The 288,358-nt window shown below is 42.5% G+C and overlaps 2 protein-coding genes across 3 annotated transcripts; both read left to right on the top strand.

Moving 5' to 3' along the window:
• Positions 1-13,234: 13,234 nt before the first annotated feature.
• LOC126162939 (serpin B6-like) lies at positions 13,235-78,280 on the top strand. 2 transcript variants are annotated; one of them, XM_049919770.1, is made up of 8 exons: positions 13,235-13,376; positions 19,542-19,631; positions 29,363-29,542; positions 35,082-35,286; positions 44,137-44,351; positions 45,610-45,795; positions 56,296-56,434; positions 77,927-78,280. In XM_049919770.1, exons 2-8 carry the CDS (start codon positions 19,554-19,556, stop codon positions 78,073-78,075), a joined length of 1,152 nt encoding a protein of 383 aa, XP_049775727.1. In that variant the 5' UTR covers positions 13,235-13,376; positions 19,542-19,553; the 3' UTR covers positions 78,076-78,280. The 2 variants fall into 2 exon arrangements, with proteins under 2 accessions (XP_049775727.1, XP_049775725.1); XM_049919768.1 differs by lacking the exon at positions 77,927-78,280 and adding an exon at positions 59,668-60,024 and having other exon boundaries at positions 13,236-13,376.
• A 57,681-nt stretch (positions 78,281-135,961) lies between these two features.
• Positions 135,962-249,132, top strand: LOC126162938 (serpin B6-like). Its single transcript, XM_049919767.1, has 8 exons — positions 135,962-136,005; positions 148,708-148,797; positions 162,070-162,249; positions 165,122-165,326; positions 188,380-188,594; positions 193,489-193,674; positions 204,497-204,635; positions 248,923-249,132. Exons 2-8 carry the CDS (start codon positions 148,720-148,722, stop codon positions 249,072-249,074), a joined length of 1,155 nt encoding a protein of 384 aa, XP_049775724.1. The 5' UTR covers positions 135,962-136,005; positions 148,708-148,719; the 3' UTR covers positions 249,075-249,132.
• The last annotated feature ends 39,226 nt before the right edge of the window (positions 249,133-288,358 follow it).

The raw sequence follows: 288,358 nt of genomic DNA, 5'->3' as shown, positions 1-288,358 counted from the left end.
TTATCAGTTTGATTCAACCAATGGATCAGAGGATTCTGGAATGCCTGAAGAAGAAAGTGTCGTCGGCGATTGCTGCAGTCAGCTTTCCATTCGAAAGTCAATGAAAGCATTGTAGGAGCTTTAAAGAAAGTGACTGAAGGAAGTTGTGTATTGGATCTGAGAGTCTGGGAGCGAGATAAAGTCAGATACAATTTCTATGCTGGGGAGAAAAAATTTACGGGAAAGTAGACCTAACACAGAAACTGAAGATTCTGGCTACGAGGATGATCAGCCGCTGTGTAATCAGGGGGTTGCCAGGCTGTGTAGAAACAGAAGACGTGGAAACAACAGAGCAAACTCAGACAAAGTATTGGAAGTTACAGATTCCTCTATATCTGACATGGTTAATAGTGCTACACAGTATGTGGGTGATGAGGATGTCGAGGCCGAAACTACCAGTGACGAGTCATTAGAGATGGGGGATCCGCTCTTGAACTAATTCATAGAGTTGAATCTTTCAAAGGAGTGAACAATCAGTGATTCAGAAAAAAAGAACGGTAGCTCCAAACGTTTCCCACGTCAGAGAGAGAGAGAGAGAGAGAGAGAGAGAGAGAGACGGAGCATATCAGCAGCACCTCTGCTGCTCAGAGCACAGTGCACGCCACACAACACAGCCAGCGCCGGCCTCTGCCCTGCTTCTACCTTGGCTGCCTGCATTGTGCAGTGCCCCATTGGATTTTGTGTTTCACATATGCCGTGCCGTCTCTGTGCGTCGTCTGCCGTGTGCAGTGTCTGGCGCAGCTTAACTTCGCATCGCACTCTGTCGGCGATCGTTTCAGTCGCACGTCCTGCCCTCTGGGCAGTTGATGCGAGCAACAGGACAGAGAGCCACCTAGCGGATAACATAGGAACTACTTGCAAAAACCTGCTCGCAAGGCAACGGACGATTTGTCTCGGAGCGGGTGAGTTCACCGCTCCCCCCACCCTCGGAACTCGCCCGCTCAACGCTCACCCCACCGTCTCGACTCTAGCCAGAGCGTTGAGCAAAGCGACTCAGGTGTCACTCTGGTCTCTGCGGTCTCAGCTCATGCAGTAATACAGCTCGCGGCTCGACCTGCTCGACTCAGTGCCTCTGCATCGGAGTTCGTCCCGACTGGATATTGTTCTTCGTAGTAATACCGCTATGTATATTACATTATTATGTTATGTATACATCATTTGTTTTTATTTTATTTTTATTTGTTTAAACTGATCAGATTAGGTTCCTGACGACTCCTCTTACTATAGGATTTTTATTATGGACACTCGAATTTACGCTTTAATTACGAGCGAACCGATAAACGTATCGCAAAATGTGATACACCAATATTTTCCTTGTTTTATTCTGCGTAAGGCTATATGCAGCACTTTCGTTTTACAGTCAAATTTATATATTTTTTTCTTATTCTGGTACGGATTTTGCGATTTTAGGCGTCTTCGGAAGGAAACGTTCACTTTAAAAATATATGGCTTGCGATGTATTTGTATGAGGTTAATGAAATTTTAATACATTATAGCCAAATATATTGTTAATGTAAATCTCAAGTTACAACATTTTCCGATCACCCAAAAAACCACGATAGTGCAAAATAAATCAATAATCAAAAACTTTGTCATATCGTGGAAATTTCAATAAACAATACAAAATTCTTACTCATTATCTGTGTTACTTCAAAATAGGATCAAATAAGATCAAAATACAGGTATAGTACTGGAATAAACCAAGTTTAAAGGGCAATGTGCCTTCTATTTATTTTCTATTGTAAATGAGTGGTGAGTCACGAAAAAGAGCTAATTCATTTCAGGGAGTGAACAGTTCTGATCCAATCTCTGAAAAGAACAGTTTTGCCCATCTCTATGAGTCACACGATGGCTACGCCGCACCTTTGGCTGTCATGCGCGACGTGGCACAACAGCCTGAGGCGACGCCAACCAACATGTAGCTCTTCGTACGTAAATTGAACGTGAAGATTGTAATGGTTCTTTATTTACGTGACCATTAGGGCACTCCGACCCCAGTTCTCGATACCAGTAATATCGTACTACTTTTCTGCGAAGTAACTGACATATTTTTGTGGCAATATTCACATTTGGTTTTATTAATGTATAGGTACTCCGATGTATCGATATATTACAGTGATATGGTTCGTGTGTGTATTCATTTCTGTGAGACTGTCATAATCTTTGACTTACTTGTAACCGTTTTGGCGCGAATGCGCACAGAGCAGTCTTTGTTTCACTTTGCAGAAATTAAGTTGTTATTTCGCTTTGTAAAAGAACAGTCAAGTCTTGTGTTTGGTTAAAGTGGAAATTAAATATATGAAGATTGATACAAAACTGTTTTCTAAATGATGTGACAATTAAGAAGAAGTATATGTGAATTTACAAGAAGTTTAATAAAAATGTGGATCGTGAACACCAAGTCAAAAATTATTTCTACCATACCATTGTTCTGATCTGGGATTGTTTGATCATTAAGAATTTCCTGAAAAACGCATTTGTTACGTCTTCAAATATTGCTAAAATACAGATCTGGACCTTCTAGCAGTCAAAGTGGAATCACCCTAGAATCAACAAGATGAGCCACAACAACTTCGACGAAATCTACGTGGGAATCCATTTAAGATAAGTGCCAAAATTAATGACTTTTTTACAGTGACTTCATTATTTCCATTCTGACGATACCATACACAGTCAATAACTTTGTTGTTGCCCGATAAAGAGAACATATGCTGCGTGAGCAACATCATTAATCTGATTTCTAACCTACTTTGCAAGTGGTGGTATTGTTAGAAGGAGGAGGGGGAGAGGAAGGAAAGGAGAGGAAAGTGATTATTGACGTCAGGTGCATGGGGTCCTTACGCGGAATCAACAGCGACGAGTGAAAATGTCTGCGGGACAAGGATTCGAACCCGGGATCACGTGCTTAAGCAGGCGGTTGCGTTAACCACTGTGCCATCTGGGGCACTGTGTTATCGCAACTGCGCGTACTATCTCGGCACGCCTCACGGCCGACCCACATTCCCACCGAGAGCTACCTCTGTCCATTTCCTCCTTGCTCGCTATCCTCAGATCCGATCCGATCACGTAAGTGTAGAAAAGTTGTGGAATGTTTTCAAAGAGATAGTATCGACAGCAATTGAGAGATATATACCACATACATAAATAAGTGGTGGTACTGATCCCCCATGGTACACAAAACGGGTCAGATCGTTGTTGCAGAAGCAACGAAAAAAGAATGCCAAATTTAAAAGAACGCAAAATCCCCAAGATTGGCAAAGTTTTACAGAAGTTCGAAATATAATGCGTACTTCAATGCGAGATGCTTTCAGTAATTTCCACAACGAAATTCTGTCTCGAAATCTGGCAGAAAACCCAAAGAGATTCTGGTCATACATAAAGCACATCAGTGGCAAGACGAAACCAATACTTTCACAGCGTGATAACAACGGTGAAGTCACTGATGACAGTGCCACTAAAGCAGAGTTATTAAACACTGTTTTCCGAAACTCCTTCACCAAAGAAGACGAAATAAATATTCCTGAATTCCAATGAAGAACAACTGCCATGATGAGATACATAGAAGAAGATATCCCCGGTGTAACGAAGCAGCTTAAATCACTCAATAAAGGCAAGGCCTCCGGTCCAGATTGTATACCAGTCAGGTTCCTCTCAGAGTATGCTGATAAAACAGCTCCATATTTAGCAATTATATACAATCATTCGCTCACATAAAGATCCGTACCTAAAGACTGGAAAATTGCTCAAGTCACACCAATACCCAAAAAGCGAGGTAGGAGTAATCCGCTGAATTACAGGCCTATATTACTAACGTCGATTTGCAGTAGGGTTTTGGAACATATACTGAGTTCTAACACTATGAATTACCTCGAAGAAAACGATTTATTGAAACATAGTCAGCTCGGTTTCAGAAAATGTCGTTCTTGTGAAACACAACTAGCTCTTTATACTCATGAAGTAATAAGTGCTATCGACAGGGGATGTCAAATTGATTCCATATTTTTGGATTTCCGGAATGCTTTCGACACCGTTCCTCACAAGCGTCTTCTAACCAAACTGCGTGCCTACGGAGTATCGCCTGAGTTGTGCGACTGGATTCGTGATTTCCTGTCAGAAAGGTCACAGTTTGTAGTAATAGACGGAAAGTCATCGAGTAAAACAGAAGTAATATCCGGCGTTCCCCAAGGAAGTGTTACAGGCCCTCTAGTGTTCCTGATCTATATTAACGATATAGGAGACAATCTCCGTAGCCGTCTTAGATTCTTTTCAGATGATGCTGTCATTTACCGTCTTGTAAAGTCATCAATGATCAAAACGACTTGCAAAATGATTTAGATAAGATATCTGTATGGTGCGATAAGTGGCAGTTGAGCCTGAATAAGGAAAAGTGTGAAGTTATTCACATGAGTACTAAAAGAAATCAGCTAAATTTCGATTACGCGATAAGTCACATAAATCTGAAGGCTGTAAATCCAACTAAGTACTTAGGGATTACAATTACAAATAACCTAAATTTGAACGATCACATAGATAATATTGTGGGCAGAGCAAACCAAAGACTGCGATTCATTGGCTGAACACTTAGAAGGTGCAACAGCTCTATTAGAGAGACTGCTTACACCGCCCCTGTCCGCCCTATTCTGTGGTATTGCTGTGCGGTGTGGGATGCGCATCACATGGGACTGACGGATGACATCGAAAAAGTACAAAGTAGGGCAGCTCGTTTTGTATTATCGCGAAATAGGGGAGATAGTGTCACAGATATGATACGTGAATTGGAGTGGCAATCATTAAAACAAAAGAGTTTTTCGTTGGGACGGGATCTTCTCATGAAATTTCAATCACCAGTTTTCTCCTCCGATTGTGAAAACATTCTGTTGGCACCCACCTACATAGGGTGAAATGATCATCACGATAAAATAAATTAGGGCTCGCACAGAAAAATTTAAGTAGCTCGTTTTTCCCGCCTGCCGTTCGAGAGTGGAACGGTAGAGAGACAGCTTGAAGATGGTTCATTGAACTCACTGCCAGGCGCTTTATTGTGAATAGCAGAGTAATCACGTAGATGTAGATGTAGATAGAGGTCTGGCTTACTTGTGTATCCGCATTGAATAAGATAGATGTATTGCCCATCTAGGTCAATCAATTATAAGAACGCGTGCTGTCCGTTCTTTCGGACATGCCCGAAAGAACGCACGCCCTGTATTCGTATAAAGGCAGCTCCTCAACGAGGGCCACGAGAAAGGCAGGCCGCAGTGCGTACATCACAGCAGGTGACACTGCAGCTCGTATGCGTGCCAGCATCCGTCTCTGGAGGAGAGCGAGTAGCTATTTCTTGCGGGTTTATTAATTCTTGACTGTGCGTTTAATTGTACGCAAGTTCTCGATAGCACACGACAAACTTAGGACCTTGTATGGGTACGTTTTCAATTAAATATTAATTTCCCGTGGGCGAGTGTTCGCAAAGTGCGGCGAACAAGCTGACTAGTCAGTCGTCACAAGTTCGTTGTTGGGCCCGTATATCTCGTTGGCCCCGCTCTTCAGACGGTGGTGTCATACCGCTGCGCCGAATCGTCGCAGATTCACCAAACAAAGCGCACTCCACCATTATTCCATGAAGTAAACTGTTACCAAGCTTCTGTTCTGCCAGTGTGAATGCCTATGTAAACAGTTTGTTTTAATACAGTTCATATTTTGACTCCTGTATGCTTTTCAGTATCGGTTTGTCCGGGTTTTCTGTAGCTTCTAGTGATCCCGGTCGCGTTCACCTTGAAATATCGAGACTGTACTGTATGTGCTGACACACGTTTGATGTAAACAAACAAAAATCGATGTTTTCGCGCTTGTTCCCTTCTTGATCTATTCACGGTTGTGGTAACCGGTAGCTTTCCTGACGTTTCACCGTTTTAATAGAAATAAATTTAATTCTCTTAGCTAGTGGATGGTTTATCGTCAAAAGAAAGGAACTTATGAATATTTGTCATGTATTGGTGAATTGTATTGTGGTAATGAATTTTGTTTAGATATTATTTAAAAGAAACAATGTTCAACTTGTTACCCAGTCCTTCACTATCACATGTTGATTGTGCCATCTTATTGCTTAACGTCGTTGTTAGACTATTTCAGAAACATGCCTACCAACTTTCGTTTATATCGCACAACTCCTTCGTAGTGTTGCGATTTTTCCCGTAATTTTTCACACTCATAATGCCTTTCCGTCAATTGTGTCATACTAAAGCTTGTGTTCAGTGTTGACCTACCATGTCGAAAGCCGTACTACTTCTGTCTCATATTAACGCCATACTATTCCTCTTCTAACTGACCTTCAACTTTTTCCCTTTCTTCTTTCCAGTATCCTGTCCATTATTTTTGTTCCTTTCGATATGAGTGTGACTCCTCAATAGTTACTACATAGTTTTCTCTCTCCCTTCAGGCACACATTTCTGCATCGATATGCATCTTAGCAATCTGTGTAAGCCTTGTAACCTAATAGGTGGAGCTAGCTCTATCGTCTTCACAATTATTTTTAACTCAGTTGCTTTTTCTATTTTGATTCTTTTGACTGCTTGTTCCCCATGTAACACTGTACACTGAAGAGCCAAAGAAACTGGTACACCTGCCTAATATCGTGTAGGAGCCCGGCGAGCACGTAGAAGTGCCGCAACACGACGTGGCATGGACTCGACTAATGTCTGAAGTAGTGCTGGAGGGAACTGACACCATGAATCCTGCAGGGCTGTCCATAAATCCATAAGTGTACGAGGGGGTGGAGATCTCTTCTGGATAGCACCTTGCAAGGCATCCTAGATATGCTCAATAACTTTTATGTCTGGGGAATTTGGTGGACAGCGGAAGTGTTTAAACTCAGAAGAGTGTTCCTGGAGCCATTCTGTAGCAGTTCTGGACGTGTGGCGTGTCATTTTGTCCTGCTGGAATTGCCCAAGTCTATCAGAATGCACAATAGACATGAATGGATGAGGAGATCATACCAGATGCTTACATACGTGACATCTGTCAGGGTCGTATCTAGACGTATCAGGGGTCCCATATCATTCCAACTGCACAAGCTCCACATCATTATAGAACCTTAGCCAGCTTTAACAGTCGTCTTCTGACAGGCAGGGTCCACGGATTCATAAGGCTGTCTCCATACCCGTACACACTCATCCGCTCGATACAATTCGAAACGTGACTCGCCGACCAGGTAGCATGTTTCCGGTCATTAACAGTCCAATGTCGCTGCTGACAGGCCCAGGCGAGGCGTAAAGCTTTGTGTCGTGCAGTCATAAAGGGTAAACGATTGGGTTTTCGGCTTCGAAAGCCGAAATCGATTATGTTCCGTTGAATGGTTCGCATGCTTACACTTGTTGATGGCCCAGCAATTAAATCTGAGGAAGGGTTCCATTTCTGCCACGTTGAACGATTCTATTGAGTCGTCGTTGGTCCTGTTCTTGCAGGATCTTTTCCGGCCGCAGCGATGTTGGAGATTTGATGCTTTACCGTATTCCTGATATTCACGGTACACTCGTGAAATGGTCGTACCCAAAAATTCCCAGTTCATCGCTACCTCGAAGATGCTGTGTCCCATCGATCGTGAACCGAGTATAACACCAAGTTCAAACTCACTTAAATCTTTATAGCCTGTCATTATAGCGGGAGTCACTGATCTAACAACTGCACCTGACACTTGTTATCTTATACAGGCGTTGCTGACGACAGCGCCATATTTGGTTCAAATGGCTCTGAGCACTATGGGACTTAACATCTGAGGTCATCAGTCCCCTAGAACTTAGAACTACTTAAACCTAACTAAGCTAATGACATCACACACACCCATGCCCGGGGCAGGATTCGAACCTGCGACCGTAGCAGTCACGCGGTTCCGGACTGAAACGCCTAGAACCGCACGGCCACCGCGGCCGGCTGCAGCGCCGTATTCTGCCTCTTTACATATCTCTGTATTTAAATATGCATGCCTATACGATTTTCTTTGGCGCTTCAATGTAATATCCTTCTCTTCTTCCAGGTGTATGTCCTACCTGCCGTACCTTTATTCCCTTTTCATTTTTCATGTTTAGTAGTGTGACGCAGTGCTCTATCCATATTTTCCTTATCTCCTATGGTTGCGTTTTAGCTCTTCACTTTCCCCTTTCACCAGCTTTGTGTAAGTGCTTTACTTTGTCGTATTTCTTCACTCCTACGTAAAGCCTCATTTTATCCCAAATATTATATTATTTCTGGTCTTGTGTGAATTCCTCCCAACTTTTCCTCTCTACTTCTGCTAACACTTACTTAATTTTTCTTTGTTTTCTTGCTATTCCATTTTCCGTCCTGTCTCTGTTCCATTCTTGCCATGATTTCTTCTTGCCTGATAATGCTTCCTTTACTTGTTCATTCCATCATGGAGTCTCTTTACCCTTACAGCCGGCAGGTGTGGCCGTGCGGTTCTAGGCGCTTCAGTCTGGAACCGCGTGACCGCTACGGTCGCAGGTTCGAATCCTGCCTCGGGCATGGATGTGTGTGATGTCCTTAGGTTAGTAAGGTTTAAGTAGTTCTAAGTTCTAGGGGACTGATGACCACAGATGGTAAGTATCATAGTGCTCAGAGCCATTTGAACCATTTGCCCTTCCAGACATTCTGCCACAGGTTTCCCTGCAGGGCATACCGCAGTCCTGTTCCACATTTCCACATTCAGTGCGTGAGATTGTAAGCTTTTCTTGTAACTTTCTGTCTTTTAATTTCCACTCTTTTATTTTCTTCTAGTTTTCAACCTATTTTTCTTCTGTTTTACCCCTTCCAATCTGTCCCAACACTACCTGATGGTCCCCATCGAAAGCTTTTTCTGGGGGCGCTGTTACATCCATTAACCGTGTACGATTTTGGTCTCCCACAAGAATGTGACTATCTTCGTGCTTCTCTCTCCAAAACCATATCTCGTTATCTTTTGGCTATTTTTCTTCTTGATCCTTTGTTGCCCATAGTCAAACCATTTCTTTTACAAAAGCCAGTTTTCCTCGTTCCTCGTTTTCCCCATACACACTCAGACCAATTATCACTTCGTTCTCTAGTCTTTCATTTTCCACTTGGGCATTTATATCACCCAGCACTATCGCTTCCACAACTCTAATTTCATTCTTTAATTTCTCTAGGAATTCCTTAATGTTCTCCTCTTTATTTCCAGTCCGTGGTGCATATACTTGGGTGAAGTCGACTCTATTACTTGTCCTCAGCTGAATCTTCGTCATCCTGTCACTTGTGTGTTCTACTGCTTCCTCATATTCGTCTGGGAGTAATTTTACTATTATGCCCACTTCAGTTTTTTCTTCTCTAGTCCATCACTCCAAAAAAGCGTGTACCCTTTCCTCATTTACTTCCTTGCTCTTCCATTCCTCTATTAGCTCTTCTAGCCTCCCAGTCAGGATCATCATATTAATGCTACCCACCTTCGGTTCCCTAACACCCGAAGCAATGTGCGTCTGCGTCGCCTGGAGGGTACACCATGACGTATTCCAAGGCTGGTTTTGTAACACAGTTCCATGTGTAGCCTATTATTACAATGAAGTGGCGCTCCTGAAGTCCCTTTAGAGCTAGTGCCAGCATAGGTTTAGGCCAATCTAACACAGAGAACAGACGCCTTTTCTAGCCGCTCCTCTGGAATGCAGACGCTACAGGTAATGAGATACGAGGACAGTTCTTCCACTTTGACGCTTTGTATCCTCTGCCACTTTCAAAACCGTCGACCTTCTTCACGTGTAACCCTGGCAAGGGCACTAATGCTATAACATCTTTAACCGCTATAGGTGCGGTATTTCATATCTGAGGCATCGGTTTTTGTTATTTCAGTCTGTCTAAACCAGTTTTGTTGTGAAACGTGTCATAATGCTGCCGAGGTACGGTTCAGTCCACTCATTATCAACAGGGGTCACGTTGATTCATGCATCTCGAAGATGACATCTGCATGATGGCGCACATCACAAGATATTCCAACATTGGTAGTTTAATGTTTCTTCTGACGTCTCTTCAGTACAACAGGCTAGCATTGTCCAAGATTCATCCTTCGTTACTGGTGGCTAACTGGAGTCGAGTCCATGGTCGGAGACTACATGTTCCTGTCGCGCCGACATCTGAAGAACTCTCTGTGGTCATTGGGCCGAGGATCTCGAAACGAGCGCCAACTAGCAACAAAATCAAGAAGTGACCGCCGAAGCTTCAACAGTTGTGCACATCCCGAAGACCTCTTATCTTCCTTGTGTTAGATAGGCAGTAATGAGTGCCACTCGTTATTTTATGCGTCAGTATTGGTTAGCGTTGGTGACTCTTGAAGGCAAATGTGCATTTGACGTGGTAGAATTGTTCTCACAAATAAATGTTCTAGTGCATCCGAGATGACTGAAGCAATGCTGCTTTGCCGTCTCAAGCAAATGCACGCTTAAAACAGAACCGTCGTCCTCTTGAACGCGAATGCAGTTGTGTTAACGACGGTACCATCTTTTTCGGTGAAGTGCAGGAAGATTTGAAGAGATCAGAGGTTGGTGGAAAGACGTCTAACATTTATACTAACTAATATAGGAATTGTTGATGCACTTGTAGAAGTGACCATTGTACGCACTGTGATTTGCAGTAGTGAATCTATCAGTACATACCAGAAGATGAGACCATACAAAGATCCCTTACGGCATCATTTTATCATCTTCTTTTATTTGTGGTATGAGGAAATTTGTATCTCACTAATGTATCGTGATAAAGTGAAGAAGTTATACAAAGTTTTAGATACCTTCAGGTGTATAAATACTGCGAAAAATGTGGGGTATTAGAGATTATCAATCGCTCCTCCAGAGTCTATCATAACAGATAAATTTTTTATCATTATTACCAATAATTGCAATCGCACATGGAAGAGGCAAAGATAATGGGCGTGTTTAATCAGTGCAAGGGCACCAGGAAAGTAGCTAAGTTCAGTGGAAGTCTTTACAAAAATGGTGACTGTGCATAGCGGTGAACGTATTCTGAAAGACGGCATTCCGTTACGAGCTAGGAAACATTTTACTCCCTTCAGTTTGTATCTCACGTACTGAGCACGAGGGTGGAATTAAAGAAATGACACTGTAGACATATTAGAATCGCCAGTCCTTCTTTTCTCAGATCAAAAATGGTTCAAATGGCTCTGAGCACTATGGGACTTAACATCTGAGGTCATCAGACCCCTAGAACTTAGAACTACTTAAACCTAACTAACCTAAGGACATCACACACATCCATGCCCGAGGCAGGATTCGAACCTGCGACCGTAGCACTCGCGCGGTTCCAGACTGCAGCGGCTAGAACCGCTCGGCCACACCGGCCGGCATTTCTCAGATCAGCTGCGGTTAGAACAGAAAGGGGGGAAGTTATTTTAGTACGGCATTGTCCCTCGCAACACACCGTGCGGTAAATTATGGAATATGATGTAAATGTACTCGTGTGTGTCATCATGCGGTGTACGTATCACACATATGCATCAGAGGCGTTCAGGTGCATTTGAATATTAGGATAACAACAGATGAACTGAAAAACAGACGCAAGGAAATACGAGGTGCATTCAAGTTCTAAGGCCTCCGATTTTTTTTCTCCGGACTGGAAAGAGATAGAAATATGCGCATTGTTTTAAAATGAGGCCATGTTCATTGTCAATACGTCCCAGAGATGGCAGCACCGTACGGCAGATGGAATTTTACCGCCAGCGGCGAGAATGAGAACTGTTTTAAATACTTAAAATGGCGACGTTTTCCTTCCTTGAACAGCGTGCAATCATTCGTTTTCTGAATTTGCGAGGTGTGAAATCAATTGAAATTCATCGACAGTTGAAGGAGACATGTGGTGATGGAGTTATGGACGTGTCGAAAGTGCGTTCGTGGGTGCGACAGTTTAATGAAGGCAGAACATCGTGTGACAACAAACTGAAACAACCTCGGGCTCGCACAAGCCGGTCTGACGACATGATCGAGAAAGTGGAGAGAATTGTTTTGGGGGATCGCCGAATGACTGTTGAACAGATCGCCTCCAGAGTTGGCATTTCTGTGCACACAATCCTGCTTGACGACCTGAAAATGCGAAAAGTGTCATCCAGGTGGGTGCCACGAATGCTGACGGACGACCACACGGCTGCCCGTGTGGCATGTTGCCAAGCAATGTTGACGCGCAATGACAGCATGAATGGGACTTTCTTTTCGTCGGTTGTGACAATGGATGAGATGTGGATGCCATTTTTCAATCCAGAAACAAAGCGCCAGTCAGCTCAATGGAAGCACACAGATTCACCGCCTCAAAAAAAATTTCGGGTAACTGCCAGTGCTGAAAAAATGATGGTGTCCATGTTCTGGGACAGCGAGGGCATAATCCTTACCCATTGCGTTCCAAAGGGCACTACGGTAACAGGTGCATCCTACGAAAATGGTTTGAAGAGCAAATTCCTTCCTGCAGTGCAACAAAAACGTCCGGGAAGGGCTGCGCGTGTGCTGTTTCACCAAGACAACGCACCCGCACATCGAGCTAACGTTACGCAACAGTTTCTTCGTGATAACAACTTTGAAGTGATTCCTCATGCTCCCTACCCACCTGACCTGGCTCCTGGTGACTTTTAGCTTTTTCCAACAATGAAAGACACTCTCCGTGGCCGCACATTCACCAGCCGTGCTGCTATTGCCTCAGCGATTTTCCAGTGGTCAAAACAGACTCCTAAAGAAGCCTTCGCCGCTGCCATGGAATCATGGCGTCAGCGTTGCGAAAAATGTGTACGTCTGCAGGGCGATTACGTCGAGAAGTAACGCCAGTTTCATCGATTTCGGGTGAGTAGTTAATTAGAAAAAAAATCGGAGGCCTTAGAACTTGAATGCACCTCGTATAATTATTATTCCTCTTCGCTTAATGTCCGATAGCTTAGGGTCATTAACTTTTTTCACAGTAACGGTCAGTGCTACTTAAGCAACTTTAACTGAGTGCCTTTTTTTCCCTCTTGTTTAGTTTCGTTTGTGTGTGTGAGGGGGAGGGGTCGTCAAAGAGAGGGAGAGGGAGAGGAGAAGGAGAGGGAGAGAGAGGGGGGGGGGGACTTGGCTGGCCGGAGGGAGTAATACTGCGGAATACCTGTCGTGACCGGGATTGATATGCGATATAAAAACCAGTCAGGTTCCTTCCTCTCCACGCGCAGGAACCTGCACGGGCAATTTGTTGCGGATTACGTCTTCCGTGAAAGACGAAAAAGAAAGATCCTCCAGGGCCTTGAAATAGCATCTCGGTCTCAACAGGCTCTTCAGTTCGCTGGCGTCACACCACAGACTGTGTGGTTTCCCGACTCCTACTGAGTAAGTACGTGGATTATTGATACTAGAGGCCTACTAATTATAAAAAAACCTCGGATTATTTAAAGCTGTGCTCGTGTTTGATATCAATACAAAACTGTCTCACGGGTAACTGCAATTCAAGCAGTCTGCTAGAGTTCAAAGCAGCTTTTTATTCAGTGCAGTAAAGTTAGGTGTCCCGAAATTTGACGTGGGAATTTTTCAAAGAACTCGTACAAAGACTTCCTGGAGACGTTCTTCCCCTGTGCAGTTTAAGAACTTAAAGGTAAAGGAGGGGTGGGGGAGGAGGGAATGTGGAGGATTGCGAAGTATGGTTATATAGATTTTCTTTCCCGACCTGTCGTATTCATGATGCATTTAAAAATGTCTATTGAGTGGTAGTGTTCTTATAATTGTCACTGGGATATTATGAAACAGATAAGGGCGAGAAATGAGCCATTCCATTCTCGTCTCTCTCTCTCTCTCTATTGGCAACTAGATAAATCAACTGTGTTGAAGACAGTGGCTTATAGGACCAGAAATTGGAAACAGTCATTTATGACAGAGGGATGTTATTTCATGATTGTCTTCGTTTTGACAGTTTTCGAATCGTAGTGTTCCATACGCTTCCAGTCGCTTTTGGGATCATGGCCTGTGACGAAAAAACCGTATTTTCAAGCAAATCACACAAATAAGAAGCTTTTGTTACAGGGGATTTAAGGAAAGGAGAAAACAATCGGTTGACAAATGCTTCACTTGACTACGATGTAAAAACCTTCATGCTTGCTGTTCCTAATATATCAAAACCAACTGAAAAATGAATGCTCTGAGCACTATGGGACTTAACTGCTAAGGTCATCAGTCCCCTAGAACGTAGAACTACTTAAACCTAACTAACCTAAGGACATCACACACATCCATGCCCGAGGCAGGATTCGAACCTGCGACCGTAGCGGTCACGCGGTTGCAGATTGTAGCGCCTAGAAGCGCTCGGCCACTCCGGCCGGCAACTGAAAAATGATATAGAGAAAATATCTATATCTGTATGGCGCGGAAAGTGGCAATCGACTCTATACAATGAAAAGTGTGAACTGTCAATTCATCTAAATACTTACGAATTACAATTACGAGTAGGTTAAATTGGAACAATCACGTAGGCATTGTTGTGGGAAGCAGTACCGAAGACTGCGTTTCATTGGGAGAAAACTTAGGAGATGCAACAGGTCTACTAAAGAGACTGCCTGCACAACGTTTGTACGTTCTTTTCTAGAATACTACCACGCACTACGCGGCAAGGCGTTTTTAACAGATAAGACCGAGGACATCAAGAAAGATCAAAAGTCAGCTCCTTTTGTACTATCGCAAATGAGAGGAGAGACTGTCACGGCTACGACGTGCAAGCGGGAGTGGCAATCATTAAACAAGAGCGTTTTTCGCTGCGTCGAGATATTTTCACGAAATTTCAATCACGAACTTTCACTCCAGATTGTGAAAGTATTTTGTTGTCACCTACCTGCATAGGGAGATATGGTCATCGGAGTTCGCACACAAAGATTTAAGTGTCCTTTCCGCGCTCTGATCGAGAGTACAACGATAGAGAAATAGTCTGAATGTGGTTCGATGAACTCTCTGGCAGGCTGCTCTGAAGTGTGAATTGCAGAGTAATCATGTTTATAGCCGTTCTGTCCAGCTACGTAGGAGCCTACCTCCTCTGATGCAGGTGGCGACGGCAGTGCAGCGTTGTGTCACAGCATCTGGAAATTCGGCATCACTGCAGTAGATAGCTGTATCGCAGAATGCTACGTCAGTAGTATTCTTGAGCTCAGCAGCAGAATGTCGCAGGCGACTGGCTCCTTGCTGCTTGACTGGGTTCGAAGTCTTCACTGTGAATCACACCAACACAACTACTCTTATTAAATTACGGTATCTTCCCGGAAGCAATTCCAGATTGTAGCAGGAAATGGTGAAAATTTTTGTGGTACCTGTGGTGCCATCTGTCATACATTGTTATGTAGCTTAACAGTGTATAGATGTTGCAACGTGGAGTTTACGTGAAAACCGGTGACAAATGAAATAATAACAAGTACAGAGGACTTGCAAGATACAACTAATTTATTACTGATCAACAGTTTAACCAAACGGGCACAGTATTTACCAAAAATGTTCTAAAAGTGTCGCTTATTCACAAGTCAGAAAAATACACTCCTGGAAATTGAAATAAGAACACCGTGAATTCATTGTCCCAGGAAGGGGAAACTTTATTGACACATTCCTGGGGTCAGATACATCACATGATCACACTGACAGAACCACAGGCACATAGACACAGGCAACAGAGCATGCACAATGTCGGCGCTAGTACAGTGTATATCCACCTTCCGCAGCAATGCAGGCTGCTATTCTCCCATGGAGACGATCGTAGAGATGCTGGATGTAGTCCTGTGGAACGGCTTGCCATGCCATTTCCACCTGGCGCCTCAGTTGGACCAGCGTTCGTGCTGGACGTGCAGACCGCGTGAGACGACGCTTCATCCAGTCCCAAACATGCTCAATAGGGGACAGATTCGGAGATCTTGCTGGCCAGGGTAGTTGACTTACACCTTCTAGAGCACGTTGGGTGGCACGGGATACATGCGGACGTGCATTGTCCTGTTGGAACAGCAAGTTCCCTTGCCGGTCTAGGAATGGTAGAACGATGGGTTCGATGACGGTTTGGATGTACCGTGCACTATTCAGTGTCCCCTCGACGATCACCAGTGGTGTACGGCCAGTGTAGGAGATCGCTCCCCACACCATGATGCCGGGTGTTGGCCCTGAGTGCCTCGGTCGTATGCAGTCCTGATTGTGGCGCTCACCTGCACGGCGCCAAACACGCATACGACCATCATTGGCACCAAGGCAGAAGCGACTCTCATCGCTGAAGACGACACGTCTCCATTCGTCCCTCCATTCACGCCTGTCGCGACACCACTGGAGGCGGGCTGCACGATGTTGGGGCGTGAGCGGAAGACGGCCTAACGGTGTACGGGACCGTAGCCCAGCTTCATGGAGACGGTTGCGAATGGTCCTTGCCGATACCCCAGGAGCAACAGTGTCCCTAATTTGCTGGGAAGTGGCGGTGCGGTCCCCTACGGCACTGCGTAGGATCCTACGGTCTTGGCGTGCATCCGTGCGTCGCTGCGGTCCGATCCCAGGTCGACGGACACGTGCACCTTCCGCCGACCACTGGCGACAACATCGATGTACTGTGGAGACCTCACGCCCCACGTGTTGAGCGATTCGGCGGTACGTCCACCCGGCCTCCCGCATGCCCACTATACGCCCTCGCTCAAAGTCCGTCAACTGCACATACGGTTCACGTCCACGCTGTCGCGGCATGCTACCAGTGTTAAAGACTGCGATGGAGCTCCGTATACCACGGCAAACTGGCTGACACTGACGGCGGCGGTGCACAAATGCTGCGCAGCTAGCGCCATTCGACGGCCAACACCGCGGTTCCTGGTGTGTCCGCTGTGCCGTGCGTGTGATCATTGCTTGTACAGCCCTCTCGCAGTGTCCGGAGCAAGTATGGTGGGTCTGACACACCGGTGTCAATGTGTTCTTTTTTCCATTTCCAGGAGTGTACATTCCACAATACCTTTCTAATTGAATTAGGCGCAAACAAGAACTTCTTATAACTTCTATACTAACTGTAAGCACTGCAACAATAAAAGGTAAAATCAGTTTCATTTAACAAAGGGCACTTGAATAATAAAGGTGAAATAAGTTTCTTTTAAATAGGTCACCTGGGCAAGCGCAATAAGACAATTCACATATTTTTCAATTTTCCGCTACCCATCAAGTATTCTCTTTAACATGTACATAAGTTCAACTTCCGGTGCACGTAAGATATAATTAAGAACACTAGTCTCTTTCCTTTATGGTTTTGAAGGTAAATACAGGGTGTTACAAAAAGGTACGGCCAGACTTTCAGGACACATTCCTCACACACAAATAAAGAAAAGATGTTATGTGGACATGTGTCCGGAAACGCTTAATTTCCATGTTAGAGCTCATTGTAGTTTCGTCAGTATGAACTGTACTTTCCTCGATTCACCGGCATGATTTCATACGGGATACTCTACCTGTGCTGCTAGAACATGTGCCTTTACAAGTACGACACAACATGTGGTTCATGCATGATGGAGCTCCTGCACATTTCAGTCGAAGTGTTCGTACGCTTCTCAACAACAGATTCGGTGACCGATGGATTGGTGGAGGCGGACCAATTCCATGGCCTCCACGCTCTCCTGACCTCAACCCTCTTGACTTTCATTTATGGGGGCATTTGAAAGCTCTTGTCTACGCAACCCCGGTACCAAATGTAGAGACTCTTCGTGCTCGTACTGTGGACGGCTGTGAACAACACGCCATTCTCCAGGGCTGCATCAGCGCATCAGGGATTCCATGCGACGGAGGGTGGATGCATGTATCCTCGCTAACGGAGGACATTTTGAACATTTCCTGTAACAAAGTGTTTGATGTCACGCTGGTACGTTCTGTTGCTGTGTTTTTCCATTCCATGATTAATGTGATTTGAAGAGAAGTAATAAAATGAGCTCTAACGTGGAAAGTAAGCGTTTCCGGACACATGTCCACATAACATATTTTCTTTCTTTGTATGTGAGGAATGTTTCTTGAAAGTTTGGCCTTACCTTTTTGTAACACCCTGTATATCAGCTGTATAGCAAACGGAACAGATGCCTTGGCGTCCCAATGCAGAAGAAACTTAATGCAAGATCCCCACTCACTGCAACCCGAAGAACTCAGTGGCCGCCGTATCGGTTGCCATTTTCCCCGCGGCCAAAAGAACCTCCCGTTCCCCCTGGTACTGGCCGGCCAAGGCGTCGCCAAAAGAAACAATGTTAACAGCCCCAGAATATAGGAAGATAAAATTCTGCAAAGATAGATCACATCAAGACAAAAGAAAATTAAAAATGGTTAAAAGAATTAACTGTAGACCTCAAATTTCAGAATATGTAAAATTGCCCCAGCACAAACAGACTAGTTTTACAGAAGGGCAACGATAAGACAAAGCATAATATTATAACACCAGTACGTCGCAGTTCCAATACAATAATGGCACTCATAAGAAAAGGTAGAAGCTAGTGATAACAAGGGGAGGCCCGAGTGCAAAATTAGAAAGCTTGAATGTCTACTTCTTCAATAGACAGCTGCGTGGTACATAGTTCAACACCACTAGCCAAAATGAATAACACATTGCTCAGCGTCCTGTGTAGAAGACCATGGCCCAGTCACGCCTCAAGAACTTGCAATACAGGCCCGCTTCCGCGCTCCGGGCCACATACACCGGTCAAATCCAGCTAACTCCACGCAAACACAAGTTCAATCTCTGAGCAGTGACGTGTACCAGACATTCCGAAGCCAAAACCCAGTGTGCCCGGCAGCCCACCAGCACCACCACCGGCCAACGAGGCAAAGATAAGCAACGCCAGAGGGAAACAATCGATCCGGGTGAATCGAACGGAGAAGGCGACTGGCGCCAGCGCATCCCCACGTATCAGATGTGCATGTACATGCGTGACACAAATAATGGGGATTGTTTCGCGCTCTGCGCTCGCTTTTTGTGATGCGGATATTAAGCGCCTTGACTTGCATTTGAGAAGGAACATGGTTCAAATCTCCAAGTTTTCATCTCACAAATCTGAAGCGTCTTTCGTCTTCTGATCACAAACAATGGGAAAATTTTTGCAGATGTTATGTTTCTCTAACTGCCAATATTTTGTTTGTCTTCTCATTAGAAACAGTTATTAAGAATTTGCAGAAAAAAAATTTTCTGGACTAGCGCAAACTCTCACTGCTTAGTTCAGGTTAGACAGGAACATAATTTTAACGTCACTGTCTGAACTCAGTAACAATAACCATATGGTTTGTGCATGATGCGACTCACGTACCTGTTTTATAGGGGGGGGGGGGAGTTCAACACATTATGCACAGCTGCAGTCTGTTGCCTCCATGTCAACAACTGATTTTTGATTTTTGTAAGTGATACTGTCCTGAAAATACTTAGCGTGTTGGATTGCCATTCTCTGGATATTTACTTGTCTCTCGTTTTATAATATGATATAAGTACATTAATTTTGAACCTACTATGCATCTTCTTAAAATTGCGGTCCTTTGTCCTTCCAGGTTCTCGACAAAATGGCTGATGGAGATTTCAGTGATGCTCTGCAGACAGTGTCTCGAGCGAATGACCTCTTCACATCTGACATGTACAGGGTAAGACTCCACGCAGTGTCTCACGTTCTTCACTACACCGAACGGCTGCCTCATCCGCTGTGTTGTTATTGTTAGTATGCTAGGAGACATACAGACTGTGCCTGTAGCTAAGATCGAAAAATGACGTATTCTGGTTGTGCGAGGAAGCGTAAAAGAGGAAGTGGGAACTGAAATGAGATTGTAGAGAAGAGTCTTGACAAGCACGTAACTCCACCACCAATATAACAAATGTTTAGGGAATTTGACACGGTGACGTGTGTGCAACAGCAATAACGGATATCACAACAGATCTCTGAGAGAACTCAACTCACTCAGCAAATATCAGAAGAAACAGGGTGGTGAAATGAATCTTTGCGTGGGGCGGGGTTTGAGGTGGGAGGGGGTGAGGGGGAAAGTACTTGCGTCTTCACGTGAATGTGCGAGCTAACATCCCAAAGATGTTCGGGCTCACATGCGATTCCTCTTCGTCGAAATGTCTTGGCTCAGACTTGTCTAGGGATTGAACCACACGTGCCGCATTACACGCCTTAAATTAGACACTTGTGACACTTTGGTTAAATTGTCTGGCTGATGGCAAGTTTGCCAAATTCAAAGTTAATATAACGTGTAATAACAGTAATAATAATATCGGGAAATTAACGACCCATAAAAATGTAGGCCACACAGTTGCGATTCTGTTAGAATAATGTCTAATTAGAAAGAAAACTTAGAGGAAAAGTGGTCGTAAACTTTACAACAAATATTCTATTACCTAATGATTCAATAAGGTGTCATGCTGTCATCGTTCAATGTCAATAGACGGCTGTGAGTTTCCCCATCTCGTGGTGAATCTGCGCCCTTTGTGGCATGTGATCCTGGACGACAGAGTTCGTTTCACAATTCCTGTAGGCTGACTCTTTTGGCCATACAGTTAAATGTCAGTGCAACGCTCGTTAACTCACAAAGGGACAGAAATAGCTTGGTATTTAGCTACTGGGTCGTGCATTCAGTTAAGTGTAGACGTATATTAGACCTGTGATAGAATACGCAGAGGGCTTGCACAAACCGGTAGCAGAACGACTTTACTCGACCGAAAGACGACTTTTACACAGCATCTGCAGATTGCCAAGGCTCACGCCCAGCGACGACGAATATGACATCACAGGCGTGGAGCCGCTACAGAACAGACTGACTAAACTCAGAGCAAACTACGGGAGACACATATTAACAAAACGCCCAGACATGGAAGACATTCTGACAACAAGACCACGAGTGAACAGGCGACCAAAATTCAAATACACCCAACCAGCGCGTACAGTAGGACACAACACCAGCCAAGAATACCAAGACCTCGCCCCCATCATGGAACCACTAACCCAAGACATCCCACTTCCCCCACACCTGACCCAAGGACAAAGAAACTAACCCCATAAAATAAAAACAAACACACACACATGAACCATAGAACTAAGTTAGACATTAAAAGCAGCATAGACATAAAGTTATGTAATTGTTCAGAACTGCCACGAAAGTCATCCCCATAAGGTGATTGAAGGACTTGATGTAAACATGAGAGCACCCAATCAAATCAAATCAATTGTATCAAACTATCCTCGCCTCCCACTTACAGCAGGCAGTATAAAGAAAAGTGGCACTGTTAATGTTAATGTTAACGCTAATGTTTAAGCATATCTGTCCATATCTATCTATACACATATACGCACATGTAGTTAATAAATAAATAAATCACTTAAGTAGTAACATAAAATAACACCACCACAACTCACACACATAAAATGAAGCAACACCACATTAAGCACAAACGTCAGTCGCCTCAAAGCATTTTACGCAGTGTATATTACTGAACTGTATTTTTATCGTTTTCTACAATTTTATTGTATTCTAATGCGTTCAAGCAGGATTTATGGAGTAATCATGATGAAAAACATTGTATAATCTACAAAACTTATACCGTATTTCAATATGACTTAGAATCTTTAAATTTTCAATTTCTAATTTATTTTATTTTACTTTTCGTATACTTTATTTTATTTTATATTTTTGTATACTGTCTCATACTCTACACTGTAAGTATGATCAAATGCACTTTTGCAAGAAATACTGAAATAATAAATAAATAAATGCACTTGTACAGCAAAAGGCTGAAAAGGGTAATGCAAGCCCTCAAGCAGCCCGCCCATCCCCTTCAGGGATAGGAATGAAAAGTGCATATATACAGGGTGAGTCACCTAACGTTACCGCTGGATATATTTCGTAAACCACATCAAATACTGACGAATCGATTCCACACACCGAACGTGAGGAGAGGGGCTAGTGTAATTGGTTAATACAAACCATAAAAAAATGCATGGAAGTATGTTTTTTAACACAAACCTACGTTTTTTTAAATGGAACCCCGTTAGTTTTGTTAGCACATCTGAACATATAAACAAATACGTAATCAGTGGCGTTTGTTGCATTGTAAAATGTTAATTACATCCGGAGATATTGTAACCTAAAGTTGACGCTTGAGTACCACTCCTCCGCTGTTCGATCGTGTGTATCGGAGAGCACCGAATTACGTAGAGATCTAAAGGGAACGGTGATGGACCTTAGGTACAGAAGAGACTGGAAAAGCACATTACGTCCACATGCTAACACCTTTTTATTGGTCTTTTTCACTGACGCACATGTACATTACCATGAGGGTGAGGTAAACGTACACACGTGGTTTCCGTTTTCAATTACGAAGTGGAATAGAGTGTGTCCCACTGGAAACGCGTGGACGTATGTGGTATCAGCATGATGGTGCACCTGCACATTCCGCAATTAACACTAGGCTGACCCTTGACAGGATGTTCGACGGGCGTTTCATAGGACGTGGAGGACGCATAAATTGGCCAGCCCGTTCTCCTGATCTTACACCTCTGGACTTCTTTCTGTGGGGTACGTTAAAGGAGAATGTGTACCGAGATATGCCTACAACCCCAGAGGATATGAAACAACGTATTGTGGCAGCCTGCGGCGACATTACGCCAGATGTACTGCGGCGTGTACGACATTCATTACGCCAGAGATTGCAATTGTGTGCAGCAAATGATGGCCACTACATTGAACATCTATTGGCCTGACATGTCGGGACACACTCTATTCCACTCCGTAATTGAAAACGGAAACCACGTGTGTACGTGTACCTCACCCCTCATGGTAATGTACATGTGCGTCAGTGAAAAAGACCAATAAAAAGGTGTTAGCATGTGGACGTAATGTGCAGTTCCAGTCTCTTCTGTACCTAAGGTCCATCACCGTTCCCTTTAGATCCCTACGTAATTCGGTGCTCTCCGATACACACGATCGAACAGCGGAGGAGTAGTACTCAAGCGTCAACTTTAGGTTACAATATCTCCGGATGTAATTAACATTTTACAATGCAACAAACGGCACTGATTACGTATTTGTTTATATGTTCAGATGTGCTAAAAAAACTAACGGGGTTCCATTTAAATAAACGTAGGTTTGTGTTAAAAAACATACTTCCGTGCATTTTTTTATGGTTTGTATTAACCAATTACACTAGCCCCTCTCCTCACGGTCGGTCTGTGGAATCGATTCGTTAGTATTTGATGTGGTTTACGAAATATATCCAGCGATAATGTTAGGTGACTCACTCTGTATAATAGTACGGAAAGCTGTATATGGAAATTCCTTTTTAAAATCGATAGAAGTAATTTCACATATGTTTATCAAGCCCTGCAGGCGCGCGGCCGATCCACGTGGTCTTGGGCGGCTGTGGTGCTCGAGATAAACAAGAATAAAGTTCACATAATTTGGGGGGAAGTTGCTAAATGGGTCAAATGGCTGTAAGCACTATGGGACTTAACATCTGAGGTCATCAGTCCCGTAGACTTAGAGCTACTTAAACCTAACTAACCTAATGACATCCATGCCCGAGGCAGGATTCGAACCTGCGAACGTAGCAGCCACGTGGTTCCGGACTGAAGCGCTTAGAACCGCTCGGCCACAGCGGCCGGCAAAATTTGCTAAATATCACCTCATACTACCTGGCCTGATGACGCAGCCACTTAAGTGGCGGTTATGACCATACGGATCTCAGTGGGGCGTGTATTCTTGCACATAGGCTGTGGAGATGCAGAGTGCGCAGGCACGTTGCTGTTCCTTCACTGAACAGTACAACGCGCCTTGCATTGTGATGTAGCTAGCCGCTGTGTTTTCTTGGGCGCATGTTACCCCGCACTAACCAGTATTAGACCGGCGTGTACAGCGAGCCGCGGCGAACGAGGGCGACTCACGCGGCTTCGTCAGTCGGATGCTGTGCTCTGCGCCCCGCCAGTCTCCATGTCATTGTAGTAACAACCACTTTCGGGTTTCCACTTCAGTCTGTTCCTTGATCTGTTATTTCGCTGTCTTTCCAGGGGATTCCCTACTTACACTGAGGTGACAGAAGCCGTGGTATAGCGATATGCGTATACAGGGTGGTCCATTGATAGTGGCCGGGCCAAACATCTCACGAAGTAAGCATCAAACGAAAAAAACTACAAAGAATGAAACTCGTCTAGCTTGAAGGGGGAAACCAGATGGCGCTATGGTTGGCTCGCTAGATGGCGCTGCCATTGGTCAAACGGATATCAACTGCGTTTTTTTAAAAATAGGAACCCCCATTTCTTATTACGTATTCGTGTAGTACGTAAAGAAATATGAATATTTTAGTTGGACCACTTTTTTTGCTTTGTGACAGATGGCGCTGTAATAGCCACAAACGTATAAGTACGTGGTATCACGTAACATTCCGCCAGTGCGGCCGGTATTTGCTTCGTGATACATTACCCGTGTTAAAATGGACCGTTGATATCGTTTTGATATATGGCTATGGTGATCAAAATGCCCAACGGGCGTGTGCTATCTATGCTGCTCGGTATCCTGGACGACATCATCCAAGTGTCCCGACGGTTCGCCGGATGGTTACGTTATTTAAGGAAACGGGAAGTGTTCAGCCACGTGTGAAACGTCAACCACGACCTGCAACAAATGATGATGCCCAAGTATGTGTTTTAGCTGCTGTCGCGGCTAATCCGCACGTCAGTAGCAGACAAACTGCGCGAGAATCGGGAATCTCCAAAACGTCGCTGTTGAGAATGCTACATCAACATCGATTGCACACGTACCGTTTTTCTATGCACCAGGAATTGCATGGCGACGACTTTGAACGTCGTGTACAGTTCTGCCACTGGGCACAAGAGAAATTACGGGACGATGGCAGATTTTTTGCACGCGTTCTATTTAGCGACGAAGCGCCATTCACCAACAGCGGTAACATAAACCGGCATAATATGCACTAATGAGCAACGGAAAATCCACGATGGCTGCGAAAAGTGGAACATCAGCGAACTTGGCGTGTTAATGTATGGTGCGGCATTATGGGAGCAAGGATAACTGGCCCCATTTTATCGATGGCAATCGAAATGGTGCAATGTATGCTGATTTCCTATGTAATGTTCTACCGATGTTACTACAAGATGTTTCACTGCATGACAGAATGGCAATGTACTTCCAACATGATCGATGTCCGGCACGTAGCTCGCGTGCGGTTGAAGCAGTATTGAATAGCATATTTCATGACAGATGGATTGGTCGTCGAAGCACCATACCATGGCCCGCACATTCACCGGATCTGACGTCCCCGGATTTCTTTCTGTGGGGAAAGTTGAAGGATATTTGCTATCGTGATCCACCGACAACGCCTGACAACATGCGTCAGCGCATTGTGAATGCATGTGCGAACATTACGGAAGGCGAACTACTGGCTGTTGAGGGGAATGTCGTTACACGTATTGCCAAATGCATTGAGGTTGACGGACATCATTTTGAGCATTTCTTGCATTAATGTGGTATTTACAGGTAATCACGCTGCAACAGCATGCGTTCTCAGAAATGATAAGTTCACAAAGGTACTTGTATCACACTGGAACAACCGAAATAAAGTGTTAAAACGTACCTATGTTCTGTATTTTAATTTAAAAAACCTACCTGTTACCACATGTTCGTCTAAAATTGTGAACCATATGTTTGTAACTATTACAGCGCCATCTATCACAAAGCCAAAAAAGTGGTCCAAGTAAAAGATTCATACACTCCTGGAAATTGAAATAAGAACACCGTGAATTCATTGTCCCAGGAAGGGGAAACTTTATTGACACGTTCCTGGGGTCAGATACATCACATTATCACACTGACAGAACCACACGCACATAGACACAGGCAACAGAGCATGCACAATGTCGGCGCTAGTACAGTGTATATCCACCTTTCGCAGCAATGCAGGCTGCTATTCTCCCATGGAGACGATCGTAGAGATGCTGGATGTAGTCCTGTGGAACGGCTTGCCATGCCATTTCCACCTGGCGCCTCAGTTGGACCAGCGTTCGTGCTGGACGTGCAGACCGCGTGAGACGACGCTTCATCCAGTCCCAAACATGCTCAATGGGGGACAGATCCGGAGATCTTGCTGGCCAGGGTAGTTGACTTACACCTTCTAGAGCACGTTGGGTGGCACGGGATACATGCGGACGTGCATTGTCCTGTTGGAACAGCAAGTTCCCTTGCCGGTCTAGGAATGGTAGAACGATGGATTCGATGACGGTTTGGATGTACCGTGCACTATTCAGTGGCCCCTCGACGATCACGATTGGTGTACGGCCAGTGTAGGAGATCGCTCCCCACACCATGATGCCGGGTGTTGGCCCTGAGTGCCTCGGTCGTATGCAGTCCTGATTGTGGCGCTCACCTGCACGGCGCCAAACACGCATACGACCATCATTGGCACCAAGGCAGAAGCGACTCTCATCGCTGAAGACGACACGTCTCCATTCGTCCCTCCATTCACGCCTGTCGCGACACCACTGGAGGCGGGCTGCACGATGTTGGGGCGTGAGCGGAAGACGGTCTAACGGTGTGCGGGACCGTAGCCCAGCTTCATGGAGACGGTTGCGAATGGTCCTCGCCGATACCCCAGGAGCAACAGTGCCCCTAATTTGCTGGGAAGTGGCGGTGCGGTCCCCTACGGCACTGCGTAGGATCCTACGGTCTTGGCGTGCATCCGTGCGTCGCTGCGGTCCGGTCCCAGGTCGACGGGCACGTGCACCTTCCGCCGACCACTGGTGACAACATCGATGTACTGTGGAGACCTCACGCCCCACGTGTTGAGCAATTCGGCGGTACGTCCACCCGGCCTCCCGCATGCCCACTATACGCCCTCGCTCAAAGTCCGTCAACTGCACATACGGTTCACGTCCACGCTGTCGCGGCATGCTACCAGTGTTAAAGACTGCGATGGAGCTCCGTATGCTACGGCAAACTGGCTGACACTGACGGCGGCGGTGCACAAATGCTGCGCAGCTAGCGCCATTCGACGGCCAACACCGCGGTTGCTGGTGTGTCCGCTGTGCCGTGCGTGTGATCATTGCTTGTACAGCCCTCTCGCAGTGTCCGGAGCAAGTATGGTGGGTCTGACACACCGGTGTCAATGTGTTCTTTTTTCCATTTCCAGGAGTGTATTTCTTTACGTGCTTCACGAATATGTAATAAAAAATCGGGGTTCCTATTTAAAAAAAAAAGCGCAGTTGATATTCGTTTGACCTATGGCAGCGCCATCTAGCGGGCCAACCATAGCGCCATCTGGTTTCCCCATTCAAGCTAGACAAGTTTCGTTCTTTGTAGCTTTTTCGTTTGACGCTTATTTCGTGAGATTTTTGGCCCGGTCACGATCAATGGACCACCCTGTATACAAGAACAGCCGTTGTATAGGCTACACAAGGTATGAAAGGGCACTGCATTGCCGGAGCTGTCATTGTACTCAAGTGATCCATGTGAAAACGTGTCCTACCTGATGATGGTCACACGTTGACAATTAACAGACTTCTAACGCCGAATGGTAAGAGGAGCTAGACGCATGGGACATTCAATTCCGGAAATCGTTAGGAAATTCAATATTACGAGATATACAGTTTCAAGAGTGTGCCTAGAATAGCAGATTTCAGGCATTACCTCTCACTACTACTTAAAAGATGGAAGATATCTTCCAAACTGAAACTAAATAATGCTAATGCAATATTTGAAGTACGTTTACTTCAAGATGGGAACATCCGGTTACTATATCAGAAAAGACTTTAAGAATACATACGTTTAAATATAAAGGCGGATAATATCAACCTGGAACGGAATAATATAAAGCAAGCATTAATTAAACCAGCAACCGAAGTAATTGGCACAAGAAAGAAAAACCTTTTAAAACGGGGGCTGCGATACTGGGATGATGAAACACATAGTCTAGCTGATAATAAGAAACATGCCTACTTAAGAGGTGTAAGCTCGCATTTTGAAGTGTAAATTCAGGCAATTTGTAGTGCAGTTTTCATTTCTTCTGATCAGCCAGCTACATAGCTCTCTGAGGCGTCAGAGGCCCTTTATAACACGTTAGGAGGGTAGCAAGTTGCTTATCTGGGAGTCTGCATGCTTTTATAGTTTACTTTATCCATCGGTCTTGCTAGCATGGGTAGGATGTGTGTATGTTGTGTTTGGACACAGGAGGAGCTGGCCGCAGTTTGTTGGTTGGTTGGTTGAGCTGGGGGAGGGACCAAACAGCAAGGTCGCCAGTTCCATCGGATTAGGGAAGGTTGGGGATGGAAATCGGCTGTGCGTTTTCAAAGGAACCATCCTGGCATTTGCCTGATGGAATTTTGGGGAAATCATGAAAATCGGGGTGGCTAGACACGTGTTTGAACCTGTGCCCTTCAGTGTGCTAACCACTGCGCCACCTCGCTCGGTCCGCACTTCGGGAGCAACTGAATGCCCTTTTAGCGCCAATCGGTCAGTTTCATTCTACTGCCTTGGGGTTGTAGCGGTGGTGGAGAGTCTAGCGCGTCGCAACGGAGACATCTCAGGTATCGCTTGTTTTGCTCAAAGGCTCTGCTGCCGAGGCACCTCCTAGTCACTAGTGGATCCGCCCTCAAAGTGACGGGTGGCAATACGCTTGCGTAGCTCGAGGCGTAGGGTCATTGTGGACACTGGTCTCCTAGCCACGCCCAGTCACCCTGTACGAGGGGCAAGTGGCCGCTCCTTCAGCAGGCACACGGGGGGAGGGGGGAGGGGGGGAGGGAGGAGGGAGGGATTTACTAGTTATCGCGAGCTCCAACGTTAGGTGCACAATGGAGCCCCTTAAGCAGATAGCTGTTAAAGAGACGAGCATATAGAACAGGCTCACAGATATGTGAGTGGCTTGAGGAGTGTTTTAAGTAACGGAACCCAATATGTTGGGCTCGACGGCCAATGTTCATCAGAAACAAGGGTACCGTCAGCACTGCTCCACGGAACGTGATAGGAACGCTTTTATTCTCTATGTACATGCATGATTTCGCTGACCAGGTGGACATCAACTTTCTGTTGTTTACTGATGGTGCTGGGATGTGCGGTGAGGCGTCGAAGTTGAATGACTGTAGAATGGCATCGGAAAACAAGGAAAAGACTGAGCACGAGAAGCAGGTGACGCGCTGTATAGAGATTTAGTAGGCAGAAGAAGACGATACTAATACGTACGCCCACAGGGTAGTTGTTTCAAATTCTGGGTCACACTTAAGCTGCTTTTCTGGTGCGTTCTTTTAAATCAACATCTTTGCTGTATAAGAAATATTTCTGTCTGCTGAAGATAGCTGGTCAACAATTTATGTTTTTGTTTCTAGGAGTTGGCCGGTGGGCAAGGTAACTTGTTCTTCTCACCTTGGAGCATACAAGTAATTCTGGCGCTTGCGTTTCTCGGATCTGGCGGAAGGACAGCCCAGCAGATGGCGAGAGGTCTGCGTCTACCTGAAGACAAAAATGCCACTGAAGAAGGTTTCAGTGAAATACTGAAGCAGCTGAAGGTGAAAATGATTATATTATAAACTTCGTACCTTTGTAAGGTTTCTTTTGATACCAGTGGGATCCTGAATTTATTTGACATTTTAAACATTAGAAAGCATTTCTTCCTATATCCAGTCGCAGTGACAACTGTCAACAAAATTTCAGAGGCCTTATTTTGATGTTGTGAGTGTTGGTCCTATAAGTGCTCTCTTGCACTTATTCGTCAACTTTCATTAAATTTTGAAACTTTTATAGAAATCTGATACTATTTTCACTGTTTACACGATTCCAGACACTACACTAAACACCATTCCAGTTGATAGATATCCCTCTGCAACTAACAAGTTTTGCTTCTTCACACTAATTCTTCCATATCGTGTTTCTTTTCATTCTCCTCTTTCAGCAAGCAACTTAACAGTTTTTCAACTCTTTTAACGCATCATATCCACAGAATCAATTCTTTCTGAAACTTTTCTCTGTTTTCATTATTTTTATATTTCTTTCTTGTGGTTTTGTATATCTTCTTTTGATTTAATTTATAAGCAATCTTGGTTCAAATGACTCTGAGCACTATGGGACTCAACTGCTGTGGTCATAAGTCCCCTAGAACTTAGAACTACTTAAACCTAACTAACCTAAGGACATCACACACATCCATGTCCGAGGCAGGATTCGAACCTGCGACCGTAGCGGTCGTGCAGTTCCAGACTGTAGCGCCTTTAACCGCTCGGCCACTCCGGCCGGCTTATAAGCAATCTGTACTCATGTTTAGTGTCTGAAGTCCTTACACTCTTCTGTAAAATAGAACTAAGACATTTGTGGCACCTTTTTTTTTGCTTGTGTTGAAATTATGCCGGACGTCTTCCTCCTCACTTAAATTATAATCGTAAGGAACTACCTTCAGTGCTTTTGTGTAAGCACTTGCCGCTGAAAATTTCAAATTCGCTATATTATTTCAAGAATAGTATCGATTTTACTTTATTCTTATGAATTTAATATTTTTGATTGTCACTACTGGGCTGTGATACTTCAGGGTCGAGCATCCAAGTTGTAAACACCATCTACGCATGCTGCAGCTGAGTTTTTATTTTCTTGATTGTTCAAGTAATTTTAAAGTTTCCTTCATTCTTATTTGTATCCTCAATCGCATGTTCATCAACAATTCTGCTTTCCAGTTGTGCACTCTACTGTAACTATAAGTTTATCTCTTGGATAACGTACTTTATTAATTTTATGAACGTTTACGTACAGTATATTCCGTGTCTTATAAGAGTTGGATGTAACCTGTGAGGAGGCTCAAACTAGAGACAAGAAATCCAACATCAATCTAATATCATACCCTTTGTGTAGAGAATGTTACCGGACAGCGTTGCACATATATACATTTGTTTATATCCAAATGCAGTTTCGCCAGGGGCAAAAAACGAAATGGCTTTAATTACCAGAACGAGCCCTACCACCAAAACTATGCGTCATTTTTTACAGCTGGATTGGCACAAGTGCTGAGGAAACAAACACTGGTTGTATACTTGGTATGTGGCCCATTGCACTGTACCACTAAGTAACCATAGCCACCCCGGATGTACTGGACTTACAATCTTATCCACAGCAGCTACAGTGGTAGTCTATAAGCGACAAAGGTGTGGCAGAAAGTACAGCGAAAAGTTTCAAAAGTTTGTAGTCATCATATCCCGGTTTACCTTAAGGAGAAATGCAAGCTGTAAATCAACGAGGACCTACTACGCTCTTGGAGAGTTCATTGTCTTTGTTTTCGTTGTTGTTGTGGTATTAAGTCCGAAAACTGGTTTAATGCAGCTCTACACGCCACTTTATCCTGCGAAGATCTCTGCATCTCCGAATAATTAGTGCAATCCACTTCTGTTTGAACCTGTTTATTGTACTCGTCTTTTGGCCTCCTTCTGCAATTTTTACTCCCTACATTTGCCTCCAGAACCAAACTGACAATACTTTGAATGTCTCATCCCGCATCCTATCAACCAGTCTCTCAGTTTACTCAAGTTATTCCACAAATTTCTTTTCTCCCCAGTTTTATCCAGTACCTCCTCATTAATTACGCGATCTACCCATCTAACCTCCAGCATTCTTCTGTAGCGCAGTATTTTTGTCTGATCTGTTTATCATCCACGTCGCACTTCCGTACAAGGCTGCACTCCAGACAAATGTCTACAGAACACACTTTCCACCACATGAATTTGTTGTGGGTTGGCAGGAGAGCCAACACCGGGTACTAGAGGAAGCCGAAAGGCACGCGTTTTAGCTCAAGCAGGCTGGCGTGAGGTCTGGAACAGGACAAGGAAATTAGAATTTAGAAAAGCGGACGTAGCTGGTGGAATACTTAACTTTAATCCATAAATGGTGAACGTCGCTCTTGACGGTACATTATTCGTAATCTCAATAGTAACTGGTAATGGCGCCTTGCTAGGTCGTAGCAAATGACGTAGCTGAAGGCCATGCTAACTATCGTCTCGGCAAATGAGAGCGTATTTTGTCAGTGAACCATCGCTAGCAAAGTCGGTCGTACAACTGGGGCGAGTGCTAGGAAGTCTCTCTAGACCTGCCGTGTGGCGGCGCTCGGTCTGCAATCACTGATAGTGGCGACACGCGGGTCCGACGTATACTAACGGACCGCGGCCGATTTAAAGGCTACCACCTAGCAAGTGTGGTGTCTGGCGGTGACACCACAAAATTTACATCGGATGTTTATGAATTTGTCTTCTTCAGAAACGCTTTTCGTTTCTGGAGCAGGAAGCATATCCTAATCCCGAAGAAGGGATTAAGCACAAAGAATTTTAATTTCCAGAATTAATACTAAAAAAAAAGAGGGAAGGAAAAAGAAAACAAGTGAAAAAGTAAAGAAAAAAGCAAAATAAAATAATTCAGGCGCTCATGTCGGTCCGACATGCAATTTCAATCTGTTAGGAAGTTTCAGTGTTCAAGAAAATGTCGAACGAAATTATAAATTACCTCTTTTGTGTATGGCTTACACTTTCTTATGTTCCTCCATTAAATCTGAGCCTTTTATCTGCTTTCTTCGCTGCTAGATGTGTGTGGTCGTTCCGCCTGAATTACCCGGACAGAAAATGCTAGGCCGGCCGCGGTGGTCTAGCGGTTCTAGGCGCGCAGTCCGGAACCGCGCGACTGCTACGGTCGCAGGTTCGAATCCTGCCTCGGGCATGGGTGTGTGTGATGTCCTTAGGTTAGTTAGGTTTAAGTAGTTCTAAGTTCTAGGGGACTGATGACCACAGATGTAAGTCCCAAAGTGCTCAGAGCCATTTGAACCATTTAGAAAATGCTAGATACTCAACGGCTGTGACTGAGTCCAGCGGCTGATCATCGACAGCGTAATAAACCGACGTCGGATCTTTTCGTCTCTTTACTCACATTGCTTCACGTTTATTTATGTGAATACTCGCCCGGATAGCGGAGAATGCTGGAGCGCACGCTTCAGGGGCGTGCGGAGACGACCCGGCGCCTCATCGAAGGCGCCACGCGCTTTATGTGACTTTTAGGCGGATTATCACTTCCAGACAGTTAAATACCGGGGTGGTACACATGTCTCACCTTAGATACACACTTTGCAAACACTCCAATCCTGCCTCGGGCATGGATGTGTGCGATGTCCTTGGGTTAGTTAGGTTTAAGTAGTTCTAAGTTCTAGGCGACTGATGACCTCAGAAGTTAAGCCGCATAGTGCTCAGAGCCATTTGAACCATTTTGCACTAATTGGGATGGCGCAATAGTAGACAGCCCACTTGAATTACGCAAGAGCGGGGTTCAAATCCTCTCCGCTCGCTCAGATTTGGGTTTTCACAAGTCTCAAATCGATTTATGAGAGTGCCAGGATGGTTCCTCTAACACTCCCTATTTCTTCCTCTCCTTGTCTAATCCGATCTCGTCGTCCAGTGGACATTCAACAATATCCATTCTTACTCCCAGTTTTCGCGTCAGTCGGTAGTAATCTGGAAATATCTCTGAATTAAAGAACACCTTTCTAATAATGTAATCTTCATGCACTCTACTGCCATATACATGGTGATCCAGCTGCCCCTGACGATGGGTTTTATGCAACCGTCAACGCCTTCAAATACTATGCGCAAAATTTTATTTTCAGATTCTCACGCATGCTGCAAGCAACCCATTAGTCTCTCTCTCTCACTCTCTCCCTTTTTTTTTTTTAAAAAAAAAGAGGGCCTCTTTGTTGGAAATTTATTGTAGTTAAATTTTGAGGTGGGACACGTTTTCACTACAGACCGTAGTCTTCGTATTGGTTCAAATGGCTCTGAACAGTATGGGACTTAATATCTGAGGTCATCAGTCCCCTAGACTTAGAACTACGTAAACCTAACTAACGTAAGGACATGACACACATCCATGCCCGAGGCAGGATTCGAACCTGCGACCGTAGAAGCCGCGTGGTTCCGGACTGAAGCGCCTAGAACCGCCCGGCCACCGCAGCCGGCTAGTCTTCGTATTATTCAAGAAAAACGCACAAAAGTGGCCTCCAGCGATAACGTATCACAGAAAAAAAATTCAACTCCATTAATTTTTCTACAAAAAGTACTTCTCATTTTTTTCTGTAGGACTAATAGTTTGCACATAGCGAGCGAGAGAATATAAAATATGATGTTTTTTTAAAAAATTTTTTAAGGCATTGTGGGTTGCTTGCAAGAAACCCATCGCTAGGGGCAGCTGACTCGTCCTATATTGAAACAGCCTAAGAGAGCTCGTCGTATTATGTGCTGCATCATCCTCATAAAGTCTGAGAAGAGGCAGTCCTCTCACACTGCCTTAGGTTTCGCTGCTGAATCGAGTTCTGTTTACTAGAAAATCTTAAATCCAATCGCATATGTGGTCAGATACTTCGTGTGTGCTTTTGTTTTAGTAGGTGCCGGTGTGGAACGGTAGTGAAGGATTTACGAAATCGAGGAACAGGATCACAACCTTAGACGCGCTACTAGCTCTCTTCTGGATCTCACGAACGGAGCAAGCTGGTGTCACAAAGTTGACTCCTACAAAGAAATTGTTTGAACTTCCCACCAGGTCCAGTGACCTAACTTCTGCCGAGCAATATTTTTTTAAATTTTTAAATACTTTCCAAATAACTTTACGGTGCTGGTCGGAACATAGTTCAGGTGCCACTACCTTTTCAGCTGTCCTCTGCGAGCAGAAGATCCGTTCCGCAACCACCAACGAAAATTTTGTTTCGTGTTCTCCGAATGCCGCTTTCCTCTAGTCATCTAAAACTCCAGGAAACAGCATTTCCTCGTTTGTTGTTTTTAAGGAGATGGTTCAAATGGCTCTGAGGACTATGGGACTCAACATCTTAGGTCATAAGTGCCCTAGAACTTAGAACTACTTAAACCTAACTAACCTAAGGACATCACACACACCCATGCCCGAGGCAGGATTCGAACCTGCGACCGTAGCAGTCCCGCGGTTCCGGACTGCAGCGCCAGAACCGCACGGCCACCGCGGCCGGCCTTTAAGGAGATGTGGTTCGCTGAGAGCAGTAATTAATGTTTACGTACTTTGCTTCAGGAATCCGACGATGTTATCCTTAGAGTAGCGAACAGGATATTTGTGAAGCAGAATTTTACCATTAAAGAGCGGTTCAAGCAGTCCGCGAAAAAATTCATGGCTGGAGCAGAAGAAATGGATTTTAAGGATCTAGGAGCGGCCGGAGCAATAAATTCTTGGGTAGCAGGCATAACAAATGGAAGAATAAAAGAAGTAATTGGAAAAGGTAAGTGACTTCAGGTTTTATCTTATCATTTACAAATTTTGTCGTGACTTTGCAATAATGTCAGTATGTCTTTAAATCGTTTTTAACATCCAATAGTTTGCGCTACCTATATGATTTCTGCTTTATTCATGCTCCACGTCACCCGTTTCGTAAGGGAATCATTATTTATGCTTGCCGTATGTAAGATGTGGCAGCCTACACAAAATAAGCGCTGCCATAAAGAAATGAAAACGCACTTGATAATAACAATTGCTCTCGGAAAGACACTATGTGTAAGACGAAGCCAATTAGGCTTTCCAAACGGGTGCAGCTGAGAGGTTTTACGCATTAGATACCTCATCATCATCATCATCATCATCATTTAAGACTGATTATGCCTTTCAGCGTTCAGTCTGGAGCATAGCCCCCCTTATACAGTTCCTCCATGATCCCCTATTCAGTGCTAACATTGGTGCCTCTTCTGATGTTAAACCTATTACTTCAAAATCATTCTCAACCGAATCCAGGTACCTTTTCCTCGGTCTGCCCCGACTCCTCCTACCCTCTACTGCTGAATCCATGAGTCTCTTGGGTAACCTTGCTTCTCCCATGCGTGTAACATGACCCCACCATCTAAGCCTGTTCGCCCTGACTGCTACATCTATAGAGTTCATTCCCAGTTTTTCTTTGATTTCCTCATTGTGCACACCCTCCTGCCATTGTTCCCATCTACTAGTACCTGCAATCATCCTAGCTACTTTCATATCCGTAACCTCAACCTTGTTGATGAGGTAACCTGAATCCACCTAGCTTTCGCTCCCATACAACAAAGTTGGTCGAAAGATTGAACGGTGCACAGATAACTTAGTCTTGGTACTGACTTCCTTCTTGCAGAAGAGAGTAGATCGTAGCTGAGCGCTCACTGCATTAGCTTTGCTACACCTCGCTTCCAGTTCTTTCACTATGTTGCCATCCTGTGAGAATATGCATCCTAAGTACTTGAAACCATCCACCTGTTCTAACTTTGTTCCTCCTATTTGGCACTCAATCCGTTTATATTTCTTTCCCACTGACATTACTTTCGTTTTGGAGATGCTAATCTTCATACCATAGTCCTTACATTTCTGACCTAGCTCTGAAATATTACTTTGCAAACTTTCAATCGAATCTGCCATCACAACTAAGTCATCCGCAAAAGCAAGACTGCTTATTTTGTGTTCAAATATCTTAATCTCACCCAGCCAGTCTATTGTTTTCAACATATGATCCATAAATAATATGAACAACAGTGGAGACAGGTTGCAGCCTTGTCTTACCCCTGAAACTACTCTGAACCATGAACTCAATTTACCTTCAACTCTAACTGCTGCCTGACTATCCATGTAAAGACCTTTAATTGCTTGCAAAAGTTTGCCTCCTATTCCATAATCTTGTAGAACAGACAATAACTTCCTCCTAGGAACCCGGTCATATGCCTTTTCTAGATCTATAAAGCATAGATACAATTCCCTGTTCCACTCATAACACTTCTCCATTATTTGCTGTAAGCTAAATATCTGGTCCTGACAACCTCTAAGAGGCCTAAACCCACACTGATTTTCATCCAATTGGTCCTCAACTAATACTCGCACTTTCCTTTCAACAATACCTGAGAAGATTTTACCCACAACGCTGATTAAAGAGATACCTCTGTAGTTGTTACAATCTTTTCTGTTTCCATGTTTAAAGATTGGTGTGATTACTGCTTTTGTCCAGTCTGATGGAACCTGTCCCGACTCCCAGGCCATTTCAATTATCCTGTGTAGTCATTTAAGACCTGACATTCCACTGTATTTGATGAGTTCCGACTTAATTTCATCCATCCCAGCCGCTTTATTGCACTGCAATCTATTGATCATTTTTTCCATTTCCTCAAATGTGATACCTGATTCTTCAAAATATCCCATGCATCCACAGACGCAGAAACAACTTATAACTCACTACAAAGCCGAATACAATAGTACCTCTAAATGTCAGTATGATATGTGTAACAGGTACCTGTTAATTCCAAGTATGAAAGATAAACTAGTATTTCATGAAAGACCACCAGGTGGCTGTAAAAAAATCTGCACAATGTCCTACCTGAAATGACTTGGCGACTGACTTATAATCGAAGGTGAAACAGTACCAAATATGCCAAAGAAACAGCTTCCCTATGCTAGAGTCACCAACGTTCTATATCCATTCAATGATACCATTAACAACATTACGTAAAAGACATAACATTTATTAATGGTGCACTAAATCAGTTCTTCTTAAACTGGTAAGAGTGGACAGTTATTTGTAACACACAGCGTGCGGAAGCAATATTGTACTTCTTTTTAGGTTAGGCCTGGCAAAAATTTGTGTCCACTTAGATGGGAACTTCTTCTAAGAGGTTACAATTAAAATACATTTATACTAACTAGGACAGTACTCGATACTGAAGTCAGTGGTGTCTCACGTTCGCAAACTGCTCTTTCAGCCACCCGTGTTTACTGGAATGTTTTTGCTTCTGTTACCCTACACTTTCACCCGTGTCAGTTTCCGCTATTAATTATATTACACCCTGTGTGCAAATTTTACACTTGGTGCCCCAAGCAGCCACTTGTGCCTTAAAGTGGCCCTGCTTGTGGCCCAGCCTTTCACCAGAATGTAATAACACAAGACGCAAAAGATGTATAATATTATCTCCTCAAAAATCTTGGAAACGTATAGAAACAAATCAAACAAATTTTGCCAAACACTTTTCACAAGAATGTAATTTAAGTGAGCAACGACGATTTCCTCACAACGGAGCAACAGAAATATAGCAGTAAAACGAAAAGAACAAAAACGCTTTCACTTCTGTGAGGGGGTTTCAATAAGTAATGCAACACATTTTTTTCTTTGAAAGCAGGTTGATTTTATTCAGGATTTCAATTTGTTTTTTTGGTCATCAGTCTACTGACTGGTTTGATGCGGCCCGCCACGAATTCCTTTCCTGTGCTAACCTCTTCATCTCAGAGTAACACTTGCAACCTACGTCCTCAATTATTTGCTTGACGTATTCCAATCTCTGTCTTCCTCTACAGTTTTTGCCCTCTACAGCTCCCTCTAGTACCATGGAAGTAATTCCCTCATACCTTAAAAGTAAAGTAAATGATCTGAAAAGTTAATATCATGTCAGGAGTGATGCTAAAATAATAATGTGTTAAGTTTCAGTTTAATAACTTTAACAGTTTTCGAAATTTGGACGTTTTATGTAAAAATCATCGGCGCAACAGGAAGGAGCTAGAAACTTCAAAATTTATATTCGGATTCCTTTTTCATTATAATTTAATAGAAACAGCATGATGGATCTCACAAAGTAGTATTTTGATTGAAATTATGATTTTCTGTTTTTGTGTCCTAAGAATATGGGAGTAAGATAGATTAAGTAAGTGATTAGATAAAGCTAGGATGTCTAGATATAGGTAGAAGGGAGATACTCTATAATAACAAGGATGCGAGAAGTTTCCAAAAGGTAGCTATAAAACTATAGCTGTAGCGTCTCTCCAAAGGGCAAGTTCAGAGCTGATCTATTGTGTGTAGTGCAACTAAAATAATTCTCTCGCCAAAAGTATTTAACCTAGTCACATCAGAATTTTATTACAAATACTTACCTGTGTGCTGATTGTACAATTAAATTGAGAGCTTCATTGGCCTTCAGCAAATGAAGCAATTAACTATTTAGTAACTTGAAGTGGTGCTTTACTAGCCGAGTGGCTATGTAGGAAGGCAAATGTCGGTTGCGCCTTCGGCGGTCCGCACCGCGGCTATATAAATAAGAGCGCTGCGAGCTAGAGTCAGGCCCCAGTTCTCTTCTAGATTCGTATACGCGCGCACTCCGTGTCGGAAGCCGCGTCGCGTCTGTGCAGTTACAAGGAACAACCTTGCATGCCGTATTATGTAACTCGGTATGCACGTAACAATGACTTGGCATTGGGGTAAAGTGTTAATTGCGGAACGACTACAGTGATTTATTCGCAGTTTGCGTATGTCGTATTTTCACGTGTCGCCGCAGGACATTACTAGCGTGGCGTTTGATGAGTATTAACATCAAAATTTGGCGAGCATTCACTTTGAACATTTACATCGATAGCTATTATTGAACAGTTTCGTTATCTAGAGATAATAGGATCCGCGCATTAGACTCTGAACAGCTCTGATAGTACAAGAACTGGTAGTAGCATTGCTTGGGTAGACATTTGTCTGAAACTTTACGCTTTATCGTTTTCAGAATATAGTGAAAATTGTTATAGTAAACTGCATTTTCTATGAATCCCAAGACATCATACTAAATCCTCAGCGTAATGAACTTCAATGATCAATTACTTTATTTCTCCATCAGAGTGGGCACAATCAACTTTAATTACAGGCATCACGTTTTTGCTAATCACTTTCTGGTTGCCAACATTGTAGTTAGAGAGCCTGTGTTGAGAACGGCAACAATAGAACAAATTTTCCACCCGCCACCCCACAGTCTTGTCACGGACCATGCGGCTTTCCCCGTCGGAGGTTCGAGTCGTCCCTTGGACATGGGTGTGTGTGTTGTCCATAGCGTAAGTTAGTTTAAGTTAGATTAAGTGGCGTGTAAGCTTAGGGACCAATGACCTTAGCAGACTGGTCCCGTAAGATCTCACCACGAATTTACAAATTTACTACCAAGACAGACGTCCAATTGTGCAGCGAGGTGTTTGACTGTGATCCGTCTATAACCTTGAATGAGAGTGTCCGCACGTTCGAACATTTGAAGTCACAGCTGCGTGCGGCTGGCTGGCACGAGGGTGACCAGACGGGTTTGCGCAGACTTGTTCCGATAATGACAGACGCCTCACCCAACGACTCATTGTGCTTTTGTTCACTGCTTGGTCTTCGTAGACATTCTGCTAGCGCCTATGAACATCTGCGATGCTCTGATTTCCGCTAAAAGAAACTCAGTGGCAGCACTCTGCTTGGAACGCAAGTCCGTTACCGACACCATTTTGAAGGCTACGTGTTTCCCCGCCACCTATTAGAACTTCGTGAAACTATAGTGGCTGCAGCGGCAATATTCCGCGATGTCCCACAACAAATTCCGAATTTTTTCAACCGAAATTGGCACGATTACACTTAATTCATGTGCTGGTGGGCGTACCACATTGATCGTGAATAATTCGAAACAATGCCGTCTACATAACTGCAGTACAGTGGCAGAAAAAAAAATTGTAATCTCACTGTGAAAGTCTCCAGGTACAACGTAACGTAACTGTTTATAAAATTTTGGACTGGTAATTATATCAATGGATTTTAACTTATTTTTTCTTTGTAGAAATATTGAAATAATAATGACTGATGATTACCATTTTAACTCAGGAAAGATGAGAACATTTTAGTTCGATACAGAATAGTTCACACAGGCAAAAATGCAACTAAAGGTCATTCAAATCATTGTATTTTCAATTATATTGTGTATGACATCACTGGGTGATGAATTTACAAACCAAAGTATTGTCTAAATGAGGAATAATAACAGGTCCTCGGCATGTTATCACAGCTGTCCAGATGTAGGAAGATGCTGACAGCGCCTCTAGCTACCTCAATGAGCAATTTCACACTTGCTTGATCGTAATTCATCTCCACGTCTACTGGTATCGACGTCTTCTCCAAACACGTATAATCCTCTTGTTATCGCCCATTTACATATGATCAGCTGACAGCATGACATCGCCAGCAACTCCAAAACTGGCTCTGAGCACTATGACATTTAACATCTGAGGTCATCAGTACCCTAGACTTAAAACTAATTAAACCTAACTAACCTAAGGACATCACACACATCCACGCCCGAGGCAGGATTCGAACCTGCGACCGTAGCAGCCGCGTGGTTTCAGACTGAAGCGCCTAGAACAGCTCGGCCACAGCGGCCGTTGCAGCTCCTCTCCTGCACTCGTGATGATATCGCTAGGACCCTAGACGACTGAAAAACCGTGGCCAGTCAGATGAGACCCGTTTTCAGTTGGTAAGAACTGATGGTAGGGTTGGACTGCGGCTCATACCGTGCGATGCCATGAACTCAAGTTGTCAATATGGCACTGTTCAAGCTGGTGGTGGCTCTACAATGGTGTCAGCTGTTTTTACATGGAATTTCCTGGGTCCTCTCTTTCAACTGAACCAATCATCGACTGGAAATAGCTATGTTAGACAACTTGGAGACCATTTGCAGCCATTCTTGAAATTCAGAAACCCAAACAACGATGAGATTTTTGTGGACGACAATGCGTCATGCCACCGGGCCAAAATTGTCCACGACAACGTTCTGAACAGCTCGAGCGACATGAATCCCATCGAACATTTATGGAGCGTAATCGAGAGGTAAAATCTTCCACCGGCAAAACTTCCACAATTATGGACTGCTATAGAGACAGATGGTTCGATATTTCTGCAGGGCTCTTCCAACGACTTTGTTGATCCCAAGCCGGCCGAAGTGGCCGTGCGGTTAAAGGCGCTGCAGTCTGGAACCGCAAGACCGCTACGGTCGCAGGTTCGAATCCTGCCTCGGGCATGGATGTTTGTGATGTCCTTAGGTTAGTTAGGTTTAACTAGTTCTAAGTTCTAGGGGACTAATGACCTCAGCAGTTGAGTCCCATAGTGCTCAGAGCCATTTTTTTGTTGATCCCATGCCACGCCGAGTTTCTTCACTACACCGGAAAAAGAAGTACGATCTTAGCAGGTTTCCCAAGACGTTTGCCACCTCAGTGCATTTTCGTTAAAAATGTATAACAGATCATCTGTGTTTATGCAAAGCTGCATAAATGCTTTCTTTGAAGTATTAGATAGAAACAAAGGCTGGGTGAAGAGCGACGTTTTTTCAAATAATGTTTCTACCTTCTAATACCCTTAATGGCAAGAAAATAATCGGCAAATGCCAGAGTGTCCCCCCAGTCAGAGAATTAGTGTAGGGGGAGCAGATGCAGGTATCCAGTATCGCCCTACACTGCTAGGTCCTAGTGTAAGTGGCTTGCTGTTGCCTTCCTCCGACCTGCTCTGAAGTGTGAAGTGTGTGTGTGTATGTGTGTGTGTGTGTGTGTGTGTGTGTGTGTGTGTGTGTGTATGTATGTATCTGTGTCGTGTGGATCACTGTGATGAATGGTTGTGCAGTTGAATCTGTGTTGTTATGGATGACTAGAAGAGACAGAATGACGTTAGATGCCGGCTTGTAGCCTACTACTCTTAAATAGCCCCCAAAGGGTCCACCAACCATATGCAACGCACGGATCAGCATCGACAGTGTCACATTCCCTCACCTCATAAGACACCGCAGAGAGCTTTGGAATTTAATCTAGGACATCGACATAAAGAGCTCCTTCCCTTACCAGCCTAATCATGGCAGTGAATATTTTCGACCGCAAGGATTCGAACCGCCTTACCTTCTAGTCGAGCGCCTCTGCACCAGTTTGCGTTAGTGATCTCTTCTAAGGAGGAGGGTAATCTAGCAGAGCTAACATAATTATCAGTATATTAGTTGTTGTTCTTATGGTCTTCAGTCCAGAGACTGTTTTGATGCAGCTCCCCATGCTACTGTATCCTGTGCAAGACTCTTCCTTTCCGAGTAAAACCAACATCCTTCTGAATCTGCTAACTGTCTTCATCTCTTGGCCTTCCTCTACGATTTTTACGCTCCACGCTTCCCTCCAACACTAAATTGGTGATCGCGTGATGCCTCAGAACATGTCCTACCAACCGATCCCTTCTTCTAGTCAGGTTGTGCCACAAATTCCTCCACTCCCCAATTATATTCAGCACCTCCTCATTAGTTACGTGATCTACCAATCCAATCTTCAGCATTCTTCTGTAGCACCACATTTCGAAAGCTTCTATCCTATTCTTGTCTAAAATATTTACCGCCCATGTTTCTCTTCCACACATGGGTACACTCCAAACAAATACTTTCAGAAAAGATTTCCTTACAAATCTATACTCTATGTTAACAAATTCCTCTTCTTCAGAAACGCTTTTCTTGGCATTGCCAGTCTACATTTTGTATCCTCTCTACATCGACCATTATCAGTTATTTTGCTCCCCCAAATAGCAAAACTCATTTACTGCTTGAAGTGTCTCATTTCCTAATCTGATTACCTCACCTGATTTAATTCGAATACATTCCATTATCCTCGTTTGCCTTTTGCTGATGTTCGTCTTCTATCTTCCTTTCAAGGCACTGTCCATTCCGTTCTACTGCTCTTCCACGTCCTATGCTGTCTCTGACAGAATTACAAAGTCGTCAGCAAACGTCAAACTTTTTATTTCTTCTCCATGGATTCTAATTCCTACGCCAAATTTTTCTTTTGTTTCCCTCATTGCTTGCTCAATATACAGATTGAATAACGTCACAGATAGGCTTCAACCTTGTCTCACTCCCTTCTCAACTACGGCTTCCCTTTCATGCCCCTCGACTCTTATAACTGCCATCTGTCTTCTTTAAAACTTGTAAATAGCCTCTCGCTCCTTGTATTTTACTCCTGCCATCTTCAGAATTTGAAAGAGGGTATTCCTGTCAACGTTGTCAAAACCTTTCTCTAATTCTACAAACGGTAGAAACCTAGATTGGCCGTTACTTAATCTATCTTCTAAGATAAGTCCTCGGTTCAGTATATTAGTACTAGTCATAACGTTTTATCAGTGTCCTTAACAAGAGTAGCTTACAATGCCTACTTCTGCCTATTGATGTATAATGCGACGACTTTCACTTCCATGAAGGTCGTCCTTCACGATGGGATTTGTGGAACACTATGTGTGAATGAATGACGGAGTGGATTATGTTCAAATGTCAGTAACGAACAATTATTTCAGGTGCTCTTGGTGAACGCACTCGTATGGTACTGGTCAATGCGGTTTACTTCAAGGGCAACTGGAGCGTACAGTTCAACAAATATTTCACGGAGCCTCGGCCTTTCCATTCACCATCACAGCCAACTAAAGATGTCGACACCATGTTCGTCAAGAATCGATATATGTATGCAGAGATAAATGAGCTTAATTCTCAGGTCATCCAGCTTCCGTACAAGGTATTTCGTCTGAAGAGACATGAATTACATTATTTTAATAGGCAAACGGAGGAAACATACAGTAATGAGATTCTTAAATCTTGATTGGCTTGTATTGCGTTTTTTGCAAGAAATCACAACGTTGTACGTATGTTATTGAACAACTAAAAGACAAATTTTTGGTAGTAAACCAATTTCGTGTCGGTTTAACCATTAAAACGAATAGTAAAAGAAGTTGCGTTGTATCCATACCGTAACTAATTAGATGGGAATAAGATGTAAACTTGTTTTAATAATCAGTATGCAAATAATGTATGATATTATTATCACGTAATGGAGTCTAAAGTAACGGTATTTTGCATAGCTATTGAGCCAGCCACCAACGTTTTAATACTTTTCATGTTATACAGACAATAATGTTGAAAAAAGTACTACTGCTTCTGTTCATAATAATGCTCATACAGAGCAAACATTCATGTTTTTATGGTGAGAATAATTAATGTACTAATCTCTGAAGCTACTTGTACTGACTTTTAAATAATTCCCTGTCTATATACTTGTTACAGCATAAAATATAGTAAAATAAGAATTTAGTTACACAGCTCCATACAATGTTTGTCAAGGTACGAGGGCATTCATTTATTAAGGTCCGATCAGTTGCGAAATGGAGACCACAATGAAAATCAAATAGTTTTTATTTGCAACAGTTAGCTACACCTTTCAGCTACTACTTTACATGGTTACCTTTCCGACTTAGACGTTCTGTCGTAGCGTAGTCAAGTTGCCAGTATCCTTGCCATAGAAGGCTTTCCGCTAATTCTCGAAGCTGGCCTGCAACTCGATGTCTGTTCAAAATATTGTCTTCATAGCCAGCAGTTCACGTGAGTTCTTTATTGCCTTTGCGGTATGCTGCCGAGCGTTATCATGAAGAAGGAGATGAATGACAGTTATATTTTGTGGGGTGCATGAAATCAGGCGAAATCTGTCAGCAGGTACTCATACGTGGCAAGAGACACTATTTTCTAGGCATTTTCACATGCTCACTGTTGGCTTAAAACTGAAAAGAGGAACGTGACGCAATCGACATGAACTCTACAGACACTGCCCAACCTATCTGTGCGAAGCTTCTGCGGATTTTCGCTGTGGTTTCTATTTCGCGACCGATCGGACCCGAATAAACGGATAGCCCTCATATTATTGTAGTCTCTAGTTGATTACTTTGCTGCGCATTTTATGTAATATCAGTTTAATTATGTTTTTTGATCTCATTTCTCATCAGGGTAACAGAATAAGTATGTTGATAATTTTACCCAGAGAATTAAATGGTCTACCTGAGGTCGAGAAGAATCTTACGAATGTATCTCTTCAAGAAATAACGTCCAGAATGTACAACGCCGAGGTACATGTATATTTACCTAAATTCAAAATGGAGTACGAAGCAGGACTTACAGGAGCGCTCGAGAAAGTAAGTGTAATTCTGATACCTAGAAGTAATACTGAAGGAGTGCATTTTTGACATGTTACAGTTTTTACTTCCATGAAAATGCTGTATTTCTCAATTGCTGTATTAGTTGGCAACGTTAAGTCACGTAAATGTAAATTTGCTCATAGGGAGCAGGGTTCTATGATGCAGTAAGAACCGACAACTTAACATTCTTTAGGAAAATATTATATATGGTGAAGGGCATATCCATATGAACAGATATCAATAATTATTTCTGTAACAATTGACGTCAGTATTTCAATTATTGTGAACTCGATAAATTTTGTCACTGATATGAGAATTACATTTTCTTCTCCTTTGTTGTCCGCCCCCGGTAGCTGAGTGGTCAGCTCCGCTCAGAGACTGGGTGTTGTGTTGTTCTAATCATCATCATTTCATCACCATCGAAGCGCAAGTCGCCGAAGTGGCGTGAAATCGAAAGACTTGCACCAGGCGACCGGTCTACCCAACGGGAGGCCCTCGTCACATGCCATTATTATTATTCTCCTTTGTTGATCTTAATTTAATTTGTGGACCGTTAATATGCTATTTGATCGCCTTTGCTCGAGCACATTTTTCGTGCAACACTACGCTCTTTAAAGTGTAGCGTCCGTATACTGCTTGTAACCTTAGTAAAATCTTTCAGCAATGCTATTCGACGTACGACGTATGGACATCCCTTGTTTTCAGCGTGCGATTAGTATAATCTCTTTTTATTTTACGGACTTCCACAACTATTTTCTAGCTATAAAAGGAAGCCTCTATGAACTGTTAGGACTAAAACTTAAACAGAAGTACCAAAAGGGTGATTATTTCTCTTTTTTGTGGAAATAAGTGCTATACTGTAGCCACAACCTAGCATTATGATCCAATCAATGGCACCAACGATCTGTAACAGAGAGAAAACCAGGCTGAAACCTGCTGTCATTAGAATTTCAAACACATATGACAATTACATCCCTCGCTAGTATAAAAAGCTAAAACGGTAAGACAGCTATCCAGACAGCAAGTAACCAACGCCGCCAAAACAAGCTATACCCTCTGTTTAGGGAGGCCCAAGAGATTGCATTATAGAGGACTCGAAGTATGGTGCAGCAGCAACAAAGGCCAAATAAAATTAAAAAGAAACGTATTCAGAATATCGTCACCGTCGTTGACATTTGCCGATCACTGGCAGTATCGCCATTGTCCTGGAATAGCTCCTCCCATCAACTGCGATGACGCCACAAAATTCCCCAACATTGTGACACTTTTTAGGTATGTTGTACGTGATGATGATGAAGTCCCATACTCCGTGACGGAGTGTAGGGGAACGATGCGGGAGATCCGCACCGCCGTACTAGGCAAGGTCCTAGTGGAGGTGGTTTGCCATTGCCTTCCTCCGACCCTAATGGGGATGAAGACGACACTACAACACCCAGTCATCTCGAGGCAGGAAAAAATCCCTGACACCGCCGGGAATCGAACCCGGGACCCCGTGCTCGGGAAGCGAGAACGCTAACGCGAGACCACGAGCAGCGGACATTAACCCCCTTAATATTTCATGTTTTACTCAACATAGCTACACACCTCTTCTTTTGAATTCCGTCTTTTCAAAAGATCTATCTCTTATAGGAGGGGATGGGTGAATTTCTTGTGTGTGTCACTTGATTGAGAGCGCACGTCACCCAGCTATGTGACACTCCACAGGGGAAAAATCATTCACAGTGGATGTGTCACATTGTTGTAGTGCATTTATCGGAATTAACACATTACAGTTCCTAAAAGCAGTTAAATTGTAGCCCACAACACATCCAAAAGTAAACTTCCGGATAGGAATCTTAAAAAGCAAATCTTGATTCTTGTAGGTACAAACACACACATTCACATAAAAAAAAACGGGAACTGAACCAGGAAAATCACTTCATTTCCAAACTGTTTCCTTAAAATAATCAACAAACTCGACTTAGACCAATCTTCTAGTGTCCGCATGTGAAATCATCCGCTCTTTGACCGACTGTCGCATGTTCGTAGTGCCTCTCCCCTCCCTTCCCCCTCCCCCGTACTTTAACTCAGGATTAAGATTTTCAGCCGTATAAGTCAGATAAAATAGGGCCAGTTCTCTCGTCGCACTGCCACACATCATCATACAGATTGACACTTTAGTAGCATTTTTAATAATTTCTGGGTACTTGCAACCTCTTTTTGCTGTGACTTTCGTAGAAGCTAGTTCGTCTGTTAAGTCTCATTCGTCATAACTTCAAATACTCTCTGCAGAGACGCCCTGCTATTCAGTTTCCAGATCATCGAAAAACACATTCAGCATTGATCCTTGTTCTGCATCGCGAAATGCTCTCTGACGCTCTCACCCTCAACTTCCCATGTCTTCACAAAAACATGTCATCCCACTTTCTTCTGTCAGATTATCCTTGATCTCAGGAACAGTGCGACCAGCTCGTGTTAAATAATGCTTCACAATCAGCTTCAGTTCGAATTTATCATTTGGAAAACCACAGATCGTAAGAGCGATTACATGGCCACAGATTATATTCTCTTCAAGCTCCTCGTTGTCTGCCTAGGTTGTGAGAGGTCAAAGATCGATTTTCCTTTTTCAGTTTCATCCTCTTATAAATCACATTTCGGTGTATTCTATACCCTTTATTAGCTTGGGGAGCTATGGTCTTTTCACTCTTCACTTCATCCGAGATCTTTTCCAGCAATTCCGGTGAAAAAATTTTATATTGCAGACTATCCACCTTTGTTCTACACACTAAAAGCGACTACTGTGGTAATGAGCGCAAAGATACGTCACCTAAATGTCACAGAATTGAAAAAAAACTAGTGTCATAATGTTGGGTACCCAAAACCTGAACGAACGATCAATTCAAATTGCCACACTTCTCATTTTGTAGCTGATATTGTTGAGGTGACCATACAAACATACCAGGTTTCTCAGGAACTAGATATGGTGAAGTCAGAGGAGTCTGTATTAATCATGTTAACACAAGAACAACTCACACTAAGTTTTGTAAACGTGCAGAAACATGGAGTTGAGGCAGATAGCACGTGGATGGTTCAAATGGTTCAAATGGCTCTGAGCACTATGGGACTCAACTGCTGTGGTCGTAAGTCCCCTAGAACTTAGAACTACTTAAACCTAACTAACCTAAGGACATCACAAACATCCATGCCCGAGGCAGGATTCGAACCTGCGACCGTAGCGGTCGTGCGGTTCCAGACTGTAGCGCCTTTAACCGCTCGGCCACTCCGGCCGGCCGATAGCACGTGGAATCTGTTCCAACTCTTCCAGACAGTTGCCCGTACTTCTTCCGAAACTTTAGGTTGATCACAACTACCGCTAGGGAGCTCTGTACGTCAAAACCCGTGTCACAAAGTTGGGAGTGGGACGCTGTTACATGGTTGGGAGGTTTTAGGGTAGGTCTGCGGTAAAGGATACGAATACATGGAATATCAGGTTGTTACCGTCCTAGCCATCCTTGTCTGCTTTTGCTAAAATGAATCTGATAGAGAGAATGAGCACTGCAGTGAGCCAATTATTTTGTCAGTATGTTTCGGGACCACACGGCTGAGTACCTAAGATAAATTTAAGTTCCGCTCTGGACTTGTATGGTATAAAATACGAAAGAATGAGATATATTGTATATGTATTCAATATAAATGACATATGTGTCCGCAGGCGAAGCCCCGGGTAAAAAGTTGGTATATTACGCATACCTTAAGTGCTATGAGCACATGTTCATCATCGATACTGTGAAACACATCTCTTTTAGTGCAAGCTCCTTGCTTTCCGTATTTTTGGGTGACGTAGTATACACCAAAACAAAAAGAAAATGTACAATAAATATGGGCTCTAAAACGCATATCTTAAAAGCTTTGGGCACTTGCTAACTGGAAGAGACGCATTTCACGCTAGCGAAGATGATGTTGAGGTATGCACTTTAGTGCCAATATTTACTTCACATTATTTTTTTTATTTTGGTCCATACTTCCACTTCTGAAACTTGCCTATCCTACAGCAACGACAGTACCTGTACATGATTCCACTATCAGAGATATCAGAACGATTTTCGCTTATGACTTTCGACTCATCCCTGGAGGTCTATAACAAGTATTTTCAGAAGGTGGTGCACCATAGCTCTTATATATTTGAAAAACGTCACATTACCGCCTTGATATACTCGTAAAATAGTTTATTTATATAAGCAATTTCAGTCGTCTGACTGTCAGCAGGTTCATAAAAATATCCACAGCATAACGTTAGCCGAAACATCGAAACATAAATTAAATCGTCAATTTATAAAAACTGTGCTAGGTAGTATACCCATTCGTGTTACAACTGGAGTCAGCGTTAACGCCGTGAACTGATTCAGTGTTTTATCATCTGATGATGATTATTTTATGCTTTGCTTAACGTGATGCTGTGAATATTTTTATGAACGTGATTATGGCCATACGACTGAAACTGGTTGTATAAATAAAAAATTTTACCACCAGCTCAAGGCGGTCATACAACATTTTCCAAATTTGTAACATGTGTTTACGTGGGCATAGCCGCAGGGAAGAACCTCAGTTAATGAATGTGGTAGCACTGAAATAAGTGAAAAAGCTTGCTTAAACTATTAACTGAACACATTATTACACCAGAATGCGATTTTCACTCTGCAGCGGAGTGCGCGCTGATATGAAACTTCCTGACAGATTGTAACTGTGTGCCGGACCGAGACTCGGACTCGAGACCTTTGCATTTCGCGGGCAAGTGCTCTACCATCTGAGCTACCCAAGCACGACCCACGATCCCTCCCCACAGCTTCAATTCTGCCAGTACCTCGTCTCCTACCTTCCAAATCTCAGAGAAGCTCTTCTGCGAACCTTGCAGAACTAGCGCTCCTGGAAGAAAGGATATTGCGGAGACACGGCTTAGCCACAGCCTGGAGGAAGGTAGGAGACGAGGTACTGGCAGAGAAGCTGTGGGGACGGGTCGTGAGTCGTGCTTGTTTACTTCAGATGGTAAAGCACTTGCCCGCGAAACACAAACGTCCCTAGTTCGAGTCTCGGTCCAGCACACTGTTTTAATCTGCAGGGAAGTTTCATATCAGCGCACATTCCTCTGCAGAGTGAAAAATCTCAGCTGGAAACATCATTAAAACAAAGGCGTTTCTTGATGCGACGGAATCTTCTCACAAAATTCCAGCCATCAACTTTCTCCTCCGAATGCGAAAATATTTTCTTGACACCGACCTACATAGGGAGAAACGATCACCACGATAAAATAAGGGAAATCAGATCTCGTACGGAAAGATAGAGGTGTTCGTTCTTTTCGCGCGCTATACGAGATTGAAACAATAGAGAATTGTGAACGTGGTTCGAAGAACCCTCTACCAGGCACTTAGATGTGATTTGCAGAGTATGCATGTAGATGTAGATGTAGATGGTGCATATCTCGGAAATCGTTGCATCTGTTTCGCTGGGGATTACTTACCTGGAAAAAATACCTCACATACACTCCTGGAAATGGAAAAAAGAACACATTGACACCGGTGTGTCAGACCCACCATACTTGCTCCGGACACTGCGAGAGGGCTGTACAAGCAATGATCACACGCACGGCACAGCGGACACACCAGGAACCGCGGTGTTGGCCGTCGAATGGCGCTAGCTGCGCAGCATTTGTGCACCGCCGCCGTCAGTGTCAGCCAGTTTGCCGTGGCATACGGAGCTCCATCGCAGTCTTTAACACTGGTAGCATGCCGCGACTGCGTGGACGTGAACCGTATGTGCAGTTGACGGACTTTGAGCGAGGGCGTATAGTGGGCATGCGGGAGGCCGGGTGGACGTACCGCCGAATTGCTCAACACGTGGGGCGTGAGGTCTCCACAGTACATCGATGTTGTCGCCAGTGGTCGGCGGAAGGTGCACGTGCCCGTCGACCTGGGACCGGACCGCAGCGATGCACGGATGCACGCCAAGACCGTAGGATCCTACGCAGTGCCGTAGGGGACCGCACCGCCACTTCCCAGCAAATTAGGGACACTGTTGCTCCTGGGGTATCGGCGAGGACCATTCGCAACCGTCTCCATGAAGCTGGGCTACGGTCCCGCACACCGTTAGGCCGTCTTCCGCTCACGCCCCAACATCGTGCAGCCCGCCTCCAGTGGTGTCGCGACAGGCGTGAATGGAGGGACGAATGGAGACGTGTCGTCTTCAGCGATGAGAGTCGCTTCTGCCTTGGTGCCAATGATGGTCGTATGCGTGTTTGGCGCCGTGCAGGTGAGCGCCACAATCAGGACTGCATACGACCGAGGCACACAGGGCCAACACCCGGCATCATGGTGTGGGGAGCGATCTCCTACAGTGGCCGTACACCACTGGTGATCGTCGAGGGGACACTGAATAGTGCACGGTACATCCAAACCGTCATCGAACCCATCGTTCTAACATTCCTAGACCGGCAAGGGAACTTGCTGTTCCAACAGGACAATGCACGTCCGCATGTATCCCGTGCCACCCAACGTGCTCTAGAAGGTGTAAGTCAACTACCCTGGCCAGCAAGATCTCCGGATCTGTCCCCCATTGAGCATGTTTGGGACTGGATGAAGCGTCGTCTCACGCGGTCTGCACGTCCAGCACGAACGCTGGTCCAACTGAGGCGCCAGGTGGAAATGGCATGGCAAGCCGTTCCACAGGACTACATCCATCATCTCTACGATCGTCTCCATGGGAGAATAGCAGCCTGCATTGCTGCGAAAGGTGGATATACACTGTACTTGTGCCGACATTGTGCATGCTCTGTTGCCTGTGTCTATGTGCCTGTGGTTCTGTCAGTGTGATCATGTGATGTATCTGACCCCAGGAATGTGTCAATAAAGTTTCCCCTTCCTGGGACAATGAATTCACGGTGTTCTTATTTCAATTTCCAGGAGTGTAGATTTGATGTGACCTCCACTGACAGCGCAGCCACGTCTAAGTGGTAATCGACATTCTGCCACACATTCACAAGTGATAATGTGACCAGTCGTACCTTTGCCGTAATCCGGAAACGCAAATTTTTAACACCAGCCAGGCGAATGCCATACAATTCTCTTTTCACAAACCGTCACAGAAAGAAATCCATCGGGTCAGTGATTACAGAAGTACCAAGTCACGAATGTTGGTGTCACAGGAATTCTTAGTTATCATGATTCGTGTATTTTGCCAAATATATAAGTCAGTTAAATAAAGTCGCGATGTGCTTGATGCAACTCTCTATTCGTAGAGGAGAAAGGTGAACTCGAATCTGCAAAGAGAACACGCCGTGATGTCTGCATTTTTTTCTAGTAGCTATTATCAGACGTGTATCTGAGTAATCTATTGCGGGTTTTCTGCACCGGGGCAGTTAACTGTTTCTCCTACAGATAATGCCCACTCACGTTTCGCTGAAATCTTCCGATGCAGTTCAGTCCACACACCTTCCTGTTAGAAAAAAAAATCAATGTTGCTCGACTGGACAAGCTGTAGTAAAACCAGCCACAACAATTACATCTATAGGTCGCATTAAATATTTTAGTGTAAGGGTAAATTCAGCTATTAACGGATAGATAGTCTATGGGTGAAAACTTCGATATATTGTTACTCGTTTGATACAAGAATCCGCCAAGTCTATGCTGGTGTGCAGTTATAATTTCGACACACTAACCCACACGCACACACATCACACACACACACACACACACACACACACACACGCACACACACACACACACACACACACTAACTACAGTTAATCATCATAGCAAGATTATGGTATTTAACCAAACGTTTTACGGGAAATAAACAGATTGTCTGTGACAGAATACTCGTTCGAATATTACATAAATTGACCACCGTGAACGTCCAGTTTGGAGTCACAACTTGTATAACGTACTACGCGGTTTTCGGATTATTCAAAAGTCGCAATTTACACAGAAAAATCGGAATTTAGCGTGTTCGTCTTTCTCACTCGCTCGCGGTTACTTTGCGGCTCTCTATGGTTAAGATTAACTCATAATTCCCTAAATTACCACATTTAGAGGTTCTTATGGGTGCATGAAGGTGAGCTCCAAACTGAACTTAGACTATGTAAATCATGGAATACTTCTAGATAAGCTCAGGTACTGTGGTATGAATGGGACAGTGCTCAAATGTTTTCAATCATACCTAACTGTAAGAGTGCAGAAAGGTGAAATAAGCAGTTCACATAATATGCAAAAAAATGGTGATTTCTCAAGCTGGGGAACAATCAAGAATGGGGTCCCGCAAGGTTTGGTCTTGGGTCCTCTGCTGTTCTTAATTTCCATTAAGGACTTGCCTTTCTATATTCACGAAGGTGCAAAGCTGGTACGTTTTGCGGATGATACAAGTATAGCTATCACACCCAACAGACAAGAATTAACTGGTGAAATTGTAAACGATGTTTTTCAGAAAATCATTAAGTGGTTGTCTGCAAATGGGCTCTCATTAAACTTCGACAAAACACAGTATATACAGTTCCACACAGTAAATGGAATGACACCATTAATAAATATAGACTTCGATCAGAATTCGTTAGCTAAGGTACAATATTCAAAATTTCTAGGTGTATGCATTGATGAGGGGTTGAACTGGAAAAAACACACTGAGGATCTGCTGAAAAGTTTGAGTTCAGCTACTTACGCTATTAGGGTCATTGCAAATTTTAGCGATATACACCTCAGTAAATTAGCTTACCATGCCTATTTTCATTCTCTGCTTTCGCATGGCATCATATTCTGGGGTAACTCATCATTGAATAAAAGAGTGTTCGTTGCACAAAAGCATGTAATCAGAATAATTGCTGGAGCTCATCCAAGATCATCCTGCAGACACTTATTTAAAGAGCTAGAGATCTTCACTGTAGCCTCACAATATATATATATCCACCTATGAAATTTGTTATTAATAATCCGAACAAATTCAAAAGTAATAGCAGTGTACATGGCTACAACACTAGGAGAAAGGATGATCTTCACTACTCAAGGTTAAATCTAACTTTGGCTCAGAAGGGGGTAAATTATCATCAAAAGTCTGACAGATAGCCATATAGCATTTTAAAGGAAATTAAAAGAATTTCCTTCTACTCATTAGATGAATTTTTGGATATAGTAAGTGGGTAACTACCCCAACCCCCCTCCCAAAAAAAGAATAAAAAGTAAAAATATTAAGTGTCATGTAATACTTTGTGTAATGTAATATGTTGTATAGACACCTTTTATTAACCTGACACGTTCCACATCATTACGAAGCGTCGTATTCATGATCTATGGAACAAGTACTAATCTAATCTAATCTTAACAAAACAATTCTCTGGCCCACAATATACGTACGAAAGTATTGTCCTCTGGCTGAGATACATCATAGCCAATCTGATAACAGTATTAGACCGCGCAACCCCGTGACTTTTACATTTAACCAATCACAAATTAAGCATTTTGATAAGCAGTTTATTAAAAGAACAAATTTATAAATTCACAGATACCAAAATAGATCACTCAATAAATAACTGAATTATCCTAAAATGTTTCATGTGCCCCCCCCCCCCGTTCCATAAACTGGCTAGTTGCACTTTACAAACCTTCCCCTGAGCATACTACTCCCACTCTGTACATACATAGTTTTCATGCTAACGTATATTCCGTCAATGGACATAACAGTATTTATTTATTATATTACTTTGCATTCACAACTTCATTCACACTAGTAACTGAACATATTGAATCAACGATAATTAACAGAAGTCGTAACATTCACGGCAGAGAAAGTTTCATTTCCAGAATACTGGTTTTGACTTCATTATTTCATGGTCGGTAAGATGCTGACACCTTTCGACCGCAGTCGTAACTACCTACTGGGATCTGCTGCATCGTAAGAACACATCTGTCGTGGTAGAACAATGTGTCATGTATGGAGCTATCTGCTAGCTACCACCCGAATTACATAGGCGCGGGGAAGCCGCCCCATACCCAGACAGAAGATCTTCCTTAATTACAATAAATTTGAAGCACTGTTCTGTATGTAATATTGCTGCTACCCAAATTAGGCAACAATAGGGTTCAAACTGAACACCAGTATTTCTGCTGCTCTTGTTGAGAAAAAACCAAATTATTCATGTTCTTAACGTGCCATTATTAGGAGCAATTTATGCCCTCTTTGGTCGTATAAAAATTAGGAACAGGCGTGGTTCAGAGGGATTGTAGATGCGCTGCTAAGAAGCTACAACATATTTGGTGGTGAATATCGTATTAATTTCATTCGTTATCTCTTCCAAAAGTTCGCGTTATTATCTAATGAGCAGTTTGTCACTGTCAGAAATTTCTTAGTACTTTTTTCAACACATCTGGTGATTGCAATTTGAACTGTTATTGTAATTTCCGATAACGTATATTATCTAAGGAATCTAGAAACAATGTACAAGGAAATCTTGTTTTAAGCTAAACGTCGTTTCAATTTCAGCTGGGAATGACTGATATGTTCGATGATGACGACGCAGATTTTTCTGGAATTAGCAAGAAACGACTTAAAGTGGACGACGTGTTCCACAAAGCTTTCATAGAGGTTAACGAAGAGGGCACAGAGGCTGCTGCAGCAACTGGTAAGTAACTTGTTGCCCAAGAAGAAACAAAAAACTCACCCTTATTACTCATTACGTCATTTTTCTCTGACCCAGAGACGAGAAAAATTAGAAAATTGTGACCTCAAGTTACTTAAAAATTATGGTGATTGTAACCCTGTTTTTCCAAAATACGTGGACAATAACACACAATGCACACTCACGCCAGAAAAGAGAGCTCTCAACAAAAAATGGCATACCATGACATACAACTATCAGCTCACACATAAAATTAGTAAAATTAGTAACGTCTTCAAAAAACATAAAATTAATATATCCTTCAAGATAAATAGCACAATACAACAGAAGTTGTGACAGCAAAGAGAGATAAATACAACAGTTCAGGTATATACGAATTAACGTAAAACAGCTGCAACTCTAAATATATTGAGATGATTGCAAGAAATTTTAACATCAGCTACAAAGAACACATAAGAGCACCGAAGAATGGACGTATGTACTTCACATATGCTGAATATCTAATAAAATAAAATCACCATCACACTGAGATAAAATAGACATTTCAATCTTGTACAGTTTTGGTAAACATTTTTGGAAACAGTGATCAATAGAGTATTATATTTTAACTAAAGTTCAGTCTTGATCACAACACTTATGTCTCAATAAGACACTTAGTGAGACATAAGTGTTGTGATCAAGAATGAACTTCAGTTAAAATATAATTCCAATCTTGGGCCACGACAACAAAAAGAAGGGAATTCTCACTATACTGGAAGAATATTTAATACAGAAGGCCATGAATAAAAATGAAAATTTTCTCAATGACAAAAAGAAAGACAACAGAATATCAATATTCAAACTAATCCACAGTCTAACATGAAAACATGTTAAACACTTAAATAAATAATAAATAAAAATTTACGCACTCACTCACACACACGTACTCACACACACAAACACACACACAGACAGTGCTCCACCACACACCCTTCCCCCATACCCATCCCAGCACCACATTTCACTCTGGATGACTCTTAGCATATGACCAAGAGCAGTGCAAACATGTGCAGTTTCCAGCAGTATAGGTTATGTGGAGAGAAGTATTTACTTGAAGAAACCTATGCCATGTGCTTTTAGCACGTATAAAACTACAGACGACTGGATGAACAGATCCCAAAAATGAATGTGAGTGGAAAACACAAACAGATAACTGTAAATAGAAATAGCTAGAGATACACAAATCCAAAAATCATCACATATGTCACATCAAAATATATATAATTAGATAATTTTATATGTATTGTAGACCACTGAAGATGCCTAACATGAATAGTCGGAACATGTCTGCACTCAAGAATAAATTTCAGCTGTAAAAGTCGAAAGTTTTGATCTTGCAATTCAGCTGGCAAGTTGTGGCTTATGTATCACTAAAATGTACCAACTACTCAACGTGATTATTTGTCTTCCAGGTTCTAGACAGCCAGATGGTCGTGTGAGGAATGTGTTGCATTTAACTCTATTGGTATATAGCAAAGAGATCAAAGAGATGGTAGACGAATGTTGCAAGAGTAATTGGAAGTTACTGATAGTAAACCAGTAAGATCCATAGTATATTTTCTGACCATGTTCACTGCAAGCGTAATGACTGTATTGATGCTCATTTGTGGCTCAATCGTTTTATCGTTCGAAAACATATTTGTTACCCGTCTGCCATACATTTTTGTGACTTTGTACTTATCTACACGCTGGGACATTCAGCTCAATAGATCTTGACGATGACTTCACTTAACAAAGTCTAATTATACCCAACATTATTGTATTTGATAACGACTTAAAGCAAAAATCATGATGAAATAAAGAAGTCTGTACGTTCAAATGGCGGAGATCTCGTTAAAAATACTATCATACGACAGTGGTCCAAAAATATGAGGAAATTATCCCCAGCATGTGGTTATGCCATATCTCCGCAATACCCTTTCTTCCAGCAGTGCTAGTCTTGCAAGTTTTCCAGAACTGTTAAGTTTGGAAGGTAAGAAGCTGTGAGGCAGGTCGTAAGTCGTGCTTGGGTAACTCAGCTTATAGACCACCTGCCCTAGTTCGAGTCTCGGTCTACACACAGTTTTAATCTGCCACGAAGTTTCATGTCAGTATAAACTCCATTACAGACTGAGAACATCACTGTAGAGACTTAACAGTCTTGGTGCATTATAAACGTTTATTAGTTCCGATTATCTTAGCAGCTACTGGACACTGCACTAAATACCAACTGTAGTGAAAAATATCAATAAGCATACGTATTTTGTATCTATCATGTGCGCAGAGACGTTGCTCAAATACCAAGATAATGAAGATGGAGTCCTTTCCCCATTACATAATTAACGCATTGCAGCCACCTGAGGTACGCTTATGGCACATGAAAAGCTTTCTCCAAAGATGGTAGGTGCTGCAAGCAAACGATGCACATGAGAACCACCGCATTAATATCTGCCAGGCTATCCTTCTGAAAGGAGTGCCTACCATTGTCTGCAACGCTCCTTACGGTATATGTTGGATGCTAAACAGCCATGGAATGATTTCTGCTCTGCACGACCAACATGCTGAAATCAGTCGGGTCACTTTACTTGCTAACGGACGGTGTCAGGGATCGTGGTGCAGTGAAGTGGGTGCGCCAGGTGTTGAAATACCACCGACTTGCTGCAGCTTGCTCCCAATAACACCTATTTCCAATTAATATCAAGGCAAAGTGTTGAAAAAGAAAGTTGTTTGAGTGAACACGGAAAATAACTAAATTAGTTTTAGTTGCGATCAAACTCTTCGGTGCCCTTATTATAAGCGATCACCTTGTGACAGCTGAAAGTAATTAGCAGTGACGACTATTTGTAAGGTTCATAAAGTGCAACGATTCTCTTACAGTTTAATTTCAATTATGTTATAATCTGTACCCGGTTGCCGGCCGGAGAGGCCGAGCGGTTCAAGGCGCTACAGTCTGGAACCGCGCGACCGCTACGGTCGCAGGTTCGAATCCTGCCTCGGGGATGGATGTGTGTGATGTCCTTAGGTGAGTTAGGTTTAATTAGTTCTAAGTTCTAGGGGATTGATGACCTCAGAAGTTAAGTCCCATAGTGCTCAGAGCCATTTGAACCATTTGTACCCGGTTACAAAATGAAAAGACAAGTTTTCAACCATCAATGCAAATTAGGTATGGTAAATTATTGAGCTACACGCAATCTGAAATGTTGATTTATCTGTTGCAGGTGTTCATTTTGTCCCAGCGCCAAGTGTAATTACAACGCCTCCACCACCGATCTTTTTCAAGGCAGACCATCCTTTTCTTTTCTACATACTGGATCAAAAGACGAGGGCGGTGCTCTTTGCTGGACGCATCTCCGATCCCTCACATTAAGAAGCCTACTGTGGTTCAGTATGAACACATTGTTTACTGATATCACGTCAGTTCTCTGCACCTCACCAATATTTCATGGTGACTGTAGTCGGTGCGGTCTATCAGTTTATCGTCCATTTATGTAACCTTGCACTGTACTCAAGAAAACTTATACTTCAGTTTAGCGTTGTTTCGAACCTCTAAATAAAGGAAAATGATTAATACACACATAGAGTAATTTTGTTACAACTTTTCATTACAGTTGTAAGAAAACAAAATTTAATAAAAAAATTGTGTATTCTAATATTTCTCACACTGCATCAATTTGTGTGTACAGATGAGAGTACTTCAGCAGACAAGTGCGTCTTCTGAAGTTCCACTTCCGACATTCTTCTGGTTGTTGACAATGCATAAGTTCTCGTTTGTGCAGATGGTGGACGAAAAATATAGCAACACCATAAACATAACACTTTACGATGCCCAATACAGTGCAGCAAACCCGTTGACATCCGAAACAGCTTCCAGTCGTCTAGAAATGGATGACTGCAGGTCCTGTAACATTTTGGAACAAATCTCATACCATTGGGATATGGTGAAAGACGGTTGCATAGCTGTGACCCAATGCGGACCACCACAGATGAGCTATGTAACCAGGTGAACGCAGCGTGGATGGCTATGCAACGGGACGCCATTCGCGCCTTATACGCGTCGATCCCATCCCGCATGGTACATGTTATCGGGGCCCGCAAAACAATGGTAACTTCAGGTAACGGAGATGGAGTGGATAGCGATGGTACACCTTTCTCTCCAGAGTAGTGCACGAAGATGTGATGACTGTCGTGGGCAGGAGAGATGCGGCAGTTTACCCTCATGCTCACAAAATTAGTGCTGAACGACGGGAGCTGTGTGATTAGGTACCCTGACGGGAAACAGCATCACTATTGGGGAACAAATATTTTGTCATAGGATTTATCTGCACCGAATACGGATCGCAGTACCACAATTGCAGCACTTACATTTCCGCCAAAAGCAAGTTAGGGTGCGCCAGTCAGCACCACATGGCAGCCATGAGACGAATAGCCTAGAAACTTCTTCTACGTCCTCAGCTTCCAATTTAAAAAAGTAATTAAAAAATCTCCAAGTGTAGGGGATGACTCAATGCTATTGCCAAAGTGACGGAACAGAATATTTCTTTTTTCACGAGAAAAAGAGAGGAACACAACATAAACGTCCCACTCCTGGTGAAACAAACAAGAGGTTGATAGTGGTCTGATGTACAACCTACTGATCGTCATCTTCGATTCAAGAATGGTGCCAGAGGTGACTTATGTGACTCGATACACCATAAATTTGGAGGATAAGCAACTGACTTTCTCATGCTGCTCAGGTGGTGCCATGGCGTCCCATCTTTTGACGTCCACTTGAAACATCCCCTTTGAACATTTATACAGGACTGTGCTTAAACTGACACACAATATTTTTAGCGCAACGCAATCTATCAAAGATCCCTGCAAAAGAATGGCCCTGAGTAACATTAAACTATATCTTTCACAAATAACTTACCTCACAAAAATCTTCATTACTCGAACTACTGCAAAACAGCGAGCGCCACTACAGCCAGCTAAATAAAAGATTCAAACTACGGAAGTCACTAACTACTGATAGGGATAGTTAGCAAATGAAAGATTTTAATAGAGAACAAACACTGTATTTACCTTAATAATCATAATATATATAGCAGTTCAATTTCAAAACTTCCGCCATCTCTCTCCTCACATCCACCACTGCTGGCGGCTCACCTCTAACTGTGCAACGCTACGCGCTGTTCACATCCAGCTGCCGCTGCCTAACACTACAATGGCAGACAACAATGCAAACTAGCCACAGACTGCACACAGCACAGCCAGTGATTTTCGTACAGAGCGCTACGTAACGTTGCCAATAAGAAAACATAAACAGCCTACTTACATAAAGAAAACATAAACAGCCTACTTACATAAAGAAAACATAAACAGCCTACTTACATAAAGAAAACATAAACAGCCTACTTACATAGCCCCCATGCTCCCCACAAAAAATTTTAAAAAATATTTTTGGGCAGTGGCCAATAATGATTTGAAAAAATTTTTCATAATTACAATAACAAAGATATCAAATGCACACACTTATTTATACAATGTTGGTCAAAAGCTAAAATTTTCTCACAGTCCATAAAGACAGTCCAGATTGTTCATTACAGTAAAATTTCAGTGTTTTTTTTTCAAAGTCTGAGCAGTAAAAGACAATGCCAACGGAAGTAGTGGATTTCCATGCAGTCTTGAAGAAGTAGTGTTGTCCTTCCAACTGAAAGACAGTGCTGACTCTTGACATGCTGACAGGTAATGGGCCACAACAGAGCAAACCCACAACAGAGTCATTCGAACTTTTGAAGAATATTGGTAGCTAGGTCATCACAGAGCAGACCCACTGCAGTCCTGGTAGAGAGTATTGGTGTTGGTGAGTCATCACAGGTGCAGACCCACTGTAGTCCTTGTAGAGATAATGGTATTGGTGGGTCGTCAAAGGTGTAGACCCACTGTAGTCCTTGTAGAGACGGCCAGCAGCCATCTGTTGCAACTGTGCAGGTGCACAATCACCATTGAAGAGTCTTGCGGATAATAGAGCAAGTCCATAAACCACCACTTGTGCACTCACAAAGTTTTTGGAATTGTCCTTAGAACCAGCAATGCTGTTATCCAGTCCCTTGCTGAATTATTAACACACGTGCAAACACTAACAGTCCCTACTTCTCACATATTGTCCATATACTATGACCAACAGAAACGTGTGCAGTGAAATGTAACTTACAAGTTACTTAATTTGATGAATTGGTGTCAATATTATTATAAATTTACAACATAAGAATACAATTACAAAGGTACAAAATACATCATTAAAGAACATAACAATACAGATAACATTTGTAGTACAGGCTTTACAACAGAATAGAAATAAACATATACATCAATGTTACAGGAATTATGAGATAAGTAAATACATAAAAGATCAGAATAACTTTTGGAACATCAACTTTACACATGAGCATTAAAACAAAACACAATAAATAATGTCTAAGCATCTTTACAAGGTAAATAACATATTATTAATGCCAATTATATTTGAGGAGAACAGTATTCCTCATCATAGTGAATGTAGCTTAATATTAGAAGAAAAAATTCTATGAAACTACACAGAGACAGGAAGAAAACAAATACACAAGGGTACACAAACACATAGTGGGATAACACAAAAGGAAAGGACAGGGTTCGTTTTCAGTGTAACATTTGGTACTGCAGTATTTTACATGGAGATCTCCCTTCGTTCATCATTATTCCCAAAAGTCCTATCTAAGCCTGTTTTCTGTATTCTGTTCACATCCTCTGTCAAAAATGGTTTTTCTCCACTGTACAGTATCCTTTTTTTTCCCAAACCATTTTCTGATAGCTTCTCAATGCATTTCTTATAAATTCATCATAGTTAGTTTCTTATATGGTCTACCCCCTCTTAAGCTAACTTAAATCTACTGAGCTCAGATGCTAAACTAAGGGACGAGGCAATGCAGCAGTACAAAATAATTAACACAAACATCAATGACAAAAAATTCAAATTGGCAAAGCAATTGCAGTACTACAACTAATATAAGGCACTGTGCAGCAAACAAGAAAAAGAAAACAGTAGTAAAACTAGCTTAGAAGAGTAACACAAAGTCAAATTCAGTAACACTATGCCTGGCAAACAGCAGTAACTTATACCGAAACATGACATAGCTCAAGCAGAAAAAATATTACACTAAAATGGCCATGTCTAATACCTATGTCACATCTTAACACTAGAGTGATGCATCACGAGAACTTACACTAGCAGATAAGTTACCAAATCGTAAAGAAATTATTTATGCAATTCCTGTGAAGAGATATGTTTATCTATGTGCCCTCGTTTTCTTGCAAGTAGATCATAAATTTCTTATTGACTGGATCTGTAGGCATAAAATAACTATATTAGTACATACACTCCTGGAAATGGAAAAAAGAACACATTGACACCGGTGTGTCGGTCCCACCATACTTGCTCCGGACACTGCGAGAGGGCTGTACAAGCAATGATCACACGCGCGGCACAGCGGACACACCAGGAACCGCGGTGTTGGCCGTCGAATGGCGCTAGCTGCGCAGCATTTGTGTACCGCCGCCGTCAGTGTCAGCCAGTTTGCCGTGGCATACGGAGCTCCATCGCAGTCTTTAACACTGGTAGCATGCCGCGACAGTGTGGACGTGAACCGTATGTGCAGTTGACGGACTTGGAGCGAGGGCGTATAGTGGGCATGCGGGAGGCCGGGTGGACGTACCGCCGAATTGCTCAACACGTGGGGCGTGAGGTCTCCACAGTACATCGATGTTGTCGCCAGTGGTCGGCGGAAGGTGCACGTGCCCGTCGACCTGGGACCGGACCGCAGCGACGCACGGATGCACGCCAAGACCGTAGGGGACCGCACCGCCACTTCCCAGCAAATTAGGGACACTGTTGCTCCTGGGGTATCGGCGAGGACCATTCGCAACCGTCTCCATGAAGCTGGGCTACGGTCCCGCACACCGTTAGGCCGTCTTCCGCTCACGCCCCAACATCGTGCAGGCCGCCTCCAGTGGTGTCGCGACAGGCGTGAATGGAGGGACGAATGGAGACGTGTCGTCTTCAGCGATGAGAGTCGCTTCTGCCTTGGTGCCAATGATGGTCGTATGCGTGTTTGGCGCCGTGCAGGTCAGCGCCACAATCAGGACTGCATACGACCGAGGCACACAGGGCCAACGCCCGGTATCATGGTGTGGGGAGCGATCTCCTACACTGGCCGTACACCACTGGTGATCGTCGAGGGGACACTGAATAGTGCACGGTACATCCAAACCGTCATCGAACCCATCGTTCTACCATTCCTAGACCGGCAAGGGAACTTGCTGTTCCAACAGGACAATGCACGTCCGCATGTATCCCGTGCCACCCAACGTGCTCTAGAAGGTGTAAGTCAACTACCCTGGCCAGCAAGATCTCCGGATCTGTCCCCCATTGAGCATGTTTGGGACTGGATGAAGCGTCGTCTCACGCGGTCTGCACGTCCAGCACGAACGCTGGTCCAACTGAGGCGCCAGGTGGAAATGGCATGGCAAGCCGTTCCACAGGACTACATCCAGCATCTCTACGATCGTCTCCATGGGAGAATAGCAGCCTGCATTGCTGCGAAAGGTGGATATACACTGTACTAGTGCCGACATTGTGCATGCTCTGTTGCCTGTGTCTATGTGCCTGTGGTTCTGTCAGTGTGATCATGTGATGTATCTGACCCCAGGAATGTGTCAATAAAGTTTCCCCTTCCTGGGACAATGAATTCACGGTGTTCTTATTTCAATTTCCAGGAGTGTATATTAAATTTTATTTTAACCAATGCTGCAGTGCAGCTAGGAACTAGATATTAAAGAAAATGAGCAAATATATACAAAGGACGGCATGAAACATCATTCATTAGCCATATGGCATTTCATAATGCAGTAAAAATTCCCTCAATTCTAGAGAAAGACGCTTGTCATAATCAGGTGTGCAGATGTAAGTATCTTTCCAAGTAATGAAGGTGTCGCATTTGCAATGTTTTCTCTAAAGGAATGTCAACAGCGAGGTTAATGTCTCTTTTTTTTTCTCCACCTCTGCCTCTGCCTCTGAAAGGCACTAATGGCTTTTTTCGAGGCGTCTGTCGCGCAGCTGGGTGCACACGACGCATTACGTGCAGGTGGTCACTTAACTTCCTTACGGAAATATTTACGACAGCAGTTTCCGCTACAGTGACAGTCTCATATAAAAATATTTCACAGGTCAAGAATTTGCGTTGCAAATGTGTAGAAACAAAATCCTATGAATGTAACAGTGTCCAAAAAAATTTTCGCCGGCATTGTGATACATTCACGCATTTACACACATTTCATAAGTCTTAAAGTACGATTCTTGGTTTCCAACATCCTTTTTCACAAGTCAAGAGTCCCTAACTTCTATTCATTATTCCTTACCTTATTCGTCAACACTTCTTCAATATTTCATCATAACATACGTAGCATAATCAAATAGCTCATATAGCATTAGCTTATTGATCATAAACATACCTCAGCAGCATAATACACATTGTCGTTGTAATAATAACATCATAACACCTCAGTCAAATCTCAAAAAGGTCGTAGCTTTCTGCAATAACTTCAAATCATAAAAAATATTCTCTGCTCATTTCAATAGTGTCATCTGCCTCAAACGTACTTTAAAATCATGATCCCATACCAAATGTATCATTCAAAGATCTCATAATATCACAATGGGTCCGAAAAAATATGAACAGTTCACAAAGTACAGACAAAATACAGTTTCGTAAGTGTGAAGTAAACCAACTCTGTAATTGCGTAAACATGTGTCACTGACGTAATAAAAAAGTTTGTGTCTCTCAGTTAAATGATCAGATAGCTGTGTAATTATGTGTTAAAGAAATATGGTACCGATGTGTAAAGTTGTATAAGCAAATACCATATTAGCTAGGGCTCTTTGTGCTTGCCAGACACATGGTACACAAAGTAAGCGTGTACCCCCCTGAGGATTATTGTAATTATACCCTCAGGTGTTACAGATTACAGCAATGGAATGAAATGTATCACGGAAAACTTTCTTTGTAATTCAAAAATCTTTAAAAATAAATGTTTTAAGTACAAAATTAATCACTCAAATACGTGTCCTGTAGCGCTAAATGTGCGTCTTGCTGTAAGATCATCTCTGTGGAAGTCTCGTAGTTATTGTCCTCTGAAAGCTTAGTTCTGCAGAAGTCAATGTACTTACCTCATGATAAACAAAAGTGAAATGCTTTGCGTAGAGATATCTTAGTTATTACGCTTATTGCCGTGATGAGGAAATTACTGTGCTGTAACGTATTGTTGTCCTACGGAAAAGGCTGTCTCCTTGTAGCCATACCACAAAAGTCACCACTAAAACATGTCTCACTTTACAGAAGAATTCAGAAAAAACTGTGCAGATATAAAACAGATACACCGCAAAAGCAACATTTTAAATTGTCACGCATTAGCAGCGTCGTGATAAAATCGTGTAGCTGTCACATAAACTAACCACTGTGTCATCTGGCATTTCATAGAAAGCACCTCAAATCCAGAATCTACTCTCAAGCAAACCAAAATGTTGCATGAAAATCTCATTAGCAGTGCTGGTATATGTTCTAAGTATGTAAGCCGTATATTCGTTACGTAATCGTGCAACTAACAAGGAGGACTGTATAAATAACAACATTGTGTCGTCTGTTCGCAATAACAATGCATTCGCAATTACTTGTCTAAGTTACCTATGTTCTTGACTGGATAGTTAGTTAGCTTCAAACATTGTTGCATGGTAACAGTTTCTAAAGCATACTAGTAACGTGAAGTGAAAAATTTTATGGCAAAGACAAAGTTAAAAAGCAGATTGTCTTTCAATAAACGGGTTTACATGTGAAATGTGGTGTAAACCTTTGCTCTTCTCAGTATGCAGAGTTTCAACTTGAATGCAATTATCATGCAGTATTAGTCCGTAAAGAATACAGGAATTTTGCTCAAGGTTAGCGTCTATGTTATTTTTCTCTGAGCCAGCCGGCGCACGCGGCTGCCTGCGGTGTGAGTCATTGTCTGTTTCTTTGTTGATGCGCGTCATTACTGGGATTAGGAGGCCTAACTTCCACAAATTCGCCTAGCCGATAGGGCTCTGCTCTGTTTAAATCCCGCCAGTTCTGATGCAGTTCAGGTCTGTCGTTACGATCATATCGTCTGTCGTCATGTCGGTAGTTCCTGTGGCTTCTTTCTTGTCTGTTAAGTGGTGGAGAATTTCTCCCTGAGTCGTAAATGCGCGCTGGACCGTTGCGTCTAAAGTTATTCTGTCTCCCTTGATAATAATTGTTTTGGTTCCCATATTGTCTGTTTCTCTGATTGTCTCTGTCATATTCATTACTGCGAAAATGCGATCTATCTCTGTAACTATTACTCTGCCAGTGGTTGCCATACGGGTGGTGTCTCTTTTGGTCACGATTTACGTGGTAAGAATAGAATTGTCGTGTCCAGTTATTGTTTCTATCGTCACGGAATTGTGACGGATGTGACCTGTAGTGATTGTTTTCCTGTTTTTGCATCCCGCGACTATCTGTGTCAATTTCTAATTCTTGTAAGAGTCCCTGAAAAGCTTCAATGTCGTCTTTGCAACGTCCTGCCAAAATAATATGCCGTAAATGTTCAGGTAATTTGATTAAGCAAATGCGGATGAGTTCTGAGGGGCAGTATGGGTTTGACAGGTACTGATTCTTGTGCAACATGTCTTCAAAATATTTCACAAAACTGGAAAATTCAGATTGTTCGAAATGTTTCATCATTATGATGCCATGTTTTACTCGGTCTTGTGTAGCTTGAGACCAATATGCTGAGAGGAAGGCATGATAAAATTCTCCTTCACTGTGACAATCGTGAATGACCGATCACATTCTTACAGCTGGTTCATTCTCCAAGTAGCCACACATAAATTCTAATCTGTGTTCTAATGACCAGTTGGGAGGAAGAAAATGAGAGAATTGATGGAGCCACGCTTGTGGATGAATGTCGTTGGCAGAATTCTTAAACGTTTTGAATTTACGTGTAGTAATGAACAGCTTATAGTCAAAGTCATCGTGTCGGCGAGTAGCATATCGGTCATTGTTACGTCGTGTCGGCGGTTCCATCTCAATATTCGGTCCACCTTGCCAATTCCTTTCATAATTACCGAAATGCCCTGTGTTATTATTTTGTGGCTTTTCCGTATTTCTAAGTTCCTCTTCCCGTGTTGGAGCGCGAGTGTCCTCTGAAATATGTAATTCTTGTATCACCTGTGTCAGCTGATCTTGTACTTCCCGGATTTCTCTTTGGTGTTGCGTATTAATTTGATTCTGATTTTGTTTGAATTTCCTTATTTGTTCATACTCTTCTGTGTCAGTGAAGGCTACGGGTCTTGTGTCATTCAGATCATCATCTACCTTTGTAGATAAGTTAGTGACCTGATCCGAAAGTTCGGCTACTTTCTCCGATAGTGAACACATTTCCTCAGTGTGTTTTTCTGAACCAAGTTTCAGAGTGTCCATTTGTGTTGAAATCGAATCTACTGTGTCCTTTAAGTTTTCCTGAGTTTTTGCAAGTTGCGTAACCGAATCGGTAGATGCAACTGAGTCAGTTTTAGCCCACAAGTTCTCATGATTTTCATGAACAATGGTTTGCAGTTCTTTTATGGCTGCTTCGTGATTCTGTAATGCATTTTCATGCCGCGAAAAAATAGGTTGAAAATGCTCACAAATTTGTGTTTTTACGTCATTACAGACTTTTTGACATTTCGATTCAATGTTATGTAACTCAGTAGTTAAATCTTCACGTGTTTGTTCAAGCGTGGTGTGAAGATTTTGTTCCATTGTGTCTAACTTTTGAAGATTTTGTCCCATTTGTTGCATTAATTGTAATAACAATGCATTAGTGTCTGGAATCTGTTCCTCTACGCTTTTCGGCAGTGCATTTGCACCAGCAACATTCACATTTTGACAAGCAGAAAATGTGTCTTGACTCATTTGAGAAAACGGTGAGGACCCAAAACCTAAGTCTACAGTATTTGCAATATTGTGTTCTGTCATTTCGGATTCCTGAGGGGAGCTGTTGCCGACCGATCGATCGATAATGCTTCCCTGTTCACTAATTGTTTCACTGTCTACACCATTGTTTGCAGCCCGCTCCATTTCCCTATGTACAATTACCAAATTACTACTTTCAACATTAGTTAATTCATTACTCGGTGGCGCTAACACGCTGCTTTCGTCTTCACTGTCATTTCTCAGTTTACTTTGGAGCCTAGTATTACGTTTTTCACACGCCATTATTGTCACAATATTTCACACGACAACACAAAAAAAACACAATTTGAAGAGCAAAAATAAGAGAACGCATTAACATAGAACTGAAAATAATATCTAGTTAATTGTAGCTGCGAAATACTTGGTGCAAATCTACATGCATGCCACAACTGTTTTACTGTACAACAATGAAAGACTGCAACTACAAAGGAGATTCTCTCTACAATTACGCAATAGCAATAAACAAAATCTACACTAATTACACAAACTACAAGAAAAAATCAGAAGATTCCAGTGAGGTATCCTCGGCTAAGGGTCGACATATGAAACGTCCCCTTTGAACATTTATACAGGACTGTGCTTAAACTGACACACAATATTTTTAGCGCAACGCAATCTGACTATCAAAGATCCCTGCAAGAGAATGGCCCTGAGTAACATTAAACTATACCTTTCACAAATAACTTACCTCACAAAAATCTTCATTACTCGAACTACTGCAATACAGCGAGCGCCACTACAGCCAGCTAAATAAAAGATTCAAACTACGGAAGTCACTAACTACTGATAGGGATAGTTAGCAAATGAAAGATTTTAATAGAGAACAAACACTGTATTTACCTTAATAATCATAATATATATAGCAGTTCAATTTCAAAACTTCCGCCATCTCTCTCCTCACATCCAACACTGCTGGCGGCTCACCTCTAACTGTGCAACGCTACGCGCTGTTCACATCCAGCTGCCGCTGCCTAACACTACAATGGCAGACAACAATGCAAACTAGCCACAGACAGCACACAGCACAGCCAGTGATTTTCGTACAGAGCGCTACGTAACGTTGCCAATAAGAAAACATAAACAGCCTACTTACATAAAGAAAACATAAACAGCCTACTTACACAAAGAAAACATAAACAGCCTACTTACATAAAGAAAACATAAACAGCCTACTTACACACTTAGAAATTTCAAAAAATGCCATTCTCAGTTTCTCTCTGAGGAGAGCAGTTGAGGCATGGTGGTCTCTGCCCTCAGTAAGGACAGGCACCAGTTCTAGCCGACGTAAGCACTCATCTGACCGTGGGAACACTTTCATGAAACTCTTCAACTTCCTGGAGATGCTGATCCCATCAAGTAAGACTCACTGACTGCCTTCTGCCGACAAACAGCAACTAGGGGCAACACTGGGAGCGAACCTTCCCACTGAGGAAAACGCGCATCATTCCTTCCCTTATATCCACTACTCTCAATACAGTAACCATGAAATAGTGGCACAAAGATGAAATAATAGCATACTTCAAGCTTGTACATAGTTCAAATGTACGAGCTTGAGGTGTCATATTGACAGTTAAAATGTGTTAGTAATATAGAAACATTAACACCAGAAATCTCCATTCAACGTGATATACAGGGTGAGTCATTAATTATTGCCTCCTAGAATAACTCCGAAAGTATGATAGTAGCTGAAACAAAAGGTTTGGTGGGACAAAAGTTACATGGGACAACGGGGGCCATAATGTGACGTTGGTTTTTTGCTTCTAGGTGGGGTCGCGTCAGAGGTATGAAGGTCAACTTTGTTTTTTTTGTAAAAAATGGGATGCTATAGTTTGGTACTTATTTTCTGATAGCGGCTATTGAGACGAATCCAATGATGTGTAACAGTAAGGTCTTTGAAGGTCACCAAAGGTAAAAAAGGTGGCATGAACGTCCATTTACAGAAGGTGTTCGAAGTGATGGCCATTGGTATCAATGCAGTGCTGCGATCTTCTTATGATGGATTGAGTGGTATTCCTTATCACATCGGCACTTATTGATGCACATGCTCTGACAATTCTCTCTCGTCATATCTTCAGGTGTATTTGGAACGTCTTTATAAACAACTTCTTTTACGAATCCCCACAAAAAAAATCCAGAGGCGTCAAGTCTGGCGAACGAGCTGGCCACGACACATCTCCTCCGCGTCCAATCCAACAATTTGGGAATTGTCCCTGTTACTCATTTCTAGACATAAACGAAAAATGTGCCGGACACCCATCGTGTTGATACCACACTCTGTTCCTTGTTCCTAAAGGTATTTCTTCCAATAACAGACCTAATGTTTCTGGCAGGACCGTGGTGTACTTCCTACCATTAAAATTTCCTTCGATGAAATAGGAGCCTATAATTCTGGTCCTCCAGAATCCCACACCATACATTCACCGACCACCGTTTTTGGTGTGCAACTTGCCGCAGCCAACATGGATTTTCAGTTGCACAATAATACATGTTATGCAAATTAACATTTCCATGGTTCGTGAATGTAGCCTCGTCAGTAAATAAAATCAAATTAATAAATGTGTCATCCTTTGAATCTGAAGTTGAGCCCATCGGCAGAATTCAATGTGATGCATACAATCCGTACCAGTTAATTCTTGGTGGAGACTGATATGGTAAGGATGATGTTTATGGCGATAGAGAACACGAACAATACTACTCTGGCTCATGCCAGATTCCCTTGGAATTTGACGCGAACTAACACAAGGATCTAGAACCGCAGTGGCAAGAGTATCAATTTCCGTTTCCTCGTTAGTAACTTTCCTTTGCCAGCTATGTTTCCGATGCGTTAAAGATCCAGTTGTTCTCAATTTCTTATACACATATTTAAATGTACGACGCGTCGGGTGAATACGTTGAGGATATCTTTCAGTGTATAAGTCTCTAGCTCTCAATAAAATTCGTTGGCATTCTTCGTAAATGAGAAGCATATCGATCTGTTCTTCGAGGGAATACATCATTCACACACGCTTGATTCGGCGATGTTAGTATTGTCGTTCCTATTAGTGTTGAATTGTGAAACCGTAAAATGGCGTTTACATGTCAGTACATGTTAAATGGATACGCCATATTCGGCGAATATTTACTATTTGCAGGATATACGAGAGAGAATTGTCAGAGCATGTGCTTCGATAAGTGCCGACGTGATAGGGAATACCACTCAATCCATGATAAGAAGATTGCAGCACTGCGTTGATAGCAATGGTCATCACTTCGAACACCTTCTGTAAATGGACGTTCATCTTTTTGACCTCGGTTGACCTTCAAAGACCTTACTGTTACACATCATTGGATTCGTCTCAAGAGCTGCTATCAGAAATAAGTACCAGACTACAGCATCCCATTTAAAAAAACAAAGTTGACCTTCATATCTCTGTCGCGATCCCACATAGTAACAAAACACCAGCGTCATATTATGGCCCCCGTTGTCCCATGCAACATTTGTCCCACATCTTTTCAGCTATTATCATACTTTCGGAGTTGTTCTAGGTGGCAATAGTTAATGACTCAATCTGCATATCAAATATTCTAGGAATATAGTTTTGATCCACCCCATTATTCAGAGACTTATGTTACATTATACAAAATCTGGGTGTAATACGTATTTTGCGTGCGCACCAGTCTGAAATTAATGCTACATGAATATCACAATACTATCGTTTGAAAAAAAAAATGATAGTCAGATACTTTGCTCAAAATACATATGAAATTCAATTTCGCACTGCTTTTCTTTAAAGAAACTGTTGAGCTAAAATAGTGTTCTCGCACATCGGGATACCGTGATAGCTGTCATCATGTTGCAATGCAACACAAGGTGTACTTGTCTGTAATAAATTTCATAAGGACATGTTGTGAACTCATGGTTAATGGGAGCCTATCAAATAATATGCTCTAAAGTGGTGTTTAGTTTCCATTACACTACAAAAAGTGTGTTAATTTGTTCTTACAATTTAATAGCTATTTATGTGTATGCAGAATGACTTAAAAATTAATTAATCTCAAGAATGAAACCTAGTTGTGTCTCAATGCGCCAGATACAGTGCGTATTTAGTAAATACCACCTGATGGGTAGTATATGTGAGCGTATGTTGCATCACTCAAAGATGGCCTCTGACACTTGTTTACATTGCAAAATAAAAGAGAGTGACCAATTATTGGGATTCCTGTGGTTCCACAATTTTCCAAAACAAACTAATTATGTTTGTACATAAAATTGTTCTCCACAAAACTGGATTGTTTTATGTGGGTCTGATATGCAGAATAGGAATAAAACATTTTCCCCCTCTGAGAAACAGCTCCGTTACATCGTTCTGTTGAGCAAAACTACGTTCTGGGATCTTGCAGTTCAAGTCGTTTGCGTGTAAAAGATTTTTATTTGCTTTTTATGATGTACTCAGTTCACATAAAATTGATACAGAGCAATCTGAATAATTCCACAAATTGACACAATAAGTGTCCGGGTAAGCAAGATAGCTTTATCTGGGCAACTTGAAAAATCATACTTAAAGAGAGAAATGAGATTCCTGATGAAATAGGCAACACAATTTGCGTGGCGTAAGAAGTAAGTTGCGAGCTGCTCCGAATATGGACTGCACTACCGCAACTGTGACACTTACATTTTCCCTTGAAATCAGATAGGGTATGGCAATCAGCACCACATGGCTGCCGGGAGGAGAATACCCCAGAAATTCCTTCTCCGCCCTTTGCTTCCAATTTTCAAAAACACAGCTACACGTGGAAGAGCGACTCAGTGCTGTTTCCAATGTGCCAAACCAGGGTATCACTTACCCCTCAAAAAAATTTGGAAACGCAGTAGGAACATTTTATTCTTCGCATAAAAAACTGCATATTAACGAACGGGAGTTGGGACTGGCCTGTAGCAGTGTCCCGCCAGTTGGTCAACTTCTTCACACAAAGCACGTGGGGAGGATGGGAGGGGGGATGGGCCAACGACTCTTCCGACTGGATACACCAAATACTTGGGACGAAAGTGAACGAGTAGTATCACAGCATCTCGTCCTTTGATACCCGCACAGAAAAGGCAAAACGCCGCGCTCAAGGTTTCTCTGGGGTCGGCAGTGAGGGCTAGGCGGTCTCTGCCCTCATCGAGGGCAGGGGCTGGTTGTAGTAGACAACTCCTGCGAAACTGCTCAACTCCCTGTGGATACTCAGCCCTCGCCCCAAAATTATACTGACTGACCACCTTCTGCTGACAAACAGGAACTAGGGAGCACATAGGAAGCGACAAAAATGCGCTAATATGCCCTCCCAAGGAAACATGCCCAGTACTCTCAATAAAATAATCACGAAATAGTGGCAGAAAAATGTGTAGCCATATTTAACTGTCATGCCACGAAGTCTCAGACAAATCCGACGAGTATAGAGTTGAGGGATTTGCCAAAATTAAATGTTGAGGTTAGTCAAAAAAATGCGTGTGAAATCTTATGGGACTTAACTGCTAAGGTCATCAGTCCCTAAGCTTACACACTACTTAATCTAAATTATCCTAAGGACAAACACACACACCCATGCCCGAGGGAGGACTCGAACCTCCGCCGGAACTAGCCGCACAGTCCATGGCTGAGGTTAGTCATTGGAGTATTTTAAAAGAATTTGTACTGAACCCTTTAGATACTGTCTGTGGTACTGTCTTGTTTACAATTGAGTTTGCGACTGAGAAAACCATGTCACTTGGGATTTAGATCGAGCTACGCGACAGACACATAGCTTACGACATTTTCTGGGACTCTGGTTTCACCCTGACGTCTGGTCACTTTCTAGAGTCCTAGTGGTATGGAGACTGCCATTTGATGAATTTTTAAAATTGGTCAGTTTATGCTAAATGATTATTACCGGTGGGTCACTGTGATTCGGTCAAGGATTATCTCATTACGGGCAATACTGAAATGGGAAAACAAAATACTTCCTCAACAATGAATTGGCAAAACAAAATGCGTCCTATGACAAAAACATAACTTGGTTTTCGATCTACGGCACGGTTTTCGTTTATCACGTTTCACTGTCGTATGACAGCAAACTCCTCAATATTGACTCACACACACAAACACACACACAGACAGTGCTCCACCACACACCCTTCCCCCATACCCATCCCAGCACCACATTTCACTCTGGATGACTCTTAGCATATGACCATGAGCAGTGCAAACATGTGCAGTTTCCAGCAGTATAGGTTATGTGGAGAGAAGTATTTACTTGAAGAAACCTATGCCATGTGCTTTTAGCACGTATAAAACTACAGACGACTGGATGAACAGATCCCAAAAATGAATGTGAGTGGAAAACACAAACAGATAACTGTAAATAGAAATAGCTAGAGATACACAAATCCAAAAATCATCACATATGTCACATCAAAATATATATAATTAGATAATTTTATATGTATTGTAGACCACTGAAGATGCCTAACATGAACAGTCGGAACATGTCTGCACTCAAGAATAAATTTCAGCTGTAAAAGTCGAAAGTTTTGATCTTGCAATTCAGCTAGCAAGTTGTGGATTATGTATCACTAAAATGTACCAACTACTCAACGTGATTATTTGTCTTCCAGGTTCTAGACAGCCAGATGGTCGTGTGAGGAATGTGTTGCATTTAACTCTATTGGTATACAGCAAAGAGATCAAAGAGATGGTAGACGAATGATGCAAGAGTGATTGGAAGTTACTGATAGTAAACCAGTAAGATCCACAGTATATTTTCTGACCATGTTCACTGCAAGCGTAATGACTGTATTGATGCTCATTTGTGGCTCAATCGTTTTATCGATCGAAAACATATTTGTTACCCGTCTGCCATACATTTTTGTGACTTTGTACTTATCTACACGCTGGGACATTCAGCTCAATAGATCTTGACGATGACTTCACTTAACAAAGTCTAATTATACCCAACATTATTGTATTTGATAACGACTTAAAGCAAAAATCATGATGAAATAAAGAAGTCTGTACGTTCAAATGGCGGAGATCTCGTTAAAAATACTATCATACGACAGTGGTCCAAAAATATGAGGAAATTATCCCCAGCATGTGGTTATGCCATATCTCCGCAATACCCTTTCTTCCAGCAGTGCTAGTCTTGCAAGTTTTCCAGAACTGTTAAGTTTGGAAGGTAAGAAGCTGTGAGGCAGGTCGTAAGTCGTGCTTGGGTAACTCAGCTTATAGACCACCTGCCCTAGTTCGAGTCTCGGTCTACACACAGTTTTAATCTGCCACGAAGTTTCATGTCTGTACAAACTCCATTACAGACTGAGAACATCACTGTAGAGACTTAACAGTCTTGGTGCATTATAAACGTTTATTAGTTCCAATTATCTTAGCAGGTACTGGACACTGCACTAAATACCAACTGTAGTGAAAAATATCAATATGTATACGTATTTTGTATCTATCATGTGCGCAGAGACGTTGCTCAAATACCAAGATAATGAAGATGGAGTCCTTTCCCCATTACATAATTAACGCATTGCAGCCACCTGAGGTACGTTTATGGCACATGAAAAGCTTTCTCCAAAGATGGTAGGTGCTGCAAGCAAACGATGCACATGAGAACCACCGCATTAATATCTGCCAGGCTATCCTTCTGAAAGGAGTGCCTACCATTGTCTGCAACGCTCCTTACGGTATATGTTGGATGCTGAACAGCCATGGAACGATTTCTGCTCTGCACGACCAACATGCTGAAATCAGTCGGGTCACTTTACTTGCTAACGGACGGTGTCAGGGATCGTGGTGCAGTGAAGTAGGTGCGCCAGATGCTGAAATACCACCAACTTGGCGCAGCTTGCGCCCAATAACACATGTTTACAGTTAATATCAAGGCAAAGTTTTGAAAAAGAAACTCGTTTGAATGAACACAGAAAATAAGTAAATGAGTTTTAGTTGCTGTCAAGCTCTTCGGTGCCCTTATTATAAGCGATCACCTTGTGACAGCTGAAAGTAATTAGCAGTGACGACTATTTGTAAGGTTCATAAAGTGCAACGATTCTCTTACAGTTTAATTTCAATTATGTTATAATCTGTAGCTGGATGCCGGCCGGAGAGGCCAAGCGGTTCAAGGCGCTACAGTCTGGAACCGCGCGACCGCTACGGTTGCAGGTTCGAATCCTGCCTCGGGGATGGATGTGTGTGATGTCCTTAGGTGAGTTAGGTTTAATTAGTTCTAAGTTCTAGGGGATTGATGACCTCAGAAGTTAAGTCCCATAGTGCTCAGAGCCATTTGAACCATTTGTACCCGGTTACAAAATGAAAAGACAAGTTTTCAACCATCAATGCAAATTAGGTATGGTAAATTATTGAGCTATACGCAATCTGAAATGTTGATTTATCTGTTGCAGGTGTTCATTTTGTCCCAGCGCCAAGTGTAATTACAACGCCTCCACCACCGTTCTTTTTCAAGGCAGACCATCCTTTTCTGTTCTACATACTGGATCAAAAGACGAGGGCGGTGCTCTTTGCTGGACGCATCTCCGATCCCTCACATTAAGAAGCCTACTGTGGTTCAGTATGAACACATTGTTTGCTGATACCACGTCAGTTCTCTGCACCTCACCGATATTTCATGGTGACTGTAGTCGGTGCGGTCTATCAGTTTATCGTTCATTTATGTAACCTTGCAGTGTACTCAAGAAAACTTATACTTCAGTTTAGCGTTGTTTCGAACCTCTAAATAAAGGAAAATGATTAATACACACACAGGGTAATTTTGTTACAACTTTTCATTACTGTTGTAAGAAAACAAAATTCAATAAAAAAATTGTGTATTCTAATATTTCCCACACTGCATCAATTTGTGTGTACAGATGAGAGTACTTCAGTAGACAAGTGCGTCTTCTGAAGTTCCACTTCCGACATTCTTCTGATTGTTGACAATGCATGAGTTCTAGTTTGTGCAGATGGTGGACGAAAAATATAGCAACACCATAAACATAACACTTTACGATGCCCAATACAGTGCAGCAAACCCGTTGACATCCGAAACAGTTTCCAGTCGTCTAGAAATGGATGACTGCAGGTCCTGTAACATTTTGGAACAAATCTCATACCATTGGGATATGGTGAAAGATGGTTGCATAGCTGTGACCCAATGCGGACCACCACACATGAGCTATGTAACCAGGTGAACGCAGCGTGGATGGCTATGCAACGGGACGCCATTCGCGCCTTATACGCGTCGATCCCATGCCGCATGGAACATGTTATCGGGGCCCGCAAAACAATGGTAACTTCAGGTAACGGAGATGGAGTGGATAGCGATGGTACACCTTTCTCTCCAGAGTAGTGCACGAAGATGTGATGACTGTCGTGGGCAGGAGAGATGCGGCAGTTTACCCTCATGCTCACAAAATTAGTCCTGAACGACGGGAGCTGTGTGATTAGTTACCCTGACGGAAAACAGCATCACTATTGGGGAACAAATATTTTGTCATAGGATTTATCTGCACCGAATACGGATCGCAGTACCACAACTGCAGCACTTACATTTCCGCCAAAAGCAAGTTAGGGTGCGCCAGTCAGCACCACATGGCAGCCATGAGATGAATAGCCTAGAAACTTTTTCTACGTCCTCAGCTTCCAATTTAAAAAAGTAATTAAAAAATCTCCAAGTGTAGGGGATGACTCAATGCTATAGCCAAAGTGACGGAACAGAATATTTCTTTTTTCACGAGAAAAAGAGAGGAACACAACATAAACGTCCCACTCCTGGTGAAACAAACAAGAGGTTGATAGTGGTCTGATGTACAACCTACTGATCGTCATCTTCGATCCAAGAATGGTGCCAGAGGTTACTTATGTGACTCGATACACCATAAATTTGGAGGATAAGCAACTGACTTTCTCATGCTGCTCAGGTGGTGCCATGGCGTCCCATCTTTTGACGTCCACTTAGAAATTTCAAAAAATGCCATTCTCAGTTTCTCTCTGGGGAGAGCAGTTGAGGCATGGTGGTCTCTGCCCTCAGTAAGGACAGGCACCAATTCTAGCCGACGTAAGCACTCATCTGACCGTGGGAACACTTTCATGAAACTCTTCAACTTCCTGGAGATGCTGATCCCATCAAGTAAGACTCACTGACTGCCTTCTGCCGACAAACAGCAACTAGGGGCAACACTGGGAGCGAACCTTCCCACTGAGGAAAACGCGAATCTTTCCTTCCCTTGTATCCACTACTCTCAATACAGTAACCATGAAATAGTGGCACAAATATGAAATAATAGCATACTTCAAGCTTGTACATAGTTCAAATGTACGAGCTTGAAGTGTCATATTGACAGTTAAAATGTGTTAGTAATATACAAACATTAACACCAGAAATCTCCATTCAACGTGGTATACAGGGTGAGTCATTAATTATTGCCACCTAGAATAACTCCGAAAGTATGATAGTAGCTGAAACAAAAGGTTTGGTGGGACAAAAGTTACATGGGACAACGGGGGCCATAATGTGACGTTGGTTTTTTGCTTCTAGGTGGGGTCGCGTCAGAGGTATGAAGGTCAACTTTGTTTTTTTGTAAAATATGGGATGCTATAGTTTGGTACTTATTTTCTGATAGCGGCTATTGAGACGAATCCAATGATGTGTAACAGTAAGGTCTTTGAAGGTCACCAAAGGTAAAAAAGGTGGCATGAACGTCCACTTACAGAAGGTGTTCGAAGTGATGGCCATTGGTATCAATGCAGTGCTGTGATCTTCTTATGATGGACTGAGTGGTATTCCTTATCACATCGGCACTTATTGAAGCACATGCTCTGACAATTCTCTCTCGTCATATCTTCAGGTGTATTTGGAACGTCTTTAAAAACAATTTCTTTTACGAATCCCCACAAAAAAATCCAGAGGCGTCAAGTCTGGCGAACGAGCTGGCCACGACACATCTCCTCCGCGTCCAATCCAACAATTTGGGAATTGTCCCTGTTACTCATTTCTAGACATAAACGAAAACTGTGCCGGACACCCATCGTGTTGATACCACACTCTGTTCCTTGTTCCTAAAGGTATTTCTTCCAATAACATATCTAATGTTTCTGGAAGGACCGTGGTGTACTTCCTACCATTAAAATTTCCTTCGATGAAATAGGAGCCTATAATTCTGGTCCTCCAGAATCCCACACCATACATTCACCGACCACCGTTTTTGGTGTGCAACTTGCCGCAGCCAACATGGATTTTCAGTTGCACAATAATACATGTTATGCAAATTAACATTTCCATGGTTCGTGAATGTAGCCTCGTCAGTAAATAAAATCAAATTAATAAATGTGTCATCCTTTGAATCTGAAGTTGAGCCCATCGGCAGAATTCAATGCGATGCATACAATCCGTACCAGTTAATTCTTGGTGGAGACTGATATGGTAAGGATGATGTTTATGGCGATAGAGAACACGAACAATACTACTCTGGCTCATGCCAGATTCCTTTGGAATTTGACGCGAACTAACACAAGGATCTAGAACCGCAGTGGCAAGAGTATAAATTTCCGTTTCCTCGTTAGTAACTTTCCTTTGCCAGCTATGTTTCCGATGCGTTAAAGTTCCAGTTGTTCTCAATTTCTTATACACATATTTAAATGTACGACGTGTCGGGTGAATACGTTGAGGATATCTTTCAGTGTATAAGTCTCTAGCTCTCAATAAAATTCGTTGGCATTCTTCGTAAATGAGAAGCATATCGATCTGTTCTTCGAGGGAATACATCATTCACACACGCTTGATTCGGCGATGTTAGTATTGTCGTTCCTATTAGTGTTGACCCCCCCATGAACCATGGACCTTGCCGCTGGTGGGGAGGCTTGCGTGCCTCAGCGATACAGATGGCCGTACCGTAGGTGCAACCACAACGGAGGGGTATCTGTTGAGAGGCCAGACAAACATGTGGTTCCTGAAGAGGGGCAGCAGCCTTTTCAGTAGTTGCAGGGGCAACAGTCTGGATGATTGACTGATCTGGCCTTGTAACATTAACCAAAACGGCCTTGCTGTGCTGGTACTGCGAACGGCTGAAAGCAAGGGGAAACTACGGCCGTAATTTTTCCCGAGGACATGCAGCTCTACTGTATGATTAAATGATGATGGCGTCCTCTTGGGTAAAATATTCCGGAGGTAAAATAGTCCCCCATTCGGATCTCCGGGCGGGGACTACTCAGGAGGACGTCGTCATCAGGAGAAAGAAAACTGGCGTTCTACGGATCGGAGCGTGGAATGTCAGATCCCTTAATCGGGCAGGTAGGTTAGAAAATTTAAAAAGGGAAATGGATAGGTTAAAGTTAGATATAGTGGGAATTAGTGAAGTTCGGTGGCAGGAGGAACAAGACTTTTGGTCAGGTGATTACAGGGTTATAAATACAAAATCAAATAGGGGTAATGCAGGAGTAGGTTTAATAATGAATAAAAAAATAGGAGTGCGGGTTAGCTACTACAAACAGCATAGTGAACGCATTATTGTGGCCAAGATAGACACAAAGCCCATGCCTACTACAGTAGTACAAGTTTATATGCCAACTACCTCTGCAGATGATGAAGAAATAGATGAAATGTATGACGAGATAAAATAAATTATTCAGGTAGTGAAAGGAGACGAAAATTTAATAGTCATGGGTGACTGGAATTCGTCAGTAGGAAAAGGGAGAGAAGGAAACATAGTAGGTGAATATGGATTGGGGAGAAGGAATGAAAGAGGAAGCCGCCTGGTAGAATTTTGCACAGAGCATAATTTAATCATAGCCAACACTTGGTTCAAGAATCATAAAAGAAGGTTGTATACGTGGAAGAATCCTGGAGATACTAGTAGGCATCAGATAGATTATATAATGGTAAGACAGAGATTTAGGAACCAGGTATTAAATTGTAAGACATTTCCTGGGGCAGATGTGGATTCTGACCACAATCTATTGGTTATGAACTGCAGATTGAAACTGAAGAAACTGCAAAAAGGTGGGAATTTAAGGAGATGGGACCTGGATAAACTGAAAGAACCAGAGGTTGTAGAGAGTTTCACGGAGAGCATAAGGGAACAATTGACAGGAATGGGGGAAAGAAATACAGTAGAAGAAGAATGGGTAGCTCTGAGAGATGAAGTAGTGAAGGCAGCAGAGGATCAAGTAGGTAAAAAGACGAGGGCTAATAGAAATCCTTGGGTAACAGAAGAAATATTGAATTTAATTGATGAAAGGAGAAAATACAAAAATGCAGTAAATGAAGTAGGCAAAAAGGAATACAGACGTCTTAAAAATGATATCGACAGGAAGTGCAAAATGGCTAAGCAGGGATGGCTAGAGGACAAATGTAAGGATGTAGAGGCTTGTCTCACTAGGGGTAAGATAGATACTGCCTACAGGAAAATTAAAGAAACCTTTGGAGAGAAGAGAACCACTTGTATGAATATCAAGAGCTCAGATGACAACCCAGTTCTAAGCAAAGAAGGGAAGGCAGAAAGGTGGAAGGAGTATATAGAGGGTTTATACAAGGGCGATGTACTTGAGGACAATATTATGGAAATGGAAGAGGATGTAGATGAAGACGAAATGGGAGATAAGATACTGCGTGAAGAGTTTGACAGAGCACTGAAAGACCTGAGTCGAAACAAGGCCCCGGGAGTAGACAACATTCCATTTGAACTAGTGATGGCCTCGGGAGAGCCAGTCATGACAAAACTCTACCATCTGGTGAGCACGATGTATGAGACAGGCGAAATACCCTCAGACTTCAAGAAGAATATAATAATTCCAATCCCAAAGAAAGCAGGTGTTGACAGATGTGAAAATTACCGAACTATCAGTTTAATAAGTCACAGCTGCAAAATACTAACGCGAATTCTTTACAGACGAATGGAAAAACTGGTAGAAGCCGACCTCGGGGCAGATCAGTTTGGATTCCGTAGAAATGTTGGAACACGTGAGGCAATACTGACCTTACGACTTATCTTGGAAGAAAGATTATGAAAAGGCAAACCTACGTTTCTAGCATTTGTAGACTTAGAGGAAGCTTTTGACAATGTTAACTGGAATACTCTCTTTCAAATTCTGAAGGTGGCAGGGGTAAAATACAGGGAGCGAAAGGCTATTTACAGTTTGTACAGAAACCAGATGGCAGTTATAAGAGTCGAGGGGCATGAAAGGGAAGCAGTGGTTGGGAAAGGAGTAAGACAGGGTTGTAGCCTCTCCCCGATGTTATTCAATCTGTATATTGAGCAAGCAGTAAAGGAAACAAAAGAAAAATTCGGAGTAGGTATTAAAATTCATGGAGAAGAAGTAAAAACTTTGAGGTTCGCCGATGACATTGTAATTCTGTCAGAGACAGCAAAGGACTTGGAAGAGCAGTTGAACGGAATGGACAGTGTCCTGAAAGGAGGATATAAGATGAACATCAACAAAAGCAAAACGAGGATAATGGAATGTAGTCAAATTAAGTCGGGTGATGCTGAGGGAATTAGATTAGGAAATGAGACACTTAAAGTAGTAAAGGAGTTTTGCTATTTAGGGAGTAAAATAACCGATGATGGTCGAAGTAGAGAGGATATAAAATGTAGACTGGCAATGGCAAGGAAAGCGTTTCTCAAGAAGAGGAATTTGTTAACATCGAGTATAGATTTAAGTGTCAGGAAGTCGTTTCTGAAAGTATTTGTATGGAGTGTAGCCATGTATGGAAGTGAAACATGGACGATAACTAGTTTGGACAAGAAGAGAATAGAAGCTTTCGAAATGTGGTGCTACAGAGGAATGCTGAAGATAAGGTGGGTAGATCACGTAACTAATGAGGAGGTATTGAATAGGATTGGGGTGAAGAGAAGTTTGTGGCACAACTTGACTAGAAGAAGGGATCGGTTGGTAGGACATGTTTTGAGGCATCAAGGGATCACAAATTTAGCATTGGAGGGCAGTGTGGAGGGTAAAAATCGTAGAGGGAGACCAAGAGATGAATACACTAAGCAGATTCAGAAGGATGTAGGTTGCAATAGATACTGGGAGATGAAGAAGCTTGCACAGGATAGAGTAGCATGGAGAGCTGCATCAAACCAGTCTCAGGACTGAAGACCACAACAACAACATTAGTGTTGAATTGTGAAACCGTAAAATGGCGTTTACATGTCAGTACATGTTAAATGGATACGCCGTATTCGGCGAATATTTACTATTTGCAGGATATACGAGAGAGAATTGTCAGAGCATGTGCTTCGATAAGTGCCGAAGTGATAAGGAATACCACTCAATCCATGATAAGAAGATTGCAGCACTGCGTTGATAGCAATGGTCATCACTTCGAACACCTTCTGTAAATGGACGTTCACCTTTTTGACCTCGGTTGACCTTCAAAGACCTTACTGTTACACATCATTGGATTCGTCTCGATAGCCGCTATCAGAAATAAGTACTAGACTACAGCATCCCATTTAAAAAACCGAAGTTGACCTTCATATCTCTGTCGCGATCCCACATAGTAACAAAACACCAGCGTCATATTATGGCCCCCGTTGTCCCATGCAACATTTGTCCCACATCTTTTCAGCTATTATCATACTTTCGGAGTTGTTCTAGGTGGCAATAGTTAATGACTCAATCTGCATATCAAATATTCTAGGAATATAGTTTTGATCCACCCCATTATTCAGAGACTTATGTTACATTATACAAAATCTGGGTGTAATACGTATTTTGCGTGCGCACCAGTCTGAAATTAATGCTACATGAATATCACAATACTATCGTTTGAAAAAAAAAAAAAAATGATAGTCAGATACTTTGCTCAAAATACATATGAAATTCAATTTCGCACTGCTTTTCTTTAAAGAAACTGTTGAGCTAAAATAGTGTTCTCGCACATCGGGATACCGTGATAGCTGTCATCATGTTGCAAAGCAACACAAGGTATACCTGTCTGTAACAATTTTCATAAGGACATGTTGTGAACTCAGTGGTTAATGGGAGCCTATCAAATAATATGCTCTAAAGTGGTGTTTAGTTTCCATTACACTAGAAAAAGTGTGTTAATTTGTTCTTACAATTTAAAAGCTATTTATGTGTATGCAGAATGACTTAAAAATTAATTAATCTCAAGAATGAAACCTAGTTGTGTCTCAATGGGCCAGATACAGTGCGTATTTAGTAAATACGACCTGATGGGTAGTATATGTGAGCGTATGTTGCATCACTCAAAGATGGCCTCTGACACTTGTTTACATTGCAAAATAAAAGAGAGTGAACAATTATTTGGATTCCTGTGGTTCCACAATTTTCCAAAACAAACTAATCATGTTTGTACATAAAATTGTTCTCCACAAAACTGGATTGTTTTATGTGGGTCTGATATGCAGAATAGGAATAAAACATTTTCCCCCTCTGAGAAACAGCTCCGTTACATCGTTCTGTTGAGCAAAACTACGTTCTGGGATCTTGCAGTTCAAGTCATTTGCGTGTAAAAGATTTTTATTTGCTTTTTATGATGTACTCAGTTCACATAAAATTGATACAGAGCAATCTGAATAAGAATTCCACAAATTGACACAATCATTGTCCGGGTAAGCAAGATAGCTTTACCTGGGCAACTTGAAAATTCATACATAAAGAGAGAAATGAGATTTCTGATGAAATAGGCAACACAATTTGCGTGGCATAAGAAGTAAGTTGCGAGATGCTCCGAATATGGACTGCACTACCGCAACTGTGACACATTTTCCCTTAATATCAGGTCGGGTATGGCAATCAGCACCACATGGCTGCCGGGAGGAGAATAGCCCAGAAATTCCTTCTCCGCCCTTTGCTTCCAATTTTCAAAAACACAGCTACACGTGGAAGGGCGACTCAGTGCTGTTTCCAATGTGCCAAACCAGGATATCACTTATACCTCGAAAAAATTTGGAAACGCAGTAGGAACATTTTATTCTTCGCATAAAAAACTGCATATTAACGAACGGGAGTTGGGACTGGCCTGGAGCAGTGTCCCGCCAGTTGGTCAACTTCTTCACGCAAAGCACGTGGGGAGGATGGGAGGGGGGAGGGGCCAACGACTCTTCCGACTGGATACACCAAATACTTGGGACGAAAGTGAACGAGTAGTATCACAGCATCTCGTCCTTTGATACCCGCACAGAAAAGGCAAAACGCCGCGCTCAAGGTTTCTCTGGGGTCGGCAGTGAGGGCTAGGCGGTCTCTGCCCTCATCGAGGGCAGGGGCTGGATGTAGTAGACAACTCCTGCGAAACTGCTCAACTCCCTGTGGATACTCAGCCCTCGCCCCAAAATTATACTGACTGACCACCTTCTGCTGACAAACAGGAACTAGGGAGCACATAGGAAGCGACAAAAATGCGCTAATATGCCCTCCCAAGTAAACATGCCCAGTACTCTCAATAAAATAATCACGAAATAGTGGCAGAAAAATGTGTAGCCATATTTAACTGTCATGCTACGAAGTCTCAGACAAATCTGACGAGTACAGGGTTGAGGGATTTGCCAAAATTAAATGTTGAGGTAAGTCAAAAAAATGCGTGTGAAATCTTATGGGACTTAACTGCTAAGGTCATCAGTCCCTAAGTTTACACACTGCTTAATCTAAATTATCCTAAGGACAAACACACACACACCCATGCCCGAGGGAGGACTCGAACCTCCGCCGGAACTAGCCGCACAGTCCATGGCTGAGGTTAGTCATTGGAGTATTTTAAAAGAATTTGTACTGAACCCTTTTGATACTGTCTGTGGTACTATCTTGTTTACAACTGAGTTTGCGACTGAGAAAACCATGTCACTTGGGATTTAGATCGAGCTACGTGACAGACACATAGCTTACGACATTTTCTGGGACTCTGTTTTTCACCATGACGTCTGGTCATTTTCTAGAGTCCTAGCGGTATGGAGACTGCCATTTGATGAATTTTTAAAATTGGTCAGTTTATGCTAAATGATTATTACCGGTGGGTCACTGTGATTCGGTCAAGGATTATCTCATTACGGGCAATACTGAAATGCGGAAACAAAATATTTCCTCAACAATGAATTGGCAAAACAAAATGCGTCCTATGACAAAAACTTAACTTGGTTTTCGATCTACAGCACGGTTGTCGTTTATCACGTTTCACTGTCGTATGACAGCAAACTCCTCACTATTAACTATTCTTAGGCAGTTACGTTCCAACGTTACTAGTAGCACTCACTTCAGAAACACATGGACTTGAGCAGTCTTTTACACGCACACAATAACAAGCCAAGACAGGAAGCCCGAATAGGCAAGATTTCGAAGATTATTGCCTTAGTTGAACATACACTGAAGAGCCAAAGAAAGTGATACACCCCGTGAGCACGCAGAAGTGCCACAACACGACGTGGCAAGGACTCGACTAATGTCTGAAGTAGTGTTGGAGGGAACTCACACCATGAATCCTGCAGAGCTGTCCATAAATCCCTTAAGAGGGAGTGGAGATTTCTGAACAGCACGTTCAGCAGGCATCCCAGATATGCGCAATAATGTTCATGTCTCTGGAGTTTGGTGGCCAGCGGGAGTGTTTAAACGCAGAAGAGTGTTCCTGGAACCACTCTGTAGTAATTATGGACGTGTGGAGTGTTGCATTGTCCTACTGGAATTGCCCGAGTCCCTCAGAATGCACACTGGACATGAACAGATGCAGGTGATCAGACAGTGTGGTTACGTACATGTCACCTGTCAGAGTCATATCTAGACGTCTCGGGGTCCCATATCACTTCAACTGCACACGCCCCACACCATTACAGAGCTTCCACCAGCTTGAACAGTCCCCTGCTGACATGCAGGGTCCATGGATTCATGAAGTTCTCTCCATACCCATACGCGTCCATCCACTCGATACAATTTGAAACGAGACTCGTCCAACCAGGCAACATGTTTCCAGTCACCAACAGTCCAATGTCATTGTTGACGGGCCCAGGTGAGGCGTAAAGCTTTGTGTCGTGCAGTCAGCAAGTGTACACGAGTGGGCCTTCTGCTCCGAAAGCCCATGTCGATGATGTCTCGTTGAAAGGATCGCACGCCGACACTTGTTGATGGCCCAGCTTTGAAATCTGCAGCAGTTTGTGGAAGGGTTGCACTTCGTCACGTCGAACGATTCTCTTCCCGTGTCCCACCGCTCGTGCGCCAACTATAATACCACGGTGAAACGTTAAATCTTGATAACCTGCCATTGTAGCAGCAGCAAGCGATCTAACAACTGCGCCAGACACTTGGCTTAAGTAGGCGTCGCGGACCGCAGTGCCCTATTCTCCCTCTTAATGTATCTCCGTACTTGAATACGCACGCCTATACCAGGTTCTTTGGTGCTTCAGTGGAGCCTTATGAGAATGGAGGACACACACACTGACAAAAGATTTTTCTGCAAAAATTAGATTTATCTTAGCAATTAGTTTCTTGACGGACTTTCTTGACGGCTGAATGGAACAAGGGCCACAATCTTCGACCTTCTGTTCTGCATCGTGCAAGTCTAGATACTACTGGTGATCCTGTTCACTCCTCAATATGAACTATTTTTTGGCAGTTTCCTTCCAACCTTATCAGTAGCACTCACTTCGAAAACACACGGCCTTGAACAGACTTTTACACGCACACAATAACAAATGAAGATACGGAACACATTGCGTTTGTTATACATATTACTAATAAAAGAGCCTTATCAGAATTGAGAATACCCACGCTCACAAAAACCATTCTTGCTCTGATAGAACTCCGGTAGTAAGACTTCAAACAAAATAAGCGTCTTATCCAGAGTACTTCGAGGACCCGAATGCTGTTGAAGACAAAATTTTGTACTGCAAAGATGCCAATTCTTCCTATGAGTGTTTCAGCTGTGGGTTGCCGTTCTTGAGGTGTGACAGAACATCTTTCAATGACTGAATTTTGTGTTGACATTTATAAATTAAACATCTAATTTATACTTGAATGTAGCATACACATAGGAAATAAAGGAACTGTGAGCGCAATCCGCATGAATGTAGTTGTAGTCACACTCGAAAATATATCAGATCACTGCTATGAAAACTTTTACAAAATCGTCACCACTTACGATAAAATTTGCCCGTTATCAACAGAAAAAGCTGCTCTGGTCGTTACTAGGGTTTTTAATCCTGTTTGCAAATAAATGAACGAAAGTGACAGATAGACGTTGATAGGAGTGCCGTATGCAGGATTAACTTGGTAAAAAAAATCCAAGTATTGCAACAGGTTAATAACTAAGTCCCTGTAGCATATAACATAAGGACATATTTCAGAAATGATGTTAATATCACGAAAAGCTCTCCTGGAAAAAATACAAAGTGGATTATTGAGCTGAAAGAAGAAATGTATTCATATTATGCTGAAAAGTAGTAAACTTCGAATTAACAGGTAATGAAACGTGTACTTAATATGTATGTACTCTAGCTGTCTTTCCCAAAACATTCAGTCATTATACTATGCGACATACGACATACTGTCAAAACGAACTGAAACAAATACTTAAATAGCTACATAGCATCTCAACTAATAGAAAATATATAAACTTCTCATTATCATTATCTGCAAAGAAAAACTTCATTATCATATTACCATATTCTTCATATAACTATTCATCATCATTTATTATCATCTGCAAAAAATAGACACTTCATTATTGATATTACCATTTACTTCATACAACTATTCATTATCATTCATTACTTCATATATTGTAGAGTTTCTTACTTCTAGAATATTTCATCACTAAAATTAACATGTTTAGTTTTGTCTGACAGCCTGCCACAATCGCCTCATACTCTGAAAGAAAAATAATTAGTCAAGACTGCTATCATACTGTGTGTATAGTATATTCTTGTTAATGCTTGTTAATTCGGATCCATTTACTTTTCATAACAAGGTATTGCATCTTCTTTCTTTCATTCTGATGGTAAAATTTCTATTTCATAGTAAATCACTGTGGTTTTGAATTTATTACTTTTACACGGTATTCCTTTCTGAAAATGATGAATATGGATTAATATCTTCCATTTAATTCATATACCCATTAAATGAAAACTTGTTTCTCGTGATACGACTAAGCATACAGCATAGCATGACGAAAACGTATTACGTCAAAACCATAGACAATTTTCAAATGCAGAAATGTACACACAATATCATAATGTGGTAGCAAAAAAATGTAGAATAGTCAAGATATTGGGATATCATAAGGTAAAATCTCAAAGTCAACTGGTGTTTGTTATCTCCTAAAGATTTCATAGTGCATACAGAGAAAATTCTACTTTCGATAGGAAAACCATCATATATACATAAAGAAATGGTAAATGTGTACAGTCTGATACATAACGACAACAAAAGCGACCTTCTAACCTCACCTTGCCGGGCACTTGCCAAGAAAAAATATAATCATCATCAATAAGTGGTCATATAAATATTTGGAAATGGCATTACAGTGTGATAAGTCATAAAGTATGTTTATTCAATAAAGGGTTTAATATTGGAAATATGGTGATTGCCCTAGGTTTTTCTGGTTCTCAAAGTTTCGACGTGTACTACATTTTGGAGAGGAATACTGCGAATCCTATATGGACCAGCTTATAGAAGCTCAAATTTACTGCATCTACTCTTTCCTCTGTTGGATAAATAGTGTGTGCGTACTAATATCTTCTGTCCAATGTGAAAGTCACGGCGTGCGTGTACAAACCTGTTTTTGCTGTCTTCTGTGGCGCTCTGCAGCACGTTTGATGTTATTGAGCACAATGTCAATTATTTCATGGTGGCGTAGTCGACGAGATGTAGGAAAAGATATTAATTCTTTAATTTTGTGGAGTGGTTCAACATTTTTCAATATAACAGTCGTAGATATCATTGTAGATTCATTTGGTATGGAGTTAATTACATCCTGGAATGAGAGTATGTGTCTGTCCCAATCAATATGTCTTTTATGGCAGTATATTCTACATAGTTTACCAATTTCTTTCATCAATCGTTCATAAGGGTTCGAAGAAGCGTGATGCCTGGATATATAGATCAGAGAAATGTTTCTAGCTCGTAACATACGTGTCCATATCGCAGATCGAAATTGTGGTCCATTGTCGGAAATTACTTTCAATACACGTCCTACATGAAATAGAAAATGTTTTACAAATGCATTCGAAATAGATTTAGCAGTAGCTTTGCGTAACGGAGTGAAGGTAACGAATTTAGAAGTGAGTTCAACAGCAACAAAGATGTAGCAAAAACTTCTATTAGATCTGGGAATCGGTCCAAAAATGTCTACAGCGGCCATATGTCTCAATTTAATGGGCACAATGGGATGCAATGGAGGAATATGTGAAGTCGTGTCTGATTTAGCTTTCTGGCAGATTTTGCATCACGCTAAAACTCGTCGAATAGGATTCTCCATGTTGGCAAAACAACAGTTCTGTCTCAGTATAAGAAAACATTTTCTGGCTCTATGATGTGCGTACCTTAAATGAGTATAACAAATTAATTTGTTAACAAGCTCGTCAGGAATACGTAATAACCAGTTGCTGCTGTCAGGGTGAGAGCGGCGAAACAGAATGTTGTTGCGTACAGTATAATCGTTTTTAATGGTAACGTTATTCCTATCTTGTCAAAGGTGTTTAATTTCTTTCCATACGCTGTCTTTGCTCTGCTCTTGTGCTATGTCTCGTAATGACGACGAAATGAAATTTTAAAATGCAGCTTGTTGAATATACATGAGGCTAAAATTTGCTTGGCAGAACTCGGTTGCGATGTCTTGCTGATTGTTGCTGAGAGAACGGGATAGTGCATCTGCTATTTTGTGTACCGGGAATGTGAAAAATTGTAAAATTAAATTCCTGTAAATACAGCTTCCATCAGCTTAACCTATCATGTGTGAATTTAGCGGAAAGTAAAAACTGTATAGCTCTATGATCTGTATAAACGGTAGTATGTCTTCCATAAAGCAAATGCGTAAATCTGGTAAATGCCCATACAACACATAATGTTTCAAGTTCTGTAACAGAATAATTGCGTTCAGCAGGTGACAGAATGCGACTTGCAAACGCGATGTTTTTAATTACTGTAGTACCGTCTTCTTCAATTTCCTGAAAAATGTGTGCCCCTAGAGCGGTTTTAGACTGTCGGTGGCAATGGAAAAATTGCTGGTAGGATTGGGTGTGATAAAAGTGGTGCGTTTAACAAGGCATGTTTCAGATTAACAAACTCTGACTGTGCTTGGCTATCCCAGGACGAAATAGCGTTTTTACCCGTCAACTGACATAATCTAGGAGTGTCTAAAGCAGAGTAATGAATAAATTTACGGAAAAAGTTAATTAACCCCAGAAAGCTGCGTAGTTGTTTCTTAGTCGTTGGAACAATAATGTCACGTAGAGCTTGAAGTTTTTCCGGGTCAGGCGCAATGCCTTCTGCTGAAATTACATGTCCAAGAAAGTTTTTGGAAGTTTTGCTGAAGTGTGATTTGCTAAGATTAACTGTGAGTCCTTGTGCACGAAAAGTTTGCAACAGTCGTTCAAGAATCAAATTTTGTTCAGACCTTCTGCGATAAGAATGTCGTCTACATACGTTGTGATTCTGTCTTTAAGCTCTGTCGGAAGTATATTATTCAAACCGCGAATAAATGCTGCTGAAGAAATTGTTAGACCGAACGGTAATTTGCAAAATTGATAACAATCACTAAAACAGAGAAATTCCGTATACTTCCTGCAGTTCGAATGGAGTTGAATTTGCCAAAATCCCGATTTTAAATCTAATGTGGAATAAATAGCAGTACCATGAAATTTCTGTAGAAGTTCTTCTAGTGTCTGTGGGCGATCTGTTTCATTAATAATAACGTCGTTGACAAGACAGAAATCAAGTACGAGGCGAAGTAAGCCATCCTTTTTCGTAACAATATGGAGCGGGTTTATGTACGGACTAACTGCCGGTTCAGTAATACCTTGGTCAAGCATAGCTTGCAATTCTTTCTTGACTTGTTCTCTGTGGATATATGGAATAGGATAATGTTTGGCTTTAAACGTGTCGTGCTGTTTAACTTGAAATTCATACACAAAACCGGACATAGTACTAGGAATGTTGTGAAAAACTGGAGTTTGCTGTAAAAGGATATTGCGTAGTTGAGTATGTTCGTCATCTGTATTTGCACTGCTCTGTTTTACCTTCTTAGAAATCATTTGCATAACGTCATAGTCGGCTTCTTCTGGTGTATTGTAGTTGTGTATACACGTATCTGTGAACAATGTGGAACGACAGTCTATGTTACGCGATGTAGAAATGACCTCTGTCCGATTAAGTACCTCTTCTTCTGCTGATAAAGCGTGCTGAAATTCTAGTGCCAATTGTACCTATTCATCCTTTAACATTTAATATGAATTTTGAAAGTCAATAAGTGCGTCGTGTTGTACCAAAAAATTCGTACCTAAAATAAAGTCTGTTGTCAATAAGGTAACAATCCAAAAATTGGTGTAGAACGTATTACCTGCAACACAAAATGGTGTGTGTCTGTAATTTTACATCTACCAGATATTGCTCCTTTTACTTTACTTTTGCCTAGTGGTAACGTAGGATAGGTGTTCTCTTTGTTACATTCGTTGAAAGTTTCTTCATTTATAACTGAAATAGGTGATCCAGAATCGATTACTGCTGAAAATGTGGTCGATCCAATCCTTACTTCAATAACAGGGTGGGATATGGTTTTTTGTATAACTGGTTTTTCATGTGAAAGTGTGTCTCGGATGTCGTCAAAAGTAATAACATTTTCGTGAACAATATTCTGTGTATCAAAAGTACTGCTTACGTTGCTGGAAGGTGCAACCTGTACTGTATCTAGTCAAATTCTTTCTGAAATGCTGTTATTTGCAGGATTCTTTCTGAACATTATTTAGCGACTGCACTGATTTCATCTGTAAGTAATTTTGTTGTGGTTGCATGTGTATTATTACCTAATTCTTGTGCAACGGATCTAATTTCTTCACTACTATTCCTAGCACAAGCCTTAATTCTCTCACGTAATTGTTCTTTAGTATCATGACACTGCACGGCAACGGCTGTAATCTATTCATTAATCTGTTTAAATTTCTGATTAATTTGTTTGATCGACCTGTCGTGTTTTTCATGCGACTGTTTGAAACTTTCATTAAGGTTGTCGTGTTTTTTATTCAACTGTTTGAGATTTTCATTAAGTTGTTTGTTCGATTCATTAAGTTGTTTATAATTGTTGTCTTGTTTTTCACTCGACTGTTTGAGATTTTCATTAAGTTGTAGCAATACTGCCATAACTTGAGCCATGCCAAAATTAGCGACTCTATTCTCTGTTCTGTGTTATGGTGTATCTGCATTTGTCACGTTTTGTATAACCATTTGGTCATTGTCTGCCTCTTGAAAAGGTTTTATCAAACTGGGCAGCGTTCATTGTAGCGGAACGTGCCGTGTCATCAATTATCGTTAAATTTACTGTGGAAATAATCGTATTTGTTTGCTCATTATTTAGATTAGAATAATTACTGGTGATCGGCACGCCCTGATTATCTGTAATTGGAGGATTATCATTATGACACTGAGTGTCACTAGTATTATCAGTCAAATTATTCAAGTCGGCTTTTTCACTCATTACACATCGCGATGTACTGTTGGCAGTTTTTCGCGGCTTTTTCACAAGTCCAAGGTAAGCACAAAATCAAACAAAGTCAAAGCCAGAATGGAACAAATACAATAACAACAAAGAGCAATAAATTGCTGATGATCTGTGAAAGAAGCAGTGGCAAATTAGTAAATCCGTTGCACCAGATGCAAACTACATTTAACATTAGGTAAATAAGAAATTCACAAAAAAAAAAAAAAAAAAAAAAAGAATACGATCCTGGCCGGCTGTCGCCAAGTGTAACCTCCCAACAGTTTACTTCCGTAGTCTCGGAATAATAATGGGTGACTAACATCCCAATGAAAAAGTGACTCATATATAACCTTTCAGTAATTAACTGACTGAGAATATAAACTGGTAAATCAGGACGTCAGCAATGCAGCATCATGGCCCTGAAAAGTCATTCTACATCTACATCTACATCTACATTTATACTCCGCAAGCCACCCAACGGTGTGTGACGGAGGGCACTTTACGTGCCACTGTCATTATCTCCCTTTCCTGTTCCAGTCGCGTATGGTTCGCGGGAAGAACGACTGTCTGAAAGCCTCTGTGCGCGCTCTAATCTCTCTAATTTTACATTCGTGATCTCCTCGGGAGGTATAAGTAGGGGGAAGCAATATATTCGATACTTCATCCAGAAACGCACCCTCTCGAAACCTGGCGAGCAAGCTACACCGCGATGCAGAGCGCCTCTCTTGCAGAGTCTGCCACTTGAGTTTGTTAAACATCTCCGTAACGCTATCACGGTTACCAAATAACCCTGTGACGAAACGCGCCGCTCTTCTTTGGATCTTCTCTATCTCCTCAGTCAACCCGATCTGGTACGGATCCCACACTGATGAGCAATACTCAAGTATAGGTCGAACGAGTGTATTCTGAATAAACTGAAAATTCTTACCTCAATTATGTCGCCGTATAACGCTTATATATCTGCTCCTATAAGAATTTTTTCTGACACAGCCCAGCGCAATGCTGGCTGCTAGATTTGTCATGTATAAAAAGAAACAACTGATTTTTCTTTACGATAATCGGGATGACCATGGATAGGAGAAATTATTAAAATCTTTAAATTCAGATGAATGATTGTCAAAGGTTATTTTATAAGAAAGATTATTATTAAAAGATTTTTTAAAAACATTTACATGGGACTTGATATAGCAATAGTACAAAATCAGTTGTTACAAATTACATATGCGCGCGGCATTGAATAGTAACTCTTGGTTTTACCTTCGCTCAGGCACTTCCATCGCTCTCCACGACCGGCCCAACCGCCCGACTGCGAGCTACTACTCGTACTACTACTGCTGCCGATACTGCTCTCTGGTCAGTGATTCTATTGTAGCTTACATATCGCAGGCAGCGCGTGAGCAATCCATTGAAGTTACATCTGCTCGAGTGCGCTAGCAATAAATTCCTTAGTCATGGACCTCTTACAACCTCCTTTGCGTCTCTAAGCGAAGACCCATCACAGCAGAGAGAGAACGGGTAACACGTACAGTACATAAAGGCACATGAAAACCAAATAATCATGGGGGACTGGAACGTCGTGTTTTTGGAGATGGGATAGGGGGAATAAAAGAAAGGATTACAGAAGAATGTAGGCTCGTTAGCAGAGATGAGAGAGGAGAAAGACTAGTTGAGTTCTGCAATGACTTTCTACTAGTAACTGCGAATACATTGATCAAAAACAACAAGAGGACGAGGTAGACTTGGAACAGGCCTGGAGTCACGGTAACATTGCAGCTGGATTACGTCAGACAGAGATTCCAAAATCGGGTAGTGGACTGTAAGGCGTTCCCAGGAGCAAATGTAGATTGAGATCACAATTTATTAGTGTTCCTGAGTACTCTGAAGTTTAAAGGAATCGTCTAGTAGAACCACTGTATTAAGAAGTGCTGAGCTACTGAGGAATTAGCAGGAGGAGTTCTCCTAGACTGCAAATACTGCGGTAATGAATATCTTAATACACAGTTCAAATGGTTCAAATGGCTCTATGCACTATGGGACTTAACAGCTGAGGTCATCAGTCCCCTAGACGTAGAACTATTTAAACCTAACTAACCTAAGGACATCACACACATCCATGTCCGAGGCAGGATTGTAACCTGCGACCGTAGCAATCGCGTGGTTCCGGACTGAAGCGCCTAGAACCGCTTGGCCACCGCGGCCGGCAATAGGCAGTTACGAAGAAGATAAATGTTTCTCTCAAAAGGACAGTCACGGAAGTTGAAGAGACAACCATAGGGATACGGAAGATAACTGCGAAGAAACCTTGAGTAACAGAAGAAATACTTCAATTAACCGAAGAAAATATTCAGGAAATGACAGGAATACAGGACTATGGCATCTAGAAATGAAATTAATAAGAAGATCAGCGAAGAGAAAGTGAAATGGTTGCAGAAGAAACGTGAAAAATCTAACAAGAAACAGCGATCGGGAAGACAGATACAGCATACAAAGAAGTGAAAGAAATCTCTGGTGATACTGAAACGAAAGGCGTAAATATTATGAATCCAGAGGAAAGAAGGGATAAGTGGAAAGTGCACACTGAAGGCCTCTGTGTGAGAGGGATAGGAATCATCATTTAAAATCACCTCGGACGACGTAGGATCAAATAAGACAGAAGGAATAGAGAAAATTCCATCCACCCATAGCAGCTGAAGCCGTTCGTTTGTCTCACCTCTTGCCATTTTCTCGTATTCCACACCTACCATCTAATGTCTGCACATACGACAACAAGCACCCGCACGGAGTGTATGTTCCGCGACTTACTCTCTACTCAGTATTATTCTGTAAAATCATTGGGGGAAGTGGTAACAAAACGACTATTAGCTTTGGTGTTTAGAATGCATGAGACTGGCCACGTATCATCATAATTTCCGAAAAATGTCATCTCCATGATTCCAAAGATACACATAGTATTCAGTTTAAAGAAAGTGAATGGTACCTGTGTATTTTACTCTGCAAACTAGTGTTTATTAACTTACGCATATGCCTTAGCGAGCTAGGAGCTGGAAGTGGTTTGGTGCCAGGTGACCAAAAACGTAATACTTTAGCCAGAGAAAAAGACACATTTAGTAACTGTTTCTCTAGGCTGTCGTTAGAAATTTCTTTGAACATGTGAAATTAACAGTCTCAGATAGGTAGAAGGAATTGCCAATAAATATTTAATATTTTACAAATGCAAACTGTTCCGTTGTAACCTGCATATTAATTGTCCTTATTTAATTTGTGTGATTAGCTAGTTTCGACTTTGCGCCGTTCTTGCCAGGCATATATTGCTGCTAGAGGTGGTCACATCCCATATTGAGTACATTAACCATGTGTCTCAATGTGTGTGCAGATCCGACAAGTTGGAAAAAAACGAAGAACGTTTTTTGTCTACCATTACGCACTTTGCAATTGTTTACGTTCTGCAATCTTTACATTGTTTTTACCTTCTTACACGTGTTTATTCTGTTTTGTGGCAAAATACACGCAACCTTGCAACATTTCCGCTTGTTGCTTTAATTTTGGACTCCAGTGTATATTACTGATTACTGACAATGTTCATCAATGGACAAAGTTCAGGAACATATGCGATATTACATATATATATATATGTATATATATAAGTGTGTGTAGAGTAAAGTTGTGAGGGATAAGAAAGACGCACCGTGGCTCGACAGCCGTGAGAGATAGATAAGATACACCGGAGAACGTCACGTATCAGGATCGCTTAGCTGGTGCGAGAGCGCTACGGGGATGCAACTTGAGTTACGCGGCCTCTGTGTGGTAGTTATCAAGTAGTAGTTTCATCAACGCTGCTTTACACTGCCTAGTACGTATCTCCTACTACAGGTTGAAGAGACATCGGAAGGAAGAAATACAGAGGTAGGTGAATTGTTCGATGAAAATGACCGAGAGAGAGGGTAAGGAGACGAAAGGACAACCGACAGAACCCGCCCCGCCGCAAGTAGTTTAACGTAGGCATCCGGAGGAGCGAAGTGTTCCTGTTCATTCGAAAGAAACACAGTTCATACACATTTTTACAAAGGTCGTTAAACAGAGGCATGAAACAATTGAAACGTCCCCTTAGAACAATTATACATGACTGTGCTTAAACTGACACACAATATTTTTTTAGCGCAACGCAATCTGACTTTCAATAATCCCTACAAAAGAATGGCCCTGACTAACATTAACCTATACCTTTCACAAGTCACTTACCTCACAAAAATCTTCGTTACTCTAACTACTGCAATACAGCGAGCACCACTACTGCCAGCAAAATAAAAGATTCAAACTATATGCCTACTGATAGGCATAGTTAGCAAATGAAAGATTTTAATAGAGAACAAACAATGTATTTACCTTAATAGTCATAATATATATAGCAGTTCATGACATCCATTCTTACAAATGTACTGTTTCTGATGGACACACCTCCAGATTATCCATTCTCAAAAATCCGCCATCTCACTTCCCCACATCCACCACTGCTGGCGGCTCACCTCCAACTGCACAACGCTACGCGCTGTTAACATCCAGCTGCCCAACACTACAATAGCCAACAACAACGCAAACCAGCCACAGACTGCACACAGCACAGCCAGTGATTTTCATACAGAGCGCTATGTGGCGTTACCAATAAAAAAACCTATACAGTCTACTTACATAGCCCCCCATGCTCCCCACAAAAAATTTTACAAATTGTTTTGGGCAGTGACCAATACAGATTTGAAAAAAAATTTTCGTAATTACAATAACAAAGAAATCAAATGCACACACTTATTAATACAATGTTGGGCAAAAGCTAAAATTTTATCACAGTCCATAAAGACAGTCCTGATCGTTCATCACAGTAAAATTGCAGTGTTTTTCTCAAAGTCTGAGCAGTAAAAGAAAGTGCACACGGAAGTAGTGGATTTCCATGCAGTCTTGAAGAAGTAGTGTTGTCCTTCCAACGGAAAGACAGTGCTGACTCTTGCCATGCAGACAGGTAATGGTCCACCACAGAGCAAACCCACAGCAGAGTCATTCGAAGTTTTGAAGAATATTGGTAGGTAGGTCATCACAGAGCAGACCCACTGTAGTCCTGGTAGAGAGTATGTATTGGTGGGCCACCAGAGGTGCAGACCCACTGTAGTCCTGGTAGAGATTGTGGTATTGGTGGGCCACCAGAGGTGCAGACCCACTGTAGTCCTTGTAGAGATGGCCAGCAGCCATATGTTGTGACTGTGCAGGTGCACAATCACCACTGAAGAGTCTTGCGGATAATATAGGAAGTCCATAACCACCACTTGTGCACTCACAAAGTTTTTGGAATTGTCCTTAGAACTAGCAATTCTGTTATCCAGTCCCTTGCTGAATTATTAACACACGTGCAAAAACTAACAGTCCCTACTTCTCACATATTGTCCATATACTATGACCAACAGAAATGTGTGCAATGAAATGGAACTTACAAGTTAATAATATGATGAACTGGTGTCAATTACAATTTTATAACATGAGAATACAATAACAAAGGTACAAAATACGTCATTAAAGAACATAACAATACAGATAACATTTGTAGTAAAACAGGCTTTACAAAAGAATAGAAATAAACATGCACATCAGTGTTACAAGAATTATGACATAAGTACATACATAAAATAATGAAAATAGTTTTCGAAACATTAATTTCACACATGAGCATTAAAACTGAACAGAATAAATAATGTCTAAGCATATTTACAAGGTAAATAACATATTATCAGTAAAATTCTACAACATAACTCTTATTAGCTAAAAACATTAAGACAGGAAAAACACAAATTCACATAGTGTAATAACACAAAAATACAGGACAGGGTTTGTTTTCAGTGTGACATTTGGTACTGCAGTCCACCCCAAACTTCATTCCATATATCTTTCCTCTTATTTCAACATTTGTTTCCACCAAAAAAATTCTATCCAAGCATGCTTTCTGTATTTATATGTTCACACATTTATTACCTCATTATTTATTTACCATTATCTTACCTCATCATTTATTTCCAAGAAAATCCTACCTAAACCTGTTGGCCCTAAACCCTACTTTTTTGGTTCATATCCTCTTTCAAAATTTTTTTTTGGCCAAACCATTTTCTTATAGCTTCTCAATGCATTTCTTCCAATTCATCATAGTTAGTTTCTTATATAGTCTACCCCCTCTTAAGATAACTTAAATCTACTGAGCTCAGATATATATACCAAGGGACAAGGCAATGCAGGAGCACAAAACAATTCATACAAACAGCAATGGCAAAAAAATGGAAAGTGGCGAAGCAAGCAGCATTATAGAAATTAGCAAAGCAATTGCAATATTACAACTAATATAAGGCAATGTGCAGCAAACAATAAAAATAAATCAGTAGTAAAACTGGCTTAACAGAGTAATACAAAGTCAAATTGAGTAACATTATGCCTGGCAAAGAGCAGCAGCAAATGCAATAACTTATATCTAAACATGACAAAGCACAAGCAGAAAAAATATTACACTAAAGACAACAATGCAGATCAGGGAAATGTCTATTCACATCTTAATGTCTATGTAATTAAAGTGGTGCACCACAAGAAGTTATTCTACCAAAAAAATTACCAAGTAGTTGAAAAGAAAATTCCATATGCAATTCCTGTGAAGGGAAATGTCTTTTTGTGCTCCTTCGTTTTTTTGAATAGATCATAAAATTATTTACTGGATCTGTAGGCATAAAATATTTATATTAGTACATCTATTAAATTTTATTTTAACCAATGCTGCTGCAGCTAGAAACTTGATATTAAACAAAATGAGTAAATAAATACATAAAGCAAGCCATATGGCATTTCTCTCAACTAGCGAGACAATAGCCGTGAAATGTTTCTCATCGTTTTATTAGGCATTTTAGTAAATATCGTAAATTAAGAGCTCCACAGTGTAATCATATGTTTTCAAGTTTGAGAGTGTCATATTTACGATGCTTTCTACAAAGGAATGTCAATAGCGAGGATAATGGCCTTTTTTTTTCTCCACCTGTGCCTCTGAAAGGCACACACTAATGGTTTTTTTCCAGGCGTCTTTCGCACAGCTGGGTGCCCACGACGCATTACGTGAAGGTGGTCACTTAACTTTCTTACCGAAATATTTACGACAGCAGTTTCCACTACAGTGACAGTCTTATATACCAAATTTCACAGGTCGAGAATTTTAGTTGCAAATGTGTAGAAACAAAATCTTATGAATATAACGGTGTCCAAAAAATTTTCGCCGGCGTTGTGATACATTCACGCATTTACACACATTTCATAACTCTTAAAGTACCATTCTTGGTTTCCAACATCCTTTTTCACAAGTCAGAGTCCCTAACCACTATTCATTACTCCTTACCTTATTACACATATACCTATTCGTCGACACTTCTTCAATATTTCATCTTAATAAATACGGAGCATAATCAAATTCCTCATATAACATCAGCTTATTGATCATAAACATACCTCAACAGCATAATACACATCGTCGTCGTAAAAATAACATCATAACACCTCAGTCAAATCTCAAAATCGTCGTAGCTTTCTGCAATAATTTCAAAACCTAAAAAAATTCTCTGCTCATTTCAATAGTGTCATCTACCTCAAACGTACTTTAAAAATCATGATCTCATACCAAGTACATCATTCAAAGCTCTCATAGTATCACAGTGGCTCTGAAAAAATATGAACAGTTCACAAAGTACAGACAAAATACAGTTTCATAAGTATGAAGTTATCCAACTGTGTAATTACGTAAACATTTGTCACTGATGTAGTAAAAAAAATGTTTGTCTCTCAGTTAAATGATCAGATAGCTGTGTAATTTGTGTGTTAGAGAAATATGGTACCGATGTGTAAAGTTGTATAAGCAAATACCATATTAGCTAGGGCTCCTTGTGCTTGCCAAACACATGGTACACAAAGTAAGCATGTACCCCCCTGAGGTTTAATGTAATTATACCCTCAGGTGTTACAGATTACAGCAATGGAATGAAATGTATCACGGAAAACTTTCTTTGTAATTCAAAAATCTTGAAAAATAAATGGTTTAAGTACAAAATTAATCACTCAAATGCTTGTCCTGTAGCGCTAAATTGTGCGTCTTGTAACATAATCTCTGTCATTACTTAAGGGTAAAAAATGTGCCAAGTGTCGTAATTATCGTAGTCCGTAAGCAAAGTTCTGTGGAAGTCCATGTACTTACCTCATGATAAACGAAAGTGAAATGCTTTGTGTACAGATATCGTAGTTATTACGTACATTACCGTGATCAAGAAAGTACTGTACTGTAACGTATTGTTGTGCTACGAAAAAGGCTGTCACATTGTAGCTTACTACTAAAACATGTTTTACTTTCCAGAAGAATTCAGAAAAACAGATACACTGCAAAAGCAACAATATAAATTGTGTCACACATTAGTAGCGTTGTGATATAATCGTATAGCTGTCAAAGAAACCAAATGCTAAGTCATCTTTAGTTCCACAAAAAGTACTCCAAATAAAGAATGTATTTTCAAGTGAACCAAAATGTTGCATTAAAATATCATTAGCAGTACCTGTATATGTTCTAAGTATATAACCGTTACGTGGTCGTGCAACTAACAAGCAAGAGTGTACAAATAACAACACTGTGTCGTCTGTTCACTATAACAATGCTTTCGTAATTTCTGTTTAAATAAGTTCTCTTGGTTCTTGACTGGATATTTAACTTCAAACATTGTTGCATGGTTACAGTTTCTAAGTCTGACAATGCATACTAGAAATGTGAAGTGAAAAGTTTTATGGCAAAGACAAAGTTAAAAAGCAGATTATCTTTCAATAAACGGTTTTACATGTGAAATATGGTGTAACCCTTTGCTCTTCCTAGTACGCAGAGTTTCAACTTTAACGCAATTATCATGTGGTATACATTGGTAAAGAATACTGGAATTTTTATCAAGGTTAGCGTCGATGTTATTTTTCCCTGAGCCAGCGGGCGCACGTGGCTGCCTGCAGTGCGAGTCATTGTCTGTTTCTTTGTTGGCGTGCGTCGTTACTGGGATTAGGAGACCTAACTTCTACAAATTCGTCTTGTCGAGAGGGCCCTGCTCTGTTTGAATCCCGCCAGTTCTGATGCAATTCAGCTCTGTTGTTACGATCATATCGTCTGTCGTCATGTCGGTAGATTCCATAGTTTCTTCCTTGTCGGTCACATGGTGGAGAATTTCTCCCTGAATCGTAACTGCACGCTGGACCATTGCATCTAAAGTTATTCTGTCTCCCTTGATAATAATTATTTTGGTTCCCATATTGTCTGTTTCTCTGATTGTCTCTGTGATAGTCACTACCGCGGAGAGGTGATCTTTCCCTGTAATTATTACTGCTCTGCCAACGGATTTGTGGTTCCTGGTGTGGGTTCCTGTAGTCATGTCCTAGTTCATGAACCATGGGCAACGTATGAGTGGCCAAGTAAGTGGTCCCGACAGTCGGGATACCAGTTACTTTGGAATAAGGCTGGGCATCTCGGACATATTCTGAGTCGTGGTCACCTTTGTGCTCATACGGCGAAGACTACCAAATCCACCGGTTAGTCCCTCAGCCGTTAGGGGTAAAACCTAATGGGACTCGGGGCAAGTAAGGCTAGCAACCTGCTTCCCTGGTACTTTAAATATGACGCTGGCAACAATCAGAGCAAAATGCCTTGGACCTTTGGAGGTGACGGAGTCCCACCTCTAACTGACAAACCAGGGACTCCTAAGATACGACTTGGCAAACAAATGGTAATGAGATGGGGAGCTATTAATATCAATGGGGGCTACTCTGGGAAGAAGGTAGAGCTGGCAGAGGCTGCAAGTAAGATGGGGCTGGACGTTTTTGCTGTTAGTGACATTCGGGTAAGGGGTGAGAAAGAAGAGGAAGTGTGAGAATACAAGGTCTACCTGTCAGGAGTCAAAGCAGGAATAGCACAATGGGGTGTAGGGCTTTACATCAGGAAAGAAATGGAACCCAGCGTAGTCGCAATAAGGTATGTAAACGAACGACTGATGTCGATAGATTTGACAGTGTCTAGCAAGAAAATTAGGATTGTGTCAGTATATTCACATTGTGAAGGGACATATCAAGATAAGATGGACAGTTTTTTTGAAGCACTCAGTGATTTAGTTGTTAGAGTAAAGGACAAGGACAGTGTTCTGCTCATGGGTGATTTTAACACCAGGATTAGAAATCGAATAGAAAAGGTTATGGGTAAATTTGGAGAGGATATGGAGGCCAACAGGAACGGGAAACAACTCTTGGATTTCTGTGCCAGTATGGGCTTAGTAATCACAAACTCCTTTTTTAAACATAAGAACATTCACCGGTATACTTGGGAAGGCAGGGGAACCAGATCTGTCATTGACTATATAATAACAGATCAGGAATTCAGGAAGGCTGTGAGGGACACACGTGTATTCAGGGGATTCTTTGATTACACTGATCATTATTTAATCTGCAGTGAAATTGGGATTGTGAGGCCGAAAGTGCAGGAGGTCAGGTCCATATGTAGGAGGATAAGAGTGGAGAAACTTCAGGATAAGGAAATCAGGCACAAGTACATAACAGCGATCTCAGGAAGGTACCAGTTAGTTGAATGTAGTCAATTACAGTCATTGGAAAAGGAATGGACAAGGTACAGGGACACAGTACTAGAAGTAGCTAAAGAATGTCTTGGAACAGTAGTGTGTAAAAGTAGGATGAAGCAAACAGCTTTGTGGAATGATACAGTCAAGGCAGCCTGTAAAAGGAAAAAGAAGGCGATTCAAAAATGGCTACATACCAGAACCCAGGTAGACAGAGAAAGTTATGTTGAAGAAAGAAACAAAGCCTAACAGATAATTGCAGCATCCAAGAAGAAATCGTGGGAAGACTTTGGAAACAGGTTGGAGACTATGGGTCAAGCTGCTGGAAAACCATTCTGGAGTGTAATTAGCAGTCTTCGAAAGGGAGGTAAGAAGGAAATGAAAAGTATTTTGGACAGGCCAGGAAAACTGCTGGTGAATCCTGTGGATGCCTTGGGCAGATGGAGGGAATATTTTGAAGAGTTGCTCAATGTATGTGAAAATGCGATCAGTAATGTATCAGATTTCGAGGTAGAATGGGATAGGAATGATGATGGAAATAGGATCACATTTGAGGAAGTGGAAAAAATGGTCAATAGATTGCAGTGCAATAAAGCGGCTGGGGTGGATGAAATTAAGTCGGAACTCATCAAATACAGTGGAATGTCAGGTCTTAAATGGCTACACAGGATAATTGAAATGGCCTGGGAGTCGGGACAGGTTCCATCAGACTGGACAAAAGCAGTAATCACACCAATCTTTAAACATGGAAACAGGAAAGATTGTAACAACTACAGAGGTATCTCTTTAATCAGCGTTGTTGGTAAAATCTTCTCAGGTATTGTTGAAAGGAAAGTGCGAGTAACTGGATGAAAATCAGTGTGGGTTTAGGCCTCTTAGAGGTTGTCAGGACCAGATCTTTAGCTTACGGCAAATAATGGAGAAGTGTTATGAGTGGAACAGGGAATTGTATCTATGCTTTATAGATCTAGAAAAGGCATATGACCGGGTTCCTAGGAGGAAGTTATTGTCTGTTCTACAAGATTATGGAATAGGAGGCAAACTTTTGCAAGCAATTAAAGGTCTTTACATGGATAGTCAGGCAGCAGTTAGAGTTGACAGTAAATTGAGTTTATGGTTCAGAGTAGTTTCAGGGGTAAGACAAGGCTGCAACCTGTCTCCAGTGTTGTTCATAATATTTATGAATCATATGTTGAAAACAATACACTGGCTGGGTGAGATTAAGATATGTGAACACAAAATAAGCAGTCTTGCATATGCGGATGACTTAGTTGTGATGGCAGATTCGATGGAAAGTTTGCAAAGTAATATTTCAGAGCTAGATCAGAAATGTAAGGACTATGGTATGAAGATTAGCATCTCCAAAACGAAAGTAATGTCAGTGGGAAAGAAATATAAACGGATTGAGTGCCAAATAGGAGGAACAAAGTTAGAACAGGTGGACGGTTTCAAGTACTTAGGATGCATATTCTCACAGGATGGCAACATAGTGAAAGAACTGGAAGCGAGGTGTAGCAAAGCTAATGCAGTGAGCGCTCAGCTACGATCTACTCTCTTCTGCAAGAAGGAAGTCAGTACCAAGACTAAGTTATCTGTGCACCGTTCAATCTTTCGACCAACTTTGTTGTATGGGAGCGAAAGCTGGGTGGATTCAGATTACCTTATCAACAAAGTTGAGGTTACGGATATGAAAGTAGCTAGGATGATTGCAGGTACTAGTAGATGGGAACAATGGCAGGAGGGTGTCCGCAATGAGGAAATCAAAGAAAAACTGGGAATGAAGTCTATAGATGTAGCAGTCAGGGCGAACAGGCTTAGATGGTGGGGTCATGTTACACACATGGGAGAAGCAAGGTTACCCAACTCATGGATTCAGTAGTAGAGGGTAGGAGGAGTCGGGGCAGACCGAGGAGAAGGTACCTGGATTCGGTTAAGAATGATTTTGAAGTAATAGGTTTAACATCAGAAGAGGCACCAATGTTAGCACTGAATAGGGGATCATGGAGGAACTGTATAAGGGGGGCTATGCTCCAGACTGAACACTGAAAGGTATAATCTGTCTTAAATGATGATGATGATGATGATGATGATGCCAACGATTGTCATACGGGTGGTGTCTATTTTGGTCACGATTTGTGTTGTGAGAATAGTCTTGTCGTGTCCAGTTATTATTTCTTTCATCACGGAATTGCGACGGATGTGACCTGTAATTGTTGTGTTCCTGTTTTCGCGTTCCGCGATTGTCAGTGTCAATTTCTAATTCTTGTAAGAGTCCCTGAAAAGCTTCAATGACGTCTTTGCAACATCCTGCCAAAATAATATGTCGTAAATGTTCAGGTAATTTGATTAAGCAAATGCGGATGAGTTCTGAAGGGCTGTATGGGTTTGAAAGATATTTATTCTTATGCAACATGTCTTCAAAATATTTGACAAGACTGGAAAATTCAGATTGTTCAAAGTGTTTCATCATCATGATGCTATGTTTTACTCGGTCTTGTGTAGCTTGAGACCAATATGCTGAGAGGAACGCATGGTAAAATTCTCCTTCACTGTTACAATCGTGAATGACCGATCGCATTCTTTCAACTGGTTCATTCTCTAAGTAGCCACACATAAATTCTAATCTGTGCTCTAACGACCAGTTGGGGGGAAAACAATGAGAGAATTGATGGAGCCATGCTTGTGGATGAATGTCGTTGCCAGAATTCTTAAATGTTTTGAATTTACGTGCAGTAATGAACAGCTTATAGTCAAAATCATCATGTCGGCTAGTCACATATCGGTCATTGTTACGTCTTTTAGGCGGTTCCATCTCAAAATTCGGTGCGCCTTGCCAATTTCTTTCATAATTTCCGAAGTGTCCTGTGTTATTATTTTGTGGTTGTTCCGTATTTCTAAGTCCCTCTTCCCATGTTGGAGCGCGAGTGTCCTCTGAAATATGTAATTCTTGGATTACCTGTGTCAGCTGATCTTGTACTTCCCGGATTTCTCTTTGGTGTTGCGTATTTATTTGATTCTGATTTTGTTTGAATTTCCTAATTTGTTCGCACTCTTCTGTGTCATTAAAGACTACCGGTTTTATGTCATTCAGATTATCATCTACCTTCGTAGATAAATTATTTAGCTGATCCGAAAGTTCAACTACTTTCTCTGATAATGAACTAATTTCCTCCATGTGTCTTTCTGAACCAATTTTCAGAGTATCTACTGTGTCCTTTAAGTTTTCCTGAGTTTTTGCAAGTTGCGTAACCGAATCGGTAGATGCAACTGAGTCAATTTTAGCTTGCAAGGTCTCATGATTTTCATGAACAATAGTTTGCAGTTCTTTTATGGCTGCTTCGTGATTCTGTAATGCATTTTCATGCCGCAAAACAATAGGTTGAAAATGCTCACAAATTTGTGTTTTTACGTCATTACAGACTTTTTGACATTTCGATACAATGTTATGTAACTCAGTAGTTAAATCTTCACGTGTTTGTTCAAGCTTATATTCCACTGAGTAACTTTTGAAGCTTTTGTTCCATTGCGTCTAACCGTTGCTGTTTTTGTCTCTGGTGTTGTTCCATTGTGTCTAACTTATGAAGATTTTCTTCCATTGTGTCTAACTTTTGAAGCTTGTACTGTGTTTGTCTCAGATTTTCTTCCATTTGTTGCATTAATAATGTATTAGTGTCTGGAATCTGTTTCTCTATGCTTTTTGGCAGTGCATTTTCACCGGCAACATTCACATTTTGACAAGCAGAAAATGTGTTTTGACTCATTTGAGAAAACGGTGAGGACCCAAAACCTAAGTATACAGTATTTGCAATATTGTGTTCTGTCATTTCGGATTCCTGAGGCGAGCTGTTGCCGACCGACCGATCGATAATGCTTCCCTGTTCACTACCTGTTTCACTGTCTACACTATTATTTGCCGCCCGCTCCATTTCTCTATGCACAATTACCAAATTACTACTTCGAATGTCTGTTAATTCACTACACAGTGGTGCTGATAAGCTACGCTCGTCGTCACTATTATTTCTCAGTTTACTTTGGAGCCTAGTGTTACGTTTTTCACACGCCATTATTGTCACAATATTTCACACGATAACACAGAAAAGCACAATTTGAAGAGCAAAAATAAGAGAACACATTAACATAGCACTGAAAATAGTATCTAGTTAACTGCAAGCGCAGCTGCGAAATACTTGGTGGAAAATTACATGCATGCCACAACTGTTTTACTGTACAACAATGAAAGACTGCAACTACAAAGGAGATTCTCTCTACAATTACGCGCTAGCAATAAACAATAGCTACACTAATTACACAAACTACAAGAAAAAAATCAGAAGATTCCAGTGAGGTATCCTCGGCTAAGAGTCGACATATGAAACATCCCCTTAGAACAATTATACATGACTGTGCTTAAACTGACACACAATATTTTTTTAGCGCAAAGCAGTCTGACTATCAAAGATCCCTACAAAAGAATGGCCCTGACTAACATTAACCTATACCTTTCACAAATCACTTACCTCACAAAAATCTTCGTTACTCTAACTACTGCAATACAGCGAGCGCCACTACTGCCAGCAAAACAAAAGATTCAAACTATATGCCTACTGATAGGCATAGTTAGCAAATGAAAGATTTTAATAGAGAACAAACAATGTATTTACCTTAATAGTCATAATATATATAGCAGTTTATGACATCCATTCTTACAAATGTACTGTTTCTGATGGACACACCTCCAGATTATCCATTCTCAAAAATCCGCCATCTCACTTCCCCACATCCACCACTGCTGGCGGCTCACCTCCAACTGCGCAACGCTACGCGCTGTTAACATCCAGCCGCCCAACACTACAATAGCCAACAACAATGCAAACCAGCCACAGACTGCACACAGCACAGCCAGTGATTTTCATACGGAGCGCTATGTGGCGTTACCAATAAAAAAACCTATACAGTCTACTTACACAATTGATCATTATCTCTGACGTATGTGAACTGTAGAATTTTGCAAGATGTCTTACGCTCGCGTATTACATTTCTGGAAACCGAGAATTTCCTCAACATGAATTTCGAAAACAATGGTTGTGGGAAAATCAGTCCCACTCTGTTCGTCCACGGGAGTCTGAATGCAGAATATACGAGCGCGCAGGTAGACCGCCGTGTTCTTTGACTTCTGTAAGACATTTGATACCTTTCGCACTACCGCCTAATGGACAAAATACGAGCATACGGAATCTCAGACCATCTGTGTCATTGGAATGAAGAGTATCTATCAAACAGTATCATTCTCATCGGAAAGAAGTCTTCAAACGTAAAAATACCTCGAGCGTACCCCAAGGGCGTATTGTAGCTCCATTAATTTTTAAAATATATGTAAATGTCTTAGTAGACAACGTCGGAAATTCCATGAGGCTTTTGGCAGATGACCCTGTTTTACACGGAGAAGGAACGCTAGAACATCGTGACGAAATACAGGAAGACCTCCACATGATCTTCGCTTGGTGCCGGGAGTGGCGATTGACCTTCAACAGAAATAGGTGTAAAGTATTGCGTTATCATAGACGTTACTGTATGATTACACGATTGCAGAACAATCACTGGAAGCAGTTACTTCCATATAGTATCAAAGACTTTGCGTCCTGGCGATTTTACGTGGAACGACGACGTAAAACGAATCGCAGGAAAGGCAGATGCCAGACCGAGATATATTGGTTGAATCCTCCGGAAATACAGTGCGTCAACAAAGGAGGCAGCTTACAAAACCCTCGTTCGACCAGTATTTCAGTACTGCTCGTCAGCCTGGGATGCGTGCCAGGTAGAATTGATACAGGAAATAACTCCAAAGAAGAGCAGCGTGTTTTGTTACAGGTTCATTTAGTAAGCACGAAAGCGTTCTGGAGATGATCAACCAACTCCAGTAGCATACGCTAAAAGTCTGGTGTTCTCCATCACTGTACAGTTAGTGCTAAGTTCCGACACGGTACTTTCCTAGAAGAGACATTAACTATATTGCTTTGTCTTACGTACATCTCAAGAAAAGAACATGAAGATAAAATTACAGAGATCCGAGCCCACACGGACGTTTACCGGCAGTCATGGCGCGAACCATTCGTGACCAGAGAGGGGGAAAGTGACAGTAATAGACAAAGTACTCTCCGCCACACACGGCAAACTATCTTTTAGAGTTTAGATTTAGATGTAGAGCTGTACGTCGAAGAAGAATTGAAGGAAATAAAAGAAACCTTCAACAATTGGATTAAAATTCAGAGTGAAAGTAAGTCAATAATACACTACTGGCCATTAAAATTCCAACACCAAGAAGAAATGCAGATGATAAACGGGTATTCATTGGATAAATATGTTATACTAGAACTGACGTGTGATTACATTTTCCTGCAATTTGGGTTAATAGATCCAGAGAAATCAGTACCCAGAACAACCAACTCTGGCCGTAATAACGGCCTTGATACGCCTGGGCATTGAGTCTAACAGAGCTTGGATGGCGTGTACAGGCACAGCTGCCCATGCAGCTTCAACACGATACCACAGTTCATCAGGAGTAGTGACTGGCGTATTGTGACGAGTCAGTTGCTCGGTCGCCATTGACCAGACGTTTTCAATTGGTGAGAGATCTGGAGAATGAGTGGCCAGGGCAGCAGTCCATAATTTTCTGTATCCAGAAAGGCCCGTACAGGACCTGCAACATGCGGTCGTGCATTATCCTACTGAAATGTGGGGTTTCGCAGGGATCGAATGAAGGATAGAGCCACGGGTCGTAACACATCTGAAATGTAAGGTCCACTGTTCAAAGTGCCGTCAATGCGAACAAGAGGTGACCGAGAAGTGTAACCGATGGTAGACCATACCATCACGCCGGGTGATACGCCAGTATGGCGATGACGAATACACGCTTCCAATGTGCGTTGACCGTGATGTCGTCAAACACGGATGCGACCATCATGATGCTGTAAACAGATCCTGGATTCATCCGAAAAAATGACGTTTTTCCATTCGTGCACCCAGGTTCGTCTTTGAGTACACCATCGCAGGCGCTCCTGTCTGTGATGCAGCGTCAAGGGTAACCGCAGCCATGGTGTCCGAGCTGATAGTCCATGCTGCTGCAAACGTCGTCGAACTGTTGGTGTTGATGGTTGTTATCTTGCAAACGTCCCCATCTGTTGACTCAGGGTTCGAGACGTGGCTGCATGATCCGTTATAGCCATGCGGATAAGATGCCTGTCATCTCGACTGCTAGTGATACGAGGCCGTTGGGATCCAGCACGGCGTTCCGTATTACCCTCCTGAACCAACCGATTCCATATTCTGCTAACAGTCATTGGATCTCGACCAACGCGGGCAGCAATGGCACGATACGATAAACCGCAATCTCGATAGGCTACAATCCGACCTTTATCAAAGTCGGAAACGTGATGGTACTCATTTCTCCTCCATCCTTACACGAGGCATCACAACAACGTTTCAACAGGCAACGCCGGTCAACTGGTGTTTGTGTATGAGAAATCGGTTGGAAACTTTCGTCATGTCAGCACGTTGTAGGTGTCGCGACCGGCGCCAACCTTGTGTGAATGCTCTGAAAAGCTAATCATTTGCATATCACAGCATCTCCTTCCTGTCGGTTAAATTTCGCGTCTGTAGCACGTCATCTTCGTGGTGTAGCAATTTTAATGGCCATCAGTGTACAATTCACTAATGATATTGCTATCCTCAGTGAATGTAAAAAAGAATCACAGGACCTGTTGAATAGAATGAATAGTTTAACGAGATCATAATATTGATTGATGGTAAACCAAAGAAGACGAAACTAATCAGGAGTCGCAGAAGTGAGATAAGAGAAAAACTGGTGACCAGGAAACAGAAATAGGTGAAGGATCTGCTACCTAGGAAGCGTGGAGGATATAACAAGCAGGCTAGCACAAGGGAAGGGAAGAAGTTATTCCTGACCCGAAGGATTCTTCCAGTGGCACCGGCTTTCTTATGGGAAAGCAATTTCTGACAAAGTACCTCTGGAGCAAAACATTACATGATTGTGAATCATGGGCTCTGGGAGTACTTGAAGAAAATAGGGCGTATTAGATGTGGTGTCATAGATGTTGAAAATAAGGTGGGCTGATCTAATTACTAAACGGTTAAAGCTGATGTTCACATAGCTGTCTGTAGTCTACAGTACAGTTGATATTTTGCTGCAGTTTGTCGTCTGCAGTATTTGTTGTTCCCACGTTGTTATTTATTAGCAGGTTCATCAGGATATAACAAGCAGGCTAGCACAAGGGAAGGGAAGAAGTTATTCCTGACCAGAAGGATTTTTCCAGTGGCACCAGCTTTCTTATGGGAAAGCAATTTCTGACAAAGTACCTCTGGAGCAAAACATTACATGATTGTGAATCATGGGCTCTGGGAGTACTTGAAGAAAATAGGGCGTATTGGATGTGGTGTCATAGATGTTGAAAATAAGGTGGACTGATCTAATTACTAAACGGTTAAAGCTGATGTTCACATAGCTGTCTGTAGTCTACAGTACAGCTGATATTTTGCTGCAGTTTGTCGTCTGCAGTATTTGTTGTTCCCACGTTGTTATTTATTAGCAGGTTCATCAGAGAGATTAGAGCCCACACAGAAGCCTACCGACAATCCTTCTTTCCACGAACAATACGAGAGTGGAATAGAAGGGAGAACCGATAGAGGTACTCAGGGTACCCTCCGCCACACACCGTCAGGTGACTTGCGGAGTATGGATGTAGATGCAGAAACAACTCATGTTGCAGATGAGCAACTGCAGCGGCAGCAAAATATCAGCTGTACTGTAGCCATCAGACAGCTACACAAGATCAGTATGTGATGTTAATAAAATAAAATGGACCCGCTGACGGTGGTAAAACTTCTACATCTTAATCTGCATTTCGCAAGCCACTTGACGACCTGTGTCGAAGGGTACTTGTGGTACCACTAACTGATCGCTCCTTCCCTCTTGCAATTTCTCGAATTTTCTGGTTGCGATCATTTCGCGAGACGTATGTGGGAGTAAGTAATATGTTGCCTGACTCTTCCTGGAAAGCATTCTCCCGAAATTTCAACAGTAAAACTCTCCGTGATGCAGAGCGACTCTCCTGTAGCGTTTGCCACTAGAGTTTGTTGAGCATTTCCATAAGCCTCTCGCGCGGACTGAATGATGCCGGGACGGTACGTGCCGCTCTTCGTTGCATCTTAACCATCTCTTCTTTCAGTACTACCTGGCAAGGGTCCCAGATTTGTGAAAAATACCCAAGAATCAGTTGAATAAGAGCCTTGTAAACCACTTCTTTAGTGAATGAATTAGATTTTCTTAAGAATCTTCCAATCTGGCGTCACCTTTTCCTAGAATTTGTTTTACAAGTTTTGTTTTCTGTGATGTTTTATGTGTTCTTTTTTATCTGTTTCATAAATGTCTGTTGCACCGATACTTTAATGGCAATTTTAGGGGGGATAGGTGTTTTGAGGTATACCGAAAATGTATTCTCAGTTGCTAATATGGACCAACAGCGGCTTGTACCATTACCTCCTTTCTGCGTAATTGTTGTGGTATAAAATTAATTTTTTTATTTCGTATGAGGGCAGACGTAGGGCAAAATATTGAAAAAAATCGATTTTTTTATTACATAATTTATTAGGATGATGTTTTAAGAATGACATCTGAAAGTTTCGTAATCTAAATCTGCCTAGAACTATTTAAAAAAAAAATTTCTTCGACCGTCTGCGCTTGCCACGTCTCCTTTATCTGTGCTGTGCTCCACACCTTCTTGACACTAAATATATTTTTGTGTTATTTTTCAGTCACACAATCGAAACGAACAGCAGACTTATTTAGAAGGCTGTGACAAAGATTATACATGCCTGTTCCTTTGGCTATTAACATGATATGTTTTTGAATAGTGCGTGTTAGAGTTTGTTGTTTGGCAATTTATTAGCTTTTTTTGCTTAAAATGGTTCGTAACAGTGGCCGTGTATTCAAAAGAGTGAGAAAGTGTCGAATTTCACGTGTAAGGAGCACAGAATGTTTAAATAAGAATATTGTAAATGTTCCTGTCTGAAAAACAGTTTTCGATTAAATCGCCAAGTTCGTCAAAGAAGAAAATCAATGAAGGAATTAATGATGCAGTGTACTGTGCTAAAGACGAATTTTGTAGTGGATTTAGGTTAGTTGACTCAGAAATTCTTGCCCATATGATTAATGTTTTATGTCCATGTGGTAATTGTGGGTCCAAGGACCTCAGACTGTATGACGAATTGGCATTGTAAGTAACATACATCTTTTCTGTGACGTCTGCAATTATGATGCTCAATTCAAGACTTCTGCTCTCCATGGGAATACGTATGAAGCTAATACAAGATTGTGTTATGCCATGAGATGCTTGGGTGTAGGAAGAGAAGGCACGAACTTGTTTTGTGGCTTGATGAATATGCCTCCACCAGTGGTCAGATTCACTGAGTACAAGCACCTGCAACCCACAGTTAAACACTCTTCGAGTATTTGCTGCACTAAATAATTATAAAAAGCGTTGTTATTAAGCTATTTTTAAACGTCTACAGGTGTTATAAATATAATATAAGTGTTGTTAAATTAGTGGAAGTGTTAGTGAAGTATAAAATAAGATTAAACGCTGTAAGAAGCGTATTTTTCTTCTCGCGCCTGTAGCACGAATCCTAGGCCTAATTTCACGCGCGCGAATCGTAAGTAAGCAGTGAATTAAACTTATAGGTGCATGTTTCCAGTTGGAATAAATATATTATAAGTGTTGTTACATTAGTTGAAGTGTTAGTGAAGTGTTAAATAAGATTAAACGGGGTAAGAAGTTTATTTTCCTTCTCACACCTATAGCTCAGATTTTAGGCTTAATTTCACGCGTGCGTATGGTAAGTAAACAGTGACTTAAACTTATATGTAATCACCAGTTTTCTTTATTCATTACTCTTTCAATTTATTTATATCTGCCTGAATAGTTTCTAGGATCCTTTGTTTACGTATTAGTCAGTACTTAAATCAGTTTATACGATTTCGGTTTTTGCCATGAGTGAGAAGTGTGTGACATGCCGTAGGATCGTTAGTTCCGGGGTGTTCATTGGGGCGAATGTAGTGGCGTGGGAAATGGGGACATACATGAGACTCACCAATGGTATTGTAGGATCTGCAGTAGAGATAGGAAAATACTGGAGCAGGAAGGGAAAATTGCAGCTCTTCAAGCTGACCTAGACAAGGCAAGGGAGGATCTGGACAGGTTAAAGAGGGAGAAGGGTGAACAGAGGTGGGAAGTGGCAACAGGTAATAGGGGGAACAGAAAAAGGAGAGCATCAGACAGCTTTGTGATAAATCTTGAAAATAGATTTGACCTGTTGCCTCAGTCAGAATCGGATGAGCCTCATGTAGCTGAAGCTGTAGAAAGGGCACAACAAGCTTTCAAGGGCTTGAAAAAGGTAGGGAAATTTGTAAAGAGAAAGAAAGTTCTGTTGTTAGGTAGTTCCCATAGTAGAGGTGTTGGCCAACTACTGCAGGAAAATCTAGGTCCAGAGTACCAGGTCACTAACTTTCTCAAACCTAGTGCAGATCTGGGTCAGATAATAGAGGATATAGGTTCTTTATGCAAGGATTTCACGAAGGAGGGTGCCGTGGTTATAGTGGGTGGTCCAGGAAATAGCATTGGCAGAGACTGAATATTCCATAGAGAGTGATCTGGTGAAGATAGCATCAGAAACTAAGCATACGCCTGTCGGATTTGTGTCTGTGTTGAGACGCCATGATCGGCCACATTTGAACTCTTCTGTCGGGAGGGTGAACTTGGAGTTGGAGTGGCTGCTTAGGACGGATATAGGGTCACATATTGGTTTGATTCCTGTGGATGCTATTGATAGGTGGGACTACACTAGGCATGGCCTTCACCTCAGTAGGAAAGGGAAGGGAAAACTGTCTGGGTTGATTGCAGAAAACTTAAGGGGGGACACTGTCACAAGTGGTAAAATACCAGTGGTCACAGGTGTCAGAGGGATGCCTTTTTTGGGATAGGGAAGGGGGGTAGAAAACGAGTTTTAAGAGAGATTGGCAGACACACTCAGTTTGAGAAAACCGATGAACAGGAGTCAGATTTTAGTATACAGCCTCCATTTAAACAATGTTTAACAGAAAGTAATCAGAAACTGCCAGTTCATCTTCACCAAAGCAGTTATAATCCCATTAGTATGCAGTATCAGTTATCTTTATTACACCAGAACATTCCGGGACTCAGAAATAAAGTTGATGAACTACTCAATTGTATCGATGAAATGAATTCATCTAACCAAATTGACACAATCTGCCTCTCTGAACATCAAGTGACCACTGGTATAGATATGTTAGACATTTCAGGATTTAAGCTAGCTTCCTACTTCTGCAGAGTAGATATGGATGGAGGAGCAGTTGCCACATTTATTAAAAACTGCCATAAATTCAAGAACATTGACATTAATAAATTCTGTTTAGAGCAGCATCTAGAAGCATGTGCAACAGAAGTAGAGTTCCATAACAGATCCTATATAATAGTAACTATTTACCGAGCACCTGCAGGAAACTATAATCTATTTATAAATCATCTAGAAGCTCTTTTGGGTTATTTAACAGGAGGAAACAAAGAAATTTCGATTGTTGGTGACTTTAATACAGATTTTCTAATGCAATCTTCCAGTAAACATTTACTGCAGTTAGTGATGTTGTCTTTCAATCTAACTCACACTGTAAACTTTCCAACTAGGATCACTAAATCCTCAAGGACAGCCATTGATAACATTTTTATAGACAAATCAAAGGAACAAAATCATATCATAAAACCTGTAATAAATGGACTATCAGATCATGACACGCAGCTCCTTGTTTTAGACGTAAATTCTAAGCAGATTATCAAGACTGCTAAATCTGAGTACAGGAGAGTATTCAATCAATCAAAAATTGAGTGTTTTAGAAAACTGCTCAAAGATATGAACTGGAAAGATGTTTATAGTGCTCATGACATGAATGAAAAATATAACACATTCATGAACAATGTCAGTACCATGTTTGAAAACTGTTTTCCTCTAAAAGTTACTCAAATTAAACAGAAGTCTATAATAAAACCATGGATCACACAAGGAATAAAGATTTCCTGTAAGACAAAAAGGAAAATGTATCTGTCGACGAAGAATAGCTCCAATGCTGATGATTTAGCTAAGTACAAGGAATACTGTAAAATATTAAAAAAGTAATTCAGAAATATAAACAAATGCAGTATGAGAAGAAGATAGCAATGTCAAGGAACAAAATAAAAACAATATGGGATATAGTGAAAGGTAGAACCAGAAAGGAACAGGAGCAAATAGCACTAAGGGTAGATGACACATTAGTAATCGATGGGCATAGTGTGGCAAATCTGTTTAAGAAGTACTTTATACCCATTACTGATAGAATGGGATTGTCAGGATCAGTAAATAATGCCCTTGAATATCCTCACAGTACTGGCAGAAGTAAAGCTGTGAGGACGGGGCGTGAGTCATGCTCGGGTAGTTCAGTTGGTAGAGCACTTGCCCGCGAAAGGCAAAGGTCCCGAGTTCGAGTCTCGGTCCGGCACACAGTTTTAATCTGCCAGGAAGTTTCATTTACAGCTGTGGTAATTAACTTAGCAGTTTAAATTCTGGATATTGTTTTCGGAATGCCTCATGTATTTTGAGCGTGAGTTAATGCGTCTTAAATATACGTAACGTGACTTAATCTCAATATGCAGGCAAAAAGTTATTTATTATTAATGGAAATGTTACGCTCTCTTTCAGTGAATGACAACGTAACGTACCCTGAACTAACCTAGCGATCATATATAGCATGAAATGATCTCTTTTTCCCAGCAAACTAATCTAATGTTACACAGAAAGAATTGTACAAACACCTGCGTATTATTGAAATAATTTCAAAGAATTTCTTTCACCTTATCTCTTTAAGAATTGAGTTAACTTTTAGCCACATACTACTTATTACAATCTTCAGAAAAACTCACGAAATAGTTGCGACGAAAAGCTCATATTAACATTGAATCAATAACAACAGAACTATTATATATAATCAAAGAATAAACAATCTGTCCCTTGTGCGCGCCGCCACAGAATAATGCTATCCTTCGCTGTGCGTCTACAGATGTTCTGCTGGCGACTCCCACACAGCACCCCTCCGATAGAGTGGAGCTCCAGGAATGTAGGGGTATTTATATTTCATCCGACGCCCAGCTCTTGTGTGTACTGAAGGCATTGGTTGAACTTCTTCAGCTTCTGTTGCTGGTAGTGACGGTACCGCTTCCTCTTGAGGTGGTGAGGTGGTGTCAACCTGGTCCAGTGGTGTGGAAGGTGGCGCTTGGTGCCTGACCTCTGTGTCCTCTTCAGTCGACAACATATGTGCAAGTTTGAGCCATTCCAATGATACCACTTGACTCTTTCCATTTAGATCTATCTGCATGGTATGTTCATCCTGTGAGAGCACTCTGTAAGGTCCAGAGTATGGAGGCTGCAGCGGTGACTTGACAGCATCCGTCCGTAGCATCACATGTGTACATGAGCGTAGAGCTTAGTGCACAAACGTATTTACCGCTCCATGTCTCGAGACAGGAGATGGGCGAAGTCTGGCCATATGCTCGCGTACCATTTGCAATGTAAACGGCAATTCGGTCTGTCGTGCCCCTTCTTTATCGGTGAAGAATTCTGCAGGCAGTCGTAATGGTTCAGCATAAACCAATTCTGCGGTGGATGCCCCTAAATCCGTTTTCAATGCTGTGCGTAGGCCCAACAAAACTAGTGGTAACGCTGACGACCAAGATTGTGCATGGAACATTAATGCAGCTTTTAATGTTCTATTCCAGCGTTCCACCATCCCATTGCTAGCTGGGTGGTACGCTGTGGTGCTACGACGTTGGAACCCGCAGAGGTTGGCCAATTCTGAGAACAACGTCGATTCAAACTGACGCCCCTGGTTTGTGGTGACATGTAAAGGGCAGCCGAAACGTGCGATCCAAGATGAAAGAAATACGCGTGCCACCGTTTCTGCTGAACTATTCGATAACGGAATCGCCTCTGCCCATCTGGTGAAGCGGTCCACCGCAGTGAGGGGATAACGGCATCCTTCCGACGGCAAAAGCGGTCCCACGATGTCCAGGTGCATATGTGTGAAACGTTGTGTGGTAAGTGGTAGGTTTCCTACCGCTTTGTGCAGTGTCGTCCCACCTTGGCCCTCTGACAGTCCAGGCACGTTTTTGCCCAATTACGGCAGTCTCTATTTACACCGGGCCACACGAATCTGTCTGTCATTAGTTTGACGCTGGCGTTTATTCCCGGATGAGTCAGTCCATTGATGCTATCAAATAATTGTCGTCGCAATCTCTCAGATACGAACAGTCTCGGTTTTTATTGCGATACGTCACACCAAACTTGGAAGTGTGCACCCGTAGGTTGTATTTGTTGCAAGCGTAACCCGGACGTACTATCACGAGATAATTTAGCAAGTTGCTGGTCTGTTTCGTGTGCTGCAGTTATTTCCTTGTAGTCAATAGTCTGAGAGATTGTTTCCAACCTAGACAGGAAATCTGCCACGACGTTCTCAGCTCCTTTTATGTGCTGCAGGTCTGTCGCAGACTGGGCGATAAACTCGAGTTGTCTAAATTGTCGTGGTGAGCAACCATCCTTGTTCTTACTGAAGGCGAAGGTAATTGGCTTGTGGTCTGTGAAAACAGTGAATGGTTTGCCTTCTACTTGCGGTCGGAAATGTCTGATGGCTTCATAAATTGCCAGTAGCTCCCTATCATAGGCTCTCCATTTTACTTGTGATGATGGAAACTTGTGGGAGAATTAACCTAGGGCCTGCCAATTATTTCCCACCTTCTGGTGTAGAGCTGCACCTATTTCCTGCTGGCTCCCATCGGCAACAATTGCCAGTCGAACTTGAGGAACCGGATGTGCCAACATTATTGCCTGACGTAGACAGGTTTTGATCTTGTCGAATGCCATCTGCATCTCTGATGTCCACTGTAAAGGTCGTTTGCCTAATGCATCCTTGCCGACTAGTGCTGACGTCAAAGATGCTTGAAAGGCCACCCCATTAGGCAGATGTTGTCTGTAGAAGTTAACTGCTCCAAGAAACCGGCGTAGTTGGCGATAGTCGATGGGGCGAGTCATCTCTTCGATAAGGTCGAGTTTGTCTTGCAGTGGGCTGATACCGGCTGCTGTCACTGAGTAGCCCAAGAATGGCACCTGACGTCGTCGAAGTAAACTCTTTGATTCATTGAACCAAATGCCATATGCCTCAATACGTTGGTAAACAGTCCTTAGATGTATTTCGTGCAATTCTTCAGACAACGAAAAAACCAAGATGTCGTCGAGGTACGCGAAGCAATCTGGTGAACCTTTGAGGACTTCGTCAATGAAACGCTGCCAAGTTTGTGCCGCATTTTTTAAGCCGAACGGCATACGGAGGTATTCGAATAAACCGAATGGTGTCGTGACAGCCGTCTTCGGTATATCAGCAGGTGCGACCGGTATCTGGTGATACGCTTTTTTTGCAATCAATGACACTAAAGATGGTCTCGCCTGCAAGTGCGTGCGTAGAATCCCTGATATGTGGTATCGGATAACGATCGTGGATGGTACGAGTATATAATGCCCTGTACTCTCCGCATGGTCTCCAAGTCCCATCTTTGTTCTTTACGAGGTGAAGTGGCGATGACCACGGACTGTCGGATCAACGGACGATTCCCGAGCGTAATAATTCTTCGAACTCTGCTTTCGCTGCAGCAAAACGATCCGGAGCTAACCTGGGTGGGCGTTGAGACACTGGTTGACCGGGTGTAGTCCTGATGTGATGTACCATATTGTGCTTTATTGTCTGCCCACCAGACATGGATTCGCAGTTTGCTACTTGTCTGCAATCAGACGTGGACATAGGGCTTCGTCCTAGGGTGCCACTAATGCACTCTGTCCCCCGTCGAATGCTCACTGAGCTAATAGATACCTCAAGTGCGTAATTAAACAAGAAATCTGCACCAAATATTGCGTCTGACACGCCGGCAATTACGAAAGTCCATGGTAAACTTTCATGGAACCCGAGGTCTACCTCTATCTGACGTTTTCCATAAGTCGCTATCGACATCCGATTTGCTGCTGTGAGTTTCGACTGAGATGGAGGGAGCTTCACATCACAGTTTCTAACAGGCAATGCACTAACGTCCGAACCTGAGTCAACAAGATAAGCACCGCCGGACTTAATGTCTGTAACAAACAGCCGATGGGACAGTGAACGTAAAGAAGAAAAGTTACTTACCCGTAGCTGACGCTCGTCGATCTCACCTCGTAACAGTAGGCGCTGGTGCTCGAACTCGCGACCGGCGGCACCTAACGCCGGCCGCTGTCGCCATTTGGGTGATTGCAGGGTGATGCCCAGATAGCACAGTAAGCCGGTTTCAAACTTGTTTCCAGATGTAAAGTTCAAGTATATAAGCTTGATCAAAGCTGGAATATTCAGGCCTGTTAGTTGGATTCAAGCTTGAAACAAACATCAAAGTTGGCAGAGTTCAAGCTATATTTCAAGCTTGACTTATCAAGTTTGGCTCCAGCTGTATCTACACACATGGAATACAGTCTGGTATTTACAGCTTGTTTTAAGCTACAAAATTATTAATATGAATTTATTGAACCTAATTAATTAAATAAATATCAGAATGGAAATGGTGTGAAAAAAATTAACAAGGCTTGTATGTTTAAAATTTTTTATTTTCAAAGTGTTTAAAATTGTTTTATTTTAAAATTTAATTATTCTGAAGCCCCTCCGGCCCCAGCATACAGACCAGAGCAGGATCAAATATCGCTGACTTCTGCTGGTATAATGATCCTGTAACAGGTAAAAGAAAATGTTAGCCATACCTAAACATAAAAAATGTAAAAACTTGAAATCGATCAACCTAAATACACTCCTGGAAATTGAAATAAGAACACCGTGAATTCATTGTCCCAGGAAGGGGAAACTTTATTGACACATTCCTGGGGTCAGATACATCACATGATTACACTGACAGAACCACAGGCACATAGACACAGGCAACAGAGCATGCACAATGTCGGCACTAGTACAGTGTATGTCCACCTTTCGCAGCAATGCAGGCTGCTGTTCTCCCATGGAGACGATCGTAGAGATGTTGGATGTAGTCCTGTGGAACGGCTTGCCATGCCATTTCCACCTGGCGCCTCAGTTGGACCAGCGTTCGTGCTGGACGTGCAGACCGCGTGAGACGACGCTTCATCCAGTCCCAAACATGCTCAGAAGCGACTCTCATCGCTGAAGACGACACGTCTCCATTCGTCCCTCCATTCACGCCTGTCGCGACACCACTGGAGGCGGGCTGCACGATGTTGGGGCGTGAGCGGAAGACGGCCTAACGGTGTGCGGGACCGTAGCCCAGCTTCATGGAGACGGTTGCGAATGGTCCTCGCCGATACCCCAGGAGCACAGTGTCCCTAATTTGCTGGGAAGTGGCGGTGCGGTCCCCTACGGCACTGCGTAGGATCCTACGGTCTTGGCGTGCATCCGTGCGTCGCTGCGGTCCGGTCCCAGGTCGACGGGCACGTGCACCTTCCGCCGACCACTGGCGACAACATCGATGTACTGTGGAGACCTCACGCCCCACGTGTTGAGCAATTCGGCGGTACGTCCACCCGGCCTCCCGCATGCCCACTATACGCCCTCGCTCAAAGTCCGTCAACTGCACATACGGTTCACGGCCACGCTGTCGCGGCATGCTACCAGTGTTAAAGACTGCGATGGAGCTCCGTATGCCACGGCAAACTGGCTGACACTGACGGCGGCGGTGCACAAATGCTGCGCAGCTAGCGCCATTCGACGGCCAACACCGCGGTTCCTGGTGTGTCCGCTGTGCCGTGCGTGTGATCATTGCTTGTACAGCCCTCTCGCAGTGTCCGGAGCAAGTATGGTGGGTCTGACACACCGGTGTCAATGTGTTCTTTTTTCCATTTCCAGGAGTGTATTTGTATTCGCAAAGGACCTTTTCACACTTCACGATTATTCATTAATGGTGTGACACACACGAGTATTTACAAGTAAACAAATGTAATAGGGCAATATATATAAAAAGGCGAGATTTTAAAAAGGTAAAATAACATTAAGTTTTAATTTATTGATTCCACGTACTAGAGAGCTAGTTTAAAATGACCTCTTTTTGCTGAACAACTTGTAATATGGTTTCTTAGCTGGTAATCCATTTCACTTTCATCCAGGTTCAATTTTTCTATGTAAAAGAATATGATATTTCTTTACGTTACGTAATAATATTTAACATTTGTAATATTAACGTACCACTAGAGAAAAATGCACCAGCGTACCTGTAATACTGCTATACCGGGTCTGAAGAAGATATATAGTGTAAGGCAGGGGACGCCACACACTTTCCGAACTATTTTCCAGTATAAAACAAACTTCACAACAGTCAACAATCATTAACGCACGTCACAAAAATAAAATGGCCGTAAACCTAGCAGAGTCAGTGCAAGGCTTATAAACGCTTGTGGCGTTCCCCGTGGACATCTATGGAAGCTATGCTGTGCGCGCATTTGCTGTACAGCCTTCCAGGGAAATTACAGTTTATTTCAAGCTTGGGAAAATTATTTTAATTCAAGCTAAATTTTTACAGCTTGATGTAAACTGTGTAACAGGTTGATTTTTCAATCTTGAATTTTCAACTGAACCTAAACTCAATATCCACCTTGAAATAAGCTGTGTAACAGGTTGATTTTTCAATCTTGAATTTTCAACTGAACCTAAACTCAATATCCACCTTGAAATAAGCTTGAGTGCTAGCTGGGTGTGAAGCGCGTCGCCTCGCTTCCGAATCGTCGATGGTACCAGCAGATACGCTCCTTAGACACAATGTCATCTTTCTTGCTCTTCTTGTTTCTGCCTGTCTTGCCTCCGAACAACGTCGATACCTGCTGCTTCAATCCGTCAACTTGTTTTCGTAGGTCATCCAGTTGTTGAGAAACGTCCGGCTGTTGGCGTCGTTGTATCGCCGCCGTTTTCTGTGAGTCTGTACTGTTGTGTCCGAACATCACCGTCGACGTATGCGCTGCGTCTAACGAGGTGTAGACCTTGTCGTCTAATGAGATCAACGACGAGATATCTTGTGCGTCTGAGAGCGCCACAGCCGTTCTAACTGCCTCTGGCTGCTGCGTACGCCTTACATGTTGCAGTGTCGTATCTGGCAACTCGGTGTCGTTGACTAAACTTCGCAGGTGCCGCCAAAATTCGGAAGGTGACTTATCTCCTCTCTTTTCACCGTGCAATGTTTGCTGGGTACGTTGTTCCACCGGTCGACGTAGTCGCTCAATGAGTAACTGCTTAAAACGCGTATACTTTTGCGTGGCGGACGGCTGAAGTATTATATCTGCGCTGATCGTTGCTGTTTTATTGTCAAACGCACTAACGGGGATCATAAATTTTGTCTCTTCGTTTACAATGCCATGATGCTGGAAAGTCAGATCAAGCATTGCAAGCCACAGTTCAGGTTTATCAGGTATGAACTGCGGTGGGCGTAATTTCATCTTGCTACTGTTCTCTGTCGAAAGGGCATTACTTGATGGCGCAGAAAAATTTAACACAGCGTTTTCTTGTTCTTCAATGTCGCGTCGTAATTCCTCAATGTTCTTTAGCAAAACGTCGCGCCGATCCGTAACACTCTGTGTGCCGCGCGGACTCGCCGATCTCCTGGTAGACGAAATTGAACTGGGCTGCATTCGTTCGTCTACAACGAAATTCTTTATGCGGGGTCACCACTTTAGCCACGTACTACTTGTTACAATCTTCAGAAAGACTCACGAAGTAGTTAGGCTATAATATTTTTTTTATTGCAACGAAAAGCTCATATTAACATTGAATCAATAACAACAGAACTATTATATATTATCAAAGAATAAACAATCTGTCCCTTGTGCGCGCCGCCACAGAATAATGCTATCCTTCACTGTGCGTCTACGGATGTTCTGCTGGCGGCTCCCACAAACTTTTAATCCTTTGAATTAACTGAAAATATCTTAAACCAGAGGTGAAGCCTAACCTAGCCTTGCGGTATTAAATCTCTGAATAAGTTTCGTTATCAAAAATATTAACTAACTTAAGTATTGAAAACAGACTGTAAAAATTCATAAAAGCACCCAGAATTATTTTCCTTTATGAGTGAAGCTCGCAAAAACTGAAATATTCTGTACTACACAGAATGACGAACTCAGCGCCACCGAAACAGTCGAAACCGGATGGGCAATCGACAGCAATATTATCATTATCTTTAAATAAATTTCACAACGAGGGAAAGGTATTTTTCAAAGGAAAAATAATATACTTTCAGTTAACAATATATTGTAACCTTAAAGCTCATACAGACAGCTAGTTACACGTACATCGATCCACAGGAGAGAGAGAACAAACAGGCGAAAAAGAGTGAACAGACAGGGGCGAGCAACATAGCTCTTTATTTGTCACAAAATATTACCAGACTCGACAACATGACTCATAATATTACAGGCATTATTGTTCTTGTTTTGAATTACTTTCGTATCAGTTGAATAAATAGCGTCATACATTACATAGGTTTCCAGGTGACGCCACAGACTGTATATTGAAATGACGACAATGAAAATCTTTGCCAGACCTGGACTCGAACCCGATTTCCTTCTTTACACGAGAGGTTGGCTTAACCGCTTCGGCTATCTGTGCACGAATCATGGCCAGACCCAAACTTCCATAGGTCGTTGTCCATGTGTCACAGCTTGGACTCGTACTTTATGTATATTCCCATCCACGGGAGCATATACCGGGTGATCAAAAAGTCAGTATAAATTTGAAAACTTAATAAATCACGGAATAATGTAGATAGAGAGGTACAAAGTGACACACATGCTTGGAATGACATGGGGTTTTATTGGAACAAAAAAAAAAAAAAATTGCTAGACGCGTGAAAGATCTCTTGCGCGCGTCGTTTGGTGATGATCGTGTGCTCAGCCGCCACTTTCGTCATGCTTGGCCTCCCAGGTCCCCAGACCTCAATCCGTGCGATTATTGGCTTTGGGGTTACCCGAAGTCGCAAGTGTATCGTGATCGACCGACATCTCTAGGGATGCTTAAAGACAACATCCGACTCCAATGCCTCACCATAACTCCGGACATGCTTTACAGTGCTGTTCACAACATTATTCCTCAACTACAGCTATTGTTGAGGAGTGATGCTGGACATATTGAGCATTTCCTGTAAAGAACGTCATCTTTGCTTTGTCTTACTTTGTTATGCTAGTTATTGCTATTCTGATCAGATGAAGTGCCATCTGTCGGACATTTTTTGAACGTTTGTATTTTTTTGGTTCTAATAAAACCCCATGTCATTCCAAGCATGTGTGTCAATTTGTACCTCTCTATCTACATTATTCCGTGATTTATTCAGTTTTCAGATTTATACTGACTTTTTGATCACCCGGTATTTATCGAGAGTCGAGCGTCTAATATTGTCAGACAATTACGACACAGTAATACCTATGTTACTAAGAAGTACGAAGCAATCACGCATGCATGTCTGAAGGAACATTACATTGTGCTTCTTAATACTAAAGGCACTGCTATTTCGTGTTCGTTTTGAAGTATGGCTGCGCAAGATACTGGTACAGGTCGAGCCTGTATTACCTTACTTACGACGCCGACGACCTCAAGAAACAGTTCCACTACAACTTCTATCCACTTCATTGTGACATGTGTCATAATATGACCGAGGCAGGTTTTTGTCCATTCATTACCAGCGCGCCTCATGTTGATTCGAGCATCTCGAAGATGAAATTTGCCTGATGGCCAGCTCCAGGATTTTCCGCCGATGTTAGTACAGTGTTATAGCTGATGTCTGTTCAGCACAAGTGGCTATCACTGTCCAATGTTCACGCTCCACTGCTGGTGGCTGGCGTCTGGTTCGCGGTTGAAGATTACATGTACCTGTCGCGCCAGCGTCTGAAGATCTTCCTCTGGTCATTAGGAGGAGGATCTCGACACGAGCGCCAGCTAGCAACAAAATCAAGATGTGACCGCCAACGCCTCCAGAACTGTGTATATCCCGAAGTTTTCTCATCTTTCTTCTGTTAGACATTAATTAGTGTCATTCGTTATTTCGTGTCTTAGTACTAGTTAGTACTAGTGACTCATCAAGCCTAAAGTGTATTTGGTTCAGTAGCACCATCGTCTCCAACACCTGAATGCTTAAAGCAGAACTGTCGTATTGGATGTGTGTGGATTGTGTTAACTACGGAGCCGCCTCTTTCGCTGAGGGCGAGGAAAACTTGAAGAGATTAACGCTTGGTGCAAAGACGCTGATAAAATCTGTATAATGCACGTATCTCGGAAAAACCACGTAAGAACGATTGATTACGCATTTGGCTGTCACTCACAAAATCCAAGTGCTAGGATTATCTGTCCGGAGCTACTTAAGCTGGAAAAACCACACATGGAAAATGCCAATGACAGGTTAAGATTCATTGGAAGAATTTCAAGCAAGAGTAATTCACCCAGAAAGGAGGACATTTACAAACCTTTGTTCGACCAATTCTTGCGTCATGCCGAAACACTGACCAATGTGAAAGAGTACGTGCCGGGAAGGGGGGATATAATTGTGACATCCCACTTCTCGACACCAATTGTAAAAGAGCTTGTGGTTAGGGGATGGGGAGAGAAACTTCTGACACCAATGCAGTGTATAAAATGGCAGGGAAGGGGGAAGAAGGTTGTTAAATATGCCTCCTGACAGTGTAAGGTGTCAGGCAAATCCAACACCTTCCATGAAAACCCTGACATGATAGCAAATCGGGCAGTTGTCACATAGCTCCGAATAAATCCTGACATTAAATTAACCAAAGTAATACGATCAACGAGTAAGCAAATGGAGTACCACAGACTAACACAAGAACACCTAAATGCATGTCATACCTTCCCACCGTGAAACGGACGCAGTTCCGAGGGGAGAAACGAGAACAGAAGCCGAAAGCAAAGTCGTGTAAGCTAGAAGGTCCTACGATAAGGGACGGACACCCACGTCGCCGGCCGATCGCCAAGAGCAGCCCACAGCCCATGTTGAAAGATAGAGCCCTCCACAAGAACAGTATAGATCTTACGATAACACTAAAAGGGCCACACCAGCTGCAAGTTTTAGCGTGAGACTATACGCATCTCTGCTACGTAGCAAACGTTAAAAACATTGCCCCACCACGAAAAGTATGTTTCTCATTGGATAGACAAAATTTTTGTAGGTGGAACTTAAGGTTAACATTGAGACCCTGATTGCTCAGTTGAAAACACAGCCAGATACATTTTCTTAAACCCTCTTCAGTAAATTGTAGTAAAGAGAAGTTAGAGAGTTGCTACCGAGACGGCGAGGTGTGTGGTGCTGCGCCGCCCGCCGACCCGGATGCTGCCTAACCACCGACAAGGTAATGAACGCACGCGATGCCGCATAAGAGTGCATAAGGCTTCACTCAGAAAAGCAGAAGTCTCATCTGTTACACCCCATTTTTACGTAATTCTAGTGTCGATCGTCAATTAAACTTCGTGGTATTCACATTTGCTACTAGAAGTTAAAATCTGAAACGCGATAATTTTTCTGTTATATAATTATTGAGAAGCCACATCAGCCACTGTAATTTATGACAAGTTAAATAACTAATTAAAGGTAATAGGGTCACTGTAGACCATTTTTGATAGTTTTCTCCTTTATGAAACTTAACTTAAACCTAGATTATAGATGTGATCCTTGGATCCATTGTAGAACTTGGAAACACATTCAGGGACTATTCGTTCACATGTTTGTTGAACGTAGTTGGTTTTTATCATCCTGTATTAAAATATTTCCTTTCATCAATAGCGCAATTTATAAACAATGTTTTGTGAGTAGAATAAAAATTCCAATGGTAAACTTAACTGCTTTTTCAGCGTTATTTTATCAGCTAACTAAAAATAGGAAAGCCTTGAAGCCCTTCCACTAAATTTAGTTAGTATTAAGATTCTTTTACAGGGAGTGCAGTGGAGCTGACTGACATCATTAAGTATTTGATTATATCATCGCTAGTCTCACTGAACTCTTCTGAACTCTACATGTCATGTGTTGTCTGGCGTCTCCTTACCAGCAACGGGTCCCAGGTTCAAACTAGTCAATTCCCAAAAAAACACGCTCAGAGCGTCGTTGCGCAAAAGTGGTAGGGAGACACGACTCAGAACAAACAGACACCACGCAGAATGTTAAAACAGCAGTGTGCAGGACGTCGAGGGGTCAGGATTTAATAGCGGGTATCCAGGGCTGCCGTTAAATGACAAAACAGAAAATTAAGTACAATGAAGAGGATGTATTTCAATATATGGAGTACAAAGGGCACGCCTAGGTTCGGAAGTTAGCAGGTTTAGGCCAGTCTAGGAGGTCGAACAAGTAATTAAAATGGGCAACGGAAGGGGAAGCGGTTTATGTTAACTTACATTGGTGGCTGGTCGTGAAAAGTAGAGCCAGAGGCTCTGCCTTCCAAAACGACGTCTCTTCTGCTCGAGGTCAGGGTTATAAGAGAGAGAAGCAAGTGTGTTCTGCACCGCGGAACACTCCAGCGTCCACACACGTGATCGGTATCCCGCGCACGCTATTGGCTAAAAGCAATAGCGTGAATTCGCTAGCAGTTTCAGCAGAGATCTCAGAGCGTCTCCTATCAGCAGCTTTAACTGGACAGAACTGCCACGCTTTTAAAAGCCAAGTGACTTGTGTCTCGTAGACACGGCATGAATTACTCTGGGAGAAAACTTGTAAAGATTCCACTGGGTCTTTGAAATATATTTCTTAAACCAATTCGCTAAAATATTCCTTGACTGGCTGCCATCCTGTACGCCAAGTTGGAAGAGAAGAGATTTGTTTTTTTCAATTATCTCTACTACCTGTTATTTTTTCATATGAAAAGCGCTTTGAAAGCATATTAAGTGATTAAAACTAAAAGAAGTAACATAACGATGGTAAGTGAAATTACCGCTCACAATTCTATTGTAGTATTATCAGCACAGGACGATAGCTAACTTACCAAAGGGAATCCATTACTTCGTATTTAGAGCGCTACCCCACCCCGGCAAGTGGCTTTCTACAATCGGACAGATTTTCATTCTAGTAAGCGGGTTTTTAGGTATTACAGTATGATCCACCGCATATGACTGTGATCTTCTGCGTTCAGAAGCTCCTGATCTGCTGCTTTGACCCAACTGTTGGTGGCATACGTTGCACAAACTCTGACCGTGGAATACACAAGGCGCTCTGCAGGAAAACATGAGTACCTGGTACATCATTCCCTTTAAGAAAACTGTTGACAGTGAGCCGGAGCTAGAGAATATGTTGCATATCTTTTACCTTCTCTTTGTTGGGCTTGCACTGTCGCAGTGCTGCTTTGTCTATGAAAGATATAAAATCACTATAAGTGTCCGTGACCATTGTCACGCGTCAGTGTAATTGTCCGGGCAATTATATTGAGCAATGCTGTTTTGTCATAACCTAAATTCAAGTTCTGTACTAGAGATGGGCAAACTGAAACACGTAAATGTTTCGAAAGAAATAAAACAGTACAATGTAATGTTTCGATACGGTGTTTCGAAACAGTGAAACAGTTTGTTTTGTAATCTAATAAACCTACACATTTTATCATCTTGAATGTCTACTGTATAAATATGTCCATATAAACACAAATGAGATGCGAGAGCGCTAATCATATCGCAGAAAGTATGAAACTATCACTTAGGCGTCTTGGCAGTTTCGTATTTCCTGCAGCAAATGCGCTGCTTTTGTGTCATGTGACTTTCATACTTTTCAATTGGCTGAGGAAAGCCTTAGCTGAAGACAGAAGAACCACCACGAACGGAACTGGAGGTGGGAGCAAACTGCAGAAACAACAGATATGCTACTGGGATTCCCACATTCCATTAGTATGGCTAATATACCCATCCTGCTAATTTCCATGCACACAAAGGGAATCATTGTGGATAATAGACACAGTGACTATAGACTCACAAATAACGCCAAATAATTCGAAAAAATAACAAAATATAACAGAAAAAAATTGTGTTTCAAGGTGTTTCGAACCGTTACTATAAATTTACGATGCTTCCCGTTCACCATTACACTATCAGTGATATGTCAAACAGATTGCTTGCAATTATACCTACATCAAATTTATATACATGTCTAATAACTGTCACTCTACGCCTTTTTTATTTAAAATGTTGTAGTCTTACTTGCGTTTCTTAATATGATTACTGTACATGAACAGAGTAGCGTATGTTATAAAAAAAGTGTAATTTAACTGAATGATTTTCACATGTTTATTATTTTGAATGCGAATAGTATGCGTTGTTTTATTGTTTGGTTAGTGTTTATAAAGCAGATGTTACGCCATTTCGGAATAGGACAGTCAGCTAGAAACGAAGCTTTATTTTTGGATATCTTGAGCTTCATGCTATTGCTTGTCAAACGATTTCGACACTCTTGAAAGTGTTTCATGAAGTGGTATGTTGTGTTTCAGTACCTGTGCCGAGCCCGAATCTCGTCCGACACAGAGCGGAATGAAACATCACTGTTTCGATACAATTAGTCCGTTCCAGGCGCAGGTGGACTGAAACAGTCTTATTTTGAAACAACGATACAGTTTCTGTGTCTGGCTCGAGATCCGAAACAAGGGCGGAATGAAACACCACTGTTTCGAAACAGTGAACCATAGCCGTTCCGAAACACTGAAACAGTTCCAGGTATCGATACACTGTATCGAAACATAGAAACAGTGGCCAAGTCTATTCTGTACCTATTTGATGATTCAGATACATTGGTAGCGATTTCTTGGACTATCCATTTTCTGCTCTATCTAGAGCAATAGATGGTCCTTCGACACGTATTACGTCATTCAAATTAGTCTCTTTAGTAGTCTCCAAATCGACAGTTGCCATTTGAATACTGCGTGTTGAGGTGTTCCAGTTTCCTCACAAAACTATTTGTATTTGCTCCTGTTGTAGAAACGAAGTGGAATCGGTTCGTGGATCCGCCAGATATCCCCAAAATTCCTTATAAGGACGTTACGCTTAGAGGTCTACTCACAGACATTTGAAACACGTGCGTTGTACTTTGTTTCCTCGTCTAAATAAAGAACTAAAACTCGGTTTATCAATTTTTTACAAACAGAACACTATCTAATACAAGGATATCTGCTCTTCTTAGCAGTCGTACTTAATTTATTGCTTTTACTTTATTAATAAATCATCGGTAAAGCCGGCCGTGGTGGCCGAGCGGTTCTAGGCGCTACTGTCTGGAACCGCGCGATCGCTACGGTCGAAGATTCGAATCCTGCCTCGGGCATGGATGTGTGTGATGTCCTTAGGTTAGTTACCTTTAAGTAGTTCTAAGTTCTAAGAGACTGATGACCTCCGAAGTGAAGTCCCATAGTGCTCAGAGCCATTTAAACCATTTTTTTCATCGGTTAAGCCACGTTACACTTCTGCTCTGTCTGAAGTCAAGCTTTTCCTTAAACGAATATGGGCTTTGATCATGAAATTACACAAGTGACCATTGTACACACTATCATTTCCAGTACTGGTTCTACCACTTCAGACACCATAGGAAGACCCCTTATGGCATCCTTTACTTATCTCTCGTTTGTCTGTGGTATGGGGAGATGGTACGTCACTGATGTGCCATGATAGTATGAGAATTTATAGAAACCTGTAGATATCTTCAACTGTTTAAACCTCGCAAAAAAATGAGAGCCACCAGTGATTATCAAACGCTCCTGTGTTCAGAATGAGATTTTCACTCTGCAGCGGAGTGTGCGCTGATATGAAACTTCCTGGCAGATTAAAACTGTGTGCCCGACCGAGACTCGAACTCGGGACCTTTGCCTTTCGCGGGCAAGTGCTCACAGTGGTAGAGCACTTGCCCGCGAAAGGCAAAGGTCCCGAGTTCGAGTCTCGGTCGGGCACACAGTTTTAATCTGCCAGGAAGTTTCGCTCCTGTGTTGTCTATCATGATAGTTACAGAATATTTGTTTTCGCTATGATTAAGAAATACAATAGCATACAGGCATCAGTTAAAAATACAAACTGTGCTGTTCATAATGGCCTTATTTTGTCAGTGCAAGAGTGTCAAAAAAGTAACTGACAAGTTTCAATGGAATCGTTGAAAAAATGAAAGGGGTTGAGCATCGTGGAGAACGTCGGTCTCATTATTCTGAAAGACGGCAACTTGTGTCTCACGCAATGACCACGATATGAAACTAAAAACATAAACATGAGCTGTAAAAATATTAGTATCGTCAATGGTTCTTTTCGCAGATCATTCCCCAATTGGAACAGGAAGGCGGTAAATTATTACAGTACACGTGCCCTTCGCCACACACCGAACGGTGATTAGGGAGTGTGATGTAAGCGTATGTGTGCACGTACCAAATACACGCAGTAGAGGCGTTCACGTGAATTCTATGATGCTCCTCGTGGTGCAAGCTTAGGATAATAATAGGTACAACGAGAAAAAGGCGCAAAGAAGAATAATTATTGTTTGTCTTCGATCAGTGCTTTTGGAGAAGCGAGGACGGCTGTTCAGCACCATCAAAAGTTTTCGGGCTAAAGGTCAGTGCTCCTTACGCAACATTAACTGACTTTCTTTTTTTTTCTCTTGTGGATGTGTGTGTGTGTGTGTGTGTGCGTGCGTACGTGAAAGAGAGCGAGAGAGAGAGAGAATGAGTGAGAGAGAGAATGAGTGTGAGAGAGAGTGAGAGAGAGAGAGAGAGAGAGAGAGAGAGAGTAGGGGGGGGGGGGGGCAGAGATCGGCACTGCGAAATACCTGTTGTGAGCAGGATGACGCTACGGTATAATAAACAGCCACGGTCCTTCCGCTCCTATCGCTGTACCACTCAGCATCAGTGACTTCAAGGAAACTACACGTGTAATTTGTTGCGGATTACGTCAGTAGCATGTTCTGTGAAAGACGAAAAAAGGTTCCGCCAGGTCCTTGAAATATCATCTCGGTCTCCACACGCTCTTCAGTTGGCTGGCATCACGACAGAGACTGTGTTGTATCTTGACTCCAATTGAGTAAGTACAACGACTATCGACACTAGGAGTCTAATAGCAAATTCGGATTTCGTAACGTTGGTCGTATTTGAAAAGTCTGTTATCCGGAAACTCTGGAGCCAAATGAACTGTTAATACGTTGTAAATAACCATTATTCATCTCATACGATGTAAGCATGATGGTACTCTCATTTTTATTGTTCGATCTAGCAAAGTACGAGGGCTATCCACAAAGTACATTACGTTTTGGAATTAAAAATAAATAAAATATTGGATTTTTTTTAATTATATGCAGATGAAAGCCACACTTAAATACTACTTTTCTACATAGTTGCCATTTAAACTAAGGCACTTATCGTAGCGATGGACGAGCTTGGAAATTCCTTCGTCGTAAAATTCGGCCGCCTGCGCCTTCAACCACGTGGCTACCTCTTCTTGAAGCTGTGCGTCGTCATCAAAACGCTGCATAGCCAACCACTTCTTCATTGCTGGGAATAAGTCGCTCGGGGCCAGGTCGGGACTGTACTGCGGATGAGGAAACAACTCCCACTTAAAAGATTCGAGAACTTCACGAGTGGCATTTGCCGTGTGGGCCCGGGCGTTGTCGTGAATCAGCAAGATCTTTTAGCCCAACTTTCCCCTGCGCTTGTTTTGTATTGCTCTTCTGAGGTTGTGCAGAGTTTGGCAATACCTTTGAGAGTTTATTGTAGTGCCTCTTTCCAGGAAATCCACAAAAATCACACCTTATCTGTCCCAAAAGACAGTCATTACGTGGTTGAAGGAGCAGGCGGCCGAATTTTACGACGAAGGAATTTCCAAGCTCGTCCATCGCTACGATAAGTGCCTTAATTTAAATGGCAACTATGTAGAAAAGTAGTATTTAAGTGTGGCTTTCATCTGTATATAATAAAAAAATTTCCAATACTTTATTTATTTTTAATTTCAAAACGTAATGTACTTTGTGGATAGCCCTCGTATATGCTTGGATGGACAAAGCTGCTTTTACATCTGTTTGAGGTGCAGTACCTCCATCGTGTATTTTTGTCTATTTTTTTGTGTTACTTCTCTGGAGAGGATAAAGAAATTGGATTGTGGAAATTCCTGATTTTTATTTGATTCATAATTTGTCCCATGAATCAAAACAGGGCATTGTTCTATTCACATAACTGAGAATTCGTTTCGCCTTGGTCTAGTTATAAGTGCGCCAATAGGAAGACATATTTCAGGTTACAGATTCACTACATACAACCAATACAAAAAAGATGTTAAAGACGAGCCAGTGTAACAAGCCCATCTACTGTAGTGGTTGGTACAAACAATAGGTCAGACTGATTTCAGCTTGATGGCGACGGATTTTCTTCTGTAAGCGAAGTCTTCCATATTTAAGCACTGACCTCGCATTCTGAATTAACCGTTCGGCTATCTAGACTTAAGTATTCAGGATGTGTCTAAATTATTTGAAGAGATTATTGGGTTGGCTTCTTGAAGAAAATGGAAATCTCTTTCCAAATAGCTGTGGTGTCACTTGTGTGTAATTACGTGACGTTAAACTCTTTCTTCCTCGCACAAAGAAAAGTGTGATGGAGTCATCAATGATCAAAAACCTATCTACGCTTCATATCTTAAGTGCCTAGTCCAATTGCATTAGAATAATTTCAGTAAAATGGGTAGAAGAGAGCTTCTTTTGACTTACGAGTACATCGTTAGTAAATCGACTACGCATACAGACACAGTATTCAGCTGCTTGAAGTACAGAGAACTAAGCGAAGTCATGTGAAATGCAATGAATGTTTCAAATGACATGAGTAAAGCCTTTTCTATAATGTTATAGTGAATTTTCACTAGAGATAGCTAATTAGAATGTAGCATTATACAATCTGTATTCGTCTTTGGTATACGTACAAAACAGTCGTATGGTAAATTCGAATTCAATAACGGTAGGAAGATGTCCCTTAATTTTACTTGAGAATCATTGAAAGACATAATACAAGGGATTGTGGGAGACTTTCTTCCCTTGTAAAACTTGCGAATTGGGTAGAAAAGGCGGGAATTTTGGAATGTGGTGGATTGCGAAATACGGTTCACATATAGGCTTCCATTTAGGACTTGCCGTGTTCGTGCGGAATTACAGTTTTGTCTTAAATGCTAATATCCTTGAAAGTATCGCTTCGACAATATAAAAGGGATTGGGGTGAGATAGTAGGCATATCATTCCTGTTTCTCTTCTGCAGCGAATAGAGTAACTAGATAAATCCACCGTGTAGAAAATGGCTTGTGGGACGAGAATATGAGAACAGTCATTTATACCAAAGGGATATTATTTAATGATTGTCTTCGTTTTGACATTTTTCGAATGATTGAGTTACATACGTTTCCTGTCAGTTTTGATGTGTGAAGGAAAGGTTATTACCGAGAAAATACGCTGTTATCACAGGAGATTTAAACGAGAAAACAGTAGTTCGATGACAAAGTCTTGCTTAATTTCTTCATCCGTGAGCTTAGACTGTGTGAAAAGTTTATATTGATGGTCAGTGCATTGTTCTGGGACAAATAAGATTAAAATAATAAATTTAAAAAGAATGTCGTGAGTCACCAAAATTTTAGAACATTTTCAAAGTGAATATTATTTACGTTAGTAAATTAGAGAAATCACTTACTCGGTGGAGTAGGGTACATCAGCGTATGACAGGATGTTATAAGCATAGTCTAGTCCAAAATTACGAAAAACAAACTAAAATTACATTTATTTGACGAATAAATGCTGACACTGCGATACACAGCTGTCTCTAGTCCTACTGGAACTTGCAGAAGCCAAGACAAGTGATGCACTGAAAGCACATGCTGTAAAGTGTATGGTACAACAAGGCACCACGAGTTTGGTTTGTTTTCTGAACGGGCAAAACATTAAAAAATTGGATGCAGTATGTATGCTACATTAAGAAAGAGGAGGATAGTCACGGTACGTGCTTTGCTATTAAATACACCAAGAAGATTATTAGAAATTATGTAACTCTGCAGACTTCGTGAGCGTTGTCTTTTGAGGCAAATGTTTTTGGATTCTAGATCGCGACATATCACACTTCATGGTCGACGTTTCGACCCCTCTGCTGGGATCTCACTCAGCGTCTTCTAGTGTTCATGCATAACGAAGTGTTTCAGCTAACCGTGAACGCTAAAAGATCCTGAAGATGATTCGAGCAAAGAGGCCGAAACGTCGGTCATGTGGATGACACGGGAGTGTGACATGACAAGGTTTACGTAACATACTAGATGACTTTACCTTCAGTTATTAGAAACCATCAAATCTCTTTTGGAGTATCAGCATCAACGTCTTAGTCTGATCCTTCTAAGTGCCAGCAGCTTCGTGAATGTTACTTGGATTTTTCAATCGGTAAGAACATTCTCCGCGATAGACAGTGACGGTCCAGCACACAGTTATCTCTCACTCTGCTGCAAAATGAAATGTTCAGTGCGGTAACAACCGTGACCAACACTTATCTCCGATACATTTTCTCACGCGGTTGCTATCCAAAGTGCGCGAGGGAATTTTCGTATGTAGGGAAAGGAAATTCCCGGTTTTGACTTATGTTCGGCTGTTCACTTTTAATTTGTTACGAAGTTTAAGGAAGGAACTATTCCGCCATTTGTCTAAGAGCTCTTTTTGATCTCTGTAGAAAAGATAATCAAACGACCTTTCAGTTTGAAATCACTTACTGCAACTGTAATTATGTAATGCATTCGGTGGCTAGTTTACAAATATCAGCCCCTTGATTGCATTATAATACTTATATTGCAGACATTTCAGTTACAATTTATCAGTTTCACAATTTATGAAGGTGAGCAGATCGTATGTGCCAGATAACAGGATGATTGCTTGCCATTTTCTTGCGCAGGAGTATCGTATAGACGAATTGTTTGACCGTGGCACTTGAGTGTGGAAGAAGGAAGGAAGGAATTTCAGGGTTTATCATCCCGTCGACATCAAGGTCATTAGAGACGGAGCACAAGCTCGGATTGAGTCGTGTGGGGAAGGAAATCGGCCCGGCCGTTGTAATAGAACCATCCCGGCATTTGCTCTTCGTACCTGAATCCTCTCGCACTTCTACGTACTGGGGTCAACCAGCATCTACAGTGACCGTCCCAACGTTGCAGATAACATGATTTAGGTTTTCCGTGATTTCAGCGGAGATGTCCGAGCAGGCTGTAGTAATAAGTTGTTGCCTGTCGTCCAGAGTAGTTGGTATATCGTTGTATGCAGCGTCTTTCAGCTTTACCCCCCAAAAAAAGTCTACCGGCGTCACATTTGCGAAACTTGCCAGCCGGTACAGGTCCTCTCCGCCAAATCCAACGATTTGGAAACAATTCGTGAAGACATGCTTCGTGCACTGTGGGCTGGACAGCCATCATGTTGGTACCAGAGGTTCCTCCTAGTCTGTAGAGGAAAGACTCCTAGCATCCGTGGAAGATGGTCTGTTAGGAGGCTGTGATACTTGTGCGTGTTGCGTGATCAGTGTATCAAAAACAGGCCTATGAGGTGATGGTTCACCATCCAACAACACACGTTTACACTCTACGGACTCTGACGCTCCACCTGACAAAGCCAACGTGAACTGAAACTTCCTGGCAGATTAAAACTGTGTGCCCGACCGAGACTCGAACTCGGGACCTTTGCCTTTCGCGGGCAAGTGCTCTACCATCTGAGCTACCGAAGCTCGACTCACGCCCGGTACTCACAGCTTTACTTCTGCCAGTACCTCGTCTCCTACCTTCCAAACTTTACAGAAGCTCTCCTGCGAACCTTGCAGAACTCGCACTCCTGAAAGAAAGGATATTGCGGAGACATGGCTTAGCCACAGCCTGGGGGATGTTTCCAGAATGAGATTTTCACTCTGCAGCGGAGTGTGCGCTGATATGAAACTTCCTGGCAGATTAAAACTGTGTGCCCGACCGAGACTCGAACTCGGGACCTTTGCCTTTCGCGGGTAAGTGCTCTACCATCTGAGCTACCGTAAAGTTTGGAAGGTAGGAGACGAGGTACTGGCAGAAGTAAAGCTGTGAGTACAGGGCGCGAGTCGTGCTTCGGTAGCTCAGATGGTAGAGCACTTGCCCGTCAGAGGCAAAGGTCCCGAGTTCGAGTCTCGGTCGGGCACACAGTTTTAATCTGCCAGGAAGTTTCATATCAGCGCACACTCCGCTGCAGAGTGAAAATCTCATTCTGCCAATGTGAACTGTCAACAGACCAATAGTGGATGTTTCGGCTGTTTACTTGACCATGTTGCTAAATGTAACTTCATCACTAAACGAGATACATGATACATCTGGTGTATCCTGTCTTAACGTCCATGTACAGAAATTAACATGATTATCATAATCGTTTCCATGAAGCTCTTGATGCAGAGAGATGTGATAGGAATGGAATTTATATCGATGGAGAATGCGTAGAACACTTGCCTAAATCATGCCAATTCTTCGTACGATTGCGCAGGAGTTTATGTGGGGGTCAACTGCAACAGCAGCAAGAACATTAATGTGCCCCTCTTCCATCGTTACTTGTTCCCTTCCGACACATTATCTAGGTGTTACACTACCACTGTCACGTAACAGATTGAATAGGTTCATAAATGACCGCTCAGATGGTTGATTCCAGTCGTGTGATTGGAATCATGATATCCTGTCAAGAACGTCACAGTTCGTAATAACTGATGGAAAGTCATCGGGTAAAACGGAAATAATATATGTCTTTTCCAAAGAAAGTGTTATAGGGTCTCTGTTGTTCTTGATCTACATCAACGATATAAGAGACAATCTGAGCAGTTCTCTTAGATAGTTTGCAGATGATGCCGTCATTGACAGTCGTGTAAGCCAACAGTAATCAAAACGAATTAAAAAATGATTTAGACGAGATACCAGTGTGGTGTAAAAACTGGCAATTGATTCTAAATCATGAAAAGTGTGAAGCCATCCATATGAACACTAAAACGAACCTCTAAATTTCAGTTGCACGATACATAACACAAATGTAAAGGCTGTAAACTCAACTAAATACTTACCGGTTATAGTTACGAATAACTTAAATTGTAACCATCAGGTTACCTTCCGTTAGGAAAGTACGTGCACTCCGCGACTGTTATGTAATTTATAAATGATAGAGCGTAGCAATCGGTCTTTTATTTTTTTTTGCAGCTTTTATTACGCAAATCCAGATTTCGGCTAGTGCCTAGCCATTATCAATGCACTATTTTTTAACTTCGATGCATGTTAGTTCCCTGTTGATCGGGCGTCAGTCACAGTTCTTTGAATACTCTAGAATACTCAGGGAACTAACATGCATCGAGATTGAAGAAATAGTGCATTGATTATGGCTAGGCACTAGCCTAAATCTGAATTTGCGCAATAAAACCTGCAAAAAAAAAAAATAAAGGACGACTGATTGCTGCGCTGTCATTTATAAATTAACTTGTAACGTTCACATCGATAAAGCTACGGAGAAAGCAAACCAAAGACTGCGATTTATTGGAAGAACACTTAGAAATTGTAACAAGTTTACTAAAGAGATTCCTTACACTACGCTTGTCCGCCCTCTTCGGGAGTACTGCTGTGCGATTTGGGATCCGCCTTAGATAGGATAGACAGAGGACATCAAAAACGTTCAAAGAAGGGGAACTCGTTCTGTATTGTCGCGAAATAGCGCAGATAGTGCGACGGATCTGATATACGAATTGGGGTGGCAGTCATTAATACAAAGGCGTTTTTCGCTGAGGCAGGACTTTCTCATGAAATTTCAATCACCAAATTTCAATTCAGAGTGTGAAAATATTTTGTTGGCGCCTACCTATATATGGAAAAATGACCATCATAATAAAATAAGGGAAATCAGAGTTCACACGGAAAAATTTCTGCTCGATTTTCTCGCACGCTGAGCCGCTGTGACCGGCGGTTCTAGGCGCTTCAGTCCGGAACCGCGCTGCTGCTACAGTCGCAGGTTCGAATCCTGCCTCGGCCATGGATGTGTGTGATGTGCTCAGGTTGGTTAGGTTTAAGTAGTTCTAAGTCTAGGGGAATGATGAAATGGCTCTGAGCACTATGGGATTTAACAGCTGAGGTCATTAGTCGCCTGGAACTTAGAACTACTTAAACCTAACTAACCTAAGGACATCACACACACATCCATGGCCGAGGCAGCATTCGAACCTGCGACTGTAGCAGCAGCGCGGTTCCGGACTGCAGCGCCTAGAACCCCTCGGCCACAGCGGCCGGCGGGGCTGATGACCTCAGATGTTAAGTCCCACAGTGCTTAGAGCCACTTGAAACATTTTGAACCTGCGCGCTGTTCGTGAGTGGAACGGTACAGAAGTAGCTGAAATGTGGTTCGCTAGGCAATTAATTGTGAATTGCAGACTAATCGTGTAGATGTAGATGTCATACACTCTCCGTACACCAATGTCATCTTTTTCTGCAATGGTAAATCCCGTCGTCCTCTCACGAACTACTGCTTGGACTGTCACGCGCTAACTACTAGCACGTCGCAGTGCACTCAAGAAACACACAAGCACACTGTAAGCAAACATAACAGTATTGTCCCTAGCAACTACACAGGTTGAATGGTACAAACAAGTGTCGGTGTGGAGATTTTTCAACACATCGTACCTCGTAAACGATAAGCACTAGAATCGTACGCACTAGACTCCTGCAACAAACACCACTGGCATTCTACTTAAGCCTACTTTAACTTTTCTATTGTCAGTAGGCATTGTGCCGTTGAAAAAGTGTATGTTTGCAGAAAAAAGTATTTTTAGACTCTTGCAACAAACCCCACTGGCATTCTACTTAAGCCTACTTTAAGTTTTCTATTGTCAGTAGGCATTGTCCCGTTGAAAAAGTGTATATCTACAGAAAAAGTATTTTTAGAAAACCGCACATCAATAGCACTTCCATTTCCGTAAGATTTGCCGTGCAAGTTTTAGGTGATTCGCCTTAAAGGAAAAGATGTACAGAGAAGTTTGTAGTGTTTCAACGATGTAACTGAAAATGTTTCTACATCTGCATCTACATCCATACTCCGCAAGCCACCTGACGGTGTGTGGCGGAGGGTACCTTGAGTACCTCTATCGATCGGTTCTCCCTTCTATTCCAGTCTCGTATTGTTCGTGGAAAGAAGGATTGTCGGTATGCTTCTGTCTGGGCTCTAATCTCTCTGATTTTATCCTCATGGTCTCTTCGCGAGATATACGTAGGAGGGAGGAATATACTGCTTGACTCTTCGGTGAAGGTATGTTCTCGAAACTTTAACAAAAGCCCGTATCGAGCTACTGAGCGTCTCTCCTGCAGAGTCTTCCACTCGAGTTTATCTATCATCTGCATAACGCTTTCGCGATTACTAAATGACCCTGTAACGAAGCGCGCTGCTCTCCGTTGGATCTTCTCTATCTCTTCTATCAACCCTATCTGGTATGGATCCCACACTGCTGAGCAGTATTCAAGCAGTGGGCGAACAAGCGTACTGTAACCTACTGCCTTTGTTTTCGGATTGCATTTCCTTAGGATTCTTCCAATGAATCTCAGTGTGGCATCTGCTTTATCGACGATCAACTTTATATGATCATTCCATTTTAAATCACTCCTAATGCGTACTCCCAGACAATTTATGGAATTAACTGCTTCCAGTTGCTGACCTGCTATATTGTAGCTAAATGATAAGGGATCTATCTTTCTGTGTATTCGCAGCACATTACACGTGTCTACATTGAGATTCAATTGCCATTCCATGCACCATGCGTCAATTCGCTGCAGATCCTCCTGCATTTCAGTACAATTTTCCATTGTTACAACCTCTCGATACACCACAGCATCATCTGCAAAAAGCCTCAGTGAACTTCCGATGTCCGTTTACATTAAGGCGCAACAGGTATTTCCGTGCAAGTGACTGCCTAACACGCTCAAAACCATCTGGTGTATAAGTAAGGGCTGCGGCATTAGCCAAACGAGCAACCACATCTTCTGGGGTGTCTACCGGTGTCTCGTACACCAAACGCTTTGTCTCCCCTCATAAAAAGACACATGTGAGGGTGGGGCAACGTCTCTAAAATGACGTTCGCCACAAAGCAGTCTGAACACCGTCTGTGAACATAACTAGCCTTTAAACCTTCATAGACTCCGTGAGGGAGTGCCCGGTTTGTCTCGTAAAAGAGTGTATCTTTTTGTCTTCCCCCAAAACTCTAAAATGTTGACTACCTAGCAAGGGTCATCAGGCCATTATTTCTGATGTTTCGGCAGTTATTTACAATTCCGTTTTTGGAATCTATGTATGGTGTTGACCCAAACAAATACTGCTCGTCATATGTTAGATGCGACGCCCCGTGGGAATGGAAAACGTCAGAATGTTTATCGTCACATACAAAATGATTTTTAAAGCGGAATTTTACGCGCCCATTCGAATGAGCAGCCGCAAAATTAGTCTAGCGTAATATTCCTTTTACGATATACATGAACAAGGACAGTAAACAGGAAGAATAACGAGTACCCCAGCAGCGATTGAGTAGCGCTGCTGCATGGTGGTAGCAGTCAGGGCAGAGCAAGGGCGGCACACGAGTCGCATGAAAGATGAGATGAGCGGTATTTGTTTGGCATCATTCCAGCTACAAACTCCGAAAATGAATTTGCAAATATCTGTCGAAACATCAGGGGAAGAGCGCCCGACGAGTCTTGAGAGGCCCCCGGTAGACGTATTTGTAATGTTACCAGTGATGCGGTCACCACCGGGCCCCAGAACGGCGTATGTGGGAACATTCTACCAGTACCACAGTGATAATACTACGCCAGCAATAGTCTGGTGCTCAGCTACAGAATTTCGCAGTCGGATAGCCCCTAGCCGCTAGACGGCTTACGAAGCCTTCAGTGTAAATACACTACTGGCCATTAAAATTGCTACACCAACAAGAAATGCAGGTGATAAACGGGTATTCATTGAACAAATATATTATACTAGAACTGACACGTGATTACATTTTCAAGCAATTTGGGTGCATAGTTACTGAGAAATCAGTACCCAGAACAACATCCTCTTGCCGTAGTAACGGCCTTGATACGCCTGGGCATTGAGTCTAACAGAGCTTGGATGGCGTGTACAGGTACAACTGCCCATGCAGCTTCAACACGATACCACAGTTCATCAAGAGTAGTGACTGGTGCAATGTGACGAGCCAGTTGCTCGGCCACCATTGACCAGACATTTTCAATTGGTGAGAGATCTGGAGAATGTCCTGGACAGGGCAGCAGTCGAACATTTTCTGTATCCAGGAAGGCCCGTACAGAACCTGCAACATGCGGTCGTGCATTACCCTGCTGAAATGTAGGGTTTCGCAGGGATCGAATGAGGGGTAGAGCCACGGGTCGTAACACATCTGAAATATAACGTCCACTGTTCAAAGTGCCATCAATGCGAACAAGAGGTGATCGAGACGTGTATCCAATGGCGCCCCATACCATCACGCCGGGCGAATACACGCTTCTAATGTGCGTTTACCGCGATGTCGCCAAACGCGAATGGAACCATCATGATGTTGTAAACAGAACCTGGATTCATCCGAAAAAATGACGATTTGCCTTTCGTGCAACCAGGTTCGTTGTTGAGTACACCATAGAAGACGCTCCTGTCTGTGATGCAGCGTCCAGGGTAACCGCAGGCATCGTCTCCGAGCAGATAGTCCATGCTGCTGCAAACGTCGTCGAACTGTTCGTGCAAATGGTTGTTGTCTTGCAAATGTCCCCATCTGTTGACTCAGGGATCGAGAAGTGGCTACACGATCCGTTACAGCCATGCGGATAAGATGTCTGTCATCTCGACTGCTAGTGATACGATGCCGTTGGGATCCAGCACGGCGTTCCGCATTATCCTCCTGAACCCAGCGATTGCATATTCTGCTAACAGTCATTGGATCTCGACCATCGCGAGCAGCAACGTCGCCATGCGATAAACCGTTATCGCGATAGGCTACAATCCGACCTTTATCAAAGTCGGAAACGTGATGGTACGCATTTCTCCGCCTTACACGAGGCATCACAACAACGTTTCACTAGGCAACGCCTGTCAACTGCTGTTTGTGTATGAGAAATCGGTTGGAAACTTTCCTCATGTCAGCATGTTGTAGGTGTCGCCACCGGCGCCAACCTTGTGTGAATGCTCTGAAAAGGTAATCATTTGCACATCTCAGCATCTTCTTCCTGTCGGTTAAATTTCGCGTCTGTAGCACGTCATCTTCGTGGTGTAACAATTTTAATGGCCAGTAGTGTATTACCAACACTGTCCGACCATTATTATTAAATTATGATATCTTCCCGGTAACCATTCGGGACTGCACCAGGAAAGGGAGAAAATAATTGTGCTACCCATGGTACAATCTGTTAGGTAGCTAACCGAGTATAGATGCTGCTCCAGATACGTGGCGTAAATAATGGGGATTGTTCTACATTCCTCGCTCTCTCCAGATGTGAAAACATCGATGGTGTTGGTATAAAGTCACTGGACTTGCGTTAAGATAGAACAATGCATCGTCTTCAAGATTTGAAGAACCTTTCGTCTTCCGATCATACACAACGGGAGAATTTTTACCAGTGTTATGTCTCTCTAGCTGCCAGTCTTTCGTTTGTCTTATCATTATTCGAAACAGTTATTACAAAGTTGTAGAACAAAAATTTCTGGCCTGACGCAAGCCCTCACGGTATATTTCAGGCTTTACAGGAGCATTATTTTAAGGTCACTGTATCAGCTTAGTAAAAATAACCATATCATTTGTGCACAAAGCGACTCACGTAACTGTTCGAGATTCTAACTGTTCGAGATTCTAACTGTTCGAGTTTCCCTGTCCAACTTTAACCATGACAGGCAGGTGGAGGAAAATAGTTTCTCGAAATATCCTGCAGATTTTTATCAGTGGGATATTCAACAGCTTACGCACAGTTACATATTCTGTTGTCTCCATATCAGTAACTGCTGTATGTTTTGAACATAGCTGGAGTTCAGAAACAGTGAATGTAAAGAACGATTTGAGAAAATCAGCCACCCAGTGCCAGTATAAAAGTTTGTTAACACCCCTTGATCAATGTTTCAGCAACTGTAAAATTGTCTTCTTCAGAAGTAAATGGACCTATTAAGAAAATGTTTTGCATTATTTTGCCACATGGGGGCCGTTTCACAGAATTTTAATTCGTATACATTTTAAAGTGAAGACTTTTACTCTTAACCCAGATATAATGGCAGTTTTTTTTAAGGGATGGCCACACATACATGTTAGTTGACATGAACTCCTTTGCTTTGAAATTTGTCGTCGCGAATATGCGATTTTACGTCTAAGTAATTTTGTTTATTATTTTTTTATCGAGTGGTTTTGTACATCGTTTACATCTCAATAATTCTTTTCAGCTATAATGTAAAAATTTTCCTCCATAGATCCATGTACTTCTGAAGGAGACAATTTCACAATTATTGAAATCATGGCCAAGGGTAGTTAATAAATATTTGTACCGGAAACTGGTTAACTGCTTTTCTCAAATCATTCCGACAGCGATGCTAAATTTTTATTCTGATTTTTCCAAGTGAAACTGTCTTCAAAATTCGAAGCATGTTCTCTGTATATTGATGAGCCTGTCGTTTTAAAATATGATCTAAGAACATTATGTTTGAACTTATGAGCATAATCTTAAAATTACTGTTCCTTGTCCTTCCAGATATTCGAAAAAATGCCTGATGGCGATTTCAGTGATGCTCTGCAGACGGTGTCTCGAGCAAACGATCTCTTCACAGCTGACATGTTCAGGGTAAGATTCCACGCAATATCTCACATTCTTCACTACATTGTACAGTGTTCTTGTCAGTAATGTATGAAACACACTCGCTGTGTCTACAGCTACAATCGAAAAGTGACGTATACTGGTTTTGCAGCGAAGCGAGAAAGAGGATACTCCGCAAGCCACCTGACGGTGTGTGGCGGAGGGTACCTTGAGTCTCTCTATCGGTTCTCCCTTCTGTTCCAGTCTCGTATTGTTCGTGGAAAGAAGGATTGTCGTTATGCCTCTGTGTGGGCCCTAATCTCTCTGATTTTATCCTCATGGTCTCTTCGAGAGATATACGCAGGAGGGAGCAATATACTGCTTCACTCCTCGGTGAAGGTATGTTCTCGAAACTTCAACAAAAGCCCGTACCGAGCTACTGAGCGTCTCTCCTGCAGAGTCTTCTACTGGAGTTTATCTATCATCTCCGTAACGCTTTCGCGATTACTAAATGATCCTGTAACGAAGCGCGCTGCTCTCCGCCGGATCTTCTCTATCTCTTCTATCAACCCTGTCTGGTACGGATCCCACACTGCTGTGCACTATTCAAGCAGTGGGCGAACAAGCGTACTGTAACCTACTTCCTTTGTTTTCGGATTGCATTTCCTTAGTAGTCTTCCAATGAATCTCAGTGTGGCATCTGCTTTACCGACGATCAACTTTATATGATCATTCCATTTTAAATCGCTCCTAATGCGTACTCCCAGATAATTTATGGAATTATCTGCTTCCAGTTGCTGACCTGCTATATTGTAGCTAAATGATAAGGGATCTTTCCTTCTATGTATTCGCAGCACATTACACTTGTCTACATTGAGATTCAATTGCCATTCCCTGCACCATGCGTCAATTCGTTGCAGATCCTCCTGAATTTCAGTACAATTTTCCATTGTTACAACATCGTCTTGTGAAAAAGTGTCTTGATAAGCATATTGCCGCACCGCCAACACAGCAAGCGTTGAGCGTATTTGGCTTGGTGACGTGAGTACTCAACGCACTAAACAAATGGCAGAAGGAAAAGCGTGGCGAAATGTGAGTGGTTTTGCGTGCAGGAGGATTGGAGAGGGGTACTGTTGTGAAGCGATCAGAATAGCCAAGTGTACGTTTAGCTACTGGCTCGTTGATTCAGTTAAACATAGGCATGATACATCATTGGAGTGACAGATTTCCGGTATGATAGAATATGCTTACTAAGGTGGCAACTGCATGGAGCAGGAGACGTGTAGGTAAGGGTCTCCAGTAGTGTAAGATTTTCGTACAATAATTACTTTTATTCTCCATAGGGCTCCACAAACGAAATTTGGCACAATAAAAACGTATTCCAGTTAATGTAATACTATTTGAACCGAGTAGTCTGAACCGGCCATTCAATATAAGAAAACATTTAAAAATTGTGAACATAAATGTTACAGCTGGAATTAGGCAATTACAATTATAAAGCAGTTAGATACAGTAACACACTTCACTTACAGCTTTAAATACTTGCTTACTTTGCAGGATTGATACACAGACTGGTCTAAAAAGAAATAAAAATCCATAATTAGCTCCTCCGCAACAAGAGTACCCATCAACACAACAAATACACTGGAAGTCAAAGAAACTGGTACACCTGTGTAATATCGTGTAGAGCCCCCGCGAGCACGCAGAAGAGCCGCAACAAGACGTGGCATGGACTTGACTAATGTCTGAAATAGTGCTGGACGGAACTGACACAACGAATCCTGCGGCGCTCTCCATAAATCCGTAAAAGTACGAGGGGGTGGAGAGATGTCTTCTGATCAGCAACTTGCAAGGTATCCCAGATATGCTCAATAAGGTTCATGTCTGGATAGTTTGGTGGCCAGTGGAAGTGTTAGAAGAGTATTTCTGGAGACGCTCTGTAGCAATTCAGGATGTGTGGAGTGTCCCATTGTCCTACTGGAATTGCCTACGTCCGTCGGAATGCACAGTGGACATGAGTGGATGCACGTGATCGGACAGGGTGCTTATGTACGTGTCACCTGTCAGAGTCGTATCTAGACGTATCAGGGGCCCCATATCACTCCAACTACACACGCCCCACACCATTACAGAGCCTCCACCAGCTTGAACCAGCTGCTGACATGCAGGATCCATGGATTCATGAGGTTGACTCCGTACCCGTACACGTCCACCCGCTCAATACTATTTGAAACGAGACTCGTCCGACAAGGCAACATGTTTCCAGTCATCAACAGTCCAATCTCGGTGGTGACGGGCCCACTTGAGGCGTAAAACTTTGTGTCGTCCAGTTATCAAGGGTACACGAGTGGGCCTTCTGCTCCGAAGCCCATATCGATGATGTTTCGTTGAATGGTTCCCATGATGACACTTGCTGATGGCCCAGCATTGAAATCTGCAGCATTTTCTGCGGACTGGTTGCGCTTCTGTCACCCTGACCGATTGTCTTCGTTCGTCGTTAGTCCCATTCTTGTAGAATCTTTTTCCGGCCGCAGCGATCTCGGAGATCTGATGTTTTACCGGATTACAGATATTCACGGCACACGCATGAAATGGACGTACGAGAAAATCCCCATTTTATCGCTACCTCGGAGATGCTGTATCCCATCGCTCGTGCGCTGACAATGACACCACGTTCAAACTCACTTAAATCTTGATAACCTACTATTCTAGCAGACGTAGCCGATGTAACAACTGTGTCAGACACTTGTTGTCTTGTGTAAACGTTGCCGATCGCAGCGCAGTATTCTGCGTGTTTAAATATCTCTGTATTTGAATACGCATGCCTTTACCAGTTTCTTCGGCGCTTCTGTGTAAGTTCAGGTCTGTAAAGATACTAATGCCAATGGGTCACTTGACTGTAGTATACAAAAACTGAAGTTAAACACATGGAATACACTTTAATACAGTAAGAAATATGGACACAAAAACATGAGATGCGTGCCAGGGATAATTATTATTTAAGCTGTGCTAGGCAGTAAACTGGGCTTAATAATCCTTATGTATTAATATCATCAGTTTATGTAACATCAATGCCTAATTGGCTTATACTTAGTAACTAACTAGAATACGAACTGGTTTCATCAAAATAAAAGCCGCTTTCAACAATGTACAACAGAAATACTATTTCACTGTCCAGTCGCATTAATGTGACCATCTGTCAAAAGCCTGAATAACCACCTACTGCAGCGCGGGCCATTGCAAGATGTGCAGGAAGACAGTCAGTGAAATTCCAGTAGGTGACGACAGGGATATGGAGCCATTCCGACTCCAGTGCTGCTTTTGGTTTCTCGGTTGAGCACCCATGGCGTGTACAGCCCGATCGAAATAATCCCACAGACTCTCGATTGGGTCTAAATCCTGAGAGTTTGGTGACCACGGGAGTACAGTAAGCTCATCCAGATGCTCTACTAACCACACATGTACAATGCAAGCTGTGTGACACTTTCCTGCTGGTAGGTGCCATCGGGCCAAGGAGAAACAAACTGCATGTAGGGGAGGACATGGTCCCCAAGTACAGATGCGTACTTGTGCTCAGCCTTTGTGCCTTAGAGAATGACGAGATCACACAGGGAATGCCACTTAAACACATCCCAGACCGAAACGCTTCTTCCTCTGGCCTGGATTCTTCTAACAATTGTTGCAGTGTGTTCACTTTCAGGCGTTTCACGCCGTACACGCCAACAGGTAACTGTCCGGTGGAGCACAAAAAGTGATTCTTCTGAAAAGGTCTACAGTGGTCGTCCAGTTACAGCACTGGCGTGCAACGTGCAGTCTTCGTCGCCAGTGAACAGCAGTCAGCATGGGTGCACAAACCGATGAACAGCAGTCAGTATGGGTGCATGAATCGATGAACAGCAGTGAGCATGGGTGCATGAACCGATCAACAGCAGTCAGCGTGGGTGTATGAACCAGGCGCCTATTATAGAGGCGCCTACACAGCAACGTTCACTGAATGGTTGTCAAGGTAACACTGTTGGTAGCCCCTTGGTTCATGGGGGTGGTCACTTGCTCAACAGTTGCACGTCTTCATCAGGTTACCCTCCATTCAGAGGCTGTTGCACGCAGTGACTGTTATTGACTTGTAAATAATAGAGTTCCTCTATCAGTCGTCCTTATAAAATTTTATTGGCAGATCTAGATTTCAGCTAGAAACTAGCCATTCTCAATGCTAAGAATACAACAGGTACATAGTTAAATGATGTCATAAAAAAGTTGCAATTAATTGCTTAACTCATATGGTTTGTATATGGTTTGTATATTCATTCAGTATAATTCTGAACCAACAGAACTTCTTCCACGATATGTTATTTCAGATACATAAACAGTGTTATATATTGGTTGTATTACATTTAGAAGAAAATTCGGCTTTAAGGAAAAAAGAGGTTAGCACCCTCTATATCTATAGCGGAATTCCCAAATTGTAATAACCATGCATCTAACTGATGTTTGGCGCCATCTACGAACTATTTAGTAAATATGACGAACAATATACTCATTATGTTTTAATAAAGGGAGATATAATATAAAAATAAATATATTTAAGCCATATCAACCAATAGATGTATACAGCACGTGTCTTCCAGTGTTTTATAAATTTAAAAAAATGTTTTAAAAAATTAAAAAAGTTTTACCCACCTGAAGTAATTTAAATGTTTTAACAATAATAACGGACTCACAAGGAGTGAACATGGAAATTTTATTACTTGATGATAAATATGAAATAAGTCGGATGACAATGTAAGAATTTTGCTTATGTTCCATTTTATGGTATTAAATTTGAAGTGGTTTACTTCCATTGAGGTTTATATGTAGTTCACATGGCCATGTAACCAACCGAGGTGTTCTCCACACGGCCCGTCTTCCGCAAACATTAGTATTCAGTGAACTGTGGATGAAGCCCGACCAACAGGCATTACATGCATTGATTAAATATGATAGTGGTATGCAATATATAAACCATATGGGTTAAGCCATTAATTGCAACTTTTTTATGAAATCATCTATGTACCTGTTGTATTCTTAGCATTGAGAATGGCTAGTTTCTAGCTGAAATCTAGATCTGCCAATAAAATTTCAAAAGGACGACTGATAGCTGAAATCTATTATTTACAAGATGCACGTCTGTTGGCGTATACACATATCCGCAGCCATCGTTCACTCTTGTGATCTGGGCCATGGTGCACCACAGTTGCCATTTTTGGATAGCACATTTTCGTCAAGTACAGCATACTTTAACCACGACGGCATGCGAACAGTTTACAGACTTAGTTGTTTCGGAAATGTTTTCACCCTTGACCTGAAAGACAATGACCATGCTCTTTTGGGCGCGAGATAAATCGCTCCGTTTCCATATTACAACGACTGCACTGACTTCTGCATCCCCACGACACCTTTTATACACCTTCCACTACTGGTGTTGCCACCTGACCCCTCTAAGTGGTTCCTAGACGTTGACGTCGAACAAAGGTGGTGGTCACATTAATGTGACTGGACACCGTAACATATCCAAAGCTTTGCCAGGGACACTGTAATCAAATCGGTGTTCCACAGAACGAGATCCTCTGGCTCAGGTTAACAAATACAGAGGTGCCAGATGCTGCACAGCCCTGCTGCGCGTATCAGATGGCCGTAAATGAGCAGTGAATGTGCCAGATCCTCGTCTGTTGACTGACAGAGACGGCCGACAATTGAAGGGGGTCGTAATGTGCCATAGGCAGACATCTATCCAGACCATCACATAGGAATTCCTAACTGCATCAGGATCCACTGCAAGTACTATGACAGTTAGGCGGGAGGTGAGAAAACTTGGACTTCATGAACGAGCAGCTGCTCATAAACCACACATCAAGCCGAGAAATGCCAAACGACGCCTCGCTTGGTGTAAGGAGAGTAAACATTGGACGACTGAAGAGTGGATAAGCATTGTGTGGAGTAACGAATCGCCGGCCGCTGTGGCCGAGCGGTTCTAGGTTCTCCAGTGTGGAACCGCGCGACCGCTACGGTCGCAGGTTCGAATCCTGCCTCAGGCACGGATGTGTGTGATGTCTTTAGGTTAGTTAGGTTTAAGTAGTTCTAAGTTTTAGGGGACTGATGACCACTGCAGTTAAGTCCCATAGTGCTCAGAGCTATCTGAACCATTTGCATCTGTGGATGCATGGTATAATTTGAAGAATCCATAGCGTCCCATAGTGCTTAGTGCTTGGTGCCATTTGAACCATTTGAGTAACGAATCACGGTACACAACGTGGCGATCCGACAGCAGGGTGTGGATATGGCGGATGTCCGGTGAACGTAATCTGCCAGCGTGTGGTGTTATGGTGTGGTCGTGTTCTTCATGCAGGGGGCTTGCACCCCTTGTTGTTTTGCGTGACCATATCACCGCGCCGGCTTACATTGATGTTTTAAGCTCTTTCTTGCCTCCCATTGTTTAAGAGCAGCAATGCGGGGATGGCGATTGCATCTTTCAGCACGATCGAGCACCTATTAATAATGCACGGCCTGTGACGGAGTGGTTACACGACAGTAACACTCCTGTAATGGACTGGCCTGCACAAAGTACTGACGTGAATCCTATGGAACTCCTTTGGGATGTTTTGGAACGCCGACTTCGTGCCAGGCCTTACCGACCAACATCTACACCTCTCCTCGGTGCAGCACTCCGTGAAGAATGGACTGCCATTCCGCAAGAAACCTTCTAGCACCTGATCGAAAGTATGCCTGCGAGAGTGGAAGCTGTTATCAAGGCTAAGGGTGGGCCAACACCATACTGAATTCTAGCATTACCGATGGAGGGTGCCACGAATTTGTAAGTCATTTTCAGCCAGGTGTCCGGATTCTTTTGACCACATAGTGTATTTCAGTCGATAGTGCGTCGCAGAAAAACAAAATTGAGGGTATGGCGGACCCGCTTGGTCTTGACGCTGTCGTGGTATGGGATAGGGAGGACGAATGAAGTTCGCGTATTTGGCGGAAGTTTCTAGAGATCACTTCATACTACGTGGCTTGTTTACACCGAGGAGGATCTTATTCGACTGTACACGCTTGCACATAGGTTGTGCAGGCGCGATGCTCTTCACTACTGAGCGCGCAACACCTCGTGCTCCATTGTGACAGGGTTAGTCGCAGTGTTTCCTTGTCCGTCTGCTGTCCCGCGTTCGCGGACTGTCCCACGACAGTACGAGTGAGGGAGGGACCTGTCGGCCGGGTAAGCAGAGCTGCTTGGACAGCGACCCTCGGGAAGCGATGACATCTCACTCAGCTTCGCCATTCGGACGCTGTGCTCTGACCGCCCCACCAACCTCTATTTCATTGTTGCTACAGCCACAGATAAGTTTCCACTACAGTCTGATTCCCGATATATTCTTTCCTTATCTTTCCTTGGGACTACCTACATAAATCTCTGCATTCGTCATCGAGCACCTACCTGTCTTTGAACCATTTTTGATCGATTACATTGAAATGTGACATAATTAGGATTTCTCTTTAGCTGTTCCAAGAAAACGTTTGAATGAAAGAGTTCAAGTAATGATTTACCTTTTAAAGTTTTGTTTAATCTACATACATATTTTGGAAAATAATATTCATTAAAGCAGGTGAAGACATCTCTATTTCGAGTATGGATGACAGAGTAAAAATTCTTATTTTACGATATTTGCCCAACATCAAATGTTTCTACTGTCAAGCGTTTAATTATTGTAAAAATGGACAACCTTGTTACACTTTTAGCTCTTTTTGTAATATAACTTCAAAAATACGCTCTAAGACAAAAAAGAAAAAGAAAAACCGACGCTCCACGAAGGAATTATCCGAAAGAGACGGAAAACGGGAGATGTGACGTACACGTACGGACAAACCAATGACTACAATTCGAAAAAGATTGGATGATTTATTCAAGAGAAAGAGCTTCACAAATTGCGCAAGTCAATAACTCGTTGGTCCACCTCTGGCCCAATTTCAGTCCAATTCGGATAATTCGTTCATGGTGTGTCATTTTTTTGTCTGAGAGTGTACGCAATGCGACATTTTATTTCCGTACATATGCAATTTTATTATCTTTATCTTTTAATTTTGAAGGAAATCAAGTTTGTATGACCAATGAAATATTCAAAATTTCGAATATTAATTGTCACAAAGTTAGCTCCCCCCTCCTCCACTGAGGATAACATTGAGAGACACTGTCTAAAACAGGGAAAGAAAAGTCATCTGCTAAAAATATAGGCTGGCCTATTGTTCCTTGTGACATACAGTCACAACTTTGATACAGATCTGGCAAGTTCTATGGGTTTTGTTTTATCAATAAACAGAAAACATTTGTCACAATATTTTGCCAATTTAGTGAGATTTATTTTTCAAATTTTCTTAAAATCAAAACAATTATAGGCTTATCCTCACTGAAAGAAATTAGAATAAAAAATAAGAAAAAAATCTTCATTAAGCAACGTGTTAGGCAAAATTTTTACTCACTTAGTTACACGTCTGTTTACTAGAACTGGTGAAAGATAAGACGGGTGACAATATGTACATTTAACACAGTAAATTATAAGCAAGATAATTAGATCAAACTGTTAGACACTAAACTTAGAAGTTCAGTGGTATGAGAAGAAACAAAATCACGACACATTTAATACACTATTCTGAACAACTGTATATTTAGAAATAAAATTGCAAAGCGAAATAAAACTTTGTCTTTTTACTATAATATTTTAAATATGTCCCTAATTTCACTAATGAGACTTATTTTCTACAATTCAATCGTCGTATTTGTTTCTGCAGCTATAAGTGCTGTCACAAAGTTACCCCTACGTTCTAGGAAATAATAATTTCTTCGCTTTCTAATCACTGAAAAAACGTTTTTAAAATTTACTCTTATATAACATACTCTGCGCAAATAACTTATTTATATCCACTTACCTTCAGTTAGTCATCTCTTCAAATTTATCGACAGTGGCACAAAGTTTCCAAGAAATATACAAAGACACTTTTCTACCTGCAAACATAGTAGCTTTGTGATCAGCTCAGGCGTAATGCATACACTTGCTGCTTCCATCACTAATAGTAGCACTGTGCCAGTGCACACTGCAAAGGAACTATTTGTAGAGTATTCGTTCACGTTGCAGTATTTAGAAATGAAAAGCTGCAGCGTTTACTCCCATAAACAGTAACCTCCATGTTCAATAATTAATACACTTCATCCTGTTCTTAAATTATTACTCAGTATGTTACAGAAAACGTCTTTGAATAGTAAGTGTTGTACGAGTAATTCTACGGAACTCGTCACACTTCTGATACAAGGCATTTCATTCCTTTCAGTCTTAATTTCACTTGTTTTAAGACATTTCTGATGTAACACAACATACAGCTGAGGCTAGAAAGTAAAGTCTCTCGAAATTTTCGCCTTTTTTCCTACTAGTCACTTTGATTAAGATTTACTATATTAGCTGCCATTGTGTGATTCAGTTTATCGATTTTAGTTACATTTTTTAGAAATTATGCTTAATATTCATAACATTTCTTGAAGGCCACACCCCCTGTTAATTTTCATAATACGAGTATGTTTGGAGGTAATAACTTCCGAGAGTTAACTGCACTTTTGGACACTTTTTAAAAACAGCCTACAGAATCAAATGACCCACCTCACTCGAAATACGAGGGTTGGAACTTTAACAGTGGCAACTACTTATTTACAGCTCATACAAAATGGATACGTGTTTCAATGTTATACTGACCTTCAAACTAGTCACCAGCATTGTGTATAACCCGTTGCCAGCCTTGTGGAAGACGTAGGATACTCTTAGCAGTGCCAGTTGTGCTGACAGTTCGAGCGACGCGGTCTGTTGCCCGACGAATTTGTAGCAGTTCTGAAGCGAATGCCGTGAAGTGTTTCCTTCGGTTTAGAAATCGAGTTGAACTCACGAGGGCTTAAGTCAGGGGAGTGCAGCAGGTGGTATTGCACTTAGCAGCCCCATCAGTCAAACAAATCAGTAACAGCTTGCACTGTACGTGCTTGAGCATTGTCCTGCTAAATGATGGTCAGGTCCTGCAGACAGCGTCATCACTTCTGTCTCTATACTGTTCATTTTTGGAACACACCCTACAACCCGGCACCCATGACTTTGATTATTAGTGTAAAACGCTATTGCTAGGCCACCTATGACTGATGGCAAATAGAAATACACACGTAATCGATATCGCGTGTTATTGTAAACTAGACTAGACATCAAAATGAAATCAAAGTACGTCTGTGTCCTTACACTGTGTACCAGAAACATCATCCAGTGAGTATGGAGGATTCAGAAATAGAGAATGGCTTCTGAATGGTCTCTGAATCTTCTGGAGTCCTCCTACAGATAGAACTTACCAATCAGCTCCTCCAAAACGGATTTTATCTTCCGAGTCGAAATGTGTTGCAATGGTCGTCAAAATGTGTATGGAACTAAAAACTTGACGATTAATACAGTATCATGGGACCTACTTTATCAAGAAACAGAAGTTGACTATATACACACATCAGAAAAAGTTTTGCAGCACCTAGTTCCGAGAGTTCCGGAACCTGCACAGAAAACTGGAATAGAGGTCAACAAAATATCATTTCCGCCCTTTTTATTGCTCATGAAAACCACACATTGCATGTTGTACCATCATAGAGCGAGACCATCAGAGGTGGTGGTCCAGATTGCTGTACACACCGGTACCTGTAATAGCCAGTAGCACGTCCTCTTACACTGATGCATGCCTGTATTCGTCGTGGCATACTATCCACAAGTTCATCAAGGCACTGTTGGTCCATATTGTCTCACTCCTCAACAGCGATTCGGCGTAGATCCCTCAGAATGGTTGGTGAGTCACGCCGTCCATAAACATCCCTTTTCAATCTATCCCAGGCATGTTCTATAGGCTTCATGTCTGGAGAACATGCTGGCCACTCTAGTCGAGCGATGTCGTTATCCTGAAGGAAGTCATTCACAAGATGTGCGCGATGGGGGCGCGAATTGTCGTCCATGAAGGCGAATGCCTCGCCAATCTGCTGCCGATATGGTTGCACTATAGGTCGGAGGATGGTATTCACGTATCGCACAGCCATTGCGGTGCCTTCCATGACCATCAGTAGCCTACGTCGGCCTCACATAATGCCACCCAAAAAACTGCAGGGAACCTCCACCTTGCTGCACTCGCTGGACGGTGTGTCGAAGGCGTTCAGCCTGACCGGGTTGCCTCCAAACACGTCTCCGACGATTGTCTGGTTGAAGGCATATGCGACACTCATCGATGAAGAGAACGTGAGGCCAATCCTGAGCGGTCAGTTCGACATGTTGTTGGGCCCATCTGTATCATGCTGCATGGTGTGCAAAGATGGACCTCGCCTTGTACGTCGGGAGTGAAGTTCCTCATCATGCAGCCTATTGCGCACAGTTTGAGTCGTAACACGGCGTCCTGTGGCTGCACGAAAAGCGTTATTCAACATAGTGGCGTTGCTGTCAGGGTTCCTCCGAGCCATAATCCACAAGTAGCGGTCATCCACTACCGTAGTAGCCTTTGGGCGGCCTGAGCGAGGCATATCATCGACAGTTTCTGTCTCTCTGTATCTTCTGCATTTCCGAACAAAATCGCTTTGGTTCACTCCGAGACGCCTGGACACTTCCGTTGTTGAGAACTATTCCTGGCACGAAGTAACAATGCGGACGCGATCCAACCTTGGTATTGACCGTCTAGGCAAGGTTGAACCACAGACTACACGAGCCGTGTACCTCCATCCTGGTGGAATGACTGGAATTGATCGGCTGTCGGACCCCTCCGTCTAATAGGCGCTGCTCATGCATGGTTATTTACATCTTTAAGTGGGTATAGTGACATGTCTGAACAGTCAAACGGACTGTGTCCGTGACACAATATGTGCAGTCAACATCTATCTTAAGGAGTTCTGGGCACCGGCTTGATGCAAAACTTTTTTGATGTGTGCATTTTGTAGCAACTGTGTGGTCGCTGCATTTTTTAAGCCTCTCATTTGCTTACAAAGACGTGCCACCAAATACACATCGACATAACAAACGTTTAGGTTCTAAGTTACTGAATCTGCAATACTCTAGCTTATGTTATAATAATGGTTTTGTTCGTGTAACTGTTCAAAATCGGATGTATATCCGAAGTTTAAAGATATTATAAATACTTTCAAAAAAGTAGTTGTTAGGTGCAAGACGCGGTGTCTACAAAACATTCGAATAACACCTGGTAATTTTGATACCATTGTCATTACTAAAGTGCTTGATGACCAGGAAGTAATGTGAAAAGCTCTTGAGACGTCCACAAAAAAATGTAAGCTGGAAGGACAAGACTTGTCGTAGTAGATAAAAGTTTAACTGAAAATGCGATGGTTGTGTATACCATTTCACTGAGGCAAATTGTCACATCAAAATAACGGATGCAAGATTGGGATAGAAAAATTTCACGTATTTTTGGGTGACCTCGAGGCGGAATTACTCCCTGTGACTGCCGGCCGTGGTGGCCAAGGCGGTTAAAGGCGCTACAGTCTGGAACCGCGCGGCCGCTACGGTCGCAGGTTCGAATCCTGCCTCGGGCATGGATGTGTGTGATGTCCTTAGGTTAGTTAGGTTTAAGTAGTTCTAAGTTCTAGGGGACTGATGCCCTTAGAAGTTAAGTCCCATAGTGCTCAGAGCCATTTGAACCGTTTGAACTCCCTGTGACTATTGCACAATGCGCTGTCTTGCGAAACAGGGAGGCGACCCACATCTACAGTGAGTCCCTGGGACAGATTGATGCTGTTGGTCCAAGTCACCAAGTTTCCACACGTACATGGCAAATGCCAGGTTGGTTTCCTCTGTCTCACAAACGGAGCCTAAAAACGGTTAACACAAGTTTATATGCTGTGTTTCTCCGCGATTCACATACAGGTAGAAAACGCGAATGTCTTCTCTTTTTGTCAACTGGAGCAGGTCGCCGGTTGAAAGAGCCACATAATAAAAATAGATGTCATTTCCCTGGTGGATCTTCGTGCATCTTTGGCGTCTCGTGTTAATTACGGACAAACTACGAAGAAAATCAAAAATAAAATGTATGGCACGGGAAGCCGGTGGTGTCCTGTATAGAGATTAAACAGGCAGAAGAAAATATAAATATGTATACACATCAGGTTCATGTTTCACGTTCTGGATTACATTTAAGCTACTATGCTAGTGCGTCCTTCCAAATCTACATTTTTACTTCAAAACAAATATTTATTTCTACTGAAGATAGCTTCTTAACAACTTGTGTTTTCGTTTGTAGGTATTGGCAGAAGGGCAAGGTAACTTGTTCTTCTCACCCTGGAGCATACAGGTAATTCTGGCGCTTGCGTTTCTCGGAGCTGGCGGAAACACAGCCAAGCAGATGGCGAGAGGTCTGCGTCTTCCTGAAGATAAAAATGCCACTGAAGAAGGTTTCAGTGAAATACTGCAACAACTGAAGGTTAACTTACTGTATTCTAAGTTTCATACAGTTTTGTAAGGTTCTATTTAATAGGATTAGGAAATTTAATTCATTTGGCATCTGAAACTATAGAAATCACTCGAAGTGACAACTGTCAACAAATTTTCTGAGGACATCCTGGTCATCTTGTATAGATGCTGTGATTGTTGGTCCTATTTGTGCTCCCTGGGACTTATTCACCAGCTTTTGTTGACGTTTATTGAACAACATTACAGTTGACATATATTCATCCGCAACTAATATATTTTGCTACTACATAGTATTTCACATCAAGTTCCTCTTCAGTCTCCCCTTCCAACAAGTTACTAGACTTCTATTCTTTCGATGTATCGTATCTGCAGAATCAATTCTTCCTGTAAACTTTCTCTGTTTTCGTTGTCTATTTCCCTCGCCCTCATTCCTACATCTTCTTTTGATTTCATTTATAAGCATCCTGTATGTATGTTTAGTCCTTTCAATATTCTATCCTCTAGAACTAATACATTTATGGCATCCTAACTTTGTTTGTGTTGTTATTGTGCTGGACAGTCCGAATCAATTATTACTCCCTTATTTATGTTGAAATCATAACGAACTGCCTTCAGTGCTTTAGTTTAAGCCGTTGCTACATTATTTCATCATTAGTATCTCTTTTACTTTATTCTTCTGAATTTAATCCTTCTGGGTGTGATCGAGAGCAATGTACGCTTAGGTCTGCTTAAATGCCGAGTATCGAAGTTTTAAACACCAGCTTCTCATGCTGCAACCGAGTTTTTGTTTTCTTAGTCTTTCAAGTAATTTTAAAGTTCTCGAAACTCTCATAAGTTTTTCTCAATTCTTATTTCTATCCTCCATCGCATATTCACGTTAAATCGCTTTTTATTTTCTTAGTTATCAAATGGTTCAAATGGCTCTGAGCAGTATGGGACTTAACAGCTGAGGTCATCAGTCCCCTAGAACTTAGAACTACTTAAACCTAACTAACCTAAGGACATCACACACGTCCATGCCCGAGTCAGGATTAGAACCTGCCACCGTAGCGGTCGCGCGGTTCCAGACTGAAGCGCCTAGAACCGCTCGGCCACACGGCCGGCTCTTAATTATCCACAACACAGCACTCTACTGTAATTATCACACGTATAACTTGGGTAATATACTTTATTATTTCATGGTTCTGCTCTTCTCTTTTTCTCTCTAGCAAATTGTCCAGTTGTGAATATTGTGTGTCAAAATTTTCTATTTATATTTTGTATGTTTTTGTCCATGCCTCTTTCATTGTTTTATTGCTGCAATCCGTTCTGTTGTCTCAGTTTTAGTGTTACTGCGAGTTCATAGAATTTTACAGCTTGTATAGTTAATCTGATTATTGCCAGTCTTTTAACATGTCTGTGGAATTTTAGCCTGCGTTTTCTTTACATCTGAGTAAATGTTGATGTGTTTTTAAATTTTTTCAGTGTGCTTTTAGCCCGTTTGTTCCTTCTTCGGCATACCTAACTTTTTTTTTCATTACTTTTAGTTCTGTCTCTTAAAGCGAATTTACCTGACAATGTCAGAAGGCTCTGTATATCAGTTTAAGAAAGCTTCGAAAATAGAACATTTATTGCCCAGATCGAAGATGATACATATCCTGATTACTAGATATTCATCAAAGTTATATTGACATCTTCAGGTCATCGGATACATGAATTACAGAGTCATGCATAGCGGTTTTGTAATTCATGTATCCGATGATCTGAGGAAGGCCAGCACGTGTGTCAACTGCAATCTGGGCAATAAAATTTCTATTTTCGACGTTTTTTTTTTTACTTTTAGAGCGTTGTCAAACTTGAATAAGAGATCTATACTAGAAGCAGAGAGATGGGTGTATACAGATTCCTTCCAATTGATGCGGGGGGAGGGTGAGTGGTGCTATCAGGAAGGTGCACCCGGCTACCAAATACCACTAACACTGCCAAAACCGATATATAACAATGCTGACCCAGTAGAGAAACGGCAAAGGGAATAGAAAGAAACAAGAAGTGCCAGGATGGTTGCTCTAACACGGCCGATTTTCTTCCCCACCTTATTTCATACCAGCACGTGTTCCACCTGTAGTGACATTGTGGTCTCGTGGACGTTCAACAGACTCATTAGCTGCCTGTCCGTTTCATCCATAAGTCTCTGCATTACGTAATGTTTTTCGAATGGTGTAATCTTTTTGTACTGGACTCGATGCATAAAAACAACCTGTGAGAGCTAGTAATATTATCTGTTACGTGATCTTTATAATTTTGAGAAATAGCAGTCCTGACACTCTACCATGAGGTTCGGTGCTGACTATGCCTCCATGTATATGCAAAGAATCAAGTTATGTTCACTAGGAAATCTCAGATGCAGTCGCATATCTGGTCCAGTATTTCGAAAGTACTTTTCTTTTACAAAGTACCGACGGGAACTGTATTGAACGATTTACCACGTTAAGGAACAGGACAACAACCTCAGATCCGCTACCTGCTGCCTTCTGGATATCAGGAACGGAGTAAGCTGGTGTCACAAATTTGATATTTATAGAGAAATTGTTCGGGCTTCCCACAAGGTCGAGAGAGACCTTTCTTCTACCAAGCACCATTTTTTAATTTTTTAAAATACTTCATAAATCGTTTTAAGTCGTGTGGTATTTCCGATACCACGATCTTTCACAGCCTTACCCTCCCAGTAGTAGTTCGGTTTCGCTATCATTAACGCAGGTTTTGTTTCGTGTTCTAGGACCGCCACCTGTAGATCACCATTCCTTTCCTCCCATCATCCAAAAGTCCAGGAAACACTCTTTCCTTGTTTGCAGTTAAATAAAGGAGATGTGATACGCTGAGAGTGCTAATTAACTTTGTTTCAGGAATCCGACGATGTTATCCTTAGAGTAGCGAACAGGATATTTGTGAAGCAGAATTTTACCATTAAAGAGCGGTTCAAGCAGTCAGCGAAGAAATTCATGGGCGCAGTGGAAGAGATGGATTTTCGGGATCCAGGAGCGGCAGGTGTTATAAATTCTTTGGTATCGGAGATAACAAATGGAAGAATAAACCTAGTAATCGGGCAGGGTAAGTGACTTCATTGAAATTCACCGGATTTTATCTTATCAATTACAAATTTTTGTTGCGGCTTTAAAAAGTCTATGTGGCTTTAAATTGTTTGTAACACCAAAAGGTTTGTGCTTCCCGTACAATTTCTACTTTATTCGTACTGCACATGACTCGTTTCGGGAGGAAATTATTATTTATGCTTGCTGTAAGTATGATGTGGGAGCCCACACACAATAAGCAGTAATTGGTCGTCTTGTTTCTCCTGTGATGTCTGTCTATTTGACATGAGATAAGACTGTCGGTATTCGGGGCGAATTATGTCATGCGCTTGTACGATTTCATTGAATAATTTCGATATTGGTTCAAATGGCTCTGAGCACTATGGGACTTAACTGCTGAGGTCAGCAGTCCCCTAGAACTTAGAACTACTTAAACCTAACTAACCTAAGGACATCACACTCATCCATGCCAGAGGCAGGATTCGAACCTGCGACCGTAGCGGTCGCGCGGTTCCAGACTGTAGCGCCTAGAACCGCTCGGCCAACCCGGCCTGCTAATTTCAATATTGTTCAGATCTAAAGGAATATGGGATGCTTGTAATTAATTTGTTGTACCTTCTATCCTGGATGGGCAACGGCCTCGAGTCAGTGGATACACCTGTTCCCGTGTGATCACCGAAGTTAAGCGCTGTTGGGCGTGGCCGGCACTTGGATGGGTGACGATCCAGCCGCCATGCGCTGTTGCCATTTTTCGGGGTGCACTCAGCCTCGTGATGCCAATCAAGGAGCTACTCGACCGAATAGTAGCGGCTTCGGTCAAGAACACCATCATAACGACCTGGAGAGCGGTGTGCTGACCCCACGCCCCTCCTACCCGCATCCTCCTCTGAGGATGACACGGCGGTCGGATGGTCCCGGTAGGCCACTCGTGGCCTGAAGACCGAGTGCTTGTATCCTGGATGATGGTTAATAAACGAAACCGGTGGATGAGTAATGGCACAAATAAGCAGCTGACGGTTAAAATGCATTTTGTAAACACAATTAGCACCACCATAAAGAAATGAAAATGCACTTGATAATAGCAATTACTCTCGAAAAGCCTCAATGTGCAAGACGAAGTAAATTCGGCTGTCCCAATGGGTACCGGTGAGATGTTTTACAGGTTAGGTACCTTATTCTTCAAAATGCGCCATACATGCGTAGTTGCAGAAAGAACACCTGACTCACTAAACAGATCATTGCAGTATTACCACCAAATGGCAAGGTGACCCGTGGAACAATATGGTACTTCTTTTGCAGTTAGGTCTAATGAAAATTTTTGCCCAATTAGATGGGGATTCACGTAAGAGGTTACATTTAAAATATATTTATTCTAACTAGGACAATAGTTGATACTGAAGTCAGTGGCGACTGAAGTTCGCAAACGTCTCGTTTGCTGACCTGTGTTTACGGAAAAAAGTTTTTTTTCCTGTTATCGTATACTTTAGTTCGTGTCAGTTTTCGATACTAATTATGATAAACCCCGTGTAAAAATTTAAGCTTGGCGCCTTGGGTACCCTCTCATGGTGGCGCCTGAAGCGACCGCTTCTGTCGGTTGCGTCTTAAACCAGCTCTGGCTTTGGTCCTACTTTCAACATAATGTAATCACACAACAAGACGGCCAGGAAGTTTCATATCAGCACACACTCCTCTGCAGATTGAGAATTTCATTCTGTGTAATATTATCTCTTCCAAAATGTTGTAAATAAAAATACAGAAAAAACAAAGCAAACAAGTATTACATATTTCCATCCTGTCGGTGGAGCAGCAATCAATACAGTAGTGAAAAAGTATATGTTTTAGTGTTCAGTCGCAATTTATTTATATTGCCAACTGGCTACCGGTTCTGGTAAACAGTACCATCCTATAAAACACCCTGGCACGCGTTCGTCATGTCAGTGCTACCCGAGAAGAGAGCATAATTATTTCGTGCCAGAGGGTGCCCTGAGGATGGTACTGTGTCCCAGATCCGATATCCAGCAGGCAAAAAATAAATAAATTCCAACTGTAGACTAAAATGTATACTTTTTTAATCAAATATTTTCGAACAATTTTGAGAAAAGTAATTTGTATCAGCACAAGCCTTTACAACTTCTGTTTGCTCACAATTCAGCAAATGAAATATATACTACTGGCCATTAAAATTGCTACACCAAGAAGAAATGCAGATGATAAACGGGTATTATTTGGACAAATATATTATAGTAGAACTGACATGCCATTACATTTTCACGCAGTTTGGGTGCATAGGTCCTGAGAAATCAGTACCCAGAACAACCACCTCTGGCCGTAAAGACGGCCTTGATACGCCTGGGCATTGAGTCAAACAGACCATGGATGGCGTGTACAGGTACAGCTGCCCATGCAGCTTCAACACGATACCACAGTTCGTCAAGAGTAGTGACTGGCATATTGTGACAAGCCAGTTGCTCGGCCACCATTGACCAGACGTTTTCAATTGGTGAGAGATCTGGAGAATGTGCTGGACAGGGCAGCAGTCCAACATTTTCTGTACCCAGAAAGGCCCGTACAGGACCTGCAACATGCGGTCATGCATTATCCTTCTGAAATGTAGGGTTTCGCATGGATCGAATGAAGAGTAGAGCCACGGGTCGTAATACATCTGAAATGTAACGTCCACTGTTCAAAGTGCCGTCAATGCGAACAAGAGGTGACCGAGACGTGTAACCAATGGCACCCCATACCAACACGCCGGGTGTTACGCCAATATGGCGATGACGAATACACGCTTCCAATGTGCGTTCACCGCGATGTCGCCAAACAGGGATGCGACCATCATGATGCTGTAAACAGAACCTGGATTCATCCGAAAAAATGACGTTTTGCCATTCGTGCGCCCAGGTTCGTCGTTGAGTACACCATCGCAGGCGCTCCTGTCTCTGATGCAGCGTCAAGGGTAACCGCAGCTATGGTCGCCGAGCAGATAGTCCATGCTGCTGCAAATGTCGTCGAACTGTTCGTGCAGATGGTTGTTGTCTTGCAAACGTCCCTATCTGTTGACTCAGGGATCGAGACGTGGCTGCACGATCCGTTACAGCCATGCGGATAAGATGCCTGTCATCTCGACTGCTAGTGATACGAGGCCGTTGGGATCCAGCATGGCGTTCCATATTACCCTCCTGATCCCACCGATTCCATATTCTGCTAACAGTCATTGGATCTCGACCAACGCGAGCAACAATGTCGCGATACGATAAACCGCAATCGCGATACACTACAATCCGACCTTTATCAAAGTCGGAAACGTGGTGGTACGCATTTCTCCTCATTACACGAGGCATCGCACCAACGTTTCACCAGGCAACGCCGGTCAACTGCTGTTTGTGAATGAGAAATCGGTTGGAAACTTTCCTCATGTCAGCACGTTGTAGGTGTCGCCACCGTCGCCAACCTTGTGTGAATGCTCTGAAAAACTAATCATTTGCGTATCACATCATCTTCTTCCTGTCGTTTAAATTTCGCGTCTGTAGCACGTCATCTTCGTGGTATATCAATTATAATGGCCAGTAGTGTAGTACTAAGACAAAAAAGAACAGAAACACATCCATTTTTTAATTTTTGTCAGCGTGGCCACTCTCCATTCATATGCTCGGAAATTTACCACGCTGATCATTCGAAAGTATACCATCTGTGTAAGTGCAACGTATTCGCAGAAGAAATATTGTGACCTCACTGTGAAAGCAGCCAGGTGCAATAATGCAACGTATATAATTCCGAGCTGGATGCAAATGAGTTTTAACTAATCTTTCCTGTGATCATATACTGAAATAAAAGTGGCTGATTATCATGATTTTAAATCTGAACAGATGAAGAGATTTTAGTTCGGGATAAAACTGTTCACACAGGCAAAAAACGAAGCTAAAGTTCTCATCAAACCTGACTAGGGCGCTAACTGAGGGATAGCAGTTCTTCAGCAGGTACCGTAGCTGTCGACAGGTAGGAAGAGGTTGACAGCGTCTCCAGCTTCGTCAACGTGCAGTTTCACACTCGCTTGATCGTAATGCAGCTCCACGAGTTTTGGTATGGACATTTTCTCCATACATGTAATCCTCTTTTTACTGCCCGTTTACAAATGCTCTGCACTCCGTCTTACGTCCTCTCACATTCCTCACAGGAGAGTCATAACTGGTGATGAGACGTGGGCCTCCGGTTATGATGTTCAGAGCAATGTTCAATGTTCACAATGGGTCGGGTCAGGTTCTCCAAGGCTAAAAACTGCTCGTCTGGTCAGGTGAAATGTCAAAGCTATGCTTTCTTTGACACTGAAGGTTTACTTCATCATGAATTCGTGCCACAGGGATAAACTGTTAATCGATGGTACTACCGGGACGTGTTGCGACGCCTGTGAGAAAATGTGAGAAGGAAACGGCCTGAAATGTGGCGAGACAATTCATGGTTCTTTCATCACGATATCGCACCCACACATTCATCCTTGTTGGGGCGTGACTATTGCACACGAAACGAAATTACTGTGCTGCCTCAAAATCCGTTCTCTCCAGACCTGGACCCTACAGACTTTTTTATTTTCAAAGCTGAAAACCCCTTTGAAAGGATGAAGATTTGCAACGACAGACGAAATAAAAGAAAAATGGCAGACGGCTCTTCGCGCGATCCGGCAAGAGGAGTACCAAGACTGCTTCCGGAAGTGGAGACTGTTTTGGGAGTGGTGTATCAATTGTGGAGGAGACCACGCAAATTAAGTGCAAAAGGTTTTGTGGTCAAAGCTCCGGAATTTTTTGAACAGATCTCGTTGTGTGCACATGGGTGCGTAGGTCTTGAAATCCAGTATCTGACCTCGGAATCTCTGTCTTTTCTTGATACAAGGAATTCTTCAGTTTCTGCAGGGCGTTTCGAAGTATGCAGCCTATTCTTATCATGTTTGAACAGAGTATTCATCACTACTAGCTGAAAATTACTACAGATCTGCATTACACTTTCTCCTCTATCATTACTACTACCGAGCCCATATTCTTTCGTAAATCCCACGTCCCTCTCCCATTTCCTCCCCATAGTATATCGTTCCATCATTATCAAATTTTCATCTCCCGTTACGTACTTTATTATCCATTGACTGTCCTCTAGTTCTGGAAAGTGTTTATTGTACAGAAGCACGCAGTGAAGATATTACACTACTGACCATTAAAATTGCTGCACCAAGAACAAATGCAGATGATAAACGGGTATTCATTGTACAATTATATTATACTAGAACTGACATGTGATTACATTTTCACGCAGTTTGGGTGCATAGATCCTGAGAAATCAGTACCCAGAACAACCACCTTTGGCCGTAATAACGGCCTTGATACGCCTGGGCATTGAGTCAAACGGAGCTTGGATGGCGTGTACAGGTATAGCTGCCCACGCAGCTTCAACACAATACCACAGTTCATCAAGAGTAGTGACTGGTGTATTGTGACGAACCAGTTGCTCGGACACCATTGACCAGACATTTTCAATTGGTGAGAGATCTGGAGAATGTACTGGCCACGGCAGCAGTAGAACATTTTCTGTATCTAGAAAGGCCCGTACAGGACCTGCAACATGCGGTCGTGCATTATCCTACTGAAATGTAGGGTTTCGCAGGGATCGAATGAAGCTTAGAGCCATGGGTCGTAATACATCTGAAATGTAACGTCCACTGTTCAAAGTGCCGTCAATGCGAACAAGAGGTGACCGAGACGTCTAACCAATGGCACCCCATACCATCACGCCGGGTGATACGCCAGTATGGCGATGACGAATACACGCTTCCAGTGTGCGTTCACCGCGATGTCGCCAAACAGGGATGCGACCATCATGATGCTGTAAACAGAACCTGGATTCATCCGAAAAAATGACGTTTTACCATTCGTGCACCCAGGTTCGTCGTTGAGTACACCATCGCAGGCGCTCCTGTCTGTGATACAGTGTCAAGGGTAACCGCAGCCATGGTCTCCGAGCAGATAGTCCATGTTGCTGCAAACATTGTCGAACTGTTGGTGCAGATAGTTGTTGTTTTGCAAACGTCCCCATCTGTTGACTCAGGGATCGAGACGTGGCTGCACGATCCGTTACAGCCATGCGGATAAGATGCCTGTCATCTCGACTGCTAGTGATACGAGGCCGTTGGGATCCAGCACGGCGTTCCGTATTACCCTCCTTAAATCTGATAAGCGGTCATATTTTAGAATGCTCTTGAGATACCTAGGGGTTATTATACTTAGTTGCCTATAAAAATTCTCTCTAACTTCGTTTTCGGTTAACAACAAAGCTAAATTTAGGATGAAACATGTATTCTACACTCCTGGAAATGGAAAAAAGAACACATTGACACCGGTGTGTCAGACCCACCATACTTGCTCCGGACACTGCGAGAGGGCTGTACAAGCAATGATCACACGCACGGCACAGCGGACACACCAGGAACCGCGGTGTTGGCCGTCGAATGGCGCTAGCTGCGCAGCATTTGTGCACCGCCGCCGTCAGTGTCAGCCAGTTTGCCGTGGCATACGGAGCTCCATCGCAGTCTTTAACACTGGTAGCATGCCGCGACAGCGTGGACGTGAACCGTATGTGCAGTTGACGGACTTTGAGCGAGGGCGTATAGTGGGCATGCGGGAGGCCGGGTGGACGTACCGCCGAATTGCTCAACACGTGGGGCATGAGGTCTCCACAGTACATCGATGTTGTCGCCAGTGGTCGGCAGAAGGTGCACGTGCCCGTCGACCTGGGACCGGACCGCAGCGACGCACGGATGCACGCCAAGACCGTAGGATCCTACGCAGTGCCGTAGGGGACCGCACCGCCACTTCCCAGCAAATTAGGGACACTGTTGCTCCTGGGGTATCGGCGAGGACCATTCGCAACCGTCTCCATGAAGCTGGGCTACGGTCCCGCACACCGTTAGGCCGTCTTCCGCTCACGCCCCAACATCGTGCAGCCCGCCTCCAGTGGTGTCGCGACAGGCGTGAATGGAGGGACGAATGGAGACGTGTCGTCTTCAGCGATGAGAGTCGCTTCTGCCTTGGTGCCAATGATGGTCGTATGCGTGTTTGGCGCCGTGCAGGTGAGCGCCACAATCAGGACTGCATACGACCGAGGTACACAGAGCCAACACCCGGCATCATGGTGTGGGGAGCGATCTCCTACACTGGCCGTACACCACTGGTGATCGTCGAGGGGACACTGAATAGTGCACGGTACATCCAAACCGTCATCGAACCCATCGTTCTACCATTCCTAGACCGGCAAGGGAACTTGCTGTTCCAACAGGACAATGCACGTCCGCATGTATCCCGTGCCACCCAACGTGCTCTAGAAGGTGTAAGTCAACTACCCTGGCCAGCAAGATCTCCGGATCTGTCCCCCATTGAGCATGTTTGGGACTGGATGAAGCGTCGTCTCACGCGGTCTGCACGTCCAGCACGAACGCTGGTCCAACTGAGGCGCCAGGTGGAAATGGCATGGCAAGCCGTTCCACAGGACTACATCCAGCATCTATACGATCGTCTCCATGGGAGAATAGCAGCCTGCATTGCTGCGAAAGGTGGATATACACTGTACTAGTGCCGACATTGTGCATGCTCTGTTGCCTGTGTCTATGTGCCTGTGATTCTGTCAGTGTGATCATGTGATGTATCTGACCCCAGGAATGTGTCAATAAAGTTTCCCCTTCCTGGGACAATGAATTCACGGTGTTCTTATTTCAATTTCCAGGAGTGTATTTCACAGCCACAATACTAGAAATGAAAGCAAAGTCTGCATAGACTATGTATCTTATTTAGGTTTCAGATTGGTGTATAATATCTGTGTGTTAATATCTATAACAGGTTATCGATGGATGTAAGACATTTGAAACAAAGTAAAGTAGTGAACTAGCCACTTCTACAATTTTTCAGAGTATTAGGACTCGGTAATGTAAATTCCACATATCTCTAATGTTAATATTAAAGAGATCTTGACTTTGCCGTTATGTAGATAGCTCATAGTGACCTATGTAATCATGCATAGACGCTCTGTTTGATACATTAGAGAGAAACAGTTGCTGAGTAGAAGAGAATGAACAGTGAATTTTCTTTAAATAAGGTTTTTACCTTCTAATGTGCTTTTTCGTATATAAATAATAGGCAAATGCCTGAGTATAACCCACTCAGAGAATAAGTGTAGGGCGAGCAGATGCGGGAATCTGGGATCGCCGCCCAAGGCAAGGTCCCAGTGGAGGTGGTTCGCCGTTGCCTTCCCCCGACCTGCTATGAAGTGTCAAGTGTGTGTGTTTGTGTGTGTGTGTGTGTGTGTGTGTGTGTGTGTGTGTGTGTGTGTGTGTATGTGCCATGTGGATCACTGTGATGAATGGTTGTACGGTCGATTCTGTGGTGGTATGGGTGACTAGAAGAGACAGCGTGAAATTCGATGCCGGCGTGTAACATACTTCTCTCGAATAGCGCCAAGGCGTCTACCGTCCTTAAAGTCCACATGCGACGTACGGATCACCATCAAGAGTGTCACATTCCCTCATCTCATAAGACACCGCAGAGAGCTTTGGAATTTCATCTAGGACATCGGCGCTAAGAGCTCCTTCGCTTGGCGGCCAAATCAAGGCAGTGAAAATTTTCCACCACAGGGATTCGAACAGCCTTACCTTCTAGTCGAGCGTCACTGCACAAGCGTACTGTAATGGATCTGGGAGATGTGTTATTTTCTACTGGATTTGTCGATACCAAATTTAATGTGGGAAGTTAGTAATGTTTTCTTATATTTTTGTCAGAATTTTTTTAAAGTGTAATTTGCCTTATTTTATACTAAAGTACTTAAATTTTTGAGAGTGACAGCATATTGATTACTATTAGTAGATGTGACGAAGAATATCAAAGAGACTGATTACAAGTGGAAGCTTGTGTGCTGTGTAAAATGTCTTTGATGCTGGAGTCGTCTTTGACTGTAGTCAGTCGGCAGTGAACTCTTGGTGTGCGTTGACAGTAGAACAATGTGCAGGTCGCCGTCATAAATAATTTGCTAGTGAACAGGAAAAAATGAATTATGTTACTACTTTTTTATATAAACTTTAAGAAGAAACCACATTCGAAGAAATGGTATTTGAAGCACCAAAAATGAGGCAAACGCATTGAACCAGGTCATTTCTGCAGCCGACGAAACTGCATTGTGGAATCATACTTCCACTAGACGACTGTAGTCGTAACTGCCGTCTGCTTCACGTCTGCTGTGCAGCGAGCTACCTTAATTTAAGTATTAACTGTATTTTTCTTACTTGTCACTTCTTCTTCCGTGTGTATTTGCTTTTAGGAAGCTTTAATTGTCGGGTGTTATTAATAGTGTTCCATAGATTTCGTGTTTGTTTTGAATACAGTCAGAGAGAGTCCCTTTAGTCAACCATAGTGCCAGTAGTGCTAGTGTTTGTTTTCAATCCAGTCCGGTAAGTGCTATTTTCATTGTTTTCTACAAGAAGTGGCTAGCAACCACAGTTTAGTGAATAAACAGCCGCCTTTAGTGAATTAGCAGTCTAGTTAAAGGTTGATTAACTCTCTTCAGTAAATTGATTCCTTAGGATGGATAGGATGTGTGACTGCTGTGTACGGACGCAGGAGGAGCTGGCCACTGTTCGCGAACAGCTGAGCGTGTTGATGGCCGCGGTCAGCCGTCTTCAGGCTGCTGCCTCGGAGTGCAGCGGCAGTGGGGAGTCTGGTGCGTCGCAAGGTACACTCCAGGTGTTACATGCTTCACCCACTGTCCCTGCTGTCGAGACATCTTCGCGGGTACCGGGCGCGGTTGGGCCACCCTCTCCACAAGGGGAGTGGCGGGTTCAGCGGCGTTCGCGGCGCACGAGGCGGAGGGTCAATGTGGAGGCTGGCCGTGTGGCATCGCCCGCTCTGCCTGTGAGTGGACATGTGGCTGCTCCTTCAGCTAGGTCCGAGCAGGCACACGGGGGGAGGGGTTTATTAGTTATTGGGAGCTCCAACGTTAGGCGGGTGATGGAGCCCCTTAGGGAAATAGCGGGAAGGTCGGGGAAGAAGGCCAGTGTTCACTCTGTCTGCTTGCCGGGGGGTCTCATCCGAGATGTGGAGGAGGCCCTACCGGCGGCTATAGAGAGCACTGGGTGTACCCGACTGTAAATTGTTGCTCATGTCGGCACCAATGACTCCTGCCGTCTGGGTTCAGAGGTCATCCTCAGTTGGTACAGGCGGTTGGCGGAATTGGTGAAGGCGGAAAGCCTCGCTCGCGGGGTGGAATCAGAGCTAACTATTTGTAGTATCGTTCCCAGAACCGATCGCGGTCCTCTGGTTTGGAGCCGAGTGGAAGGCTTAAACCAGAGGCTCAGACGATTCTGCGGAGATCTGGGGTGCAAATTTCTCGACCTCCGCTATCGGGTGGAGAAATGTAGGGTCCCCCTGAATAGGTCAGGCGTGCACTACACGCCGTAAGCGGCTACAAGGGTAGCGGAGTACGTGTGGAGTGCACATGGTTTTTTTTTACGTTAGAGAATCCCCTCCCTAGGCCCGACAAGACGCCTCCTGAGACGCGGCAAGGTAGGAGTAGGCAAAATGCAACAGGGAATAACAATATTAATGTGCTAATAGTAAACTGCAGGAGCGTCTATAGAAAGGTCCCAGAACTGCTCTCATTAATAAACGGTCACAACGCCCATATAGTACTAGGGACAGAAAGTTGGCTGAAACCAGACGTAAACAGTAATGAAATCCTAAACTCAGATTGGAATGTATACCGCAGAGACAGGCTGGACAGTGAAGGGGGAGGCGTGTTTATAGCGATAAGAAGTGCAATAGTATCGAAGGAAATTGACGGAGATCCGAAATGTGAAATGATTTGGGTGAAGGTCACGGTTAAAGCAGGCTCAGACATGGTAATTGGATGTCTCTATAGGCTGTTGTAGCTGAGCACCTGAAGGATAATTTGGAAAATATTTCGAGTAGATTTCCCCACCATGTTATAGTTCTGGGTGGAGATTTTAATTTGCCGGATATAGACTGGGTGACTCAAACGTTCATAACGGGTGGCAGGGACAAAGAATCCAGTGAAATTTTTTTAGGTGCTTTATCTGAAAACTACCTTGAGCAGTTAAACAGAGAACCGACTCGTGGCGATAACATATTAGACCTTGTGGTGACAAACAGACCCGAACTATTTGAAAAAGTTAACGCAGAACAGGGAATCAGCGATCATAAAGCGGTTACGGCATCGATGATTTCAGCCGTAAATAGGAATATTAAAAAGGGTAGGAAGATTTTTTTGTTTAGAAAAAGTGACAAAAAGCAGATTTCAGAGTACCTGTTGGCTCAACACAAAAGTTTTGTCTCAAGTACAGATAGTGTTGAGGATCAGTGGACAAAGTTCAAAACCGTCGTACATAATGCGTTAGAAGAGTATGCGCCAAGCAAGATCGTAAGAGATGGAAAAGAGCCACCGTGGTACAACAACCGAGTTAGAAAACTGCTGCGGAAGCAAAGGGAACTTCACAGCAAACATAAACATAGCCAAAGCCTTGCAGACAAACAAAAATTACGCGAAGCGAAATGTAGTGTGAGGAGGGCTATGCGAGAGGCGTTCAATGAATTCGAAAGTGAAGTTCTATGTACTGACTTGGCAGAAAATCCTAAGAAAGTTTGGTCTTATGTTAAAGCGGTAGGTGGATCAAAACAAAATGTCCAGACACTCTGTGACCAAAATGGTACTGAAACAGAGGATGACAGACTAAAGGCCGAAATACTAAATGTCTTTCTCCAAAGTTGTTTCACAGAGGAAGATTGCACTGTAGTTCCTTCTCTAGATTGTCGCACAGATGACAAAATAGTAGATATCGAAATAGACGACAGAGGGATAGAGAAACAATTAAAATCGCTCAAAAGAGGAAAGGCCTCTGGACCTTATGGGATACCAGTTCAATTTTACACAGAGTACGCGAAGGAACTTGCCTCCCTTCTTGCAGCGGTGTACCGTAGGTCTCTAGAAGAGCGTAGCGTTCCAAAGGATTGGAAAAGGGTACAGGTCATCCCCTTTTTCAAGAAGGGACGTCGAACAGATGTGCAGAACTACAGACCTATATCTCTAACGTCGATCAGTTGTAGAATTTTGGAACACGTATTGTGTTCGAGTATAATGACTTTTCTGGAGACTAGAAATCTACTCTGTGGGAATCAGCATGGGTTTCGAAAAAGACGGTCATGTGAAACCCAGCTCGCGCTATTCGTCCACGAGACTCAGAGGGCCATAGACACGGGTTCACAGGTAGATGGCGTGTTTCTTGACTTCCGCAAGGTGTTCGATACAGTTACCCACAGTCGTTTAATGAACAAAGTAAGAGCATATGGACTATCAGACCAATTGTGTGATTGGATTGAGGAGTTCCTAGATAACAGGACGCAGCATGTCATTCTCAATGGAGAGAAGTCTTCCGAAGTAAGAGTGATTTCAGGTGTGCCGCAGGGGAGTGGCATAGGACCGTTGCTATTCACAATATATATAAATGACCTGGTGGATGACATGGGAAGTTCACTGAGGCTTTTTGCAGATGATGCTGTGGTGTATCGAGAGGTTGTAACAATGGAAAATTGTACTGAAATGCAGGAGGATCTGCAGCGAATTGACGCATGGTGCAGGGAATGGCAATTGAATCTCAATGTAGACAAGTGTAATGTGCTGCGAATACACAGAATGATAGATCCTTTATCATTTAGCTACAAAATAGCAGGTCAGCAACTGGAAGCAGTTAATACCATAAATTATCTGGGAGTACGCATGAGGAGTGATTTAAAATGGAATGATCATACACTCCTGGAAATTGAAATAAGAACACCGTGAATTCATTGTCCCAGGAAGGGGAAACTTTATTGACACATTCCTGGGGTCAGATACATCACATGATCACACTGACAGAACCACAGGCACATAGACACAGGCAACAGAGCATGCACAATGTCGGCACTAGTACAGTGTATATCCACCTTTCGCAGCAATGCAGGCTGCTATTCTCCCATGGAGACGATCGTAGAGATGCTGGATGTAGTCCTGTGGAACGGCTTGCCATGCCATTTCCACCTGGCGCCTCAGTTGGACCAGCGTTCGTGCTGGACGTGCAGACCGCGTGAGACGATGCTTCATCCAGTCCCAAACATGCTCAATGGGGGACAGATCCGGAGATCTTGCTGGCCAGGGTAGTTGACTTACACCTTCTAGAGCACGTTGGGTGGCACGGGATACATGCGGACGTGCATTGTCCTGTTGGAACAGCAAGTTCCCTTGCCGGTCTAGGAATGGTAGAACGATGGTTTCGATGACGGTTTGGATGTACCGTGCACTATTCAGTGTCCCCTCGACGATCACCAGTGGTGTACGGCCAGTGTAGGAGATCGCTCCCCACACCATGATGCCGGGTGTTGGCCCTGTGTGCCTCGGTCGTATGCAGTCCTGATTGTTGCGCTCACCTGCACGGCGCCAAACACGCATACGACCATCATTGGCACCAAGGCAGAAGCGACTCTCATCGCTGAAGACGACACGCCTCCATTCGTCCCTCCATTCACGCCTGTCGCGACACCACTGGAGGCGGGCTGCACGATGTTGGGGCGTGAGCGGAAGACGGCCTAACGGTGTGCGGGACCGTAGCCCAGCTTCATGGAGACGGTTGCGAATGGTCCTCGCCGATACCCCAGGAGCAACAGTGTCCCTAATTTGCTGGGAAGTGGCGATGCGGTCCCCTACGGCACTGCGTAGGATCCTACGGTCTTGGCGTGCATCTGTGCGTCGCTGCGGTCCGGTCCCAGGTCGACGGGCACGTGCACCTTCCGCCGACCACTGGCGACAACATCGATGTACTGTGGAGACCTCATGCCCCACGTGTTGAGCAATTCGGCGGTACGTCCACCCGGCCTCCCGCATGCCCACTATACGCCCTCGCTCAAAGTCCGTCAACTGCACATACGGTTCACGTCCACGCTGTCGCGGCATGCTACCAGTGTTAAAGACTGCGATGGAGCTCCGTATGCCACGGCAGACTGGCTGACACTGACGGCGGCGGTGCACAAATGCTGCGCAGCTAGCGCCATTCGACGGCCAACACCGCGGTTCCTGGTGTGTCCGCTGTGCCGCGCGTGTGATCATTGCTTGTACAGCCCTCTCGCAGTGTCCGGAGCAAGTATGGTGGGTCTGACACACCAGTGTCAATGTGTTCTTTTTTCCATTTCCAGGAGTGTATAATGTTGATCGTCGGTAAAGCAGATGCCAGACTGAGATTCATTGGAAGACTCCTAAGGAAATGCAATCCGAAAACAAAGGAAGTAGGCTACAGTACGCTAGTTCGCCCACTGCTTGAATACTGCTCAGCAGTGTGGGATCCGTACCAGATAGGGTTGATAGAAGAGATAGAGAAGATCCAACGGAGAGCAGCGCGCTTCGTTACAGGATCATTTAGTAATCGCGAAAGCGTTACGGAGATGATAGATAAACTCCAGTGGAAGACTGCAGGAGAGACGCTCAGTAGCTAGGTACGGGCTTTTGTCAAAGTTTCGAGAACATACCTTCACCGAAGAGTCAAGCAGTATATTGCTCCCTCCTACGTATATCTCGCGAAGCGACCATGAGGATAAAATCAGAGAGATTAGAGCCCACACAGAGGCATACCGACAATCCTTCTTTCCAAGAACAATACGAGACTGGAATAGGAGGGATAACCGATAGAGGTACTCAAGGTACCCTCCGCCACACACTGTCAGGTAGCTTGCGGAGTATGGATGTAGATGTAGATGTAGATGTAGAAGCCAAGACAAATATCATCTTGTAAACATTTCACGGAAAAGGTACTGTCACGAAATATGCCAAATTTAAGTAAATAAAAAATAGTGAGCATATTTCAACTGGGGGCTCAGCCGGGATACCATATTTCAACTGGGGACTGTAGCCGGGATGTTGTGATCACGTGATCTTCAACAGTGCTACGAAGAAGAAAATTTTTGTGTGTTCATACCAGATTTTCAGAATGTGTGTTACAGTATTGGTGTTCATCGGGAAGTAAAAGTTTTGGAGAAGAAATGTTTTGTCAAAAAATATAATTTTCGACAGAAGAAGTAATTTCAAGAATTTTGGTCAGCAATCACATGGATGGAAAACGTGGATTTGCAACAGTCGAAGAGTGTTCCAGATAAGTCACGAAACACTCGTATTTGGTTAAAACAATATTTTTATCTTGTTTTGTATTGTTCTGTATAATTTTTTTTTCTTTTTCCACAATGACTTATGAGATTTTCGAGAGTATTGTGGCTAAAGTAGAAAGCAGTAATTTAATAGACTTTGAAAATCAGGACAGGCCAAATGATACAGAAAGAACCGGTCAATTTGATTTAAAATGTTTTCTTGTAATTCTCACGAAAGAAATTAAACAATAAGTTGATGACAATAAGACTTACTGGGATGAAAAAATTGATAACATTTTGTTGCAAGTCCAAGCAGTTAATACCCAAGTGGGTGATCTTTCGAACGAAGTTGGCAGTGTTGAGGAAAAAATTGAATCTGTGGAAGCAAAAGTAAATGAAATTGATGCTAAATTCAGCGATGAAATTAATACTGTAAAAATGAGTTACTGGCAGATAGGGAAAGAAATGTAATCGATTTTAATGAGATAAAAGGTGAAATTAAAAATTTGGATGAGAACACAAAAGTTTTAGTAAAAAATGTAGAACAAAAAACTGACAATCGTTTGGTTACTCTAGAAAAAAAAGTAGAATGCAATGATTTAGGAACAAAAAATCTGTCAAAGAACTTGGCGAAAAAATTGAAAGTTTTGACATTGAATTTCAAAGCAAAAATCACAATGTCAACATATGCAATCTTGTATCTAATATTCCAGTGAAGCACTTTTCGGTAGATGGACCCTTACATCCTGTTGATTTTATACAGTATTGTAAGGATTGTTTTTTACCTCACTCTCCAGATGATATGAAAATTAAATTTGAGAAAAAATTCTTGGAAGGGCAAGCTTTGACTTGGGCAAACCAGATTGTAACTGTGGGGATGACCTTTTCAGAATTTGAATCAAAATTTCTGGAAAATTTTTGTGATGATCTTAAACAAACTAGAATCAAAAGTGAATTTTTGAATGGGAGAAACTATAGAGAATCAGATGGGAGCATGAAACAATTTTGCAAAGGTGAACTTCAAAAACTTATTCATTTAACAAAACCTTTGGATGACTTGATCAAAATTGATACCTTAAAGAGGAGATTGCCATCAGCAATGCAGTTGAGTTTAGTTCATTGTCCTGATAGTAATGTTGAGCAGTTTCTCAATTATATTGAAAAGTTGGATAGGGTAACAACAAGAACACACAGTGGGTTTAGTCGGAAAGGTAGTGGTCAAAATTGGGGAAATGATAACTATCAAAAAAGTAAACAAAACAATTATCATGGTGTCAGTCAAAATTCAGGGGGATAAAACAATTTTCAAAAGAAGGACCATAATTTTCATCCAAAACAAGAACAACAATTTCGCAGAAATAATCAACTAAACAGGGAACACTTTAGGGATTAAAATCACAGAAATTTTGATAGAGATCAGTACAATAGAAACTGTCAACAACCAGGTAATGTTTGGCATAGGAATAGGAACAGAAATGTTGATCAGAGACATTGGCAGAACCACAATCAGCAGTTCAAACAGGAACCGATTATAATTCAGGAAATAAAAAACCCCCTTGAAGGTCCACAAGGTTGAGGCAGAAGGTGAGCATGATGAAAGGACCAATGGATGTGATAATCATAAACCCAAACATGACAGTTCCAAACCTAAGCTATCACATGAGGTCATTAGTTGTTACTTATTGAAGAAATTTCAAGAGGAAAATAATGATGATATTGATAAAGATAAAATTTTCACTACACAAGAACATACAGTAGATAAAGGTAATTGTGATTCATTTAATTTAACAGAGTTTTACACTTGGGCAGAAAAGAACAACACTTTGTCAGATGATGTAATTTGCAGTAGTTTAGAGATGTGTGTGAATGAAAGAGAGAATGCATGCTGTGAGAATGAAAATATTGGTGAAAGGCATCTGGTAACTTTAGAAAGGGGAAATAATATTTTGGGGGATAATTTGAATGTGTATGACCTGAATATGTATAATGATAATGATGTTGATGATAAAGTTGATAATGATGGTAATGGTATTGATGATGATGTTGAGGAAAGGTGTTTCATTAGTTTAAATAGTGAGTTGGGTATACACATGGTTGAAAATGGATTAAATAGTGAGAATACTATAGAAATTCCCAGGGATGTTACCAGGATGAATAAGGCTTGCAAGCATGGTGTATGTGAAAGTGTGAATTTTGAGTTGTTGGTAAAGAATCTGACTACACAAATAATGATGACATATGTATAACTTCTAGCCTAAGTGAAACATTTATAGATACTAATGACACACACACATTTCTTATGAATCTATGGCTGAACAGTGAAACTATTTCTTTTGACAAGAACTTTAGAAAGATGCTTATTAATGTATGTGAAACTATATGTCCTGAGTGGTGGAAAAAGATGAGATATTTTATTTTTGAAAAGCTGAAGGATAAGTACTTCAATAGTAAACAATGTGATTTGGATGAAAATTCTTGGCTATTTGAGATAATAGAGAGTACTAATGACAATTTTGTATCTTGTGCAAATTTTATAACTGTGACAAATAATACATATAATGGTATACCATATGATTCTGGTAAGTATAGGTTTGGGGAAATTGAAAGTGATTTATTACGTGAGGATACAGGTTCTGAGAAAAGTGATCAATTTTGCAGTCCTTATATAAAAGTTCAAATTGGGTCATGGATTGGTAAATGTTTAATTGATACAGGAAGTGAGATCTCGGGAATATCTGAAAGGTTAAGCAAGAAATTGAATGTGGGGAAAGATTATGTTTAAATGCCAGTTTTGGGGTAAAGATAAAAGGTGCTACTGAAAAGAGCAGTAAATTGGTAAAAAGCCAGGCTTTAGTGACATTTTTAATTGAAGGCAAGTTGTTCACACATGGAAGTTTTATAATTCAGGAATTTAATGAGGATTTTCTTTTGGGTATGAATTGGATAATAAAAGTAAATACAGCATTTGATTGGGTTGGAAGAAAACTTTTGATAGAAACTATTGAAAGGGAATACATTCAGACAAATTTTGTGAACACACTTGGTGATCAGAGTAATGGAAATTTATACAGTATCAATTTACTAAAAGAAAATAGATTGGAGAATATTGAAATTCATAGATTTGATACTGATGAAGTTGAATTTGGGAATTTAGTAAATTTGAAAATTTCAGAAACACAAAATTTATCTGTGGAGCAAAAACAACAGTTAGAAAACCTGCTGTGGGAATACAGTGATGTTTTCAGGGTAAAGGGTTATCAGTGTGAGCTTCAGGTGAAACCTCATGAACCACTTTTCATAAAACTCTACAGTATTACAATATCAAAAAGACCTGCTGTCGAGAAAGAGCTGAAAAAGATGGAAGGATGTAATGTAATAGAAAGGAGTATCAGTGCATATAATAATCCTTTAGTAGTTGTTTCGAAAAAAGATGGTGGAGTAAGATTGGTTTTCGACTCTAGACACTTAAACAAAATGTTGTTCAGACAGACAGACCATCCCAAAAATATTGATGAGTTATTCTATAAATTTACAGATATAAAATATATGTCAAGTTCGGATCTAACTTCGGGTTTTCATCAGGTACCACTTTCGGTTAATTCTAGAAAATATATTGCTTTCTTGTACGATGGTAAGAGTTAGCAATATTGTGTTGTGCCATTTGGGTTAAATTCTTCTGTTTCCAAATTTATAAGAGCTTTGGATCATGTACTGGGGCAAGAACTTGCATCTAAACTGATAATTTATGTAGATGACATTTTGGTTATAGGACAAAATTGGGAGGAACATTTTTTGATTTTGAAGTCAGTTTGTGAAAAACTTAGAAAAATGGGGATGACATTGAAATTAGAGAAATGTAAGTTTGTAGTTTCTGAATTAAAATTTTTGGGTCATGTTGTCACAGACAAGGGAATTTTGGCAGATCCAGAAAAAATTAAAGCAATTTTAGAAATTCCTGTTCCTAAGACTAAAAAACAAATAAAGTCATTCTTTGGGTTATGTGGTTATTACCAAAAACATATAAGTGATCAGAGTCTGAATGCACCATGTTTAAGTCAGTTACTTAAGAAAAACACTGTTTGGGTTTGGGATAAAAGTTGTCAGGAAGAGTTTGATAAAATTAAGCAAGAGTTGAGGAAGTATCACTTATTACACAGACCTGATTTTAATTTACCATTTTGTTTGAACACTGATAGCAGTAATTACGGGCTTGGAGCAGAGTTATTTCAAGAAAGAGTAGAGAATGGAGTTAAAATACATTGTACCATATCATTTGCGAGCAGAATGTTGCTCAAGCATGAGAAAAATTATACAGTCACAGAGAAGGAACTTTTGGCAATTCATTGGACTTTTACAAAATTTAGAATTTACCTTATTGGGCATAAAACCATAGTATTTTCGGATCACAAAGCTTTGAGTTACTTACAAGAGTGCAAATTATACCACAGTAGATTGACCAGATGGGCAATATTTCCGCAACAGTTTGACTTTGAAATCAAGCACATAAAAGGTTCTGAGAATGTAGTAGCTGATTCACTTTTAAGGTTACCAATCAGGGGAGAAAAGGAGATTTTTGGACAAGAGGAGGAAAAGCAATTTAAAATTAAATACCTGAAAGGGGTGGAAAATGAGAAAACAATTAGAACTATGTGTAACAAAATTAGGAAAAATCTAAATTTAGATCAAAGTTGGAAATTAATCAAAGAATGTTTAGGCAAGAAGGGGTATGAGGAACTTGATAAATTTTACAAATTACATTTTATTTCGGAGAACAGATGTAGATTCTGATAATTGGAAACCGTGTTGGCCAGAGGCAGATGCTGAAAAGCTGATTATTTACATACATGAAAGTTTTGGTCATTGTGGGATAGAGAAGTGCATTCAAAAGATACAAGAAAATGTTTATTTTTACAATATTAGAACGAAGGTAAGAAAACAATTGGCAACCTGTGACAAATGTCAGAGAGTTAAAGTGAGCAATCAAAGACGTGGTGGAGAGATGCAAAACATAATTCCTGAAAAACCTTTAGATCTTATCGCTGTGGACTTATATGGAATGTTACCAAAGAGTAAAGGTGGTTACTGTAACATATTTGTTATGGTAGATGTATTTTCAAAATTAAGTAAACTATATCCAGTGAAAAAAGCTACTAGCCATGAAATTATAATAAAAATTGAAAGAGATTATTTCGCACAGGTGGGTAAACCAAATGCTATATTATCAGATAATGGTTCACAGTTCACCGCCAAACTTTAGAAAAAGTTTATTGAAAGATCAAAATTGAAGCATATACTTATATCTGTTTATTCTCCATCCACCAATCCTGCAGAAAGATATATGAGGGAAATTGGGAGACTTTGCAGAACCTATTGTAGCCATAAACATCCAACCTGGTTTGAGCACATTCGAAATTTTGAAGATATTATGAATAGCCTACAACATGGTTCCACAGGATTTTCATCATATGAGATTATGTTTAATATCAGACCTCCAAATTTTATATCAGAACTTATTGAATTTCCTAAATGTACACCTTTAACTATGCAAGAGAGAGAAGATATTGTCAGGGAAAATATGAGAAAACAACGGGAAAAAAGGAATAAAAGACATAACAATAGGGTAAAATTAACCACTTTCAAAATTGGGGATCTTGTTCTGGTCAAATCTCATGAAAAATCAAAAATGTTAACTTCAAAAATTAAAACATTCTTTGATATCTATATTGGGCCTTTTGAAGTCATAGAAAATCCACACCCTAATGCTTATCGTTTGGTATACCCTAAGTCAAAGAAATTATTTGGTCTCAGGAATGTAGTCTCTGAAAATGTATAAACAGAAATCATAATTTCAAAATTTAAATAACCTATTTTCATCTAAAACAAAAGTCCTCCGCTGGAATATGCTTGCTGGAACATAACTACCTGTACAACCAAGTATGTATATTTACATGTATAAATTAATAATTTGAAGTCACATGTTAATTGAAACTGATGAGAAAGCACTGTTGTAACAAAGAATGAGAGAAAGATTTATTTTAACTTTTTTACAAAAAAAAAGTCTCCATAGTGAGCATTTCGAATTTTTCTAATTTTTGGAAGCTAAGTCTTCCCTGTGGGTGAAGGCATGCATGTGAGGACATACATGCAAAGATATAAGTTTCAAAACCAATTTTAGATAAAGCTTTATGATATATGAGCAATTTATTGTTCTTTATACTGATGTTGTGGGGAGCGAAAGTAGTCTTCACAAGAATGTGACTTGTAGTAATATTGTAGTAGAGAGGCAAGTGTACACAAATAATTGTCAAAAAAATTTTTAGGTAATACTGATGTATCTTTAGCTGTACTAAAAGAAAGGAAATCATAAGTAAAAAAAATACAAAAAAACACGAGTAAAAAAATATATACAATTCAAAAAGAAAATCATAAAAAATATATACAAATAAAAAAACATGAGTAAAAAATACATAAAAAATTCAAAAACAAAATTAGAAGTAAAAATATATAAATGGCAAATATATAGAAAAAAACACTACACTATATATGTCCAGTGTCATTTTTTATTGCACAATATGTAAGCAAAATGAAATTAACATTAATATGGGGAACAAAAAATTTAATTATGAGAACCAGTTGGCACAGTGTGACCAAAGAAGTGGTTGTAGATATCTTATTCTAGCAAATGAGTTTTACCTTACTATTATTTTCAATATGTATGCTGTATTTTAGAATATTTTTCATGTGTGTTTTATGCCATGTATATTTGTCATGTTAAATAATTTCTTTACTTGAATTTTTTGTGTATGAGATTGATGGGGAAGGATCATTGCAACAACAGCCAGTAACAAGTCCACAGATTCGAAGAGTCCAAATTTGGAAGAGGTTATCAGACTGCATCATTACTGTACTAATTCTGTAATACAGATCCATTACTGAGTGTGGTCAGGATTTTGTTGTATATGTTCATAACAACAAAAGCCCCGGGGAGCAGCTGTAATGGATCTGGGAGATATGTTATTTTCTACTGGATTTGTCGATACCAAATTTAATGTGGGAAGTTGGTAATGTTTTCTTATATTTTTGTGAGAATTTTTTTAAATTGTAATTTGCCTTATTTTATACTAATTTACTTATATTTTTGAGAGTGACAGCATATTGATTACTATTAGTAGATGTGACGAAGAATATCAAAGAGACTGATTACAAGTGGAAGCTTGTGTGTTGTGTAAAATGGCTTTGACGCTGGAGTCGTCTTTGACTGTAGGCAGTCGGCAGTGAACTCTTGGTGTGTGTTGATGGTAGAACAATGTGCAGGTCGCCGTCATAAATAATTTGCTAGTGAACAGGAAAAAATGAATTATGTTACTACTTTTTTATATAAACTTTAAGAAGAAACCACATTCGAAGAAATGGTATTTGAAGCACTAAAAATGAGGCAAACGCATTGAACCAGGTCGTTTCTGCAGCCGACGAAACTGCATTGTGGAATCATACTTCCACTAGACGACTGAAACCAAGACAAATATCATCTGGTAAACATTTCACGAAAAAGGTACTGTCACGAAATATGCCAAATTTAAGTAAATAAAAAATAGTGAGCATATTTCAGTACGTTAGCGATCTCGTCTAAATAAGCGGGAAATCTAGTAGAGTTAACATCATCAGTATCAGTATATTAGTTCTGGTCATAATGTTTTATGAATGTAGTTAACAAAAGTAGATTGCACTGACTACTTCTCCCTATTAATGTATAATGGAATGTATTTCATTTCTATGAATCCTGTCCTTCAAGACGGAATTTGTGGAACACTATGTGTGAATAAATGACAGAGTGGATGATGTTCAAATGTCAGTAACAAGAAATTCTTTCAGGTGCTCTTGGTGAACGCACTCGTATGGTACTGGTCAATGCGGTTTATTTCAAGGGCAACTGGAGCATACAGTTCAACAAATATCTCACAGAACCTCTGCCTTTCCATCGACCATCGGAGCCAGTCAAAGATGTGGACACCATGCTCGTCAGGGACAGTTTTATGTATGCAGAGATAAATGAACTTAATTCTCAGGTTCTCCTGCTTCCGTACAAGGTATTTCGTCTGAAGACAGGAGGAAAACATAATTATAAAGCAATCAGTTTCATTCAAGTTCAAACAAAGATACAAAACATAGATTCGTCTCAGCTTTAAGAGAAATCGTGGCCTACTGAATGTTTTAAAGTTGATATTTTCCTTTGCATAAGCAAAGTGAAAGCAGCAAGTTTCAAGAAATTGTAATAATTTGAACAGACAAACCGAAAGGACATATACTAATGTGAATCTTAAATCTCCATTATGTTGTATTTTATTTTGTCCAAGAAAACACAACACTGTACGTGTAATAAATTTTTTACTGGTAAATCAGTTTCATGCAGCTTCATGCAATAAAATAAAAGAAGAATATAAAACATCATACTGTGCGCGTACCGCAACTAATATGATGACAACAAGAATGTATTTCTGCTTTAATAATCAACGTGAAAATAATTAATAATAAGATTAACACATACTAGAATCTACAGTAACGTTATTATTCATAGCTACTAAGCCAACCACCAACATTTTAATACTTCTCAAGTTATACACACAACACTATTGATAAGAAGTCGGAGTACTTCTTTTCATAACAATTCTCATACAGTGAGGTGACAAAAGTTGTGGGGCACCTCCTAGCATCGTGTCGGACCTCATTTTGCCCGGCATAGTGCAGCAACTCGATGTGACATCGACTCAACAAGTCGTTGGAAGTCACCTACAGAAATACTGAGCAATGATGCCTCTCTACCAGTCCATAACTGCGAAAGTGAAGCTGATGCAGAATCATGTGCACGAACTGACCTCTAGATTATTTCCCATGAATGTTCGATAGGATTAGTGTCTGCGATCTAGGTGGCCAAACCATTCGCTGGAGTTGTATAGAAATGTTCTTCTGACCAGTCGTGAACTACTGTGGCCGGGTGACATGGCGCATCGTTGTTTGTGAACATTAAGTCTATGAATGGCTGAAAATGGTATCCAAGGAGCTGAATATAATCACTTTTAGTCAATGATCGGTTCAGTTGGACCATTCCACGAAAACATAGCCCACACCATTATGGAGCCACCATTAGCTTGCACAGTGCCTTGTTGACAACATTCGTGGGATCTGCACCACACTAACCTTGCCATCAGCTATAGGCAACTGAAATCGGAACTCATTTGACCAGGCTGCTGTGTTGCAGTCTATGGTCCAACCGATATGGTCACATGCCCAAGAGAGGCGCTGCAGGCGATGTCATGCTGTTAACAAAGGCACTCGGGTCGTTCGTCTGCTGCCATAGCCCATTAAAGCCAAGTTTCGCCACTACTGTCCTAACGGATACGAATAAGTTCGTCGTACGACGCACATTGATTTCTGCGGTTATTTCACCCAGCGCTCCTTGTCTGTTAGCACCGACAACTCTACGCAAACGCTGCTACTCTGTCACTAAATGAATGCTGTTGGCCACTGCGTTGTCTGTGGTGAGAAACCTGAAATTTGGTATTCTCGACACACTCGTAACACTAAGTCTGGCTCCAAGTCCATTCCGCGTTCGTAGTCTGTAAATTCCCGTTTGTTTTTCTTTATTGTCATTTTGAAACCTCTTACAAGGTAGGCCGGCAGCGGCAAAACTACGCCGCTCTTCGGCCACAGATAAGACATTCAGTACGAAAGGAGACATCAAAAAACGAAACAAACACGGTGGATGAACAACAGTAGACAGAAAAAATTAAAATACATGAAACCGTTCACAGGTGCAATGTCCAAATAAAAAACGTTCTGCACTCGGACATGAACAGAGACGACAGAAATGACACACGTGAACGGTGGAGCACAAACGACGAAACACTGTATCACTAACACGATGGCACACACAAACACTAGGCGATGATCTGCAGCGCATGAATGTTCACTGTTCGTGTATGAGTCCAGGGACCTACCAAAGGGGAAAAAGTTGGGGAGGAGGGAGAGGGGGAGGGTGTAGATTCCAGTGGCAGAGGAGCGGGGAGGGGGAGGAAAGAAGGTAGGGGAGGGGGGTAAGGGAAGCCCAGGGGGAGAGGAGGGAGGGAGGAAGAGAGGAGAGAGAGAAGGGAGAGAGGGTGCCCTTGGGAAAAACACAGGGGTTAGGAAGGGGAGGATCAAAGTTGGTAGGAGGGATAGATGGATGGGATGAGGGTGTCATCAGGGAGGGGGAGTTGGCGGAAGCCACCTTGGGCAAGGGTATAGAGAGTGGAGAGATGGAGAGCGGGTGGGATGTGGGAATGCAGGTGTGGCAGAGGACAGGGGTGGGAAAGGATGGGAGAGACAAGCGGGTGAGGGCGATCAAGTTTGCAGGAGGTGTAGAGGATCTGTATCCGTTCGAGGAAAAGGAAGAGGTGCAGGAATGGAATGAGGTCAGAGGATCCATGTGGGGGAGGGAGGAGGATGCAATAGGCGAGGCAAAGCGCATTGTGTTCCAGGATTTGAAGGGATTTGTAAAAGGTAGGAGGGGCGGAGATCCAGGTGGGTTGAGAGTAGCAGAGGATAGGACGGATGAGAAATTTATAGGTATGGAGAATGGTGGAGCGGTCCAGACCCCATGTGCGGCCAGAAAGGAGCTTGAGGAGATGGGAGCGTGCCTTGGCTTGGATAGTCCAGAGATGGGGGGGTCCAGGAGAGGCGACGGTCAAGGGTGACGCCAGGGTACTTGAGGCTGGAGGTGAGGGTGATAGGATGGCCATAAATGGTGATACAGAAGTCGAGGAGACGGAAGGAAGGGGTGGTTTTGCCTACAATGATCGCCTGGGTTTTGGAAGGATTGAACTTGAGCAACCACTGGTTACACCAAGCGGTGAACCGGTCAAGACGGGATTGGAGAAGGTGTTGGGAGAGCTGCAGGGGGGGGGGGGGCGAGAGCAAGAAAGGCGGTGTCATCGGTGTACTGGAGAAGGTAGATGGTTAATTCCCATCGTGCGCATGTAAATACGTCGGGAAGTTTTTCACATGACTCACCTGAGTACTGTTCTTCTATGCACTGTGAACACAATACTACCACCAACTGCATATTTACATATCGTTATCCCATGACTTTTGCCACCTCAATATACAGGGTGTCCCAAAAAGAATGACCTGATGTTAACCTGTAATAATATTGAGACAAATGTCACTAGGTAACTGAAACAGCGCTAGATGTAATCGGCATGGTGTAGAGTCCGCTAGATGTCGCTACGAGCGCTGACCTGGAGCGTGCAGCCAGTCTCACGCAATATGGCGTCCGCGCAACAGAAGGCGTATTGTGTTATTGAATTCAGTCGTACTCAGTCAGAGATCGCGGTTCAGCGGGCGTTTCCTATTCGATTTCGTGCTAAACCACCATCACCAAAGAACATTCGACGGTGGTATAAACAGTTTGAAGAAACAGGGTGCCTCTGTACAGGCAAAAGTCCTCGCCGGCCACGCGTACCTGAACAAACAGTGGAACGAATCCGCCGAGCATTTGAGCGGAGCCCTCGCAAGTCTACGCGTCGTGCTAGCCGAGAACTTGCGTTACCGCGCGTGACAGTGTGGCGTCGTGTGTTACGGCGTCGTTTAGCCCTCAAACCATACCGATTATAACTGGTATAAGCTCTTCGAGACACGGTACTGACAAAGTGAAGCGAGTGGACTTTTGCGATGCTATTCTAGAGGACATGGAAGATGACACTTTTATGTCACGGTTGATATTGAGCGCTGAGGCAACTTTCCACATTAACGGTGCTGTTCACCGTCATAATGTGCGTATATGGGGGCTCGAAAATCCTCATGAAACAACTGAACACGAACGTGATTCACCAAAAGTAAATGTTTTTTGTGCTGTTTCGCAAAGCAAGGTTTATGGACCCTACTTTTTTGAGGAAGAAACCGTAACAGGACAATCATATCTTGCAGTGCTCTGGAATTGGTTATTCCAACAACTTGACTCTGATAATTTCATTTATCAGCAAGACGAAGCGCCACCACACTGGCACAACAACGTGCGCAGTTTCCTCACTGCCAACGTGCCACAACGTTGGATAGGGCGTACGGGACTGCGAGACCAGGCTTTACGCTCTCGGCCTCCTAGGTCCCCTGAGTTAACACCACGTGATTTCTTCTTGTGGGGATATGTTGAACAATGTGTTTACGTTCCTCCCTTACCTCGTGAGATTGATGAACTTAAGCCAGAATATCAGCTGCTGTAGCTTCAGTGACAGAAGACACGCTCAGTTTGGGATGAATTCGGCTATTAGCTAGATGTCGTCCGTGCAGCTAATGGAGGACATAATGAACATTTTTGATGGATTTTTATGAACTTATGTCTTTTCTGAGTAATTTAGTATGCAATTTTTTGGTGTTAATCCCTTCTTCCTAATAAATAATTCTATTTAAAATCGGATAATTCTTTTTGGGACAACCTGTACAGCGCAAACTCGGTGACATCCGTGTTTTATGAAGAGGTTAATTGATGTATTAATGTCTTAAGCCTCCTTATAGCGACTCCTTTCTAAATATTTATCCAGTTACGTGGTTTTTGCAGACTAAAGCAGTAAAATAAGAATTAAGTTACATAGTTTAGCATACAATATTTATGATTATACGAGGGCTGTTCGTCCATAAAGGTCCGATCGGTCGGGAAATAGAAACCACAGCGAAAATCAAAAACGTTGGAGACACTATTTTGTAGGCATCTTTACGTGCTCCCTGCGCGCTGAGAACTGAATAGAGCAACGTCACCCAATCGACGGAAATACTAGAGGCACTGCCCAACCTATCTGTGCGCAGCTTCGGGGGATTTTCGCTGTGGTTTCCATTTGGCTACCGGTCGGACCTTAGTAAACGAATAGTCCTCGAATTATTTTCTCTAGCTGATTGCTCTGCTCCGTGTAGTATTAAAACGTTTTTCTTCTTTGGTTTCATTTCGCACATCAGGCCAACAGAATTAGTATGCTGATAATTTTACCCAGAGAGTTAAATGGCCTACCAGATGTCGAGAAGAATCTTACGAAAGTGTCTCTTCAAGATATAGTGTCCAGAATGTACAAAGCTGAGGTATACGTATATTTACCTAAATTCAAAATGGAGTACGCAACATCACTTTCAGGACCACTCACGGACGTAAGTGCAATTCTGATACCTAAAAATAATATTAAACGACTGCAATTTTTGATACGTTACAGTTTGTCATTGCCAGGAAATTGCTGTATTTCTCAGTTGTTCTATTAGTAAGCATCATTAAACACAAAATAGTCATATAAATGTAAAACTGTTAATAATGAGCAGTGTTATATGGCGCAAGAAGAACCGATAGCTAAACATTCCTTAGGGAAACATTACATTTGGTCAGGAGTATTTTAATAATTATTTCTATATCAGCTGACGTCAATATTTCAGTTATTGAGAAGTGGATAAATTTTGTCGCTGGTAACATAATTACATTTTCTTGTCCTTCGTTGAATTTAATTTGTAGACCGTTACAAGGCTGTCTGAGCGCCCTTGCTGGAGCATATTTTTCGTGCAGCACTACGCTTTTTAACATGTATAGTCGGTATGCTACTTGAAACCTTAGTTAAATCTTTCAGCAATGTTGTTCGACGTACGATCTAATGGACATACCTTGTTTTCAGCACGCGAATAATATAGTGTTACTCTCATTCCACGAAGTTCCACAACTCTTTGCTGGCTGTTACAGGAAAGCCCGTATGAAACGTTAGAATCAGAACGTAAACAGAGGTACCAATGGCCTGATTTTTTCTCTTTTTCGTGGAAAAATGTCATTACCGGCCCAAATTATGGATGAGTAACAGAGAGAAAACGAGACTGAAACATATGGTAAGGATATCAAACGTAAATCACAGCTGAATCTCTCTTCAGATAAGAAGCTAAAACGGTACGACAGTCATCCAAACAGTTATTCACCAGTACCGCTAAAAGAGGCCATCCCCACTCTTGATAGCAGCCAGTGAGATTGCGTGTATTATCCAGGACTGTAAGTATGGTGCAGCGGCAACAAAGGTCAAATAAAATAAAAATTTAAGTATTCAGGACTTCGCTATAGTTGAGCACACTTTACGACTATTGGCGTTGTCGCTATTGTCCAAGCGTCCAACCGAATAAAATGGCAGCTGGAATGCTTTCTCCCATTAGCTGCGAAGATACCTTAGATCTCCCCAACATTGAGACACTTTTAGAGGTTCTTTGAACGTAGCTCCTTTAACGCTTCACGTGGAAGGCTGAGTAATTAATGTAAACATCTGCACAGCTCCTATAGTATGGGTTGGGGGTGCTCCTTTGTGTGTCACATGACTGGGAGCACGAGTTGGGCATTGTTAATTGTCACATTGTTGTAGTGGCTTTATTGGTATCTACACTTTCTAAGTGCTACAGATTGTTTAATTGTAGCCCACAAAACATCAAAAAATAAACTCTTAGACATACATCTTTAAAAGAAGAATCTAATGTTTCTTGTGAGTGTAGGAACACACACACACACACACACACACACACACACACACACACACAAAAGAACAGTAGCTTAACAAGGTAATTCACTTTGTTTCCAACCTGTTTCCTTAAAATACGAAAAAAAGCTGAATTCAAACCGATCTTGAATGTCCGCATGTCAAAAAACCCGCTCTTTGAGCGACTGTAGCGTGTCCTTGGTAATCCCCTCCCCTACGATTAACTGGGTACAAACATTTTCAGCCTCACAAGTCACATGAACCGGGACCAGCTTTTCAGCCTCATTCCGTGCATCATGATAGAGATTGATGCTTCTTCTTTAATCATCATTCTTCTGATTGGTTTGATGTTCCCCGCCACGAATTCCTCCGCTGTGCCAACCTCTTCATCTCAGAGTCCACTTGCAACCTACTTCCTCAGTTCTTTGCTGGATGTATTCCAATCTCTGTCTTCCTGCCCAGTTTTTGCCCTCTACAGATCCTTCTAGCACCATGGAAGTCATTCACTTATGTCTTAACAGACGTCCAATCATCCTGTCCCTTCTCCTTGTTAATTTTAACTCAGTTGCACCGTTTACCTAGAATTTGCCTAGGTTTCAGTCGGGATAACCCAACCTTCTTCAGAATAACAGTATCTGCCGTTTGTCCATAGTGGACATCGTCAAGCTAAAACTATAAATCCATAAATTATCGTCAGACTGTCAAACTTATCTGGAACTGCCTCGACCCCACTTCGCGACCGCGATGCGGCAGCCACGAGTCATCCTTTCATCCCGAATTTTAACCCCACTCTTGAACCTTTCTTTTATTTCCGTCATTGTTTCTTCTATGTAACAGATTGAACATTACGGGCGAAAGTCCACATCGCTGTGTTACACCGTTTTTAATCCGAGCACTACGTTCATGTTTCCTCCTGGTTCTTGTACACATTTTATATAACCCATCTTTCGCTGTAGCTTGCTCTTACTTCCTCAGAATTTTGACCACGGTAAATACGGTGACTCTATGGAACAAATTTGTTTCCAAACGAAACACCAAGCGCATATCGTCGACATTTGTGCTGTTGTGCAAAAATTTTTGATACAGCGCTAAGGTAAATGGGGGTAAGAATTCAAGCGAAATGTATTTGCTGTGATACGAGCTACCGGAGAGCAACGATCCCTTGGCTCAAAATATTCAGGAAATACCACTGAAAACTCTCCAGAATTTTGTTGGTTGAATCAGGTTCACCGTGCATAGTAGTACTTATCTTGACACAGCTTACAGGATGGGCTTTTAGTGTGATAATGATTACAGGTTGGTCGAAACCGATTGCTGCATTGTGAAGCTCTTTTGTGGTTGTGTCGTAAGAAAAATAAGCGCTGTGCCGGATCAGTCTAGGGTCTACGATCCTTTCCTTTCATGGGAACTGTGTGGGCAGACTGAGCTATGAAAAAGCATCTGTGAAATCTAGATAGTAGGAGAGAGGTCCTGGCAAAACTGAGGTGTGAAGGCTGGTTGTGAGTCAAGTCTGATTGGCTCTGTTAGTAAGAACTTGCCAGCAGAAGGTATGGTTAGAGGTTAGCGTCCCACCCAGGATACAGTTTTAATCGGCCGCGTTCTAAAGCAGTGAGCACATCGCTGCGGAGTGATACATTCTTTCGGGATTATATATATAAAAAAACAGATTACTTAAAATAAAAAACTGCCATATTTCTGCTGCAGGAGTGTGGGAAGAAAATCAGTTTTACGACCTGAGTGGTTGCACGACGTATCGGTAGAACGCGTACATTTCAGCCAAGGGGGAAGTACTGTCAGGTGATTAATAAATCAGTCATCACTGAAAAATTTATGGAATGTGGTCATACAACTGAACACGTCTATCACATAAAAATTTCTCTACCATTAGCTGATCCAGACAGGAGGGTTGCAATATCGTACTGATGAATGGGTTCGTACTGCCAAATTATTTGTAAATGTCTCCAGATTTTTTAATCACATATCTTCAAACAGTTTCATTCAGTTTCCTGCTCCCGTTCTTCGCGCTTCACTTTTCTGGTCGACTGGAACCCGCTTTTTGTAATCGGTACTTGATCCCACTCCACAATTTTTATCCCTCGCACTCCTCTTCATTACCAGATCAACCGTTCTTCAATGCCTCAGAATGTATCCTATCCACGTATTCCTTTTTTTTTAGTCGGGCTGTATCGTGAAATCTCTTTTACTTCTTATTATTTGCAGGACTTGTTAATTATCTACTCGATCTATCAATGTAATCTTCAGAATTATTTGTAACACCCTTTGCAAAAGCTGCTATTCTCCTCTTGTCTCTACTGTTGGTAGTCCACGATTCACTTCGTAATAGGCTACAATCCAGACAAATACTTCCAGAAAATACTTTTTATACTTGATTTTAATGGATTTATCTTTATTCAGAAACGGTTTTGTTGCTGTTGTGAGTATATATATTAAATCCCGTTTGTATCAGCTTTCTTCCATTATTTGGCTGTCCAAATAGTAAACTGATATTATTTTTTGTCTCATTTCCTAACCAATACCGCCAGCATTCCCTCACTTGATTCGACTACATTGCACCACATTAGTTTTACCACTGTTGATGCTCAATTTATAGCCTCGTACGAGGACAGTATCCATTCCATTCCACCTGTGCTATATGCTACCCGTGGCTTTATAGATATGAGCAGACCATAGTGGCTCGCCTTCATGCATTCTTTTTTAAAAAAATTGTGACAAAAGTTCTTCTGGCCTGTTATTTATTTTATACGTGACATGTAAGTGCTGTCTCTTTCTTTTATTGTTAATCAGTACTTACACTTTTATATAAAAAATTCTCTTTTCCCATGAATTAGTAATTATGTTATAGGCCACTTTAAAAATTTAAATTCTGATGTGTTGAAACCTGGTTAATAAGACTAAACATTGTGACCGAGGGCTCATTTGTTTGCAACTTTAATTTATAAGCGATCACTGAACCAAGCTGCCATGTATAAAACGTTAAAGCTTTTATTTCTTCTCTTGCTCTGTGTACAGACCTAATAACGTAGGGTATAAGCTACAACTCTGTCTCGTTCCCTTCTCAACTACCGATTTCATGTCCTTCATCTCTGAAGCGCTATCTAACGGGGACCACAAATAAAATTTTCTCTTTTACGTACATTCGATCCCTTTGCTAGTTGAACTCCTCATTGATAGCCGTATTAAAAATTTTCCGTTCGAAACCCGTACAGTTCAGAATCTATAGTGCAATCATGCAAAATCGTCGTGAGAATTGAGGCAACCATTGCACCGACTCACCAGGTTGAACCAATCCTTGGAGGTCTCCGAAGCCGTCATGGGGAGAGATCAGGCCTATAGGACGGGTGCTCGAATGTCTCCCACGTAAGTTGGCATAACATCTGCATTACGAGATTTACGTTACGAGGACGTCAGTAATCATCAAAGAGCAGCGTCCCTTGACAAAGTTGATTTTCGACGTACGTGCTGCTCCGTACACGTTCTTCATTCTCCTATAGATGTCTGCCGGTGTTTGGCCTTCGGCGGCCAAGAAAACAATAACAGTACGTTGGTCCTGAATGGGCGCATTTGGTAATAACGTCGCCAAAATTCACGTCATTTCCGCAATTACTTCATGTACATTGGGAAGGCACGAATGCCACACTAAATCCATTGTTTACATGTCGGTGCTTATATACCCACTTCGGAGTCGCACTAAGTTGCATATTCGAGCAGAAACACCGTCAGACGGAAATTTTTTGATCGCTCCTTGTAACTGTAAACTTATCTAAGAAACGCTTGCAGGGGATCTGCATTCAGTCAGTAAACGTTGCAAACTAGCCTTCTTATGACTACACTATAGTTTAGTGATTCGATTAATATTTATTTTATAAATTTTCTTTCTATACCCTCAAATGAAATTGGTAGAATTTTATTTTTATTAACAGTACTACGAGGACGTGCTGAAAAGTAATGCATCCGAATTTTCTATGTGATAACTCTTCAAGCTGTTTAAATAAAATAAACTTTAGTAACATTCTACATCTTTATTCTTCATATTTACATATTCATTTCTCGACACATTCACTGAATGTTTGACTCTGTTGACGGAGCCACAACCTCACCTCTGCTTCATCACTATCATAGTCAAGTCCTTGAAGGTGTTTTTCAAATTCTGTAAAGATGAGGGTGATCACATGAAGGATGATCGATGACAGTAAACCCAAGGCGTCAGATTGTTGCAGACGTCGCAAACCTTGTGTGTTCTGTTATTGTAGTGCTGAAGGGGAGGTTACATCACCTAAGAACTTTTCTGCGGTTAGGAACTCGATCACAGCGCGCTGTTTCTTACGCACCGACACAGTTACGTTACACACAGCCGTGTAACACGCTACAATTTGGAGTCCTCTAGCGGCAGAGAGTAGCAACTAACGTCAGCGAAGGATCATGTTGATGATGATGATGTTTGGGTTGTGGGGCGCTCAACCACACGGTTATCAGAGCCCATACAAATGGCCAACTTTTGCTCAGTCCAATCTCGGCACTTTCATAAATGATGATCAAATGATGACAACACAAACACGCAGGTATCTCGAGGCAGGTGAAAATCCCTGACCCTGCCGGGAATCGAACCCGGGGCTCCGTGCTCGGGAAGCGAGAACGCTACCGCGAGACCACGAGCTGTGGACGTCAGCGAAGGGAAGGCCGTCAACCGAGTATTATGCATGGCATGTAATACCTCAATCGATATTGAGAACAGAATAAAAAATTTGGAGACATTACTTTTCAGAACGCCCTCGTAGATTACAGACACTCCACATTTTGGGGGAATTACTAAGTTCAGTGGCAGGAAGAACAGGACTTGTGGTCAGATGAGTATATGGGTGTAGATACAAAATCACGTAGGGGTGATTCAGGAGTAGGTATAATAATGAATAAAAAAATAGAAATGTGGGTATGCTAATATGAACAGCCTTATCGTAGCAGAGACAGACACGAAGGCAATACCCTCCACAATCGTACGAGTTTCTACGCCAACGAGCTCTGCAGATGATGAAGAGATTGAAGAAATGTATGATGAGATAACAGAAATTATTTATGTAGTCAAGGGAGACAAAAATGTAATTGTGTTGGAGGGCTATAATTTGATAGAAAGAAAAGGAAGAGAAGGAAAAATAGTAGGTAAATGAAGAATGGCGGAAAGGAATGAAAGAGGAAGCCGTCTAGTAGAATTTTGCACAAAGCATAATTTGATCATCGCTAACACTTCATTCATGAATCATGAAAGAAGGCTGCGTACGAGGAAGAGACTAGGAGAAACTGGAAGGTTTAAGATTATTTAGTAGCGAGACAGAGATTTTGGAACCAGATTCTAGTGTGTAACAAATTTCTAGGGGCATATGGGGACTCTGACAACAATTTATTAGCTATGAATTATAGATTAAAACTGAAGAAATTGCAAAAATCTAGCAAGTTAAGGAGATGGGACCTAGATAAGAATCGGAGATTGTTGATAGTTTCAGAGGGGGCTTTAGGCAAAGATTATCTGCAACAAGGTAAAGGAATATACACTACTTACCATTAAAATTGCTACACCACGAAGATGACGTGCTACAGACGCGAAATTTAACCGACAGGAAGAAGATGCTGTGATATGCAAATGATCAGCTTTTCAGAGCATTCACACAAGGTTGGCACCGGTGGCGACACCTACACCGTGCTCACATGAGGAAAGTTTCCAACCGATTTCTCATACACAAACAGCAGTTGACCGGAGTTGACTGGTGAAACGTTGTTGTGATGCCTCGTGTAAGGAGGAGAAATGCGTACCATCACGTTTCCGACTTTGATACAGTTCGGATTGTAGCCTATCGCGATTGCGATTTATCGTATCGCGACATCGCTGCTCGCGTTGGTTGAGATCCAATGACTGTTAGCAGAATATGGAATCGGTGGGTTCAGGAGGGTAATACGGAACGCCGTGCTGTATCCCAACGGTCTCGTATCACTAGCAGTCGAGATGACAGGCTTCTTATCCGCATGGCTGTAAGGGATCGTGCAGCTACGTCTCGATCCCTGAGTCAACAGATGGGGACGTTTGCAAGACAACAACCATCTGTGCGAACAGTTCGACGTCGTTTGCAGCAGCATGGACTATCAACTCGGAGAGCATGGCTGCGGTTACCCTTGACGCTGCATCACAGACAGGAGCGCCTGCGATGGTGTACTCAACGACGAACCTGGGTGCACGAATGGCAAAACGTCATTTTTTCGGATGAATCCAGGTTCTGTTTACAGCATCATGATGGTCGCATAGGTGTTTGGCGACATCGCGGTGAACGCACATTGGAAGCGTGTATTCGTCATCGCCATACTCGCGTATCATCCGGCGTGTTGGTATGGGGTGCCATTGGTTACACGTCTCGGTCACCTCTTGTTCACATTGACGGCACTTTGAACAGTGGATGTTACATTTCAGGTGTGTTACGACCCGTGGCTCTACCCTTCATTCGATCCTTGAGAAACCCTACATTTCAGTAGGATAATGCACGACCGCATGTTGCAGGTCCTGTACGGGCCTTTCTGGATACAGAAAATGTTCGAATGCTTCCCTGGCCAGCACATTCTCCAGATCTCTCAGCAACTGAAAACGTCTGGTCAATGGTGGCCGAGCAACTGGCTCGTCACAATACGTCAGTCACTACTCTTGATGAACTGTGGTATCGTGTTGAAGCTGCATGGGCAGCTGTACCTGTACACGCCATCCAAGCTCTGTTTGACTCAATGCTCAGGCGTATCAAGGTGGTTATCACGGCCAGTGATGGTTGTTCTGGGTACTGATTTGTCAGGATCTATGCACCCAAACTGCATGAAAATGTAATCACATGTCAGTTCTAATATCATATATTTGTCCAATGAATACCCTTTATCATCTGCATTTCTTCTTGGTGTAGCAATTTTAATGGCCAGAAGTGTAGTAGGATACGAATGGAGAGCTTTAAGAGTTGAAATGGTGAAGGCAGCAGAGACTGAAACAAGTAAAACAATAGGGTCTTGTATAAATCCTTGGGTAGCACAGGAGATATTGAAATTAATTGAAGAAAAGAGAAAATTGAAAAATGTGACAAATAAAGCAGGCGAAAGGGAATGCAAAGATCTAATAAATGAGACTGATGGGAAGTGAAAACTGGCTAAGCAGGAGTGGCTAGTAGACAAATGTAAAGATATATAAGTATAAAACTAAAGGAAAGATAGATACTGCTGATAGGAAAACTAAGGAGACCTTTCGAAAAATAGGAGTAGCTGTACGAATACTAAGCAAAGAAGGGAAAGCTGAAAGGTGGAAGGAATATATATGCAGACTGTACAGTGGAGATGAAACTGAAGACAGTATTATAGGAAGGGAAGAGAACGTAAATGAAGATGAGACAGGAGAAATGATACGGCGAGAGAAATTTGACAGAGCAGTGAAAGACCTGAGCCAGAACTACTTATATCCTTCGGAGAACTAACCATTACAGAACTATTCCATGTGATCTGCAACATGTAAGAAACAGTAGAAATTTCCTCAGACTTAAAATAATAATAATAATAATTCCATTTCCAAGGAAAACACGTAATGACAGGTGTGAATGAACCATTAGTTTAGTAAAATCATGGTTTTAAAATACGTACTAACGCGAATTATTTACTGATGGGTGGAAAAAATGGTAGAAGCCATCCTAGGGGGAAGATTAGTTTGGGTACCGGAGAAATGTAGAACACTCGAGGCAATAATGACCCTACGAAACGTCTTCGAAGACAGATTAAGGAAAGGCAAATCTATCTTTGTAACTTTTGTAGATTTGACAGTGTTGGCTGGAACATACACTTTGAAATTCTGAAGGTAGCAGAGAGCGAAAAGTTATGTATCTTGTACATGAAGCAGACGGCAGTTATAAGAGTCGAGAGGATGAAAGAGAAGTGGTGGCTGGGAAGGGAGTGGGATAGTAATCTAGCCCCGAAGTTTTTCAGCTATACATTGAGCGAGCAGTAATGGAAGCCAATGAAAAATTTTGAGAATGAATGAAAGTTCATAAAAACTTTGAGATTTGTCGATAAAATTGTGATTTTACGAGAAACAGCAAAGGACGTGAAAGCGCAGTTTAACGGAATGGACAGTATCTGAAAGAAGGCTATAAGATGAATATCAACAAAAGCAAAACAAGCATAATGGAATGTAGCAGAATTAAATCAGGAATTAGATTATCAAACGAGACTCTAAAAGTAGTAGATGAGTTTTGCTGTTTGGGCAGAAAATAACTGATGATGGCCGAAGTACGGAGGATGTAAAATGTAGACTGCCAATAGCAAGAAAAGCGTTTCTGAAGAAGAGAAATTTGTTAACAACGAATGTAAATTTGCCGGGCAGTCTTTTCTGAAAGTATTTGTTTAGAGTGTCACCTTCCATGAAAGTGAAACGTGGACGATAAACAGTTCAGACAAGAAGAGAATACAATGTGGTACTACAGAAGAATGTAGAAAATACTCGTACAATCATTTGATCATGTAACTGAGCAGAATGGGGGTAAAAGAAACTTGACTAGAGGAAGGAATCAGTTAATAGGAAACATGAGGGCATCAGCAGCAAAGTGTTGGAGGGAATTATGGGGGGTAAAAATCGTAGATGGAGATCAAGAGATTTTCAGGATGTAGGTTGCAGTAGTTATTTGGAGATGGTGGCTTGCACAGTGTAGAGTAGCATGGAGAGTTGAATCAAATTAGTCTTCGGACTGAAGGCCAATTCAAAATCATCATCATCATCAACAACAACAACAACGCATGATGTTCATGTCTACTCAAAGAAAGGAAAGGTGAACGTGAATCTGTTACGAGAAGGGACCGTGGCGTCTGCATTGGTTTGAAGTAATGCTACGGAGCTATTGTACTGTACATTTATCATTTCTTTTACCTAAAGATTATTAGCAGATTTGCATGTGGAAATACTTTCTACTACACGAATGACTGAGTAACCCCTTGGAGTTTGCTTGACAACCCAGACGGAATTTCTTCCTTAATTACATTCAATGTGAAGTGCTGTTCCGTATGTAATACTGGTGCTGTGAAAATGAGATAAGAGAGGGATTTAAATCCTACGCCGGTACAGCCAAAATTGTCCACATTCAAAACGTCTCATTCCAATAAAAGTTACAGGTAATTTATGCCCACTTTGGTCACGTGAAAGCTATGAGCAGACGTGGTTCAGATATACTAAATACGCTGCTAAGCAAGTAGAACATAATTGTAGTGATATCATCCTTTCATTTCATGCAAACGTTTGACGTATTCTCCGCTGAACAATCTGCCATTGTCAGAAATTTGTTAATCTTATTTTTCAGTGAACTTACAACTTTTATTGTCATTTCAGATAACATGTCTTATCCAAGGAAGCGACGACGAATGTACACGAAAATCGTGCTCTGAAATAATGATCTTTTCAATTTCAGCTTGGAATGACTGAAATGTTCAGTGAGGAGGATGCTGATTTTTCTGGAATTAGCAAGAAACGGCTTAAAGTGAATGCAGTATACCACAAAGCTTTCATAGAGATTAACGAAGAGGGCACTGAGGCTGCTGCGGCAACTGGTAAGTCACCTGCTGCCCAAGAAGAAACCAGAAAAGCTCTCGTAATAGTTATTTTTGGAAACTGTCTCGCTTCCCTTACGTCTTTTTTCTCTAACCCAGAAAAGAAAGAAATGATAAGAAAATTGGGACTTCTACTTATTTAAACGTAATTATGATTTTATCTGTCTATCTTTTAGGTGAACATTTCTCAACATACACAGACAATTATGTGTGTAGTTACATGCTAATATTACAATTCAAATGGCAAGTTATGGATTGTGTATCGTTAAAATTTATCAACTACTCACTATAATTATTTAATTTAAGTTTCATATTTCAGGCAGACAAATGGCCATGCGAGAATGTGTTTCTTTAATTATAATTGTACATAAAGAGATGGACGAGAAACGTTATAAGCACTATTGGAACCCATACTGGGAACGAGAGAGCGAATGAACTGTTTTATACAGCTTATTATCACATAGTAATATACTGAAGACATTCTGTGTCCAGGAAACGCTTAGAGAATAGTATAGGCTTGGAGAATACTAATAGTATGGGGAAGGTATCTGGTTAAGGGAATTCTTACTCCTGTGTACGGACGACGCGACTAGTTTGCTTCTGGCTACCAGAATGTCTATTGAGAAAACGTATTACACAGATCGCAATAACGTAACGAGGTCACACTAACACTACGTTAATTATTGACATGGAAGAAACCTGAGCCAAGTAGTACCGTCTCAGATTCAATAAATTATGAAAAGTAAAACAAGTCAGTAACAGGCGATGGTGCAACGTTACCGACGACTTTCTTTTTCTACTGACCCAGGTATATTAAACAGGACTCACCGACAAGTGTGGAGATAAATTTAGAGAAAGGAATTATCAGGAAGAAGGAGGTACATTCGCATTAATAAGAGGAATGTCAGACAGTAAGTTTTACATCTCAGACATGAGATCTACCGACTAGAATAATTTGCAGAAAACAGAAAGAATATTTCGAGTGATTGTGGCCGATAAATCGGGGGAAGTAAATACAAGAGGGAAAAAATTTCTATCTTACACTTAATAATGCAAGAGTAAAGGAAATAAAGTGTAACTTTATTGTGTGCATGGACTCAGAAGAGGTTCAAAGCGCTCTGGGCACTATGGGACTTAACAACGGAGGTCATCAGTCCCCTAGAACTTAGAACTACTTAAACCTAACTAACCTAAGGACATCACACACATCCATGCCCGAGTCAGGATTCGAACCTGCGACCGTAGCAGTCGCGCGGTTCCAGACTGAAGCGCCTAGAATCCTTCGGCCACCGCGGCCGGCTTTAGGAAAGGGCATCCACGCTTTATAGTGTAATAAGATGTTAGAAATAAAGTATAGAAAGATAAGAAAGTCTCAGTTGTTACAATTAACAAAAACCGGTAACGATTAATGAAAGTGAAATACGAAGAAGAGAAAGTAAACATTAGAAATGTTTAAGGGATACTCCTTATAGCCTTTGATGATATACTGATACACAAGGAAAGAATTCCTCAAACATCTATACTTAGTAAAACTGGTGCACCTAGCCAGCAGCTGGTAAAATACCTGTAACACGTTCTTAGCTAATATGTGAGGAAGTGCGAACACACATTGACAACTCCGCCGATTTTTACAGCGCCTCAGTCTATTGCAGCTCCAGGATACGGATGTTATGGTCAGTTTCGATGTAGTCTCCCTCTTTACGAGAGTTCCACTTTCTGATTCCTCGGAACTCAAGGCGGAAGAATTAGACGATTGTTTCACAGGACTCTTTAGGCACGTTCTGACAACTTATTTCCTGTTCGGGAGGAAATATTATGTTCAAACAGACGGCGTGGCGATAGGTAGTACATTTTCGCTTTTGAAGCAATGGCACTAGAATTCAACAAGTTGAAACCCACGGGTTTCTATTGGTATGTGAACGACAGTTTTGTCTTGAGGCCACATGGTGCGGAAAAACTCGAAGACTTCCAGGAACATTTAAACTCTGTGCATTGTAGTATAAAATATTACGGCGCGACTTGAAAAAGAGGGCGAAATACCTTTACTCGACGTTTTAGTTAAGACTGGACGGATCCGTGGGTCCGTGTAAACAGAGAAACTAAACACGCTGACCTCTGACCTGCATCTCCACGCCTCGAGCCATCACCACCCGTCACAAAGAAAGTCGATGCTGAAGACTGCTCCATACGGCTCGAACGTTTTTAGGCAAGGGTAGCCTTACCGGAGAACTGCAACACCAACGACGGGCGTTCTGAAGGAATAGGTTGTCAGAGCATCAAACGGAGAGGCCGATGCAGTGAAAATCAAGAACACACTACTGGCCATTAAAATTGCTACACCACGAAGATGATGTTCTACAGACGCGAAATTTAACCGACAGGAAGAAGATGCTGTGATACGAAAATGATTAGCTTTTCAGAGCATTCACACAAGGTTGGCGCCGGTGGCGACACCTACAACGTGCTCACATGAGGAAAGTTTCCAACCGATTTCTCATACATAAACAGCAGTTGACCGGCGTTGCCTGGCGAAACGTTGTTGTGATGCCTCGTGTAAGGAGGAGAAATGCGTACCATCACGTTTCCGACTTTGATAAAGGTCGGATTGTAGCCTATCGCGATTGCGGTTTATCGTATCGCGACATTGCTGCTCGCGTTGGTTGAGATCCAATGACTGATAGCAAAATATGGAATCGGTGGGTTCAGGAGGGTAATACGGAACGCCGTGCTGTATCCCAACAGCCTCGTATCACTAGCAGTCGAGATGACAGGCATCTTATCCGCATGGCTGTAACGCATCGTGGAGCCACGTCTCGATCCCTGAGACAACAGATGGGGACATTTGCAAGACAACAACCATCTGCAGGAACAGTTCGACGACGTTTGCAGCAGCATGGACTATCAGCTCGGGGACCACGGCTGCAGTTACCCTTGACGCTGCATCACAGACAGGAGCGGCTGCGATGTGTACTCAACGACGAACCTGGGAGCACGAATGGCAAAACGCCATTTTTTCGGATGAATCCAGGTTCTGTTTACAGCATCATGATGGTCGCATCCGTGTTTGGCGACATCATACTAGCGTATCGCCCGGCATGATGGTATGGGGTGCCATTGGTTACACGTCTCGGTCACCTCTTGTTCGCAATGACGGCACTTTGAACACTGGACGTTACATTTCAGATGTGTTACGACCCGTGGCTGTACCCTTCGTTCGATCCCTGCAAAACCCTACATTTCAGCAGGATAATGAACGACCTCATATTGCAGGTCCTGTAGGGGCCTTGCTGGATACAGAAAATATTCGACTGCTGCCCTGGCGAGCACATTCTCCAGATCTCTCACCAACGGAAAACGTCTGGTCAATGGTGGTTGAGCAACTGGCTCGTCACAATACGCCAGTCACTACTCTTGATGAACTGTGGTATCGTGTTGAAGCTGCATGAGCAGCTATACCTGTACACGCCATCCAAGCTCTGTTTGAGTCAATTTCCAGGTGTATCAAGGCCGTTATTACAGCCCGAGGTGGATGTTCCGGGTACTGATTTCTCAGGATCTATGCACCCAAATTGCGTGAAAATGTAATCACATATCAGTTTTAGGATAATATATTTGTCCAATAAATATATCTGCATTTCTTCTTGGTGTGGCAATTTTAAAGGCCAGTAGTGTACATGAGAAAGGGGTTGAGGCAGTGCGAGGAAGAGAAACCAAAAATTATTTATCTGCCTTAGGGTGGTCCAATATCCGGAAAGATCGCTATACTCTGAAAACGTGGAATCCAGTGTATTTATTTCCTTTCAACTTATATAAAAAGCATTCTTTATAACTAGGTCTTTGAAAGCAATGCAAATCTCTCATGTCTTATGTTGGGCCGACGATCAGATGAGTCGAGGGGAGATGCAAGGAACGTCAGTGGCCCACCAGACTCAAACAACGAAGCAAATCAGCTGTCGCCGACCACTGCCTCGAATATAATCATGAAATGAAATATGATGAGACTAATATGATGGTGCAGAATCCAAGTTTCAGGGACAACGTAATTAAGGAGTTGTGGGGTCGCGGATGGAAAATTTAATTTCTATTGTTGCCGTTCTCAACACAGGCTCTCTAACTACAATGTTGGCGTCCAGAAAGTGATTAGCAAAAACGTGATGCCTGCAACTGAATTTCACTGTGCCCACTCTGATGGAGAAATAAAGTTATTGATCATTGGAGTTCATTACTCTGAGGACTTAGGATGGTGTCTGGGATTCACAGAAAATGCAGTTTACTATAACAATTTTCACTATATTCTGAAAACGATAAAGCGTGAAGTTCCAAATAAATATTTAACCAAGTAATGCTACTATCAGTTATTGTACTATCAGAGCTGTTCAGAGTGTATTGTGCGGATCCTTTTATCCCTAGATAACGAAATTGTTCAATAACCTTATCGATGTAAATGTTCTAAGTGAATGCTCGCCAAAATTTGATGTTAATACTCATCAACCGCCACGCTAGTAATGGTAGAAGGTCTGTCCTGCGGCGACATGTGAAAATACGTCATACGCAAACTGCGAATAAATCACTGGAGTCGTTACGCAATTAACACTTTACCCCAATGCCAAGTCATTGCTACGTGCATACCGAGTTACATAATACGGCATGCAAGGTTGCTCCTTGTAACTGCACAGACGCGACGCGGCTTCCGACACGGAGTGCGCGCTTATACGAATCTAGAAGAGAACTGGGGCCTGACTCTAGCTCGCAGCGCTCTTATTTATATAGCCGCGGTGCGGACCGCCGAAGGCGCAACCGACAACATTTGCCTTCCTACATAGCCACTCGGCTAGTAAAGCACCACTTTAAGTTACTAAAATAATTAATTGCTTCATTTGCTGAAGGCCAATGAAGCTCTCAATTTAATTGTACAATCAGCACACAGGTAAGTGTCTGTTGATTCGGATGTGGCTATGTTAAATACTTTTGGCGAGAGAATTATTTTAGTTGTACTGCACGCAATAGATGAGCTCTGAACTTGCCCTTTGGAGAGACGCTACAGCTATAGTTTTGTAGCTACCTTTTTGAAACTTCTCACATCTTTGTTATTACAGCGTATCTCCACTATACCTACATCTAAACATCCTAGCTTTATCTAATCGCTTACTTAATCTATCTTGCTTCCATACTCTTAGGACACAAAAGCAGAAAATCATGAATTTTAATCAAAATATTACTTTGTGAGATCCAGCATGCTGTTTCCATTAAATAACAATAAAAAAGAATCCGAATATAAATTTTGAAGTTTCTAGCTCCTTCCTGTTGCGCCAATGATTTTTTACGTAAAACGTCCAAATTTCGAAAACTGTTCAAGTTACTAAACTGAAACTTAACACATTATCATTTTAGCATAATTCCTGACATGCTATTAACTTTTCAGATTATTTACTTTACTTTTAAGGTATTGCGCAGCATTCGTGACGTCATTGCTAGTTTCAGGGGTCTGGTCTGACACAATGGAAAGCATATGAATTCTATATGGCGTGAGTAGGCTGCTTCGCTACAGAGTCTATCAGGAAACCTAATAAACAGGAATGGAGGTTTCACTTTAAATAAGGCTTGGGGTTCGGCACTCAATTTATTGAAATTTCGCACATCACGTACATCAGAGTTGGAAAGCGCTGAGGGAAGTTGCGTTTCACGGACTATCATTTTGTGTCCTGTGAAACAAAAGAACATCAAAGGGCGCAGTGGACGTCAGGAAGCAAACTTCTCTATAGTGACGTAAGACCAACAATAGGTCTACCCGGGGGGGGGGGGGGGGGGTGGCCGAGGGGAGACTCCCACTGCGTGAAGTCAGGATAGCAGCTGGGTACCTGAGAACCGTCTCTGACGCTAGTAAATTATTCTCGAAGTTCAATTATTTATTAACCATGTTTACAATTGTGTTGTTCCACACTGGCCTTGTAGCTGATGCCTCATTCAGCTACGTGTTGGGTTCCCACTGACGGCTGTCGGGTCAGCTCCTCGTCTGCAGGCCCAGGCGAAGGGTGAGTGACCTCGCGCTGCCCACGCGGCTACGGTCCAGCACGAATGGTGTCGTACTAGCTGCCGGAGCGTGTTAGATCCCACTGCGAACTCTTTGTTGACCTCCGATGACCCATCCGCGATGTGGTGTTGTTGGAAGTCGTGTTGTCAAAAAAAAAAAAAAAAAAAAAATGGTTCAAATGGCTCTGAGCACTATGGGACTCAACTGCTGTGGTCATAAGTCCCCTAGAACTTAGAACTACTTAAACCTAACTAACCTAAGGACAGCACACAACACCCAGCCATCACGAGGCAGAGAAAATCCCTGACCCCCCGGGAATTGAACCCGGGAACCCGGGTGTGGGAAGCGAGAATGCTACCGCACGACCACGAGATGCGGGCTGTCGTGTTGTCCATCGGTCTCCTTCCTACTGGCCGGGTAGGTTTCAGCACCGGAGGCGCCCAAGTGTTGAACAGTAACGTGGACCCCACGAGGCCCTGCTGCCGCTTTCCGCGCTCCGAGATGTGGTGTTGTCGGAAGACAGTCTTCTTCTCCATCAGCAATGGTAGGCGGCGAGCGGTATGAAGTTCATCAGGTGAAGACCGTCATCTCAGTACATCTTCGGCTGGTTTGTACACTATAACAGAGTATCTAGGACATAGATACGCTACAGTATCGGTATCATGGAATCGACTGCTGTTACTGTGAACGATATCGTTCCGAGTGATCAACTCCTTGAGAGCTGGAAAGCTCAGGTATTTAAAAGGATCTAACTTGAGGCTATGACGTAATCCTCGGTTCATAATGACTGCATGTGTCTTTCTGCTATATTCGCTTAACAGGCTCTTAACTGCTGTGCAGCTTCCCTGATATGAGCTACCGGATATGCGTGAGCTAACGAATATGCATGTCACATTTCCGTTGGTTTGCTGTTCCCTGCTGTTTTCTGCTGAGCTCGTCCTCTTCTCTCTTGGTGGGATGTTGTAAGGTGATGAGGCTGGACCCATTTGCGACATACCACTTATCTCCTGGTTCCGTTCTACCTCTGGCGTGATCACACTTTGTTTTGTAACCCGCCTGGAAGGCAGCGCGTGGGTTGGATCAGGAAAAGGTAAAACACGTCGGTACTGCAGTATGAATTTAAATCCCCTTTACTCAAGCAACAAGAATACATAACTTGCAAGGTCGTGCGAAGTTGACGCGAAGTGTCCTGGCTGGCTGCACCTGATGAAATGGGCTGACTCTGTAGGGATGTTTGTAGAGCTGCACAGCACCAGCTAGAGGGCGCTGACGTCGGTGTCTCGTGGTAGTGCCAACCTTTGAAACTATGCCGTGGCATCATTGATACCACACTTTGACTGTGGCAAGGTGAATGAGTTTTAATAAAATTTTCTAATTTTCAGCACCTTACTATTCTCTGACGTAACAGCTCACAGGCTGGTTGGTGTCTAGACAGCAAAACTCACAGCATCTGAATAAGACGGTTGAGTCGGTCGTCGAAATGTTGTGCAGAAAGTGGAAACAACAGCGTAATGTCTATGATCGAACTTTTGGTGAATTTTGACTCATCAGATTATTTCTAGTTTCCATCCACAAACGGTTGCAAAACGGTTCCCTTTTAAGACGTTCAACAGTTTATAATTTCCTTGGAGACTTATTAACGTCATAATAATTAAATTTATGTGTGCATGTATGTTTATTAAACCAGGGACCTAGAAACGACAGACAGTCTTCGTCCCACCACCGTAGCTCCCAGTGTTTCACATCCCCACAACAGGCGACAGCAGTCCACCCAGCACACCGCTGCCCCACACCGAACCCATGGTTATTGTGTGGTTTGGCCCCCAGTGGACACCGAGCGAGGTGGCGCAGTGGTTAGCACACTGAATTCGCATTCGGGAGGACGATGGTTCAATCCTGCATCTGGCCGTACTGATTTAGGTTTTACGTGATTTCCCTAAATCGCTCCAGGCAAATGCTGGGATGGTTCCTTTGAAAGGGCACGGCCAACTTCCTTTCCCATCCTTCCCTAATCTGATGAGACCGATGACCTCGCAGTCTGGTCTCCTCCCCCAAACAACCCAACCCAACCCCAGTGGACACCCCACTGGGAATGTCTCATACCAGATGAGTGTGACCCCAAGCGTTTGTGTGGTAGAGTAATTATGGTGTACGAGTATGTGGAGACAGTGTTTGTTCTCATTGACGGCACTTTCCACAGTGGACGTTAGATTTCAGATGTGTTACGACCCATGGCTCTACCCTTCATTCAATCCCGAGAGGTCTAAGGCGCTGCAGTCATGGACTGTGCGGCTGGCCCCGGTGGAGGTTCGAGTCCTCCTCGGGAATGGGTGTGTTTTTGTCCTTAGGATAATTTAGGTTAAGTAGTGTGTAAGGTTAGGGACTGATGTCCTTAGCAGTTAAGTCCCATAAGATTTCACACACATTTGAACGTTTTTGAACCTTCATTCGATCCCTGCGAAACCCTACATTTCAGCAGGATAATGCACGACCGCGTATTGCAGCTCGTGTACGGGCCCTTCTGGATACAGAAAATGTTCGACTGCTTGCCCTGGCCAGCACATTCTCCAGATCTCTCACCAACTGAAAACGTCTGGTCAATGGTGGCCGAGCAACTGGCTGAACACAATACGCCAGTCACTACTCTTGATGAACTGTGGTATCGTGTTGAAGCTGCATGGGCAGCTGTACCTGTACACGCCATCCAAGCTCTGTTTGACTCATTGCCCAGGCGTATCAAGGCCGTTATTACGGCCATAGGTGGTTGTTCTGGGTACTGATTTCTGAGGATCTATGCACCCAAACTGCGTGAAAATGTAATCACATGTCAGTTCTAGTATAATATATTTGTCCAAAGAATACCCGTTTATCATCTGCATTTCTTCTTGGTGTAGCATTTTTAATGGCCAGTAGTGTATTTAGTACAATTCTTTTGTTATTTCGCTGTCATAGTGCAGCACAGGCCAGACTCTGTCTCCCGCATAGCGTTCTTTAATTTAGCTGCCACCAGGCGGAAGCACATGCGCTTTGCCTTCGATTCTGGCCCACAGATGGCATAAGCGTCCACTTTCTGTACCGTTGCGCCTTGACTATGCCTGGCATTCACTAGACAGCACGTTGTCACATTGCAAGCTGTCTAGTAACAAATGATCTAGGTGAATACTTTTAAACTGTTCTGGTCTATTTACCAACATCAGTCTATTATTAGCACTAATTGTTTCAATCACTTTTAGTAGAACGTAAAACCAGTCAAAGTTCGAAATTTATACTTTTCATTCTTTTGACGACTAGTTTCTGGCCGAGACCGATTTTAAAATAATCGTAACAAAGCCGAAAATGACATTTCCGAAAATGTCGAAAATATGCCATGAACATTTACAGCGCATTCAGTTAACCAGAGCCTAGTCATCAAAACAATCAAAATACAGAGTAACTACTTTAAACACTCCGGAGGCTCCGGCTGATTCCGCTAGTAGACTGCGGTGGCGTCGTTGCGACATGTTATGCCAGCCGACTGGTGGCGCTATCTGTGCGTGCAATAAAAGTGTGTACTCGAACCGGCTGCAGACATGCGATCATTGTAGGCAAAACCACCGCTTCCTTCCGCCTCCTTGATTTCTATCTCCCCATCTATGGCCGTCCTATCGCTCTCACTCCCACCCTGAAGTACCTTGGCGTCACCCTCGACCGTCGCCTCTCCTGGACTCCCCATCTCCGGACAATCCAAGCCAAGGCACGCTCCCAACTCCGTCTCCTCAAGCTCCTCTCCGGCCGTACATGGGGTCTGGACCCCTCCACCATCCTCCACACCTATAAATCCCTCACCCGCCCTATCCTTTGTTACGCCCATCCGGCTTGGATCTCCACCCTCCCTACCTTTTACAAATCCCTCCAAATCCTTGAACGCCATGCTCTCCGGCTCACCTATCGCATCTGTCTCCGCTCCCCCACGCGGATCCTGTACGATCTCATCCCCTTCCCTCATCTCCTCCTTTTCCTTGAAAGGATACGGATCCTGTACACCTCCAGCAAACTCGATCCTCCTCACCCGCTAGTCTCCCCGCTCCTCTCCCACCCCCACCCACTGCCGTGCCTGTATTCCCACGTCCCTCCCGGTCTCCATCTCTCCAACCTCCTTACCCTCTCCCAAGGTGGCTTTTGTCAGCTTCCCCTCTCTGATGATGCCCTCCTCCCCTCCATCTACCCCTCCTATCAATTTTGATCCTGCCCCCCCCACTTCCGGTGTCCTTTCCTTTAGGCACCCTCCCTCCCTTCTCTTCCCTTCCTCTCTCTTTCCTTTCCCCCCGTCCCCTCCCTCCACCACTCTTCCCCCGGGCTCTCCCTCCCCCTTCCAGTGGCATCTCTGCTCTCCCCTCTCGCTCTCCCACTCCCCTTCCTCCTCCTCCTCTCTTGGCAGGTCCCCGGACTCGCACACGCACAGTGAACATTCGCGCGCCGGAGATCATCGCCATCAGTGTCTCGTGTGAGTGCCTTCGTTTGTGTTTAGTGTTTGTTCGCCGTCACGCCACCACTGTTCACGTGTGCCGTCGCCATCGTCCATGTTTTGTGCGCCGTGTCAACTAGTGTTAGTGATGTTTCTCGTCCAGCGTGAACGGCTCCATGTTTTTTTGTTTTTTATTGTCTACATTTTTTTGCCCGCCATTTTGATTGTATTCTCTGTGCCACCTATATGTATTACTTCTTGTAAAACTCAAGGCTGAAGAGCGGCGTACTCTGCTGCTGACAGCCCGCCTTGTGTAAGGTGCTCAAAATAACAATAAAGAAAAAAAAAACCGGCCGCAGGTTGACAAGACTGTTACTTCATTCATTGTCAACCTCGGGACGCGTTTTGATGGAGGGGAGGGGGGGAGGGGAGGTAGAGCCGCAGGTGCCAGTGAAAAAGCAGGGGCCACATCTGCAGCCTATGCCGAGCTCGTGCCGCGCCCCGACATCCGTCTTGCTAATGGTCGGTAACATCGGCCGAAAAACCAGCCACAGAGCGCGCATCCACGCCCGGAGACGGAACAACTTCTACCATCGGTGAAGGCGCGACTGCCGGGCGCAGGGGAGCCATCTCTTGCGTCCTGGGCAGCGTTGGGGGCGAAGGCGGCGGCGCATCGGTGGTCATTGGCCCTGGCGGTGCACGATTTTGAGTTGACTGTATAATAACAAGACATGTACGGGTATAAACGGACGTCACAGAAAAAAAAGTGTGCTTTCTGTGAGATTTCAAGCCACACATCGTTTACGTTAGTTGCTTTTAATTTTGTTTCTTTCTTTAAACGATATACAGGGTGAACAGTATGTAAACCGACAAGCTCTGGGAGGTTGCAGGGGACATCAAAAGAAAGATTTTCCCCTGATGTAATTTTTTCCTATGAGCATTATTTAAACCAGTGGAGGCCGTATTACGCTCTTCAGTTGTTAGAGATCGTATTATGCTCTTCAGTTGTAGGCAACTGCTGACCACCCGTGTAGTAGTGCACTGTCTCTGTTTTACTAGTGGAGCGATACACCTTGAGTGAGTACGCTGATATGGTTGGTGCGTGCTACGTAACGCACCACAACGGACGAGCTGCACAGCGGGTTTATCAACAAAAATATCCTAATCGCCGTATCCCGCATCATACGATCTTTGCTGCTATGTACCAACGTCTGCGTGAGTCCCGGTCATTTAGCAGATTACCTGGACAGAGACGCCATCGCACGGTAAGAACGCTGCAATTTGAGGAAGCTGTCTTGCAGCATGTGGAGCGGGATCCTTCAATCAGCACTCGCGCAATTGCACGTAACATGGGGACAAATCAGACGAATGTAAGAACAGTCCTTCGAGAGCAATTGTGACGTCCATTTCACTTTCAGCGTGTCCACAACCTGGAACCAGTTGATTATCCATCCAGAGCACAATTTTCGCAGTGGTACCTGGAACAGTGTGAAATGCATCCTACATTTCCATGCTCTGTGTTGTTTACCGATGATGCAAAGTTCGGACGTGATGGAGTCTTCAACACTCACTATTCCCATGTTTGGAGTGGGGATAACCCACATGCCACAGATACTAGCGCTCATCTAGTGCGGTTCTTCGTTAATGTGTGGGTCGGTGTTGCTGGGGACTGTTTAATTGGGCCGTATCTGCTACCTAGGCCATTAAATGGCAGGCGCCATTACAATTTTCTCGGCAGAGCATTGCCAGAATTTTTGGAAGACGTCCCGCTCCCTACAAGACAACGCATGTGGTTCCAACATGACAGGCCGCCAGCACATTTCAGCCGTCGTGTGCGTCGATTCCTGGACCGACGGTTTCCAGAAACGTGGATTTGCAGAGGTGGTCCTGTAGCATGGCCTGCTCGATCCCCAGAAATGTCCCCTCTGGACTTTTTTGTGTGGGGAGAGACGCGCAACCCTGTTTAAGCAACTCTTGTTGCATCAGAAGAGGATCTGGTTGCCCGGATAGTAGCAGCAGCAGGAACAATTCAGGATACTCCCGGGGTTTTTGCCTGTGTGAGACAGAACATGATCCGACGGTGTAACCTTTGTTTACGTGTCAATGGAGGCATTTTTGAAAATCTACTGTAATTGAAATTGGGTTGTGTTAATCTGTTGTCTCTTCGTCATAAAAAAATGGAAAAGTGTTTGTTGGTTTAATTGATTTGCCGCCAGAGAAATCTACCTCTACTGGTATAATACTCCTCATAGGAAAAATGACATTATGGAAAAATATTTGTTTTGATGTCCCCTACAACCTCCCAGAGTTTGTCGGTTTAAATATTTTTCACCCTGTACACTAAAGATGGAAGCCAGCACAAACATTATATCTGCCATATCACTAGCTGTAAATGCAAAAACAGTTATGCGGACGGACTGAAACAGTATTACGAGAGGACTTGAGAAAGTAAGTTACACACGTCACTGCACGCTAAGACCACTGCGCAACAAGAATGGTGCATTGTCAGAAAGGATTACATGTTCTGGGTTTCCTGCAGACGCAGTCCCGCTGCGGTACAGATAACAGGTGCGTCACAGTAGGCAATCAAAGTGGCGTGGCAACTGGAAACGTATTCAAAAGTTGAAGTACACAGGACACTAAGATTCTTGCTGGCAAAACGTCTAAACTGTAAACAGATCCATTTGCAAAAATTAGGCGGTATGTGGACAAAATGCAACGATGCTTCCAGTCGTAGTGAGATGGTGCAAACAATGTGACCAAGGCCGTACAGATGAGTGTGATGTTCATAGAATGAAGGCTTTCATGGCAGGTGTTGTCATCACTTAACACTTCCGGGTTAGAAATCTCCCCTGATGTTTTGCCTTCGACTGCGGAAGACATCTTCCGAGGACTACAGGCGAACTGCAACGAGAGCGCGAGTGAACGCCGTATATACACTACTGGAAATTAAAACTGCTACACCAAGAAGAAATGCAGACGATAAACGGGTATTCACTGGACAAATATATTATACTAGAGCTGACATCTGATTACATTTTCACGCTAGTTGGGTGCATAGATCCTGAGAAATCAGTACCCAGAACAACCACCTCTAGCCGTAATAACGGCCTACCCATGCAGATTCAACACTATACCACAGTTCATCGAGAGTAGTGACTGGCGTATTGTGACGAGCCAGTTGCTCGGCCACCATTGACCAGACGTTTTCAATAGGTGAGAGATCTGGAGAATGTGCTGGTCAGGGCAGCAGTCCAACATTTTCTGTATCCAGAAAGGCCCGTACAGGACCTGCAACATACGGTCATGCATTATCATGCCGAAATGTAGGGTTTCGCAGGGATCGAATGAATGGTAGAGCCACGGGTCGTAACACATCTGAAATGTAACGTCCATTGTTCAAAGTGCCGTCAATGTGAACAAGAGGTGACCGAGACGTGTAACCAATGGCACCCCATACCATCACGCCGGGTGATACGCCAGTATGGCGATGACGAATACACGCTTCCAATGAGCGTTCACCGCGATGTCGCCAAACACGGATGCGACCATCATGATGCCGTAAACAGAATCTGGATTCATCCGAAGAAATGACGTTTTGCCATTCGTGCACCTAGGTTCGTCGTTGAGTACACCATCGCAGGCGCTCCTGTCTGTGATGCAGCGTCAAGTGCAACCGCAGCCGTGGTCCCCGAGCTGATAGTCCATGCTGCTGGAAACGTCGTCGAACTGTTCGTGCAGATGGTGGTTGTCTTGCAAACGTCCCAATCTGTTGACTCAGGGATCGAGACGTGGCTGCACGATCCGTTATAGCCATGCGGATAAGATGCCTGTCATCTCGACTGCTAGTGATACGAGGCCGTTGGGATCCAGCACGGCGTTCCGTATTACCCTCCTGAACCCACCGATTCCATATTCTTCTACCAGTCATTGGATCTCGACCAACGAGAGCAGCAATGTCGCGATACGATAAAGCGGAATCGCGATAGGCTACAATCCGAACTGTATCAAAGTCGGAAACGTGATGGTACACATTTCTCCTCCTTACACGAGGCATCACAACAACGTTTCACCAGGCAACGCCGGTCAACTGCTGTTTGTGTTTGAGAAATCGGTTTGAAACTTTCCTCATGTCAGCACGTTGTAGGTGTCGCCACCGGCGCCAACGTTGTGTGAATGCTCTGAAAAGCTAATCATTTACATATCACAGCATCTTCTTTCTGTCGGTTAAATTTCGATTCTATAGCACGTCACCTTCGTGGTGTAGCAATTTTAATGGGCAGTAGTGTATAATCCATCCAGAGGGCGCCGCTGTCGATCACATGACGTCGGCTGTGCTATGACCTCTGATATTGCCAACTGTCTCAATTGAAAGTAATCGATTGTAACGCTGTTGCTGCAATGTTGACATCCATATCTCATCCAGATTTTCTATTAAAATTATTGCAGTGTTTGGCAATGTCAATGGCCTCTCTGTACATTCGCGCATAATAATGCGACGTCTTTGCTATGACGGTCGTCTCACTAAACTTTATTTCATGATCACCTTCCTGAAACACGTGTTCCGCTACAGCCGATTTATCAATATGTCCCAGACGGGTGCTGATGCTTCTTTTTGTTGTGCCTATATAGACCTTCCCACAACTGTACGGAATTTTATAGACACCTGGTGTAGCTAGAGGATGTCGTTTATCTTTTAAAGATCTTAATCATTCTTTTTTTATTTTCGTGATGGGTCTGAAAACAGTTTCCACATAGTACTTGCTTAAGATTTTTCCAATGCGGTCAGTGACCTTACTGATAAATGGTAAGAACACTTTCCCCTTGGGTTGGTGTCGATCCTCGTCCGTCCTGGTTGTCAGTCTAGGGCGTAGTGCACGATCTGTCTCTCTGTTGGAATACCTATTCTTCTTGAAGGTCGGCCTAAGGTGTTCAATCTCATCATCCAAGTGAGCTGGTTCACATATTTTGTGCGCCCTGTCAATGTTTTAATCACTCCTCTTTTATGTCTTGGGTGGTGGTTAGAATCTTTCTGCAGATTACATTCAATTGAGTCATCATGCACCATTGGTAAGAGACTATCAGTAGAAGGACTAGGGAATTGTCGTCCCATGTTTAGGCTGCCGTTTAATACCACATACAAACAACTGCTTTTGCGGTGGTGCCTTAACCGGTAAGCGTACACTGCTGGTGAATGACGTCACATCGTGTTCTGCGACGAATTGCTGTTTCACGCTACCCAGGATGACCAACGTCGGCGAGTATGGTGGTGAGCTAGCGAGAGTCCCATTCTACCAACGTTTTTAAATGGCACTGCCGTGTTACTCAAAGCGCCGTGATCTGGGCTGCCAGCTCATAGTGACTCAGGGAACTCTGATGTCATAATGGTGCATTGTGGATATCCTGCGTCCTTGTGTGTTGTCCCTCATGCGACAGTGTCGTGGTGCAGTTTTTCAACAGGACGGTGCTCGTCCATGTGTGTCACGTGTCTGTGAACTGCCTGTGTGATATTGAAGTATTCCCATAGCCACCAAGCCTTCCAGATCTGTCCCTGATGGAATACACTTGAGACCAGGTCAGATGTCAATTCTGTCCCAATACCAAGCATATCAAGGACCAGTTACAATAGTTGTGGTCCAGATTGCCTCAGGAGAAGATACAACGATTTTATGATGCCCTTCCTAGCCGAATTAGTGCACGCATCCAGGCTGGAGGATGTGCATCGTCATACCGATAAGTGGGCTCATACTACCAAGTTCTTTATCAGTGTCACTCGATTTTGCACAGTAATCTACACTAATCAGCCAGAACATTACGAGCACTTACCTAATAGCCGGTATATCCATCTTTGGCACGGATATCACCGACAAGACGACGCATCGTGGCATGGAAGCAGTGAGGCGTTGGTCGGTCGCTGGAGACTGTTGGCACACACGTCACCGAATTCCAATGAATTCCAGGTAGGGGGCGGTGAGTTCTGAAGCGATGTTGAATCGCATTCCAGATGTGTTCGATTGGGTTCAGATCTGGCGAGTTTCGGGAGCCAGCACATCAATTGGAACTCGCCACTGTGTTCCTCGAAACCACACCGTCACACTCTTGACCTTGTGACATGGCGCATTATCTTGCTGAAAAATGCCACTGCCGTCAGGATACAAGATCGATATGAAGGGGTGTAGGTGGTCTGCAACCACTCTGCGATACTCCTTAGCTATCATGGTGGTTTGCACGAGCTCCACGTGAACCAAGGATGCCTACGTGAATGTTCCTCAGAGCATAATGGAGCCGTCACCAACCTGTCTCCGTCTTGCAGCACAGGTGTCAAGGAGCTGTTCCCTTAGAAGAGTACGAACTCACGACTTCCCATCTACTTGATGAAGAACGTCCAGTGCCGATGGTCACGTGCCCGTTTCAGTCGTAGTCGCCAATGTCGTGGTGTTAACATTGGCACATGCATGGGTCATCGGCTGTGGAGGCCCATCGTTAGCAGTGTTGTAGCAGCCCTTTTTCTGTTTTCGCTTTTCCGTCTAATAGCTGAAAGTTTGATTTTATTTTTTACACATTGACTGTCATTGAAGGGTTTTACTTTTATTTATTATTGTCCTGGCTAAGTATCAGTTTGATTACTTTTAAAACCTAATGTTAAACATGGGTCACTACACGTATAGTCTTCCCAACTCTGAGAGAAACAGCTTTAGTAGCTTTACTACCAATGTTTACAGACGACGATACTTTCACCTTTCGTTCAGTTGTTTTAGTTACGGATCGCTAGTTTGTTCTTGGCATAACGTTTATTAATCTAAGTTAAATTAATGTTCAAGACTTGTATTATGTTTCAAATTAACAACATCAGTTTATTGACAAGAATTATTAATAAATAGATTCACTCATACGATCTCATTCAAAGACGTTCTTTAATTAGATGTCTAAGTAGGATTCCCGCTAGATGTTAGATAATATCGTGTCACTTTCGGTAAATAAGTTATTTCTGTTTAATATCTGCAAACTGTCATTAACTATAATCACTAGTCGCGTGAAGTTAAAGTTTCCCACTATCACAATTCAAAGTCCGAATGTGGTTAAAAGTCTCAGTTCAGAGATTACTATTCACCTTCCCGTTTATCTAATCTGATAAATGTCCAAATTAAAGTCTTGAATTGACAATCCTCAAAAACAATCTCGTCACGATCTATTCTTGATCCCCGTTTGATAAAGTCCCAATTGTTGTTCTCTAAAGCTGTACGTCCTAAATAACTTCCGAACTAGAGCAGACTAGAGACTGGAGTATCGTAATTACAACGTATGGCTATTTATACTTTAATAAACACTATCTTTGGTGTCCCAGACCTACGTTATATGACTATAATATTGATTTTCTTACGTATTGGAATAACTAATATTTTAATATTTTCTACTGTTTTTCCCCCTTCCCATGTTTCTAAAATTTATAATTAAATTTTCCTTTTCTTTTCTTTTGCTTTCTATACTAGATATTTCCCTCTATTTGTTTTTTATTTATTTCTCGTAATAACTACTTGTGGAGGGACTTGGGTCATTTTGTGAATTGATATTTTAAGGCCATGGGAGCTAATTTGGGAGCTATTTTTGTTTTTTCAACACCGAGAGGCGACGTATGTGTTACAGTGTTCTGTGTGTATTCAGACATACTTGTGCTCTACCCAGCATTAACGTCTGATGTTAGTTCCGCCACAGTTTGCCGCGTGTCCGTTTTACCAGTCTGCCCAGCCTACGACGCCCAACATTTGTAATGACGGGTGACGACCCAATTTCATATCTTGATATCGTTTCATCTTGGTTTCGCCACGTGTTGAAGCCACTCCCACATCACTCCTCGAACATCCGACAAGTGCAGCTTCCGAAATGCTCTTGCCGAGCCTTCTAACTATCACAATCTGGCCTCAGTCAAACTCAAATACACTCCTGGAAATTGAAATAAGAACACCGTGAATTCATTGTCCCAGGAAGGGGAAACTTTATTGACACATTCCTGGGGTCAGATACATCACATGATCACACTGACAGAACCACAGGCACATAGACACAGGCAACAGAGCATGCACAATGTCGGCACTAGTACAGTGTATATCCACCTTTCGCAGCAATGCAGGCTGCTATTCTCCCATGGAGACGATCGTAGAGATGCTGGATGTAGTCCTGTGGAACGGCTTGCCATGCCATTTCCACCTGGCGCCTCAGTTGGACCAGCGTTCGTGCTGGACGTGCAGACCGCGTGAGACGACGCTTCATCCAGTCCCAAACATGCTCAATGGGGGACAGATCCGGAGATCTTGCTGGCCAGGGTAGTTGACTTACACCTTCTAGAGCACGTTGGGTGGCACGGGATACATGCGGACGTGCATTGTCCTGTTGGAACAGCAAGTTCCCTTGCCGGTCTAGGAATGGTAGAACGATGGGTTCGATGACGGTTTGGATGTACCGTTCACTATTCAGTGTCCCCTCGACGATCACCAGTGGTGTACGGCCAGTGTAGGAGATCGCTCCCCACACCATGATGCCGGGTGTTGGCCCTGTGTGCCTCGGTCGTATGCAGTCCTGATTGTGGCGCTCACCTGCACGGCGCCAAACACGCATACGACCATCATTTGGCACCAAGGCGGAAGCGACTCTCATCGCTGAAGACGACACGTCTCCATTCGTCCCTCCATTCACGCCTATCGCGACACCACTGGAGGCGGGCTGCACGATGTTGGGGCGTGAGCGGAAGACGGCCTAACGGTGGGACCGTAGCCCAGCTTCATGGAGACGGTTGCGAATGGTCCTCGCCGATACCCCAGGAGCAACAGTGTTCCTAATTTGCTGGGAAGTGGCGGTGCTGTCCCCTACGGCACTGCGTAGGATCCTACGGTCTTGGCGTGCATCCGTGCGTCGCTGCGGTCCGGTCCCAGGTCGACGGGCACGTGCACCTTCCGCCGACCACTGACGACAACATCGATGTACTGTGGAGACCTCACGCCCCACGTGTTGAGCAATTCGGCGGTACGTCCACCCGGCCTCCCGCATGCCCACTATACGCCCTCGCTCAAAGTCCGTCAACTGCACATACGGTTCACGTCCACGCTGTCGCGGCATGCTACCAGTGTTAAAGACTGCGATGGAGCTCCGTATGCCACGGCAAACTGGCTGACACTGACGGCGGCGGTGCACAAATGCTGCGCAGCTAGCGCCATTCGACGGCCAACACCGCGGTTCCTGGTGTGTCCGCTGTGCCGTGCGTGTGATCATTGCTTGTACAGCCCTCTCGCAGTGTCCGGAGCAAGTATGGTGGGTCTGACACACCGGTGTCAATGTGTTCTTTTTTCCATTTCCAGGAGTGTAGATTTCTTGTCTTCCGCACCCTACACACGGTCACCACGCTCAATGGTAGTACATGCACTGTGCATGTGTCTGAATAGTCGGGCGACGCAGCTGTCTGCTGGACGGGTTTCTATCGATAGTAGGTCGGTGGTCATCATGTTCTGGCTGATTAGTGTATTGAATAAGGTCAAATATCTTCTCAAACCACGATGCAACATTAACTGTCGTATATTTTGCTGCCGCTCGACGAATTAGCAACGGCCACTGCACTTCAGCCACCAATTTTGGAAACATGCCGAGAGGAGTTTAGGAAAGTCCGCCTACTAATTTTAATTTCTGCTTAGTGTGACGGATACATGCGGGCGAGTTAAACGAGTAGCATCCGACAGCACACACTCTGTATTGATTGCTACAAGAACACAAGCTAGCAGTGTACCGTTCTATGGGAACTTTTGCTGGCATCCCCTGGAATCATTACTGTTAAAAGAACGCCAGGCTACGTAAGTCCAATAAGTCCGTGGCAGGAGACCAAAACGCCGTTGTGTCATTGCCGTTCCTCTGGAGCTATTCATAATGTACAACGTAACTTCGCCATTATCGATCATTAACCGTAATTGTACACTGACATATTTGGCTTAGTAATGTCATAGCTTTCATAACTACTAAAATGCAGCCATAATCATCAAGAACAAGACTGTGCTCATTTGGGGAACACAGAACGACGATGCGAGAGCCGCTCTGCTCGGCCAACATGGGGAATTGGGGTCTCCTTCCGGCCAAGCGGACGTTCTCAGGGATTGTTGTGCCATGAAATACAAACGTCTCCTGCTGAAATATCACCAGCCGAGCGCACCTTGCACTCAGTAACACCTGTTTATATGGTAGATAATGGCAATGCGAAGTTTTGGAAAACGCTTGTTTGAATACAAACGGAAAATAAATAAATGAGTTTTTGTTGCGGTCAAATGCTATGGTGCTTTTATTCAAGGGATCACTTTGTAGTACCTGAAGATATTTAACAATGTCGATTATTTATAAGTTTCATAAAGTGTAACTGTCTTCTTTTAGTTTAACACCAATTCTATTACAGAGGTGTAGACGTTCGTATAGGTTGAACCTGTATGCAAAACTAAAATTTTCAACAATGTCTGTAAATTAGCTGTGTTAAATTATTGTGTTACGCGTAGACTGAAAGGTTGATTTATCTGTTGCAGCTCTGGAATTTATTCCAGCGCCAGGTGTATTCTACACGCCTCCACCACCAATCGTTTTCAAGGCAGACCATCCCTTTCTCTTCTACATACTGGATCAAAAGACGAGGGTGGTGCTCTTCGCCGGACGCATATCCGATCCCTCACATTAAGAAGCTCACTCTGGTTCAGTATTAATACCTTGTCAACTGACTCCGCGCCAGGTTTCTGCAACTCATCGATTTTTTTCTGATAACTGTGCTCAGCACGATCTATCACTTTGTCATAAATTTATGTAACCTTGCATTGTATTCAAGAAAAATTATAGTTCAGTTCAACACTGTTTCGAGGCTCAGAATAAAGGGGAATGATCAATGGGAGTATCTTGTGAAAGGTGGCTACACTGAGCCACAGCGCCAGAGATCGCGTCTGAGAGTATTGTTCCGCCGCCTCCACTGGCAGTGCTTATTGAGACGTAGCGGCAAGCAGTGCTTGCCGAGAAGTTGTGGTGGACATTGCTTGTCGTGAAGTCAGAGTGTGATGTGGTAGTGGAGAGTGTTGTTCCATGTTTTATGCAGTGGTTTGATGGGAGAGATAGCAGATGTTATTCCAATGGAGATATTGTAATGGTCAGAGTGCTTTTCGTCAATATATATGAAGGTAATAAATATTATGTTGTTTATTTATTTGTGTGTCCTGAATAATGTGTCATTACAGGTTCAGTCAACAAAGCATCTGGCTTGTGTTCTTGTATTAGAGTGTAATTTTGGTTTTCTTGCACAATTATGGTATTTGTAATTTTCTTTTATCACGTCAGTATAATTGCTATTTAAAAATTCTTGTCTTGTTGAAGAAGAACCGTGCCAGATGTGCGTTGAGTCATACTACCACATACAGAACAGCTACACTTGTGCTTTGTTGGTTTCGTAGGTTTTATAGTTGCTGGGGACTTAATTAATTAATTGTGCTAACAGAAATTTTCTTACATTCTTTGTTGTCATTCTAAGCAGTCAGATTGCGTACTAAAACTAGTCAGGGCTAGCCGTTTACGAGACTTGCGTAATCGGACTTACAGCTACTAAAAAAATATTTTCATTAATATTTTAAATAAGCCCCCATGCACTTGTTCAAATTTTTCACCATATTTGTAAGACAACAAAATACCGGCTGATCAAAAAGTCAGTATAAATTTGAAAACTTAATAAACCACGGAATGATGTAGATAGAGAGGTAAAAATTGACACACATGCTTGGAATGACATGGCGTTTTATTAGAACCAAAACATTGTTCACAAAATGTCCGACAGATGGCGCTGGACAGCACAACGTCAGTGACTACGCATCACAAACGTGTATAAAAGGAGCTGTAATGAGAGAGAGAATCGCCCCTATCACTACACAGGATCTCATTGCTACACTCCGCACAAAACGCACCACCGCTCCTGGTCACGATCGTGTCACCTACCGTCACCTTCGTGAAGCTCCTCTCATTTTTCCTCTCCACCCTGGCCAGGCTCTACAATCTAGTCCTGTCCACCGGTTACTACCCCGACATGTGGAAAATCTCCCGTATCCTCACGTTCCTTAAACCTGACAAACCGCCGTCCGCCGTCTCCTCTTACCGTCCCATCAGTCTTACCTCGGTCTTCAGCAAGGTCCTGGAATCTATCCTCACCCGCCGCATCCACCAGCATCTCCGCCAGCACCGCCTCCTTCCCGTTACCGAGTGTGGCTTTCGGCCGTCCTTCTCTTCCGACGACCTTCTCCTTCACCTCACTCATCTCCTTTCCGACCAGCTTAACTCCCGTCCTCTCCCTGGACCTCGAACGAGCTTATGACCGCGTATGGCATTCCAGTCTCCTCTTCAAGCTCCAAACCTTCGCCCTTCCCATTAACTACGTCCGTCTGATCGGCTCCTTTCTCTCCCGCCGTCCTTCTTATGTCACCATCCATAACACAGATTCCTACACCTTTTTCCCCTCCGCCGGTGTGCCCCAAGGCTCCGTCCTCTCCCCCCTTCTGTACCTTTTGTACACGGCGGACATGCCGCCGCCGTCACCCCCCGTCCACCTTCTGCAGTTTGCCGATGACACCGCCATCCTTGCCCTTGCCCCCACCCTGCAGCGCTCCCATCACCTTCTCCAATCCAATCTTGACCGGTTCACCGCTTGGTGCAACCAGTGGTTGCTCAAGGTCAATCCCTCCAAAACCCAGGCGATCATTGTAGGCAAAACCACCCCTTCCTTCCGCCTCCTTGATTTCTATCTCACCATCTATGACCGTCCTATCGCCCTCACCCCCACCCTTAAGTACCTTGGCGTCACCCTCGACCGTCTCCTCTCCTGGACTCCCCACCTCCGGACAATCCAAGCCAAGGCACGCTCCCAACTCAGTCTCCTCAAGCACCTCTCCGGCCGTACGTGGGGTCTGGACCCCTCCATCATCCCCCACACCTATAAATCCCTCATCCGCCCTATCCTTTGTTATGCCCATCCGGCTTGGATCTCCGCCCCCCCTACCTTTTATAAATCCCTCCAAATCCTTGAACGTCATGCTCTCCGCCTCGCCTATCGCATCTGTCTCCCCTCCCCCACGCGGATCCTGTACGATCTCATCCCCTTCCCCCACCTCCTCCTTTTCCTTGAAAGGATACGGTTCCTGTACACCTCCCATAAACTCGATCCTCCTCACCCGCTCGTCTCCCCGATCCTCTCCCACCCCCGCCTGCTGCCGCGCCTGTATTCCCACGTCCCACCCGGTCTCCATCTCTTCACCCTCCTTACCCCCTCCCAAGGTGGCTTCCGCCAGCTCCCTCTCCCTGATGATGCCCTCCTCCCCTCCATCTACCCCTCCTACCAACTTTGATCCTCCCACCCTCCTCCTGTGCTTGCTCCTCTGGGCACCCTCCCTCCCTTCTCTCACTTTTCCCTCCCTCCTCCACTTCTCCCCGCTCCTCACCTGGGCTTCCCCTCCCCTGTCCCTCTCCTCCTGCCCCCGTATCCTCAGCCATTGGCATCCTTGTTCTCCCCTCTCCCCCACCTCACCCCTGTTCCCCTCTTGGCAGGTCCCGGACTCGCACATTCTAAGTGGACATTCGCGCGCCGGAGATCACCGCCATCAGTGTCTCGTGTGTGCCGTCATGTTTAGTGTTCAGTGTTCACCGTCACACTCCATCGTTCACCAGTGCCATCGTCTTCTTCAGTGTTTGTGCGTCGTATCAACAGTTTGCAGTGTGGATTATCGTCGAGTGTGAACGGCTCCGTGTTTGTCTTTATGTGTCTCCTGTTTTATTGCCCACCGTTCTGTAACTTATGTGTCTTCTCAGTGTTTTTTTCTCATTGTGTATCCTATGGCTGAAGAGCAGCGTAGAATGCTGCTGACAGCCTGCCTGTTGTACAGGTTTAAAATAAAAAAAAAGAAAAAAAAAAGAGAGAGAGAATCAGATGCGCCAGCAATCGCAGCATGTTGACGTTACCTGAAAAGGCGCTTTTAGTGAAACTGTTTTATCAGAATGGGGAATGTGCTAGTTCAGCGTTACGATCCTATCGCCATAGGAAGGGGATTCAAACGGGTAAAGGTCCGTTGACAAATGCAGCTGTGGCGAGAATGATTTCGAAGTTCGAAGCCACGGGTTGTTTAGACGATAGACCCCGTAGTGGCCGACCGAGCACAAGGCGTAATGCTGCTGAGACAGTTCAGGAAGAAATGGAGACTGTAGCGGGTTCGTCTATGCACGGGGAAGTCAGCGCTCGTACAGTCGCACGTCGCACCGGCATTCCATACACTACTCTTTGGTTGGCACTGGGGCGTACTCTCCGATGCTATCCGTACAGAATCCATCGGCATCATGAACCTGGCGATTTAGTGAATCGGAGGGCATTTGCGATGTGGGCGTTTCAAAAGATGGCGGAAGATGAGCATTGGTTGAGTAACGTGTTGTGGACCGACGAAGCTCATTACACGCTCCGAGGGTCTGTCAACGGCCACAACTGCAGAATTTGGGCTACCGAAAATCCTAGAACTGTCGTGGAAACTCCATTGCATGACGAGAAAGTCACGGTATGGGTTGGATTTACCACATCTACCGTTATCGGCCCTTTTTTCTTCGAGGAAATGCGTGATTCTGGTTCTGCAACTGCTACCCTGACGGGTAAGAGGTACGCCGATATGTTACAGAATCGCATCATCCCCAGCCTGGCTGATAAACACCTGCTGGAACGTGCGATGTTTATGCAGGATGGCGCTTCACCCCATATTGCTAGACGCGTGAAAGATCTCTTGCGCGCGTCGTTTGGTGATGATCGCGTGCTCAGCCGCCACTTTCGTCATGCTTGGCCTCCCAGGTCCCCAGACCTCAGTCCGTGTGATTATTGGCTTTGCGGTTACCTGAAGTCGCAAGTGTATCGTGATCGACCGACATCTCTAGGGATGCTGAAAGACAACATCCGACGCCAATGCCTCACGATAACTCCGGACATGCTTTACAGTGCTGTTCACAACATTATTCCCCTACTACAGCTATTGTTGAGGAATGATGGTGGACATATTGAGCATTTCCTGTAAAGAACATCATCTTTGCTTTGTATTACTTTGTTATGCTAATTATTGCTAGTCTGATCAGATGAAGCGCCATCTGTCGGACATTTTTTGAACTTTTGTGCTTTTTGGATCTAATAAAACCCCATGTCATTCCAAGCATGTGTGTGAATTTGTACCTCTCTATATACATTATTCCATGATTTATTCAGTTTTCAAATTTATACTGACTTTTTGATCACCCGGTACAATGAAAAGCCTGGTGTATTCAAGTATATCACACTTCGTGGCCTCCATGTGTACAGGTGAATGTACGTCAGCAGACAAGCTCCTTTCACTAGGTTCCACTTCGCTCGTTCTTCTTGTTGGTGACAATGCATGAGGTTTCTGTACGTACAGGCGGCGGACCAAAATATGGAAACACCATAAGCACAACACATTACCTTGCCTAAGGCGGTGTAGATAAACCTTTGCATTCATAACAACTTCCAGTCGTCACGGAGTGGTTCAAATGGCTCTGAGCACTATGGGACTCAACTTCTGAGGTTATCAGTCCCCTAGAACTTAGAACTTCTTAAACCTAACTAACCTAAGGACATCACACACATCCATGCCCGAGGCAGGATTCGAACCTGCGACCGTAGCGGTCTCGCGGTTCCAGACTGTAGCGCCTAGAACCGCACGACCACTCCGGCCGGCGTCACGGAATGGATACATACCAAGCCTGTAAGGTTTTTAAGGTAATCTTATTCCATTTCTCCAGCAAAACAGTGACAAGTTCAGTTGTTGGAGAGTGACAGCGATAACGCACTTTTCTCTCCAAAGCAGACCACAAGGGCTCAGTAACATTGAGATCTGGTAACTGTGATGGCCAGGGAAGAGGCGACACTTAATCCTCATGCTCACAAAACTAGACCTGGATTATGGGAGCTGTGCGATCAGGGGTCCTGTCGCCTTGTCCAGATCATCACCATTGGGGAAAAAACACTCTACCAAATGTTGGACGGTCACATAATCCTTAGCAGTAATGCCACCTTGTATAGTAGCCATGGGGATCGTGGAATACTACGATATAGCGGTCCCAGTCAGCACCAAAACCACGCCACGATTCACTCTTGGGTCGTAAACTCGGCCGTACCTGGAAATAGTGTGAAGTAATACATGTCTGACCAAATGACGTCCTTCCATTGTGCCGCAGTCCAGATTTGAAGAGTTCGGCACCACGTCTTCCTCTTACGGGGATTTGTATCACCGATGAGTCGTTTTGGAATAGCAGATCGCTCTGAAGTTCCCTGCTGCAAGAGCCCCCTTCTTGTTTTCTGGAGCTGACAGTGTTCACAAGAGCGGTAGTTAGTTCTGGAGTGGCCTTTGCCAGCTGTCGTCGTCTTGCTTCTGGTCAAAATCCGCGTCAATGACCGTCCATCACTATCACTCAACATGAACTTTCGTCCGCGCTGTGACCCAGCGAACGATGTTTTTCTGCTGTAGTTGTATGAGACGCAAGCCTTCGCTACGGTGACACTTGACACTAGAAACACTTTGCCTCCCTCGTTTACGGGAGCACCCACTGCCCGAGCGCCAATAATCCGCCCACGCTTGAATGCACTCAGCTCCGACCTAACGCACTCACGACTGCACACTGTTGTGTCCACGGCTGACACTTGCAACATACTGAGGACTCTGCACAGCTGCCGTTCGTTGTCAATTATAACAGCACATCCTGCTTACTTGGCTGGCATCTCCGTTTATATTCAAACATGCACTTCTCGCTGTTTTCCATATTCTTGTTCGACCTCTGTAACTAGAACACAGCAGTCTCCTAAGCTTGGAATGAGGTTTAGGAAGCAGCATAAGCGCGTGTGACAGGAAGAAGATGCTGTGATATGCAAATGAATAGCTTTTCAGAGCATTCACACGAAGTCCTGACATGAGGTAAGTTTCCAACCGATTTCTCGTACACAAACAGCAGTTGACCGGCGTTGCCTGCTGAAACGTTGTTGTGATGCCTCGTGTAAGGAGGAGAAATGCGTACCATCACGTTTCCGACTTTGATAAAGGTCGGATTGTAGCCTATCGCGATTGCGGTTTATCGTATCGCGACATTGCTGCTCGCGTTGGTCGAGATCCAATGACTGTTAGCGGTATATCGAATCGGTGGGTTCAGGAGTGTAATACGGAACGCCGTGCTGGATCCCAACGGCCTCGTATCACTAGCAGTCGAGATGACAGGCATCTTATCCGCATGGCTGTAATGGATCGTGCAGCCATGTCTCTATTACTGAGTCAACAGATTGGGACGTTGGCAAGACAACAACCACCTGCACGAACAGTTCGACGACGTTTGCAGCAGCATGGACTATCAGCTCGGAGACCACGGCTGCGGTTACCCTTGACGCTGCATCACAGACAGGAGCGCCTGCGATGGTGTACTCAACGACGAACCTGGGTGCACGAATGGCAAAACGTCATTTTTTCGGATGAATCCAGGTTCTGTTTGCAGCATCATGATGGTCGCATCCGTGTTTGGCGACATCGCGGTGAACGCTCATTGGAAGAGTGTATTCGTCATCGCCATACTGGCGTATCACCCGGCGTGATGGTGTTGGGTGCCATTGGTTACACGTCTCGGTCACCTCTTGTTCGCATTGACGGCACTTTGAACAGTCGACGTTACATTTCAAATGTGTTACGACCCGTGGCTCTACCCTTCATTCGATGCCTGCGAAACCCTACATTTGAGCAGGATAATGCACGACCGCATATTACAGGTCTTGTACGGGCCTTTCTGGATACAGAAAATGTTGGACTGCTTGCCCTGGCGAGCACATTCTCCAGATCTCTCACCAATTGAAAACGTCTGGTCAATGGTGGCCGAGCAACTAGCTCATCACAATACGCCAGTCACTACTCTTGATGAACTGCATATCGTGTTGAAGCTGCATGGGCAGCTGTACCTGTACACGCCATCCAAGCTCTGTTTGACTTAATGCCCAGACGTATCAAGGCCGTTATTACGGCCAGAGGTTGTTTTTCTGGGTACTGATTTCTCAGGATCTATGCACTCAAATTGCGTGAAAATGTAATCACATGTCAGTTCTAGTATAATATATTTGTCCAATGAATACCCGTTTATCACCTGCATTTATTCTTGGTGTAGCAATTTCAATGGCCAGTAGTGTACGTTGCAACTAAGTAACAGAATGATGTTACTGTTTACGAGACCGCCATTCGGAGGAAGTTGCGTACATGTTGTTTAAGAAACACAAAAAAGCTGTTGGGAATGCAGTTTAATTGTAAACTCGAAATTGTGATTAAAAGTGTTTGAGACTGACTGTATGACTGAATCGTTTTGCACAGAGAAAACGTTCGTTTCCACAAATTTTAAATCAAGCCCTTGAGTGTGGCGACTACTTGCAAACGGAAGGAAGATTAGAGTTTAACGTCCCGTCGATAGACCATTGTTTATGTACCGGAGGTATGTTATCTTTTAATTATAGGAACACTGGTGTGTGAGACACTAAAAATACTAGAAGAGCTTTGATATGTGGGCAGAAAAATAAGTGACTTCGGCCGAAGTGGAGAGGATATAACATGCAAACTGGCTATAATAAGAAACGCATTTCTGAAAAAAGAATTTGTTAACAGATTTTAAAAATTTAAGTATTTTGAATGAAATTACAATGAAATGAATACCCCTAGCTGCGTACAGGCATTGATATACGTCAACAGAGAAAATTGAAAATGTGTGCCCGAACCGGGACTCGAACCCGGAATCTCCTGCTTACGTGACAGACGCTCTATCCATCTTATTTTTTTATCCATCTGAGCCACCGAGGACACAGAGGATAGTGCGACTGCAGGGACTTATCCATTTGACCATCTTCTTCCGTGCGGATGCACAAACAGTGCCCGAACTCTTACGGGAATCGGCAAAAAGCCACGAGTAATGAGTATAATGGCCAGGGGCACTATGAATACAGTGTGGGACAATAAGTTGGGAATGTGGGTCTCACGGGAGGCGTGCCAGAGATAAGTCCCTGCAGTCGCACTATCCTCTGTGGCTCAGATGGATGCCGGCAAGGCTAACTCAGCGTGTTCGGTCAGAGAGTTGGTTTTCCTCTGTAATAAAAAAACTGAGTGGAAAGATCAACAAAACGAACTTGACCGGGTGTCATGTGACGTCCGCAACGACCAAACACATCGATCAACAAAAAAAAAAAAAAGAAAAGATGGATAGAGCGTCTGACATGTAAGCAGGAGATGCAGGGTTCGAGTCCCGGCCGGGACGTATATCAACGCCTGTATCAGCTAGGGGTATTCATTTAATTGTAATTTCATTCTAACGAGCTGCATGGTCACCATCTTCATATATATAAGTGTTTTGAATTCCTCTATGAAGCTATTTATCTGAAGTGTAAGCTTCCACAGAAGTAAATTTGGAAGATAGACACTCTAGACAAGAAAAGATTGGTAGCTTTTGAAACGTGGTACTACAGGAAAATGCTGAAGATTAGATGCGTGGACAGAATAACTATCGAGGAAATACTGAATAGAATTGGGAAAGAAAAGAAATTAGTTTCACAACTTGACTGAAAACCGGAGTTAGTTGACAGGACACTTGTTGAGGAATCGGGGAATCAAATTTCTAATGGAACTGAGAGGATGAGGCTAAAACTGCAGTCGGAGATGAAGGTTTGTAAGCACGTTGGTTGTAAGTTATACTAGTTATGAAGGCATGAAGAGGTTCCCACAGGACAGCCTAACTTGTAGAGCAGCAGCAAACCGTTCTTCGGACTGAAGACCACAATTCTAATAAAGTACGTCTCTCACCCTCTCTTTCTTTTCAGTTATTTTTTAGATCTGAGCACGTTCGTACTGAGTGAACGCGGTTACCATAGGAAAACGAAAGATTTGGAGCCATGAGTGAAAACAAGCTGTGATGATTTATTGCGTAAGGCGCAATCTGAAACGCCTATTTATCTGTTGCAGCCGCTGTCGTTACATAACCCCCATCACCTGTACGCCGGACACTTCCGCCTCCAATAGTTTTCAAGGCAAACCATCCCTTCCTGTTCTTCATACTGGATCAAAATACGAGGGCAGTGCTTTTCACGGGTCGCATCTCGTATCCTTCATCTTAAGAAGGCTGCTCTCGTTCAGCATCAAGAGTTTTTCTGCTGCTGAAACCTAAATTCTCTGTGCTTCTAACATATTTCCTGATAGTTGTACTTAATATGATGTATCATACTATCAAAAATTTATGTAAAATTTTATTATAGATAACGTACTTAACTTCAACGTTGTACCAAACTTCATAATAAAGAGAAAGGAGAAATATAACGGCATTCAGTAACAAAGCTTTAAAATTTGGCTGTAACGGATCGTGCAGCCGCGTCTCGATTCCTGAGTCAACAGACTGGGACGTTTGCAAGACAACAACCGTCTGCAGGAACAGTTCGACGACGTTTGCAGCAGCATGGACTATCAGCTCGGAGACCATGGCTGCGGTTACCTTCGACACTGCATCACAGACAGGAGCGTCTGCGATGGTGTACTCAACGACGAACCTCGGTGCACGAATGGCATAACGTCATTTTTTCGGATGAATCCAAGTTCTGTTTACGGCATCATGATGGTCGGATCCGTGTTTGGCGACATCGCGATGAACGCTCATTGGAAGAGTGTATTCGTCATCGCCATACTGGCGTATCACCCGGCGTGATGGTATGGCGTGCTATTGCTTACACGTCCCGTTCACCTCTTGTTCGCATTGACGGCAGTTTAAACAGTGGACGTTACATTTCAGATGTGTTACGACCTGTGGCTCTACCCTTCATTCGATCCCTGCGAAACCCTAAATTTCAGCAGGATAATGCACGACCGCATGTTACAGGTCTTGTACGGGCCTTTCTGGATACAGAAAATGTTCGACTGCTGCCCTGGCCAGCACATTCTCTAGATCTCTCACCAATTGAAAACGTCTGTTCAATGGTGGCCGAGCAATTGGCTCGTCACAATACGCCAGTCACTACTCTCGATGATCTGCGGTATCGTGTTGAAGCTGCATGGGCAGCTGTACCTGTACAGGCCACCAAGCCACTCAATGCCCAAGCGTATCAAGGCCGTTATTACGGCCAGAGGTGGTTGTTCTGGGTACTGATTACTCACTATCTATGCACCCAAATTGCGTGAAAATGTAAACATGTCAGTTCTAGTATAATATATTTGTCCAATGAATACCCGTTTATCATCTGCATTTCTTCTTGGTGTAGCAATTTCAATGGCCAGTAGTGTACATTGCAACTAAGTAACAGAATGATGTTACAGTTTTCGAGACCGCCATTGGTTGGACGTAGCGTATGTGTTGTTTAAGAAACACAAAAAAGCTGTTCCGTAGTGCAGCTTAATTGTAAACTCGAAATTGTGATTAAAAGTATTGTATTTGAGTCTGGCTGTATGACTGGGTCGGGATGCTCAGTGAAAACGTTCGTTTCCACAAATTTTAAATCAAGCCATTGATTGTGGTGACTATTTCTAAAAGAAAGGAAGATTAGAGTTTAATGTCCCTTCGATAGCCCATTATTTATGTACTGGAGGTTTGTTATCTTTTAATTATAAGAACACTGGTGTGTGTGACGCTAAAAATACTAGATGAGCTTTGATATGTGGGCAGAAAAACAAGTGACTTTGGCCGAAGTGGAGAGGATATAACATGCAAGCTGGATATAACAAGAAACATTTTTCTGAAGAAAGTAATTTGTTAACAACTTATAAAAATTTGAGTGTTTTGAATTGCTTTATGAAGCTATTTATCTGGAGTGTAGGCTTGTATGGGAGCAAACTTGGAAGATAGATAGTCTAGGCAAGAAAAGACTGGTAGCTTTTGAAATGTGGTATTACAGGAAAATGCTGAAGATTAAATGCGTGGCCGGCCGGTGTGGCCGTGCGGTTCTAGGCGCTTCAGTCTGGAACCGCGGGACCGCTACGGTCGCAGGTTCGAATCCTGCCTCGGGCATGGATGTGTGTGATGTCCTTAGGTTAGTTAGGTTTAAGTAGTTCTAAGTTCTAGGGGACTGATGACCACAGATGTTAAGTCCTATAGTGCTCGGAGCAATTTGAACCATTAAATGCTTGTATAGAACAACTATCGAGGAAATATGAATAGAATTGGGAAAGCAAAGAAATTCGTTTCACAACTTGACTGAAAACAGGAGTTAGTTGACAGGACACTTGTTGAGGAATCGGAGAATCAAATTTCTAATGGAACAGAGAGGATGAGGCTAAAACTGCAGTCGGAGATGAAGGTTTGTAAGCACGTTGGTTGTAAGTTATCCTAGTTATGAAGGCATGAAGAGGTTCCCACAGGACAGCCTAACTTGTAGAGCAGCAGCAAACCGTTCTTCGGACTGAAGACCACAATTCTAATAAAGTACGTCTCTCACCCTCTCTTTCTTTTCAGTTATTTTTTAGATCTGAGCACGTTCGTACGGAATGAAAGCGGCTAGCATAGGAAAACGAAAGATTTGGAGCCATGAGTGAAAACAAGCTGTGATGATTTATTGCTTAAGGCGCAATCTGAAACGCCTATTTATCTGTTGCAGCCGCTGTCGTTACATTACCCCCATCACCTGTACGCCGGACACCTCCGCCTCCAATAGTTTTCAAGGCAAACCATCCCTTCCTGTTCTTCATACAGGATCAAAAGACGAGGGCAGTGCTTTTCACGGGTCGCATCTCGGATCCCTCATCTTAAGAAGGCTGCTCTGGTTCAGCAACAAGAGCTTTTCAGCTGCTGAAACCTAAATTCTCTGTGCTTCTAACGTATTTCCTAATAGCTGTACTTAATCTGATGTATCATGCTATCAAAAATTTATGTAAAATTTTATTATAGATAACGTACTTAAGTTCAACTTTGTACCAAACTTCATAATAAAGAGAAAGGAGAACTACATATTTTAGAGTAGTGTTAAAATAACGGTATTCAGTAAAAAAGCTTTTAAATTCAATCAAATATTTTACACTGTGCACTAAGGTGAAAAAAGTCCTAACACTGTGTCAGACCGCCTTTTGTCCTGCATAGTGTACCAACTCGACGTGACTAGGACTCTACAAGTTTTTGGAGACCCTTTGCAGAAATACTGATCATGTCGCCTCTATAGCCGTCCATAATTGAGAAAGTGTTGTGGTGCAGAATTTTGTGCAGGAACTGACCTCTCGATTAGGTCCCATAAGTGTTCGATGAGATTCATGACATGTGATCTCGTTGGCCCAACCATTACCTCGAACTGTCCAGAACGTTCATCAAACGAATCGTGAGTAACCGTGACCCGGTTACATGGCGCATTGTCATCCATAAAAATCCCATCGTTGTTTGGGAGCGTGACGTCCACGAATGGGTACGAATAGTTTTCAAGTAGCTGAACATCCAGAGGACCCAGTTCATTACACACAAGCACAGTTGATGCTATAGGGTGTCACCACCAGCTTGAACAGTTCGTTGTTGACAACTTGGGTCCATGGCTTCGTGGTGAATGCGGCACACTCGAACCCTACCATCAGCTCTTACCACTGAAATAGAGACATTTGACCAGGCCGCGTTTTGGGAGTCGTCTAAAGGTCCAACCCATATGGTCACTAGCCCAAGAGATGCGCTGCAGCCGATTTCGTGTTGTTAGTAAAGATATTCCCGTCTGGCGTCTCCTGCCACAGCCCATTAACAGCAAATTTTGCCACATTGTCCTAACGAATATGTTCGTCGTACATCCCACGTTGGTTTCTGCGGTTATTTTACGCAGTGCTGATTGTCTCCTAGCAGTGAGGATTCTCTCGGTCATTAACTGAAGGACGTCGGCTATTGTGTGGTGAGAGGTGATTCCTGAAATTTGGTATTCTCGCACACTGCTGACACTGTGGATCTCGGAATATTGAATTCCCTAACGATTTTCGAAACGGAATGTCCCAAGCGTCTACTCCCAAGTACATTACTGACCATGAAAATTGCTACACCAACAAGAAGTGCAGATGGTAAACGGGTATTCAATGGACAAATATATTATACTAGAACTGACATGTAATTACATTTTCACGCAATTTGGGTGCATAGAAGTCAGTACCCAGAATAACCACCTCTAGGCGCTACAGTCTGGAACCGAGCGACTGCTACTTTCGCAGGTTCGAATCATGCCTCGGGCGTGGATGTGTGTGAAGTCCTTAGGTTAGTTAGGTTTAAGTAGTTCTAAGTTCTAGGCGACTGATGACCTCAGAAGTTTAGTCGCATAGTGCTCAGAGCGATTTGAACCATTTTTTAACCAATCACCTCCGGCCGTAATAACGGCCTTGATACGTCTGGGTATTGAGTCAAACAGAGCTTGGATGGCGTGTACACATACAGCTGCCCATGCAGCTTCAACACGATACCACAGTTCATCAAGAGTAGTGACTGGCGTATTGTGACGAGCTAGTTGCTCGGCCACCATTGACCAGACGTTTTCAATTGGTGACAGATCTGGAGAATGTGCTGGCCAAGGAAGCAGTCCAACATTTTCTGTATCCAGAAAGGCCCGTACAGGACCTGCAACATGTGGTCGTGCATTATCCTGCTGAAATGTAGGATTTCGCAGGGATCGAATGAAGGGTAGAGCCACGGGTAGTAACGCATCTGAAATGTAACGTCCACTGTTCAAAGTTCCGTCAATGCGAACAAGAGGTAACCGAAACGTGTAACCAATAGCGCGCCATACCATCACGTCGGGTGATAAGCCAGTATGGCGATGACGAATACACGCTTCCAATGTGCGTTCACTGCATTGTTTCCAAACACGGATGCGACCATCATGATGCTGTAAACAGAACCTGGATTCATCCTAAAATATGACGTTTTGCCATTCGTGCACCGAGGTTCGTCGTTGAGTACACCGTCGCAGGCGCTCCTGTCTGTGATGCAGCGTCAAGGGTAACCGCAGCCACGGTCTCCGAGCTGACCCTCCATGCTGCTGTAAATGTCGTCGAGCTAGATGTGGCTGCACGATCCGTTACAGCCATGCGGATAAGATGCCTGTCATCTCGACTGCTAGTGATACGAGGCCGTTGGGATCCAGCACGGCATTCCGTATTACCCTCCCGAACCCACCGATTCCATATTCTGCTAACAGTCATTGGATCTCGGCCAACGCGAGCAGCAATGTCGCGATACGATAAAGCGCAATCGCGATAGGCTACAATCCGACATTTATCGAAGTCGGAAACGTGATGGAACGCATTTCTCCTCCTTACACGAGACATCATAACAACGTCTCACCAGGGTACGCCGGTCAACTGCTGTTTGTGTATGAGAAATCGGTTGGAATCTTTCCTCATGTCAGCACGTTGTAGGTGTCGCCACCGGCGCCAACCTCGTGTCAATGCTATGTAAAACTAATCATTTGCATATCACAGCATCTTCTTTCCGTCGGTTAAATTTCGCGTCTGTAGCACGTCATTTTCGTGGTGTAGCAATTTTAATGGCCAGTAGTGTACTATTCCGCGCTGAAAGACTGTTAATTCCCGGCGTGCGGCCATAATCACGTCTAACACTTTTCCACATGAATCACCTGGACACAAACGATGGCTCCAGCAATGCACTGCCCTTTTGTACCTTGTGTACGCGATACTACCGCCATCTGTGTATTTGGATACCACCAGCCCATGACTCTTTTCACCTCAGTGTAATGTGCAACTTACTCATTGAAGTCATCTCGTATTTATTAAAAGGACTCTCGCTGCTATTAGGAACGATGTGATACTACACGCTTCCCGTAGTGTTCCAAAGAAACTTGAGTGAGAGAAGGGATGGTACACGGTTGAATATGATCAATGGACAGTAGCCGAGCCTTATTTAAATGTCACACGGAACCCGATAATAACAGCTTCTGATGAACCTAAACCGGATTCTCAAAACTTTGATTCAGTGATTTACTTCTACGTGTATAACTGAAAGACGGTGTACACACAATGAGAATGTTCGTTTCGAAAGGTATTAGTGATGCCTTCATCAGGATGAATGCTTATGGTCTCCCGTTGATTATGTACACTGCCTGACATAAAAAACAGCAGTCTGCAGAACACATGGTCGGATGGTAACATAAGTTGCTACACGATCACAACACCGATGAATATACACTACTGGAAATTGAAATAAGAACACCGTGAATTCATTGTCCCAGGAAGGGGAAACTTTATTGACACATTCCTGGGGTCAGATACATCACATGATCACACTGACAGAACCACAGGCACATAGACACAGGCAACAGAGCATGCACAATGTCGGCACTAGTACAGTGTGTATCCACCTTTCGCAGCAATGCAGGCTGCTATTTTCCCATGGAGACGATCGTAGAGATGCTGGATGTAGTCCTGTGGAACGGCTTGCCATGCCATTTCCACCTGGCGCCTCAGTTGGACCAGCGTTCGTGCTGGACGTGCAGACCGCGTGAGACGACGCTTCATCCAGTCCCAAACATGCTCAATGGGGGACAGATCCGGAGATCTTGCTGGCCAGGGTAGTTGACTTACACCTTCTAGAGCACGTTGGGTGGCACGGGATACATGCGGACGTGCATTGTCCTGTTGGAACAGCAAGTTCCCTTGCCGGTCTAGGAATGGTAGAACGATGGGTTCGATGACGGTTTGGACGTACCGTGCACTATTCAGTGTCCCCTCGACGATCACCAGTGGTGTACGGCCAGTGTAGGAGATCGCTCCCCACACCATGATGCCGGGTGTTGGCCCTGTGTGCCTCGGTCGTATGCAGTCCTGATTGTGGCGCTCACCTGCACGGCGCCAAACACGCATACGACCATCATTGGCACCAAGGCAGAAGCGACTCTCATCGCTGAAGACGACACGTCTCCATTCGTCCCTCCATTCACGCCTGTCGCGACACCACTGGAGGCGGGCTGCACGATGTTGGGGCGTGAGCGGAAGACGGCCTAACGGTGTGCGGGACCGTAGCCCAGCTTCATGGAGACGGTTGCGAATGGTCCTCGCCGATACCCCAGGAGCAACAGTGTCCCTAATTTGCTGGGAAGTGGCGGTGCGGTCCCCTACGGCACTGCGTAGGATCCTACGGTCTTGGCGTGCATCCGTGCGTCGCTGCGGTCCGGTCCCAGGTCGACGGGCACGTGCACCTTCCGCCGACCACTGGCGACAACATCGATGTACCGTGGAGACCTCACGCCCCACGTGTTGAGCAATTCGGCGGTACGTCCACCCGGACTCCCGCATGCCCACTATACGCCCTCGCTCAAAGTCCGTCAACTGCACATACGGTGCACGTCCACGCTGTCGCGGCATGCTACCAGTGTTAAAGACTGCGATGGAGCTCCGTATGCCACGGCAAACTGGCTGACACTGACGGCGGCGGTGCACAAATGCTGCGCAGCTAGCGCCATTCGACGGCCAACACCGCGGTTCCTGGTGTGTCCGCTGTGCCGTGCGTGTGACCATTGCTTGTACAGCCCTCTCGCAGTGTCCGGAGCAAGTATGGTGGGTCTGACACACCGGTGTCAATGTGTTCTTTTTTCCATTTCCAGGAGTGTATTAATGATTAGGGTTACAATTATCTGTGACAGGTTTAACTATCACTGGAGTGCATTAGTGTCGTCAGTGTTTAGTGTTGTTATAGACCTGTGAGCGTATGTAAGTGGCATGAACAGCACCACATGTTGAGGGGTCGCTGTAAAAGACACGGAGATGCCGCAGACTCATATGAGACAGCATTATCAGCACCTGACAGGCTTTGGAATGGACCTCATCGTGGGTGTCCGCAGCTCGTGGTCTAGTGGGTAGCGTTGCTGCCTCTGCATCACGCGGTCCTGGGTTCCATTCCCGGCCGTGTTGGGGATTTTCTCTGCCCGGGGACTGGGTGTTTGTGTTGTCCTCATCATTTCACCATCATTCATGAAAGTGGCTACACTGGATTGTGTAAAGATTGGGACTTTGAACGGGCGCTGATGACCGCAAAGTTATGCACTGCACAAACCAAACATCATCATTATAGTGGGTCTCGATTTTGTCGGCCAATCGAGTCGTGCAACAGCCAAATTTGTGAAACATTCAGATGTGACAGTAGTCCCATGTTGGTAGCTTAGTAATGTTATGACAGCCATACTCTTAATCAAGTCTCTGGTAGACCACGTATGACCACCATGAAACAGGATAGCTGTATAGAGCACCAGACACAGCTTAAGCCCTTCACATCTGCGCCTGCCGTCCGAATACAAGTAACGGATTCCCTGCAACATTCGGCTTCATTCCGCACCATTGATCAGATGGTAAGGCAGCCGGAATATGGAATTACTATCCCATGCGAAGGCTGCCGATAACACCAAAACACAAACTCTGCTTTTAGAGTGGTAACGTGACCTGGAAGGAGCGACTGCTGATGAACGGTATCGCATTGTGTTCTGTGTTGATCGTTGTCGGCGAGTATGGAGGTGACGTGGCAAGAGGTCCCATTCTTACAAAGTTTTGAAAAGGCACTGCCGTGTTACTCGTGGCGTACTAGTGTCGGGAGCCATCTCCTAGTGACTTAGGGAACTCTGGGGTCACAATGGTGCGTCATGGATATTCTTCGTCCTCATGTGTTGTCTCTCATGCGACAATATCTTGGTGCCAGTTTTCAACAGTACAAAGCTCGTCCACGTATGTCACGTGTCTTCATGAACTGTCTGTGTGATGTTGAGGTACTCACGTTGCCAACAATATCTCCAGATTTCCGCCTCTGTAGCGCAGCGGTAGCGTTACTGCTTACCACGCAAGGGGGTCCGGGTTTGATTCCCGGCAGGGGGTTGGGTGTTGTGTGTCCTTCATCATCATTTTCATAATCATTGACATGCAAGTCGCCGAAGTGGCGTCAACTAGAAGGGCTTGCAATACGGCGGCCGAACCCCGAAGGGGATATCCCGGCCAATAAATGCCATATTATCATTTCGTCTCCAGATACCTTCCGATGGAATATATCTGGGACCAGGTCAGACGTCAATTCTGTCCTAGTACCAGTACCAAGGATATCAAGGACCAGTTAGAACAGTTGTGGGCCAGATTGCCTCAGGAGAAGATACAATGGCCTTATGGCACCCATCCAACCGAATCAGTGCATGCTTCCAGACCAGAAGGTGTACAACGTCACAGTGATAGGTGGGCTTACACGGCCAAGTTCTTTATAAATGTGACTCACTTTTGCACAGTGATCAGTAAAATAACGTCAAGCCGTGAAGTTAGTAGTCAGCGTAAATAAGGTAGACGCTGCTGCAGTAGCATTAACTGACATACTTTCTGGCACTGTAACGGGAAAATAGCAATGGCCGAACCTTACAATAGTGGTTTTAGGAGCACTATAGCGAACTCAGGTTGACGTCTTTGTGACCACATTCGCCTGACGTAAATCGTATGGAACGCATCTGGGCTCCTATTTGGCGCCATCACCTCGTACGCAAATCAGTGGCCTGTTATTTACGTGAATTACGTGCCCCGTGCATAGATATCTAACGCCACATACCTCCACAAACCTACCAACAATCTGTCGTATTCCTGATATGCAGTATCAGTAATGTTATTTCATTCGAAAGACGGACAAACAAGTTACTAAGCAGGTGGTCATAATGTTTTGGCTGATCATTGTACTTAGGTTAGCAATGTCGTAGTTGCCCGCCCGGCTAGCCGCGCAGTCTAACGCGCTGCTTCCCGAGGGGGAAGGCGTGCCGGTCCACGGCACGACTCCGCCCGGCGGATTAGTGTCGAGGTCCGGTGTGCCGGCCACCCTGTGGATGGATTTTAAGGCGGTTTTCCATCTGCCTCGGCGAATGCGGGCTGGTTCCACTTATTCCACCTCAGTTACGCTACCGAGCGAGGTGGCGAAGTGGTTAGACACTGGACTCGCACTCGGGAGGACGACGGTTCAATCCCGCGTCCGGCCATCCTGATTTAGGTTTTCCGTGATATCCCTAAATCGCTCCAGGCAAATGCCGGGACGGTCCCTTTGAAAGGGCACGGCCGACTTCCTTCCCCGTCCTTCCCTAATCCGATGAGACCGATGACCTCGCTGTCTGGTCTCCTTCCCCAAACAACCCAATCAGTTACGCTATGCCGTCGATTGCTGAGCAAACTCTGTCTCCACGTACGCGTACACCAAAATTACTCTACTCTACCACGCAAACATCCGAGGTCATACTCGTCTGGTATGAGACGTTCCCGGCGGAGGGGCGGGGAGGGTGTGTGTGTGCGTGTGGGGGGGGGGGGGGGGTACTCCACTGTGGGCCGAACCGCGCAGTAACCCTGGGTTCTGTATGGGACGGCGGTGGGTTGGTTTATGGTGTTGTGAACCACTGAGGGCTACGGCGGGACGAAGCCTCTCCGTCGTTTCTACGTCCCCGGTTCAATACACAATACACACAACGTCACAGCTATCATAATTACTAAAACGCATGAATAACAATGAAGAAAAAGTCTGTGTCAAATTTGGGGAACACAGGGTGATGGTACGAGTGTCTCTCTGCACGGTCGATGTGCGGAAGTGTAGTCTCCTTTCGGCTTAAGCGGACATTCTCAGGGATGGCGCGCCACCTGTTGAAATACCACCAGCCGTGCATACCTTGCGCCATCTCCATTCCGCAAGCCTCCACCACCATTCTTTTTCAAGGCGGACCATCCTTTTCTCTTCTACATACTGGATGAAAAGGCGAGGGCGGTGCTCTTCGCCGGACACATCTCTGACCCCACACAATAAGAAGCCCACTCTGGTTCAGTATGAAGACCTTGTCTACTGATTCCACGTCAGTTCTCTGCAACTCATCGATATTTTATGATATATATGTATTCAGTACGATCTATCATTTTAACATAAACTTATTAAACCTTGCATTCTATTGAAAAAAACTTGAACTTTAGTTCAACATTGTTTCGCATCTCAGAATAAACGAAAATGGTCAATGTATATGGGAGGAATCTTCTACAAACTTTTAGCCATAGTTGGAAGACAATAGAGCCCAATAAAAATCTTAGTGTATTCTAGTAATTCACAGGTTTCGTCTGCCTGTGTATATAAGTGAATGTACTGTACATCAGCAGACAAGAACTTCTTACGATGTTACACTTCCGACGTTCTTCTTATTGTTGACAATGTATGAGTTTTACTGTATGCAGAGGTGGTGCACAAAAATATGGAAACACCATAAACACGACACATTACCTTGCCTGAAGCAGTGTAGAAAAACCATTGGCCTACAAAACAGTTTCCAGTCTTCTCGGAATGGATAGGTGGACAGCGATCACACACCTTCCCCTCCAAAGTAGACCATAAGGGCTCAATAACATTAAGACGTGGTGACAGTGATGGCCAGCAGAGATGCTCACAAAACTAGTCCTGGACGATGGGGCTGTGCAAACAGTGGCCCTGTCACTTTGGGGCAGATCATCACCACTGGGGAAGAAACGCTCTACCGAGGGTTGGGTCCGATCAATTGGTTTAAATGGCTCTGAGCACTATGGGACTTAACATCTGAGGTCATCAGCCCCCAAGAACTTAGAACTACTTAAATCTAACGAACCTAAGGACATCACACACATCCATGCCCGAGGCAGTATTCGAACCTGCGACCATAGGGGTCGCGCGGTTCCAGACTGAAGCGCCTAGAACCAACCGCTCGGCCACAACGGCCGGCTGGGCCCGATCATCCAAAATGGTCATATAACTCTTGGCAGTAATGTGACATTGCGGAGTGGAATACCACGATATGCCTGCTCGAAACGTCACCGAAACCCAGCCACATTTCACTCTGGGGAAGTACGCTCTTCCAAGTTAGATAAAGTGTTAAACAAGACTCATCCGACCAAATGACGTTCTTCCACTGCACAATAATCTGGTTTTTATGGCTTTGACAGCGTAATTCCAGCTCGTCGTGCAATTCCCTACTTAGGAAGCCCCCTTCATGTTGTTTTGGTGGTGACAGGTATGCGACATTCAGTTCTGCAGCCATCGCCGTCTTATTTTCTATCACATTCCTCTTCAATGACCGTCCGTCGCGATCCACTTTCGTCTGTGCTGTGATGTAGCGGATGATATTTTTGCGCTATCTCTGCACGAGGTGTAAATCTTCGATGTGGTGACTCTTGAATAAGAAACATTTCAGTTCCTTTGGTTACGGAAGCACTCACTGTACGAGCACAAACAATCTACCCAGGCTCGAATTTGCTTGGCTCTGACATAATGCACTCACGACTAATCGACGATGTTATGACAACGAATGTCACGTGCAATGTATTGAGGACATTGCACAGGTGCCGTTAGAGGTCCATTACAAGAGCCAATGTGTACGCTTGGCTAGCATCTGTATTTGAGTTGAAGCACACATTTCTCGCTGTGTTTTCGTATTCTTGTTCAACCTCTATAACTAGAACACAGCACTCTCCTAAGCTTGGAATGAGGCTTAGGAAGCAGGATAAGCACATGTAAGAGAAATACACTACAGTTGAATAACAAAATGATGTTACGGTTTTCAAGACGGCCATACAGTGGAAGTCGTGTCTATGTTGTTTAAAAACTACAAAAATCCTGATGCTGACGCAGCTTAATAGTAAACTCGAGACTGCTATTAAAAATATTTGCGTCTCAATGTATGACTGGGTCGTGATGCTCAGTGAAAACGCCCCTTTCCACAAATTTTAAATTGATCGTGGTAACTGTTTGCAAAAGGAAGGAAGACTAGACTTTGACGTCCTGTCGATAGCGCGGTCATTAGAGACGGAGCACCAGCTCGAACTATGAAAGGAAGGGGGAGTCAAATCGGGTGCACACTTTTGATTGGAACCATTCCTTCATTTGCCAGGAGCGATTTGGGGAAATCAGGGAAGCCTGAGTTGGACAACCGGACGGAGTTTTGAATCGTCGCCTCCTGGAATGGACTACTTGTCATCTGGCTCCTGTTTATGTACTGACGGTTTGCTATGTCTTAATTATAGCATCACTGGTGTGTGAGACACTAGTAGTAGTAGATGAGTTTTGCTAAGTGGGCAGCAAAGTAACTGATGCAGGCCGAAGTAGAGAGGGTCTAAAACGTAGACTTGCATTTCTGAAAGAGAAGAATTTGTCAACAGCTTATATACACCTAAGAATTTGGAATTCTTTTAAGACGGTGTTTTTTTCTGGAGTGCGAGCTTGTACGGAAGTAAACGTGGAAGATCGACAGTACAGACTAGAAAAGACTGATAGCTTTTGAAATGTGATACTACAGAAAATGCTGAAGATCGGACGCGTAGTCGACTAACTAACGAGGAGATACTGATTCGAAGTGGTAAGAGGAGAAATTCGTTTCACATCTTGACTGAAGACAGGAGTTAGTTGACAGGACACATATTGAGCAATCGAAGTATCAAAACTGTAACGGAACTGAGAGGATAAGTGTAAAATTGCAGTGAGAGATGAAGGCTTGTATGCAGTAAGCAGGTTAAGAATGGGTGTAAGTTGTAGTAGTTATGAAGACAGACTAGTCTGTGGAGCAGCAGCAAACCAGTCTTCGGACTGAAGACCGCAACTCTAATAAAGTGCATCTGTTCCCTGCGTTTGATTTCAGTTCTTCTATATATCTGAACATGTTCGTACAGAATGAAACCGGTGACCAAACGAAAACGAAATATTTACAGCCATCACTGCAAACAAACTGTGATAAGTTGTTGTGTAATGTACAATCTGACAGGTCGACTTGTCTGTTGCAGCCGTCATCGCTGTATTAGCCCCATCGCTTGTACCCCAAACGCCTCCGTCTCCAATAGTTTTCAAGGCAGACCATCCCTTCCTGTTCTTCATATTGGATCAAAAGACGAGGGCAGTTCTCTTCGCGGGACGCATCTCCGATCCTCCATCATAAGAAGGCTGCTCTGGTTCGACGTCATGAGTTTGCCTGCCGCTGAAACCTAAATTCTCTGTGCTTCTAATATATTTCTAATAGTTGCACTCAATATGATGTATCATACAGTCAGAAATTTATGTTCAAATGGCTCTGAGCACTATGGGACTCAACTGCTGTGGTCATAAGTCCCCTAGAACTTAGAACTACTTAAACCTAACTAACCTAAGGACAGCACACAACACCCAGCCATCACGAGGCAGAGAAAATCCCTGACCCCGCCGGGAATCGAACCCGGGAACCCGGGCGTGGGAAGCGAGAACGCTACCGCACGACCACGAGATGCGGGCAGAAATTTATGTAACCTTGAATTTTATTTAAGATAACGTACTTAAGTTCAACATTGTATCAAACCTCGTAATAAAGAGAAAGTAGCAAAACATTTTATGGAATCTTGTTAAGGTAATAGCATTCCCTAAAATGTAAGAAACTATGCTCTTAAATTCAATCTAGTATTTTGCACCTTACACTAAGATTACAACAGTCATTGGATACCTCCTAATAGCGTGTGGGACCTCTTTTTCCCCGGCGCAATGCAACAATTCGACATGGCATGGACTCAACAAGTGTTGGAGGTCCCCTGCGGAAATATTGCGACATGCTATTCTATAGCCGTCCATAATGACGAAACTGTTGCAGTGCAGGGCTTTGTGCAGATTACTTCCCATGAATGTTCGTGGGATTCATGTCGAGCGATCTCAGTGACCTCGTCATTAACTCGAATTGTCCAGAAGGTTCTTCCAACTGATCGCTAAGAATTGTGGTCCGATGACATGCGCATTGTCATCCATAAAAGTTCCATCGTTGTTTGGGAACACGACGTCCATGCATGGCTGCAAATGGTCTCCAAGTTGTCAAATATCCAGAGGACCCACTCCATTTCATACAAACACAGCGGACACCATTATGAAGCTACCACCTGCTTGCACAATGCCTTGTTGACAACATAGCTCTATGGCTTCGTGGGGACTGCGGCACACTTGAACCCAAGTGAAACTTACCAAGTGAAATCGGGACTTATTTAATCAGCCCACAGTTTTCCAATTCTCAATGGTCCAACCGATATGGTCATGAGTACAGGACAGACGCTGCAGGCGTTGTTGTGCTGTTAGCAAGGCACTCTCGTCGGTCGTCTGCTGCCATAGCACATTAATGCCATATTTCGCTGCACTGTCCTAACGGATATGTTCGCCGTACGTCCTACTCTAATTTCTGCTGTTATTTCATGTAGTGTTGCTTGTCTGTTAGCACTGACATCTGTACACAAACGCCGCTTCTCTCGGGAGTTAAGTGAAGGCCGTTGGCCACTACATTGTCCGTGGTGACAGGTACAGGGGACAGGCAAAATAATGTGAACAGTGGTAGTACTGGGATGGTTGTGTTTGACGGTCAACAATGCAGGTAAGGCACGTGTCGCGCTGGACTGTGCGTGTTCAGTACGGACTAGGCACTGGGTACAGGTTGTTTACGTGTAGTGCACACTTCGTATTTGCATTCCGAGGTCGAGATCGACGTGAAATGAAAGACATAACAGAGTTCCAAAGAGGGCAGCTTGTGGGGGTCCTATTAGCTGGAGCATCAGTAACCAAGACAGCCAACTTATTGAACGTTCCAAGAGCAATTGTTTCAACAGTCATGACAGCCTGCACAAAACATCATCGTGTAAACGTAACAGTGGGCATAAATCAAAACTAAATTGCAGAGATCGTCGTACGCTAACACAAATTGTGTCAAAACAACACAAAACTACGACGGCTTAAGTGGCTGCAGAGCTCAATAGCCATTTTCGAGACCCGCGCCAATCGACACTGTCCGCCGAGAACTAAATAAAGCGAATATTGAAGGACGAGCTGCTGTATCGAAACCATAAGTGACGACAGCCAACGCGAAGAAGCCTAAAACATGGAGGCAGGAGCATAAATCCTGAACGGCTCATCAATAAAAACACGTCGTATGGTCCGCCGAGTCAGTGTTTTCGTTATTCCCGACATTAAGCCGAGTTAACGTCGGGAGACCGCCAAAAGAAGCCCACAATCCTGGTTGCTTGATTCCAACGGCTAAGCATGGAGGTGGAAGTGTGATGGTGTGGGCAGCCGTATCATGGTATTCTGCGGGTCCCATCATTACTCTCAGTAGCCGTGTAACAGCCAACGATTACGTGAGCATTTTAGGTGATCATTTGCACCACCCATTCACACAGCCAGGGCACAATCCCTGTACTTGGACATTATCAAACTCTTCTGGTCCGTAATGGAGTGCATACTCCGGAGCAGATTTCCACCTCCCTCGTCACTACAGGAGTGAGAAGAGTTTCTGATCGAAGAGTGGCGTAACAGTCCACTGGGGACTATACAATCATTATATGCCAGTTTTCCAAGAAGAATGGCAGCTGTATTATGGGCAAATGGAGGTCAAACCCCTTATTAATAAATCGTCCCCAAGTAAGTTCAGGTGTTTACATTTTTTGTTTTGTTTTTTGTTTTGCCTATCCCCTGTATTTCCTAAAAGGTGGTACTCTCGGCACACTGTTGACAGTATGGATCTTGGAATACCGAATTCCCTAACGATTTTTGAAATGGAATGTACCACCCTTGTACCTCCAACCAGCGTTCAGCGTTCGAAGTCTGTTGTTAATTCCAAGCGTGCGGCCATAATCACATCAGAAACATTTTCACATGAATCACCTGAACACAAATGACAACTCTGCAAATGAACTGCCACTTTATGCCTCGTGCAGACGATGCTGTCGCCACTTGTATACGTGCATATCACTATCCCAACTTTTTTTGTTACTTCAGTGTATGTCAGACATCGCCTACGGGTGAAAATACAACAGCAGGTAGGTACGTCTAACCAGATTCCATCTTACGCGTTCTTGTGGGTGTTAGTAATGCCTGTGTTTTACTATGTATGCTAGGTACACATCAACCTAAGAGGCTTGGACTGAGATTTCTAGAAATCACCAGGATCTTCTGAAAACATGATTAGCCCGCATCTCGTGGTCGTGCGGTAGCGTTCTCGCTTCCCGCGCCCGGGTTCCCGGGTTCGATTCCCGGCGGGGTCAGGGATTTTCTCTGCCTCGTGATGGCTGGGTGTTGTGTGCTGTCCTTAGGTTAGTTAGGTTTAAGTAGTTCTAAGTTCTAGGGGACTTATGACCACAGCAGTTGAGTCCCATAGTGCTCAGAGCCATTTGAACCAAAACATGATTAGAAAACGGTATTCGTAATTAAATTATTTAAGAGGATAAAGGGAGCTAGACAGGAGTTTTCATGTATTCATCATACATCATATGATGAAGAAATGCGCTGCTAGACAGAGAGTTTTCATGTATTCATCATACATCATCTGATGAAGAAATGCGCTATAATAATCAGTTCATGATCAACTAAACTATTTAATTTTTGCGTTCAAGGTTTTTCGTGGTACAGTGTTCTTCTGGAGCACGCTACAAATTAATTACAAAATTTTACTTCTTGTATGAACTCATCAGACCTAAGCGGAAATTGTGGCAATTGCAGAAGACTGTCTCAGGAAGGTGGCATGATCTTCCTGTGCTCACAACTGGAGTCTATAGTCGAAATTCCACATCTTACTTGGCAAGTGTTCCCCTGCTACACATTTCCCCTCAACATCAGCTGGGGTGCACCAGATGGCGGCCAGGAGTTGAACAGAACTTCCTTCTCCGTCCACAGCTCATACCTGTAGAGAAAAGCTCCGCTGGGAGGGGACGACTCAGTGCTGTTTCTAATGCGATGAACCAGAAAATCGCTTGTGTCAGAAAACAGCAGGGGAAGGCAGTAGAAACATTCCACTCTAGGTGTACAAAACTCGTATTAACAAATGGGAGGCTTGTACTGATGTGGAACAGTATCCCACCGACTGGCCAACCTCTTCGCTCCAAGCACGGTGGCAGAGACAACTTAATTAATGGATGCACCAAAATTTTGGAGCGAAAGAAACTGACTTTCTCGTGCTGTTCGGGTGCTGCCGCGGCGTCTCGTGCTTTGACGTGTGTACAGAAAAGGCAAAACTGCCGTATTCAATTGTTCTCAGTGGATGGAAGAGGTGGAAATCCTTGTCTCTTCCTTCATTGAGGACAGACCGCAACTCTAGCTAAGGAAAGCACAGAGCGCGCCGCGATCGCACTTCCATCAAATTGCTCAACTCTCCTGCGATGACGTGATAAGACTGTGACGACCTACTGCCACAAACAGGAACTAGTGACCGTTCTGGGAGCGCACCTTCCCAGTCAGAAAAACGCTTATATTTCCTCCCAAGCAAATATATATCCTGTGAATGAAACAACCACGAAATGGTGGCAGGGAAATGAAATAATATTGAGTAGGGTACGTGATATTAATGCCATGTTACGCCTTCACCCCTCTTTCAAAAAAGATAAAAACCTCTGAAAACTGCAGTATTCGTTCATCACCTGGCTTAGCCATCCCAGAAAGTAACTAACTCAACCAGCTAAGGACTTTGCAACCTCCCCCTTCCTAATCGGTCTATTGGATTGCGATATAAATGACCTTGATCTCCTTTGCCTAATGAAATTTTACAGTGAGTAAGGTTATCGGTATCGAAGGCAAATTATACCCGTTAGTAGGAGGAAAGGGTACCACAACCCCTTCTGAATGAAGAATCTATTATAAACCAAATTTAAATACTGATAACAACTTTGAAACGTTTGGATTTTAGTGCAATTGCTCACGAACGGCACAGGGGGAAAAGGATACCACCTAGTATTTAAAAGGAATAATTCTGATTAGCAAAAGAAAAAAAAGGATAATTTAACGGTCGCCAACCCACTAGAGCTCCAGAACCCTAAGAAAGGTAATGGCAAAGAAATTTAAGTATATAATCACTGGTATGGCAACAGAAGGTTGTCACGTTTTTCCTTAACACAACAGTTCACGAGACAATAAATGAATCAGAAAGCAACTCAGTTTGCAGTTACTTATTCTGAAATACTAAATTCTGAAAAAAAAGTTTAATGAAGTTGCTGGTTAAATAAACGGCTGACTGTAACCGAAATTTAAAAGATATCTTTCGGTAACCTCAGCCTAACGTAAAGCAAAAATTGGAGAACGACTAGATACTTTTAATTATTAATAGACTGGATTGGATTTAGATTAAGCAAATGAGCAACTAATTTTCTTTTAACATAACAACAGTAAATATATACCAAGCCAGCAGAAGTCACTCGCTAAATACAGAATAAATGAAATTGCGCACCCTTAATTTGGGATGTATCTTCAGTTATTAGTTTTGCCAATGAAAACGTTACTTTAAGTAAGTGAAGCTAACAATCAAAATTGCAAATTAGTTAAACATCTTTTATGAACTACATGACTCAACAGTTACTGAGGCAGCAAAATTTAGACTGAAACTTGTCATTAGCAAACAAACAAAACAGACAGTAAAGAGTTAATCAGTTTTCATATTTTTACGTGACAAAAATACGGAGTCAGCCATAGTAGAATTCACAAAAGTAGTACTTGATTCTCTTGATAAAGATGAGTGTGCCGGTCGCGGTGGTCTAGCGGTTCTAGGCGCTCAGTCCGGAGCCGCGCGACTGCTACGGTCGCAGGTTCGAATCCTGCCTCGGGCATGGATGTGTGTGTTGTCCGTAGGTTAGTTAGGTTTAAGTAGTTCTAAGTTCTAGGGGACTGATGACCATAGCTGATAAGTCCCATAGTGCTCAGAGCCAAAGATGAGTGTGTCACAGACATGTTTTTGGATCTTTCTAAGGCATCTGATACAGTCGACCACAAGATTCTATTAAATAAATTAGAAGCGTTAGGAATAAGAGGGGTAGCTAATGAGAGGTTTCAATCATACATAGCAGGTAGAATACAAAGAGTAGAATAACACATACTTCAAATAGATCCAAACATTTAGTAAAACACTTATCGGAACCAAAATACATTAATATAGGTGTTCTGCAAGGTAGCATATTAGGACCAATACTATTCCTGATATACATCAATTACTAATGCCATGAACTTCAGTTTTAAGAGGAAAACTGACAATGTTCAATGAAATGTAGATGGCACCTCTGTAGACTGTGTAACAAATGCAAAATTTCTAGGAATGAATATTGATTCGCAGTTGAAGTAGTGTGAACATACAAAGGTACTTGGAAACAGAATGTCATCAGCATGCAATGCCCTTAGAATCCTATCATCAGTGTGTAGCATGCAGTGTCTTTTAGTTACATATTATTCATATGTACACTCAATTCATAGCTATGGAATTCTTTTTTGGGGAACAAACGTACAAAATATGAACACAATTTTCAAACTCCAGAAAAGAGCCATAAGAATAATAACCAAAAATACTAGTCGACCTCATTTTAAAGATCTGTTCAAAACACTGGGGGTTTTAACAGCATTTTCTACCAAGGAATAAAACTGTACAATAAATTACCAAAAGAGATTAAAGAAATTGCAAAAATACGCTTAGTTAAAGAGGCAGCTAAAAAGTACCTATTATGCAATACATTTCGTACATTGAAGGATTATTTAGATAAAACAGAGTAGGGGCTTGATAAAAAAATGTTGTACAAATGACTAATAATAATAATGATTATAAAACGTCCCACATTCCACATAACACCTTCACTTTTTGTTTTTTTCCTTCTTTTTTCTTTTCTAGAAATACTTACCACCAAGCTATGCATGGCACAACATTAACTCCTCTTCCTCCTTCCGAGCTCAACATCTCACTCATTATGGAGGGATGCTGACTCAGTTCTTCAGGATAGCAAGTGGGAACTGGCAGTACAGAAAATGACACAGAGATCACCAGTGTGTGTGTGTGTGTGTGTGTTGTAACCTTCCCGCACAGAGTAATAATTAAATGAAAATGTGAGCCAAGTGTAACCTCCCCACAAAATATAATAATTTATAATTAAATGAATTTTTAAATATTGTAAACTCTGAACAAAATTAGTTTTAATGTAACCTCTGAACAAAATTGGCTCCGATTTATAGTCTCTGTGCAAAGAATGCATTCACAATTAATATTCCCACAAAATTCTTTTCTCATTTAATGTCAAGTTCGAAATAGAAATATTCCTAAACACCAAAATAATAAAAAAAGTTCTGTAACCTGATAAATTTTATGAGGACAGCAGCGCTGACCTTCGGCCCTGTATTCTGAATAAAAAAAGCAAAAATTCTTACATCAATAAAAACCGCAATTACATCTGCTCTTAAATTCGAATTTTTCGACACAGCTTCGTGCAATGCTGGCGTATATTTTTTTTTTATTATTGGAAGGAATGATCATGCATTGGAAATATTCTTTAAATTGAAATGAATGCTTTTCTTTAAAAGAGTTGCTTTATATTATAAAATTTATTATTGGGGCATTTGTTTGAACAAATTAAATTACAATTAACATACATTATTAAATATGCGCAAGGCTTCTTCTTTACCTTCTACAACAATACTCATCCTCCAGTGTCCTGACCAGAGTCGCGAGCAGAGCACACAGCCGACACATGCAGACTCCACCAGACTACACCAGACTACTACTCACTCGCTACTGACGACTCGCGCAGTCAAGCGCAGACTAGCAACAACTAACGATAAACTACTCTGTGGTCAGAGATTCTGTCATGCCTCGCCCATCGCTGGCAATGTATACATCTTACAGTGTGTGTGTGTGTGTGTGTGTGTGTGTAGTGACTGAAGTGTTATGAAACGATGTGTATATAGTGTGTGCAGTGACTGATAGTAAGATATGAGTGAACGGTGTGGCATTACGTTATTTAATAAGTTGCTTGTAAGAAAATTATTGTACACTAGGAGTAAATCTAATGATTATGTCTAACTAGAAGTCTGTAAATATATGTGTATACGAATAAGCTTATTTTAAATTGGTCTAAACTTGTAAATACTTTGACATGTCCTATATCCTTGTAAAAAAAGATCGATGGACGAATAAAGCTACTACTACTACTACTACTACTACTACTACTACGATACTCGGTGACTGCATGGAAAGGAAAGGGACACTGCTTGGTAATTATGTCTGAGGACAATGACAAAAGAGGTGTCCTACAAGTATTAAGAATTACAGGTTATTATTCAGGAATGTTAGTCATGAAAGTTTGTCAAAGAAAGGCCACTCCGTAATGCCTGTACCATATTAGTTATATTCTGTCAGTTAACAGTCTTACGAAGTCGTAGCTATGCGGACGACGAAGGATGTAGGCGACGACAACGCTGAGCTGCCGCTGTTGCTGCTGCTGCTGGTTGAGAGCAAGTCGTCTCCAGAGCCACGGATAATTATGGGACAGGCAACAATCAGAATTACAGCTTTCTCCGCCTGTCCACTCCGACCGTGCTCCAAATACTTGCTGGTTAATAAAGTAGATGCGCCTACACTGGAGCCATCGTAACTGCACAAGCCGGCTGTTGTGGCCGAGCGGTTCCAGGCGCTTCAGTCTGGAACCACGCGACCGCTGCGGCCGCAGGTTCTAATCCTGCCTCGGGCATGGATGTGTGTGATGTCCTTAGGTTAGTTAGCTTTAAGTAGTTCTAAGTTCTAGGGGACTGATGACCTCAGATGTTAAGTCCCATTGCGCTCAGAGCCATTTGAACCATTTCGTAACTCCACACCTCGTCCGCGGGAGCGCCCAACAAGCTCTTCCGCACTCTTCCAAGACTCAAGCTGCTGTGTTTCCTCGGTGCTCGCACCGCAATTGAGACTCTCCATTCGCAAAGATATACAACTGCACAGGTAATGTCATTTCGTCATTGCCGTCGATACATTCAAACAAAGTTTCCTTGACGCTTACCCAGAAATTTAAAATATCTACAAAGTGTAAAACTTTGCTTCGGCAGTTTTTCCCCAACATTTGAGGCTTCAATGAAGCAAATTGGTTACAAAAAAAATCAAATGTGTGTGAAATCTTATGGGACTTAACTGCTAAGGTCATCAGTCCCTGAGTTCACACACTACTTAACCTAAATTATCCTAAGGACAAAAACACACACCCATGCCCGAGGGAGGACTCGAACCGCCGCCGGGATCAGCCGCACAGTCCATGACTGCAGCGCCTAGACCGCTCGGCTAATCCCGCCAAATTGATTACACATGTATCATTCAAAGTGTTTTCCATCGCTGGCCACTACTTTCTCCCATCTTTCAGGCAGTGTACGAATCTCGCGTCGAAAAAAATTGTTCATCTTTTGAAGCGATCCTCTAATCGATCCAGTTTGTGACATCTTCATGAGATCGGAAGTGTTGGTCAGCCAGGCCGTGCGCCATTGATCTAAAGAGGTGATAGCCAGAGGAAGCAATGTCTGGAGAATACGGCGGGTGGGGTAGGACTCCCCATTTTAACGTTTCCAAGTACGTTTTGACCTCCTTTGCAACGTGGGGCCGAGCGTTTTCGTGCTACAAAATCACTTTATCGTGCCTCTCGCTGTATTGCGGCCGTTTGTCTTTTAATGCTCTGCTCAAACGCCTTAATTGCGTTCGATAATGAGCACCAGTGATTGTTTCACTTGGTTTTAACACCTCATAGTACACGACGCCGATTTGGTCCCATCAAATGCAGAGCATGATCTTGGAACCGTGAACCGTCGACTTGGAAGCATGGCCGGGATATCCCCATGATTTTTTGCGTTCAGGGTTATCGTAATGAACCGATTTTTCGTCCCCGGTCACAATGCGATGCAGAAATCTCTTCCGTTTTTGCCTCTGAAGCAACTGTACACAAACACACAAACGCCGTTCAACGTCTCTTGGTTTCAGCTCTCATGGGACCCAAGTTCTTTCTTTCTGAATCATGCCCATAGCCTTGAGACGTTTTGAAATGGCTTGCTGTGTCACTCCCACTATTCGTGCCAATTCTTCTTGAGTTTGACGGGAGTCTTCACTCAGCAATGTGCCCAATTCTGTATCTTCGAAAACATTCTCTCTTCCACCACTATTCCGGTCTACGACGTTAAAATCACCGTTCTTGAACCGTTGAAACCACTCAAGGCACGTTCTTTCACTAACAGCGTCCTTACCATACGTACTTGAGAGCATTCGATGAGACTCAGCCGCTGTTTTTTTCATATTGAAACAAAACAGTAACACCTCCCGCAAATGACGAGAATTAGGCTCGTAAACTGCCATTTTCAGTCAAGAACAACTTTATGATGCAGACAAAAGTCGACTAATGTTTGAAAGAGGTCATGTTGACCGAGGTCCAAGCTAACTGCCTGACGTCTGCGATCTGTTTCTTTCGGCCGCTACTTACTGTTGTCGCCACCTATCGGCAAACGGCGGAAGCAAAGTTGGGTATCTTGTACATTATCTAATTACATTCAACTGTATACGTTTACAAATAATTACACAATTACATCCATTATATATTAAATATAGTCTCTGTAATAAAGCCTAAGGATTCAGAATTGGCAGTATGATACTAGTTATCAACGAATATCTCCAGAACGTATTTTATCTGCATTTTACAGCTCTTAACAGTCTTGCATCACGATGGTACAGAAAATGTGCAAAACATCATATTGCCTGCTTGGTTTTAAGAATATCATGATATGAGAATTCGTGTGGCACCTCAAGCTTATAAGTAGTTAAATGTAATAATAATATGGAAATATAACACCAGGAATCTCTGTGCCACATGATATTAATCAAACAAAGAGGTAATTTTTAGTATGGATTGGAAGTGCAGGCTAGTTACCAGGGTTGTAGTAACCATCTACTTCATTAATCAGATATTTGCATGGACCATTGAACACCAGGCTTAATTTTATGCAACGTGATTATCACAACATCCTTTTTTAAAAAATGTATGACGGTTAAATACTTTGTTCAAGATGCAAGTGAATTTCAATTTGTAAATAATTTTCTTTATAATTCAAGAGGCATTTCCACTCTCTCAGGCAGTGTTGTTTGCTTAGGATTACATATTTTGAAGACTAGTAAATGTTGAGCCTGCACAGAGGACGTGTAGCAGCAACTTACAGACAGTGCAGACAGTGTGTAAAAAGCGAGTCCAAAGCAAAGCGGGCCATGATCAAAGTTCTGCATAAAACCAGGAAGTGCATCAGGCCGTCAGTTCAGAGCATGGTGTTGGCAGCAGTGTGTGAACGAGTCTTTATTAAGCACTGATGTTGAGATTTGACTTTGTTTCATGATTCTTCTTGAGTACTGAACAAACAGTTGGCAACACTGGGGAGCCTACCAGTGCGCACCTGCGCTCTGGGACTCGTGGCTCCTGACGCTGCGTGCAGACTTCAACCAGAGGGGGTGGCCTGATCTCTCCCCCCCCCCCCCCCCGTCCCTTTCTTACACTGAATGCTCTTTTGCTGCTGTGTGGAATGAAAATATCAACAACGAGTCTACACTGAGTTCATATCATTTAAACGATTATATAAAGCACTCCACTGGATGACTACGATCCTACTTTGCTATTGTGTTCGTGATCAGATCTCATAAACTAATGTTCTCCCACATGAGAGTAACATGGTTTCTGTAATAATGTTGGTTGTTTGCACAAATCTGGCACATGGAAGACTTATCTCTGGAAATTTGTGTCACAAGGACACTTTGTGAACTTGATGATTCGTGATAACCTATCTACTAACGTCCTCTAACATATTATACTATGTCCGTTACGCTAGAAAAGCCCTTTTCATGTGTTCTAACTATTTACGAGTTATTTATCATATTGAGTACAGAATGGCACAAAAATTAATAGCACTTGTTTATATTGCAGAATATATGGGTGTGAATAATTATTTGCAGTTCGGTGGGTCCCAAGTTTTCGAAAATAAACTAATTATGTTTGTATGTAAAATTGTTCTACACAAAAATGTATTGTTTTTATGCTGGCCTAATGTGCAGAATAAGAGTAAAAACTTTTTCGCTTCTGGGGTACGGTTCAATTACGTATTTTTGTAGTGCAAAACTATGCTCACTTGAAAGGATGGTTGCCTTTGTGGCTTCATATTCGCCAAAGGCTCATGTTTGTCGTTAGCTGTATTGTGCTTGCTGACAGGGTTGACACGTTACTGCTAGTAAATAGATTCAAGAATAGTAATTTCAATGATTTAACATAAGTTTTAAAAAAGGGCAGGTGCCGCCAGATGGTGGTTGCGCGTATTGTCTTCCGCAGTACGTACGGCTCAGCACGGTAATACAGCCAATGTTTCGTACCTTGTTCGGCATGAAGCTGAGAATGCAACATATAGGGGAAATTAACCAACATCACAAACTTTTCAATATTCGTGGGGCCTGTATCCTTCTGGTGCAGACCGCGCAACGGCGTCGTTGTTAGTAGACGAATGGCTGAATCATTCTTTGCGTAGCTTGTGTGAAGAGACACATAAAATGACCTGTCCAAGTATCTCAGGGACGTATAGGGTAAGACGCAGTGCAAAGTAATGATTGAATTCGAAACCATTTGGTCGTTGACATCTACTAACAATGTACCGTCGACTCATCTGTTTCAGCCGCGATACTCCGAAAATACCTTACCTTCGGTACCTTGTGAGACGAGACAACGAAAGATAAAGTTCACAAGGAATAACAAAATACCGAACTACAAAAATATTAGACGAACGAAATTAATCCAGCGATTGGATATGAGGTCTTAGGAGTCGATACACTCACGTAAATTCGCAAATTTAAAGTAAGAGCACAGGTGCATTATTTAGAGAATTATCTCACAAACTGTTCACACATGCAGAATGGGCAGTAATACGTGGTGATGACAACAGGTGCATGCGAGTGGCTCTTTGTGCTTTGTGGTGGAGCATGTACGTGGCTGTCCATCATACATACTAATCGCCATACAGCCGCCGATGACGAGTTAGGAAGGCACATGTTTACTCAAACCAGTTTTAATCTGCAGTACCATGTTGATGAGCAGGTATGTTGTAAAAGTGTTCCGTGTTTTGACCACATGGCTGACCACTTTGCTCTAAGGTTGGAAAGACGTGGTGACTACATTCGCACTGCGAACGGGAATTCGAAAACTCGTAACTTGTGGAAGCTAAAGTCCAACATGGCCATGTAGACGACACTGCTCGAAAAAAGGAGGTGGATAACGATTATGTCCTGTGTATCAATTTTAAAGTCGTCACATATGAAGCGTTCAACTTCAAAAGCTCGGGACCATGCGTGACTGGGTTGAAACTTATAGTTGTGTGTATGTGTGTGTGTGTGTGTGTGTGTGTGTGTGTGTGAGAGAGAGAGAGAGAGAGAGAGAGAGAGAGAGAGAGTGAGAGGGCGCGCGAGCACCATGTTACGTCAGCTGTGATGGACTATGAATAAGTGGGATCGAAGCAGAAGACGACTGCGCGCACACACGACACCATGAAGAAGACGTAAACAGCAAGTCCGCGCCGCTCCACTGCCGAAGGCTGACTGTTCCAAATTCAAATGGCTCTGAGCACTATGGGACTTGACATCTGAGGTCATCAGTCCCCTAGAACTTAGAACTACTTAAACCTAACTAAACTAAGGACATCACACACATCCATGCCCGAGGCAGTATTCGAACCTGCGACCGTAGCGCTCGAGGGGTTCCAGACTGAAGCGCCTAGAACCGCTTGGCCACAACCGCCGGCACTGACTGTACCATTAGGTTTCACGACCAGAATCAAACTTCCGTATGTCTTTAACCTTGTGTCTTCAACCACTACTCGCTCTTACCTTTTGTATATTCCTTTACTTCCAGACATTTTATTGAAAGTCGCTTGGTCGGTGTAGGCGGATAAATACGATATATTGTCAATATTCGCAACCGAAAGTAAATTTCATATATTTCACAATGGCTTTAGTTGACCAACGCATGTTCATCCGGACATGCTCGCATGTTCGAAGGAACATTGCATCCTATTTCTAAAATATCACAGGCACTGCAGTATCGAATTAGCTAACATCTTACGCTGCGCCTTCCATTGTTCAAATGCTCAGCAGGTGGTTGTTTCCCCTTCACTCCGTCTTTACTATTGTAGTCTACAATCGACATTTCACCAAACACATCAACAAATGGGCTAGCCATTCTCACACTGTTGTTGTAAAATTTACTTGTGTTGCGCCACAAGCGTTTTGTAGTCTGAGAACCTCAGTATTAGAATTTGCATTCCTTGTGAAGTTTTAGAACTATTCTGAAATTTTATTTCTTCATTTTACCTACAGCCCAGTGGGATAGTAACGGCTAAAAGCGGAAATCTTGTCCGCTCTTTCACCAAGACACATTTAAGTTTCCTGTCTATTTACCTGAACATTATTTTAACTGACAGTCTAATATTTCTCTTGTAGCTTGTAAAATGGTTCAGATGGCTCTAAACACTATGGTACATAACATCTAAGGTCATCAGGCCCCTAGACTCCTACTTAAACCTAACTAACCTAAGGACATCACATACATCCATGCCCGGGGCAGGATTCGAACCTGTGACCGTAGCAGCAGCGCGATTCCGGTGCACTGAAGCGCCTAGAACCGCCTTTCCCTCCCCCCCCCCCCCCCAATTCGTGATGATCGTTGTGTTTGGTCGTTGAGGGCGTCACATGTCGTCCGTTCAAGTTCGTTTGTTGATCCTTCCACTCAGTTTTTTTTTATTACAGAGGCCAACCAGCTCTCTGACCGAACACGCTGAGCTACCGTGCCGGCGTCGGCTACAGAGGCCGGCTTGTAGCTTGTACCTTATATCTTGGCGTTACCTGTATTTTTAAAATTTGTGAAAAGTCTTATGTTTAATAAATATGAGCCATCAAACAAAGTAATCAATGAGTAACCGTGAACTGTCATCACCTGCTAACATGTATTAATTCTTCTGTCAACCTCAGAATGTTTCATTCTATCTTCGATATCTTTCATATCAAGAATCTGCGTAGTGACCTTGTTAGGCTATAACGATTCTGCAGAATAATTTCCAGATCCCTCCCCTTTATCTCAGTACTACTCTCCGCGCTTTCAACCACCCATCAATCATTTCACTATACATTATTGTGGCATAATTAAATGTATAAAGTGTAAAGTAATTTATTCATTCCCTTTTGAATGGTTTCTAATAAAAGCTATAACATCTCTTCCATTTGTTTGTAATTAGTCATTAGCTTTCCCTCGACACATTCGTCGCGCTTCCTGCATCTTGTACATTCGGACAACACGTATCAACTTGAAACTTTCTGTCTGATTAAAACTATATGCCAGACCATGATTCGCGACCTTTGCCTTTCTGCAACAAGTGCTCCACAGACTTTTTCTTTTTTTTTTTTTTTGGTCGAGGCAGGCGTCACATGAGACCCGTTCTAGTTCATCGTTAATTCCTTCACTCAGGTTTTTTTTTTATTACAGGGGCATCCAGTCCTCTGACCGAAAACGGTGAGCTACTGTGCCGGCGACATAGCTACCCAAACATGACACACACACCCTCACAGCTTTACTTCCGCGTGTACATCATCTCCTTCTTACAGGAGTGCTACTCCAGAAAGTTTCGCAGGAGAACTTCTGTGGGGTTGGGAAGGTAAGAGATGAGGTACTGGCGGAAGTACAGCTCTGAGGATACGTCGCGATTCGTGCTCGGATAGCTCACTCGGCACAGCACTTTGCCACGAGTCTCGGTCCAGCACATAGTTTTAATCTACCAGGAAGTTTCATATCAGCGTACACTGCACTGCAGAGTGTAGATTTCACTCTATCAATATTATCAACTTGCCCACCGAATTGTGTGATCTGTGTGTTACTACTAAACATGCTTCTAGGATGAGTATGCTGGGCAGTGCTTATCTCAACAAAATACGAATAAAACCACAACTATAAAAATATGTTGGCTTCCGCGACCTGTGTCAGTCACGTTAAAATCCTTTTGGATGTACTCCTGGAACGTCTTAAAGAATACTTAAAATACTAACATTAATTGACGTTTTGGTAGAGCTTGCATGGGGGCTAAATTAAAATTAAATATGAATGCAAATATTTTTAGTAGCTGTATGTCCGATTACGCAAGTCTCGTAAACGGCTGGCCCTGACAACTAATTGTTACGCTATCTGACTGCATAGAATGACAACAAGGAATGTAAGAAAATTTCTGTTAACACAATTAACTAATTAAGTCCCCAGCAACTATAAAATCTACGAATCCAACAAAGCACAAGTGTAGCTGTTCTGTATGTGGTAGTATGACTCAACGCACATCTGGCACGGTTCTTCTTCAACAAGACAAGAATTTTTAAATATCATTTATACTGACGTGATAAAAGAAAATTAGAAATACTATAATTGTGCAAGAAACCCAGAATTACACTCTAATACAAGAACACAAGCCAGATGCTTTGTTGACTGAACCTGTAATGACACATTATTCAGGACACACAAATAAATAGACAACATAATATTTATTACCTTCATATATATTGACGAAAAGCACTCTGACCATTACAATATCTCCATTGGAATAACATCTGCTATCTCTCCCATCACATAGCTGCATAAAACATCGAACAAACACTCACTACTACCCCATCTCATTCCAACTTCAGCTACAAGCAGTGTCCACCACAACTTCTCGGCAAGAACTGCCTGTCGCTGCGTCTCAATAATCACTGCCAGTGGAGGCGGCGGAACAATACTCTCTGGCGCGATTTTTGGCGCTGTGGCTCAGTGTAGCCACCTTTCATATGCCCTGCATTGGTGGTGAAAATACCACCAAATTCGTCAAAAAAATACAGACAAAAATAAAAGATAATATTAATACGTAAATATCATATAACTAGATAAAATTTTGGCTTTGCACTGACCTTTCAATAGCCTAATATACAAAATACACTAAGCAATACAAATTCTTTCATACATGTGACTTTACATAATAGTTTACACAAGTATTATGTGGTTAAACAGTTCAATCAATAGCGTCAGCAATGACGAATATGTACAGGTAAGAGTCTCATAACTTTTCACAAACAGTAATACACAAAAAATCAGTTTATACAAATATTCACATAAAATGTTTACACAACAAGTGGTTGACAGTTCCAGCAGTAGCACCCAGCAATATTGAGTAGGTGCAGACTCCAACAGGTGACATCATTTCAGTAGAAGCAGTCCATCAGTGGCACCCAGCATTGTGGAATAGGTGCAGACTCCAACAGGTGACATCATTTCAGTAGAAGCAGTCCCTCAGTGGCACCCAGCATTGTGGAAAAGGTGCAGACTCCAACAGGTGACATCATTTCAGTAGAAGCAGTCCATCAGTGGCACCCAGCAATGTTGAAGAGGTACAGACAGCAAGAAGTAACATCATTTCAGTAGAAGCAGTTCCATTTGTGGTACCCAGCAATGTTGAAGAGGTACACACAGCAACAAGTCACATTTCTCAGTAGAAGCAGTTCATCAATGGCACCCAGCATTGTTGAATAGGTGCAGACAGCAAGAAGTAACATCATTTCAGAAGAAGCAGTTCCATTTGTGGTACCCAGCAATGTTGAAGAGGTACACACAGCAACAAGTCACATTTCTCAGTAGAAGCAGTTCATTAATGGCACCCAGCAATGTTGAGTAGGTGCAAACAGCAACAGGTGACATCATCTCAGTAGAATCAGTCCATCAGTGGCACCCAGCAATGTTGAGTAGGTGCAGACAGCAAGAAGTAACATCATTTCAGTAGAAGCAGTTCCATCTGTGGTACCCAGCAATGTTGAAGAGGTACAGACAGCAAGAAGTAACATCATTTCAGTAGAAGCAGTCCATCAGTGGCACCCAGCAATGTTGAACAGGTGCTACAGCAACAAGTGACACCATTTCAGTAGAAGCAGTTCCATCAGTGGCACCCAGCAATGTTGAACAGGTGCAGACACCAACAAGTGACATTATTTCAATAGATGCAGTCCATCAGTGGCACCCAGTAATGTTGAACAGGTGCAGACACCAACAAGTGACATCATCTCAGTAGAAACAGTCCATCAGTGGCACCCAACAATGTTGAACAGGTGCTACAGCAACAAGTGACATTACTTCAATAGATGCAGTCATCAGTGGCACCCAGCAATGTTGAGCAGGTGCAGACATCAGTCCATAATATTCACTATCACTAATCACACTGTTGATCAGAGTTTATCAGCAGAAATGAAACATGTCCTAGTGGCACCAATCACGTAGAAAAAGTGCAACTAACAGTCCATAATATTCACTATCACTAATTAGACAGTTCATCAGCAGTAATTAAACATTTCCAGGTGACACCCATTATGTTGAACAAGTGCAGGTAACAGTCCATAATATTCACTATCACTAATCAGACAGTTCATCAGCAGAAATTAAACATTTCTAAGTGTCACACATCAATTTGAACAGGTGCAGGTGTGAACAACAGTTTGAATGCACACACAATTGCTTTTACAAAATTATTATCAATGCTCTTACACTAAACATACAAATCATAACAAACACACAAATGATGTCAGATAATTGTCATATTAACTATTACAAGTACACAAACATCAGTAACCTATAATATTTATGGGTGTCAGTGCAAGCCACTACAAACAAATAAAATAATATTTAGGAGATAGGTGGGTAGGATTAGGAAAGGAAAACACACAAAACACACTCACTCATCTTTCATCCACATTAAGTACTACTGTGTAATTGAACAGTGTTAACTGCGTACATGCACTTCTGTCAAAATTTCATGTTCATCATGTGTATCAAGTAATAGTGGCAGCAATGTATAACAGTCAATAATAGTTAAGTCAACGTCATAGTCATCATGTCAAGACCAATGTTTGCCGAGCCAGATCAAAATGTACGGTTGCTGAACAACTGTCAGTGTGCCAAGATATGCAACTTCCTCTCTCCAAAAAAAAAGTACATACTGCTTAGTGATTTAACAAAGTGTGTGTAGACAATCTTCCTTCCATTTTAGTGTTCTAGTCTGCTATCTTCATCCTCCTTGTTCCATATAGACAAACAAAAAAAAAAAAAAAAAAAAAATATGCACCTCACTTACTTTACCTCTTATACACCAAAACTCCAATCAACTTCATATAATCTCAATACCTCAATAATACCTCTTCAATACGTCGATACATATAAACCTTATTGCCAGTATCATTTCACTTCCATACCAACTCTTTCCTCTAGTCAGTCTCCTCGATCGAGTACAGATAAAATCCTAATGCAAACCTCCTCATCCCATACAATCCGAAGACACACTGTCAACACACAACCTCTGTGTAATCCATCTGACCAAAATCTTCTACTCATTATGAATTATAAACAAAGAATGCATACATGACCTCTAACAGACTTAGTTCGAATAACTCTCAGTAATTAAGTACGATTACGGAGTGTGAATGATCCTAATATTTCACAGTGTGTACACCACTTCAAGAATTATGGCAAACAGAAGCAAACATGTGGAGTATTTCTTGTGTCAAGTGTCACTTCCTATTTCAATTGCTCACGAAAAATGCAGTGTAATAACTGTGTTGGTATGTCATGTCGTTAGCTTCCTTCCTATTGGCATACATTTATACAGCTTTCATAAAACCTCCAGCTCATGTGACTTCTATGGAATTTCTTGTACTAATGTCGTTCGTCGAATTATAGCAGTTCATTTTCTTATCTTAAAAATATAAGGCACTGAGCGTAAGCAAGGCAAGCAATAGCGAGTAAATATACCAGTAGTGAACAGAATGTCAACAAGTGGATGCAGCACAATTCTTACAACGAGGCTCTGCCAAGCGAACAATCTGTAACTAATACCATAGTGTAACCTAAACTCTATGTTTGTACACTGTACATCAGCATTGCTATATACCAAATTAAAGTATAGTTATGACAACAAGCAGAAATGTGTAAATGTGCAATCCATATGCATAGCAGTAAACATATATCTTACGTACTAAACAGGTCATTAGCATCGTATCTTAATAAGTAAACATGAAGGCGCAAGCAGATAAATCACAAAGTAGAACTTACATACCTAACCACATCAGCACAATTAATCAGGTGACAATTATAATTTAAATAAATAGGCACAGCAGGCACATAATTAAAAATATGACATCAGTGAAAAAGCAGTGCAGCCAAGCGATGCATAATATACACAAGTAACAATCCAGTTCATTACTAATCATTGTCAAAATCAGTTAACGTACGCAAGCACGTTGCTTCACAAGTAATTTCATTGAACATGTAATTAGCACAAAGTATGAATCACGTAATCGCGAGCAGCAAATTACGTCTAAAGTACGTACCTAAGTGGAAATATGTTACCTGAAAAATAAACTCAATTAATAATTACCTTTTTAGTTTATTACTTTCTTCTTCGAAATGACATATTTCCTGAAATTTTCTCGATAGCAAGTCGTCTTAACGTCGGACACGCACAGAATTTACCTGAAGTTCTTAAATATTTTATAGAACCGTATCCTGAAAAATACTGAATGTTAATAACAGAATTCATCAAGTCACTATAGCTTTATACTGAATTTAGTCGGAGAAATTAGACTGTGTATTTATTTACGGCTGTCAGTGCATTCGCACTGAGCGCTCGATCAGCTGTAGGCGCGTGACGTAGGAAGTGATTGTTTGCGGTCAACGACTGCCTTGTGCGGCGCGCAGACTTGACTGTTGCTTTGAGTATATGCCGCCGCCAAAACACAGCGCGGTATCCTTGTACTCTCCGTGTGTTTACATACAACTGTTAGTTTCTCAAAAGTATGTCATTCTACAAAAATTTTTCAAAAGTATATCATTCCACAAAAATTTTAACGTTAGATATATGATGTATTCCCTTAGAGCGTCGTGATTTAAGAGTTTCTACTTCGACAGTGTTATCATGAATAATTTTGCGAATTCTATATGGACCGTTAGAAGCAGAAAAAATTTCCGACACAAGCCTTTTCCTTTGTGAGACAAACGATGAGCCTTAATTAACACCTTCTGACCAACTGACAAGATTTTTAAACGACCAGGACGCTTAGCTGATTTCTCTCTTCTAGCAGCCGCAGATGCAATATTTTGTAGAGCCAGGTTGACAACTTCAGAATGCCGCAGTTTCCGTGTAGGCGGAAAAGGAACGATTTCAGAAATGCGATTTGTCGGTGCTTTGTTTTTTAATATCAGTATAGGCGGTAAGGAAGTTGAGTCGTTAGGAAGTTCATTCAGAATGTTTTGAAAAATATGAAGATACTGATCCCACGTTCTGTGATTCTGATGACAATAAAGATGACACAATTTATTGATTTCCTTCATCCATCTCTCTGAAGCGTTAGATTGGGGGTGAAAAAGTGAAATGAAAATTGGTTTAATTTTACGACGCTGTAGAGTACGAAGCCAAATTTTAGAACGAAACTGTGATCTATTATCTGATATAACCTTATCAACATGACCCACTTCTTTAAGAAAATGGTTAAAGAAAGCATTAGATACTGAACGAGCTGTTGCTTTGCGTAACGGTGTAAAACACACATATTTTGATGTCAACTCCACTGCTACGAAAATGTACGCAAAACCATTAGTAGATCGAAGCACTGGACCGAACAAATCAACTGCAGCCATGTCCTTTAATTTTGCTGGAATGATAGGAAACAACGGTGCTCTGTGAGAAACTGTCGGCGGCTTAGCCTTTTGACATAATTTGCATTTGGCAAGAACAAATCGAATACGTTTTTCCATATTATTGAAGTAGCAATTTTCTCGTAATTTATGAAAGCATTTTCTGGGACCAAAGTGTGCATAACTGAAATGCGTATACCAAATCAGCTTATTAACCCACTCATCAGGAATACAAACTAACCAAACAGAGTTGTCGACCGATTTTCGTTTAAAAAGAACTTTCCAGATAGATCGCAAAAACGAGGTGTGACCAAACTGTCGAATCTAACAAAGCGTCTAAGAAAATTACAGACACCAAGGAAACTACGAACATCACGTTTTGTGGTAGGAACAGCATAATTACGAATAGCGTCTAGTTTCTCTGGATCCGGAAGAATACCTTCTGTAGAAATAATGTGACCGAGAAATTTCACCTGAGAACGACCAAATTCAGATTTTTCTAAGTTCACTGTAATGCCAACACTTGCAAAAATACGTAATAATGAATCCAAAATTTTGTTATGCTCACTCCAAGAATGTTTAGCAATAAGAATATCGTCAACATATGAGGTAATATTGTCACGAAGATAAACAGGTAAAATTTCATTTAAGCTACGAAAGAATGCTGCTGAAGATACAGTAAGTCCAAACGGTAAATTCCAAAATCACATTTAGGTAAAATAGTCATATCCGGTTATTTTTTACACGCTCTCTAGATAGATTGATAGTTGAAGAGTTGTTTTTGACAGATGCAAAGAATAGTGAAAGAGTAGGCAGCGGTACAGAAAACTAAAAGAGAAATAGCACCACTACAGCTCGGGGCCCTATGCTCGCTACGGCACATATTCACTTAGAGTAGTGAATCCCCTGAGGACCTTAACAGCTGCACATAAATTTCAGTTTGTGACTTCGTGGCAAATTTGGCGGAAGTGCGTACATAAATTGATCTAACCATGAACATGGATGTATGTCATTCTTAGAATTGCGGAAGATCTTAAATTTCCGAACAGTCAAAAAGTGTTTATAGTCAAAGTTTTCGCCTCGTGGCGACAAAGACCTACCGCGTCTGTTCCAGTCCGAATGTCGATTATTGTCTAGTTCGCGCGCCTGGCGCTCTCTTGTTGCATCCCGTAAATGAAATAAATTACTTTCTTCAAAGCCCTCTGCTACCTGTGATTCTAAATTTCTTCTGCTATATTTTCGTACGATTTCGCCTTCAATTTGCTTGACTTGCTTTCGTAATGCCTCAACTTCCCTTTTAACGCGTTCATTAAATTTTCCCTGATTTTCAACATGCTTATTTATGTTCTGGTACTCTTCGGTTTCTGAAAATGGCAATGGAGCTGTGTCATCTGAATCTCTGTCCCCATTTAAACTAAGATTTGTCAATTTATCTGAAATCTCCTCCACTCTTTCCGATAAGTCACCAATTTGTTCTTTCTGTTTATTTACGTCTTCCGTAAGTGTCGCGACTCGCGTTTCAGTATTAACGCATTTAGTAGTTAACTGTTCATACTGTTGTGTTAGGTTATTTAGTCTGTCATTTGGTACGGATTCCTCGATTCTCTCAAATATTTCTTCCTTATCTTTTGCACGTTGTAAATTTAACTCTGAAAATTTCTGTACTATCACGCGATCTCTTTCTTCCTGTTCTCTATCCTGTTCCCTTTGTCTAATCTCTACTGCAACTAATCTATTATTGTGAGCATTCAAAATCGGTTGTACTTCTTCTCGAATTTCTTTCTTTAATTCATCTTTCATGTTTTTGAAACATGTCCCTATTCATGAGTCTAACCGTGTTTCCAAAGTTCCAATCTCTGTTTTAAATTCAGATCCTAACTGTGATCCCAATGAGTCTAACCGTGTTTCCATTGTTTCCCTATCTGTTTTTAATTCAGATCGTAACTGTGATCCCATTGTTCCCATCTCAGTTTTAATTGTTACTAATTGTGAGTCTAACCGTGTTGCCACTGTTTTTAATTCAGATCCCAAATTTAATATTGCACTCATCAACTGCTCCGTGTTAAGTTGTTCGAAATTCTTTTCGCCCCTAACATTTCCCACAAAACTAACTTCCTTCTGCATAGCCATAAAGCTATCTGTATTCGATACTATTCCAGAATCTTCAGTCGTTAATCTCGGGTTCTGTGAATTTTCTGATTGAGAAAAATTTTGAAATGGTTCCGGACTATTTTCCCGACTTATTACATTGTTTTCCATTTCATTATCCATCATACTGTTTTCCTCTGTTGGCGAGTTCGCCATGTTAACAATTTCGTCATTCTCACTATTCATCATTTTTGCCTTTTTCATCGATCGCGTAATCATTTACAAAACATACAAAACTCGTCGCTATATGAAAATTACACACAATGTCACTTTATCACCAACAATATCAATCACACGAAATGCTTCCTTCAAACACGATTAACGAACAATAGAAGAATGACAATTACCAATCTACACATGCAAAATAGACTACAATTACTAAACTACAAATTACTACTACAATACTACTGTCTACTATTTTTACAATCAGAAGATTCCAAGGGACGATCCGAAGCAGCGGTCGCCACGTGCATGGGGGCTAAATTAAAATTAAATATGAATGCAAATATTTTTAGTAGCTGTATGTCCGATTACGCAAGTCTCGTAAACGCCTGGCCCTGACAACTAATTGTTACGCTATCTGACTGCATAGAATGACAACAAGGAATGTAAGAAAATTTCTGTTAACACAATTAACTAATTAAGTCCCCAGCAACTATAAAATCTACGAATCCAACAAAGCACAAGTGTAGCTGTTCTGTATGTGGTAGTATGACTCAACGCACATCTGGCACGGTTCTTCTTCAACAAGACAAGAATTTTTAAATATCATTTATACTGACGTGATAAAAGAAAATTAGAAATACTATAATTGTGCAAGAAACCCAGAATTACACTCTAATACAAGAACACAAGCCAGATGCTTTGTTGACTGAACCTGTAATGACACATTATTCAGGACACACAAATAAATAGACAACATAATATTTATTACCTTCATATATATTGACGAAAAGCACTCTGACCATTACAATATCTCCATTGGAATAACATCTGCTATCTCTCCCATCACATAGCTGCATAAAACATCGAACAAACACTCACTACTACCCCATCTCATTCCAACTTCAGCTGCAAGCAGTGTCCACCACAACTTCTCGGCAAGAACTGCTTGCTGCTACGTCTCAATAATCACTGCCAGTGGAGGCGGCGGAACAATACTCTCTGGCGCGATTTTTGGCGCTGTGGCTCAGTGTAGCCACCTTTCAAGCTGCAGAAACCTTCAACTGGGACCTCTGAGGGGATCGCTGCAACACAGCCGAAATGCTGACTTATTTTATTATTTTTTCACTTCAAATGTTTTGTAAGAAGATGTCGTGGCAGTTGTCCCAGATGGGTTTTAATAAAAAGAATCTGAGCTACCTATAAATAGCCAGAGCTCTCGATTTTCTAAACCTCTTTTTTTCTGAGTCAGAGAATACTCACGTAAAGTCAATTTCATATTAACCGAAAACATTAATATCGTTATTCAGCAACAAGTGTGTCACGCGTAGCAGCGTGTCTTCTTCGGCAGCAAATTACTTAAGTGAGCGAGGTGTTGCAGTGGCTAGCACTTGCATTCTGGAAGATGACGTTTTAATTCTTCTCCTGATTTATGGTTTTCCGCGGTTTCTCTAAATCACTCGAGCCAACTACCGGAATGGTTTCTTTGGAAAGGCACTGCCGATTTCCTTACCCGTCCGTTACTAATCCGAGTTCATGTTCCGTCTCTAAGGAACTCGTTAAACCTTAATCTTCATGCCTTCCTTTTCCAGATTACTCACCAGTAGCAGCAGCGGCCTCTGTACCTTCTTCGTTAACTTCGATGAAAGCTTTGTGATTTCAGAAAAATTTGCGGCATCACTGAACATTGAGGTCATGCCCAGCTGAAATTAAATAACGAAAAGTTTTAAGCAAAGTTTCTTGTATATTCACAGTATTTTCTTAATATATCTGTGACAATAATAGCAAACAATAGTTCCATACAAATTCAGTTACAAATTTGACTATTATGTTTCTAATAGAGGCACATAAATAGGTAATGCCTTGAGCTTTTGGGACAGAGATACAATGCAGACATCATTGTAGCCGACGAATTATTCGGGTTGGATTTGCTACTTCAGGACAAACTGCAGGAAACAATCCCTTATAAATAGCAAAATAGATCGTATGGGCACATGGCCGGAAAAACGTCCAAGGGAAATACGTCCAGTTGAAGACAAAGATAAAAGATCTTTCACCGTGCGAGTTTCATTGATTGAAAGAACACATGAGACTGCAAGAGACAAATGGGAATATTCTCTTGTAGTATAGTTTTAGCTCAGCACTCATGCAAGTAAGGGCGACTGTTACTATACTTTGCACTATCCACTTTCAGCTATTTATAAAGGTCTCCAACTACCCACCTACATTTACTTTTCAATGTCACAATCCAAAAACACATGTAGATTTTCTTAACAACTGACTGTTTAGAGTTTTTTGGCAGGGTTCCACAAAAAAGTAGTTGAAAGTGGGTAGTTGCATGAGTTAAAAAATAGTTGATGTCGGTAGTTGGAACTACAGTAACCGTCTTTTCTTACTGTGATACTAAAACACTATACCGCCGAAAATATCCACTTGCTTCATTTATTCTCATGTGTGCTTTCAGTTATTGATACCGTGCACTGTCAAACATCGTTCATCTGCACGTTTAAGTACTGTGTCCAGTAGGCTTTAATCATCATCCACTTTTATAACTGCGTCATTAATCGAAGGAGACAGGTGAGCGTGGAAAAATGGTGAGAGATATGGAAGGGAGGATCGATTCCTGCATTTAAGAAAGAAAAGGTATTTTAAGGGACGATATAGAGTATGATGTGTGTATCAGAAGGAAGAAGAGATGTTTTTGCGAGAAGAAATCGAATTGAAGCAATTTTGGAAGATTAAGTGGTACATAATGAAGAGTGTTCTCAAAGAGTGAGTAATAACATCTTGGGAGAACGTATTGGTGATCTTGTACTTTAACACTGTTATGTCCTTGCCCGAAAGGAATCAGATAATAAATACGAAAGTTGTTACTCAGACGTAAAGTAAATTAATAAAATTTACAGAATAGATTATTTCTTTATTAGAGTTACATAAAATGTGGCTAATGTAACGCCTAAAGAAATCGGATAAAAATCGGAAAGTTGTTATTCAGACGTACAGTAAATTTAAAAAAATTTACATAACAGGTTAAAGAGTATTAGATTTATGCGTATTTCTTAGCATTTGCAATGCTTTAGAATAATTGAGACTCAAGACTAAGGTAATGTGCAGGTAACTTTGATGGGAAACCCTGTTTAAATGAACATCGCAACTACAAGAGTCCACTCAGCTTAATAACAATAAATATTCAATTGTCTCCAACAGTAATACAGACAATGAACAAAATAACAAGTTTGGACAAAATATGCAAACATCTGATAATCACTGAAATACTGTTCTAGTATTTCAGTTATATATTAGTTAATTTAATGTTAGTCGAAACGTCCTGGCAGATTAAAATGTTAGTTCATTTTCCAGTTTATTGGATTTATCCTAGCACTAACAACACGCTACGGAAATGCAGTTCGTGTGACATTACGGAAAACAAATGTTAATTGTGTCAATGTAAGAAGCAACTTAAATTTGTTCACGCCTGATTTAGGAACTACGTCCTCCTTGTCTACCAATTAACACTTAATAACAACGCAGACACAACAGCCTTTAAGAACATATCATCTCCAGTCACTTGGCTTTGCTGTAATATGCATTTACTTTCAGCCCACACATAAAAAGATTCGTATCAAATAATAAACTTGTTAAAAAATCAGAAATTTTACTTTGAAATTTTGGAAATTTGTGGTAAGGTCTTATGGGACCAAACTGCTGAGGTCATCGGTCCCTAACCTTACACACTATTTAATCTAACTTAAACTAACTTACGCTAAGGACGACACATACACACTCATGCCCGACGGAGGACTCGAACCTCCGACGGGCGGAGCCCCGCGGACCGTGACAAGACGCCCAAGACCGCACTGCTACCCCGCGCGGAAATTATACTTTGAACTCTCAAGTGATTATCGTCTTGTACATGATAATAATTGCTGCTTCTTATCGCACAGGTGAGCTGAAACAGATCTGTATTAATGTACGTTAACTAAAAAAACTGAAATCCACCTTGCGTCAATGACATTTATTACAGCTTTTGAATTAAGTTTTGAATTTATTTATTTATACGTCAAGTTCCTTAGGACCTAATTGGGCAGCAAATCTCTAAGGCCATGGGAAGTGTCCGTACATGGAATTACAATATAAGAGTGATTACAGATAAAAATAAAATGTTCATCAACCCGAAAAAAGTCAAGCCATAAATTTAAGCAAACGCTATCAACAATATAACACAAGAACCAACTTCATTTTTCAAGGAACTCCTCAACAGAATAGGAGGAGTGACCCATGAGGAAACTCTTAAGTTTCGATTTGAAAGTGTATAGATTACTGCTAAGATTTTTTAATTCTTGTGTTAGCTTCAAAACTCCACCATCTGGTGAGCAAGATGTATGACACAGGCGAAATACCCTCAGACTTCAAGAAGAATATAATAATTCCAATCCCAAAGAAAGCAGGTGTTGACAGATGTGAAAATTACCGAACTATCAGTTTCATAAGTCACAGCTGCAAAATACTAACGCGAATTCTTTACAGACGAGTGGAAAAACTAGTAGAAGCCGACCTCGGGAAAGATCAGTTTGGATTCCGTAGAAATGTTGGAACACGTGAGGCAATACTGACCCTACGACTTATCTTAGAAGCTAGATTAAGGAAGGGCAAACCTACATATCTAGCATTTGTAGACTTAGAGAAGGCTTTTGACAATGTTGACTGGAATACTCTCTTTCAAATTCTGAAGGTGACAGGGGTAAAATACAGGGAGCGAAAGGCTATTTACAATTTGTACAGAAACCAGATGGCAGTTATAAGAGTTGAGGGGCATGAAAGGGAAGCAGTGGTTGGGAAGGGAGTAAGACAGGGTTGTAGCCTCTCCCCGATGTTATTCAATCTGTATATTGAGCAAGCAGTGAAGGAAACAAAAGAAAAATTCGGAGTAGGTATTAAAATCCATGGAGAAGAAATAGAAACTTTGAGGTTCGCCGATGACATTGTAATTCTGTCAGAGACAGCAAAGGACTTCGAAGAGCAGTTGAACGGAATGGATAGTGTCTTGAAAGGAGGATATAAGATGAACATCAACAAAAGCAAAACGAGGATAATGGAATGTAGTCGAATTAAGTCGGGTGATGCTGAGGGAATGAGATTAGGAAATGAGACACTTAAAGTAGTAAAGGAGTTTTGCTATTTGGGGAGCAAAATAACTGATGATGGTCGAAGTAGAGAGGATATCAAATGTAGATTGGCAATGGCAAGGAAAGCGTTTCTGAAGAAGAGAAATTTGTTAACATCGAGTATAGATTTAAGGGTCAGGAAGTCATTTTTGAAATCATTTGTTTGGAGAGTAGCCATGTATGGAAGTGAAACATGGACGATAAATAGTTTGGACAAGAAGAGAATAGAAGCTTTTGAAATGTGGTGCTACAGAAGAATGCTGAAGATTAGATGGGTAGATCACATAACTAATGAGGAAGTATTGAATAGGATTGGGGAGAAGAGAAGTTTGTGGCACAACTTGACTAGAAGAAGGGATCGGTTGGTAGGACATGTTCTGAGGCATCAAGGGATCACCAATTTAGTATTGGAGGGCAGCGTGGAGGGTAAAAATCGTAGAGGGAGACCAAGAGATGAATACACGAAGTAGATTCAGAAGGATGTAGGTTGCACTAGGTACTGGGAGATGAAGAAGCTTGCACGGGATAGAGTAGCATGGAGAGCTGCATCAAACCAATCTCAGGACTGAAGACCACAACAACCACAACGTGTTAGCTTATTGAAAATGGATGCAGCAGTATACTGCACATCTTTCTACACAATAGTTAAGGAACTGTGATCCAAATGTAGTTTGGATTTTTGACGAATATTTTAAGAGTGAAAGCTGATTATTTTGGGTTAATCTGACATTGTTAACAAGAAACGACAGTAAAGAATACATATATTAAGAGGCCAATGTCAAACACCCAGACTAGTGAACAGGGGGCGACAAGAGGTTCGCGAATTTACACCATATATTGCCCAAACCGCCAGTTTCTGAGCCAAAAATATGCTTTTAGAATGGAAAGACTTACCCCAAATTATAATACCGTACAACATAAGCGAATGAAAATAAGCAAAGCAGACTAATTTTCTTGTCGAACGATCACTTACGTAAAATACCATTCGAATAGTAAAAATGGCAGCGTTACCTCTTCCAACAAGATCATGAATGTGGTCTTTCGCGACAGTTTACTATCTATCTGAACACAAGGCTCATTCTGTGAAATTAAAACGTCGGGATTCGTGGAACTGTGTTTGTAAACTGTAAAAACTATGTCTTACTGTGATTTAGCGTTAGTTTATTTTCTACAAGCCATGAAATTATGTCACGATCTGCACTATTTGAATGTTGCACACCAATGTTGTCGACCTGGACAAAGCGTTCGACGATGTCAAAAGGTGCAAGATGTTCGAAATTCAAGTATGCACAAGAATGAAGAAAATAAGGGAAAATAAGGCTGGACGACCAAGAACGAAGTGCTCGGATTAAGAATGGTGTGAGACAGTGATGTAATCTTTTGCTCTCCACTGTTCAATGTACACATCGAAGAAGCAATGACGGAAATTAACTGAAGGTTCAAGAATGGAATTTAAATTCAATTTGTAGGGATATTAGTGGTAAGATTAGCTCTTGAAATTACAGTCCTCAGTGAATGTGAAAAAGAATTACGGCATGTGGTGAATGCAATGCACATTCTAATGAGTACACTTAATGGATTGAGAGTAAATCGAAGAAAAATGTAGTTTATAAGAAAAAACAGAAATGAGAACAGCGAGAAACTTACTGTCAGGATTGGTGATCATGAAGTAGATGAATTATGTTACTTATGCGATAAAATAATCGATGATGGAAGGAGCAAGGAGGACATAAAAAGTAGACTAGCATGTTAAAAAGTAGGTGTACTGATAAGGTATTTGAATGAGGAGTTTCTCCGCAGATTCATCGAGGAAGGAACATTTGGAAAACACTGACGAGAGAAAGGATAGGATGATAGGACATCTGTTAAGGCATAATGTTTCTCTGGTGTCCGTCGGTACTGTCAACAGTATGTGTCATTGACGTAGTAGAAAATATGTTTGTATCTCTGTTAAATAATCAGATAGCTGTGTAATTCTGTGTTAGAGAAATATGGTACCGATGTGTAAAGTTGTATATGCAAATACCATATTACCTATGGCTCCTAGTGCCTGCCACACGCTTAGTACACAATGTAGGAATGTACCTCCTGAGGAAAACCTTCTTTATATCTTTGTAATTCAAGAATCTTTCTAAACAAATGTCCTAAGTACAAAACTTAATCACTCAAATACGTGTACTGTAGCACTAAACTGAGCATATTGTTGTAAAATAATATCTGTCATTACTTAACGGTAAAAATGTGCCAATTGTCGTAATTCTCGTCCTCCGCAAGCGAAATTCTGTAGAAGTCAATGTACTTTCCTTGTCATAAACAAAAGTGAAATGCTATGCATATAGATATCGTAGTTATTACACTCATTGCTGTGATCAAGAAAGTACTATACTGTAACGTATTGTTGTGCTACAGAAAAGGCTATCTCATTGTAGCTATACCACAAAAGTTACTACTAAAACATGTTTTACTTTCCAGAAGAATACAGAAAAACTGGTGCAGATGTAAAACAGATACAGCGCGAAAGCAACAATGTAAATTGTGTCTCTCATTAGTAGCATCATGATATAATCATGTAGCTGTCAAACAATCCAAACACTAAGTCATCTGTAATCTCTCAGAAAGAACTTTCAATAAAGAATTTCTTTCCAAGTAAACCAAAATGTTGCATTAAAGTCTCATTAGCAGTATATGTTCTACATATGTAAGCCTTATAGTCGTTACGTAATTGTGCGACTAACAAGCAAGAATGTACACACAATAACACTGTTGTCTGTTCGCTATAACAATGCTTTCGTAATTACTGTCTAAATAAGTTCCCTAGGTTCTTGCCTGGATAGTTAACTTCAAAACATTGTTGCATGTTAGCAGTTTCTAAATGTGGCAAAGCATACTAGTTAGTAACGTGAAGTGTAAAATTTTATGGCAAAGACGAAGTTAAAAAGCTCCCTCAATAAAAGGTTTTACATGTGAAATGTGATATAAACCTTCACTCTTCCTAGTACGCAGAGTTTCAAATTCAATGCAATTATCATGTGGTATACGTCGGTAAAGAATGTTGCAATTTTTCTCAAGGTTAGCTTCTATGTTATTTTTCTCAGGGCTGGATGGCGCACGTGGCTGCCTGCAGTGCGAGTCATTGTCTATTGTCTCTTTGTTGTCACGTGTCGTTACTTGGGTTTGGATATCCAACTTCTACAAATTCACCTTGCCAAGAGGGCCCTTCCCTGTTTGAATCCCGCCAGTTCAGATGAAATTCAGGTCTATCGTTATGATTATATCGTCTGTCGTCATGTTGGTAGTTTCCATAGTTTCTTTCTTGTCTGTCATGTGATGAAGAATTTCTCCTGGAATCGTAACTGTGCGGTTAACCATTGCGTCTGAAGTTATTCTCTCTCCCTTGATAATAATAGTTCTGGTTCCCATATTGTCTGTTTCTATGATCGTCTCTGTCATTGTCATTATTGCAGAAAGGTGATCTTTACCTGTAATTATTATTACTCTGCCAATGGTTGTCATACGGGTGGTGTCTGTTTCGGTCACGATTTGCGTTGTAAGGATAGCCTTGTCGTGTCCAGTTATTGTTTCTGTCGTCACGGAATTGTGACGGACGTTACCTCTAACGATTGTTTTCCTGTTTAGGCATCCAACGACTGTCTGTGTCGATTTCTAATTCTTGTAAAAGTCCCTGAAAACATCCATTTGTAGGAGACAGTGTTGTACGAGACTTATAAAAATATTACGAAAAGGATAGTTGCTACTCACCATATGGCGGAGCTGCTAAGGCCCACATAGTCACAACAAAAAGACTGTCAGGAAACGAGCTCACACACACTCGCAAACGCAACTCATACACACATGACGGAAGTCTGTGGCTGCTGACGTCACAATGTCCTAGTGTCTCGCAAAGGGAGAGACAATGTTTTGCTCGTCTGTTTGCCTTTCCTTAGCAGTGAAATACAGTTATTGCTGTGACTGTATTTTACAGTGTCGTGTAGTTCGATGCAAATGTGCGTCAGACATGCTTGCACTGGACGAGACACTAGGACATGTAGAAGTTTGAATTGATCTTGGAGGCATCCTAGGGCGACCGCTCACGATGAGCTAGAAATTCGGATTCGAGTGCCTGTCCAGCACAAATTTTAGTAAATGGTACAGCTAATGTTAAAATGCATTTTCTAATTACGAATACATTTTATATATGTCTGTCCGAAGTACATTTGCTTCGAACTACACATTCTGTGAAATGCAGACACTGCAATAACTGTAATACATCACTGACAACAGTTTCTCGATTGCAGGGCTTCGAAATTTGAAAGGAATATTTGTTCTTAGGTACACAACCTTGTTGTACCTCGAAACAGTGTTTCAAATTTGAGAAAACCTTACTTTTCCGGAGCAATTTTTGTATTTTCCATAAACTGACAGCAGCACACATACAATGAACCCTATCAACTGTAACTGGAAAAGGAAATATATTCAATTTCTATTACAGGACTAGCTAGAGGCGAATGTCTTGTAAGTGTTCCAAGGTATATGGCTCCGCCATACCGCAGAGATGAGGCAAAAGACAGCTGTGCGTTTCGTCATGGATTTCTTGTAGTCGGCGCGAGAGTTTAAAAACTGGGGTTAAAAAACTCCCAACAGAAGAAGTACAAGCAAACCGGAGTGGCCAAAAGTCTTCAAAATGGCTCTGAGCACTATGGGACTTAACATCTGAGGTCATCAGTCCCCTAGAACTTAGAACTACTTAAACCTAACTAACCTAAGGACTCCACATACATCCATGCCCGAGGCAGGATTCTAACCTGCAGCCGTAGCGGTCGTGCGGTTCCAGACTAAAGCGCCTAGAACTGCTCGGCCACTCCGGCTGGCCAAAAGTCTTCCCCCTTAAAAATCTGAAATCCGAAGCTCCATCGCGAGTCAGGAAACTCATTATTTTCCTAATGTTATACCTCACGTAATGATGGAGAGGGTACAATTAAAGAAATTGGTGCCTACGGTACTTCTTCACGCACATCGCTCGCCGCAAACTGTAGCGTGGATTACGGTCTATTATGTAGATTTAAGTCATACTCACGCGCTACACGCGATATACAGGATGGTCCATTGATAGTGAGCGGGCCAAATATCTGTGGGGAAAGTTGAAGGATATTTGCAATCGTGATCCACCGACAACGCCTGACAACATGTGTCAGCGCATTGTCAATGCATGTGCGAATATTACGGAAGGCGAAATACTCGCAGTTGAGAGGAATGTCGTTACACGTATTGCCAAATGCATTGAGGTTGACGGACACGATTTTGAGCATTTTTTGCATTAATGGGGTATTTACAGGTAATCATACTATAACAGCATGCGTTCTCAGAAATGATAAGTTCACAAAGGTACATCTATCACATTGGAACAACCGAAATAAAATATTCAAACGTACAGTGGTGCTCAAAAGTATCCGAACGACCTGAATTGCATTTCGCCTGATTCGCATTCAACCCACATAACGCAGCTGTCTAGCAGGTCCTCTAATCGCTCCTTGGTACAGTCGTTTGACTATTGAAAATGGTTCCAACAAGTCACCACTAGAAAACACTACTCTGTATCGCAATAACTCAAGATGTAAAGTAATACTACGATACTACAAATATCAGGGAACACCTTATCACAGGTAAGTCTGTCCTTAAGGCTTGCAAGCTCACATTTATTACAATAAATGACATACCTGAAATGTTACCACTCTCATTATCACGTCAGATAGGTAATGCACGTAGTAAGTTCGTCGTATTCATGATCTCCTCTTCAAAGTAACATACCGTACTTATTTTTTAACACGTGACATTAAAAATTTAAGTTATTCACGAGCAGCTACTTGAGAATATGTGTGAACTTCAAATGGCACGACGAACTCTCTCGTTCTGCATATAGATTCAAACCCAGGTCATGCAGGCTAAGCAAAGATTTCGTGACTGACGGAAACTAACAGTCATTCCTGATTAGGCATACAGAGAGTGATATACCTCGATTTTAGACAGTATCAGTTAGCAAATATCAACTTTAAATTACATAACGCAAACATTTTTAACGGACGCGAATTCCTACCCAGCACCTATTGTCCCTGTTAACGAACTACGAGAGATGTTAAATATTGCTTCTTAACAAGTAACTTACTTGAAATGCCGAGGGGTAAAGCTTTGTGTTGGACAGGGTTCGAACCCAGAACCTAATCGTATAGATATCGAAGCACAATCAACTATGACATATCGCATTTTCTCGGCAGTAGCTAGATGTTTTAACTGAAATGACGAGACGAAACATTAATTTTTTCCTTCCCAGGACTCCAACCCGGCATCTATCGCTGTTATATTCTAGAGAAAGCGAACGTTAAATATAGGTTTGTTGCACCAGCAGCGACAAGCGAGCATGTTTGAACTAGAAATAATATGACGAAGACTTCAGTGCTGACTGGGAATAGAGCTCCACACATATCGTTGTTGACTACACACAAAGAGACGTCAGTTACCAAATTTTTCTCCACCAGCAGCTCGGAATAACATCTTGAACTTACAGTGATCTACAAATAGATCTGTGTCTCACTGGGAGTAAAAAACGTCAAATATCGTTAGTGTTGACAACGAATGACAATACATTAAAAATGGGAATTATTATCCACCAGCAGCTAGGTGTTCTCATTCTAGATCTTGATAATACGTAATGAAATCTTTAGTGCCGAGCCAGGATTCGAACCCATTCACGCGCAATATGTGGAGATGTTGAGGAATCAGCAGTTTTGAACAAACAACAAATTGTAGCCGAGCTGTATTGTCACGAAGGGAACAAATTCCGCGTTAAAGGCGGTCTGAGTTGCATTCCCAGTTCAGAACCAATTTTATCGACATACAGAAGCTCAGATAAAAGATGGAATAAGTGTCCTGTGACTCTACATAGAGTTTGTTTCGTCACTAGAAATAAATAACTAGTATAAGAAAGGTTACTGGTGATAGAGTTTCTACATGTCGCCACTCCAGACTTTATTGTGGCTCAACCTAACGTCTACCTGGTAGAGAAGGAATATCATTTTTAAAGTGAATTTCAGACCACAATGCCATTATATCTTCTTCACTTGGTACAGCCAGAAGAGAATGGGATCTGTCTCTCCCTATCTGAAATCACCGAGCGAAGTTGGAATCGAACCCAGACCATAGATATATGAACCTATCATCAGCCCAACAGACCACCAAATCCTCTTCTCATTGGCTCATTTTTCTATCATAACGCCGTTGTGCCACACTGGCTGAGAATTCTGACACACAGGCTCGCTGTATCAATTTGCAGCATGTTCAGTAAATTCATTTACTTGGTTGACCGAATAATCATGAACTAGCTGCCTCGGCTACCCAGTGCATACATTCAACTTTATTTTGTGATCACCGAGATAAAATAACGTAACTGCCACCTACACAGAACTGCCAACAGTGTAGAATGCAGAAATTTAAATAGGAAGTGTTCCTTTCCACTTGAGCTACTCTATTGCGCTATCTGTTTGTTGACAACGTCGTGCAGTGCAAAAGAAAAGGTATAACTGTTTGTCTCTCAGAGGTATTGACCTGGCCATATGCATTATCCCACAGCGCTGTGGAATGCAGAAATTCTGGAGGAATTGTTGTTGACTTCTGGAGCTGTTACAGCTACGTATCAGCTAGTAGCGTAATGCCAAGTATCGCGCGCAGTAGACAAGAAGTCTCGAGTTCGAGTACATTCACTGACGTATTTTTTAAAACGCAATTCTGCTGTCTGCTAAAGTTATCAATCTAATGTAACTTGTAACATAATTCTCTCCACTTCTCAACCCAAAATAGTCGTATGTGGAAAAGGGCTAACTTCTGCGACATTTTGTTCATTTCAGGTTTAACAGACAGCCAGACAGTCGATGCATCTCGAAACTTTTGTATTATGTATGGGGAGAGCGCATCGCGCCAAAATACGTCGGAAAAGTATTTTCTACATTAGCTGTCGTCTGTTAGTGGAATTTTATTCTTCTTCAAACCCTGTTTGACAGCTTTAACTTAGAACAAATTTTCTACATGCATGTAATCAATAAATCGCATGTGCATTTTCAACTGTTATAGATAACACAGACAATTCTCATATATCGTTGATGATTAATTTCTCTCTCGTGTTTACAAATGTTTTAACAACACTAAAGGAAATCTTACGAAAATTGTGAGCTGTATTATAAGAAATGTAATAAAACTACCCACAATAACTTTACGACGAAAGTCTGTTTTAATAAAACTGAGTATCTGTACACGAGCGTGCCTCTATCGACACGAACTGGTAAAATTCTACTCACTTAGATTTTGATTGGGTCTGTGTTTAATTGGTATGCTGTGTCATATTCAAGAGGTATGCAAATGTGGCATTTCATAAATAAAGTTGTGTATTCCTAGAAACCCAAAAATTTGCTTGTCAGCAGCGGAAAGAGGCGTTACCTGTTGTGCAGCATTGTAAGTTTTTCACCATGAGCCCAAAGTATTTTCTTACGATTTCCTTATCGATGTTTGATCTGACTGTTTGCAGCTCTGTCACAGAAGGGATAAAAACACTACGCTCAGTGAGACTGGAACAGCGAACGATAACAGGCGCTTTTTCATAGGTCAGCACGTTACCACAGAGCTGGCGGAGAAGTATGTGTCTTAGCTTCCTCTTACGAGACCAATAGGGGTAGAACTCGTAAACCGCTATTTGAAGGACGAGATTAGTTGCGATTTCCACGTGCAACGACTTTCCTGGTCTGAAAAGCGTAAATTTATAACCTTTTGTTACACCTCAAGCGATAATAACTCAGATTATTCAATGGAAATGACAGGTAAAATCAAGTGAACTTTGAGGCTTCATTCCGTGCACACCAGGAAGTAACTCGTCGAGCACAGAGTTGCCAAACATACATTGCCTTGTTGCCAAATCTCAGTTACAATACCAGCAGGAAGAAGACGAACCGATGTGATCTTACAGCGGGCTGGGAAGTGACCATAGCTGGTGTCTCCAAGTCGCAGCTGCTACGGCCTGGAATACGTAATGGCGTCTGATTCGCATTTCTGTAACTAGGTTTAGGGACTGAAGCGTAGTTACTAATAATACTCAGAACTGACTGTAAACTGAGCGTCATAAATCAGTAACTCCCATAGTTGTTTTTATATTTCTTTCGTAAGTGTACTCAAAACTAAGAAACTCATTCACAGACATTTTCGTTCCTCGCCGACAGTCGAGCACAACAAACAAATAAAAATAAAAAAGAATGTGTGTGTGTGTGTGTGTGTGTGTGTGTGTGTGTGTGTGTGTGTGTGTGTGAGACAGAGAGAGAGAGAGAGATAAAAATCAAAAAGAATGAGAGAGAGAGAGAGAGAGAATAAAAAATTGTAAAGAAATTGAATCATGGCATGTAAAGAAATCTTTCATTAAAATGACACATTCCACATCATTACGAAATATCGTATTCGTGATGTATGGAACAAGAATTAATCTAATGTAAACCAATTTAATCATATCATATTGATAACTAGCCACGAAGAGTCATGAATTACCGTAGTTTTTACCAATACCAGTAACCAAATCTAAACTTGAAAATAAAAGATGACAGTTTTTGTAATAAACCGGGACTTCTGTCAAGACCCTTTCGTCCCTCTTAATTAACCACGAAAGATGTCTGATATAGCTCTATTCTGAAGTAACAAAGTGTGCATGCATTTAAAGATGAAGTGCATGATGTGAAGTTCTGGACGGAGATACGAACACAACACGATTCTTTCCCTGTCTGCGGAATCCTTTTCATGTTAATATCAAACATCAGCCATTACTCGTAGATTACATTAAAACTAATGTAACTGACGAAGACGTTACTTGATAACAAAAACGCGTTGCCTATCTTGATTTACTTGCACCTAGAAATGAATATCGAGTACTGCGAAACCAAAAGGCAACAGATATTGCAGCCTTCCGATATTCGTCGCCGTCAGTTCTTCCATATGATTTGGTCGACATGACCTGTTTCAAGTTGTGTATGACAGACAATGTTTTAGAAAATCAATTGTTTTCCTTTGCAATAAACAGAAAGATTTTCATTCTAAGCTATCCATGTACAAAATTTTCGTAATATTAGTTCAAGTTTAATAAATGCTTCTATAAAGTAGGAAAGTATTTCACAGCTGCAAAACTCGCATCCGACTCATTGAGCTTACAC

This window comes from Schistocerca cancellata, chromosome 2 (assembly GCF_023864275.1).
Source record: "Schistocerca cancellata isolate TAMUIC-IGC-003103 chromosome 2, iqSchCanc2.1, whole genome shotgun sequence".
Lineage (NCBI taxonomy): Eukaryota > Metazoa > Arthropoda > Insecta > Orthoptera > Acrididae > Schistocerca > Schistocerca cancellata.
Note: the sequence above shows the minus strand (reverse complement) of the source record. Positions and strands in the feature narration are given on the sequence as shown.

Coding starts and splice junctions, on each gene's coding strand:
- LOC126162938 (XM_049919767.1), top strand. CDS start 148,720: ATGCCTGATGGCGATTTCAGTGATGCTCTGCAGACGGTGTCTCGAGCA. Junction 148,798..162,069: donor TCACAGCTGACATGTTCAGG/GTAAGATTCCAC, acceptor TTTCGTTTGTAG/GTATTGGCAGAAGGGCAAGG. Junction 204,636..248,922: donor TGAGGCTGCTGCGGCAACTG/GTAAGTCACCTG, acceptor TGTCTGTTGCAG/CCGTCATCGCTGTATTAGCC.
- LOC126162939 (XM_049919770.1), top strand. CDS start 19,554: ATGGCTGATGGAGATTTCAGTGATGCTCTGCAGACAGTGTCTCGAGCG. Junction 44,352..45,609: donor TCATCCAGCTTCCGTACAAG/GTATTTCGTCTG, acceptor ATTTCTCATCAG/GGTAACAGAATAAGTATGTT. Junction 56,435..77,926: donor AGAGGCTGCTGCAGCAACTG/GTAAGTAACTTG, acceptor TATCTGTTGCAG/GTGTTCATTTTGTCCCAGCG.